Source organism: Hyperolius riggenbachi, chromosome 5, assembly GCF_040937935.1.
Source record: "Hyperolius riggenbachi isolate aHypRig1 chromosome 5, aHypRig1.pri, whole genome shotgun sequence".
NCBI classification, from domain to species: Eukaryota; Metazoa; Chordata; class Amphibia; order Anura; family Hyperoliidae; genus Hyperolius; species Hyperolius riggenbachi.
The window spans coordinates 14,759,828-15,037,304 of NC_090650.1; the positions used below are offsets into that span (position 1 = coordinate 14,759,828).

At 46.4% G+C, this 277,477-nt stretch overlaps 1 protein-coding gene across 1 annotated transcript; it reads right to left on the reverse strand.

Moving 5' to 3' along the window:
- Positions 1-12,798: 12,798 nt before the first annotated feature.
- CRPPA (CDP-L-ribitol pyrophosphorylase A) lies at positions 12,799-242,999 on the reverse strand. The gene is made up of 10 exons (XM_068235105.1): positions 242,851-242,999; positions 231,792-232,071; positions 200,639-200,788; positions 176,860-176,964; positions 171,912-171,957; positions 155,727-155,824; positions 136,964-137,056; positions 133,961-134,053; positions 109,118-109,243; positions 12,799-13,657 (listed from the first exon to the last, which is right to left on the reverse strand). Exons 1-10 carry the CDS (start codon positions 242,997-242,999, stop codon positions 13,547-13,549), a joined length of 1,251 nt encoding a protein of 416 aa, XP_068091206.1. The 3' UTR covers positions 12,799-13,546.
- Positions 243,000-277,477: the final 34,478 nt, after the last annotated feature.

Below are 277,477 nucleotides of genomic sequence, written 5' to 3' on the forward strand. Positions count from 1 at the left end.
GAGCTGGCTGGGCTTTCACATACTGAGGAATTACAAACAAGGGCAAAGCTGTTTGCAGGAAGAAAAGAGCAGCCTGAAACTTCAGTGCATGAGGGAAAGAAACACACAAATGATCTCTTGAGATTCAAAAGGAAGGGTGTTTACAGCCTGCTTGTGTATGAATGTATTTTCTATGTGTGGACATACTGTACATCAACCTACTTCCTGTCTTGGTGGCCATTTTGTTTGTTTACAAACAAACTTTTTAAAACTGTTTTTAACCACTTTTAATGCGGCAAGGAGTGGCGAAATTGTGACAGAGGGTAATAGATGTCCCCTAACGCACTGGTATGTTTACTTTTGAGCGATTTTAACAATACAGATTCTCTTTAAGTGGTTAAGAAAGCAAACTACACTAAATAATAATAAAAGATGCCAAGTAGAAGGGGGTGACTGTTTGGATATGCACCACTAGGTGGAGTTGTAGCTCTATCATTCCAAGTTGCAGCAGGCTTCAGGATTTAGCTCAGAGCAGTCATCTAATTACTGTCAAAGAATGCCAGGCACCCTTCCGGACTTTAAAGACCTATCATCATCTTCCAGGTTCCTGACACTTCTCAGCCGGATCCTAAATGAAGCCTCTTAAAAGAAAGTGAACAATCGTAGGAAGAGGACAGTCGGTGCCAAAAACGCTGCGAGGTAAAATAAAGTGAATATTAAACTTCCAATTAAAGAAGATCACTTTGATCCAGCGCAGCCCCGGTCTCCCAGCCCCCTCCGCATCCCTGCTCTATGTGCTGAAACATTCTCTGCACCATAATCACAAAGTCATGGCAGTCAGCAGCAGAGGAGGTCTGCACAACACATGGGCGTTGGGAGGTGAATCACAAAATGTGCTTTTCTTTTTTAAAAAGGCTTTTAAATAAATCATAATTTGAATAAGGAGGAACCCAGATGGGCCACCAACAAGAGGCCTGACCACACTCTCCGTGGTCTGTTTACAGAGGCATCAAGTGTGGATCTGGCCCGTTAGAACTCTTCATATGCCATACTCTCGCCAACGACTCTCTGTGTGTGAATTACATTTAGATCCAGTTCTCTTCAGTCTATTAAGTGTTCTGTGTATTAAAGAGGACCTGAACTCAGAACTTCCTCTCTGCTCTGAAAGATAGGGAACAGAATAATAAGGACACATTCTTGGTTATCCGAGATAGTCCTGTGAAGATGAGAATGCAGATGGACCCTCTAGACTAGAGCAAGGGTCCCCAAATGTTTTGGGCCAAGGGTCGGGTCAACATACTTTAGACTGCTGGGGGGCCGGAGTATACATAGAAGTCTTTGAGGGCCAGACAGTGATGCATACTAAGGTGACAACCTTCAGTCCAATTGGACAACAGTGTCACCTGATGTGGAATTTGATTGAAAACCAGCGAATTACTGCTTTCTGGCTTCATTCTATATGCGGACCAACAATATTTAAAAAGTTAGCTGACCGCATCTATAATACATTTTGGGTGTGGGGGGCCGGTAAAAAAGCCTCAGGGGGCCACATTCAGCCCACAGGCCTTAGTTTGAGGACCACTGCTCTAGAATGTAAAGACTACTCAAGACAAGATTTAAGAAAAATAAAAAATCTATGGCACTGTTTTTGATAGATCGTTGAGTATCTGTGCAGATAAATTTGCGTAGAGTTTGGTATGAAAAAAACTCTTGGTTCCGAATGTTAACTCCAGAGAGAAGAGTTGTTGAAAGTAAACAACAAAAGATACAACATTTTTCCCCAAGAGTGAAGCATGGTGACATGACTTTGATCATGATTGTAAACAAAGTATGAAATGGAAGCATAATTAAAACATCTCCTTCTAAAGAAGTTCAGGTCACCATCATGAAAAGGCAAAATAATGTAATTTTTTTTTTTTGGAAAGGGATATTGATGATGGACCTTCTTCACCATTTAGTACAATCATTGCCATATATTATGCTGCTCTAACTGCAACACAGAGGAAGGCAATCAAAACCAAAATATATGAAACCAAACAAAAAGGTCTCCTCTACCACCAAGACTTTCTTCTCCCACCAAGGATACGCTCTTCCACTCAAATTTCATGATGTCATTACTGCTATTCATAAAGCATCCTTCACATTGGTTGACCACCCACCCTGATCTCCAGATATGGCCCCCAGTAACCTCTACCTATTAACCAAATTGAAACAACGTCTACAGGGAGAGGTCTGAGGCTGAGTTGATCGTGACAGATGAGGTTGAGGCATGGCTAAGAGAGCAGTCAAATATTTTTCTGTAGAGATACTGAAGGCTTGGTACAGATAGGATGGATGCATAAGACTTTCAGGGGACTATGTAGACAAACTGTTCTAATCATGTAAGATTTTCAGGTCAGGATAAGAGCATGCTGAAGCCCTTACAAATACAAGAACCGTAGGAGCTGCATAGGGAGGATGCACCCTTAATGTGAATCGAGAACTGGGTGCAGAGGTGGGCATGACTTTGTTTTATTAACTGACATAGGTTGTTAATTGCACACGTTGGTAGATTAACTTCTCTATACACGTGTTTCAGATGTTTTTCTTCCATGCAATGCATAATGGATTTCAAAGCAGAAATTCTGCACAATTCCTGATGGAGGGCCGGTCAATCCTTGGCCTGCATGGTTTGTCTTCAGTGATGGTTTCTCCTCCTTTAAACGTCTTCCTCCACCTGTGTACATAGCGCCTGTCTTTGGCATCATCTCTGCAAACTTTCTGCAGTCTTCTGTGGATGCTGGACATCCGGTTAGCCTCCTTTGTCGAGAACTCAGTGATGGAATGTTTCTTCTTCTTGGAATCCTTTATTCACCTGGAACATCTGTATAGAGAAAGAGTTACTCTACCAACAAAAACCTCCTTACTCATCACTGTCTGAAACTCAGTAGCCAATTTCTCTCTTCCTGTGAAGCTACACTCGTGACTCAGCATATTGGGGGAGAAGGGGGGCTACCGAAAACTGAAGACATATTTTTTTTATCTATACTGGGAAGGGAGCTACCTAATACTGGTAACACACCTAGCTATGGGGGTAGGGAGTGCTACCTAATACTGGGGGCACATCTGGCTATCTGTACTGGACAGGTGGCCTACTTAATTCCAGGGCATATCTGGCTAACTGGGGAGGGGGGCTACCTTATACCGGCAGCATATCTGGATACCTATACTGGGGAAGGGGGGCTACCTTATACTGGGGGCACATCCGGCCATCTATACTGGGGGGGGGGGGAGATACTTACAACTGGGGGCACATCTGGCTATGTATACTGAGGAGGGGGTTATCTAATGCTGAGAGCATATCTGGCTGTCTATATTGGGGTGGGCACAATCCGGGGGGGGGGAGGGGTTGGTGGTTAGATGCACTTTGGAACCTCTGTGGTGTTGGAGAACCTTGCCCCAGCCCTGAATATCGGTAATTTTAGGTCTATTATGTAACCGAAGTCCGTGTGCTTTCTTACTCCCTACGCTAAAAAAGTGACTGCCAAACCACTGGAGCCACTTAAACCCCTTTACCACAAGGGTATCCAACTCCATGCACGCCCGCCATTATGTAGGCCGCTATACCCAGCATGCTACTATAGTATAGCCCAGCCGTGGTCACACTATGTCCCGTGTTCATCATCCGATGACCATGAAGCACCAAGATAGAGGGCCGGCTTCTGCTCCTCTCATCTCTCTCCCACCGTCCTTGATACAATGTGTGCAGAGCACGTACAAGAAAACCAACTCACCCTATCACACTCTCCAGTGCGATCCCCATGGTAACGGCGGCGTTATGTGACCTGCCGTCATTACCTAGCAGCGTGTCGCATGACGTCGTTGCCATGGAGGTCCCCGCTGGATTGTGTGATAGGGTGAGTTATACACAATCCTCTGCCATTCTTCCGCCTGAGGGCGGGCGGAAGGAGGAAGGGAGAGAGAGAGAGAGCGAGCTGCAGTAGCAGTGGGCCCCATTTGAACGAAATGCAGGCCGATCTTTACAAAGTATGCCCACCCTGGTATAGCCAAACTCCAGCGCCCAAATTGTACACGGTGTGCTGCTATTACCACAGTTAACATGGCGGTGTGTACGCGGCACCCAGACTACCAGCCGGATGGAGGCATCCAGAATTCCTGCTTCCCTCGCGTACATGTTCCCGCCGACACACGACAGCAGTTGTACAGGAACAGCCACATCAGGACTGCAGTCCTTCAGAAACAAAGTGTCAAAGTCCGCTGCTCAAATTAGAATTTTTGGAACGGGAAAATCATTATTTATTTGTCTTACGTGTTTAAACAGAACCTAAAGGCATTTCCAGCGCACACAAAACACGATCTTCAGAGGACTCAGAAGAGATCCCGCACTGGTGACGATCTGTGTTCTGTGTTTACGTGGGTTAAAAACGAATAATTATAGATGATTTATTTTAACACAGTTTAAGACATCTGCACATCTTTTATCCCAATAAAAATAGTTCTGCTCTGAAGTAATTTTGACATTCGTTCATCCAGTGTGGCTGATAGAAAAAGCATTAATATGGAAATGGAAGAGGCTAAAGAAAAATGGACAGAAGGAGGTGTTCATAAAATATTCCCATTATTAGTTAAATCTATTCTTTTTTCTTTCAAGTTTCAAAGTTATCAGCTGTGTGGGTTTTGAGTGTTGGCTGGTGAAAATTCAAAGACCATGCAATGCCAGGGCTCAGCGTGGGAGAAGTTTCTCAAGGTGGCATAGTGGATTGCACGCCTGTCTTGCAGTGCTAGGGTACCATTCTCAAAACTTGTCCAGGACACTGTCCGCATGGGGTTTGTATGTCCTGTATTTGTGTTGGTTTCCTCCCATGTCAGAAAAACAGGATGATAAGATAATTGTTTCCCTCCAAAATTAGTTTGTGAGCTCAGTGACATGACTATGTACTCTGTAATGAGCTGCATTAGATGTCAGTGCTATATAAATCTATATACAGTGGCTTGCAAAAGTATTCAGCCCCCTTGAAGTTTTCAACATTTTGTCATATTACTGCCACAATCATGAATCAATTTTATTGGAATTCCACATGAAAGACCAACACAAAGTGGTGTACATGTGAAAAGTGGAATGAAAATCATACATGATTCAAAACATTTTTTCCAAATCAATAACTGCAAAGTGGTGTGTGCATAATTAGTCAGCCCCCTTTGGTCTGAGTGCAGTCAGTTGCCTATAGACATTGCCTGATGAGTGCTAATGACTAAATAGAGTGCACCTGTGTGTAATCTAATGTCAGTACAAATACAGCTGCTCTGTGAGGGCCTCAGAGGTTGTCTAAGAGAATATTGGGAGCAACAACAGCATGAAGTCCAAAGAACACGCCAGACAGGTCAGGAATCAAGTTATTGAGAAATTTAAAGCAGGCTTAGGCTACAAAAAGATTTCCAAAGCCTTGAACATCCCACGGAGCACTGTTCAAGCGATCCTTCAGAAATGGAAGGAGTATGGCACAACTGTAAACCCACCAAGACAAGGCCGTCCACCTAAACTCACAGGCCGAACAAGGAGAGCGCTGATCAGAAATGCAGTCAAGAGGCCCATGGTGACTCTGGACGAGCTGCAGAGATCTACAGCTCAGGTGGGAGACTCTGTCCATAGGACATCTATTAGTCGTGCACTGCACAAAGTTGGCTCTTATGGAAGAGTGGCAAAAGAAAGCCATTGTTAACAGAAAAGCATAAGAACTTCAATTTGCAGTTTGCCACAAGCCATGTGGGGGACACAGCAACCATGTGGAAGAAGATGCTCTGGTCAGATGAGACCAAAATGGAACTTTTTAGCCAAAATGCAAAACGCTATGTGTGGCAGAAAACTAACACTGCCCATCACTCTGAACACACCATCCCCACTGTCAAATATGGTGGTGGCAGCATCATGCTCTGGGGGTGCTTCTCTTCAGCAGGGACAGGGAAGATGGTCAGAGTTGATGGGAAGATGGATGGAGCCAAATACAGGGCAATCTTGGAAGAAAACCTCTTGGAGTCTGCAAAAGACTTGAGACTGGGGCGGAGGTTCACCTTCCAGCAGGACAATGACACTAAACATAAAGCCAGGGCAACAATGGAATGGTTTAAAACAAAACATATCCATGTGTTAAAATGGCCCCGTCAAAGTTCAGATCTAAATCCAATCGAGAATCTGTGGCAAGATCTGAAAACTGCTGTTCACAAATGCTGTCCATCTAATCTGACTGAGCTGGAGCGGTTTTGCAAAGAATGGGCAAGGATTTCAGTCTCTAGATGTGCAAAGCTGGTAGAGACATACCCTAAAAGACTGGCAGCTGTAATTGCAGCAAAAGGTGGTTCTACAAAGTATTGACTCAGGGGGCTGAATAATTACGCACACCCCACTTTGCAGTTATTTATTTGTAAAAAAAATGTTTGGAATCATGTATGATTTTCGTTCCACTTCTCACGAGTACACCACTTTGTATTGATCTTTTACGTGGAATTCCAATAAAATTGATTAATGTTTGTGGCAGTAATGTGACAAAATGTGGAAACTTCAAGGGGGCCAAAAACTTTTGCAAGCCACTGTATATAAAATCGAGCGTGTGTGTGTGTCGCGATCACTCGAAAACACCTTGACCGATTTGAACGAAACTTGGTACACAGATCCCTTACTACCTGGGATGATATGTTCTGGGGGTCTCGTGGCCTCCCTGCACACGTGGGCGGAGCTACAAACAGCAAATCAGATTCCACCCATTCATGTCAATGGAAAAAATGTAAAAGGCTGCCATTCTCACAGTAATCAAGCCAGAGTCCCCACACTTGGCGCAGTTGGTCACTTGGTGACCGATGTTACGAATCCAGGAAAAGTGGGAGAAGCATAAAACAGCCAATCAAATTTCAGCCGTTCATTTTTAATGGGAAAATGTAAACTGCAGCCATTCTTACACTGTTAATCGCAGGGTTCTCAAACTTGGTACACTTGGTCACTGGGTGAATGAGATTAAGATTCAGGAAAGTGGGTGGAGCCTACAACAGCCAATCAAAATTCACCTATTGATTTTCAAGGGGAATATTTAAACTGCTGCTATTCTTACACTGTTAATGGCAGAGGCTTTAAACTTGCTACAGTCGGTCTTTGGGTGACTGGGGTCCAAATTCACTAGAGGGATGGGGCCACAAACAGTCAATCAGATTTCCTTGGTGGATAAACTGCTTCCATTCACACAATTTTGATGCTAGGAACCTGAAAGCTCACAAACTTGGTCATTGGGCGACTGTGTGTCAAGGTTACAAAAAGTGGGTGGAGCCAAAAGCACATTTCACTACCAAAATATAAACTGCAACCATTCTTACCCTGTTAATGGCAGGATTGTCAAACTTTGTACAGTTGATCACTGGGTGACTGGGATTAATAATAAGGAAAATGGGTGGAGCCTACAACAGCCAATCAAAATTCACCTGTTGATTTTCATGGGGAATATTTAAATTGCTGCCATTCTTACACTGTTAATAGCAGATGCCTCAAAGCTGGTACAGTTGGTCACTGGGTGACGGGTTCAAATTCAGAAAGGGGACGGAGCCACAAACAATCAGATTTGTTTAATTTCAAAGTGAATATACAAATGATTGATACGAAGGACCCCAAAGCTCATTAACTTGATAATTGAGTGACTGTATGTCAAGGATAGAAAAAGTGCGCAGCGCAAACAACACATTTTTTTTACATGGGAAAATAAAAACTGCAGCCATTCTTATGGCCCATACTCACGGGCAACTTTTTGGCATGTCGCTAGCACACGGGAGCGTGTGCGCGACATGCCGGCGACAGCTTGTCGCCAGGTCCCTCCGCATACACACGGCGGAGGGACCTGGCAAATGATACGGCGGAAGCTGTCGCTGTTGTCCCTCCCCCCCGCCGGAAGCGCCGTCTATTTGCAATTATGTTGCTGTCGCTAGTCCGCGTACTCACGCGGACTAGCGACAGTTGCGGCGGCGACTGTCGCCAGGCGATTGACCGCGCCAATCGTCTGGCGACATCAGGGACGGGCGACAGTTCGGGGTGCGCGCCCGTGCAACGCCGCATACTCATGGGCGACTTGTCGTCTCAACACGCGCGCGCCGCATGCTGCGGAGACAATTGTAGCCCATGAGAATGGGCCATAACACTGTTAATGGCAGGGTTCCCAAACTTGACACAGTGGGCCACTGGGTGACTGGGATTAATATTCAGAAATGTGGGTGGAGTCTACAGCAGCCAATCAAAATTCACCTATTGATTTTCAAGGTAAATATTTACATTGCTGCCATTCTTACACTGTTAATGGCAGATACCTCAAACCTGCTACAGTGGGTCATTAAGTGACTGGGGTTCAAATTCACTAAAGGGGTGGAACCACAAACAGCCAATCAGATTTCCTTGCTGGATAAACTGCTTCCATTCACACATTTTTGATGCCAGGGATCCGAAAGCTCACAAACTTGGCCATTGAGTGACTGTGTGTCAAGGTCGGGAAAAACTGGGTTGAGTCAAATACAAATTTCACTTTGCAGCCCTTCTTCACTGTTAATGGCAGGGTTCTCAAACTTTGCACAGTTTGTTACTGGGTGACTGGGATTAATATTCAGAAAAGTGGGTGGAGTTGAAAAAGCCAATCAAAATTCACCTGTTGATTTTCAAGGTGAAAATTTAAATTGCTGCCATTATTGCACTGTTAATGGCCTCAAACCTGCTACAGTTGGTCATTGGGGTTCAAATTCAGAAAAGAGGGTGGAGCCACAAACAGCCAATTAGTTGTGTTACATTTCACTGGGAAAAAACAAATTATTGAAGCTAAGAACCCCAAAGCTCAACTACTTGGTAATTGAGTTACTTTGTGTCCAGGTTACAAAAAGTGGGCGGAGCCAAAAAAATTCACTCGGAAAATATAAACTGCAGCCATTCTTAGACTATTAAGCGCAGCGGTCTCAAACTTTGCACAGTTGGTCACCGGGTGACAGAGTAATATTCAGGGAAGTGGGTGGAGCCTATAATAGCCAATCAAAATCCACCTTTTGATTTTCAAGTGTAATATTTAAATTGCTGCTATTTTTACACGGTTAATAGCAGCTGCCTCAAACCTGCTACAGTTGGTCATTGGGTGACCGGGATTAAAATGCTGGAGTGGGGAGGAGCCACAATCCGCCAATCTGATTCAATTTCTATGGGAATATACAAATTATTGATGCCAAAGACCCCAAAGCTCACAAACGTGGTCATTGAGTGTTTGTGAGTTAGGGTTAGAAAAAGTGGGTGGAGTCTAAACCAGCCAAATACATATCTGGGCAACGCCGGGTCATCAACTAGTACATAATAATAATATGGTAGGACATTAGACTATGACTATGGTAGGATTAGATTGTGAGCTCCTCTGAGGACAGCCAGTTACATGACTGTGTACTCTGTAAAGTGCTGCAGGAGATGTCAATGCTATATAAATACATAATAATAATAATATGGTAGGACATTAGACTATGACTATGGGAGGATTAGATTGTGAGCTCCTCTGAGGACAGTCAGTGACATGACTATGTACTCTGTAAAGTGCTGGAGAAGATGTCAGTGCTATATAAATACATAATAATAATATGGTAGGACATTAGACTATGACTATGGGAGGATTAGATTGTGAGCTCCTCTGAGGACAGCCAGTGACATGACTGTGTACTCTGTAAAGTGCTGCAGGAGATGTCAATGCTATATAAATACATAATAATAATAATATGGTAGGACATTAGACTATGACTATGATAGGGATTAGATGGCGAGCTCCTATGAGGACAACCAGTGACATGACTATGTAGTCTGTAAAGTGCTGCAGAAGATGTCAGTGCTATATACTGTAAATACATAGTGACACTTTTAGGAATGCATTTATCAGTAATAATACTATTACTAAGGTTAAGTATCATAAAGCATTTATTAACATCACAGCAGAAACAAAATGTAAAATATTGTATTGCAATGTACATCTCTTGTTAATACCAGCAAGCATCTGTTATTGGTGCATAAATGTTTAAAAACTATTTTCATGAAGGATCTCACGATTCAGAATTGTTACTTGATACAAACCACCAGAGATCTGGCACCAGTAATTATGTAGCAGCAGTTGAATTCACACTTCCTGCTGTTACACTGCAAAGCATGATGGGAGCTAAGTATCAGAAGGACAGTGGATGGTTCCTTATGAGCCAGAACTAAACAGTTCTGCTAAGAGATTAGTGTTACGACCAGGGCTGTGGAGTCGGAGTTGGAGTCGAGGAGTAGGAGCAATTTTGGGTACCCGGAGTTGGAATCAGTGATTTCTTAAACCGAGGAGTCGGAGTCGGCAGTAAGGAGTCGGATGATTTTTGTACAAAATCCACAGCCCTGGCAAGTATTAGACTAAGGAGTCTGAGTCAAGGAGTCGGAGCCATTTCGGGTGCCTGGAGTCGGAGTTGGAGGTTTCATAAACAGAGGAGTCGGAGTTGGAGTCGGAAGATGTATGTACCGACTCCACAGCCCTGGTTGCGACTGACAGCATGAAGCAGTCTGAAACCCCCCCTCCTTCCCAAACGGTAGCAGATGCAGCGGTTGCCTGTTAGCTGCACACACAGTCCCTCCTCCCAGCTGACATCATTTGACAGACATTTCTTGTGATTTGTGATTGTGTGAGCAGATCATTAATTGGCCAGTATAAGTATGAGGTTTCTACTTCTGAAATGTGTTGCTATAAATTAGAAGAAAATCTGTCATGGTACGAATGTTTTTCTTGCCTGGATTTATCAGAAAACTGAATACTAGGAACACAAATGTTATAAAAATACACTATTCTCTATATTTCAAATATAAAACCTTAATTTTAGCTGCTCCCTTCTCCTACTGGTTCAGGGAGGGGTCATGTGACATTATTTTAACATCTCCACAAAACTTCAAGGGGCGTGTCTAAAGGCAGGCTTAAAGTGGATCCGAGGTAAACTTTTACTTATTGCATAATTGTGTTCCTTTCCTATTGTTTATAGGGCAAGCCAATGTATCAAGCCAAATACTTTTTTGTTTTAATACTCTAATTCCATATAAACTAAATAAACCACGCCCACAGGTTTTCAGAGAGCCTTGGCAGTAGCAAGGGCTCATGGGAGCTCAGTCTGGGCAGGGGGAGGAGGAGGTGTTAATAGCCATTGATTTCAGAGGCAGAGGGGAGGAGGGGGATTAGGTTTTTTTCACAGTCTGAGTGCTGATGGTGCAGATAAGCCTGCTTCTGTGTAATGTTTACAAACAACATGGCTGCTGTCGTATCACAGAAAGAAATAATCATTTTCTATTAAATCAGTTTGCAGCTAGATTTGCTGTGTAAACTATCTAAACTTTAGATAAGATATATAGACAAGTTACTTGTTATAGTTCGTTTTTCATCTCGGATCCGCTTTAAAGAGTCCCTGTACTGACACATAGTAGAATGTAGTAAATTATTCAAAATACCCACTTTTATGGTAATTGTCCTGGTATCAACATCAGAAACACTTCCTATATCTATATATTGGTATGTTGCCCCACCCTCCCACGGAGACAAAAGGCTCATACACACATCAGACCATAGTCTTTGGAAAATGAAAGATCACAGACCAATTTTACCCCCTTCCACGTAGTGTGAGAGCCATACTCTACACAGTCTATTCTATGGAGCTGAACTCCCCATCAGACAGAAATCTTTGCAGGTTGCTGCACACAAAGATGCTGCAGACATTCAAAGGATCAGTATCTATGCAAAAGATCTGTTCCTGCAAAAGATCCGTCCCTGCAAAATGCATTCATAGTCTATGAGATCTGCAGATCATCATACACACCTTGTTTAACTGACATTCATCTGCAGATCAGATCCACCAGGATGGATTTTCAGATCTGCGGATGATTGCTTGATCTGCAGATGAATGTCAGTTAAATCATGTGTGTATGATGATCTGCAGATCTCATAGACTATCATTGCAATTTGCAGGAATGGATTTTTGGCAGGAACAGATCTTTTGCAGATACTGATCTTTCGTGTCTGTACAGCATCTGTGTGTGCAGCATCTTGCAAAGATTTTTTTCTGATGTGGAGTTCAGCTCCATAAAAAGACTGAAGGCCACACACCATACATTTTTTTAAATATCTGTTCAATTTAAGAATTGCAATAAATTTTTCTGACTGATTGTAACATTTCAAAAATATGACCAATGTACCACACACCTATGTTCAATTTTTCCCCAATTATGATAAAAATGATTGGAAACTCTGACAAAATTGCTAGAGTGGGTATATTAATACATTGACAATCCAACACACACCATACAATCTTTAGAAAGATTGAAGAAAAATATCTGGCATTCCGGATCGATTAAAATCGAAGAAAACGGGAAATCCGATTGGATTTTTCAGTCGAATGAAAAAAGAGCTTTCGATTATTTTGGGAGATCCGATCGTTTTATCGAATTGCCGTAAAATCTGATCATTTTATTGTATCGTTTGTGGCCACCGGCTCTCATACTACATGAAGGGTGGTAAGATTGGTCTGTGATCTTTCATTTTCCAAAGACTATAGTCTGATGTGTGTATGTAGCCTTTAGCCTAGGAAGATTATTAGGCAGAATTCTCCTCCAAGAGCATTCTGGGAGACCAGTCATTATTTGTACAGGTTTCGGAACACTGTAAACAAACATTCCACGGTGATGCACCTGCCAGCAGTAAAAATGTCGCCACCTGTGATAAATTTAAGAATGTAAACAAAGGCGAGAAAAAAGTTTACAATGGGCAAAAACACTGACTAAATAATTTATTTTGAATATTGTAAAAAATAAGACATATTATTCATTATGTGTTATATTCAGTCAAGTTCCTGTTTATAGGCAGTTATCCAGATACAGTAAACACAGCTAAAGCACTGGACTTCTGGCTTGGGTTGAAATTCTTAGACGTGCATTTTATCAGTGGATATACATAAGTCATTAAAGAGAACCAGAGATGAAGCACCCTCTTGTATTTTACCTTATAAATCAGTGGGAACATGACAGTAAACACCTAATCTGCTCTTTGTTTCATTGTTCTCTGTTTAATCTGACTGTTATCACCTCTGATAAGAATCCCCGACTGTGCATTCAGTCTAGCTTTGCTACGGAAAGATAATAGCTGAGTCTGTCTTCTCTGGTGTCTTTTCAAGCCCAAGCCTGCCCCCTTGTGGCTCTGCTATAATGACTCAGCTATAATTATTCCCTGCAAAGCCAGACTGAATGCTCAGTCCAGGATTCTTATCACAGCTGCTAACAGACACTTTTAGCAGTGAGGATGAAACAGAGAAACAGACAGCAGTGAGGGTGAAACAGACAGGTAAGTGTTTTCTCTAATGTTCCTACTGATATATAGGGTAAAATACACAAGGGTGCTTCGTCTTTGGTTCACTTTAAGGCCAGGTTCAAAATGGGGAACTAGATTGCCCTCCAAGAGATCCTACTGCCCACGCACATCCGCCCGCACAGACACACACTGAATTACAGTATATTTCCAGAAGGTTATTCCCCTGCGGTCAGTATCTGTCCGGTGAGGGCGGGGTTCCTGTCTTTGACCAGCGCTGCGATTATGTCGGAAGCCTGGCGCACGTTCTCTTGAAGCCGGATGTCGTCCTGCAAAAGATAAAAGAAAGAGCTATTGAACATGATGTACATCTTTCTCCATCAATGCACGTAATGCAAACAAAACCATAACTATTGTCCTGGGACAATTCTGATTTAGGCTATAAAGATGGCCATTAACGGTGCAATCTTAGTGAACAATCTAATTTTTTTTATTATTCACATCGAAAAAAAAGGATAATATTTCACGGATCCACAGAATCAAGGAATTCAAACGAAAGCAATATCCCCGGTATTTGCTTTGCCGATAGCGGAGACTTTGCTTTGCCGATAGCGGGTACTTTGCTTTGCCGATAGCGGGGACTTTTCTTTACCGGTAGCGGGGACTTTGCTTTGCCGATAGCGGGGACTTTGCTTTACCGATAGCGGGGACTTTGCTTTGCCGATAGCGGGTACTTTGCTTTGCCGATAGCGGGGACTTTTCTTTACCGATAGCGGGGACTTTGCTTTGCCGATAGCGGGGACTTTGCTTTACCGATAGCGGAGACTTTGCTTTGCCGATAGCGGGGACTTTGCTTTGCCGATAGCGGGGACTTTGCTTTGCCGATAGCGGGGAGTTTGGCTTACCGATAGCGGGGACTTTGGCTTACAGATAGCGGGGACTGTGCTTTACCGATAGCGGGGACTGTGCTTTACCGATAGCGGGGACTTTGCTTTACCGATAGCGGGGACTGTGCTTTACCGATAGCGGGGACTGTGCTTTACCGATAGCGGGGACTTTGCTTTGCCGATAGCGGGGACTTTGGCTTACCGATAGCGGGGACTTTGGCTTACAGATAGCGGGGACTGTGCTTTACCGATAGCGGGGACTGTGCTTTACCGATAGCGGGGACTTTGCTTTACCGATAGCGGGGACTTTGCTTTACAGATAGCGGGGACTGTGCTTTACCGATAGCGGGGACTGTGCTTTACCGATAGCGGGGACTTTGCTTTACCGATAGCGGGGACTTTGGCTTACAGATAGCGGGGACTGTGCTTTACCGATAGCTGGGACTGTGCTTTACCGATAGCGGGGACTGTGCTTTACCGATAGCGAGGACTTTGCTTTGCCGATAGCGGGGACTTTGGCTTACAGATAGCGGGGACTGTGCTTTACCGATAGCGGGGACTGTGCTTTACCGATAGCGGGGACTGTGCTTTACCGATAGCGAGGACTTTGCTTTACCGATAGCGGGGACTTTGCTTTACCGAGAGCGGGGACTTTGCTTTACCGAGAGCGGGGACTTTGCTTTACCGATAGCGGGGACTTTGCTTTACCGATAGCGGGGACTGTGCTTTACCGATAGCGGGGACTTTGCTTTACCGATAGCGGGGACTTTGCTTTACCGATAGCTGGGACTTTGCTTTACCGATAGCTGGGACTTTGCTTTGCCGATAGCGGGGACTTTGCTTTACCGATAGCGGGGACTTTCGCTTACCGATAGCGGGGACTTTGCTTTACTGATAGCGGGGACTTTGCTTTGCCGATAGCGGGGACTTTGCTTTACCGATAGCGGGGACTGTGCTTTACCGATAGCGGGGACTTTGCTTTGCCGATAGCGGGGACTTTGCTTTACCGATAGCGGGGACTTTGCTTTACCGATAGCGGGGACTTTGCTTTACCGATAGCGGAGACTTTGCTTTACCGATAGCGGGGACTTTGCTTTACCGATAGCGGGGACTTTGCTTTGCCGATAGCGGGGACTTTGCTTTGCCGATAGCGGGGACTTTGCTTTACCGATAGCGGGGACTTTGCTTTACCGATAGCGGGGACTTTGCTTTACCGATAGCGGGGACTTTGCTTTGCCGATAGCGGGGACTTTGCTTTACCGATAGCGGGGACTTTGCTTTACCGATAGCGGGGACTGTGCATTACCGATAGCGGGGACTTTGCTTTACCGATAGCGGGGACTTTGCTTTACCGATAGCGGGGACTTTGCTTTACCGATAGTGGGGACTTTGGCTTGCCGATAGCGGGGACTTTGCTTTACTGATAGCGGGGACTTTGCTTTACCGATAGCGGGGACTTTGCTTTACTGATAGCGGGGACTTTGCTTTACTGATAGCGGGGACTTTGCTTTACTGATAGCGGGGACTTTGCTTTACTGATAGCGGGGACTTTGGCTTACCGATAGCGGGGACTTTGGCTTACTGATAGCGGGGACTTTGGCTTACCGATAGTGGGGACTTTGCAATACCGATAGCGGGGACTTTGCAATACCGATAGCGGGGATATAGAGGCTGCCATATCGATTTCTTTTTAAACAATACCAGTTGCCTGGCTGTCCTGCTGATGCTCTGCCTCTAAAACCTTTAGCCATACACCTGGAACAAGCATGCAGATCATGTTTCTGGCAAATAGGTCCAGATTTTCCGCATGTTTGTTTCAGGTGTGTGATTCAGTCATGTGATCGCTCCCCCCTCCCCCTAATGCAAATGCAGCGGCAGAGTTTTGGTTTTTTTTTTTCATAGTTCTTCCGAGTCCCTGGCCACCCCCATCTGCGCTGCTGCGACCCGTCCCCAGCTCAGCAGCTGCTGCCTAATTGGTTGCTGCCAAGCTGGGGGCAGGCCGTGGCAATGAAGGTGGAGCTTTGGAAGACTTTGGAAACATGACCATGACAATGTTGCCGGGGGGTGGAGCATCACTTGTGAATTAATTACAGCCAATTAGGTAAGTAATTTACCCCCTCCCCAATCCTGTATCATTAAGAAAAGCATGACAGGCTCTGTCTTCTAGGTACTCTTTAATGATCATCTTGGATGTAAGTCTAATGAAACTACAGGATAGCCAAATACCGGGCTGCGTACAATTTGCATTACATTTGCATGCAAGTAAGAATTATCTGCTTCTTATTGACCATTTCTAATTACCTAGACTTATTGGAAAGATAAACCCCAGAATGACAGATTTAAAAAATTGCTATACGCCAATAACATCATCAGGTTCAGAGAGGGGCCTGTGTGACATCATCAAACCCTCCCCCTCTCCACAATCCTGAAAGGGGCGTGTCTGAGACCTGCCTTGAGGCGTGTAACACCCTCAGGAAAACAGCAGTCTGTGGCAATGGCACTACAATCCTCAAGTAGTGCAATATCACTGCAAATCTGAGGGTAAGATCACAAGTAATCATGAAAGATAAAAGAAGTTTATTTTGTTATTGGATGTTTTGGTATAAAGCGAATTACACATGCCAAATTTTGAATAACAGTCATTCATGATAATCGTGGACTAAAAACTTGCGTGACAAATCGGTTCCACGGATATCACTCCCCTCCCCTTCGGCGGTTCACCGAGTTGGATTACACTTGGCTAACCTGTCAAGCAGAGTGTCTGTTCAATGAATGTTTCTAAACAGTCACCTGAAAGAATCACAAATGACTGTTTTGGGTGATAGTATTCCAGCCAATGTGCAGAGGCGTAGATATGGGTGGGCAGAGGGGAACACACGCCCCCGGGTGCAGAGCTGTGAGGGCGCCCAGCACAGCCGCTGCACCCCCACACACGAGAGGCAGCTTGCGCGCTACCCAAAGTGCCCCATGCTTCTCTCCCTCTCTCTGCAGAGGAGTGCTGAAACATTACAGCAGCAGAAAAAGCGGGAAATCTGTTTATAGAAACAGGAGGAAGGGGGCACATTTAGTTATCTAAAAGGGGCACATCTGGCTATCTAAATAGGGAAGGGGGAATAGGGGCGCATCTGTCTATCTATGGGGAAAGGAGGCACATGTGGCTATCTAAACAGTAATTGTCCATCTGTCTCCACCCATGACCACGCCCACATTCTGATGCATGTCCACACCTATTTTGTCTAGGTGGGGGGTGCAAAAACTGTCTTTGTCCCTGGGCGAAGAAAACCATAGCAACGCCTTTGCCAATGTGCATAGCTTTAATCTCTCTCTAATGGAAACAGACTCACCGCTAGAAATGTACAAGGAGATGTCAAACAGGCCCTTTTACAGTAACTTTCCTGGTTTCAGCATTCAGAAACACTTCCCATATCTGTATATTGCTATGTAGCCCCACCCTCCCAGAGATACTTAGTCTAGGCTGTTTATTATATGGAATTCTCCCCCCTCCCCCGAGCATTCTGGGAAACCAGGTATATCTTGTACTGGCTTCGGAACTCTCGGTAAACATTCCACAGAGCTGCACCTGACAGGAGTAAAGAAGTCACTACCAGTGATAAATGTCAGAATGTAAATCAGGGGGAGGAAAGATTTTACAATGACCAAACACTGACTAAATCATCTGTAAATAAACATTGTAAAAAAACAAAAAACGTTATTTTCACTACAGTTCCTTTGAAATCCATGTTAAATTAAAAAAAAAACTATCCCTGAGCTGCAGATTTAACTATCCAGCAACCCCGAATTACGATATTTTTTTGTATTGTCTGAACTCAGAGCGACCGCGTAACCTTGTGTGATGATGTAACCGCCGACCCCGAGCGCTCCACCGGGGCCGGACCTTCCACAGAGGTGACCTGATTCTGGGGGCAATGTGAGCTGCTCGTAGCACAATATTATTCTGTCCTTGAAGTGATATCTGCCAGGGATAGGTCTGGCGGGCGCAGGAGACGGCTCTGGCTCCGCTCAGACACAGCAGGAAGTCCTTGACATCGCCCGGCTATTTTCAGCTACGCGATACACAAAGACGTGTTACGACGCAGCTCATCAATATTTGCAATGGTAATTAACACCGCAAGGACACAACCAAACTCTAAGACTCAAGTCAAATTCTTAAAGTACCCTAAGGGATGTTTTCCACCGAGAAACGCGATTGCGATGCGATTCTATTGCGTTTCTTGCATTTTCCACTGCAGCAATTATGCCGGGTGTACGCCGCAACTACAATCTGTTTGCATCCGCAATTTTTGTCGAGAGAAAAAACTGGGCGTGAAAATATTTTGAACTGCCAAAGCATGAAAACAATCGCATACCCAGTGGCACAATCACTATGCGATTTTCCTGAATTCCTATACTTTGCACAAAAAAATCCAGCAAACACGACTATTGCAATAGGGGAAAATCCCTCCTGATCCTGGGTCTCTAATACTTTTAGCCACACCCCCTGAACAAGCATGCAGATCAGGTGCTCTGACTGAAGTCAGACTGGATTAGCTGCATGCTTGTTTCAGGGTGTGATTCAGCCACTATTGCAGCCACAGAGATCAGCTGGATTGCCAGGCAACTGGTATTGTTTAACAGGAAACATCCATATCACTCTCAGTTAAGGTTCCCTTTAAAATGTACCTACTGTTTTGTGATCCGATCACAATCACTATCAGATTGCAAAATTCCCACAGTAGAAAATGGCCCTTAGAGTAAAGGATAACCCTTAGCTCTGGAACTGACCTTTTCAACACAAAAATATCATTCTGTAGCTCTGTTTGCCTGCAGCTGTGCACAGTGTCAGACTGGGAGGTGGAAAACCTGAGGAAATCCACCTGCTGGCCAAGCAGCAGTAACCCTGTGTTTTCACTCCCAATAGAAACCTGCAGCAAGTCTTCACTGTGAGCAGCAACACCTGATTACTGCTGCTTGGCCAGCAAGGGGATTTACTCAGGTCTCCCAGCTCCCGGTCCAACACTGTGTGCACCTCTCCGTACGGGCTAAAGGCATTCACCATTCGTACATCTAAGAAATTGAGCGCCGGGTGAAGTGGATAGCAGAATGTCTGCAAAACTGCCAAAATCCGACTAGCGCTTCACCAAACCTACTTCTTACACTAACTCTCCCTTTACCGACTCCTAACACTAACCGTGCCCCCTCCCTACTTCTAAAACTAACTGTCCACCCTAGCTTCTCCTAAAACAAACCGTCTTGTTACCTTACGCCCTTACCTTTCACACGGGCGCATTTTCATTGCGCTGCGTTATTCTATTTTACCGCAGGGTAATGCTAAAGCAATTACAATATGGGGCGTTTCAGATCAGCTGCGGTGCAAAGCACTGGAAGCATCCAATCTCATGCAATGGCAACAGCGCATTATCGGCAAACACCCGCAGTGACGCACGGCAACCGGAAGTCATGTAAGTCAACGGCGCCACAGATATTTTAAACTGTGAAATGGCCTCACTCTACCTCTTCCGGCCTACACATTACTCCCTACCGGCTAAAGCCCCAGTGCCAAAATTACACACTGGGTGCTGCTGTAGCCGCAATGAACGTTATCTGAAAGGGGCGTGCTCTGTCCGATTTGTGCATAATGCTCCCCCACAGCTGCAGGAGCCTCAGCCGGGAGAGTGGTTATGAATGTATCTGAACAGTATGTGCCCAGGACGCTTCTGACCATAGCTGATGTGCACAGCCGTTTCGGAAGCACAACTGAAGCGGGTGAGTAGAGAGGACATAGCATGGTTTCAGTCGGGGGTTTCAAAGGGGGGCATCACTCCCACACGGAGGGGAGGCCAGCGAGCATGAGGGGTCAAGGAGTTTATGGGGACACTGAAAGAGCCAAAGGTATGCTATCTCGTACATTTTTAAAGTTCAAGTACCCTTTAAGAGCATTGGAACTTTAATAGTTTCCTGTTTGCAGACTGAGGTCTTATATTTGCTCACCGCCCACTTCCTGTAAACTACAAGTACTGCCCCGTCATGTAGTCACAGTAACTGTAACGCTGGGATGCTGGGAAATGTAGACAGGCATCTGTTGTCCTTAATTGGGTGTCACTCGGCTGCTGTTTGGTGCCTTGTACACTAGAGAGCTTCCCAGGCCTTCCCCTGGATAGCCTTTGCCCAGAAGTGGCCCTGAGTACATAAATGTGTTTTGTCTCACTTGTCTGGCATTGCGTTTAATGTTACCCACTACCCTATCACCCCACTCAATGCCTAACCCTAACCCTTCCACCCATAGCCCATTCCCCCATAAGTGCCTAGAAAGAAGACGCCCTACTTTATGCCTAACTAACTACAACTGTAAGTTCCTAAGCTTAGCCCCTCCCACGACAACCTAACGCCTAACCTTACTAGCCCCTCCCTGGTAAGTGCCTAACACTAACCTAACATCCGGCTAGCTACAACCATTAAATACTATGTGGTAGCTGATTGGCTACTAGCCACATTGGGCGGCAAATAGACCACCTGGGGGCCCGATTACCAAAATTTAACACAGATCTCACCAAGATCTTGTCGCCATCATTTTTCAGCAGGTTTCCCACAAAGCGTATATCACCTGTAGACTGAAGTCTAAAGGCAACATTTACAGGCATTCAGTTACAAAACGTTTTATACAGGGGTGAAGCATGCAAAAGATTTTTTTTTTTGTATGGAAGTAGAGTAATCCTTTAAAGTGAATGGGAACTGCATTTAAAAAAATGAGACAGATACTTACCCAAGGAGAGGGAAGGCTCTGGGTCCTATAGAGTCTTCCGGCTCCTCTCCTGGTCCCCTCGTTCCAGTGCTGGCTAATTTAGTCAAATACTGCTTTACCCGGCCGAAGGAGGCTTCAGAAGTCTTCAGGGAGCCCGATTGCTCCTGAAGAAGGGCGGCCCTGTACTGCGTCTGCGCAAGCACGCTCTCTTGCACGCTCACGCCTGTGCAGTATGGAGCCGCACGTCTTCAGGAGGACACGGCTCCCGGAGACTTCCAAATACCCTTTCGGTGGGGGATTGAAATGGGGGGAGCCAGCACAAGATAGCGAGCACCGAGAGAGGAGACGGAAGGCTCTATACGACCCAGAGCCTTCCCTCTCCTTAGGTAAGTATTTGCTTCATTTTTTTTAAAATGCGGTTCCCATTCACTTTAAGATTGTATGAAAATAATTATTACAAAAAGCTGCAAACAAACCTTGCTAAAACACCAACGCTGCTATCCAGGATCCCAATCAAAATTTAAACATGCGTCCAAAGCACCATGTTACCGCCCATGTACACCAGCCCTCTGCCAATACTCTGGTCTACATTCGAAGGAATCCTCAGCGAAAGCCCGACATATGGTATAGAAGATCACAACCGAATGTTCACAGGGGAAGAAAAACAGAACATGGAAAAATATAGGATTATTTATAATCCATTCTTAAGCCCGGCATCCCATTGGCGGAGAAACATACAGCGGCTTTCTGCTAATAAGGTGCAAGCAGCACTCATGTAACTGCTCAAGCTGAACTCATAAATTTATAGAATTCAATTATGCACGCCTGTAAGAGCGGCTGCCAGAAGGGAGATTATAACCAGCTCCAGTCGATAGATTGCCCGCTGACTCACGCGTTTATACATACACACAGGACGGGGCGAGGAAACAGACTGCCATTGTGATTTTCACATTCAGCCGTCAATAATTATCCTGTCCTGCTCGACCACCCACAAACCGGCACGAGTGCGTCCTGCGCGGCCTTCTCATCGCGCCCGGGAGTATGGGGATTACGCCAGCTAACTTTTCACCAACGTAGAAGACCTTTTACTCAAATAAACTGACCTTGAAAGTGGGAGCGTGTCAAGCGTTTGGACTCCGAGTGAATCGATGCGAAGGTTTGCGTTACGACACACTAAATACACAGTGTCACAGTCTGAACCAATTACGCCAGGCAGACGAGGAGGTATTTTAATTGAGTTTGTTTTCTTTTTTTTTTCCCTTCCTGCAAACACTAGGATAATATTTGCAGGAATAACGGAATACACGGTTAAATTTTCCAAGATGTTTAGAAGACGGAGAAGGGACATAACCAGAAACATGAGCTAATGTCCAACAGCGCACGTCAAAACTACCTCTAAACAGAGGGCCTTATTCTGGCCAAAACAGTGCAGGGCTGGACCTTCTCAAAATAATGTGTGAGAGTGCTCTTCAACAGTGACCCATCATTGGTAGAAGGAGAATCTATTACAATACAATAACATTTCTATAGCGCTTTTCTCCCATAGGACTCAAAGCACTTAGGCTCTCTCAGATTCAGTAGTTGGTAGTAGGATGAAGTATTCACACAACCAAAGTTATATTTCTGCAAATGCCAAACTGAACAGGTGGGTTTTCAGTCTAGATTTAAACACCTCTAGAGATGGAGCTGTCCTGATCCGTTGAGGTGAGGAGTTCCAAAACGTAGGGGCAGCATGACAGAAGGCTCTGGGACCAATAGTTTCCAAGTGGACTCTGGGTAGGACTAGATTATTAGAACCTGTGGATCTGAGATTGCAGGGATTGCTATGCAGCTGTAACATTTCTTTCATGTATCCAGGGCCCAGATTATTTAGTGATTTAAATGTCAGTAGGCCGATCTTGAGAAGGGTTCATTCTATAGGTAGCCAGTGAAGGGAGTGCAGGACTGGCGTTATGTGGCAGTGACGGGGTTGGTTGGTTAGCAGTCTGGCAGCAGTATTCTGTATCAGCTGTAGGCGGTACAAGTTCTTTTTTGGAAGGCCAGTGTAGAGAGCATTACAGTAGTCCAGTCGGGATGTATTGACTGACATTTTTGAAAAATATTTTTTTTTTCCGTTAAATGAAGTATTTATAGTGACTTCCATGTGCAAACTGTCCTTGGGTTGTACACTGCAGAAAATGTCCTTCTCAGGTTGTGATTATTGCTCCAACTGTATAACAAAGGCAACCTAGAATTTTCCAAGAACTTGTCATCCATCAAAACAGTTCTTTTGTGTCCAGGCCATGGTATCTCCAAAGAAATAAGGAAAGTGGCTTCAGCTAGACACCATGAGGCCGGTTTCAGACTACAAATCGGCATTAGCGAAACACCGCATCGCACTGTCAAATACAGGCCTTCAGGGATCCCCGTTCCCTGTCTGGCCCCCGGCCAAGCAGGAAGTGACGCATTGCTTGCCATCACTTCCTGCTTCGTGTATGCGGAAGTGCCCATAAGAGTATTGTTAAAATACACTTCCATGCATGCGCATGCGTCCTCTTGTCAGTGATTTTTTACAAATTCATGTGTTGCCATAGACTAACATGACTTACGGGCCGATGCAGATCGCCGCAACGCGACTTAGACCTAATGCTGGGCATACACGGCCTCGATTATGCGCCGGATCGAGCCGCTGGCTCGATCCCGGCGCATCCCCGCTCGCGCCTCTATTGATCCTTGCTCGTCCCCACGGGCGCTCATCTTCCGCTCGATTCCCCGCTATTGTCCGCCCGCGGGGATCAAGCGGGGAATCTATTCGGCAGGTCATCGGACTTGTCGGATATTATCAATCGAGCCATCAGCAGCTCGATTGATAAGGAGAAAACGCCCAGCATAACGTCAGGGATGCAGCGAAAACATCACTTCCGTCACGTGGCAATGTCAAAGTATGAAAGTCTCCATAGACTCATTGCACAGCGGTGGGCTGCGGTAACAATATTGCACTGCACCAAATCTATGTGAAAGAGCCCTGAAGTGATCTCGGTAGAAGATGTTCCTAGGTCTTCATGTATCCAAAAAATAAATTAATGGGGCTTCAACTATACACCTTCATATGTTTTTGGTAAGACATGTTGTTGGTAGAAGCTACATAAATATGTCACCTAGATTTGGAAAAGTGTATGAGACGAGAGGAATATACTCACAAAGGTGGATTGCAGCAAGTGGGAAACCAACCACATGAATTAGATGGAGAAATATGGCCTGTCTCCACTCGAGAATTCCAGGTGTAGGTGGATGGAAAAATTTAATTGGTACCAAGAGTGGCAAGGCCACTACAGTCCAATAACCTTCCCCACCCCCACCAGAAGAGGGAGGTATTACTGACACAACAACAGTGAAGAGTGCAACTGGTTGTGCAGCTAAAAGCTTGGAGAGGCACTCCAAGTTTTTGGCTGCACAAGCAGTGGTACTTTACTTGGCCTGAGGAAGTGGGCTTGCACCCACAAAACGCGTTTCCTGTGCTAATCAAAATCAACTTCTATTTATTACACCAGTGTCATTCAAGAGGTAAGTCACCTCTACTCTTTTTCTATTTTATTTTGTTTTTAACTTAATTTTATCTCATTTTGGGCACCTCTTCACCCTTGTTATTGGTTACCTCAAAGGCAACCACTCATTTATATATTTAATTTTTACTGCATTTATGCAGGGTCGGCCTTAGGTTTCACTGCACCCTGAGTAAAACTGGATTTTGGTGCCCCCCCCCCCATCCTCTTTGCGCACGTACACACATACGCACGCACAAACAGGCCCATATATAGCACCAACAATTTGCATCGCTCGTTATAGCTGTGGTGCGTCCCTCCCCCAAAAATGCCCTCAGACTCAGTATAAGTAGGTAGGTAGCCAGGTATAGGTGCACTCAGTATAGGATCTCATGTGTAGGTGCCCTCAGTGTAGGTAGCCAACCATAGGTAGTATAGTTGCCACAGTAAAGGTAGCTAGTATAGTAGCCCTCAGTATAGGTAGTATAGTTGCCCCAGTGTAAGTAGCATAGTTGCCCCACATACAGGTAGCATAGTTGCCCCCAGTGTAGGTAGTATAGTTGCTCCATATAGGTAGCATTGCTGCCCCCAGTGTAGGTAGTATAGTTGCCCTCAGTGTAGTAGCATAGTTGCCCCCAGTGTAGGTAGCATGCCCCCACGTAGGTAGTATGCCCCCAGTGTAGTAGCATAGCTGCCCCCAGTGTAGTAGCATAGCTGCCCCCAGTGTAGTAGCATAGCTCCCAGTGTAGGTGGTATTCCCCCAATGTAGGTAGTATGCCCCCAGTGTAGGTAGTATGCCCGCAGTGTAGGTAGTATGCCCCCAATGTAGGTAGTATAGTGTAGGTAGTATGCTCCCAGTCAATCCCCCCCCCCCCTCTGCGGCAGCGGGCCAGGCAGAGACTGACTCGACTGACTCACCTGACTTCCACGCTCCAGCGCCGACGTCCCTCTTCTCTCCCCGCCTCCGCTCCATCTGTATTTAGAGCCGGGCTACAAGAAAATGGCCACCGATTGTCCGCATTTGTGGACATCGGCGACCATGTTCTAATTACAGACGGAGAGGACGCAGGGAGAGACAGCAGGGCGGCAAGGGGCGACATGGCGCATACGCCCTTCAGAGCTGGCGCCCTGAGCAACCGCTTAGGTTGCTCATAGCAAAGGCCGGCCCTGCATTTATGAATTGTAATAGACCTGCTTTACCCTACGATACATATCTGACAAGCACAGAAACAATGCATGAACTCCGCTAACATTATGTTTTTATTTTGTATGATCTGCACATTATATTGTCAAAGACTGTTTGCCCCTCAGTGTTCCTGTAATGCTATCGGTGTCCAGTTATGCAATTCAGTATATGAAGAACCTCTGTCAGCAAAATATCTATACAGCAATTGAATCTAGTTGTTGCATTGTCTATTAAAAAATTGTTTTTGCCTCTCAGCGATTCCCATTTTTGCCTGAAGAAGCAGGTTTAGCCTGTGAAACACATTGCAAGTGAAGTGCATCCCAAAACAGATGGGTCTCTTGTTGGGAGATAAAGTTGAGAACTCATCTCACGACCAAGGAAGATGGATCCCAGCAACGTCCCTTAACGAGGAATTCTATCTGATCCATCTCTCTGTGGACGGGTACAAGTGACGATCGCAGCACTTTGCTCGGAGTCGTAGATCCAATGCGCCGTGACGATTGTTACTGCCATGTGTCTCTAAACATCGTTGGCATAATTGTGCGCCTGTACCCACATCGCAAGAACATGGAAATGATTGCTCAACAAAATCGCTGGTTGTCGAAAAAAATTGCAAGGTGGGTGAGGACCTTAAGTCCACCATTACCTTCCTTCTTAAACTGCATTTAGTGTATTTTATTTGGCATCTCTGTTTTACCAATCGTTCTACATTCTCAACAAGCAGCCATTCACCAAAACCAACCTCAGCAAGACGTGTCTAGCCTTCCGCAACCTATGTAAACGAGAGGCCTGGGCACCATTTATACCTCATCCAGCTCTTTCCCAGACAGGTCAAGAGACTTCCTGTCCATGGATTATGTGTCCAGCTCCTTCCCAGACAGATCAAGAGACTTCCTGTACATGGACCATGTGTCCAGCTCCTCCCCAGACAGGTCAAGAGACTCCCTGTCCATGGACCATGTGTCCAGCTCCTTCCCAAACAGGTCAAGAGACTTCCTGTCTATGAACCACATGTCCAGCTCCTTCTCAGACAGGTCAGGAGACTTCCTGTTCATGGAACACGTATCCAGCTCCTTCCCAAACAGGTCAAGAGACTTCCTGTCCATGAACCACGTGTCCAGCTCCTTCCCAGAGAGGTCAAGAGACTTCCTGTCCATGGATCATGTGTCCAGCTCCTTCCCAAACAGGTCAAGAGACTTCCTGTCCATGAACCACGTGTCCAGCTCCTTCCCAGACAGGTCAAGAGACTTCCTGTTCATGGAACACGTATCCAGCTCCTTCCCAAACAGGTCAAGAGACTTCCTGTCCATGAACCACGTGTCCAGCTCCTGCCCAGACAGGTCAAGAGACTTCCTGTCCATGGACCATGTGTCCAGCTCTTCCCAAACAGGTCAAGAGACTTCCTGTCCATGAACCACGTGTCCAGCTCCTTCTCAGACAGGTCAGGAGACTTCCTGTTCATTGAACATGTATCCAGCTCCTTCACAAACAGGTCAAGAGACTTCCTGTCCATGGACCATGTATCCAGCTCCTTCCCAGACAGGCCAAGCGACTTCCTGTCCATAGACTATGTAAAGCAGAGAGAGCAGTAGAGATTTAGCGTGAGAACATCCCTTACCCGGCTCCGCTGTCAGATGGTGCAAATCACTCGCAGAAAACGTCTCTTACAGCATGTGTTCTGTGTTAACCCCTGACAATCTGGACCTGTTTAAATGCCGTGCGTGAATCAACTCTTTCTTTCTTAATCAGTTCTGTGTCAGTGGAAACATGTCAGGCATCTAAGCCTCTTCTGAAAGATAAAACAGTGTGAAAGGCGCCACATGGCAAATATCGCTTTTTTGTGTTAATTTCCAGAGTAATAGGACACATAAGCTGCCAAAGAGGACCAGTCATATGTAAGAGAGACTTAAAGGGAACCTGAAGTGAAAGGGATAGGAAGGCTGTCATATTGATTTCCTTTTAACAATACCAGTTACCTGGCTATCCCGCCGATCTATTTGGCTGCAGTAGTGTCTGAATCACACACTTGAAACAAGCATGGAGCCAATCTTGTCAGATTTTCATCAGAAACATCGGATCTGTATGCTTGTTCTGGGGCTATGGCTAAAAGTATTAGAGGCAGAGGATCAGCAGGACTGCCAGACAACTGGTGTTATTTAAAATGACATAAAAAGCCTCTTTTAGTCCCCTATACTTTCCTTGGGGTTTTGAGTCACCCCAAGCTGCTTGATTACTCTGTTGTTCTGGTCCAAGCCCCCATCCCATAGAGCCATATCCCTGCCATGCACTGATGAGGACTAATAGTCTGAAACAGGCTGTCTGCTTGTGGGGTTGATGTGGCTGTGTAAAATGTATAACTATAGGCTCGCTATACACCAGCAGTTCTGGATGCAAGCCTGGCCACAGGGGCATGAAGAGATAATTTGCATATTCAGTAACAGTGCATTGTGGGTAACCACAGATGTTCATTTAAAGCTGAATTATTGCAAGTTTCCTTCTGTTTTCTAGTAGGGGAGCTTTTCGGCCTCTTTTAGTCCCCTATACTTTCCTAGTGGTTCTGGGTCACCCCGAGCTGCTTGTGTACTCGGTTGCTCAAACAATGCAGATTGCTGAAATCTACTGGAAATCACCCTAATGTCGCCCCCTCCCCCCATGTGACGTGCCCCCCCTTCCCCCCCCCCCCCCACTGGGTAAGTGTGGAAGCAGCTCACCTATCCTATAGTGCAGTGTTCCTAAAACTAAGGCCCGTGGGCCGAATGCGGCCCCCCGGGGCTTTTTCACTGGCCCCCCAAACACAAAATGTGTAACTTCTAGATGTGGCCCACTGCACCTTTAAATATTGACGGCCCGCATATAGAATAGCAGTGCTGGCACCACCCATCCACATACTGTAGAAGCCAGCGAGAAGTAATTCGCTGGTTTCCAATCCAATTCTGCATCAGGTGACAGTGCTGTCCTACTGGACGGCAGGTTATCACCTGAGTATGCTTCACTGTCTGGAGCACAAAGAGGTTCTTCGAGCACCGCGTGACTGAATGGCTGCTGCTGGGAGTTCTCCTCCAGGCATGATTGGGGGAAACCATTACCTAGATTCAATGTAATATTTTTCACCATCATTTTATGTATACTCCGGCCCCCCAGCAGTCTGAAGTATGGTGACCCGGCTCTTGACCAAAAAAAAGTTTGAGGATCCCTGCTGTAGAGTCTTCTCTCCATTGCTGTGGGCTTCTGTACCCAGTGACCCAGTCTCAGGTATGTGATGTGAATACATAAGATGGGGTACAGGCCTCCCCGGCACTGGAGAGAAGACTCTACAGGAAGACCATGGCAGATACATGAGCTGCTTCCAAACTCACCACAAGGCTGGTTGCAGGCAGGTTACATGGGAGGGAGCCCAGCCAAGGGTCTGCCGATCAGATGCCGCTACCGCCGTGCACCCCACCTAGCCTGATCCATCATTTTGGGTGGCCATGTTGCGGCATTGATCTCTGCCAGATTCAGCCGGGAATCAATGCCACAAATTGATGTATGGGCATCTTAAAAAGTAGAGTGACCAGACGTCCCGGATTGCCCGGGACACGTCCCGGATTCGGGGTCCGCTGTCCCAGGCTTAATGAGGTCCCGGGAAACGTCCCGCTTTCAGCAGCGGGACGTCCCGGCCTCGGGACTCTGGCCACTCTCTCCTCAATGAACTGGCAGCGGCGTCTATAGACGCCGTGCCAGTTCATTGCCCGCAGCCCCGCTCCAGCCTCCTCTTCCGGTGTCTGTTTCCGACACCAGCAGGCGAGCAGGGCTACGGCAAGATGGCTGCCGGAGCCCTGTACTGGAGACCTATTTGTGTCACTAGTACAGGGCTTCGGGCGCCATCTTGCCGTAGCCCTGTCAGCGCGGGAGACCAGAGCAGGAGGAACAAGACGGTCCCGGGACGGAGCAGCGCGCCAGAGGCCGGACACTTCTGCCAGGTGAGTAAATACTTTCTTTTCCAGGTGAAATGTTTGCCCGCATTGTTTCTTTTCCAGGTGAAATGTTTGCCCGCATTGTTTCTTTTCCAGGTGAAATGTTTGCCCGCATTGTTTCTTTTCCAGGTGAAATGTTTGCCCGCATTGTTTCTTTTCCAGGTGAAATGTTTGCCCGCATTGTTTCTTTTCTGGTGAAATGTTTGCCCGCATTGTTTCTTTTCCAGGTGAAATGTTTGCCCGCATTGTTTCTTTTCCAGGTGAAATGTTTGCCCGCATTGTTTCTTTTCCAGGTGAAATGTTTGCCCGCATTGTTTCTTTTCCAGGTGAAATGTTTGCCCGCATGTTTCTTTTCCAGGTGAAATGTTTGCCCGCATTGTTTCTTTTCCAGGTGAAATGTTTGCCCGCATTGTTTCTTTTCCAGGTGAAATGTTTGCCCGCATTGTTTCTTTTCCAGGTGAAATGTTTGCCCGCATTGTTTCTTTTCCAGGTGAAATGTTTGCCCGCATTGTTTCTTTTCTGGTGAAATGTTTGCCCGCATTGTTTCTTTTCCAGGTGAAATGTTTGCCCGCATTGTTTCTTTTCCGGTGAAATGTTTGCCCGCATTGTTTCTTTTCTGGTGAAATGTTTGCCCGCATTGTTTCTTTTCTGGCGAAATGTTTGCCTGCAGTGCGTTTCTTTTCTGGCGAAATGTTTGCCCGCAGTGCGTTTCTTTTCTGGCGAAATGTTTGCCGCAGTGCGTTTCTTTTCTGGTGAAATGTTTGGCCGCAGTGCGTTTCTTTTCTGGTGAAATGTTTGCCCGCAGTGCGTTTCTTTTCTGGCGAAATGTTTGCCCGCATTGCGTTTCTTTTCTGGCGAAATGTTTGCCCGCAGTGCGTTTCTTTTCTGGCGAAATGTTTGCCCGCATTGCGTTTCTTTTCTGGTGAAATGTTTGGCCGCAGTGCGTTTCTTTTCTGGTGAAATGTTTGCCCGCAGTGCGTTTCTTTTCTGGTGAAATGTTTGGCCGCAGTGCGTTTCTTTTCTGGTGAAATGTTTGCCCGCAGTGCGTTTCTTTTCTGGTGAAATGTTTGCCCGCAGTGCGTTTATTTTGTACTGACATGTTTGCCCGCATTGCATTTATTTTATACTGACATGTTGCCTATTGCGTTTATTTTCTGGTGTCCGGGGTAACTGTTACTGCATTTATTATTTAATGGTCATAGATGGCTATGTTTGCTGCTTTGTGGTTACGGTATACTATTAGCATCACACAGTTTCTGCACACCCATGATACAAAGTCTCGTTTGTCCACATCATGGCGTAAACACTGCTTTCTTATGCCTCGCTGTTACATCATTACGTTAGCTCCGCCCATACAATGTCATGGCCACGCCCATTTTTTCGGCGCGGCGCGCTGCGCGCGCCGCAGCCCCCCTCCCCCAGTCTTCGCCGCTGCGTGCTCCTCACTCCTTCCCACTTTTCGCCGCGGCGCGCTGCGCGCGCCCCCCCCCACGTCCCAGGTTGGACCCACAAAAATATGGTCACTCTATAAAAAGGAATGTTAACCGAGGACTGAACTTCATTCCAATCAGTAGCTGAGTCCCCTTTCCCGTGAGAAATCTTTACCTTTTCTCTAAGGCCCGAGTCACATCTGCGTTTGGAGTCAAAAGGATCCGGTGATCGATCCGCTTCACCAGATCCGGATTGTCTCTGTCCGTAGCCCGGTTCGCATAGTGAAAACGGAGCTGATCAATAATTGATTGGATCCGTTTTCACTCAGCAATACATACCTAATTATCAGTAGCAGCCGGCGGTAGAGGCTTCCTCTTCTTTCGCTCTGACTACACAGCGTGTCATGTGACTAGTTATATGACGCGTCATGTAGTCACATGACGTGGAAGAAGACGGAAGCCTCTACCGCCGGCTGCTACGGAAAATTAGGTATGTATAAACCCTCCCTCGCCCACCCGCCCGGCTGCTGCACCCTCCCCTCACCCTCCCGCCACTCAGATTCGCGTCGGCCCATGCCCCCAGCCCCGTGGAACGGTCCGTCCGGTTCTTCACTAGTGTGAAGAAACATTCCGTTTCCCATCGCCCCAAAGCTGCTGCATTTTTTGTCCGGATCCGTTCCGCTGGGCAGAACGGTCCGGAAAATTAGGGCCTGCAGCAACTTTTAGATCCGGGGACCGGAACGTACGGAACATATCTGTACCAACGGACGCATGTGAATGGATCCATAGGTTAACATTGGATCCTTTCACATCTGTTCCGTTTGTACAGTATATATTCCGGTTACGTTCTGGAAATAAACACTAATGTGAACCAGACCTAATAGATCATCAGGGGTTCTGTGTGGCTGATATTGTGGTAAAACCCCTCCCACAGTGTGATGTCATGACCATGGTCCTGACAGTTTCCTGTCTGTGAACCTTGTTGCATTGTGGGAAATACCTGCTGTTTCCAGCTGCCAAGCCAGCAGCATCTCCCTGTGTATAGAACTCTCAGTAGCGAAAATTCTGTACAGATCACCTGGCAGAACTACAGAAGTCACCACCAGTGATACATTTCAGAATGTAAATCAGGGAGAGGAAAGATTTTACACTGGGCAAACACGGGCTAACTCGATAAATTAATATTATAAATTAATATAATAAACATTAAGCAATTTAATTGTTATTGTCATTTTCACTATAAGTTCTGACAGCTTTCAGTTCACAAAGAATCATTCACATTTTAACAGCTTTTTTCATGAGAATGGCTCTAAATTCAAACATTTCCATTACTTTCATATTCCTGACTGCTGTTCAATCACTTTGCAAAAAACTACTTTTGAGTTCAAAGCAACACTGATATGATCAAGAGGTAAAAAGAAGCATCTGTAATTTTAAAACATCTTCCTGTTCTTACAGGAAGAATACAGCTCACAGTGTGGCCAGGATAAAATCACAAACCCACTTATAAAATATAACTGTGATCATTATACCCTGTAAATATTCTCCTCTCCACCAGATCCTCTGATGCTGCTCCTCTCTGCCAATCCCTACTGACCTCTGCTGCCCGTCTCATCCACCTCTCCTCCTGCTCCTCTAATGCTGCTCCTTTCTGTCAAACTCTACTGAACTATGCTATCTATCTCATCCACCTCTCCTCCCGCTCCTCTGATGTAGCCCCTCTCTGCCAATCTCTACTGAACTCTGCTTCCAGCGTCATCCACTTTTCCTTCGGCTCCTCTGATGCTGCTCCTTTCTGCCAATCCCTACTGATCTCTGCTGCCTGCCTCATCCACCTCTCCTCCCGCTCCTCTAATGCAGACCCTCTCTGCCAATCTCTACTGAACTCTGCTTCCCGCGTCATCCACTTCTCCTTCCACTCCTCTGATGCTGCTCCTTTCTGTCAAACTCTACTGAACTATGCTATCTATCTCATCCACCTCTCCTCCGGCTCCTCTGATGTAGCCCCTCTCTGCCTATCCCTACTGACCTCTGCTGCCATTTCATTCACCTCTCCTCCCGCTCCTCTGATGCTGCCCCTCTCTGCCTATCCCTACTGACCTCTGCTGCCCATCTCATCCACCTCTCCTCCCACTCCTCTGATGCTGCCCCTCTCTGCCAATCCCTACTGACCTCTGCTGCCCATCTCATCCACCTCTCCTCCCACTCCTCTGATGCTGCCCCTCTCTGCCAATCCCTACTGACCTCTGCTGCCCATCTCATCCACCTTTCCTCCCACTCCTCTGATGCTGCTCCTCTCTGCCAATCCCTACTGACCTCTGCTGCCCGTCTCCTCCACCTCTCCTGCCACTCCTCTGATGCTGCCCCTCTCTGCCAATCCCTACTGACCTCTGCTGCCCGCCTCATCCACCTTTCCTCACGATCCTCTGATGCTGCCCCTCTCTGCCAATCCCCACTGAACTCTGTTGGCCATCTCATTTAAATCTCCTCCCGCTCTTCTGATGCTGCTCCTCTCTGCCAATCTCCACTGATCTCTGCTGGCCATCTCATCCACCTTTCCTCCCGATCCTCTGATGGTGCTCCTCTCTGCCAATCCCTACTGACCTCTGCTGCCCGCCTCATCCACCTCTCCTCCCGCTCCTCTGATGCAGCCCCTCTCTGCCAATCCCTACTGACCTCTGCTGGCCATCTCATCATCCTCTCCTCCCTCTCCTCTGATGCTGCCCTTCTCTGCCAATTCCTACTTACCTCTGCTGCCCATCTCATCCACCTCTCCTCCCTCTCCTCTGATGCTGCCCCACTCTGCCAATCCTTACTGACCTCTGCTGCCCGTCTCATCCACCTCTCCTCTGATGCTGCTCCTCTCTGCCAATCCCTACTGACCTCTGCTGCCTGCCTCATCCACCTCTCCTCCGCTCCTCTGATGCAGCCCCTCTCTGCCAATCCCTACTGACCACTGCTGCCCGCCTCCTCCACTTCTCCTCCCACTTCTCTGATGCAGCTACCTCTGCCACTCCCTACTGACCTCTGCTGCCTGCCTCATCCACCTCTCCTCCCGCTCCTCTGATGTTGCCCCTCTCTGCCAATCCCTACTGACCTCTGCTGCCCATCTCATCCACCTCTCCTCCCACTCCTCTGATGCCACTCCTCTCTGCCAATCCCTACTGACCTCTGCTGCCTGCCTCATCCACCTCTCCTCCCGCTCCTCTGATGCAGCCCCTCTCTGCCAATCTCTCCACTGGCTACTAATCACCCGGAGGACCCAGTTCAAACTCCTAACCCTATCATACAAAGCTCTCCACAAGTTGTCACCTTTGTACACTACCTCACAATCCTTATGTACCATACTCAGAATCTCTTCTATCTTCCATTTTTGCTGCCTCCTCTGGATGCACTAAAAATATTCCCATTTCAATAAAAACTAATCGCAATTATTTGCTTCTAACCTATTTAATTTTATCTAGATATGACCATTTTGTCATAATTGCAATCAAACTGATATTTAAATATGGTTCTGGATCTATAGAGTGTCTGGCTGTTACAGGCGGTGGGGAAGGGGGAGGGGGCGGTCTAAGGGGGATTTATAGAAGAACATATTTAAAATTTCCCATATCCTTTCCAACATTTTTCAAAGTGTAAATAAGAACCAGGTAGCTGTAAACGTTTTATCTCACCCAGGAGGAAACGGGATAGCGAGAACCAAACATGTTTCACATATATGCAAAGCAGCGACGTCGCTTTAATCTTTCAACAAGCGATCGGGTATCCAGCCCCCCTCCTCCTCCATTTTTATGCCCCTTTAAACGTTTGCAGTGAATCCCTCGAGTGACTCTGACACATGACATCTTTATGACGGTAATCTGCTGCAGGTTCGGCCCCGACACCCCTCATGTCACCCCCATGTGGAGACGATTTTCAGCTGACGTTTAACATCGTTTAACCTTCCATGTGATTGCTCTCCAAAAACTTCCCTCTGAACTTTAACACACCTTGAAGATCAAACACATGTCAAGCTCGGAACTTCCTGAAAAAGCCAAATTTATTCGGCAAACAAATGAATGAATAAAATGTATAAAAAAAAAGAAAAAAGTTTCTCAAGTTATGTTTAGAAAGACACTCTTACCAAATGTTATCATAACGTGATAAGAATGTACTTGGTATAGAAAAGACCATTATTCTCATTTGACTAGCATTGGATAGGAACATGCGAAAAACACTAGTTGAACGCCAGTCACAATGGTGCAAAGTCAAGCAGGTAGTTCCGACATACAGCGAATTATCCCCGACACAGAGTCGATGCCCCGACTGGAGCAAGGTGTATGATTTGGCTTCAGTATAAAGTCCAGTGCTGGCTACTGACATTGGTTATCAACTATAGTATAGCTAAACATTGGCATGATTCAAATCTTAATATTTTAGAATTTTTTTTTATATATTATTCAAACACTGTTGCTACAGAAGATGTCAGCACTAAACAAATACTTATTATTATTACTTCATCATTAACTGTATCTAATAATTACTGTAATTTTCTGACTATAAAATGCTACAAACTATAAGACGCACCTGGACAGAAACCAGGGGAAAAAAGAAGGATACTAATCCTGGGGCGTCTATAGTGCATGGGTGTCCTATGGACCTTCCCCCCAATTATTTTCCCCCTTTTGCCTTCCTTGTACCTCTTGTGTCCCTGTTTCCTCCTCTGTGTCGTCCTGTGTGCTCTGTCCTCCTGAGTCCTCTGTCGTCCTGTGCAAACCTTTGTCCTCCGTCCCCCTGTCCCCTCCGATGTCTGCTGTCTCCCTGTTCCCTATCCCCGTCCCCTCCGGTGTCCTCTGTCCCCATGTTGTCCTGTGTCTTCTGTCCTCCTGAGTCCTCTGTCCCCCTGTCCCCTCCGATGTCTGCTATCTCCCTGTTCTCCATCCCCCTGTCCCCTCCGGTGTCCTCTGTCGCCGTGTTGTCCTGTGTCTTCTGTCCTCCTGAGTCCTCTGTCCCCCTGTGCAAACCTTTGTCCTCCGTCCCCCTGTCCCCTCCGATTTCTGCTGTCTCCCTGTTCTCCATCCCTGTCCCCTCCGGTGTCCTCTGTCCCTGTGTCGTCCTGTGTGCTCTGCCCTCCTGTGTCCTCTGTCCCCCTGCGTAAACCTTTGTCCTCTGTCCCCCTGTCCCCTCCGATGTCTGCTATCTCCCTGTTCTCCATCCCTGTCCCCTCCGGTGTCCTCTGCCCCTGTGTCGTCCTGTGTGCTCTGTCTTCCTGAGTCCTTTGTCCCCCTGTGTAAACCTTTGTCCTCCATCCCCCTGTCCCCTCTGATGTCTGCTGTCTCCCTGTTCTCCATCCCTGTCCCCTCCAGCATCCTCTGTCCTAGTGTTGTCCTGTCTGCTCTGCCCTCCTGTGTCCTCTGTCCCCCTGTGTACACCTTTGTCCTCTGTTATCCGCCCCCTGTCCCCTCCTGTTTGCTGTCCCCATCCCCTCCGGTGTCCTTTGTCCCTTCTACATACAAACAGTGCATGTCTCTGATTACCAGGGAGCATTTGCACGGCTTCGGAAAGCATCTACCAATTAGGCAGGGGGTGCTGCTCAGGACCTGCCAACCACGGATGCCCACTGCTCCCTTTCCTGATTGGAGCCGATGGGCTCCAGGGCGGGACCACAGCTCCGTCTTTGGGGCCAATCACTGCACTCCCTGCTACTGCATACCTATGAAATTACGGCTTACCCTGCTTCTGCACAAGTCCCGGCTGTGTTAATTACTATTCCCCCTCCAGGTCCACGTGAATGGTGGAGAATTATGTAATTCGGCTGCCAGTTATTGCTAGCAGCCGAATTAGTGTCTAAAAATTAATTTGAGCTCCAAATTGCTCACTAAGCACCGCTATAGCCGTTATTCCTATTACAGCCTATGGTGGAGCTGACTGTGCCCAAATCTCCTGCGCTGTTTTAACTGCGGTAAGATGCATTATTCGTACTACATAACACAGTGACTTTTACCCCCCACTGTTGGCACTGTGTGTTTTGCCAAAGCGCTTGAAATCAGTGTTATGTGCTGTTGTGTCTCCCTACTCTATTGTAGTTCTCTCTAGTTTCTTCCACTGTATGAGAGATTTTTAGCTATGCCCGTGTTATCTCATGATGACGCACAAGTAAAGCCTTTCTTACTGACGGACGCTGACCTTAGTGTTCCCAGTATAATCTTCATGTGGACCACATCTGTCTGGGGGCGTGACTAGTGTGTGGCTGGTACTAAGAGGAACTCCAGTGAAAATAATGTAATAAAAAAGTGCTTCATTTTTACAATAATTATGTATAACTGATTTACTCAGTGTTTGCCCATCGTAAAATCTTTCCTCTCTCTGATTTACATTCTGACATTTAACACATGGTGACATTTTTACTGCTGGCAGGTGATGTAGCTGCTGCATGCTTTTTTTGGCAGTTGGAAGCAGCTATAAACAGCTATTTCCCACGATGCAATGAGGTTCACAGACAGGAAACTGCCAGGAGTACCACGGTCCTCAGAGTTTCTTGTGGGAGGAGTTTCACCACAATATCAGCCATACAGCACCCCCTGATGGTCTGTTTGTGAAAAGGAATAGATTTCTCATGTAAAAGGGAGTATCAGCTACGAATTGGGATAAAGTTCAATTCTTGGTCGGAGTTTCTCTTTAAGGGCTCTGCCTCTGACACAGGAGACCTGGGTTCAAACCTTGGCTCTTCCTGGTCAGTAAGCCAGTACCTATTCAGTAAGTAGACATTGGGCAAGACTCACTGAGCACGGCTATAGCCTTTATTCCTATTACAGCCTATGGTGGCGCCGGCTGCGCCCAAATCTCCTGTGCGGTTTTAACACTGCACTGCTACTGCCTGTAGAGCGCGCCCTAGTGGCTGCAGCTCTGGTGCTTTAAGTCCGCCAGGAGAAAAGCGCGATATAAATATTATTTGTCTTGTCTCTACATTCCTGTACCATTCACCAATGACATCAATCACAGGAAGTGAGAGGCTATCTCAATACCTGTAACCTAGACAGCCATAACAGCCTGCCAGTGTTTGCACCCACCACCACCACCACCAGCACCACTTTATCAAGAACAAAGAAGAAAACTTTTGGCCGGACTTGCGATTTAAGAGTAGACTATAGCCGGGGCCACCCGTGAGTCTTAAACAACCTGTTTCACAACTCCTACCGACGGGCCAAAGAAAACATACCCTTGGACGCAAAAACTTGTGGAAACAGCCAAGACTTCAATCTATTTGTTTTCTATCAATGCGAACGCAAATGTGAGTTAATTAATGACAGTCCCCTGTGGAAACCGGAGACTGGAGAAATGGCGCGGCAAAACTAAATGTATCCATTCTCCGTCCGCGCTGAAGATGGATTCCTTGCGGTCGAACATGCGAGCCGTACACATCATTACTAGCAATTATGTACAGTATTATTGGAAAGACTTCCTGTCCCTCAGAATTTCAGTTCCTCAGGTGGAAGTAATTATAATGAGAAGAAGAAGTGGGGGGGGGGGGGGGCAAGGACAAGACCACCAAAAATGTATTCCTCGCGACTGTACGGTCTGCAGCCGCTGCGTCAGTCAATTAGGCGGAATGTTACTGTAAGCAGAAAGGAATGGCTGTTTGTTGGGTTTATTTCATCGCGGTCCGTGCGTAAGGCGATCGGGCTCTATGTGTTTAAGTCAACACAACAAATTATTGCAGTCTGCCTGAGCGAACTAGATTAAAAGTGAAGCTTTTTAAAAAAATAATGTAAACATCATAATGGCGGCAGAATAAGCGTAATAAGCTGTGACGGATTATAGAGTTGTCAGCACCTTTTTTCCCCCCCTTTTTTTGTATTTTTAAAGGGACAGTGTATTTTAGCCAAGGAAATTGACCGCTTTCGTGGACAACTAAACTACATAAAATGGTCAGGAATTTTCCATTTTTGACCATATTCTTAGTTAAAATAAACTGATGAGTAAAGTTATATTTATCCTCCTACTCCTAAAAATGACTTCTTTAAGTATCACAGGGTGTTTTTTTTTATATTTAAAGGGAACCAGAGACAAAGCACCCTCATGTATTTTACCATATATATCAGTGGGAACACTTACCCTGCTTTCGGTTTCATTATTTACTGCTCAGCTTGCTTCTTATCAGCCCAGATAAAATCCCTGACTGAGCATTCAATCTGGCTTTGCTCAGGAATCATTATAGCTGAGTCTGTCTTCTCTGATGTCTTTTCAAGCCCAAGCCTGCCCCCTTGTGGCTCTGCTCAGGACTCAGAAGCGCACGGAAGGGGTTGTTCCGGGTGTACAGAACACCCCCCTGCACCAAGACCGGAAGTCTCCCTCTAAATCTGAGCAGCGGCAGCCACAGATGCACAGCTGCCGCCTGCTCATATCTGTGTGCGGCAAGAAGGACTCTGACTAGAGCGAGGGGCCCAGGGATGCGGGAGCCGGCTTTATTCCTCGCTCCCTCCCTCCCTCTGAATTCCCCTCACCTGCGGTGATTGTGTGCCCGGCTCCCCCATGAGTGTGTGCGCAGCGGAGCGGTAGGTCCTCTTACCGCAGATCAGGCGCACCGGCAACTAGTCTCTATGCTTCCTGTGACGTCATGGTAAACAGGAAGCAGGAGACTCCAGTTGCCGATGCGCCTGATCTGCGGTAAGAGGACCTACCGCTCCGCTGCGCACACACTCATGGGGGAGCCGGGCACACAATCACCGCAGGTGAGGGGAATTCAGAGGGAGGGAGGGAGCGAGGAATAAAGCCGGCTCCCGCATCCCTTATTGGCGCCGCCACAATTTTTTTCTCTCTTCTCTTCCCAGGGCAATCTTCTCCCCACACAGGGGCACCTTCCTCCACCTATCTAGTCTATACTGGGGGCATATACCTATCTAACCTATACTGGGGGGCATATACCTATCTAACCTATACTGGGGGGCATATACCTATCTAACCTATACTGGGGGGCATATACCTATCTAACCTATACTGGGGGGCATATACCTATCTAACCTATACTGGGGGGCATATACCTATCTAATCTATACTGGGGGGCATATATCTGTCTAATCTATACTGGGGGGCATATACCTGTCTTACCTATACTGGGGGGCATATACCTATCTAACCTATACTGGGGGGCATATACCTGTCTAACCTATACTGGGGGGCATATACCTATCTAACCTATACTGGGGGGCATATACCTATCTAACCTATACTGGGGGGCATATACCTATCTAATCTATACTGGGGGGCATATACCTATCTAATCTATACTGGGGGGCATTTACCTATCTAATCTATACTGGGGGGCATATATCTGTCTAATCTATACTGGGGGGCATATACCTGTCTTACCTATACTGGGGGGCATATACCTATCTAACCTATACTGGGGGGCATATACCTGTCTAACCTATACTGGGGGGCATATACCTATCTAACCTTTACTGGGGGGCATATACCTATCTAACCTATACTGGGGGCATATACCTATCTAACCTATACTGGGGGCATATACCTATCTAACCTATACTGGGGGGCATATACCTGTCTAACCTATACTGGGGGGCATATACCTATCTAACCTATACTGGGGGGCATATACCTGTCTTACCTATACTGGGGGGCATATACCTATCTAACCTATACTGGGGGGCATATACCTATCTAACCTATACTGGGGGCATATACCTATCTAACCTATACTGGGGGGCATATACCTGTCTAATCAATACTGGGGGGCATATACCTATCTAACCTATACTGGGGGGCATATACCTATCTAACCTATACTGGGGGGCATATACCTATCTAACCTATACTGGGGGGCATATACCTATCTAACCTATACTGGGGGGCATATACCTATCTAACCTATACTGGGGGGCATATACCTGTCTAATCTATACTGGGGGGCATATACCTATCTAACCTATACTGGGGGGCATATACCTATCTAACCTATACTGGGGGGCATATACCTATCTAACCTATACTGGGGGGCATATACCTATCTAACCTATACTGGGGGGCATATACCTATCTAACCTATACTGGGGGGCATATACCTATCTAACCTATACTGGGGGGCATATACCTATCTAACCTATACTGGGGGGCATATACCTATCTAACCTATACTGGGGGGCATATACCTATCTAACCTATACTGGGGGGCATATACCTATCTAACCTATACTGGGGGCAACTATATGGGCTACCTATACTGGGGGGGGGACCTATAGCTGGCTACCTATACTGCGGGCACCTATACCTGTCTAAACATTGGGGGCGCATTTTACGCCCTCACCCTGGGTGCAATTTAGCCTAGAAACTGCTAGTATTTGGCTCCACCCACACCATGTTTTGGCCACGCCCACACACCGCTTTCAGGAACCCCCCCCCTTGGAAATCCTGGATTTGCCCCTGGGACTCATTATAGCAGAGCCAGAAGGGGGCAGGCTTGGGCTTGAAAAGACATCAGAGAAGACAGACTCAGCTATAATGATTCCTGAGCAAAGCCAGACTGAATGCTCAGTCGGGGATTTTATCAGGGCTGATAACAGGCAGGCTGAGCAGTGAAGAATGAAACAGAAAGTAAGGTAGGTGTTCTCTCTAATGTTCCCACTGATATACATGGTATAATACATGAGGGTGCCTCGTCTCTGGTTCCCTTTAAACATTTAGTAGGTTGAGGGAATATTCACGGTGGGACGTTGCGGTTTAATGTGACGTTAAAGCCGCACCATGTCTGCATTTAGAGGTAACGCACTGTAAGCAGTGAGTTACCACAACGCAACAGTTTCAACGCGACTTTAACGTCGCACTGTGAATGGGCCATAGGATAATCATTGCAGTGAGCTAAGCTGCGTTATAAGACTTTATAACGCAGCTCCGCAACGTGGCACTGTGAATGCCACCTGAATGTTTTACTGTCTCTAATCAGTGGCAGCCTATTAAGTGTCCCAGAGTAAGAAAAAGGTCAATAGTTCATGTATTTTATCTCTCCCTGCCCTCAGAAGTTGTATTCTGCCAGGAAAACATTTATGGCTGTAATTTGCTTATCAGTGAGGTGTACTATATTCCTGACAAGCTACCAACAAGGCAGAAGCTGTCACTTGCATGCCTAGAAATTAACTCTTTCAGGCAGCAAAATAAAACAAGTATCACAGCCTGGTTATTAATAGGTTTTGTACTGTACATACACATGTTTATCTCATCATCATGACACACATCGCCTCAGGTACACTTTAAATAAAATACCTCCCCTCCTAAGGGGTACACATAGAAACAATGACTTGCCCTTCCCCTGTTACCCCCAGGAAGGAGGCGTGGCTACATGAGTTACCCTATGGGGCAGCTTGGCATTGGTAGTAGGGGAGGGTGGGATGCAGAATGCTGTTGGAGATCTACTTTCCATCGTTCATTAAGGGAGGGAGATGAAGGATAGGAGGATGGGGTAAACAACAGTGTGTTCTCTGGGGGGAGGGTGCTTACCCCAATACTGAGAGCCTAGTAGGTAAGCAGCACTGTCTGCTCTGCAGGGGGGGGGGTGCTTACCCCAATACTGAGAGCCTAGTAGGTAAGCAGCACTGTCTGCTCTGCGGGGGGGGGGGGGGGGTAAACAACAGTGTGTTCTCTGGGGGGAGGGTGCTTACCCCAATACTGAGAGCCTAGTAGGTAAGCAGCACTGTCTGCTCTGCGGGGGGTGTGGTTACACCTATACTGAGAGCCTAGTAGGTAAGCAGCACTGTCTGCTCTGCGGGGGGTGCTTACTCCAATACTGAGAGCCTAGTAGGTAAGCAGCACTGTCTGCTCTGCGGGGGCTGCTTACCCCAATACTGAGAGCCTAGTAGGTAAGCAGCACTGTCTGCTCTGCGGGGGGGGGGGGTGGTTACACCTATACTGAGAGCCTAGTAGGTAAGCAGCACTGTCTGCTCTGCGGGGGGGGGGGGGGGGAGGGTGCTTACCCCAATACTGAGAGCCTAGTAGGTAAGCAGCACTGTCTGCTCTGCGGGGGGTGCTTACTCCAATACTGAGAGCCTAGTAGGTAAGCAGCACTGTCTGCTCTGCGGGGGGGGGGGGTGCTTACCCCAATACTGAGAGCCTAGTAGGTAAGCAGCACTGTCTGCTCTGCGGGGGGGGGGGGGGGGGTAAACAACAGTGTGTTCTCTGGGGGGAGGGTGCTTACTCCAATACTGAGAGCCTAGTAGGTAAGCAGCACTGTCTGCTCTGCGGGGGGGGGGGTGCTTACCCCAATACTGAGAGCCTAGTAGGTAAGCAGCACTGTCTGCTCTGCGGGGGGGGGGGGGGGTGCTTACCCCAATACTGAGAGCCTAGTAGGTAAGCAGCACTGTCTGCTCTGCGGGGGGTGCTTACTCCAATACTGAGAGCCTAGTAGGTAAGCAGCACTGTCTGCTCTGCGGGGGTGTGCTTACCCAATACTGAGAGCCTAGTAGGTAAGCAGCACTGTCTGCTCTGCGGGGGGGGGGGGGGGGTAAACAACAGTGTGTTCTCTGGGGGGAGGGTGCTTACTCCAATACTGAGAGCCTAGTAGGTAAGCAGCACTGTCTGCTCTGCTCTGATTGTATTTGATCTCCTCTAACATAACTTAGTACCTTTGTTGGATAAATACGATAATTTCCAATCAATTCTTTCCAATGTTCTATATTGATTGAAATAAGGAATCATTCGTAAGAATCATACCATTAACAGGCAACTTAACCTGTTCAGGTTGTTGGAGTCTATCAAGACAGAAATAAGCCGCTCAGAGCTCGCGCGGGCATTCATGCACGCTCCTATTAGAAAGTGAAAGATTGCTTCTTTAGCAAATAGGCTATGGCTAAAAGTGTCAGAGGCAGAGGATCAGCAGGACTGCCAGGCAACTTGCATTCATTAAAGCGGACCTAAACTCAGAACTTCCTTTCTGCTCTAAAAGATAGGCAACAGCATAATAAACTGTAAAGTGGACCTGACCTCTTGCACAGGACAGAAGGAAAACATCCACTAGCCTGCGATTTGCTTTTGATCGCAAATCGCAAGGTACATTAAACTAATGGAAACTGCAGCAGCAATTTCCATTAGTGCGATCCGATTGCGATGCGATTTTGGTCAAAGCGCAATCGTCGTCCTGCCGCGTTTTGTGTGCGATTGAGCTGGACTATAATGAGTATAGTAGCTCAATCACAATCGCAATCGCATGGTGGAAATTGAAACGCGATTGCGATCGCAATTGCATTCCATAGTGGAAAAGAGAGAGTTTAACCTGTTTAATTCCCCCTCCTTTGTGTCTAATCACTAGTTGTAATTTAATCTCCCCTGTGGCACATGACTGCCATGGCAGATAAACTCATTTGTAAACACAGGATGTTAACAATATGTCTGCTTCCATGAAAGCAGGAAGTAGACACACTGCAGATGTATTGCAGGATTTGTATCAGCTGTACCAAAGAAATGTTTTTTGTTTAAAGGTTATTATGCTGTTGCGTATATTTTAGAGCTGAGAGGAAGTTCTAAGTTCAGGTCCGCTTTAAAGTAAAACATTTCTTTGTTGCAGGTGATTCACATCCTGTAATAAATATGCAGTATGTCTACTTCCTGCTTTCATGGAAGCAGACATAGGGTTACAATCCAGTGTTTACAAATTAGCTGTTCTGCAGCTGATACAGCTGAGAGATCAAATTACAGTTGCGATTAGTCACATATGAGGAAGCATTAGACAGGCTCTTCTGTCTAAATACATACAGGGTGCATTTATCTATGATTTCCTTCTGCCCTGTGCAAGAGTTCAGGTCCACTTTAAGGCTACTTACACACCAGGACGTTGCGTTAGAGGGGACGTTAACCACTTCACCACTGAGGGGTTTTACCCCCTGACCACCAGAGCAATTTTCACCTTTCAGCGCTCCTTCCACTCATTCGCCTATAACTTTATCATTACTTATCGCAATGAAATGAACTATATCTTGTTTTTTCCGCCACCAATTAGGCTTTCTTTAGGTGAGACATTATGCCAAGAATTATTTTATTCTAAATGTGTTTTAATGGGAAAATAGGAAAAATCTGGGAAAAAATTAATTATTTTTCAGTTTTCAGCCTTTATAGTTTTTAAATAATGCATGCTACTGTAATTAAAACCTATGAAATGTATTTGCCCTTTTGTCCCGGTTATAAAACCGTTTAAATTATGCCCCTATCACAATGTTTGGCCCTAATATTTTATTTGGAAATAAAGGTGCATTTTTTTTCAGATTTGCGTCTATCCCTAATTACAAGCCCATAGTTTATAAAGTAACAGTGTTGTACCCTCCTGACATAAATATTTAAAAAGTTCAGTCCCTAAGGTAACTATTTATGTATTTTTTTATTGTACATTTTTTAATTTTTTTTTAATTACAAAAAAAATAAATTGGGGAGTGTGGGAGGTAATGAGTTAATTTTTTCTGTAAAAGTAATTTATTTGTATAGAAAAAATGTTTAGGGTGTAGTTTTACTATTTGGCCACAAGATGGCCACAGTAACTTTTTTGTTTTAATGCGACCTCCAAGCGTCCTTCCGGAAGCTTGGAGGAAGTACTTGGAGGCTGGGTAAGATCACAATGATCGCGCTGCCCATCGGAGAGCAGCGGATCATTGCGGGGCTTAGATCAACGAACGGGAATGGATTTTCCCGTTCATTGATCTCTGGGCGAGCGGGCGGCGGCGTGTTTACTAGCGGTGGGCGGCGTGTTTACGAGCGGGAGCGCGGGCAGTGGCCGGAGCGCGGAAAGTACGGATTTCTCCGTCCCTGGGGGTTAAAGGATGGAAAAAGGGATGGAGAAATTCGTACGGGCGGGGAGGTAAAGTGGTTAAGGTCGCATAACGTGCCCCTAACGCAACGCATGGTGGTGCGAGAGAGGACGGTAGAGTGAGCCGCGTTAGGCGGCTCCCTCCGTATAAGGTCTACCAGAGGGGCGATGATTGGCCGGCGGGACCTCGTGATGCGGAGCGAGACACTCCGCATCACGTGGTCCCGCCGGCCAATCAGCGGTCGCCAGTGCAGTGAATATTAAGTAGCCATGTGCGCGGCTACTGTAGCAGCATCTCCCCGCCTCCTCTCACCCCCAACTGCGCATGTGCAAACAGTCTAACGCGGCTTGAGCCGCTCAGAATGCACAGTACGCTGCACTTTGCCCGCATGTGCAGCGTTACTGTGTAACACAACGTGGGCAGTGTGAACAGCCTCATTGACTTTGTAGTGCTGTGCGGTGGGCTGCGTTACAGGCTGCACTAACGAGGGCCTGTAACGTCCTGGTGTGAAACCAGCCTAATAGGAAATAAATATGGCAGCCTCCATATCCCTCTCACTTCAGTTGTGCTTTAAGAATTTGCTGTGAAACCTCAAAAATGTTGCTGAACCTTCTCACCCACAATCCTCAGTGACAGGAAGTAAAGGGTAATCCTGTTATCTGGGACATAGAGAGCAGCAAAAACTTGCGTCCAATTCTTCTGTATCATATTCAAAACTCTGCGCAAATCCAAATGACACAAACATGCGTCCGTCCCACAGCCTGCGGATCCCTGTGTGGAGTTTTGGGATACAGGAATAACGGGAAGAAGAGACATTGAGCAGAGACGCATTCCCAGCGCTGCTTCCAGTAAGTGGAAGTCTGGAAATGATTCCCAACAATCCGATTGCATCTGTTTCTTCAATAATCTGACTTTAGCCCAAACAGACTCTTTGAATCAATAGACAGCAGTACCACCTCTGAGCCGCGTCTCCCCAGCGGCTGAATCCCTCCGGCCCGCGCTTGTCGTCGGCCAAGAAAACATTCTGCACTGACGAATCAGGACGCAGCACTGCTATAAATCACTCCAGCAGCTCTCCTGACTGGCTGGGAAAGGGGACTCCTGAGCCAGATCTTAGCACACTTCTTGATACAGTAATGACCCGATGAAGCGGGTATAACCAGCGAAACGCATTGCCCTCAGTATCTTTATTAAGTCACTTTTAGTGCTACTTTGAGGTAAGCCTATTACAGTATTTCTTACCTTTTTATTGTTTTAATATTTCTATCATGTTAGGGGCACCTTCTCCCCCTCTGGTCCTTATCATTCGCTAAACTTTAAAATTCTCAGGTTTTTTTTTTTAGATTAAAGGAGGAAAGCAGAGAGCCTGGAAGAAACCCACGCAAGCACCGGAACAACAAATAGCTAGGCTTGAAAGAAGATCCTTGGATGAACGGGGTGCTACTGTCTAATGCAAAATATACAAGCGCGTAAGTTTGTGCCTGTTTAAACACACACACACACACACACACACACACACACACACACACACACCACTGTATACACACACTCTGTACACACACACATACACAGTACACACACTGCACACACACACACACACACACACTGTACACACACTGCACACACACAGGACACACACACAGGACACACACACACAGGACACACCATACACACACTGTACACACACACACTGCACACACACACACACACTGTACACTGTACACATACACACACTGTACACACACACACACACTGTACACATACACACACACTGCACACACACACACACACACACTGTACACATACACACACTGTACACACACACACACACATACACACACTGTACACACACACACACACTGTACACATACACACGCACTGCACACACACACACACACACACTGTACACATACACACACTGTACACACTGCACACACACTACACACACACACTGTACACACACTGCACACACACTGTACACACTGCACACACACATTGTACACACACACACACACACAAACACTGTACACATACACACACACACTGTACACATACACACACACTGTACACACACTGCACACACACACACACACACACACACTGTACTCTGTACACATACACACACTGTACACACACTGTACATTGTACACACTGCACACACACACACACACACTGTACACACACACACACTGTACACACACACACACACACACACACACTGTACACACACACACACACTGCACACACACACACTGCACACACACACACTGCACACTGTACACACTACACACACACACACACACAGAGTTGGGCATCGGGGGGATCATGTTGATTACAATTACAATCATGTTTACGCTATGTTATTTAAAGGATACCTAAAATGAGAGGTATATGGAGGCTGCCATTGCCATTTCCTTTTAAGCAATACCAGTTGCCTGGCAGCCCTGCTGGTCCTCTGCCTCTAATACTCTTAGCCATAGCCCCTGAACAAGCATGCAGCAGATCAGGTGTTTCTGATTGAAGTGTGATTGGATTTTCTGCATGCTTGTTTCAGGTGTGTGATTCAGACACTACTGCAGCCAAAGAGATCAGCAGGACTGCCAGGCAACTGGTATTGTTTAAAGGGAAATAAACATGGCAGCCTCCATAGCCCATCACTTCAGGTGTCCTTTGAAGTGGACCTGAACTGAGAACTTCCCCTCTGCTCTAAAAGATAAGCAACAGCATAATAACCTATAAAAAAGAAACATTTCTTTGTTATACCTGATACAAATCCTGCAACAAATCGTCAGTGTGTCTACTTCCTGCTTTCACGGAAGCAGACATAGGGTTAAAATCCTGTGTTTATAAAGTACCTGCTCTGCCAAGACAGTCAGCTGACACAGGTGAGAGATCAAATTACAGTTGTGATTACTCACAGATGAGGGGGAATTAGACAGGCTAAACTCTCCAAACACATAGAGGGTGCGTTTCTCTCTGTTTTCCTTCTGTCCTGTGCAAGAGCTCAGCTCCACTTTAAATTGGCGGCCATTTTTCGGACACCGCGTGCGTTCTTCCTTTATTTTCTATTGTGCTGCTGTGGAAAATCGCAAGTGAATGCACAGGGTGTACCAAAAATCCGTGTGTGAAAGTACGTGTGCAAATGCAAAGCACCACAGTGCGAACCTGGCCTTTGTGAGAAGCTTAAAGTGAATGGGAACCGCATTTTTAAAAAAATGAAGCAAATACTTACCTAAGGAGAGGGAAGGCTCTGGGTCATATAGAGCCTTCCGCCTCCTCTCTCGGTGCCCTCTATCCTGTACTGGCTCCCCCTCCCCCCCCCCCCCCCGTTTCAATCCCCCACCGAAAGGGTATTTGGAAGTCTTCGGGAGCCGTGTCCTCCTGAAGACGTGGGGCTCCATACTGCACAGGCGTGAGCGTACAAGAGAGCGTGCTTGCGCAGGTGCAGTACAGGGCCGCCCTTCTTCAGGAGCACTCGGGCTCCCTGAAGACTTCTGAAGCCTCCTACGGCCGGGTAAAGCAGTATTTGACTAATTTAGTCAAATACTGCTACCGGGCGAGCCAGCACTGGAACGAGGGGACCAGGAGAGGAGCCGGAAGGCTCTATAGGACCCAGAGCCTTCCCCCTCCTTGGGTAAGTATCTGTCTAATTTTTTTAAAATGAGATTAAAATGTAAAAGATTAAAATGACTCCTCCAAACAATTATATCTAAGGTGGCAATGAAATAGTGTCTTAAATGAACAAATAGAGTCATTAAAAAATGTGACTGATGGTTGGGTTAGAGTAATAACTTATTTTATTGCTTTCTGTCTACGTAGGCACCACTACAGGACAGCAGTATGATCACAATGGCTTCTTTACAATAAAATGCAGAAAACAGAAACTCTTGTGTAATAATAACAACAGGACCTCCTCTGCAGTCTGAGCACACAGTGGCTCATTGTCCCACCTGGCAGTGTGGGGATGGTTTTAGCACCTTGGCGCCCGCGGCGCTGAGCGAGCTTCCCTTGCGTCACCCTCAGAATAAAATACCACGCAGTGTCAGAGATCGCTGGCAGGCTCTCTGCACAGGGAGAAAAAGTTTAGGAATTTTTGAAGAATCTGTGGCTTGTGAGCCGTGCCAACTAAGGGCCCTTTTCCACTAAGAAACGCATCACAGTCCTATTTCCACTAACGCGATTTTGCCGAAATCCGATCTTGATCCGCCTGGTGTATGGCTGGATTGCGGTGTGTTTGTAATTTTCGACAGGAGGAAATACAAACTCGTTGGCAAAGGAGTCTGAATTGCTGAATCGCGGGGAAAATCGCATTTCATCGTGATTGCGAAATGCAGGCTAGCAACTGCAACTACACTAGAGGGAAAACAGCACTGCAATTTACATGATAACCGTGGTGCTGTTCTAGTCTGCAAAAAGCAAGCAAGCTAATTTTTTGGTTCAAATTGCAGTTAGTGTAAAATGGTGAACTTTTAATAAGAAACGCCTTTTTTCCCCCAAGTCAGCATAGATAGATAGATAGATAGATAGATAGATAGATAGATAGATAGATAGATAGATAGATAGATAGATAGATTTAAGCCAGGGGTCTCAAACTCAATTTACCTGGGGGGCCGCAGGAGGCAAAGTCAGGATGAGGCTGGGCCGCATAAGGAATTTCACAATCGCGGCGCATCGCCGCCTCTGCCCGCCCCTCTCACTCTTCCTTCACAGAGAGGGGCGGGCAGAGGCGGCGATCCGTGCGGCAATTGACGTCAGGAGGGGCAGAGCTGAGGCTGAAAGCTCTGCCCCTTCCAGGAAATGCCGGCGGATTGCCCCCCGGGCGATTTGGGGGCTCTGCAGCCCTCGTTTAGCGGCGGAAATGCGGCGTATTACTTGGGAGCACTGAAGCGAACTATAAGGAAGGTTTTGCCGGCGAGGGCCACAAAATATTGTATCGAGGGCCGCAAATGGCCCGCGGGCCGCGAGTTTGAGACCACCAGTTGCCTGGCAGCCCTGCTGATCCTCTGCCTCTAATACTATTAGCCATAGCCCCTGAACAAGCATGCAGCAGATCAGGTGTTTCAGACTTTAAAGTTAGATCTGACAGGACTAGCTGCATGCTTGTTTCTGGTGTTATTCAGATACTACTGCAGAGAAATAGACCAGCAGGGCTGCCAGGCAACTGGTATTGATTAAAAGGAAATAAATATGGCAGCTTCCGGATACCTCTCACTTTAGTTCCCTTTTAAGCAATGCCAGTTGCCTGGCAGCCCTGCTGATTCTCTTCCTTAGTCTAGTGACCGTTATTGAAAACATCTGCAACCACCAGCGGTTCTGAACTGCGTCTAGAAGCGATCTAGTGGACCATTGGCCCTACCAGCCTGGGGTCAGGCATACTGGATTAATTTATACTAGCCGACCCGCGTCGTAGCATACGCCGCATCTTCGATCTATCTAATAGAGTACGTGCCTCAACCTTGAAGCAAGAAGAATAAAGGTGGGTACACACATCAGATAAAAGTCTTTGGAAAATCAAAGATCACAGACCAATGTTACCCCCTTCCGTGTAGTATGAGAGCCACACCTACACAGTCTATTCTATTGAGCTGAACTCCCCATCAGACAGAAATCTTTGCAAGATGCTGCACACAGAGATGCAGTACACATGCAACAGATCAGTATCTGCAAAAGATCTGTTCCTGCAAAAGATCAGTACCTACAAAATACATTCATAGTCTATATCTGCAGATCTCATACACACCTTGTTTAACGGACTTCATCTGCAGATCAGATCCACCAGGATGGATCTTTGGATCTGCAGATGATTGTCTGATCTGCAGATGAATATCCGTCAAACAAGGTGTGCATTATGCTGGGCATACATGGTATGTTTTCTACCGTGTAATCGAGCCGCTGGCTCGATTCCCGCTCGTCCCCGCGGGCGCCCGGATCGATTCCCGCTCGTCCCCGCAAGCGCTTTCTTATTTTCCACTCGTTTCTTCAGCAGAATCGATCCGGCAGGGTATCGGACACGGCTCGATTACATGGTAGAAAACATACCGTGTATCAGTGGCGTAGCTAAGGAGCTGTGGGCCCCGATGCAAGTTTTACAATGGGGCCCCCCAAGCACTCTATACATAACAATTTATGCCCAGCATGAGATCTGCAGATATCATAGACTATAAATGCATTTTACAGGAACAGATCTTTTGCAGATACTGATCTGTTGCATGTGTACAGCATCTGTGTGTGCAGCATCTTGCAAAAAAATTTATCTGATGGGGAGTTCAGCTCAATAGAATAAACTGTGTAGGTATGGCTCTCATACTACATGGAAGGGGATAACATTGGTCTGTGATCTTTCATTTTCCAAAGACTTTTATCTGATGTGTGTACCCACCTTTAGGCTTTCCATTAGAAAATGTATGCGTGCTCAAACACAAAGTTTAACCCTAGCAAGTCTGGCTTTCCAAATCTGGCCTAATTGGCTATTCAGGAGGCAATGCTCATGCAAATATGCATTTGCTTTCGCATGCCAAACTATGCAGGGTCAAAAAACTAATACCACAAAGCGGTCCCTGTGCGGGAATTAGTTCATGCTACATTAGCACTATCCAGGAGTGCCACTGGGAGGCTTTCCAATACCCCCTTTTTATACAACCCGGGGGAACCACGGGGTCCCAGGCTCTCTCACTGCCTGACAACCACAGCGGCATCCCCCGGAGGGGGAGGCTAGGTGCCGCAGGCGCCCCCCCCCCCCCCCCCCCAAGCATGGCCAGTGCCGGGTAGAGCTGTCCGCACCCACCTCCCAATATTAAACACAGGCACTTACTTTAACATCCATTGTGTTCTGCTTCATGCGCACTAACTTGGGCCCCCCACATGAGAAAGGAGTGAAGCATGGGTCACCCCGAGCTTTAGAGCTCAGGGCTGGCTCACGTACAACACTCCAGGGGGGAGGGGGGGGGGACAGGCGCAGACAACTCACTGCAGGGCTCACACCACCGGAGCAAGCCATCCACCACACTTGGGGGGGGGGGTCGCCTGCGCCACCCGGCCTCCCCCTCCGGGGTGCTGCTGTGGTTCCCAGGCAGTGAGAGAGCCTGGGACCCTGCAGTCCCCCGGTTGTATAAAAAGGGGGCATTGGGAATCCTCCCCGTGGTGCTTCTGGATAGTGCTAATGTAGCATGTAGCAGTGTTGCTTGCGAATTTTCACCTAAGTCATTTTCGCATCGAAAATCCAGTTTTCGGCGAATTTTCACGCAAATCTTCAGAAATATTTGCGTTTTCGAAAATTCATTGTATGCAGATGCTTATGCCCTTATGCAGAAAAATGTCCACAATAATCCGCATGGAAATTCAGTCTATGCAGACGTTTATACGGAAAAATGTCCGCAATAATGCGCAAGAAACTTCTCTGAATGCAGACGCTAATGCCCTTATGCGGAAAATGTCCGCAATAATACGCAAGTAACGCGAAAATGACTGGCATTAGGCGAAAATTAACGCGAAAAAATTAGATGGAAAATTTGCCTGTCCAAACGAAATTAGGCGAAAATTCTGTAAAAATTTTCGCTCATCACTGGCATGCAGCAGGGCAACCGCTTTATTGGTTTTTTGACCCTGCATATAGTTTGGAATGCAAAAGCAAATTTGCGTGAGCATTGCCTCATGAATAGCCAATTAGGCCAGATTTGCAAAGCCAGACTTGCTAGGGTAGGCCTCTTTTCCACGGACAGTTGATAGGCAGTAAAATGCCTCTCAAACTCTTAAGGCTAGTACACACTAGCAATTTTGATTGACCAATGATTGCTCAATTTTACCACCTCCATGTAGTATGACCATTTACCTATATAATCTGCATAGAATTGAAAATCTGTTTGGCCCTCATACTACATGGAGGTGGTAAAATTGAGCAATCATTGGTCAATCAAAATTGCTAGTGTGTACTAGCCTTTACAACTGCTCACTACTGCCTGGTAACAGCTTGCTGCTGCCTGGTAACAGCTTGCTGCTGCCTGGTAACTGCTTACTGCTGCCTGGTAACTGCTTACTGCTGCCTGGTAACTGCTTACTGCTGCCTGGTAACTGCTTACTGCTGCCTGGTAACTGCTTACTGCTGCCTGGTAACTGCTTACTGCTGCCTGGTAACTGCTTACTGCTGCCTGGTAACTGCTTACTGCTGCCTGGTAACTGCTTACTGCTGCCTGGTAACTGCTTGCTGAGCACACAGCTCAACAGTCCGTGGAAAAGAGGCCTTAAACTTGGTGTTTGATCACGCATACATTTTCTCATGCAAAGTACTTCTTCTTCTTGCTCGAAGGTTGAGGCACTTACTCTATTATATATATAGATAAATATATTCTTTATTGGGACTATTTTGTATCGTATTTGACATAAATCACTCATTATTGATATTGAACTGAATATGACCCGGGTCACGTCCCTGCGTGGGATCGCTTATTAATCCTTTCTAAATCTCGTCCCGGTATATTTGGCCACATACGTGTGCAGGGGTGGATTGCGGAATGTAAAAAGTTCCTAGCACTTCCTAGAGTTATGAGCGTGTCAGAACAAGGATCAGATACTGGCGATCAAGAGCTTGAAGACACAATTCCCAGATAGGAGAAACTTTGGGGATTACTAGGACATAACTGTATTTCCCTGAGTGTAGGAGTGGAATGGGGGGGTCTGTATCTGGTAAGGGACTTACCCTGTTTGCCCAATTTCTTTTGTTTTTTTCTTCTCTGTTTTCCAAGTACTTTTATTAACATTAGTTCACAACATGCTTGTGTGATTTGCACTTAAAGGACAACTGTAGCAGGAGGGCTATGGAAGCTGCCATATTTATTTCCTTTTACCTCGAGGATCCTAGGGTACACCCCCTAGTGACCAGGCTATTTTTTACAATTCAGTGCTCTGCAGCTTTAAGACCTCGCTGCAGGGGCGTACAACCTAGAACACAAGTGATCCACCCCCTGTTCTGCCCACCAACAGAGCTTTCTGTTGGTGGGCTCTGATGCCTGCCGGCATGTTTTTTTTTTAATCTTCCCTTTTTTTAAAATTATTTTTATATCCCTCCCCCGCCAGGCAATCACAGCGATCGGCTGTCCCCAGTACAGCGCTGCCATAGATCACAGCGCTGTACAATGTAAATAGATGGCGGTCTCGCCGTCTAACAGTCTCCAGGCGGCGATCGCCACTGGGAGACTGATGGCGGGGCGGAGCTCTGTCATTCAAGTGGAGATGCGCGCGCAATCTCCTGCAAAACTCCGCCCCAGGACTTCACGCCAATTGACGTTGAGTGGCCGGCAAGCAGTTAAACAATACCAGATTCCTGGCAGCCCTGCTGATCTATTTGGCTGCAGTAGTGTCTGAATAACACCAGAAACAAGCATGCAGCTAATCTTGTCAGATCTGCCAATAATGTCAGAAACATTTGATCTGCTGCATGCTTGTTCAGGGGCTATGGCTGAAATTATTAGAGGCAGAGGATCAGCAGGACAGCCAGGCAACCGGTATTGCTTAAAGTGGATCCGAGATAAACTTTTACTCATTGCATAATTGTGTTCCTTTCATAGAGTTTATAGGGCATTCCTCAAGCCAAATACTTTTTTTGTTTTAATACTCTAATTCCCTATAAACTAAACAAGCCTCGCCCACAGCTTCTCCAGAGTTCCTTTGGCACTCTCAGCCTTAGTAGCAAGGGCTTATGGGAGCTCAGTCTGGGCAGGAGGAGGTGTTACTAGCCAGAGATTTCAGAGGCAGAGGGGAGGAGGAGAGGGGAGTGAAGTTTTCACAGGCTGAGGGATGGAGATGCAGATCAGCTTGCCTGTGACAATGTGACAAACAGAACATGGCTGCCCTCATTGTATCACAGGAAGAAATAATCATACAGAGCTGAAGCTGTTTGCAGCTAGATTTGCTAAGTAAACTATCTAAACTTTAGATAAGATATATAGACAAGTTACTTGTTATAGTTTGTTTTTCATCTCGGATCCGCTTTAAAATCAAATAAATATGGCAGTCTCCGTATCTCTTTCACTTCAGCTGTCCTTTCAAGAGAACTATACTGTACTTTCTTCACCCTGATTTACATTTTGAAATGTATAGCAGTTGGGGACATCTTTACTCCTGTCAGGTGCAGCTCTGCGGAGTGTTTGTTCCTGAGAGTTCTGAAACCAGTACAAATAATACCTGGTCTTTTGTCTTCCAGAGTGTACTGAGAAGAGAATTCCACATAGCTAAACAGCTTAGGCAAAACCCAACTGGGAAGGCGGGATTACATGCTAATATACATATTAATATACAGCAATATATAGCTGTATAGGAGGTGTTTCTGATGCTGAAACCAGGATAATTTATTGTACATAAAAGTCGATATCCTGAATAATGTGTTACATTCTACTATGAAAGTATGTCACACTACAGGGTCTCTTTAAGTTTGTTGGTGCCCCAAAGTGGAGACCCACTCCTGAGAAAACGGAGGATGCGGAGCAGAGTGGAGGGACCGGGCAAGAGAGCTCATCTTGGCTGGCAATTTATTACATTAGCCGATTAGCAGAGCTGTACAAACTTGTACTGCTGTCTGCATTTAAAGTAAATGTTTTTACACACAGGTAATGCTTTCAAATATTCTTGTATGTACCTAAGAAGAATAGTCGCTTCCATTTTAGTTTAGGGAATTTAAATCCCCCTTTAGGCTGGTTTCACACCAGGACGTTGCGTTTTAGGGGACGTTATGGTCGCATAACGTGCCCCTAACACAACGCCTGGTGCTCCCTGCCTTGGACGTCAGAGTGAGCCGCGTTGTGCAGCTCAATCTGGCGTCCGTGATGCCGTGATGCGCACTCTTGGACGCATGCGGCATCACGTGGTCCCGCCCGGCCAATCGCCGCACAGAGCGGTCGTTCCAAGAAGTAAACACTGCACGTCACTGAGTGCAGTGAATATTAATTAGCCATGTGCCTGGCCGCTCTCCGCTCCTCCCCAATGTTACTGAGCATGTGCAAGCAGTGTAACGCGGCTCAGCCGTGTGTAAAGTACTGCATGCAATACGTTGTCTGGTGGCGCAGCGTTACTATGTAACGCAACGTCCGCACTGTGAACAGCCCATTGATTTTTCATTGCTGTGCGGTGGGGTGCGTTACTGGCTGCTCTAACGTGCGCCTGTAACGTCCCACTGTGAAACCAGCCTTAAACTTAATTCGAAGGGCCCCACCAGTCCTCATACTGCCCATTAAATTCTATGGACCCAACCAGTCCTGACCCTGTCTGTTCAGTTCTAAGGACCCCATTAGTCCTGATCCTGCCCATTTAATTCTAAGGAACCCACCAGTCCTCATCCTGCCCGTTAAATTCTATGGACCCCACCAGTCCTGATCCTGTGTGTTCAATTCTAAGGACCCCACCAGCCCTGATCCTGCCCATTAAATTCTATGGACCCCACCAGTCCTGATCCTGTGTGTTCAATTCTAAGGACCCCACCAGCCCTGATCCTGCCCACTCAATTCTAAGGACCCAACCAGTCCTGATCCTGCCCATTAAATTCTATGGACTCCACCAGTCCTGATCCTGTGCTGTGTGTTCAATTCTAAGGACCCCACCAGCCCTGATCCTGCCCACTCAATTCTAAGGACCCAACCAGTCCTGATCCTGCCCATTAAATTCTATGGACCCCACCAGTCCTGATCCTGTGTGTTCAATTCTAAGGACCGAACCAGTCCTGATTCTGCCCACTCAATTCTAAGGACCCCACCAGTCCTGATCCTTCCCACTCAATTCTAAGGACCCCACCAGCCCTGATCTTGCCCATTAAATTCTAAGGTCACCACCAGTCCTGATCCTGCTCACTCAATTCTAAGGACCCCACTGACCAGATTCATTCTTACCCTTATATGCTGGTAGTTATATGAGCCCTACCCCTCCAGACTAATCATGCAGAAACCCCAAAACCTGAACTGCGTTCTGTTCACATCCCTCCTGCACCCATGGTGGCCCCACCAGATTTGCCCGCTGTTACGCTATCTCCAATGTGTATCCACTTGCTTAGCTAGAATTCATTACCTATATGGCATCCCCACCAGTGGCGTCTCTAGGGGGGTACAGTAGGGGCGGACCGCACCAGGTGTCTCCAGCAGAGGGGGTGATGCCAAGCTCCAGGGTAAGGGAGAGTGGAGTAGGTTATGTGACTATCGACCAGGCTAGTGCCTGATGTACTTCTCTAATGTAGTCCAGAGGGCCCCAGGGCCATGTGGTGATCACCTTAACATCCTCTTAGCAAAGGTGTCCCATCCAACCCCCCATCCCCCATAGCAAGTGCGTCCAGCATGATATGCCTCCCTCACCCCACAGCAAACATGGCCAGACCCTCTTCCCTCAGTGTGTGGCCAGCATTACAAGCATTAATCCCACCACCATAGCCAGTGTATTCTGTATAATCCCTTCCAACCACCAACCACAAGTGTATCTAGTGTGGTAGTGCGCCCTCACCACCCATAGCAAGCATGGCCACACACACGGGGGGGACACAGACACACAATATATATATATATATATATATATATATATATATATATATATATATATATATATATATATATATATATATATATTTATTATACACACACACACACATATGCAATGTACACACACATACCCATACACTGGTACACACACACACACACACACACACACACACAAACACCATACACATACACTGTACACATACACACACACACCATACACACACTGTACACATACACACACACACACATTGTAAACATACACACACACGCACACACGCACACACACACCATACACACACATATACACATATACTGTACACACACACACACTGTACACACACACCATACACACACACACCATACACATACTGTACACACACACCGTACACATACACACTGTACACACACACACACCACACATGCACACACACACACTGTACACATACACACACACACACACACACCATACACACACATATACACATATACTGTACACACACACACTGTACACACAGACCATACACACACACACACACACACACACCGTACACATACACACTGTACACACACTATACACACACTGTACACACACACACACACACACACACACACACACACACACACCACACATGCACACACACTATACACACACTGTACACACACACACACACACACACACACACACACACACACACTCAGCAATACAGCAAACTGTGGCCAGTATAACAATACCTAATTCCTCTATCCCCCTGTAGCAAATCAGTCCAGTGTAACCCCATCCCCCACAAATGACAGTAACAAGTAACGCTGCGGTTTTTTTTTTTTTTTAGTCTGGTGAGATTTGAGGTTTATGGGGTAAGAGAGAGATGACAGTTTCCGCACCGGATGACACCAACCCTGGTGACGCCTCTGATCCCTGCACACCGTGGCTGCCGTTACGGCACACTGGCAGTCATACGTGATTTTTCTTATGTTTTGGAACCGGCCATTGTCGGCAGTCAGAATGATATCACTCCATATTTACACTGCCGAGTCATTTCAAGTGTCAGAAGCCCCAGAAACGTAAAGACCAAACAAAGCCTGGGAACACTTAGCTGAAATTTGCCTTTTTACAAATGTCACTCCGGCGATGGAACGGATTCCGAATATCGCCCACAGCTGCCACCGCGGTACCACTCATCAACGGGGGCATACCCAGAAACCAAAGCCGTAAACATTGAGGAGCGGCGTGCAAGGTGGCCGCCGCGTCAGCCCATGTAAACGCCTGACAGATGGGTGGATGTCCGCCTTGCGTTCCGAAATGTTTATGTTGCAAAGATGACATGTGTTGCTGTTACGTTAATTTATATGCAGAAATGTGAAAAAACTCGGAAAGTGTAAAAAAAAAAAAAATAGAGACGACCGCAAAAGACATAAAAACGTCAGCGTTTCCTATAGGGTGGTGCTGCACTGAACAAAGAAAGACACGCAAAACATAGGATTATATATCACTAAAATGACCAAGATGGCTTTAATTCACTGTAACCCGCATGCGGTAAAGAAGAAAGACACTGATTTTACCGTAAATTTCGTGAAATGCCAACTCACTAAGGGGTTGATTCACTAAACAAAATAGTGCGAGTAACCTCCTGTAAAAAACGCTATTTTCACAGCGTGCGAGGAGTCACGTAGCATGCGTAATCACAGGATCGCACGCTATGCTGCGGGTAGTGCAGCATAGCGAATGCTATGCTATTAAATTACACCGGATCCCTGCAAATAACGAGCGTTCCACTCGTCTCACCCTGAGCCCCTTCGAGTCCAGTAACTTTAAAGGACGTGATCCCGGCAATTTGATTGGCCCAACAGGCTGCTTGTCACTTGAACTCATGTCCTCGAGAGTTTCCGAAAATTGTTGAATCCGTATTGCGCATGAGAAAGAGTTTGTTCTTGAGCGTGCACAGTACAGATCCGCTCATCTTTCGGAAGTATTCGGGGACATAGGTACTTTGGAAGGCAGCCTGAGAAGGACCAAAAAGGTATTTGACCAAGCTTGGTGAAGAACTTTCCCTGGGCCCGGCGGTGGAACTAGGAGATGTAGAAGACTGGAACGCTCTTATGGGGTCCAGAGCCTTCCCTCTCCAAAGGTGAGCTTCTAACTCCTTTTTTTTCAGCTTGTTTAGGTATTGATTTACAGTAGCAAGAAAAAAGTATGTAAACCCTTTAGAATTATCTGGATTTCTGCAAAAATTGGTCCAAGAGCACCTGGATGTTCCACAGCGGTACTGGCAAAATATTCAGTGGACAGATGAAACCATAGTTTATTTATTTATTGTATTTATAAAACGCCAACATATTACGCTGGACATTAGTTTAGGTTACAGACAATATTTATGGGTGGCATACAGCAATATGACAATACAGGAATACAAGAAAGACCAGATCATGCAGCACAGTATGAGTACAAGGTAATGCTTAGTCACTGGATGGAGCATGGAGATCACACAGCACAGTATGAGTACAAGGTAATGCTTAGTCACTGGATGGAAGCATGGAGATCACACAGCACAGTATGAGTACAAGGTAATGCTTAGTCACTGGATGGGAGCATGGAGATCACACAGCACAGTATGAGTACAAGGTAATGCTTAGTCACTGGATGGAGCATGGCGATCACGCAGCACAGTATGAGTACAAGGTAATGCTTAGTCAGTCACTGGATGGGAGCATGGAGTTAGGCAAGTTAGGTTCCCTCAAATGCATAGCATGGGTTCACAGTAATGGAGGTGCATGATCAGGTAGGACACAAAAGGAGGAGGACCCTGCCCAAAGGCTTACAATCTAAAGAGAGAGGTAGGGACATGAGAGGTAGGGGACCAGAGTTCAGCTGTAGGTTTAGAGCACTTGTGAGGGGTGGTAGGCCAGAGTGAAAAGGTGAGTTTTGAGGGCTTTCTTGAAGGTGTTGAAGGAGGGGGCTGCCCTAATGGGTGGAGGTAGGTAGTTCCGTAGTGTTGGAGCAGCTCTTGAGAAGTCCTGGAGGCGTGCATGGGACTGGGTGATGCGGGGGGGTGGTCAGGCGAAGTTCATTGGAGAAGCGTAGTGAGCAGTTAGGTGTGCATCTCTGAGTGAGATCGGAAATGTAGGTTGGACATGTTTTGTGGACAGATTTGTAAGTCAGACACAGTATCTTGAATCTGATTCTGGACTGGATAGGAAGCCAGTGGAGGGATTCAAGGAGGGGATCCGCCATGGTGGAGCAATGGGAGGAGTGGATAATTCTGGCTGCCGCATTCATGATGGATTGCAGCGGGGCAATAGGGAGATCAGACAGAAGTTGAGTTGTTTGAAAGAAACACACAACACTGCACTATGGCCTCAATTCACTAAGCTTTATGAAACGTTTGATAATTTACCTCATGGGTAAAATCTAATTTTGAATTCACTAAGGTGTTATAGATTTATTGAATGTTTTATCGATAAAACATTCAATAAATACACAACACCTTAGTGAATTCAAAATTAGATTTTACCTGTGAGGTAAATTATCAAACGTTCGATAAAGTGTTTGATAAAGCTTAGTAAAGTGAGGCCTATGTGTGGAGAAAAAGAGGCACAGCACACCAACATTAAAACCTCATCCCAACTGTGAAGTATGGTGGTGGGGGCATCATGGTTTGGGGCTGATTTGCTGCGTCAGGGCCTGGGCGGATCGCCATCATCGAAGGAAAAATGAATTCCAAAGTTTATCAAGACTGTGATTGTCTATTGTTGTGACTTAGATGAAGATCAGATCACATTTTATGACCAATTTGTGCAAAAATTGATAGAATCTAATTACAACAATAGACACCAGGGCTGGAGCCAATCTTGGGAAACCAATGTGACCTCCAGGAACAAAATTACAATCAGGCTGTTAACCACAGAACCAGATGCCCACAGCAAATCACTGGTCATTGGTTCCTACTCACACCACAGGCAGTGGAATGTACCGGATGGCTGAAATAACAAAAACACATGTTCCCGGCAACGTGGCATGATATCGTTTTATTAAAAAATTCTCATGCATACCAATTGCACCTACCGTTGAAAAAAGAAATTAGCCAAACAGAATTTCGTTGGAACTCCCGTCGTGGCCAGTGGCAAAAGATGACCCACAGTCGTACACTGACTCACTAGCTAAAGGCAGCCTGCGTCCCACCAATCAGACAGAGATCACCTGTCACTACTCATTTCGATGGCTGTCCCCTTCGACCATGGGTCGTCTCTTGCCGCTGGCCACGGTGGGAGTCCCGTCGATATCCTCTGGCTCGTGCTAACTCTAGTTTTCAATGATGGGCACAACTGGTATGTGTGTGAATTTTTGTAATAAAACTATATCACGCCATGTTGGCCCAAATGTGTTTTTTTTATTGATTTATTTACAAATCATATTTCTACTCCATTCCCCCTCTAATGAAACCTCCCGAAGCCCTCCTGTACAATTAAGCCAGAGGATAGTGTTACCAGGCAGGGGAAGGAGTCTGAAATGGCCCCGAGCTGTTTTTTAAGAAAGCCCTGGAAAGGCATTCCAGCGAGGAAGTAAGACAACGCAGGAATTTGTTGTGAATAGTGAAGTATTGAAAACATCCATTAGGACAGAGCTGGGAAGTTTCCCCCGAGGAAGCCTGTGTATACAGCCCCTGGATACGCTGACGATTTCTATCAATAAACACTCTGATTAATCCACATAGAGTGGGGCCAGCCCAGCATTCTCGTTCCATCCGCCGCAGATCCGGCAGCCCTGCATGAGAGCGCCGTGCCTTCGCCGCGCTCATTATACAAATGATATTAATTGCTCTAATGATTCATAGTCTGAGAACCCTGAATGATTGCTCTGTTTGGTTATACTTGCTCGATTCTGGCTTGTACAGATTATTTGCTGCAAGTCAGCTCTGTGATTATCCGGGTCCACCCAAAACCCCAATATACATCCGAGCACAGCTGGACCACCGCACGGGCGCAGAAGTTACTTTGTGCGCGGCGGAGCAGTTTAACCACTTACTGACAAGCTGACGCATTAAAACATCCTATTAGAGCCCGTTATGGCTCATACACACGGGTTACAACTGTCGCCGCAACCACGTGGCATGCGCGTGTTGCGGCGATAGGTCCCCCGTGTGTATAACACGCGCGCGCCACGAACAGTCGCTAGTCAGAGCTGTGGCCAATCGCCAGCAACAGCTGTCGCCGCAACTGTCACTAGTCCGCCACGCGAACTGCGCGTGTATGCGGACTAGCGACAGCAACCCATAAACCATGGACGGAGCTTCCGGCGGGGGGGAGGAACTTTATGCGACAGCTTCCGCCGCATCTCTGTCCCTCTGTGCGCCGTGTGTACGGCTGCTGCACAGAGGGACCTGGCGACGAGCTGTCACCGAACTGTCGCGCACACGTCCCCAGTGTGCTAGCGACAAGCTACAGTGGTACCCCGTGTGTACGCAGCATTAATGGCTCCAGGACATTTTAATGCATACCTCGATCCCGCCGCCGCTGTGCACGTCTCCCCCACCAATAGTTGCCTTAAAGAGAGTCTGAAGCGAGAATAGATCTCGCTTCAGACCTCATATATAGCAGGGGCACGTGTGCCCCTGCTAAAACGCCGCTATCCCGCGGCTTAACGGGGGTCCCTGTCCCCCCAAATCCCCTCCGTAATGCGGGGGAGTGTTTCCGCATTGGGGCAGGGCTAACCGCCGCAGCCCTGCCCCACGCGCGTCGGTCAGACGCGTATCTCCGCCTCTCCCCCGCCCCTCTCAGTCTTCCTTCACTGAGAGGGGCAGGGGAGAGGCGGCGATGCGCGTCTGATAGACGCGCTGGGAGGCAGGGCTGCAGCCGTTAGCCCTGCCTCCAGGAAGAGAAATTTAGCGACCAAGTCTGCGACCAACTTTTGCGGGGGGTGGGTTGGGGGTGAAGGGACCCCCGTTAAGCCGCGGGATAGCGGCATTTTAGCAGGGGCACACATGCCCCTGCTATATACGAGAGCTGAAGCGAGATTTAGTCTCGCTTCAGTGTCTCTTTAAGGACTTAGCTTTTATTTTATGAGGGTGTACTACTATTACTGTACTACATAGGGGCTTGTAATTCTGGATCGGACAAAAAAAAAAAAAAGACAGAAAAATTACACCTACTGTATATTTCCCAATAATATATTGTCGCCATACATTGTCATAGGGACATCATTTAAACGGTCTAATAATTGGGACAAATGGGCAAATACAATTTGTGGCATTAATCCGCAGGAGAATGTTTTATTTTAAAACTTTTTTTTTCCCCCCGTTAAAATGCATTTAGAATAAAAAAAATTCTTAGCAAAATGTACTACTCACAGAAAGCCTAATTGGGGGCAAAAAAAACAAGGTATAGATCATTTTTTTGCGATAAATAGTAATAAAGTTATTGGCGAATAAAAGGGCGGAGCACTGACAGGTGAAAATTGCTTTTGTCCGTTAGGGTAAAAACCGCTATGGGGGGAAGGGGTTAAAGTAAAACCTAAGGTAGATACCTCAGTAAAGAGAAGACTCTGGATCCGATCGTCCCCCCACCCACCATTGCTCGCTGGGATCCTCATTTACTTCATGGCCGTGCTCTTGCCCATGCACGACCGCATTGTGCAGGCCTGTGCAAATCAGGAAAAAGGCAACCACAAGCAGTCGTACTTGCACCTGCGCAGTGTGGCCACGACCGTACATGGAGCGCGGCTGTGCAAATATATTCAACAAGCTCTTGTCGAATATGTTCAAGACAAGACAGATAACATGTGCCACTAGGGGTCACTCTATAGGCAGTAGCAATGTTAAGGAGTTTTGCCCAATGTCTCCTTTCTGAATAGGTGCTGGCATTCTGAATAGGAAAAGCTGAGATTTGTACTCAGGTCGTCTATGTCAGAGGCAGAGTCCTTAACCATTACACTATCCAGCCACATAGGGTTCCAGCGCTGGATTGGTGGGGTGAGAAGCCTCTGGTCTATCTAGAGTATACGTGTAAAACTCCGGCCCGCTGGCCAAATCTGGCCCTCCAAGCTATTAAATTTGGCCCTCAAGTGGTTTCCCCACTTTGTATTATGTTTGGCCCACTCTAGACCACCAGGGAAGCTATATTGGAGGTAAAGCCTAAGATCACCAGGGAAGTCATATGGGGGAACACTAGAGAACTGTATAGGGGAGGGAGGACCACTAGACACCAGGGAACTGTATAGGGGAGGGACGACCACTAGACACCAGGGAACTGTATAGAGGTTGGAGAAGGTCCATTAGACACCTGGGAACTTTATAAGGGAGGGAGGTGGCCAGTAGACATTGAGGACGGCCTGCGACTAGGTCCCAATGTACAATTTCGGCCCACTTTGTATTTGAGTTCGACACCCCTGATCTAGAGGCTTACCTCTGCTGAGGTTCCAAAGACATAACAACAAACGTTGTTTAGGCGATACCTTTAACCCCCTGGCGGTATTATTCTTTCCAGATTTTAGGGTCCAAGAGCGGTGCAATTTTTTTAAACCCAAAAATCAGGAAAAAAAATCATACCAGAGAGAGATCTTACCTCCCTGGGCTCCAGCGCTGCAGTTCTCCCTCCGTCTTCCAGGTGGCGCTGTAACCCTGTAGTGAGATTGCCGGCTGTCGTCAGGACGACAGGCGGGGTTCTCACCAGGGGGATGCAGAGCTTCCGTAGACAGGAAGGAGAATGGCTGCCGGCAATCCCGGGGGAGGTTAGTTGAAACGCCTGCTGCGCACTATACTCTGCAGAGACCTTGCAGAGGCTACCACCAGTCAGGCACAAGGTTACCGCTCCTGAATCCTTTTTTCCACCCAGAGTCTGCCTCATGATAGCCGGCAAGGAGGTTAAGGACTAACTGTACAAGATTTCTTTGCAAGCTTTCAAAACTTAAAGTTTCTTCTTCAGGGATGTTTCAGAACTGGATTCAGGCATGTCAGATGGTTCTGATCCGGTTCTGTAACATGCCAGAAGAAGAAACAAAGTTTATAGCAGTGAGTGAAGTGTTTCTCAACATAACTATAGCCTGTAGCCCTTTATTAGCCGTTACAATGGCCAAGGACAGAATATCAACTGAAGTACACCTTGATGCAAACAAATTTATTACAAGTTTTCAGAGAGCCCTTGCTGCCTTTGAAAAACTATACTTGTTCAAGATGGTTTTTATAGGACTTATGATTTTATAAAAACTTTTTATAATGGATTACCTATGACAAGAACCCCCTGAGCCCGACTAAAGTACCCGCAGGGTTACGTGTACGATGTGTTGGGAACCTAGGAGGACAGAACTCCTACCTTGGCAGCAATAGAATACCACATATAAATTTCGGTCAAGACACAATCTACACCGATATTATCATGGGGCATTCTGGTTTCCTCCCACATACCAAAAACACGCTGGCTATTTAATTGGTTTCTCCAAAAACTGGCTTTAAAATATTAGAGGGACACTACAACATGACTATGGTAGGATTAGATGGTGAGCTCCTCTGAGGACAGTCAGTGACATGACTATGTACTCTGTAATGTGCTGCAGAAGATGTCAGTGCTATATAAATACATAATAATAATATGGTAGAACATTAGGCTATGAATATGGTGGGATTAGATTGTGAGCTCTTCTGAAGACAGTCACTGACATGACTATGTACTCTGTAATGTGCTGCAGAAGATGTCAGTGCTATATAAATACATAATAATATGGTAGGACATTAGACTATGACTATGGTAGGATTAGATTGTGAGCTCCTCTGAGGACAGTCACTGACATGACTATGTACTCTGTAATGTGCTGCAGAAGATGTCAGTGCTATATAAATACATAATAATAATATGGTAGGACATTAGGCTATGAATATGGTGGGATTAGATTGTGAGCTCCTCTGAGGACAGTCAGTGACATGACTATGTACTCTGTAAAGTGCTGCAGAAGATGTCAGTGCTATATAAATACATAATAATAATAATAATAATAATAATATTGTAGGACATTAGACTATGACTGTGGTAGGATTAGATTGTGAGCTCCTCTGAGGACAGTCTGTGACATGGCTATGTACTCTCTACAGTGCTGCAGAAGATGTCAGTGCTATATAAATACATAATAATAATAATATGGTAGGACATTAGACTAGGACTATGGTAGTGTCTGGATGGTGAGCTCCTCTGAGGACAGGAACTCCTGCAGAGAGCCTTGGAGCAGGTGACCGATGCTGGGACGTAGAGCAGAGCACTGGGAGGCAGCGAGGCATGGCGCCGCCGTGTCACATGATCCGCGCGAGGAAACACGACTAGCCTGGAATGTGACACTCTCCGGACAGCTTCTCCCCTGCGGGTGGAAATTAGGAAGCGGATCTTTCCGAGCTCTGTCCACTTCCCCTCCTCAGCCAGTCATTTATACTGCGCTCCATTCTCACCTTGACGTGCCTGGGGGGGAATCTCGCATTTCTCTTGTTTACCTGCCTTCTGCCAGCACCATTCTTTATCTGTCTGACCGCGCTCAGCGTTCCCAGAGCGAAAGCCGTCTCATTATCATGTGATTGATGATCGCGCAGAAATCTGTCCCTACAAAGTGCTCCGCATTGTCTGCCGATCGCCATCTCATTACCGCGTGAGTGATGGGCGGCCAGGTGGTAAACAAACATCTGCTGTGTAGGGGGCGGCTGCTGTCGCTCTCTGTTACTAGCAGATTGGAGATCACCGGCCAATAAAAGGGTACCCTGTAATCCCAGCGCCAACGGCGTTATAGGGGAAGTTCAATGAAAAGCAAATTATTCAAATTATTCAAATTGTAAGAATACTTAAATCAAGCCAATCAAACAAAATTCTTAAAGTGAAACCAAGGTCAAAAAAATAAACTGATAAGAAACAATTATATTTATCCTCCTACTCCTAAAAATGACTTTTTAAGTGTCCCAGGGTTTTCTTTGACATTTAAAGGGAACCTAAACTGAGAAGGATATGGATTTTTCCTTTTAAAATAATACCAGTTGCCTGACTCGCCTGCTGATCCTGTGTCTCTAATACTTTTAGCCACAGCCCCTGAACAAGCATGCAGATCAGGTGCTCTGACTGAAGTCAGACTGGATTTGTTGCATGCTTGTTTCAGGGTGTGATTCAGCCACTATTGCAGCCAAAGAGATCAGCAGGACTGCCAGGCAACTGGTATTGTTTAACAGGAAACATCCATATCCCTCTCAGTTAAGGTTCCCTTTAAAGAGACTCTGAAGCCTCCTAAAATGCCACTTTTTATTGAACATTTCTCTTCAGCAATATCAGAATAGCTAAAATGCTGCATCCCCTCGCGGCAGAACGAGGGTTTTATAACCCCCCAAATCCCTGGGGCAAAAAACAAGTAGCGCTTCCTTGTGGAGGCAGAGCTTAGCGCTGTAGCTCTGCCTCTACTCGTGTCAATCCCCACCTCTCCCCGCCCCTCTCAGTCTTCTTTCACTGAGAGGGGCGGGGAGAGGTGGCGATCAGCGGTGATTTATGCTAATGGAGGCAGAGCTATCGCGCTAAGCTCTGCCTCTCCGGGCAGCAAAATCCACGACTTTGAAAGTTGTGGATTTTTGCCCCAGTATTTGGGGGGTTTAAATACAGCGTTCTGCCGCGGGGATGCTGCGTTTTATCTTTTCTGATATTGCTGAAGATAAATCCTACCTAATAATAGGCAAATGTCCCTGCGTCTGTCCGTGTGTCAGTGCTTTTAGCACTGCGCATGTGCAGGGACAAGACGCAGAGACACTGCCGAGAGCCGGAGGAGGACGGGGCCAGAAGGGGCAGTCGTGTGTAAGGTGCGTACATACTGTTCCCTCAAACTTTACATGAGTAAAACAGAGATTGTGATATTTCCTGAAAATAAGGCATTCATTGGAGTCAGTTTTTCTGCATCCATTCTGCATCCAATCTGCGTGTAGTGGAAACCGTCCCTTAGCCTGATTTTTCAGGATGCTTCAAATATAAGCCCAACTTCAAAAATAAGCCCTAGTTACAGTTCATAAAAAGTCAATTGAGATAGTGTCCAAGCAGATATACTTGTAAAAAAGTAAAATCTATAGCAAAGGAGAAAGACCCTTCACCAAGGAAAGTAGACACACCCAAAAGAATTGCACTCTAAAGTCCCCAAAAGACCCCAAACAAGCAGGGTTTGCAAAAGCTAGGCACTCAGTAATTACTGTTCATGCAAAAATAAAACACCCAATGAAAAGCTCTACTGCAATTGTGAAGCAAAACTGAATACAGGTAGTCCCCGACTTACGAACGCCTGACTTACAGACAACCCGCCAAATGGCATGGATTCTGGGTTTCCATGGGAACAAGTCAAAAAATTTCTTTTTTCATTGGACTTGTAGTTTTTGAGAAAATCAATTTTAAAAAATTCAAAGAAAAAAATGGCTTTTAAACTTGTATAAGCAGGTGCAGGTGACAGAGGTGACACAGAGGGGGACACTGGAGGCACAGGGGGGCAAAGAGGAGGTACAGAGGGCAGAGGTGACACATAAGGGGACACAGAGGAGGTACAGGGGAGCACAGAGGAGGTACAGGGGGCAGAGGTGACACAGAGGGGGACACTGGAGGCACAGGGGGGCACAGAGGAGGTACAGGGGACAGAGGTGACACAGAGGGGGACACTGGAGGCACAGGGGGGCACAGAGGAGGTACAGGGGACAGAGGTGACACAGAGGGGGACACTGGAGGCACAGGGGGGCAAAGAGGAGGTACAGAGGGCAGAGGTGACACATAAGGGGACACAGAGGAGGTACAGGGGAGCACAGAGGAGGTACAGGGGGCAGAGGTGACACAGAGGGGGACACTGGAGGCACAGAGGAGGTACAGGGGACAGAGGTGACACAGAGGGGGACACTGGAGGCACAGGGGGGCACAAAGGAGGTACAGAGGGCAGAGGTGACACATAGGGGGACACAGAGGAGGTACAGGGGAGCACAGAGGAGGTACAGGGGACAGAGATGGCACAATGTTCCGACTTAAGAACAGATTCAGGTTAAGAACGAACCTACAGTACCTATCTCCTTCGTTAACCAGGGACTACCTGTATAAGACATTGGCTTCAATTCCTCAAGGGCTGTTCGATTCAGTATTTTGAACACAAAAAATAGAGATAACACTGCCCAAGGCAATTAGGGCTAATGCCATGGACCTGTAGGAAAACACAATGCAAGAAAAAGCGTCCATCTAGGCAATGAATAATATAAATCAAATCGCCAATACCATGATATGATGAAAAATTGGTGTTAAAGTTTATTAAGGACTTATCCCTTTAAAAGTTAAAATCTATTAAAACAACATAGCACACAGGCTGACAAGTAGTAACCACAAATGTGATGCTAATACAGGTTTACACTGTGAGTGTGGGTACAATACCATTACATATGTCGTATGTCTCATATAGTGCACCTTCCATGATTCTGCATCAATTCGCCACGCATATTAATGAAAAATAAATCTCACCCAGACCTGCAAGCTGGTGGTCTACTGTCCGTCTGTGCCCCTTGAAAACAGACGGGCACCTCTCCAGTCCCTACTGACTGCTGCCAGCCTCATTCACCTCTCCTCCAGCTCCTCTGATGCAGCCCCTCTCGGCCAATACCTACTGACCTCTGCTTCATGCCTCACCTCTCTTGTAATCCTGCCTCTCTCTACCAATCTCTACTAAACTCTGCTGCCCGCCTCATCCACCTCTCCTCCCGCTCCTCTGATGCTGCTTCTCTCTGCCAATACCTACTGACCTCTACTGCTGGCCTCATCCACCTCTCCTCCCGCTCCTCTGATGCGGCCCCTGTCTGCCAATCCCTACTGACCTCTACTGCTGGCCTCATCCACCTCTCCTCCCGCTCCTCTGATGCTGCTTCTCTCTGCCAATACCTACTGACCTCTACTGCTGGCCTCATCCACCTCTCCTCCCGCTCCTCTGATGCTGCTTCTCTCTGCCAATCCCTACTGACCTCTACTGCTGGCCTCATCCACCTCTCCGCCCACTTCTCTGATGCAGCCCCTCTCTGCCAATACCTACTGACCTCTACTGCTGGCCTCATCCACCTCTCCTCCCGCTCCTCTGATGCTGCCCTTCTCTGCCAATCCCTACTGACCTCTGCTGCCCATCTCATCCACCTCTCCTCCCGCTCCTCTGATGCTGCCCCTCTCTGCCAATCCCTACTGACCTCTGCTGCCTGTCTCGTCCACCTCTCCTCCCACTCCTCTGATGCTGCCCCTGTCTGCCAATCCCTACTGACCTCTACTGCTGGCCTCATCCACCTCCCCGCCAACTCCTCTGATGCAGCCCCTCTCTGCCAATCCCTACTGACCTCTACTGCTGGCCTCATCCACCTCTCCTCCTGCTCCTCTGATGCAGCCCCTGTCTGCCAATCCCTACTGACCTCTACTGCTGGCCTCATCCACCTCTCCTCCCGCTCCTCTGATGCGGCCCCTGTCTGCCAATCCCTACTGACCTCTACTGCTGGCCTCATCCACCTCCCCGCCCACTCCTCTGATGCAGCCCCTCTCTGCCAATCCCTACTGACCTCTACTGCTGGCCTCATCCACCTCTCCTCCTGCTCCTCTGATGCAGCCCCTGTCTGCCAATCCCTACTGACCTCTACTGCTGGCCTCATCCACCTCCCCGCCCACTCCTCTGATGCAGCCCCTCTCTGCCAATACCTACTGACCGCTGCTTCATGCCTCACCTCTCTTCTAATCCTGCCCCTGTCTGCCAATACCTACTGACCTCTACTGCTGGCCTCATCCACCTCTCCTCCCGCTCCTCTGATGCAGCTCCTCTCTGCTAATCCCTACTGACCTCTACTGCTGGCCTCATCCACCTCTCCTCCCGCTCCTCTGATGCGGCCCCTGTCTGCCAATACCTACTGACCTCTACTGCTGGCCTCATCCACCTCTCCCCCCGCTCCTCTGATGCAGCCCCTCTCTGCCAATCCCTAATGACCTCTTCTGCCTGCCTCATCCACCTCTCCTCCCGCTCCTCTGATGCAGCCCCTCTCTGCCAATCCCTAATGACCTCTGCTGCCTGCCTCATCCACCTCTTCTCCCGCTCCTCTGATGCAGCCCCTCTCTGCCAATCCCTAATGACCTCTGCTGCCTGCCTCATCCACCTCTCCTCCCGCTCCTCTGATGCGGCCCCTGTCTGCCAATCCCTACTGACCTCTACTGCTGGCCGCCTCATTCACCTCTCCTCCCGCTCCTCTGATGCGGCCCCTGTCTGCCAATACCTACTGACCGCTGCTTCATGCCTCACCTCTCTTCTAATCCTGCCCATCTGCCAATCCCTACTGACCTCTACTGCTGGCCTCATCCACCTCTCCTCCCGCTCCTCTGATGCAGCCCCTGTCTGCCAATCCCTACTGACCTCTACTGCTGGCCTCATCCACCTCTCCTCCCGCTCCTCTGATGCGGCCCCTGTCTGCCAATCCCTACTGACCTCTACTGCTGGCCTCATCCACCTCTCCTCCTGCTCCTCTGATCCCGCCCCTCTCTGCCAATCTCTTCTGAACTCTGCTGGTCATCTCATCTGCCTCTCTTTCCACTCCTCTGATGCTGCCTCTCTCTTCCAATCCCTACTGACCTCTGCTGCCCACCTCATCCACCTCACCTCTGATGCTGCCAACCTCTACTGACCTGTGCTGCCTGCCTTATCCACCTCTCTTCCTGCTCCTCTGATGTTGCTTCCTCTGTCAATCTCTACTGACCTCTGCTGCTCACCTCATCCACCTCTTCTTCTGCTGCTTTGATGCTGCCCTCTCTGCCAATCTCTACTGACCCGTGCTGCCTGCTTTATCCACCTCTCCTCCCTCTCCTCTGATGCTGCTTCCTCTGCCAATCTCTACTGATCTCTGCTTCCCACCTCATCCACCTCTCCTCCCGCTCCTCTGATGCTGCTTCCTCTGCCAATCTCTACTGATCTCTGCTTCCCACCTCATCCACCTCTCCTCCCGCTCCTCTGATGCTGTTTCCTCTGCCAATCTCTATTGACCTCTGCTATTCCTCTTATCCACCTCCTCTTTTCTAACATCATTATACAGAGCTCTACACAAGCCGTCCCTTTCATACATTTCTTTATTAACCTCCAGATATCATCCATCCCAGAACCTTCACTCCACCCTGACCCTCTTGTCATCCAGCCTGGTCACCTCCTCTCACACGCCCATCCAGGACTTCTCACTAGTGTCACCTCTCCTTTGGAACTCCCTCCAAAAGCCTGTCCGTCAAGCTCCAAGCCTGGAAATCTTCAAACGCACCTTCAAGACACACCTCTTAAGACAAGCTTATCATTTATTATAACTAGAATTTGAGGCTCAACACCTGCTCTCCCAGGATGCTTTGGGGCATAAGGCGGCATAACTAAATAGCCTAGGTACATCACTAGGAGGGCAGAGCTACATACACAATTTTACATTAAATAGTCCTACTTTCAGCATCACAAATACTTCCTATATCTATATATTGCTGTATATTAATACAGCAATATATAGATATAGGAAGTGTTTGTGATACTGAAACTAGGATAATTTAACATAAAATTGTGTATCCTGAATAATGCATAACATTCTACTATATACGTGAGCGTGATCTGCAACGGAGGGAACCCCCGGGACACCGGCTGGAAGCGGAGGTGCGACGAGAGACACATAGCCTTCCAGGGGCTGGAGGAAGCCCCTGTTCAGTAGATGTAATTTTCAGTAAAATGCCTTCTATATTATCGAGGTACACACCTTTAAATTTGATTGGCCAGTTTCACCACCTCCTTGTAGTAGGAGGGCCAAAAGATTTTGAATACTACCGGTATGAACAGATTGTGCTCTCTCATACCACATGGGGGTGGTAAAATTGGTCAGTCATTGGCCAATCAAAAATGAATGTGCGGGAGTCCGTACTAAAGTCTGGTACAGACTTTAGTATGGACTCCCGGCCAGGCACGTTAACAGTAAAGTGGCAGCAGCAAGTCCTGGAGCTTCAGCTAAAGCAGTGGACCTCAAACTAAGGCCCGCGGGTGGAATGCGGCCCGCCGAGGCATTTTCATTGGCCCTCCCCCAAAACACAAAATGTATAACTTATAGATGTGGCCCACTGCACCTTTAAATAACGGAGTCCTGCATATAGAATAGCAGTGCTGGCCCCACCCATCCACATACTGTAGAAGCCAGCGAGCAGTCATTTGCTGGCTTCCAATTTGGCATCAGGTGACACTGCTGTCCAACTGGAGGGCAGGTTGTCACCTGGGTATGCTTCCCTGTCTGGTGCACAAAGACGTTCCTCAGGCGCCGCATGACTGAATGGAGGCTGCTGGGAGTTCTCCTCCGGGCATGATTGGGGGGAATCAGTACCTAGATTCAATGTAATGTTTTTCAACATCATTTTATGTATGTTCCGGCCTTCGACCAAAACCGTTTGGAGACCCCTGAGCTAAAATTGCATCCAACTCTGCCACAGAGAGCTGCCGGACCAGGAAGGAATCTATACCTGCAGTGAGACTTTTATTGAGGCATTTTATTCATAAACACGCTGTACCTCCGTAATGCGAACCACACGACCATATGTTTGCTGACCCTTTTAAGGCAGAACATCCGTTATCGGTTTGTCAGAGGCACAGATATGAAGGGAGAGGAGAGGAAGGGTCAGGCCAGGTGAAAAATCGCCCGTCTCCGCAGGCCATACATCACAGTCAGGGTCGATTTCACAAATAGCGCCGCTGAAACGTGCGATCTGTCAAGGTTAAGCCCCGCCGTGTAATGATAAGCTTGCAGACACCGACTTCATTAGAGATGCAGGCGCCCTTGACCTCGATCTGCTTCAGCAATCGCTCTGTCCTTCCTGATGTACAGAAATCTGGTCTGCATTACAGAAGTCTTACCTCTGTTTCCAGTCATTCCCTCCTGTAGAGCTTCACTAAAATTATTTTTGGTCATCTGTGAAATTCCTGGTTGCTCTTCTCGTGCGGCGGGTTAGATCCGTGAATTTTGGTGCGATGGTAGAAAAGAAAATGGTGCATCTCGAAATCTAACTGAACCCAAGAATTAACCTGGTCTAACCAATCCCTAGTATTAACGTAAACTACTAGAACACTAAGGACTCGTTTCTACTCGTGCAAATCGCCTGCGATTCCCCACCAATGAATTCAAATGTGAAAACACAGCCTATTGAAATCCAGGGCTGTGGAGCTGGAAAGTCGGAATCAAAGCAATTTTGGGTACCTGGAGTAGGAGTTGGTGGTTTCAATATACTGGGGAGTCGGATGATTTTTGTACCAACTACACAGCCCTGGAAAGAATAAGACTAAGGAGTCAGAATCGAGGAGTCGGAGTAATTTTGGGTACCTGGAGTCGGAGGTTTCATAAATTGAGGAGTCAGAGTTGGATGATTTTTGTACCGACTCCACGGCACTGTTAACCCATTCTCGTTCCGTCGTTTTCACTTGAGAAATGTTCACCTCCCATTCATTAGCCTATAACTTTATCACTACTTATCACAATGCACTGATCTATATCTTGTTTTTTCCGCCACCAATTAGGCTTTCTTTGGGGGGTACATTTTGCTAAGAGCCACTTTACTGTAAATGCATTTTAACAGGAAGAATAAGAAAAAACGGAAAAAAATCATTATTTCTCAGTTTTCAGCCATTATAGTTTTAAAATAATACATGCCTCCATAATTAAAACTCACGTATTGTATTTGCCCATATGTCCCGGTTATTACACCGTTAAAATGATGTCCCTATCACAATGTATGGCAACAATATTTTATTTGGAAATAAAGGTGCATTTTTTCCGTTTTGCATCTATCACTATTTACAAGTTTAAAATAAAAAAAAAAAATATAGAAATATATCATCTTTACATTGATATTTAAAAAGTTTAGACCCTTAGGTAAATATTTACATTTTTTTTTTTTATTGTAATGGTTTTTTACATTAAACATTTTATTTGGGTAGTTTTGGGAGGGTGGGATGTAAAGTATAGGTTTATAATGTAAATGTGTGTTGATTTTTTTTTTTTTTTTACTTTTAGTTGTAGTTTTACTTTTTGGCCACAAGATAGCAGCCATGAGTTTGTTTACATGACGTCACTCTAAGCGTAACATGCGCTTAGAGCGACGCATGGGGGAGGTAACAGCCAGAAAAGGCGCAGCTTCCGAGAGAAGCTGTCGCTTTTTCAGCGGGGGAGAGGAATCAGTGATCGGGCACCATAGCCCAATTCACTGATTGCCTGGCTAACAAACCGCGGGCCGGGAGCGCGCGTGCACGCGCGCGATTGGCCGTGGGAGCGCGCGGGGGCGCGCATGGTTCCTGGACGTAGTTTCTACGTCTAGGAACCAAAATAGGTTAATCAAAAGGCAGCTTCCAAATTGTATAATGTATGATGGAATTCACGCTATAGGCCACAATGCTACACAGTGAAGATCCATCACGATCCACCTGCCCCATCTTAGCCTGAATAATAATTTTATACAATATTGTGGATGGATGGATGGACGGGTGGGTGGGTGGATGGTTGGGAGGTAGAGAGGGAGGGGAGGGATAGGTGGATCACCTATCCTGCCCTCCCCTACTGCTCCTCGGCTAGCCTACCCTATTCTATAACCAACCGTACCTATCTATCCAACCCTTTCCGACTCCATCATCAACCTTACCTATTCTATCCTCTCCTATTCTATCATCAGCCTTGCCTATCCGACCCTCCTCTACTCTGACACCAACCTCACCTATCCTCTCCTACTCCATCAACCTTATTTATCCTACCGTTCCCTACTCTACTGCTTCTCACCTATCCTACTCTCCCCTAGCTGATCCTCCCCTGCTCGATCACCAACCTCACCTATTCTATCATCCACCCTGCCTATCCTAACCTTCCCTGCTCTAACACCAACCTCACCTATCCTCTCCTACTCTATTATCAACATTATTTATCCTACCATTCGATACTCTACTGCTCCTCACCTATCCTACCCTTCCCTACTCTACTGCTCCTCACCTATCCTACCCTTCCTTACTCTACTGCTCCTCACCTATCCTACCCTTCCCTACTCTACTGCTCCTCACCTATCCTATCCTCCCTACTCTACTGCTCCTCACCTATCCTACCCTTCCCTACTCTACTGCTCCTCACCTATCCTACCCTTCCTTACTCTACTGCTCCTCACCTATCCTACCCTTCCTTACTCTACAGCTCCTCACCTATCCTACCCTTCCCTACTCTACTGCTCCTCACCTATCCTACCCTTCCCTACTCTACTGCTCCTCACCTATCCTACCCTTCCTTACTCTACTGCTCCTCACCTATCCTACCCTTCCCTACTCTACTGCTCCTCACCTATCCTACCCTTCCTTACTCTACTGCTCCTCACCCATCCTACCCTTCCCTACTATACTGCTCCTCACCTATCCTACCCCTCCCTACTATACTGCTCCTCACCTATCCTACCCTTCCCTACTCTACTGCTCCTCACCTATCCTACCCTTCCCTACTGCTCCTCACCTATCCTACCCTTCCCTACTCTACAGCTCCTCACCTATCCTACCCTTCTCTACTGCTCCTCACCTATCCTACCCTTCCCTACTCTACAGCTCCTCACCTATCCTACCCTTCCCTACTCTACAGCTCCTCACCTATCCTACCCTTCCCTACTCTACTGCTCCTCACCTATCCTACCCTTCCCTACTCTACTGCTCCTCACCTATCCTACCCTTCCCTACTCTACTGCTCCTCACCTATCCTACCCTTTCCTACTCTACTGCTCCTCACCTATCCTACCTTTCCCTACTATACAGCTCCTCACCTATCCTACCCTTCCCTACTCTACTGCTCCTCACCTATCCTACCCTTTCCTACTCTACTGCGCCTCACCTATCCTACCTTTCCCTACTCTACTGCTCCTCACCTATCCTACCCTTTCCTACTCTACTGCTCCTCACCTATCCTACCTTTCCCTACTATACAGCTCCTCACCTATCCTACCCTTCTCTACTGCTCGTCACCTATCCTACCCTTCCCTACTCTACAGCTCCTCACCTATCCTACCCTTCCCTACACTACTGCTCCTCACCTATCCTACCCTTCCCTACTCTACTGCTCCTCACCCATCCTACCCTTCCCTACTCTACTACTCCTCACCTATCCTACCCTTACCTACTCTACTGCTCCTCACCTATCCTACCCTTCCCTACTCTACTGCTCCTCACCTATCCTACCCTTCCCTACTATACTGCTCCTCACCTATCCTACCCCTCCCTACTCTACTGCTCCTCACCTATGCTACCCTTACCTACTCTACTGCTCCTCACCTATCCTACCTTTCCCTACTATACAGCTCCTCACCTATCCTACCCTTCTCTACTGCTCCTCACCTATCCTACCCTTCCCTACTCTACAGCTCCTCACCTATCCTACCCTTCCCTACTCTACAGCTCCTCACCTATCCTACCCTTCCCTACTCTACTGCTCCTCACCTATCCTACCCTTCCCTACTCTACTGCTCCTCACCTATCCTACCCTTACCTACTCTACTGCTCCTCACCTATCCTACCCTTACCTACTCTACTGCTCCTCACCTATCCTACCCTTACCTACTCTACTGCTCCTCACCTATCCTACCCTTCCCTACTATACTGCTCCTCACCTATCCTACCCCTCCCTACTCTACTGCTCCTCACCTATCCTACCCTTCCCTACTCTACTGCTCCTCACCTATCCTACCCTTCCCTACTCTACTGCTCCTCACCTATCCTACCCTTCCCTACTCTACTGCTCCTCACCTATCCTACCCTTCCCTACTCTACTGCTCCTCACCTATCCTACCCTTTCCTACTCTACTGCTCCTCACCTATCCTACCTTTCCCTACTATACAGCTCCTCACCTATCCTACCCTTCTCTACTGCTCCTCACCTATCCTACCCTTCCCTACTCTACAGCTCCTCACCTATCCTACCCTTACCTACTCTACTGCTCCTCACCTATCCTACCCTTCCCTACTCTACTGCTCCTCACCTATCCTACCCTTCCCTACTCTACTACTCCTCACCTATCCTACCCTTACCTACTCTACTGCTCCTCACCTATCCTACCCTTCCCTACTCTACTGCACACCTATCCTACCCTTTCCTACTCTACTGCTCCTCACCTACCCTACCTTTCCCTACTATACAGCTCCTCACCTATCCTACCCTTCCCTACTCTACTGCTCCTCACCTATCCTACCCTTTCCTACTCTACTGCGCCTCACCTATCCTACCTTTCCCTACTATACAGCTCCTCACCTATCCTACCTTTCCCTACTCTACTGCTCCTCACCTATCCTACCCTTCCTTACTCTACTGCTCCTCACCTATCCTACCTTTCCCTACTCTACTGCTCCTCACCTATCCTACCCTTCCCTACTCTACTGCTCCTCACCTATCCTACCTTTCCCTACTCTACAGCTCCTCACCTATCCTACCCTTCCCTACTCTACTGCTCCTCACCTATCCTACCCTTCCCTACTCTACTGCTCCTCACCTATCCTACCCTTCCCTACTCTACTGCTCCTCACCTATCCTACCCTTCCTTACTCTACTGCTCCTCACCTATCCTACCCTTCCCTACTCTACTGCTCCTCACCTATCCTACCCTTCCTTACTCTACTGCTCCTCACCTATCCTACCCTTCCCTACTCTACTGCTCTTCACCTATCCTACCCTTCCCTACTCTACTGCTCCTCACCTATCCTACCCTTCCCTACTCTACTGCTCCTCACCTATCCTACCCTTCCCTACTCTACTGCTCCTCACCTATCCTACCCTTCCCTACTCCACAGCTCCTCACCTATCCTACCCTTCTCTACTCTACTGCTCCTCACCTATCCTACCCTTCCCTACTCTACTGCTCCTCACCTATCCTACCCTTCCTTACTCTACTGCTCCTCACCTATGCTACCCTTCCTTACTCTACAGCTCCTCACCTATCCTACCCTTCCCTACTCTACTGCTCCTCACCTATCCTACCCTTCCCTACTCTACTGCTCCTCACCTATCCTACCCTTCCCTACTCTACTGCTCCTCACCTATCCTACCCTTCCCTACTCTACTGCTCCTCACCTATCCTACCCTTCCCTACTCTACTGCTCCTCACCTATCCTACCCTTCCCTACTCTACTGCTCCTCACCTATCCTACCCTTCCCTACTCTTCAGCTCCTCACCTATCCTACCCTTCTCTACTGCTCCTCACCTATCCTACCCTTCCTTACTCTACTGCTCCTCACCTATCCTACCCTTCCTTACTCTACTGCTCCTCACCTATCCTACCCTTCCCTACAGCTCCTCACCTATCCTACCCTTTCCTTACTCTACTGCTCCTCACCTATCCTACCCTCCCTACTCTACTGCTCCTCACCTATCCTACCCTTCCCTACTCTACTGCTCCTCACCTATCCTACCCTTCCCTACTCTTCTGCTCCTCACCTATCCTACCCTTCCCTACTCTACTGCTCCTCACCTATCCTACCCTTCCCTACTCTTCAGCTCCTCACCTATCCTACCCTTCTCTACTGCTCCTCACCTATCCTACCCTTCCTTACTCTACTGCTCCTCACCTATCCTACCCTTCCTTACTCTACTGCTCCTCACCTATCCTACCCTTCCCTACAGCTCCTCACCTATCCTACCCTTCCCTACTCTACTGCTCCTCACCTATCCTACCTTTCTCTACTCTACTGCTCCTCACCTATCCTACCCTTCCCTACTCTACTGCTCCTCACCTATCCTACCCTCCCTACTCTACTGCTCCTCACCTATCCTACCCTTCCCTACTCTACAGCTCCTCACCTATCCTACCCTTCCCTACTCTACTGCTCCTCACCTATCCTACCCTTCCCTACTCTACTGCTCCTCACCTATCCTACCCTTCCCTACTCCACTGCTCCTTACCTATCCTACCCTTCCCTACTCCACTGCTCCTCACCTATCCTACCCTTCCCTACTCTACAGCTCCTCACCTATCCTACCCTTCCCTACTCTACTGCTCCTCACCTATCCTACCTTTCCCTACTCTACTGCTCCTCACCTATCCTACCCTTCCCTACTGCTCACCTATCCTACCCTTCCCTACTCTACTGCTCCTCACGTATCCTACCCTTCCCTACTCTACTGCTCCTCACCTATCCTACCCTTTCCTACTCTACTGCTCCTCACCTATCCTACCCTTCCCTACTCTACTGCTCCTCACCTATCCTACCCTTCCCTACTCTACAGCTCCTCACCTATCCTACCCTTCCCTACTCTACTGCTCCTCACCTATCCTACCCTTCCCTACTCTACTCTACTGCTTCTCACCTATCCTACCCTTCCTTACTCTACTGCTCCTCACCTATCCTACCCTTCCTTACTCTACTGCTCCTCACCTATTCTACCCTTCCCTACTCTACAGCTCCTCACCTATCCTACCCTTCCCCACTCTACTGCTCCTCACCTATCCTACCCTTCCCTACTCTACTGCTCCTCACCTATCCTACCCTTCCCTACTCTACTGCTCCTCACCTATCCTACCCTTCCTTACTCTACTGCTCCTCACCTATCCTACCCTCCCTACTCTACTGCTCCTCACCTATCCTACCCTTCCCTACTCTACTGCTCCTCACCTATCCTACCCTTCCTTAATCTACTGCTCCTCACCTATCCTACCCTTCCCTACTCTACAGCTCCTCACCTATCCTACCCTTCCCTACTCTACTGCTCCTCACCTATCCTACTCTTCCCTACTCCACAGCTCCTCACCTATCCTACTCTCCAATACCCTACTGCTCCTTGCTTATCTGATCCTCCCCTGCTTGATCACCAACCTCACCTATTCTATCATCCACCCTGCCTATTCTACCCTTCCCTGCGCTAAAACCAATCTCACCTGTCTTACTCTTACTCTAACTCCATCCTCACCTATACAATCATCCCTTAATCTACTGCCAACCCTACCTATCCCACCCTCTCCTACTCTAAGGCTTCTTTCACACAGAAAGCTAAACTGCACTCTTGTGAGGCAGTTCACCCTGTCCTCTGCTGCCCACCCAATTTACTACAGCCGAATGGTAGTGTCTGTAAACTGGTAGAAAAACAACGCATTATGTCGCACCTAGGCGTGGCCACGCTCAGATGTTACTCAAAATGGTGGCTGCCTCTCCACTGCCGATACTGAGAGAGTTAGCAAGCAAGCACTTGGCCATTGCATTTAAATTTACAGCCTTCAGAGGCCTGCCACCAATATCACCTAACCTCCATCCAGATCCGGCTGGTCTCCCACGCGGTCGTACATTTCACCTACGCCGCACGTCATTTTAGCTGCGTGTTTTCTCCTGTTTCCAATACCTCAGCGCTGAAACCTGGAGAGGTTTACAAAATCCGCGGCTGCCCCTGGAAATCGGGGAGGCCTGACAATCACAGATTTGTTTCCTTTAGGTTTAGACGGCGTATTTCTTAAAACAATGTAAGTCATCCATTATAAGAGCAGCGTTCCGCCCTGCTCCCGCGCCGCGGCCTTTAAATCACTCAAACTGCCAGAGAAATGTTTACAGAAGTCGTAGATTAAAGTTGCATAAGTCGCATATACAATGGAAGGTAAAATGGAAAACTGGATGGAACAGTTACAGGAGAAAGCAAACACACAATTAGCCTGGCTTCATATTCCGAAGAGCTCGTCAAGGGGGCCTGTCTATACGGCGAGAGCGGCGCAGAGGGCTCCAGTGTTTATGTATGTATATCACGCCAAGCGTCCGCCTCTCCCGGAATGTGTGTGTGTGTATAGTGACGCTGACAGGTGACAATATACGGCGGTAAACTCTGCAGTATGGCCAGATGCATTAGAGCAATTCAGGCTTTATAAGCCTTTTATGCTGCTATATTATTATTATTATTACTATTATTGTGTTTACACTGGCTGAGCACTTTATTAATCTTTTCTAGACAGATGTTGTTTAAAGGGGAACTCTTGCACAGGACAGAAGGAAAACAAAGAAACTAGTGGACCGAAGCCTATTTAAAAATGGGCTCTCAGTCTGTCACACCGCCGTCACATCAGTGCGCATGCACCCTCCTGCCGCGCCAGCGTGCACCCGTCCGCCCCGGCGCACACGCCCGCCCGGCCCCCTGGCCCTATCCTCCCCCTGTCCCAACAACGACAGAAATCAACGACTCCGACTCCAACTCGACTCTGGGTGCCCAAAATAGCTCAGACTCCGACTCCTTGACTCCAACTCAACAGCCCTGTCAGGAATCTCCTCTGCCAGGGCTGAGCAGCTAATTTGTAAACACAGGATGTTAACCTTATGGGCTCGATTCACAAAGCGGTGCTAACCCAGTTAGAGACTTTAGGCGTGATAACCATTGCACCACGCTGGTGAAAAGCCAGTTTAGGCGTGATAAGTTTAGGCGTGATAAGTTTAGGCATTATAAGTTTAGGTGTGATAAGTTTAGGCATTATAAGTTTAGGCGTGATAAGTTTAGATCGCTTGCAAAGTCCCGCACGCAAAGCAGCGCCATTAAACTCTATGCAAAGTGCACCAGACTTTGCTAGCGCAAAACTTTTGATCAGCTGTGCACTGCGGTGCTAACCCAGTTGGCGCTTAAACTTATCACGCCTAAACTTATCATGCCTAAACTTATCATGCCTAAACTTATCACACCTAAACTTATCACGCCTAAACTTATCACGCCTAAACTGAGTTTAGGCGTGATAAAGGGCTTTTCATCAGCGTGCTAACTGTTAGCACCGCTTTGTGAATCAGGCCCTATGTCTGCTTCCATGAAAGCAGGAAGTAGACACATTGCAGACTTATTGCAGGATCTGTATCAGAAGTAACAAAGAAATGTTTTTCATTAAAGGTTATTATGCTGGTGCTTATCTCTTGCTCGTGGCCACTCTCTTTTCAGCAAACGAGCGTGGTCACACTGCAGGTGTGAAGTAAGAAACACAGGTTTTGCAGCGGCATGGCCGCTCCATGCTACTGCACAAGCACAAATCCACTGGCGCCTGCACTCACACAAGGAGGGGAGCGCAGCTGCAAAGAGGAAGATGGTCCCAGCCAGAAGAAGTATCTACTGAGGTTAAGTATCAGACCTTTTTGTTTACTTACATATTACAAATGTGCTGTAAAGCTACATCCTGTTTGCAGCCTACTCTCTCCTCCAGGACACAGATGCTACCTTCCTAATCATCCCTTCCTTCTGAGGAGTCATGCTGTCTGCTCTCCTCTCTACTAACTCCTCCCTCAACCCCTCCCTTCTGATGAATCATGCTGTGTGCTCTCCTCTCTAATAACTCCATCCTATCCCCTCCCTTCTGATGAGTCATGCTGTCTGCTATTCTCTCTGATAACTCCATCCTAACCCCTCCCTTCTGATGAGTCATGCTGTCTGCTCTCCTCTCTGAAAACTCCATCCTCACTCCTCCCTTCTGATGAATCATGCTGTCTGCTCTTCTCTCTGAGCATGGAGGGGTGACGAGGGAGTTAGCAGAGTGGAGAGCAGACAGCATGACTCATCAGTAGGGAGGGGTGAGGAGGAAGTTAGCAGATAGGAGAGCAGATAGTATGATTTATCAGAAGGGAGGGCGTGAGAAAGGGGATACCGGTGAGGAGAGCAGATAGCATGACTTATCAGTAGGGAGGGGTTGAGGAGGGAGTTATCAGAGAGGAGAGCAGACAGCATGACACATTACAGAGGAGGGAGTTAGCAGAGAGGCTGGGCAGAGTTCCAAATCCAGACATGCTATGGCTGAATTGCATCACCATTTCCTACCATGCTGGATTTGTAGGTGTAAAATGTTTACAAATTAAAGAACAGTATCAGTACTTTCAGCAAATGCTCTTCTTGCAGAATGTTATAATGGATTTATACACTTTGATCCATTACAGAGTCCCTTTAAATGCAATTATAAGTAACATGTGTGAACGACAGATTTCACACACAGACGGAGGAGGACGGTTACCCCTGGTCCCGGAATTTGGCCCTGCCTGGGGTTTCCTGGCCCTCGCTATCACTTCACGTTACTCCAGACAGAGCGGTCAACAAGACAAGGCAAACATTACATTTCCTTCCACCTCCCGCTGTTTGTCTAGCACATTTCTCAGATAGGACTCTGCTATGGCCAATGTCACCCCACAAACTCATCAAGTCCATGCGGAGGCCTTTGAGTGAGGAACACAGCAGTCATTTCTGGGGCTACCCTTTCCCCTGATTGCTTTATTTTTTTTTTTTTTTTTTACAATAAAACTTTATTGATCACACGTCAAAATACAAACCAGACAGGGATCATGATAGAGATATTCTACATACAGTGCATGAGAAAATTCTATAAGAACCATACAATCAGATGAAAGGGTCCTATAAAGGGACCCACAAGGGATCCATGAAGGTATGAGAAACTGAAGAGACATGGGAATCTCCAGTGGTTGACAAAATATATGTCCATCTACAGAACTGTTATGCCTACCTCCCAATTTTTTAAGATGAGAAAGCGGGACACTTAAGCCACGCCCCTGATCATACCCCCATGACACCCCTAGTCATGCATACCATAAAGATTTCATAAGAAAAATATGTTGTTTTAAAATTTAAACCACATTGGTCCTTCCTATCCTGGTTCATTTTCCTTCATAGTAACATTTTAAAATTGAAAGGATGGGAATAAAGTTTAGAGTAAAACACACACATTTTTAGTAGAGAAATATATATATTTACATAGAAAGAGGGACAAAGTCCTGAAAGAGGGACAAATGAGGAGGAACGAGGGACAGGGCTCCCAAAGAGGGACAGTTGGGAGGTATTTGTTACGGAGCATTAGCCACCAGTTATTATTTTTTATTTTTATTAAATGTATAAAGCGCCAACATATTACGCAGCGCTGAACAACACCAGTTGTTTAAATGTTTTTCTTTCATCGATTCCTTGGGAACAGTTTGGGGGCAGGATGCTGTACAGACACCGCAATAGCCTGCAGGCTAGTGATGTGTCTGCTACTACAGAGGGAGGCAGAGGAACAACGGGACGGAGAAGCTTCACTCGGGGTAAGTGGGAAGAATAACGCACTTGCGGCTCGCTAAAGATACAGCTGTTGTACAGGCACTAGATTCTAGAGAGCAGTGGGGTGGAGACATTAGGGGTGGAGACACAGGGGTTAGTGGATGTCCTGGCGGTGGGAGTGAGGGGCGGTGACCAAGCTAGAGGACAAGAGGGTCTCCTGTGAGGAGCGAAGCTTCCGGGTGGCATGGTATTTGAAGATTAACCTCCCGGGCGGTTTGATTATTTCCAGATTTAAGGATGTAAAAGTGGTGCAAATGTTTAACATGCTTAAAGACACTAAAATTGGTTTAAAAAAAATCACATCGCAGAGAGATCTGCGGCTGCCCAGCATTTACTCACCTCCCTGGGATCCAGCATTGCAATTCTCTCTCCGTCCTCCGGGTGGCACTGTAACCCTGTTGTCTAGTGAGATTGCTATCTGTCGTCATGATGACAGACGGCAATCTCACCAAGGGGATACAGAGCCTCCAAAGACAGGAAGTAGAGAGGCTGCAAGCATCTGGATCCCCAGGGAGGTGAGTTAAAACGGCCACTGCGCATAGCAGTCTACACTTGCCCTCCGATTGGCTACCCCAAGTCATGTTCAGGGTTACCGCTGGCTGTTTTTTCCACCCCGAGCCAGACTCAGGATAACCGCCAGGGAGGTTTATGAGGAAACATAAGGAGGTGACAACTTGTGTAGAGCTTTGTATGATTTCTGTGCTCAATTACCTTTTCATAACAAGGCTCATAATATTGATTTTGATCTTATATAAGCGGATTCCAGCACCTCTCGTAATTTCCAGTCCCTCAGCACAATCAGGGGGGCCCCTACAGGCATCTTTGGTTTTTCTAAGGCTCGGTAATCCGCAAGCAGCGAGTCGACAGTTGACAGGAAGTCCCCGAACAATCCCAGACACTGTACACAAATGCCTCCCCGCAGGAAGCCGCGTTTTATATAATAAACGTGCTGTATAAATAGAGATATGTACATTGCGTCGCCTGTTCCGGCCCTGCCAAAGAAACACACAATTTGCTGCTACATGTTTATGGAAATGAAATCTCTTGCCCTTGTGCGAACATTAAACAAAAGTCACAATTGGCACACAGATTAAAAGGGAGTATTTATCAAAAGTCAGAACAGCACAGGAGTCAGAGGAGGAGGTCAGCTGCAAATAAAAGGGGAAATCTTGTTTACTTTACAGCAGAGCCATTTTCCAGACATCCGTGAGGGTGAGACGTAGAGCAGAGCCTGTGATGTGATGCAGAGATCAGGGAAGTCTTCTACTCCAGGCCAAGATCCAAACTCCCAAACCTCAGAGGACAGGAGAACGTGGTGAGACGCAGAGCGCTGGTGGGTGGTGGTGGGGTTAAAGGATACCCGAAGTGACATGTGACATGATGAGATAGACATGTGTATGTACAGTGCCTAGCACACAAATCACTAGGCTGTGTTCCTTTTTTTCTTTCTCTGCCTGAAAGAGTTAAATATCAGGTATGTAAGTGGCTTTTGCAGGGATTGCAGAGTGCAGGGGGACCTTAGGGGGGGTTTGGGATAGCAACAGAGGCTGGGCTGTATAGGCAGATCCAGCCGCTGTATGCAGATAATATTCTTCAAACCCACCTCAGGTTCTCTTTAAGGCCTTGTTCACACCTAGAGCATTTTGTTTTTGTTTTTTTTAAGCGCCGGCGATGCTTTTAAAAAAAAAAAAAAGTGCTTATGCAATGATTCTCTATGAGAGTGTTCACATAGGAGTATCACATATTCCGATCCGCTCACCAAAGCGCTGGCTGTACCATTTTCGGGGTGATTTGCTTCAATGGAAGGTAGAGGGAAATCACAAAGTGCTTGAAAAACGCTTTGTATAGCGATTTCCCCAGCGCTTTCATGAATACATTGCATTTATTCATTTCTCGGCTCGACTGACGTCAGGAAGTGATAAAAAACTAATCGCTCTGCAAAAACGCGCAGATAAGCGCCGGGAGGTGCAAAAACAAAATATCGCGCACAAAATCGCAAAACGCTGGCGTCAGCCATTTATGATGTGAATAAGGCCTAAGCGCTGAACAGCTACAGTATGCAGTGTCGATTAGAGATGGTCAATAAGATAATTTAAAGTCAATCATTTTCAGCTTGGAACAGCCCAATCAGATGTTCTTCCTGACGATTTTGATTGGTCCGGTTTCAATCTGCATCATAAAATTTGCACTTAATTTGCATTCCAGCCTGAATTATCGTCATCATACTGACTTGCTCTAGTGCTGAAAGTAGGGCTGCCTCTCAGAGCCGATACACAGCCAAGGCGATCAGGAAGGGGCGTGGCTCCTGGACATCGGACTTCAAGGCTAGCTCTAAAGGTGCATACACACATCCAATGTTCATTGGCCAAAGATTGGCTGATTTTTTTACCACCTCCATGTAGTGAGGGTATTACCTGCACAATCTGCTCATAGTATTCACAATCTGGCGGCCCTCATACAGCATGGAGGTGGTAGAATTGAATGGGTGTACACAACTTAAAGGTTACCATACACCTGCTGATTTGCTACCGGACTGACCAATAAGGTGGCCACTAACGATACAATTTGCTGAACGATCGATTACGAACGATTCTTCGTATGAACGATCGTAAATGATCATTTGGGACCACTAATGGACAAAAATCTCCTTGATTGATAGGATCAACTGAAATTCTGATCAATTTCATTAATCTGATTGGATTGGCTAGGAGAATTGTATCCATTAGTGATCCCAAACGATCATTTCCAATCGTTCATACGAAGAATCATTCGTAATCAATCGTTCAGCAAATTGTATCATTAGTGGCTACCTTTATTAACCACTTAAGGACCGCAGTCTTTTCACCCTTAAGGACCAGAGCCTTTTTTCCATTCAGACCACTGCAGCTTAAATGGTTTATTGCTCAGTCATACAAGCTACCATCTAAATGAATTTTACCTCCTTTTCTTGTCACTAATACAGCTTTCTTTTGGTGCTATTTGATTGGTGCTGCGATTTTTACTTTTTATTCTATTCATCAAAAAAGACATGAATTTTGGCAAAAAAATGATTTTTTTAACTTTCTGTGCTGACATTTTTCAAATAAAGTAAAATTTCTGTATACATGCAGCGCGAAAAATGTGGACAAACATGTTTTTGATTAAAAAAAACCCATTCAGTGTATATTTATTGGTTTGGGTAAAAGTTATAGCGTTTACAAACTATGGTGCAAAAATTGAATTTTCCCATTTTGAAGCATCTCTCTCATTTCTGAGCACCTGTCAGGTTTCATGAGGTGCTAGAATTCCAGGATAGTATAAATACCCCCCAAATGACCCCATTTTGGAAAGAAGACACCCCAAAGTATTCACTAAGAGGCATGGTGAGTTCATAGAAGATTTTATCTTTTGTCACAAGTTAGCGGAAAATGACACTTTGTGACAAAAAAAATAAATAAAAAAAAGTTTCCATTTCTGCTATCTGGTGACAAAAAAAAATGAAATCTGCCACGGACTCACCATGCCCCTCTCTGAATACCTTGAAGTGTCTAGTTTCCAAAATGGGGTCATTTGTGGGGTGTGTTTATTGTCCTGGCATTTTGGGGGGTGCTAAATTGTAAGCACCCCTGTAAAGCCTAAAGGTGCTCATAGGACTTTGGGCCCCTTAGCGCACCTAGGCTGCAAAAGAAATGTCACACATGTGGTATCGCCTTACTCAGGAGAAATAGTATAATGTGTTTTGGGGTGTATTTTTACACATACCCATGATGGGTGGGAGAAATATCTCTGTAAATGAGATTTCTTTTGATTTTTTTACACACAATTGTCCATTTACAGAGATATTTCTCCCACCCAGCATGGGTATGTGTAAAAATACACCCCAAAACACATTATACTACTTCTCCTGAGTACGGCGATACCACATGTGTGACACTTTTTTGCACCCTAACTGCGCTAAGGGGCCCAAAGTCCTATGAGTACCTTTAGGATTTCACAGGTCATTTTGAGGCATTTATTTTCTAGACTACTCCTCACGGTTTAGGGCCCCTAAAATGCCAGGACAGTATAGGAACCCTACAAGTGACCCCATTTTAGAAAGAAGACACCCCAAGGTATTCCGTTAGTAGTATGGGGAGTTCATAGAAGATTTCATTTTTTTTTCACAAGTTAGCGGAAATTGATTTTTATTGTTTTTTTCACAAAGTGTCATTTTCCACTAACTTGTGACAAAAAATAAAATCTTCTATGAATTCCCCATACACCTAATTGAATACCTTGGGGTGTCTTTTTTCTAAAATGGGGTCACTTGTGGGGTTCCTATAATGCCCTGGCATTTTAGGGGCCCTAAACCGTGAGGAGTAGTCTAGAAACCAAATGCCTCAAAATGACCTGTGAAATTCTAAAGGTACTCATAGGACGTTGGGCCTCTTAGCGCACCTAGGTTGCAAAAAAGTGTCACACATGTGGTATCGCCGTACTCAGGAGAAGTAGTATAATGTGTTTTGGGGTGTATTTTTACACATACCCATGCTGGGTGGGAGAAATATCTCTGTAAATTAAAATGTTTTGATTTTTTTTACACACAATTGTCCCTTTACAGAGAGATTTCTCCCTCCCAGCATGGGTATGTGTAAAAATACACCCCAAAACACATTATACTACTTCTCCTGAGTACGGCGATATCACATGTGTGACACTTTTTTGCAGCCTAGGTGCGCTATGGGGCCCAACGTCCTATTCACAGGTAATTTTGAGGCATTTGGTTTCTAGACTACTCCTCACGGTTTAGGGCCCCTAAAATGCCAGGGCAGTATAGAAACCCCACAAGTGACCCCATTTTAGAAAGAAGACACCCCAAGGTATTCCGTTAGGTGTATGGTGAGTTCATAGAAGATTTTATTTTTTGTCACAAGTTAGTGGAAAATGACACTTTGTGAAAAAAAACAATACAAATCAATTTCCGCTAACTTTTGACAAAAAATAAAATCTTCTATGAACTCGTCATACACCTAACGGAATACCTTGGGGTGTCTTCTTTCTAAAATGGGATCACTTGTGGGGTTCCTATACTGCCCTGGCATTTTAGGGGCCCAAAACCACGAGGAGTAGTCTGGAAACCAAATGCCTCAAAATGACTGTTTAGGGGTATAAGCATCTGCAAATTTTGATGACAGGTGGTCTATGAGGGGCCGAATTTTGTGGAACCGGTCATAAGCAGGGTGGCTTCTTAGATGACAGGTTGTATTGGCACTAAAGTGCAGGAATGTTCTCAAATCATGACCTGGACATGGCAATTAAGTCGTACCAGCAGTGATCAGAAAAAAAATTTCTGTCACTGCGGTGGGGCGGGTGAGGGTTTGGCCGGGTGATCAGAAGCCCGCAGGGGGCATATTAGGGCCTGATCTGATGGGTAGCAGTGACAGGTGGTGACAGGGGGTGATGGGGTGGTTGATAGGTGATCAGTAGGTGATTACAGAGGAGAATATATGCAAGCAATGCACTGGCGAGTTGATCAGAGGGGGTCTGGGGGGCTAATTTAGGGTGTGGGCAGGTGATTGGGTGCCCGCAAGGGGCAGATTAGTGTCTGATCTGATGGGTAGCAGTGACAGGTGGTGACGGGGTGATTGATGGGTGATCAGTGGATGATTAGAGGGGAGAACAGATGTAAACAATGCACTTTCAGAGGTGATCTGAGGGTGGGTCTGCACGCAATCTGAGGGTGTGGGTGGGTGATCAGGTGCCCACAAAAGGCAGGTTAGGGTCTGATCTGATGGGTGGCAGTGACAGGTGGTGACAGGGGGTGATTGATGGGTGATTGACAGGTGGTCAGTGGGTGATTATAGGGAAGAATAGATGTATACAGTACACAGGGGGGAGGGTCTAGGGAGGATCTAAGGGTGTGGGGGGTGTGTGTTCAGGAGCCCCCAGGGGGCAGTTTAGGACCTAATCTAAAAAATAGCGTTGAGATAGTGACAGGGAGTGATTAATGGGTGATTAGGGGGGTGATTGGGTGCAAACAGGTGTCCCAGGGGTGGGCAGGGGGGGTCTGATGGGTGCAGTGGGCGATCAGGGGGCAGGATCAGTGTGCTTGGGTACTTACTAGGAGGGCTGCAACCTGCCCTGGTGGTCCCTCAATCACTGGGACCACCAGGGCAGGAGGCAGCCTGTATAATACGCTTTGTATACATTACAAAGCGTATTATCCGCTTTACATGCGGAAGATCGGGGGTTAACAACCCGCCGCCGCTGCTAATTGGCTGGCGGGTTGACGTCGCGGGTGGGCACATCCAGCATGCGATCCCCGGCCAGCTAGTCCGCAACGAGCCGCCGCCGATCGGCGTATTGCGCGGTCGTTGCGGGCTCCACTTTGCCGCCGCCCCTAGGTAGGGGCGGCCGGCAAGTGGTTAAAATCACAATCCAGTTATATATATATATATATATATATATATATATATATATAGAGACATATATATATATATATATATATATATATATAGATCTATATATATATAGATCTATATATATATATATATAGATCTATATATATATATATATAGATCTATATATATATAGATCTATATATATATATATATATATATATATATATATATATATATATATATATATATAGATCTATATATAGATCTATATATATATATATATATATATATATAGATCTATATATATATATATATATATATATATATATATAGATCTATATATATATATATAGATCTATATATATATATATATATATATATATATATATATATATATATATATATATATATATATATATATATATATATATATATATATATATATATATATATATATAGATCTATATATATAGATCTATATATATAGATCTATATATATATATATAGATCTATATATATATATATAGATCTATATATATATATAGATCTATATATATATATATAGATCTATATATAGGTGGTTGGGAGGGGATCAAGGGATACATGGGGGGGAGAGAGCTGGAAAAAAGTTTATTTTTACACTAAAATCGCACAGCCTGTCACGGCTGCAGGCTGTGCGTCTCTCCCTGTCACACAAGATCCACAGTGACAGGGAGAGGGAGGCGGAGAGGGAGGCGGAACGGCAACTATGTTGCCTTTCGGAGGGTGATCGCTGTGATTGGCTCACAGCGATCACACGGCAGGGAGCCAATCAGTGACGGCTCCTGCCGATACCCGGAAGCCTTAGCTGTCATAAGACAGCTAAGTGCAGCCGGTTCGGTGCGCGCGATCGCGGCGGGGAGCGGCGGCGCCGGTGATAGAGATCTACGCCTTGCCAGCCAGGAGCCCATCAAAACAGGGCGTAGATCTCTATCACTGCGGTCCGGAAATGGTTAATATTATGTATTTATATAGCACCGACATCATCCGCAGCACATTACAGAGTACATAGTCATGTCACTGACTGTCCTCAGAGGAGCTCACACTCTAATCCTACCCTAGTCATAGCCTAATGTCCTACCATATTATTATTATGTATTTATATAGCACTGACATCTCCTGCAGCACATTACAGAGTACATAGTCATGTCACTAACTGTCCTCAGAGGAGCTCACACTCTAATCCTACCATATTATTATTATGTATTTATATAGCACTGACATCTTCTGCAGCGTATTACAGAGTACATAGTCATGTAACTGACTGTCCTCAGAGGAGCTCACACTCTAATCCTACCATATTATTATTATGTATTTATATAGCACTGACATCTCCTGCAGCACATTACAGAGTACGTAGTCATGTCACTGACTGTCCTCAAAGGAGCTCACAATCTAATCCCTACCATAGTCCTATCCTATGTCTATGTATGCACCTTTAGATAGATCCCTGAATCTGATCAGAGAGGGGTTTACAATGGTCCCAGCACTACTGCCTCCACTTGCCGGGCTCCTCCTACCCCCCACCATGAAAGGGCTTACCTGTCACAAATCTCCACCTCCTCCGGTGTCTGGAGTCTTGTCACCTAAACCACGTGACACCAGAGCATGCACTGATGTCACTATAGGCACCGGTCTCATGCGGTACAGGAGCTTGCAGTGACAATTAACCAAATAGCAGCTCAAACAAAGCGCTTACTTTGAAAGCCGCTGGTACAGTGACGGCCTCCGTCGGCAAATCTCAATGGCTGCCTATTGCAGCCATGCAGAGCGGGCAGCAGGAAGTAGTTATACTTACCTGTTCCGGATGGTCTTTTCTCTTCCTCCACCCGTGGCTCTGAACATCCGACAGGTCTTCTGGGTCCCGAATCACATGATATGTCACGTGATCGGGATCCAGGAGACCGTGTCAGCGTTACACGCCACCTGGTGGTGAAAGAGGGTTGATGGAAGAGACTCCTTCCTCCACCACCGGGTGGCGATGTAACGTTGACATGGTCTCCTGGATCCTGATCACGTGATCAGAACCGAGAAGACATGCCAGGAATACGTCGCCGTCATGGTGGAGGAAGAAAAGGCCACTCCGGCCGTCCAGACCGGTGTATATGCCACCGCTGCAAGGCTGAAGAGGAAGGCACACTTCCCCAGCGGCAGAAAAAATTTGGTCCTGCAGCCAAATAAAGTTTAACTTTTTTGGGCAGGTAAAGGGTTACAAAAAAAAAAAAAGACACCGGACTTCAGAGGAGTTGAGGATTTACATTGCGTGAAAGGCGAGCCCTCCACACTCACCAACGCCATTACCGCCGCTCAACTGATCAAGGCATTGCGACGAAGATTTCCCAGCATGCCAGATCAAACCCTTCAACCGATGTTTGACGAGACAGGTCCACTTTAAAAAAGAAAAAAGTGATCCCTGCTGTTCTCCCAAAGCAATCATCTTAATTCGGAGCCTTTCACCTTCTGCTGCGTAAGAGCTAAATCTGACTTGAAATACAGTAAATGAAAGCTAAAAAGTGAATCGCAGCCAAAGAAAAATAAAACCCGCCTGACTCCTGCCAGGGCCACCCAGGGAGCGCCGAGCGATTGCATAAAACGGCTTCTATTTAAGTTGGTTTTATACATTGTAGCAACCTAAGCAGCTCACCTAGGAAGTCGATAATAACTTCATTCATTGCCCGTCCTGCGCTCAGACAACGGTAAGCTGGCGAGCGCAGGAATGCAAGAAAAGAAAATAATTACGGTAAACACTAATTAGAGGAATCACGGCGGTGAGAGTAAATATTACCAGCGGTGACTGCGTGCCAAGATCTGGGAACGCCGCGATCTCTGGGAGGTCTAAAGAGACTCGATTTCATCATCGCAAAGAGACGGAGGCGGCAGCCAAGTGAGAGCGCCACCCCACAGAGGAAGTGTACCTGGGGGACAGCGGCGGAAGAAACTACCCTAGGAATCGGAAGCGTACCAGGGACAGCGGAGGAGGACACTACCTGAGGAATCGGAGGAATACCAGGGACAGCGGCGGAAGAAACTACCCGAGGAATCGGAAGCGTACCTGGGACAGCGGCGGAAGAAACTACCCGAGGAATCGGAAGCGTACCAGGGACAGCGGAGGAGGACACTACCTGAGGAATCGGAAGTGTACCTGGGGGACAGCGGCGGAGGAAACTACCCGAGGAATCTGAAACGTACCTGGGGACAGCGGCAGAGGAAACCTCCAGAGGAATCTGAAGTGTACCTGGGGGACAGCGGCGGAGGAAACTACCCGAGGAATCGGAAGTGTACCTGGGGACAGCGGCAGAGGAAACCTCCAGAGGAATCTGAAACGTACCTGGGGACAGCGGTGGGGAAGAAATTACCCGAGGAATCGGAAGCGTACCAGGGAAAGCGGAGGAGTACACTACCTGAGTAATCGGAAATGTACCTGGGGGACAGTGGAGGAGGACACTACCTGAGGAATCGGAAAGTGTACCTGGGGGACAGCGGCGGAGGAAACTACCCGAGGAATCGGAAACGTATCTTGGGACAGCGGCGGAGGAAACTACCTGAGGAATCGGAAGTGTACCTGGGGGACAGCGGCAGAGGAAACCTCCTGAGGAATCGGAAGTGTACCTGGGGGACAGTGGCGGAGGAAACTACCTGAGGAATCGGAAGTGTACCTGGGGGACAGTGGCGGAGGAAACTACCTGAGGAATCGAAAGTGTACCTGGGGGACAGCGGTAGAGTAAACTTCCTGAGGAATCGGAAGTGTACCTGGGGGACAGCGGCGGAGGAAACTACCTGAGGAATCGGAAATGTACCTGGGTGACAGCGGCGGAGCAAACTACCTGAGGAATCAGAAGTGTACCTGGGGACAGCGGGGGAGGAAACTACCTGAGGACTCGAGACTGTACCTGGGGAACAGCAGCAGAGGAAACCTCCTAAGGAATCGGAAGTGTACCTGGGGGATAGCGGCGGAGGAAACTACCTGAGGAATCGGAAGCGTACCTGGGGGACATCGGGGGAGGAAACCTCTGGAACGCCAATCAAACCTGTTATGCCCACCTAAAGGACAAATTGTTATAGCAGAATGCAGTAAAGAGGCCCTGTAGTGACATATAGTAGAATGCAGTAAAGAGACCCTGTAGTGACATATAGCAGAATGCAGTAAAGAGGCCCTGTTGTGACATATAGCAGAATGCAGTAATGAGGCCCTGTAGTGACATATAGCAGAATGCAATAAAGAGGCCCTGTAGTGACATATAGCAGAATGCAGTAAAGAGGCCCTGTAGTGACATATAGCAGAATGCAGTAAAGAGGCCCTGTAGTGACATATAGTAGAATGCAGTAAAGAGGCCCTGTAGTGACATATAGCAGAATGCAGTAAAGAGGCCCTGTAGTGACATACAGCAGAATGCAGTAAAGAGGCCCTGTAGTGACATACAGCAGAATGCAGTAAAGAGGCCCTGTAGTGACAGGCTGCAGAATGCAGTAAAGAGGCCCTGTAGTGACAGGCTGCAGAAGTCTCCTCCGAGAGCATTCTGGGAGACCAGGTACATTTTGTACCGGCTTCACAACTCTCAGTAAACGAACATTCCGCAGAGCTGCACCTGACAGGACTAAAGATACTGTCACCACCTGTGATACATTTCTGAATGAACATCAAGTTCACTGAGGCGCCAGGTGCTATCTGGACATACTGCTGTTGTGTGCTCCTTCCTGTAATTGCCTGATGAAGCGGGTTTGACCTGCGAAACGCGTTGCAACCTTATTTGGAGTATACCAATAAATGTCCCTTTTGTGAATACACAGTTGTTGTGTCTGCTTGTGGGAGGTGAGTCCACCACTGCCTCCTAAGCAATAATTTTAAAACTTTTAAATATTGTTTTTATCCTTTTGGCGCCTCTGTTCTCTACCATAGTTATTCATTATGTTATTTCTACCATATTTATTTCCTTTTAAACAATACCAGTTGCCCGGCAGTCCTGCTGATCTCTGGCTGCAGTAGTGTCTGAATCACACACCTGATACATGCAGCCAATCCAGTCACAGTTCAGTCAGAGCACCTGATCTGCTGCATGCTTGTTCAGAGTCTATGGATAATAAGTATTAGAGTCAGAGGATCATTTGCATTGTTTAAAAGGAAGTAAGTATGGCAGTCTCCATATATATATATATATATATATATATATATATATATATATATATATATATATATATATAAAGTATCAGATAGCGTGACGCACAGGAGCTGTCGGAAGTCTGAGCGTCTCATGCATGGTCGGTGTCTGTCTGTCTCAGGACACAATGGTGGCTGCAGACTGCTGCAGGTGGAGGTTACCTCAGCCATAGAGACAGTACGGCAGCAGACGCAGTGTCTGCCATACACATAATGGAGGCCTCGGCCTTATCTGATGCCTGTCCGCATTCCCTTCCTCCGCTCAGCTCTCCACAGGAAGTGCTTTACAGAGAGACATGAGGGGACCCTCATACATCAAGGTGACGTCTCCTCAGCCGAAAGTGACAGCCGGGCCCTTGTCAGAGATCTCATCTCCGTAACAATCGCGGCCAGTGCGGAGAGATGGGAGACGCGCCGCCGGACTGTCACTGACAGAAAGGTGCGTCTCGAGTATTCCAAAGCACCATTCTAAAGCCGTAACCGACATGCCACTGAAAGAGCTCCAAGAGCTTCCAGAACAATCTCCTCAACTGCTTCCCTGCCCCCTGCATGAGATAAATAGTGTAGATAGGTAGCTAAGGAACGAGATGGGGAGTGTAGATTTTTTTTTCTTAAAGGATACCTGAAGGGAGAAGGATATGGAGGCTGCCATATTTATTTCCTTTTAAGCAATACCAGTTGCCCGGCTGTCCTGCTGATCCTCTGCTACTACCTTCAGCCATAGCCCCTGAACAAGCATGGAGCAGATCAGGTGTTTCTGACCTTATTGTCAGATCTGACAAGATTAGCTGCATGCTTGTTTCTGGTGTTATTCAGACACTACTGAAGCCAAATAGACAGGCAGGGCTGCCAGGGAAATGTTGTTAAAGGGCACTATGCTGAAAAATTGTAAAATTCAAAATATGTGCAAACAGACAAATAAGAAGTACGTTTTTTTTCCAGAGTAAAATGAGCCATAAATGACTTTTCTCCTATGTTGCTGTCACTTACAGTAGGTAGTAGAAATCTGACAGAAGTGACAGGGTTTGGACTAGTCCATCTCTTCATACGGGATTCTCAGCAGCCTTTATCTACATATATAAAATCGGATGTGTGTGTGTGTGTGTGTGTGTGTGTGTGTGTGCTTGTGTTGTGTGTGTGTGTGTGTGTGTGCTTGTGTTGTGTGTGTGTGTGTGTGTGTGTGTGCTTGTGTTGTGTGTGTGTGTGTGTGTGTGTGTGTGTGTGTGTGTGTGTGTGTGTGTGTGTGTGTGTGTATATGTGTGTGTGTGTGTATAGTGTGTGTGTGTGTGTGTGTGTGTGTGTACATACAGTGTGTGTGTGTGTGTGCTTGTGTTGTGTGTGTGTGTGTGTGTGTGTGTGTGTGTGTGTGTGTGTGTGTGTGTGTGTGTGTGTGTGTGTGTATATGTGTGTGTGTGTGTATAGTGTGTGTGTGTGTGTGTGTATGTGTGTGTGTGTGTGTGTGTGTGTGTGTGTGTATATGTGTGTGTGTGTGTATAGTGTGTGTGTGTGTGTGTGTGTGTGTGTGTGTGTGTGTGTGTGTGTGTGTGTGTGTGTGTGTGTGTGTGTGTGTGTGTGTGTGTGTGTGTGTGTGTGTGTGTGTGTGCCGCGATCACGCGAAAACGGCTTGACCGAATTGAACGAAACTTGGTATGCAGATACCTTACTACCTGGGATGATAGGTTCTGGGGGTCTCGCGGCCCCCCTGCACACGTGGGCGGAGCTACAAACAGCTAATCAGATTTCACCCATTCAAGTCAATGGAAAAAATGTAAAAGGCTGCCATTCTCACAGTAATCAAGCCAGAGTCCCCACACTTGGCACAGGTGGTCACTTGGTGACCGAGGTTACAAATCCAGGAAAAGTGGGCGGAGCATAAAACAGCCAATCAAATTTCAGCCGTTCATTTTAAATGGGAAAATGTAAACTGCAGCCATTCTTAGAATGTTAATCGCAGGGTTCTCAAACTTGCCACACTTGGTCACTGGGTGAATGCGATTGAGATTCAAGAAAATGGGTGGAGCCTACAACAGCCAATCAAAATTCACTTATTGATTTTCAAGGGGAATATTTAAACTGCTGCCATTCTTACACTTTTAATGGCAGAGGCTTCAAACTTGCTACAGTCGTCATTGGGTGACTGGGGTCCAAATTCACTAAAGGGGTGGGGCCACATACAGCCAATCAGACTTCCTTGGTGGATAAACTGCTTCCAATCACACATTTTTGATGCCAGGAACCTGAAAGCTCACAAATGTGGTCATTGAGTGACTGTGTGTCAAGGTCACAAAAAGTAGGCGGAGCCAAAAACAGCTTTTACTGGAAAAATATAAACTGCAGCCATTCTTACATCGTTAATGGCAGGGTTCTCAAACTTTGCACAGTTGGTCATTGGGTAACTGAGATTAAGATTTTGGAAGGTGGGTGGAGCCTACAACAGTCAATAAAAATTCACCTTTCAATTTTCAAAGGGAATGTTTAAGCTGCTACCATTCTCTTAGGGCCTGTACACACTGCTGCTCTTGCGCTGCGCTTTTCAAATCGCATTCGCTTTTTAATCGCAAGGTCTTTTGAAAAATAATGAAAATCGTGGAGACCTGTACACACTGGTGCGATGCGTTTTTCCTATTCTCATGAAGGCTTGCGATTAAAAGCGCAGCAGTGTGTACAGGCCCTTATACTGTTAAAGGCAGATGCATCAAACCTGGTACAGTCAGTCACTGGGTGACTAGGGCCCAAACTCAGAAAGGTGGCGGAGCCACAAACAGCCAATAAGATTAGTTTATTTTTCAATGGGAATATACAAAGTATTGATACCAAGGACCCCAAAGCTGATAAACTTGATAATTGAGTGACTGTATGTCAAGGTTAGAAAAAGTGGGCGGTGCCAACAACTAAATTTTTAACATGGCAGGGTTCCCAAACTTTACACAATTGGCCACTGGGAGACTGGGATGAATATTCAGAAATGTGGGTGGAGCCTAAAACAGCCAATCAAAATTTACCTATTGATTTTCAAGGGGACTATTCACATTGCTACCATTCTTACACTGTTGATGGCAGAGGCCTCAAACCTGATACAGTCAGTCATTGGGTGACTGGGGTCCAAATTCACTAAAGGGGTAGAGCCACAAACAGCCAATCAGATTTGTTAGATTGATTTCAGCCATTCTGTTATTGGCAGGGTTCTCAAACGTGACACAGTTGGCAACTGGGTGACGGGGACTAATATTCAGGAAAATGGGTGGAGCCTACAGCAGCCAATCAAAATTCACCTTTTGATTTTCAAGGGGAATATTGCAACTGCATCCATTCTTACACTGTTAATGGCAGAGGCCTCAAACCTGCTACAGTCGGTCGTTAAGTGTCTGGGGTTCAAATTCAGTAAAGGGGCGGCACCAAAAACTGCCAGATTTCTTTGCTGGATAAACTGCTTCCATTACCACAATTTTGATGCCAGGAACCCAAAAGCTCACAAACTTGGTCATTGTGTAGTGACTGTGTGTCCAGGTTACAAAAAGTGGGTGGAGTTAAGACAGATTTTTCTGGGAAATTGTAAACTGCAGCCCTTCTTCACTGTTAATGGCAGGGTTCTCAAACTTAGCATAGCTGCTTACTGGGTGACTGGGATTAATGTTCAGAAAAGTGGGTGGAACCTAAAAATGCCAATCAAAAATCACATGTCGCTTTTCAAGGAGAATATTACAATTGCTGCCATTTTTGCACTGTTAATGGCACAAGCCTCAGACCTGGTACAGTTGGTCATTGGGTCACTGGGGATCAAATTCAGAAAAGGGGACAGAGCCACAAACAGTGAATCAGATTTGTTCCATTTCATGGGAAAATACAAATTATTGATGCCAAGGACCCCAAAGCTCACAAACTTGGTCATGGAGTGACTGTGTGTCCAGGTTACAAAAAGTGGGCGGAGCCAAAACCAAATTTCACTGGGAAAGTGTAAACTGCAGCCCTTCTTACACTGTTTATGGCAGGGTTCCCAAACTTTGCCCAGATGGTCACTGAGTGACTGAGATTAATATTCAGGGAAGTGGGTGGAGCCTATAATAGCCAATCAAAATTCACCTGTTGATTTTCAAGTGGATAATTTCAATTGCTGCCATTTTTCCACGTTAATAGCAGATGCCTCAAACCTGCTACAGTTGGTCATTGGGTGACTGGGGTTCAAATGCTGGAGAGGGGGTGAAGCCACAAACAGCCAATCTGATTTGTTTAATTTCTATTGGAATATACAAATTATTGATGCCAAGGACCCCAAAGCTCACAAACTTGGTCATTGAGTGTTTGTCCGTTAGGGTTAGAAAGTGGGCGGAGCTAACACCAGCCAAATACATACACGGGCAATGCCGGGTCATCAATGGGTGGAGACAAATAGAAATTTCACTGGGAAAATGTAAACTGCAGCCATTCTTACACTGTTAATGGCAGGGTTTTTAAACTTTGCACAGTTGGTCACTGGGTGACTGGGATTAATATTCAGAAAAGTGGGTGGAGCCTACAAAAGTGTATCAAACTTCACCTATTGCTTTTCAATGGGAATATTTAATTGCTACCATTCTTGCACTGTTAATGGCACAAGCCTCAAACCTGGTACAGTTGGTTATTGGGTGACTGGGGTTCAAATACAGAAAAGGGGGTGGAGCCACACACAGCCAATCAGATTTGTTTCATTTCAATGCAAATTATTGATACCAAAGACTGCAAAGCTCACAAACTTGGTCAGTGAGTAATTGTGTGTTAGGGTTAGAAAAATTATGCAGAGTCAACACCAGCCAAATACATGCCCGGGCAACGCCGGGCAATCAGCTAGTTCTTTATAAAGATATTCCCTAAAAAGGATTTAAACAATGATGCTGGCCAGCTTCCCTGCTCGCTACACAGTTTTTTGGTAGTTGGACATAGCAACTGACATTCACTAAGTGCTTTTGAAAATAAATAAATTCCTGAGAATCCCCTATGAAGAGATGGACTAGTCCAAAACCTGTCACTTCTGTCAGATTTCTACTACCTACTGTAAGTGACAGCAACATAGGAGAAAAGGAATTCATGGCTCATTTTACTCTGGAAAAAAAAAACGTACTTCTTATTTGTACTGTATATGTTTACACATATTTTACATTTTACAATTTTTCGCCATAGTGCCCCTTTAAAAATAGAAAATAAGTATGACAGCCTCCTTATCTCTCTAACTTTAGTATGGCCTATTTACATTGCTCCTGAATCCAGACCAAATCTGCAGCATTTCACCGCATACAAGTATCTATCTTGTGACTTGCCGGCCATATCGCACTGCGGATCTACCCCCTGTGCCCTTAGAGCCCCACTTTGTGCTACCACTGTCTACCTCTGCCTCCACTGTGTCCCTCTGTGATATCTCTGTCTACCTCTGCCTCCACTATGTCCCGCTGTGCCATCTCTGTCTACCTCTGCCTCCTCTGTGTCCCTCTGTGCCATCTCTGTCTACCTCTGCCTCCACTATGTCCCGCTGTGCCATCTCTGTCTACCTCTGCCTCCTGGGTGTCCCTCTGTGCCATCTCTGTCTACCTCTGCCTCCACTATGTCCCGCTGTGCCATCTCTGTCTACCTGTGCCTCCTGTGTGTCCCTCTGTGCCATCTCTGTCTACCTCTGCCTCCACTATGTCCCGCTGTGCCATCTCTGTCTACCTCTGCCTCCACTGTGTCCCGCTGTGCCATCTCTGTCTACCTCTGCCTCCTGGGTGTCCCTCTGTGCCATCTCTGTCTACCTCTGCCTCCACTATGTCCCGCTGTGCCATCTCTGTCTACCTCTGCCTCCACTGTGTCCCGCTGTGCCATCTCTGTCTACCTCTGCCTCCACTGTGTCCCGCTGTGCCATCTCTGTCTACCTCTGCCTCGTGTGTGTCCCTTTGTGCCATCTCTGTCTACCTCTGCCTCCACTGTGTCCCTCTGTGCCATCTCTGTCTACCTCTGCCTCCACTGTGTCCCTCTTTGCCATCTCTGTCTACCTCTGCCTCCTGTGTGTCCCGCTGTGCCATCTCTGTCTACCTCTGCCTCCTCTGTGTCCCTCTGTGCCATCTCTGTCTACCTCTGCCTCCTGTGTGTCCCGCTGTGCCATCTCTGTCTACCTCTGCCTCCACTGTGTCCCTCTGTGCCATCTCTGTCTACCTCTGCCTCCACTGTGTCCCTCTGTGCCATCTCTGTCTACCTCTGCCTCCTGTGTGTCCCTCTGTGCCATCTCTGTCTACCTCTGCCTCCACTGTGTCCTTTTGTGCCATCTCTGTCTACCTCTGCCTCCTGTGTGTCCCGCTGTGCCATCTCTGTCTACCTCTGCCTCCACTGTGTCCCTCTGTGCCATCTCTGTCACCCTTCACGCCTCCTTCCTTCCCCTCTCCCCTTCTGTATTCCCCCATCCCTATTTATACTGCAGTGCAGAGCATGCGCAGCGGAAGCAGCAGCACTCCTGTCCCTGCTCACTGTAGTGCCGGCATCAACATGCAGGAGGAAATGTAGCAAACTAAAAACACACGGACAAAATTTGTGTGCGTTTTCTATTACTGCGGAATCACTCTCGCTGCACATTTAAGTCATAAGCATCCCATTTGACATGCGTTTGTTGTACGAATTTTCGAATCCTATTTTTCTGCAGAAAAAAACTGCCTACATGAATACACTTTTTACATTGCACACACAAATCGCATACCATGCAAGCAAAGGCGTAGCTAAGGGGGGGCAAGGGGGAACATCTGTCCCCGGGCGCAGCATCTGTGGGCACTGAATCGGACTGCACTGTCCCTCAATGCCTCCTGCTCCCTACAGCACTTTTGAAAGAATAAGGAAGGGGCAGATCTTCTCCCCTGCTCTATACTGCTCTCTGCCGACTCCCCATCTACTCCCCACCTCCCCCTCCAGCCCTCCTCTGCTCATCATCAATAAAGTACCTACTTTCAGTGCACTTATTCTTTTTTTGCCCAGGATCCAATGCTCCATATTTGTCATTTTGCCCCACTGGTTATTACTGAGTTAGTTCAGCCTCCACTTATAGCTAATAGTTTTGGCAATAAAATTAACCTACAAGTAACAGGCTACAAGTGTGCGACAGGAGTCCCCCATGCAGCGCAAATACTGCATTTGTCCCGGACGCTGAAAAATTTCGCTACGCCTCTGCAAGCAAATCATTGAAAATGTGAATGTTTGCATTTCAAATGTAAAAATGTACATGCCAAAGTGAAGTAAATTACATCAGATTTCATGTAAATTGATTTTGAAATGCATACAAATATGCATATGAAGTTAGAATGCAAAAATATGCATAAAAAAGGAGGGGGGAAAAAATCGGAATGTGAAAACTCCCAAAATGCAGAACATGGCCAAAATATAAAAGGGAAAAGTGATGAGGGCCCATTTTCACCCGTGCGATTCTCTGCCCTTCCCCCCCATGTGAATTCAGACAGAGATACGGAGCCTACTGAAGTAAAATCGCATGCGTGGAGAAAAATCGGCCGGCATGCTGCACTTTTTGCATCACGCATCCAAATCTCTATAGCTGTGCGTTATGATTTTTTTTATTGCAGCTAAAAACAATGGGAATTTGCATGTGATGTGCAAAGTTATGCTGCAAGTACGTTTTTTCATGCATGCGAAAACACAAAACCGGGAATTATAGCAGAAGCGTAATTTTCTATTGACTTTCGTTAGATGCGCATCAAATGCGTTTTCGCACATTTAGAAAACCGCATGTAAATTTTGATAATCCTGAATCCTGCCCTTGTCTATGCACTATGTACCTTTGGAACAGAAGCGGAGCCCCCCTTTAACCCTCCCCAAGCCGAGGTTTCAGCCCACAATTATGTATGATGTATCCATGGAACAGAAGCGGAACCCCCCTTTAATCCTGTCACCCCAGCGATGTGTCAGCGCACAATTATGTATGATGTACCATGGAATAGAAGCGGAGCCCCCCTTTATTCCCATCCCCCCAGCCGAGGTGTCGACGCATAATTATATATAATGTCAGGTAACGTCCTCAGTGACAGGTTTACATCTCCACACACCGGATGAGATGTTCCCAGCGGCGGATAACAAACAGCTTACAGACATAACAAAGCCCAGGATCAGCCGAGAGGAGCCTCCCGAGGATTTAAGGGTCATTAACAAACACTTAACACTTGCTTCACATAGGCTCCTCCCCACAGGGCATGCAGGTCCCGCCCACCACAACATGAGGGGGTCATATTCACCTGAGGCTCTGCCAGGCTGGAGACCACATCAGGGAGTCCTGCATGAAGCAATCGCTTCTCTGCTGCTAGGTGCAAAGAGTCTGCACCCGCTACCTGGGTCATATCAGCCCACAGTAAGGGTCATATCAGCCCGCAGTAAGGGTCATATCAGTCCGCAGTAAGGGTCATATCAGCCCGCAGTAAGGGTCATACCAGCCCACAGTAAGGGTCATACCAGCCCGCAGTAAGGGTCATATCAGCCCGCACTAAGGGTTATATCAGCCCACACTAAGGGTCATATCAGCCCGCACTAAGGGTCATATCAGCCCGCACTAAGGGTCATATCAGCCTGCAGTACGGGTCATATCAGCCTGCAGTACGGGTCATATCAGCCTGCAGTAAGCACTGGTGAAAGGCAGTGAATGCGCAGTTGTGGGATTCCATTCGCACATACAACACCCACAAAAAAAAGGCTTATTTAACGGAACCCGAGGCAAAACACACATGAAGGCGGACATTGATTTCCCTTAGAACAATACAGATTGCATGGCTGTCCTGCTGATCCTCTGCCTCTAAGGGCTGGTCCACACGGACGTCTGCCCGGCTTTCTGTGGCGTCACGTTTGGTGGCGTGGTGGCGGCGACGCGTTCGGGCTTTCAGCAGCCTTCATGTAGCTTTCGGATGCGGTCGGTGTTTTTCTTCCCCTAGGGCAGGGGTCTCAAACTCAATTTACCTGGGGGGCCGCAGGAGGCAAAGTCAGGATGAGGCTGGGCCACATAAGGAATTTCACAATCGCGGCGCATCGCCGCCTCTGCCCGCCCCTCTCACCCTTCCTTCACAGAGAGGGGTGGGGAGAGGCGGCGATTGACGTCATGAGGGGCAGAGCTGAAGCTGAAAGCTCTGCCCCTTCCAGGAAATGCCGGCGGATTGCCCCCCGGGCAATTTGGGGGCTCTGCAGCCCTCATTTAGCGGCGGGGATGTGGCGGATTACTTGGGAGCACTGAAGCGAACTATAAGGAAGCTTTTTCCGGCGAGGGCCACAAAACATTGTATCGAGGGCCGCAAATGGCCCGCGGGCCACGAGTTTGAGACCCCTGCCCTAGGGGAACATTACCCGTGGCGGTTAACTGCCCCAGTACCCTACATGTAGCGTCCAGGGTCGCCTTGAACGCCGGGGAAAATCGGGACCCGAACGCCGCGTTCACGTAAACGCCGGTAAAAGCCCGGTACAAACGCTCCCATTCACTTGAATGGGAGCGTTTAACACCAAGTCCTGAACGCTGCCAGTAAACGCTCCGCAGACGCCCGTCTGAACCAGCCCTAATACTTTCAGCCACAGCCCGTCAACAAGCATGCAGATCAGGTGCTCCGACTGAAGTGTGACAAGATTAGCTGCATGCTTGTTTCAGGTGTGTAATTCAGACACTACTGATGCCAGAATGATCAGCAGGGCTGCCAGGCAACTGGTATTGTTTAAAAGGAAAATAAAAATGGCAGCCTCCTTATAATTCTCACCCCCTCACTGGATTCCTGTGTAAAAAGCGGTTCAGTTAATTTTCATGAAATCTTTCCCTGCAACTTACCGTTATGTATCAAGCAAGAGTCTAGTACACGTTGTGAGTATAATAAAAGTTTCAAACCCACCTAAAAAAAAATATATATATATATTTTTGGGAAAAAAACGCATATAAAAATGCATGGAAAACGTATTCCCATTGACTTTCACTATGTGCGTTTTTGATGTGTCTGTGAATATTATACAACAAAAACTGCGTATTAAAAAACGCAGATTTGAAAATGCATATGCGTTTTTTATCTGCATTTTTCCTGCGGACCACAGACTTCCATTAGCAGCAAAAATGCAGCGTTTTCCACAACGCTAGCGTTTCTGGTATGTGTGCACCCGGCCTTAGGACTGCTGGATGAACCTGACTCGTCCGTACCGTTTTCAGCTATTTTTCCCGGGATGAATCGGGCTCATCCATACTGCCTGGGAGGTGTGGTGACATATAGTAGAACGGAAGAAGCAAGGTAAGTAAAGCCTACTTTTTTGGTCCAATTCAGATGTGCTTTAACAGCAGCATGAACACAGACACCAAGCATTGCTGTACCTGTACACTGCCGGTCTGGCAGTGGTAACATGCATCCGTTCCTCAGACTCTTAGGTCTGGGATCTGCTAACTGCACATCAGGTCTAGTCTATACTCTCTACAGGGGCTTCTCAATACCTTTTCTGTTATCTGCACATCAGGTCTAGTCTATACACTCTACAGAGGTTTCAGTATACCCCTTCTGTTATCTGCATATCAGGTCTAGTCTATACGCTGTACAGAGGTTTTAGTATACCCCTTCTGTTATCTGCATATCAGGTCTAGTCTATATGCTGTACAGAGGTTTCAGAATACATTTTCTGTGATCTGCACATCAGGTCTAGTCTATACTCTCCACAGAGGTTTCAGAACACCTTTTCTGTTATCTGCACATCAGGTCTAGTCAATGCTCTGTACAAAGGTTTCAGAACACCTTTTCTGTTATCTGCACATCAGGTCTAGTCGATGCTCTGTACAGATGTTTCAGAATACCTTTTCTGTTATCTGCACATCTGATGTAGTCTATACTCTCTACAGAGGTTTCAGAATATGTTTTCTGTTATCTGCACATCAGGTCTAGTCTATACGCTGTACAGAGCTTTCAGTATACCCTTTCTGTTATCTGCACATCTGGTCTAGTCTATGCTCTGTACAGAGGTTTCAGAATACATGTTCTGTGAGCTGCACATCAGGTCTAGTCTATACTCTCCACAGAGGTTTCAGAATACCTTTTCTGGTATCTGCACATCAGGTCTAGTCTACACTCTCTACAGAGGTTTCAGAACACCTTTTCTTACTCATATAATGTATAGCTGTCATTGTGGAGTCCCCGGTGGATGTATAGCTGCCATTGCACATACCTGGGTGAAGGGTATGAGTAGACCATACAGCAATATGTCTGACTTCTGTGCTTCCCTTGCCAGATGCCGAATCCCGGACAGCCTCTGAGAGTCACCCAGACTCCTCTCGGTGACATCTAGGTGGACCTAAGACAAAAAAAAAGTAAAACAAGTAATATTAGTAGACATTAAATACTACAACAAAAAACTGTGTGCTTAAAATGTCTGAAAGCAGGGCCCAAATATGTTGAACTATGGGTCAACATATCTTAAAGTGGACCTGAACTCTTGCACAGGACAGAAGGAAAACACAGAGAAATGCACCCTGTGTGTATTTAGAGAGTTTAGCCCGTCTAATTCCCCCTCATCTGTGACTAATCACTAGTGTAATTTGATCTTTCAGCTGTGTCAGCTCAGGAATCTTCTCTGCCATGGCAGAGCAGCTAATTTGTAAACACAGGAAGTTAACCCTATGCCTGCTTCCATGAAAGCAGGAAGTAGACACTGAAGATTTATTGCAGGAATTGTAACATCTGTAACAAATAAATGTTTTTCTACATTTAAAGGACACCTGAAGTGAGAAGTATATGGAGGCTGCCATATTTATTTCCATTTAAAACATACCAGTTGCCTGGCAGCCCTGCCGATCATGCTGACATTGGTAGTGTCTGAATCACACACCTGAGACAAGCATGCGACTAATATAATTTTTCCGAAACATCTGATCTGCAAGCTTGTTCAGGGGCTATGGCTAAACGTATTAGAGGCAGAGGATATGCAGGGCTGCCAGGCAACTGGTACTCAATGCCAAGCCGCTGCAGCTAAAGCTAACAAAATTTTGGGATGCATTAAAGAGAATCTGTATTGTTAAAATCGCACAAAAGTAAACATACCAGTGTGTTAGGGGACATCTCCTATTACCCTCTGTCACAATTTCGCCGCTCCTCGCCGCATTAAAAGTGGTTAAAAACAGTTTTAAAAAGTTTGTTTATAAACAAACAAAATGGCCACCAAAACAGGAAGTAGATTGATGTACAGTATGTCCACACATAGAAAATACATTCATACACAAGCAGGCTGTATACACCCTTCCTTTTGAATCTCAAGAGATCATTTGTGTTTCTTTCTCTCTGCAGCTATCTTCCACTGAAGTGTCAGGCTGTTTCTTCCTGCAGAGTGCAGACAGCTCTGCCTGTATGTAATTCCTCAGTATGTGAAAGCCCAGCCAGCTCAGAGGAGGATTTCCAGCTTGTAAAAGATAAGAGAGAAGAGAGAAGGTGCCCTAATCTAAATAATACACAGGCAGTGTACAGAGAGGGGCCTGGAGGAGGGAGATGCATCACAGAACCACAACACTGAAGAACTTGGCAGCCTTCCAGACACAGGCTGACAAGTCTGACAAGAGAGAGATAAGTTGATTTATTACAGAGACGGTGATAGTAGAACGTGCTGCAGTAAGCCAGAACACATTAGAATAGCTTTTGGAACTTGTAGGATGATAAAAAACAGGATGCAATTTTTGTTACGGAGTCTCTTTAAAAGGGAAATAAAAACTCGAGATGCTAGCATAATATTGCCCCGTTTAACTCTCTAGTAAGGCCACATCTGGAATATGGAATTCAGTTCTGGGCACCACATTGCAGGAAAGATATTGCAGTTTTAGAGCAGGTGCAGAGACGAGCAACAAAATTGATACGTGGGATAAGAAAGGTTAGATAAACTGGGTTTATTTAGTCTAGAGAAAAGACGCCTTAGAGGGGATCTAATGAACATGTATAAATACATCAGAGGGCAATATAAGGGCAATATAATATAAACAATGATGTTGATCTAGGGATTTTATCTGATTGCCATCTGGAGTCGGGAAGGAATTTTTCCCTTTTGGGGCTAATTGGACCATGTCTTGTAAGGGTTTTTTCGCCTTCCTCTGGATCAACAGGGATATGTGAGGGAGCAGGCTGGTGCTGTATTTGTTCTCTGGTTGAACTCGATGGACGTATGTCTTTTTTCAACCCAAATAACTATGTATTTATGGTATTATTTAAAAATACATAAATATGGCAGCCTCCACGGGTTTACTCTAAGTTTGAATAATTTAACTGATCATATCAAAAAGCAGGAAAATCTAACGTTTTGATTGTATCATATGTGGCCACCTTAAGAGACACCACAACGGACATGTCTGATTTCCATTTGGTGTCCAAAAGTCGTACAGCATAGAACTAATTGGTTCCCCCAAAACGGCCTTAAACTACAATAGGGACATAAAACAATGAATGACTATGGTAGGATTAGATTGTGAGCTCCTCTGAGAACAGTCAGTGACATGACTATGTACTCTGTAAAGTGCTGCAGAAGATGTCAGTGCTATATAAATACAGAATAATAATATGATAGGACATTAGACTATGACTATGGTAGGATTAGATTGTGAGCTCCTCTGAGAACAGTTAGTGACATGACTATGTACTCTGTAATGTGCTGCAGAAGATGTCACTGCTATATAAATACATAATAATAATATGGTAGGACATTAGACTATGACTATGGTAGGATTAGAGTGTGAGCTTCTCTGAGGACAGTCAGTGACATGACTATGTACTCTGTAATGTGCTGCAGAAGATGTCAGTGCTATATAAATACATAATAATAATATGGTAGGACATTAGACTATGACTATGGCAAGGTTAGATTGTGAGCTCCTCTGAGGACATTCAGTGACATGACTATGTACTCTGTAATGTGCTGCAGAAGATGTCAGTGCTATATAAGTATCTCAGTAAAATCAGAGTTACACCTTAAGAGTAACAACAAGCTAACTGTTTAAACAAAAGGCTCTGGCTGGAGATGAGCTGTACCTGAGGAAGATAGTGATTAGTGACTTCATAGCCTGGAGACAGGCGCAGAGCTGGGCAGGCCAGAGCGGTTGTGTCAGTTGCACGGGGTTTGCAGTTACAAATAAGTGATTTATGAGGGCTTGTGGGATTTGGAGACAAGCACTTGGGATCGGCGTTCCTGGTGAAACAGATCCTGTGTGTCGCGGTGACGGTGTGACCAGGCATCAGGTCTGCACTTGCAGGTGTAATGTATTTCAACCCGCAGGACTGCTATTAAATTTCACACACTGCTAAATGACATCCCTTCACACTGACTGCCGGGCTGACAAAAGCCGATTCTTATTCTACGCTCTCCAGATAACCCCACTCACACTGGAGGTAATCAGCCCCTGAAACGCAGCCAAGCTGTCGCGAGCGTACAAAGGCTTATCCTCCGCCCCCCCCCCCCCCCCCTTGAAGTTACACTGAAGCGAGAAAAAAAAACCCTTATGATATAATGAATTGTACTGTATGTACAGTATGGATAATTGATAGAACATTAGTAGAAAAGAAAAGGGTCTCATTTTTTATTTTCAGTTATATAGCTTTTCTTTATAGCATTGCATCATATTTGCTATTTACAAACCCCACTGTATTTTAAACTATGAAACAGAGCGGAGCTAATGACCCTTTCAACGTCCCTGCAGTAAAAATCTTATCTGAAGCGGCCTGTCACTGTTTCTTAGCGAACGAAGCACTCAGACCTCCCATTAGGAGTACAAACTCTCAAACGATTGACCGTATGATGGATCAGATTGGGTATCGGTATTGGTGCTGATCGATGATGAACGATCTTTCTATCCATTGATCTGTTAATCTGAATTTCATAACAATTCTTTTACTTTGATCTGATTGCTTATCATTTCCCCTAATTGTTAATGGGACAAAATGATTGTTTCCGATTGATGGCAATGATCGGACGGTTTATCGCTTTGGAAATTGGATTGTTAATGAGCACCTTTATGGTGGGTTTTGGCTACACAATTCAGGTTTATGCTGCGCACTAAAAAAAGTTAGCCTTTGATTTCGAAATATCTCAAAAAAATTAAAGTGAGCTCTGTAAAGGTGGCCACACACCATACAATTTTTTAAATATCTGTTCAATTTAAGAAGTACAATCAATTTTTCTGACTGACTGTAACATTTCAAAAATATGACCAATGTACCACACACACGTATGTTCAATTTTTCCCAATTATGATAAAAATGATTGGAAACTCTGAGAAAATTGCTAGGGTGTGTATATTAATACATTGACCATCCAACACACACCATACAATCTTTAGTAGAAATTGAAGATAAATATCTGGCATTCCGGATCGAATTAAATTGAAAAAAAACGGGAAATAGGATTTTTCAGTTGAATGAAAAAAACCTTTCGATTATTTCGAGAGATACGATTGTTTTTATCGAATTGCCGTAAAATCGGATCATTTTATTGTATCGTGTATGGCCACCTTTAGTTTTAATGTTTCTGAGATATGGTTGGGGAGATCGGCTTGTTTTTGTTACAGAGAAGACGTGCAGTAACTGCACTTGGTAATGGAATGCATGAAGGATAAACTTGTAATAGTTATGGAGATAATGGATTGCCAAGTTATCATGGTCACATAACAGAACGTCTTGAAGCACATTTAGATGGCTATGGCCAGGGGCGGGTGCTCCATGACGCCTAGTGAGGCAGCTTCCTCAGGCAGCATGGGCCCTGGAGCGGCATATCGCCTCTCCCCCCCCCACTTCCCCGCGACCGCCGCTCCCCTCACCATCATTATAGACTGCAGAGAGGGAGGGAGGGGGAAGTAACTGGGGTAACTATACTACCTATACTGGGGCAACTATACTACTTATACTGGGGTAACTATACTACCTATACTGGAGCAACTATAATATACTGGGGTAACTATACTACCTATACTGGGGCAACTATACTACCTATACTGGGGCAACTATACTACCTATATTAGGGCAGCTATACTGGGGTAACTATACCAGCTATACTGGGGCAACTATACTCCCTATACTGGGGCAACTATACTACCTATACTTGGGCAACTATACTACCTATACTGGGGCAGCTATACTACCTATACTGGGGCAACTATACTCCTTATACTGGGGCAACTATACTACCTATACTGGGGCAACTATACTACCTATACTGGGTCAACTATGCTACCTATACTGGGGCAACTATACTACCTATACTGGGGCAACTATACTACCTATATTAGGGCAGCTATACTGGGGTAACTATACCAGCTATACTGGGGCAACTATACTACCTATACTGCGGCAACTATACTGGGGCAACTATACTACTTATAGTGGGGCAACTATACTACCTACACTAGGGCAACTATACTACCTATACTGGGGCAACTATACTACCTATAGTGGGGCAACTATACTACTTATAGTGGGGCAACTATACTACCTATAGTGGGGCAACTATACTACCTATACTACTACCTATACTGGTGCAACTATACTACCTATAGTGGGGGCTACTATGCTACCTATACTGAGGAAACTATACTACCTATACTGAGGCAACTATACTAGCTACCTATACTGATTGACAACTATACTAGCTACATATACTGGAGCACTTATACCTGGCTTCCTACCTAACTATACTGAGGGTAAACATTTCTGGGCGCCGTTTGATCATTGACTATGGCTACACCCGGGACAATTACTGGTGGGGGGGGGGGGGAGGTTGGGCAACTATGGCAGGGAGGCAGTGGAAAACTGAAAAGACAAAACATGACCAAAGTGCCCATATTAGCCGAGTGTAAAACCACACACTCTATGGGGACAGACATACATGGTCTTAAGATTGATCTTTAAAAAAATAAGACATCCCTAGGTGCTTCCAGTATATGCAGCCCTTGACTTCTCCAACTTGCTGCTTCTCTCCACCCTTTCTGGCCCCACTATTCCCAAATTTTATTAGTATTTCACTTTTTTTTTCTTGTAGTACTTTTATTATGGTGAATTCACGTTCCATCTTAGACCTTCAGAAATGTATTTTACGAGTCCCTGTTTGGTATGGAAACTTTTCCAAACAGATTTTTTTTAAGAGAAGTCTTTTCACATTGACTCATCCCGTATTTTCGGTTTGTTTCCTCGCACTCCAGAAGTCCTGTTTGCATACTTCTTAAATTCCTTCATTGTTTTAACACCAGTAATTGATTGTTAGAACATATTAGAAATATTTGTGAAACCTCAGCTATGGCTGTCATTAGTCTCAGAACAATAGGGCCTCCTGTGGTTCTTCAGCTAAGATGCTTCCCACAGTTGTCTCTATCTCAGGTCTCTCGGGAGGCTCTGCTTCTTCTCTGGTTCTCTTCATCCATCTCTCTCCACTTTTGAAGGTTCTCTTCCACATTTGGTTCCGATGAAGAGGTCTGGATTGAAACCATTTCTATTTCTGTTTCTGGAAAGAGCTACTGTTGTCCTTGGTTGCCACCAATAAAATACATGCATTTCTCTTTATTCCTTCTTCTAGAGAGCAACCTATATCAAGGTTAATGTCTCAAAACAAAAGTTCCTGCAGATCTCTAAACTTCTTTCTCAAGATGGACGATACATTTCTGTTTAGTAGTCTTGTCCAATTACTGAACTGCTCCTCTGAATGGAGATAGAACCTGCTTGGGCTAGTCTAGACTCTGTCATGATGGCCATACATGACCACCTGCTGATCTCAGATGAGCATTGCTGGCAAGGGTCTTCTTTGATAGCAATAACAAGGTCTTCCAACCCAGAATCGGGGGAATTGAATTAAGCCCATGGTTAACTAGATTACCTAATCTTTAGAGTCAGGATGCTGCTCATTTTATTCGGGGTCCCTCCCATTCCCCATGCTAAGTCCTCTTCTCTCGCCAGCCTCCCTAAATTTCTCAACGATGGAGAGTGATTCTGAACTGTGCATGCGTGAGCGTCGAAATGCACAAGTGGTGTGAAAAGCACGTGGAGTTTAGAACTCGTGCATGTGCAGTTCTGATTCACTCGTCACCAGAGGAATATAGTCAAATACTTTGAGACCAAGGGCTGGGGAACGGGAGGGATCCAAGCACAAAGAGCAGCATCAGGAGTCCATGGAGGAGGTAGTGGGGGTTGTACATAAAGGCTTTGAAGGGTAGAATGTGGCAGCAGTAAACACAAGGAGATGTGGACGATTTTTGAGGAGTTAAAGATTTGATCATTAGTATGGAGGACAAGTATCAAGTATCTTTTATCACTTCTCACTCTCGAGTCATGACTATCAAAACAGAAGAGGCAACATCTTTTTTTTTTCCTAACAAAGGCTTGTCTTGCTTGATCTTTGCTTTCTCCTCAAAGTGGAAATTTTGGGGTTTATTTGATTTTTGTGTCCGTGAAGGGCTGGTCACAAGATTACATCCAATGTCACTTATTGCCCGAGCATGTTTCGCAACCATTTACTCGCTTCCTCCATGGCCGGTAAAGATCAATTCGTGAATCCCTCCACTGGCTTCCTATCCAGTCCAGAATCAGATTCAAGATACTGTGTCTGACCTACAAATCTGTCCACAAAACCTGTCCAACCTACATTTCTGATCTTACTCAGAGGTACATACCTAGCCGCTCACTCCGCTCCTCCAATGAACTTTGCCTGACCGCCCCCCGCATCACCCAGTCCCATGCACGCCTCCAGGACTTCTCAAGAGCTGCTCCAACACTATGGAACTCCCTACCTCCACCCATTAGGGCTGTCCCCTCCTTCAACATCTTCAAGAAAGCTCTCAAAACTCACCTTTTCACTCTGGCCTACCACCCCTCACAAGTGCTCTAAACCCACAGCTGAACTCTGGTCCCCTACCTTTCGTGTCTCTACCTCTCCCTCTAGATTGCAGGGCCGTTTCTTGCCCCGTTCAGCCGGTTCTGCTGAACGGGGCGCCGATGAGTGACAGATTGGGGGGCGCCAGGCCGTCCCTGTGGCCGCCGCCACTGCTCCCCCTCCCTCCCTCCTGGCGCCTCACTCAGACCTCGATCAGGCGGCGACCAATCGTGCGGGCGCTAGGACCCAGCGCCCGCACTATGCGGAAGTGACATCACTTCCGCATATAGAGCGGTTGCGTCCGGCGCCCGCCGGTACTGGTCGGGTCGCCGCTGATCCTGAGGTCTGCAAGGTAAGGGGGGAGCGGGAGCGGCGGCTGGGGGCTCCCTGTCACTTACTGCTCAAACGGGCTCCCTGTCACTCACCTCCTAAAGGTACTCCCTGTCACTCACTTCCTAAAGGGGCTCCCTGTCACTCACTTCCTAAAGGTACTCCCTGTCACTCACTTCCTAAAGGTACTCCCTGTCACTCACTTCCTAAAGGGGCTCCCTGTCACTCACTTCCTAAAGGGGCTCCCTGTCACTCACTTCCTAAAGGTACTCCCTGTCACTCACTTCCTAAAGGGGCTCCCTGTCACTCACTTCCTAAAGGGGCTCCCTGTCACTCACTTCCTAAAGGTACTCCCTGTCACTCACTTCCTAAAGGGGCTCCCTGTCACTCACTTCCTAAAGGTACTCCCTGTCACTCACTTCCTAAAGGGGCTCCCTGTCACTCACTTCCTAAAGGGGCTCCCTGTCACTCACTTCCTAAAGGTACTCCCTGTCACTCACTTCCTAAAGGGGCTCCCTGTCACTCACTTCCTAAAGGGGCTCCCTGTCACTCACTCACTTCCTAAAGGGGCTCCCTGTCACTCACTCACTTCCTAAAGGGGCTCCCTGTCACTCACTCACTTCCTAAAGGGGCTCCCTGTCACTCACTCACTTCCTAAAGGGGCTCCCTGTCACTCACTCACTTCCTAAAGGGGCTCCCTGTCACTCACTCACTTCCTAAAGGGGCTCCCTGTCACTCACTCACTTCCTAAAGGGGCTCCCTGTCACTCACTCACTTCCTAAAGGGGCTCCCTGTCACTCACTTCCTAAAGGGGCTCCCTGTCACTCACTGCCTAAAGGGGCTCCCTGTCACTCACTGCCTAAAGGGGCTCCCTGTCACTCACTGCCTAAAGGGGCTCCCTGTCACTCACTGCCTAAAGGGGCTCCCTGTCACTCACTGCCTAAAGGGGCTCCCTGTCACTCACTGCCTAAAGGGGCTCCCTGTCACTCACTGCCTAAAGGGGCTCCCTGTCACTCACTGCCTAAAGGGGCTCCCTGTCACTCACTGCCTAAAGGGGCTCCCTGTCACTCACTGCCTAAAGGGGCTCCCTGTCACTCACTGCCTAAAGGGGCTCCCTGTCACTCACTGCCTAAAGGGGCTCCCTGTCACTCACTGCCTAATGGGGGTCCAGGCTGGCTACATGTACTGGGGAAACTGGCTGTTTGTCATTATGTGCATTTACTGGTGAAAAGCTGTCTCTTATTATGTGCATTTACTGGTGAAAAGCAGTCTCTTATTATGTGCATTTACTGGTAAAAAGCAGTCTCTTATTATGTGCATTTACTGGTGAAAAGCTGTCTCTTATGTGCATTTACTGGTGAAAAGCGGTCTCTTATGTGCATTTACTGGTGAAAAGCGGTCTCTTATGTGCATTTACTGGTGAAAAGCGGTCTCTTATTATGTGCATTTACTGGTGAAACGCTGTCTCTTATGTGCATTTAGTGGGGAAATTTTGTCAGTAAAAATAATCTTTTGTCAGTAAATTTTTAGGTATTTGTCAGTAAAAAATAACGTGAAAGGTTGGCAACACTGGCAGGCTGCGCGGCGCAACGGGAAAGATACAGGCAGCCCACCTCACGCTTGGGCTTGGCGAGGAGCCGACGACAGCGAGCGAGAGTACGGTGGCCGCAGGCAGCCATAAATACGCAGTGTGTGACTGCGTCGCACTCGCAGAGCCTCTCAACCTGAGTCAGTCCAGAGACTAGCAGACTGCCAGGCAGTCAAAGCCAGCCAGGAGCAAGCCCATGGAAGAGGGGTAGGAATGGGGTACCACATGCATGCGTAAAGAGGTGGAAGGTGTGGGTGTGATTAGGCAGGACATGGGTGTGGTTATGTGGTTGGGCGCGGTTAATTTAACCACTCCCATAGGCGCCAGAGAAAATCTTGCTGCCAGGTGCCAGGCACCCCAGGCTCACCCCTGTGTGCAGCAGCAGTGTGCGGCGGAGCCCAGCCCCAGAAGGTGGAGTCTTTTTGGCCAGTTGGACTCGGGCTCCTCGCTGCCACTGCTGCTAGTGGGTGCCTTGGCCCTTGCTGCCGCTGCCTGCTAGCACCTCCATGGTCCCCTGCCCGGACCCCCACCGTTCCTGGCCCGGCGCCTTCTTCCAGTTCCACCTGCCATGAGATGGACCTCATGGTAAGTAGGCAGTAAGGCAGGCAGTCTATGTACAGCACTGCCTCTCTCTTTCTGATGTGGCTGCTGGGGGAGGGGGGCGCTCTTTTTGCCCTGGGCTGGTGGTCAGAACCCACCATGGTGATGGTCTAACAGTGTGACTCCCTGGCTGGGGGTAGGGGGGCACTCTTTTTGCCCTGGGCTGGTGGTCAGAGTCTGACCACCAACCAGCCCAGGGCAAAAAGAGTACCCCCCTTCCCCAGCCAGGGAGTCACAGTCAGACCATGGTGGGCTCTGACCACCAGCCCAGGGCAAAAAGAGCACCCCCCCTACCACCCACAGCCAGGGAGTCAAAGTCAGACCATGGTGGTCTGACGGTCAAACCACCATGGTCTGACTGTGACTCCCTGGCTAGGGGGGGAGAGGGTCACACTTTTTTTCCCTGGACAGGTGGTCAGACCACCATACTGTGACTCCCTGGCTAGGGGGCGGAGGGGGTCACTCTTTTTTTCCCTGGGCAGGTGGTCAGACGCAGAGTAAAAAAATTAAAAATAAAATAAAAATGGTGAGTTGGTTTCAAGAAGCCTTTTGACATGATTTCACTTAGCAGCTTTGATTGGGGGGGGGCAATTTTTTGACTCTCGAACTGGGTGAAATTTAGCCTAGAAACTGCCCTGCTAGATTGTAAGCCTTTGGGCATTGTCCTCCTCCTTTTGTGCCCTACCTGATCATGCACCTCCATTACTGTGAACCCATGCTATGCATTTGAGTGAACCTAACTTGCCTAATCTCCATTGTAGAAGGAGAACAGAGGCGCCAACAGGATAAAATAAGCTAAAAACATTAAAATTCTCAAGGGAGGAAGTGGTGGACTTAACTCCACGAAGTAGACATGAAACTGTCGAATACAAAGCAACATCTTTCGCAGGTACATTCCTGGTTCCTCAGGCAATAACAGGCAGGAGTATAGAACAGTGCAGTCTCTAGATAACGCGTAGCGCCTAATCTCCATTCTTCCCTCCAGTGACTAAGCATTACCTTGTACTCATACTGTGCTGTGTGATCTGGTCTTTCTTGTATTCCTGTATTGTCATATTGCTGTATGTCACCCCTAAATATTGTCTCTAACCTAAACTAATGTACAACGCTGCGTAATATGTTCATGTAGTGAAGGTGAGATCCGCACTATGACGGTTGAATAATGACTTTATTGAATTAGAAACATCTCAATCCAGGACACCACATGCTGACATGTTTCGGACGTGACACCGTCCTTAATCGTAGCATAGGTACAAAGTAGCGGGAGGGCCCCTTTATAGAGAAAGAGACACACCCGGTAAGTGCTCAAAAAACCCACCCAACAGAGGGGAGTGTACATAAAACCGAGGGAACACCCTCACATAGCAAAATATAAAATCAATATGTAAAAAACCAAAATTGATTTAAATGCATACAATATTGGATGGTATAATATACAGCAGCAACCACTACGCCACCGTGCTGGCAAGATTATTATGATGATCGGGGGCGCTAGAGGCAAGTTCAAGTAATGCTTTTTCACTAAGTTCTTGGAAAGTATCCACAGGAGGACTACGGGCAGAGGTGGGGTAAAATGCTGGATTGCGGACAGGGATAGGCCTGACATCATCCTCTGAAACTAAAGGCACCGTCTCCGTGAGCAATTGCTCTAATGACAAAAGAGACTTGGTGTCCTGAAAGTTTCCTATGTCAGGTAAGGCCACACCTTTTTTCGCCGCAATATCACTACCTCCAAAATCTTGTGCCTGGGAGTCCATGAAATGTTTTTTCAGAAGAATGGACCTAACAAATTTATTTATATCCAAAAGGGTGGCAAATACATCAAAATGAAAAGTGGGAGCAAATGAAAGACCTTGTGAGAGTAAAGAAACTTTGGAAGGGCTTAAAACAGTAGCAGAGAGATTAATGACAGTATGACTGTTTGATGTATTATTTGAGGTTTTGGTTCTCCTATGTTTTATACCACCTCTCCGCGTGTGTTTCGACCTTTTTTCTTTTTGTACCTGTTGTTCTTCTTGTGATAAGAGGTGAGAAGAGAGGAAGGTAGCTGGTTTTTTGACTTTGGGTCATTAGAGGAAACCGGACCAGTGGGGGCCCCAGGGCCTCCAGTAGCTCCTTGTGAGGAGACTACGGAGCCATCCGACAAATCCGACTGTGAGTCGGAGGTTTCAGGTGAGCTAAAGGTCACTTTTTTAGTTGACTTGGATTTCGGTCGTCGAACAGCAGATCTCGGCGACCGGAACATTGTCTCCCACCGTCCCCACTCATACACAACATTCTTATTATAATCGTTAACATCTCTAAGGTACTTGACACGTTTGGTGTCGGTGATCAAGGACTCCAACTTTGAGACGTTGTCCATTAATTTCTTATTAAGATCTTCATATTGTTGCAACGTCTTGAATTTGGAAAGAGTCTGCTTGACCTCCGAAAACCTGCAATTTCAGGTCTACAAGTCGTTGTTCCTCATAGATTATAATCAGGGTGGGTTTTTTGAGCACTTACCGGGTGTGTCTCTTTCTCTATAAAGGGGCCCACCCGCTACTTTGTACCTATGCTACGATTAAGGACGGTGTAGCCAAACATTTTAGATCGGTCCACTCTGGGGACATGTCCTCTTTTTCATTCCAAGGTATAGAACGCATAATGAGGCCCCCTAGAGGCGGTGATGTTTACAAGCGCCTTCTCACTCGAGAAGCCTTTTGGATTTTTCAATTGGGGACACGTGTCCCCAAGGGTCTCAATGCAAGATGGGATTTGAATCATGTCACCTAGGCTTTATAACTTATGGTCTAGGTTGTACTGTCCTTGTCTAGGTCTGCTCTATTACATATACATATATATATATATATATATATATATATATATATATATATATATATATATATATATATATATATATATATTTGTTTTTTCATTTTTCATTTATCTATCTGATATTGTGCATTGCTGCTGTATATTATACCATCCAATATTGTATGCATTTAAATCAATTTAGTTTTTTTACATATTGATTTTATATTTTGCTATGTGAGGGTGTTCCCTCGGTTTTATGTACACTCCTCTCTGTTGGGTGGGTTTTTTGAGCACTTACCGGGTGTGTCTCTTTCTCTATAAAGGGGCCCTCCCGCTACTTTGTACCTATGCTACGATTAAGGACGGTGTCACGTCCGAAACATGTCAGCATGTGGTGTCCTGGATTGAGAGGTTTCTAATTCAATAAAGTCATTATTCAACAGACATAGTGCGGATCTCACCTTCACTACATGGACTCCTGGGTGTGAGCTACCCGTTTTCCTGCACTGTCGGCTGATAGAGGTCTAGAGCGGAGTTTCACCTTCACTTCGCTGCGTAATATGTTGGCGCTTTATAAATATAATAAATAAATAAATATGTTTCCTTGTTACGGACATGAGATGCAGTATTTGTAAAGCTTACATTTCTTTCCTTATTTATCTACTGCCTCTATGTTGTCTATTGACAATACAATCTTTTTTCAGTTCAGGGCTGTTTCTGGGCCTAGGTCATACAGGCAATGACCAGGGGTGCTCTCTAATGTACATGGAACAATACTACAGCCTCTGCATTAAAATACTACTATTTCCGGTAGCCGGTAGTGTCCAGTAATGCTACGTACATTTTGTAAGATTGATGGGTCGAAAAGATAATTTCCAACATATCTGATCTGCTAATACTCAAGGACAGGATCGATTTTGTGCAGTAGTGATCTGAAAATGTATCCCGTTATTGATCAGGAGGCAGATCGGACTTGTCGGAAATTATCATTTGGACCCGTCGATCTGACAAAAAGTTGCATTGTGTGTACATATGTACACAGTGGATAGAGCGCTCCTCCCTAGGGCAAACCTGCCCCAAATACAACACACTAGTCAAAAAAGGCTCTGGATCGCTTCAGATATGGGGGGTATGAACACCCTAAATGATTGTAAAAAGCAAAGTTCTGAAAGCGCTCTTTATCAGAGTCTGTGTAGTCCAAACGTTACAAAAATAGTCCTTATCTTCCCTTCATAACATATAATCCTCTCACCAGATGTTGTTGCTGATTGTATTATAGATCAGCAATGACAGCATTGGTTGATAGCATTGGTTGATATCTCAATCTTCACCAGGCTTCGAATTCACCAAAACATGGATTACCTCAAAGAGATGTATAGAACAACACATAGCGTAATACTGTCACATATATTGTGATTATCACCGTGCACCAACACCCTGTGTGTGCTTCCACCTCTCGTTTATGAGCAACTTATACGCTCACCAGATATTATGCTGACCACGTGGACCAGCCAGTGCGCTTATGATCGGTTAGTCCCTCCTATGGATATATCCGCATTGACCTCACTCCTCTGCGAAGTACCCAGGTTGCTGTGAATGTGAGAACAGCTGGGGCAGGAGGCTAGCTTCTGCTGCTGAACCTGGTGGAGGAGGCAAAGGATGGCAGGCAGAATGGAGGGAGGGAGGGAGGTAGGCTGTGAGTGCTCCACACCAGACTAGATCAGCTGATACCCATGCACAGTATGTGCATGGGTATCAGCTGATCTAGTCTGGTGTGGAGCACTCACAGCCTACCTCCCTCCCTCCCTCCATTCTGCCTGCCATCCTTTGCCTCCTCCACCAGGTTCAGCAGCAGAAGCTAGCCTCCTGCCCCAGCTGTTCTCACATTCACAGCAACCTGGGTACTTCGCAGAGGAGTGAGGTCAATGCGGATATATCCATAGGAGGGACTAACCGATCATAAGCGCACTGGCTGGTCCACGTGGTCAGCATAATATCTGGTGAGCGTATAAGTTGCTCATAAACGAGAGGTGGAAGCACACACAGGGTGTTGGTGCACGGTGATAATCACAATATATGTGACAGTATTACGCTATGTGTTGTTCTATACATCTCTTTGAGGTAATCCATGTTTTGGTGAATTCGAAGCCTGGTGAAGATTGAGATATCAACCAATGCTATCAACCAATGCTGTCATTGCTGATCTATAATACAATCAGCAACAACATCTGGTGAGAGGATTATATGTTATGAAGGGAAGATAAGGACTATTTTTGTAATTGTGTGTACATAGCAGTAGTGTATTCCAACTTTCCATTGTCCATGTGATGTATTCCAACATTCCAGTATAGTCCTTGCCTGATTTTATAGTAAGTCCCATAATGGAGGCATCTCACTCATCCTCCCCATAGATTGTGTACACTGGGGGAGGGTGACAAAAACTGTGTTGACTGAGGCACCAACAGATCATAAATGGCCCTGATTCAATAGGTAATTCTTGAATTACAACTCAACATGTTTATTACTAAGCCAAATGAAATGCCTGCACCAGCTGATCCCCAGAACACCAGCCTAACGATAACCACATTCCTCCATGTGCCATCCAGTCTACTTCCTGCACGTGTGGTGTGTGTCCATCACCACCTTAAGGCTTTGCTATGAGGCCCTACCCTCCGTAGTTCCATCTCTGGCCCCAAGTCAGAAAACTGAAGTCCTCTGCTGCATGTTTTGCGTCAGAGATTGTATGGCAACCTGAGCCACGTCAGTTTCCCAGCACTAGCTGACCTCCAGAAACCACGACTATATACCTCCATGTGCCATGTAGTCTACTTCCTGCACGTGCAGTATGTGTTCATGGGCACCTTAAGGCTTTGCTATGAGGCCCTACCCTCCATAATTCCACCTCTGGCCCCAAGTCAGAAAACTGAAGTCCTCTGCTACATGTTTTGCGTCAGAGATTGTATGGCTACCGGAGCCACATCAGTTTCCCAGCACCAGTTGACCTCCAGAAACCTCATGACTACATTCCTCCATGTGCCATACAGTCTACTTCCTGCACGTGCAGTATGTGTCCGTGGGCACCTTAAGGCTTTGCTATGAGACCCTACCCTCCACAGTTCCACCTCTGGCCCAAAGTCAGAAATGAAGTCTTCTGCTCAATGTTTTGCACCAGAGATTGTATGGATACCTGAGCCACATCAGTTTCCCAGCACTAGCTGACCTCCAGAAACTACATGACTATATTCCTCCATGTGCCATACAGTCTACTTCCTGCACGTGCAGTATGTGTCCATGGGGACCTTAAGGCTTTGCTATGAGGCCCTACTCCCCCCGTAGCTCTACTTCTGGCCCCAAGTAAAAAACCTGAAGTCCTCTGCTCTGTGATTTGCATCAGAGATTGTAGGGCTACCTGAGCAATATCAGTTTCCCAGCACCAGCTGACCTCCAGAAACCACGGCTACATTCCTCCATGTGCCATCCAGTCTACTTCCTGCAAGTGCAGTATGTGTCCATGGGACCCACAGGCTTTGCTATGAAGCCCTACCCTCCATAGTTCCACCTCTGGCCCCAAGTCAGAAAACTGAAGCTTTTTGCACCAGAGATTGTACCTGAGCCACGTCAGTTTCCCAGCACCAGCTGACCTCCAGAAACCACATGACTATATTCCGCTTTGTGCCATCTAGTCTACTTCCTGCACGTGTAGTATGTGTCCATGGTGACCTTAAGGCTTTACTATAAGGCCCTTCCCTTCATAGTTCCACCACTGGCCCCAAGTCTTCTGCTCAATGTTTTGCACCAGAGATTGTACGGCTACCTGAGCCACGTCAGTTTCCCAGCACCAGCTGACCTCCAGAAACCACATGACTACATTCCTCCATGTGCCATGTAGTCTACTTCCTGCACGTGCAGTATGTGTCCATGGTGACCTTAAGGCCCTACTCTTCATAGTTCCACCACTGGCCCCAAGTCATCTGCTCAATGTTTTGCACCAGAGATTGTTCGGCCACGTCAGTTATCCAGCTGTCCAGGTTCACAATGAGGACTTCTCTGGTGCTCCAGGAACAATGAATGATCGCATCTGGGAGCAGGCAGCCTCCACATCTTTCCCCCGTGAGGGAGAAATCACAGGTCACCTCACCGCCCCATAACTAAACTCCTCAGAGCCAAATCACTTCATTCGAATTCTTCAAAGACTTAGCAGATGTCAATCAGGGAAACTCCCAAATTCATAGGCATAAAACCATCCCTGAGGGGTTCCAATTAAAAGGAACGCCCCAGACATATGTCGAATTAATATCTCTGTCTAGAACGGCGTATGGAGACAAGCTGCCACAGGCGAGGCGACGTAGATACAAGTGCGAGACGAGCCGTGATCGACAGGTGCCCACCCCTCCTCCGCACATGCTTTCCTTAACAATGGCAGCACTCTGCGTGACTTCACCACTTTCCAGGATACAGGGCGTGAGTTCTAACCACACTATCTGAGCAAATGAAAAGGAAAGCAATGTATGCAGGAAATAATAATCACTCCCAACTGTGCCAATGTCACAGGGACTGTACTGTAGGTTGGGAGGCATGGTCCCATGTCCCACGGTAGCCCGCTGTGTCCTGGGGTTCCGCCTCATTCTCCTGGGCCAGCTGATTAGTGTTGGGAGGGGGGTCTGGTTTCATTTCTCCCTCCCTCTCCATGGGCCACCCCTCCTGTGTCGCACTATTGCATCGTAGAGCACAGTGGGGAGGCTTAAAGAGAACCCGAGGTGTGTTTAAAGAATGTTATCTGCATACAGAGGCTGGATCTGCCTACACAGCCCAGCCTCTGTTGCTATCCCAAACCCCACTAAGGTCCCCCTGCACTCTGCAATCCCTCCTAAATCACAGCCTTGCTGTGAGGCTGTGTTTACATCTGTAGTGTCAGTCTCAGCTGCTCCCCCGCCTCCTGCATAGCTCTGGTCCCTGCCCCCGTCCCTTCCCTCCAATCAGCAGGGAGGGAAGGGATGCAGGCGGGGACTGGAGTTCTGCAGGAGGCGGGGAGAGCAGCAGACTGACACTATAGAGATAAACACAGCCAGCTCTGACAAGCTGTTTGTCAGCAGCGTGGCTGTGATTTATGAGGGATTGCAGAGTGCAGGGGGATCTTAGGGGGGTTTGGGATAGCAACAGAGGCTGGGCTGTATAGGCAGATCCAGCCTCTGTATGCAGATAATAGTCTTCAAACCCACCTCGGGTTCTCTTTAAAGAGGAACTCCAGTGAAAATAACATAATGGAAAAAAAGTGCTTAATTTTTACAATATTTATTTATAGATTATTTAGTCAGTGTTTGCCCGTTGTAATATCTTTCCTCTCCCTGATTTACATTCTGTCATTTATCACATGGCGACATTTTTACTGCTGGCAGGTGATGTCAGTGGAAAGAGATAATGCATTTTTTGGCAGTTGGAAAAAGCTGTTATTTCCCACAATGCAACAAGGCTCCCACGGTGTGATGTCAGTTCCTTTAAAAGGCGTTTTATTGATAATGCTGGGAATACACCATGAGATTTTTGGGCAGATAGATGGTTCGATAGATAATTTCTGACATGTGCAATCTGGTTTTCAATCGTTTTTCTAAACGATTTCTCATAGAAGAGAATAGAAATCGATTAAAAAAAAAATGATCGGACAGTAAATCTGCTGAAAAATCTCATTGTGTATTCCCAGCATAAGGAGAAAAGGAGAATTTAACCACTTGAGGACTGCAGTGTTAAACCCCCCTAAAGACCAGGCTCATTATTGTTAAATTGGCCACTGCAGCTTTAAGGCCAAGCTGCAGGGCCGCACAACACAGCACAGTGATTCCCCCCACCAACAGAGCTCTCTGTTGGTGGGGTCTGATCGCTCCACAGTTTTTGTTTTTTTTACAAATATTTATTTTATTTTTAATAAATTTTGCAATTTTTTATTTACCCTCCCCTGCTCCCCCTCCCCCCCCCCCCCCCCCCCTGCCAGCCAATCAGTGTGATCAGCTATCATAAGCTTCAGCCTATGACAGCCGATCACTCCCCAGCCTCAGGAGGGGACAGCTGTGTCACACGGCTGTCCCCAGTACAGCGCTGCTGCCGATCGCAGCGCTGTACATAAAAATAGATGGCGATCACGCCGTCTAACAGTCTCCCGAGCGGCGATTGCTGCTCGGAGACTGAAGAGGGGGAAGAGCTCCGCCCCCCCGAGCAGGAGATGCAGCATTTTTGTACTGTGTATACCTTCCTGAGGAGGAATGGCTGAGGGTGAGCAGTGCGTCTGTCACAGACTCACAGCTAGCCAGCGTGTTATTGTGCTGAGCTGCAGCATGTCATGTGAGAACATTAAATGAAGCAGAGTAAATTGTAGGGTGCTGTGTGATCATTCCAAATCAGGGGATGGTGGATGCATCCTCACAAGTGTAAAAAAGTCTAGAACCGCCCTGATAATAAGGCCTCTGAACATCTCTGTGGACGTGCAGGACTGTAGAGACCTGCTTACGATTGGCTGGCTGAGGTCACATGTCATTATCTCAGATCACGGGGACTGAGGGTGCTTATTTGGCAGAATTGTTGATCTCGGGTGCTGAGAAGCCTCCAGGAGTTGAGCCCAGCAGTGGAACGTTAGATGATATCAGCAGGGAGATAGGCCATATATCATGTGGATCCTGTCACTGCTGTGCGGCCTCCTGTAACCATTCCCAGTAGCCACAGCTATCCCTGGAGGCCGGAGGACACCCCAAGTACCGTGACTGTAAGAGGATACCCCCCTGGTATGACAACCTCTCAGTGTATCCTGTTACCCTCCAGCAGCAGTGGGAGACAGACGGCCTGACAGCTCATTCATAACACACGCCTTTTTCTTGCCTTTGCCCAAATTCACTGCTAAATTCACTCAACCATTTTTCAAGGTTCATAACACAAAACTGCAATTATAAAAGCGTAAACAAGGAGGGGAGGGGTGGTATATTCTTGCCCAAGGTGTCCTTAACCACTTCAGCCTACAGGATGCATCCGAGCGACTTTCACCTCCCATTCATTCGCCAATAACTTTATCACTACTTATCACAATTAATTGATCTATATTTTGTTTTTTCCACCACCAATTAGGCCTTCTTTGGGTGGTACATTTTGCTAAGAATTCTTTTTTCTCAATCCATTTTAACAGGAAGATTAAGAAAGAAATGGAAAAAATTAATTATTTCTCAGATTTTGGCCATTATAGTTTGAAATTAATATACGCTACCGTAATTAAAACTCATGTATTTTATTTGCCCATTTGTCCGGCTTATTACACCATTTAAATTATGTCCCTATCACAATGTATGGCGCCGATATTTTATTTGGAAATAAAGGTGCATTTTTTCAATTTGCGTCCATCACTATTTACAAGCCCATCATTGAAAAAATTATATTAATATACTCCTTTGACATGCATTATTAAAAAGTTCAGACCGTTAGGTAACTATTTGTTTTTAATTGTAATTCTTTTAATTTTTTTTATTAAAATGTATTATTTGGGTAATTTTTGGCGTGGGAGGTAAACAGCTAATTTTAAATGTAATATAATGTAATTATTTAATAAAAAATGTATGTGGGTGTAGTTTACTATTTTTTTCAGTCAAAAAAGTCCTGGAAGCGAACAATCTCGCTTCCAGGAACTAGAAAGAGGACGGGAAACTTTTTTTTTTGCAGAAGGATCGCAACCTCTGATAAGAGACCGTCGGTTTTTCTGTGGGGGACTTAGATCGATGAATGGGAAGTATATTCCCATTCATTGATCAGGGGGGCAAACGGAGGGCGGTGGGAGCGCGCGCCTCAGGCAGCAGGAGCAGCACAGTCTATCTGGACGGATAAATCGGTGCACAAAACCTGCCCTACCTACATCTCGGAGCTTGTTCACAGGTATACACCAGGTTGCCCACTCCGATCCTCCACCGACCTTCGCCTCACCACCCCGCGCATTTCACACTCCCATGCCCGCCTGCAGGATTTCTCAAGAGCCGCCCCCACCCATCAGACTTGTTCCCTCTTTCAACACATTCAAGCAAGCCCTCAAAACCCACCTCTTTATGATGGCCTACCCACCTCCTACCACACAGTAACTATCTACTGAATATTTAACAGCCCCACCTAGTGTTTCCACCCCACCCTTTAGATTGTAAACCTCTGGCAGGGTCCTCCACTCCCTAGTGTAATCTACAGGATCATGTGCTCCTTTCCTATGACAGCCTGTACTTGTATTACTGGGCCTACCTAACCAGCCCATATCACACGATCATGCATTTTGTACAATTTGCATGTATAACTTTGTTCTATGTTGTATAACCTTGTTATGTCTGTCATCATTGTATCATTGTATATATTTATTGTCCAGCGCTGCGTAATATGTTGGCGCTTTATAAATACAATAAATAATAATAATAATAATATATCCTTCCAGATAGACTTAAGTGGTTAAAGAGGAACTGTCGCAAAAATCTTAAAATTTAAAACGCATACAAGTAAGAAGTACATTTCTTCCTGAGTAAAATGAGCCAAAAATTACTTTTCTCCTATGTTGCTGTCACTTACAGTAGGTAGTAGAAATCTGACATTACCGATAGGTTTTGGACTACTCCATCATTCCCTGAAAGCAAGAAGTTTTAAATCAGGATGATACCATTTATTGGCTAACTACAAATGAATAAGAATAAACAAGCTTTCGGCATTCCCTGAAAAAGATTTATACAAAGATGCTCACCAGCCTCCCTGCTCACCGTACACTTTTTTTGGCAGTTGGGCGTAGGAACTGCCATTCATTAAGTGCATTTTAAAAGTAAAGAAATCCATGTGAACCCCCCATGAGGAGATGGGCTAGTCCAAAACCTGTCGTTAATGTCAGATTTCTACTACCTACTGTAAGTGACAGCAACATAGAAGAAAAGTAATTTATGGCTCATTTTACTCTGGAAGAAACATACTTCTTAATTGTATGTTTACATATATTTAACATTTTAAGACTTTGGTGACAGAGATCCTTTAATAAAGTGTATCCAAGGCGATATGTGACATGATGAGATAAGAAGGTGTACCGTATGTACGGTACAAAACATGAATAACCAGGCTGTTTTACTTGTTTTATCTTGCTGCTTGAAAGAGTTAATAAATCTCTTGTCAGGAATACAGTTAACCTCACTGATAAGCAAATCATATGTAACACATATCACTATGTAACTATGTAAGTTGTCATGGCAGAATACAACTTCTGAGGGCAGGGGGGAGATAGAAAAAGGTCAAAAGTTCAATGGGACACTAAAAGTGAACCATAGACGAAGCACCCTCATGTATTTTACCATGTTCAGTGGGAACATTAGAGAAAACACCTACCCTGCTCTGTTTTATCCTTAACTGCTCAGCCTGCTTGTTATCAGCCTGATAAAATCCCAGACTGAGCAATCAGTCTGGCTTTGCTCAGGAATCATTATAGCTGAGTCTGTCTTCTCTGATTCTCTTTTCAAGCCCAAGCCTGCCCCCTTCTGGCTCTGCTATAACGACTCAGCTATAATGATTCCTGAGCAAAGCCAGACTGAATGCTCAGTTGGGGTATTTATCAGGGCTGGTAACAAGCAGGGTGAGCAGTGCAGAATGAAACAGAGAGCAGGGTAGGTGTTTTCTCTAATGTTCCCACTGATATATATGGTAAAATACATGAGGGTGCTTCATCTCTGGTTCCCTTTAATAGGCTGCCACTGATTAGAGACAATAAAACATTCAATCTACTTTGTAAATGTTTAAATATAAAATAAACCCATTGGATATTTTAAAAAGTCATTTTTAGGAATAGGAGGATAAATACAATCATTTACTTCACCAGTTTTTTTTCAAGTTTTCAGTAAAAAGACAATTGAAGTGAACGAGATATGGAGGCTACCTGTAACGATCGGTGTAACACAGAGAGGATCTGATTATTGGTGATCTGCAGTATCACCAAAAATACAGATATATACCTGATTATTGATGATCTGCAGTATCACCGATAATCAGATATATTACTAACCTCTGGACACCTGAGGGATATGAGTGTTTGGTGCAACAGTAATACTTTGAGAACAATACCAGGAGGACAGGTACAAGGCAGTAAGGAATACTGCTGGAGTAAGTACCTTTCAGCAGCCTGAGAATCTCCCGTGGGGAGGAGTCAGACTGGGAGAGGGAAGGACCAGAGCGAGAGTGACACCAATAGAAGGATGTCACTGACTGATCTGTGACCTATCTCTTAACTGAGGAGATAGTTCTCAAGGTTGGGCAAGCCAGGTCGGCAACACACGGACATACAAAGTACAAAGACAGGAGGCTGATTTGGTAATCCTAAGGCACGCAGGGTTTGGCAACAGAGTATCAGATATAGCGAAGTACCAAATCAGTGAACAGAAGAGTGGTCATGAAAACAGTAAGTCATAACAGATAATAAACAATGCCTAGTCTTTGGGTGTGAGCTCCGTGATCATCAACACCCTGGAACTAGTCTGACATATAACAGAATGATAATACAAGTCCCTAGTCTTTGGGTGTGAGCTCCGTGATCATCAACACCCTGGAACTAGTCTGACATATAACAGAATGATAATACAAGTCCCTAGTCTTGGGTGTGAGGTCCGTGATCATCAACACCCTGGAACTAGTCTGAAGTATAACAGAATGGTAACACAAATCCCTAATCTTGGGTGTGAGGTCCTTGATCATCAACACCCTGGAACTAGTCTGAAGTATAACTGAATGGTAACACAAGTCCCTAATCTTGGGTGTGAGGTCCTTGATCATCAACACCCTGGAACTAGTCTGAAGTATAACTGAATGGTAACACAAGTCCCTAATCTTGGGTGTGAGGTCCTTGATCATCAACACCCTGGAACTAGTCTGAAGTATAACTGAATGGTAACACAAGTCCCTAATCTTGGGCGTGAGATCCTTGATCATCAACACCCTGGAACTAGTCTGAAGTATAACAGAATGATAACACAGATTCTGACAATAAGGTCTGAGTGCTACCACGTAGTGATCGCAACGGCAGACAACCAGCGAATGACCAGCACCCAGTATATATAGCCCAGCGCTCTCCAGCGCCTCCCCTAGGTGCTGGACCAATGGGAACTGGTTGAATCGTCAGCTGACCGGCTTGGTCAGCTGACTCCCTTCTGACTGTCATAAAAGTTCTGCCTCTCAGCGCGCGCGCGCGTCCTTCTGAACCTGTGTAGACTATCAGTCCCAGCCACACCAGACATGTCTTGCGTACCACCCGCCACGCTGGACGCGGAACCAGCCGCACCGCTATCAGGGCATGCGGCGGTTTCTCCGCGTTCAGCCATACTGGCAGATGTAGGCCTACGCGTGCAAACCGCCGTGTTGGATGCGGAATCAGCCGCCTTGTTCTGAGCACACGCGGCGGCTTTTCCGCATTTTCTCACACTACCATCTTTATTTCCCTTCAAAGGATGCACGTAGCCTGGCAGTCCTGCTGATCCTTACCTCTAAAGCCGGCCATACACATATCAATTTTCAACTGCAGATTTCATAACTATGATTATACGGTTACAGTTATCTGTAACGCAACAAGCTGCATCAAAAATTTGATCGATTCCCGGCAAAACTCAATCAAAGCTGCAATCGGACGGACTCGCATAGCATGGTTGAGTGCATTTCTGTGCGTTCACAGTGTGATTTCATGCATTATAAATGCGGTGCAGCGCAGGTGGCCATACAGATCGAGGGCCCCCTGCAAAGCAAGCAGCACAACTAGAAAGCAAGGCATTACCGTGTTCAAGAGTGTAATGGATGCAGAGCTCCGCCTCCCTGCCGTACAGTGACGCATCACATATTGAGGCTGGAGTACTCACCGACACGATGACAGATGGGTAGGCGGGGCAAACACTGCAGTTCTGGAGGACTTCAGTCAGCTTACACGTTTCCTCAAAATCCGATTCTTTAACCTTGAAGAAAAAGTCAACTAATTTGACAAAAAAAAAAAAGGTTGTTTCTTGGATTTTAAAAGGAACTTGAGGTGTGAGATATATGGAAACTGACATATTTACTTCCTTTTAAACAATACCAGTTGCGTGGCAGTCCTGCTGATCTTTCTGGTCAGTAGGGTCTAAATCACACACCGGAAACAAGCATGCGGCTAAACTTGTCAGATTTGTCATAGAAATCTAATCTGCATGCTTGTTCAGGGTCTATGGCTTAAAGTATTAGAGGCAGCGGATTAGCAGGACAGCCAGGCAATGTGCATTATTTAAAAGGAAAAAAATATGGCAGCCTCCATATCCCTCTCACCTCGGCTTCCCTTTAAGGCACGATCTACGCATACATAAATAGGTTCAAAAATGTTTACAATAAATACATGTTTAGTAAACAGTGCATTTAAAGGAAGAGTTCACGGAGTTATAAAAATACTAATCCACTTACCTGGGGATTCCTCCAGCCTGTGGCAGGCAGGACGTGCTCTCGACGCTGCTCCGGAGGCTCCCAGTTTTCTCCGGTGGCTCACCCGACCTTGCCAGACCGGCTTTCTGGTCGGGCTTCTCCCTGCGCTCCAACGTGCGTCTCACGCGGTCGCGCTGACGTCATCGGACGTCCTCTAGGCTGTACTGCGCAGGCGCAGTAGTTCAGCGTCTGCGCAGTACAGTCCGTAGGATGTCCGATCACGTCAGCGCGACCGCGTGAGACGCACGTTGGAGCGCAAGGAGAAGCCCGACCAGGAAGCCGGTCTGGCAAGGTCGGGTGAGCCACCGGAGAAGACGGGGAGCCTGCGGAGCAGCGTCGAGAGCACGTCCTGCCTGCCACAGGCTGGAGGAAGCCCCAGGTAAGTGGATTAGTATTTTTATTTTTTTTAAACAACTCCGTGGATCTTCCCTTTAAGTCACTTTAAAGGGAACCTTAACTGAACGGGGGGTAAAGAGTTTTACTTACCTGGGGCTATTACCAGCCCCCTGCAGCAGTCCTGTGCCCTCGGAGCCGCTCTGGAATCCTCCGGTCCCCCGCTGTCACTTAGTTTCGTTTTTGACAACTCACCAGTCGGCTGGCCGCCATGCGTTCAGTTAAGGTTCCCTTTAAGCCAAAATATCTTTTTTTTTAATTTTTTTATTTTACCACTAAAAGACTTGATTGTGTGATTTTTCTAAACCAGCGCATAGAGCTGCTATAAGCAGATTCGCTACACTGACAGGGCATTTTCTGTCACTGACGGTTACACTTGTAGGGGTCAATCGCATTTATAAGAACTGGCATGCGTCTTGCAGAACTACGATTTTGCATTCGTTGCACATCTAATGTACTTCAATGGCATTGCCTTTGACCTGTGTTTTTCTTATCTTTTGTGTGTTTTGTAATTTTGGTGCATTTTTAAATCACACTGCACTGCTGCGATGCACATTCTGCAAATAATGTAAGTCAACAGTAGTGGGAAGGTTTTTTTTTCTTTTAGCTTAAGTGACAAGCTCATCTCAGCATGCATACAACAAAAAGCTTCCTATTTCAGATAAGATAAGGACACTATGGGCTTGATTCACAAAAGAGTGCTGATAGCACGGCCGTTTTCGCGCGAATTTTCGCATTGCGCGCGATCGCGAATTTTCACGCAAAACGATAACGTTTTCGCGCACAAATGCCAATTTTACTGCGAAATCGATATCGTTTTCGCGCAAAAATTTGCATTTGTGCGCGAAAAACGTTATCGTTTCACGCGAAAATTCGTGATCGCGCGCAATGCGAAAATTCACGCGAAAACGGCCGTGCTAACAGTTAGCACTCTTTTGTGAATCAAGCCCTATGACCAGAAGGTAACCGAATCCTGTCCTCACTTTTAAGAGTATGATGTCAGCCTGTTGTCTAGGTGATGTTTGCTGTGGCAGTAGGGAGGGACAGTAAGCTGTGGGAGTAGGGAGGGAACATAATATTGATCTGGGTTGGAATAAAAAATAAATAAATAAAAAAAAGGGCAGAAGTGATGTCTCTATTGGCATCACAGAGAAACAGTAAAGATGGAAATCAGCAGAAATATCATTTTCGTTTTTTTCATATCACATTTCCCCTAAATCTGACAGAGAACACTAAACACACCAGGACAGGTAAGCTAAATAAGTCATTTCTTGAATGATTTCCATTTCTTTTATACTTTCAGCTAAAGAGAAATCGTGACCAAGAATTGAACTTCATCCCAATCAGTAGCTGATACCCCCTTTCCAATGAGAAATCTATTCCTTTTCACAAACGGATCATCAGGGGGCTCTGTATGGCTGATATTGTGGTGAAACTCCTCCCACAGGGTGATGTCAGGACCATGGTCCTGGCAGTTTCCTGTCTGTGAACCTCGTTGCATTGTGGGAAATAGCTGTTTCCAGCTGTTTCCAACTGCAAAAAAAGCAAGCAGCATCTCCTTTCACTGACATCACCTGCCAGCAATAAAAATGTTACCATGTGATAAATGTCAGAATGTAAATCAGGGAGAGGAAAGATTTTACAACGGGCAAACACTGACTAAATCATTTATACATAATTATTGTAAAAATGAAGCTCTTTTTTACTACATTATTTTCACTGGAGTTCCTCTTTAATATTGAGTTTCATCTCACTTTAAACAAAATGGCTGGATTTAAACAATAAAAAAAAATTAGCGCATCTAGCCTACATTTCGCCAAGCAGTGCTTTTTTTTTTTTTTTTTTTTACTAAATATTTGAACTATTGCCACACGCTTGTAATACTTACTTCTGAGTAAGTTCAACACTGGCTGCGTGACAAAAATAATAACATTAATTACGGCATTGATTACACTAATAACACAAAGTGTCAGAATGATGTACATATCGCTAGAAGGATGAAAGCAGACATCTCTCCCACTTACATTGATGCAGATGAAATTATAGCACTCGCTCTGCAGCACGCTGTACAGCTCGTGAGAAGTTCTGCACATCGATGAGGAAATTGCTTTCACATGCTGAAGAGGAAAAAGAAAAACAAGAAAGTTTATTCCAAAATCGCAAAACGACATCGCAAATGGGGACGAGGGGAGAATTCAACTCTCTGTCTGCCTGGAAAGCTGAAGCTGCGCTAGCAAACTAAAGTCACTAAAGATGCCCATACATCAGGCCATGTATGGGCAGATAGACCAAGAGACAGTTGGATTGACTTATGCTGAGTCTCATCAGTGGTTGGTCGCCTCTTTTCAGTGATAACGCCTTGTTTTTTGCACTTTTACTTGACAAAAGTTGTCCAACTTCTTCAAGTTGTTTGATAATCGTGCAGTTAAAGAGACACTGAAGCGTCCAAAAAAAAACCGTTTTTACTTTACGGTCCTCTTTAGAAGTAATGCCATACCTGAAACGCCACATCCCCACAGCTGAACGCTCAATTAAAACCCCCGAAATCCCCGGGAAAAAAATCAACGACTTTCCAAGTAGTGGATTTTGCTGCCCGGGGGAGGCAGAGCTTTGAGCAGTAGCTCTGCCTCCAGTCCAATCAATCTGCGCTGATCGCCGCCTCTCCCCGCCCCTCTCAGTGAAAGAACACTGAGAGGAGCGGGGAAGGTGGAGATCTGCGCAGATTGACGCGAGTAGAGGCAGAGCTACTGCGCTAAGCTCTGCCTCTACCCGGAAGGAGACCCAAATCTTCCCCCCGGGGATTTCGAGGGTATTAATGGAGAGTTCAGCCACGGGGATGCGGCGTTTCAGGTATGGCATTAATGGTAAAGAAGACTGTGAAGTAAAAACTGTTTTTTTTATTTGACGCTTCAGACTCTCTAAAAGGGCCCATTCACACTTAAAAGCGCTAAACTTGCGGGAGTGATTTTACCACGATGTAACACGGTAAAAATCACTGGACACTGCAGCGATTTTTCTGCGATCGCATTTAGCGCTTCTATAGCACTGAAACGTGATCGCCGGCGATCAACGCAAATCACCCAAGTGAGAACGGGCCAATAGGGTTTTATTGCGGCCGGCAAAACACTCTAGTGTGAATGGGCCCTAAAAGACTTTTGTTGAGCGTGTGTATGCGCCATACAACCATCGATTTTGATCACCCAAATGGACCCCCCCAAGGATACCATCGTGCCCCCTTTTTGCCCCCCAAAAATGTGAAGCTGAAGCCGTCACTGGTTTAAACTACATCACATCACACTTAGGCAGCCACAAGTGCGGCGTAGTTTTAACTACACAGTAAAGATGTCTGCAGTATTTTTAAAGGTTAAGGAGCTTCTAAAGTGGAATGAAGACCCCGTTGACACCAATCAGGTCACTGATCACTTGCTGCATCCTCGGCTTACATCTGCTGGCGATACGGGATATGATATACACTCACCTAAAGGATTATTAGGAACACCTGTTCAAATTCTCATTAATGCAATTATCTACTCAACCAATCACATGGCCATTGCTTTAATGCATTTAGGGCCTGTTCAGACTATGCGCGTTCCTAGCCGTTTTCAGGGAACGCGTACGGGTACCAAAAACGCATAGAAACGGCTCCTAATGCTTTTGAATGGGCTAGTTCACATGTATGCGTATCAGACGCATACGTTTCTTATCAGCATTGCTGTCACGCATAGAAACGGACGCAATGAAAGTCTATGGACGCGTATCAAAAACGCGTACTATTGCGTTTTTAGCGTACGTTTCCCTCTGCGGTTCCCATAATTCTTTTTTTCCCCCTGGGTCACGTGTGTGTGCAAAACGCAATAGAAAACGCATTAGAACGCAAGAATAACGCATGCGTTTTTCAACTTGCGTTTCTTTTATTTTATACGCGTTCTTCATACGCTGACAGTCTGAACAGGCCCTTAGGGTGTGGTCCTGGTCAAGACAATCTTCTGAACTCCAAACTGAATGTCAGAATGAGAAAGAAAGGTGATTTAAAGAGACTCCGTAACAAAAATTTCATTCGGTTTTCTTCCATCCTACAAGTTCCAAAATCTATTCGAATGTCCTCTGGCTTACTGCAGCGCGTTCTACTATCACCATCTCTGTAATAAATCAACTTATCTTTCTCTTGTCAGACTTGTCGGCCTGTGTCTGGAAGGCTGCCAAGTTCTTCAGTGTTGTGGTTCTGTGATGCATCTCCCCCCTCCAGGCCCCTCTCTGCACACTGCCTGTGTGTTATTTAGATTAGTGCAGCTTCTCTCTGCTCTATTATCTTTTACAAGCTGGATAAATCCTCCTCTGAGCTGGCTGGGCTTTCACATACTGAGGAATTACATACAGGCAGTGCTGTCTGCACTCTGCAGGAAGAAACAGCCTGACACTTCAGTGGAAGATAGCTGCAGGGGGAAAGAAACACACAAATGATCTCTTGAGATTAAAAAGGAATGCTGTATACAGCCTGCTTATGTATGGATGTATTTTCTATGTGTGGACATACTGTACATCAACCTACTTCCTGTTTTGGTGACCATTTTGTTTGTTTATAAACAAACTTTTTAAAACTGTTTTTAACCACTTTTAATGCGGCGGGGAGCAGCAAAATTGTGACAGAGGGTAATAGGAGATGTCCCCTAACGCACTGGTATGTTTACTTTTGTGCGATTTTAACAATACAGATTATCTTTAAGCAATTTTGAGCGTGGCATGGTTGTTGGTGCCAGATGGGCCGGTCTGAGTATTTCACAATCTGCTCAGTTACTGGGATTTTCACACACAACCATTTCTAGGGTTTACAAAGAATGGTGTGAAAAGGGAAAAATATCCAGTATGCGGCAGTCCTGTGGGCAAAAATGCCTTGTTGATGCTAGAGGTCAGAGGAGAATGCATAGGCAAACGCAGGGGGGGATTACAGCTGCCCAGAACCCCCCCCCCCCCCTCAGATCGGGGCCGGTGTAGGGTCTGGGAACAGGCACAAGTTGAGACACCAATATCTGCAGGTATCCTGCAGCTCACAGCACTGCTCCCTTTGTTTCCCTGCTACAGTTTACTTTGGATGTAGCAGCAGTGTGTGTACAGAGCATGGAGCAGCAGCGTGTGTGCAGAGCATGGAGCAGCAGCGTGTGTACAGAGCATGGAGCAGCAGCGTGTGTACAGAGCATGGAGCAGCAGCCTGTGTGCAGAGCATGGAGCAGCAGTGTATGTACAGAGCATGGAGCAGCAGTGTATGTACAGAGCATGGAGCAGCAGCCTGTGTGCAGAGCATGGAGCAGCAGCGTGTGTACAGAGCATGGAGCAGCAGCGTGTGTACAGAGCATGGAGCAGCAGCGTGTGTACAGAGCATGGAGCAGCAGCGTGTGTACAGAGCATAGAGCAGCAGCGTGTGTATAGAGCATGGAGCAGCAGCATGTGTACAGAGCATGGAGCAGCAGCATGTGTACAGAGCATGGAGCAGCAGTGTGTGTACAGAGCATAGAGCAGCAGTGTGTGTACAGAGCATAGAGCAGCAGCGTATGTGCAGAGCATGGAGCAGCAGCGTGTGTGCAGAGCATAGAGCAGCAGCGTGTGTATAGAGCATGGAGCAGCAGCGTGTGTACAGAGCATGGAGCAGCAGCGTGTGTGCAGAGCATGGAGCAGCAGCGTGTGTGCAGAGCATGGAGCAGCAGTGTGTGTACAGAGCATGGAGCAGCAGCGTGTGTACAGAGCATGGAGCAGCAGCGTGTGTGCAGAGCATGGAGCAGCAGCGTGTGTACAGAGCATGGAGCAGCAGCGTGTGTGCAGAGCATGGAGCAGCAGCGTGTGTACAGAGCATGGAGCAGCAGCGTGTGCAGAGCATGGAGCAACAGCGTGTGTGCAGAGCATGGAGCAGCAGCGTGTGTACAGAGCATGGAGCAGCAGCATGTGTGCAGAGCATGGAGCAGCAGCGTGTGTGCAGAGCATGGAGCAGCAGCGTGTGTGCAGAGCATGGAGCAGCAGCGTGTGTACAGAGCATGGAGCAGCAGTGTGTGTATTGAGCATGGAGGAGCAGCGTGTGTGCAGAGCATGGAGCAGCAGCGTGTGTGCAGAGCATGGAGCAGCAGCGTGTGTGCAGAGCATGGAGCAGCAGCGTGTGTGCAGAGCATGGAGCAGCAGCGTGTGTGCAGAGCATGGAGCAGCAGCGTGTGTGCAGAGCATGGAGCAGCAGCGTGTGTACAGAGCAAGGAGCAGCAGCGTGTGTGCAGAGCATGGAGCAGCAGCGTGTGTACAGAGCATGGAGCAGTAGCGTGTGTAGAGAGCATGGAGCAGCAGCGTGTGTACAGAGCATGGAGCAGTAGCGTGTGTATAGTGCATGGAGCAGCTCTGGGGAACTTAGAGTCAGGTATGACCACAGCCCTGTGCCCTGCTGTGTGAATGCGTCACTTTCCCCTTCTCCCGTTATCAATTGGGAGCATATCGGACATTTCGGAAATAATTGTCAAATCCTGTCAGTTGGACATGAAATTGCATTATGTGTACCCAGCATGATGCCCTATCATATTATACTGTATTGTGTGCAGCTGAGGGAGACCTTTCAGGAATCCCTCCTTTGAAAATCCTAGGTTTGGAATGGGCCAACTGATTCAAGCTGATAGAAGAGCAAAGATGACTGAAATAACCATTTGATACAACCGAGGTATGCAGCAAAGCATTTGTGAAGCCACAACACGCACAACCATGAGGCGGATGGGCTACAATAGCAGAAGACCCCACTGGGCACCACTCATCTCCACTACAAATAGGAAAAAGAGGCTACAATTTGCACGAGCTCACCAAAATTGGACAGTTGAAGACTGGAAAAATGTTGCCTGGTCTGATGAGTCTCGGTAGTCAAAATTTGGCGTAAACAGAATGAGAACATGGATCCATCATGTTACCACTGTGCAGACTGGGTGTGGTGGTGTAATGGTGTGGGGGATGTTTTCTTGGCACACTTTAGGCCCCTTAGTGCCAATTGGGCATCGTTGAAATGCCACGGGCTACCTGAGCTTTGTTTCTGACCATGTCCATTCCTTCATGCCCACGAGTACATATTAACTCAGCGCCGCTCAGTTCGGCGTGGGGAGAATTGAATGACGGCTCTCACCGCTGCACCTAAACTCCGAGGCGGCGTTAAATACTATTCCCCCTCCGAGTTGTCGCAACTCGGCGGGAGATGTAACTCGGGGTCTGCCAGCCGCCAAAGCCCAGAATTACTACTACTCGCCTCGCATAGCATAGCATTGCTGCTATGGGGCGCCCAGCTTCGGCGCTCGGCTCTCAGAGCCACGCGCCAAAATGAACTGATCCGCATGACCACCATGTACCCATCCTCTGATGATTCTTTCAGCAGGATAATGCACCCTGTCACAAAGCTCGAATCATTTCAAATTGGTTTCTTGAACATGACAATGAGTCCACTGTACTAAAATGGCCCCCACAGTCACCAGATCTCAAGCCAATAGAGCATCGTTGGGATGTGATGGAACGGGAGCTTCGTGCCCTGGATGTGCATCCCACAAATCTCCACCAACTGCAAGATGCTATCCTATCAATATGGGCCAACATTTCTAAAGAATGCTTTCAGCACATTGTTGAAACAATGGCACGTAGAATTAACCTCCCTGGCGTTCTGGACGAGCTAGGCTCGTCCAGAGACGCCGGAGAGCACTGCTCAGGCCCCGCTGGGCCGATTTGAATAGTTTTTTTTTTTAAAACACGCAGTAAGCACTTTGCTTGCTGCGTGTTGTGTCTGATCGCCGCCGCCCACCGCCGATCCGCCGCTACATGCCGCGATACAGGGCCCCCCCAGGCGAGACCCCGTGCGCTGCCTGGCCAATAAGTGCGAGGCAGCGCTGAGGGGTGGATCGGGTCTCCCGGTGACGTCACGACGTGCGTCGTCATGGCGACGGGGGAAGCCCTCCTGGAAATCCCGTTCAGAATGGGATTTCCGGACGGGTGATTGCGCCGGCGGGGATCGGAGGGGTGGGAGGGACGCCGCAGGGAGGGGGGAATCATGTAGCTAGCGTTAGGCTAGCTACATGATAAATTTTTTTTAAAAATGTGCAAAAAACTGCCGCGGGAATCAGAACGCCAGGGAGGTTAAGGCAGTTCTGAAGGCGAAAGGGGGTGAAACACCGTATTAGTATGGTGTTCCTAATAACCCTTTAGGTGAGTGTAAAGAGGCAGGCGGGGAGTCCGGCGGTGAGATTTACTGCTCAACTGGGGTCATCACTCCTCTACGTCCACTAAGGATTCCCATCACCAGACCTCTAACCGAAATCATATGTAAGGAGACAACCAAACTTCAAAACTCATCCGCCCTCCAAGCGATGCTTAACCTAGGCTGTTTAGCTGTGCGGAATGTTCTGCACTGGCATTGGAACACTCAATAACCAAAAACTCCGCAGATCTGCAGCACCTGACAGGACTAAAGATGTCACCACCTGTGATAAAATTAAAATAGGGCACCAAAACATTACAAAACTATACAAGGGATGTTTAGAAAAGCTCATTGTAAACTGTGGCTGCCATTGTTTGCCCTCTATTGTTTCTGGTTATTTACCGTCGCATCGTTTCAGCGCCAATGATGCATGACCCCCATTCACAGAGCTAATCTCCCGGCCGCGCACGGAAAGGGCTGCTGGGTGTTCAGCGCATATTTACAGATCATATTTAGCCAGAGTTTGAGGAACAATTAGTGCTGATTGCTTTATTGTATTAGGTGGGATAGCGGCCCCCTCCCGGGACCCCAAGACAAAGGAGCAGCTGTTATGCTTATCCACAATAATACCGCAGCTTACAAACGTTACAAAAAGACAACAATCAAAACTACCGTGATTACCTTCATTCAACACACGACCTGAATCACAAATGTCTTGTGGTCTTAAAAAAATCATCTTTCCATTTCCATGTACAGCAGCCCCTCCCATGCCATGTGCAGCCCCCTCTTCCATGTGTATCATCCATGTACAGCAGCCCCTCCCATTCCATGTGCAGCCCCCTCTTCCATGTGTATCATCCATGTACAGCAGCCCCTCCCATGCCATGTGCAGCCCCCTCTTCCATGTGTATCATCCATGTACAGCAGCCCCTCCCATTCCATGTGTAACACCCATGTACAGCAGCTCCCTCCCATTCTATGTGCAGTCTTCTCTTCCATGTGTAACATCCATGTACAGCAGCCCCTCCCATGCCATGTGCCACCCCTCTTCCATCTGTATCATCCATGTACAGCAGCCCCCTCCCATTGTACGTAAAACCCCCTCTTCCACATGCAGCAACCTTCTCTTTGATGTCCAGCCACCCTCTTGGACAGCAGCTGCTCTATGCCCAGACCTGTGTGGTCTGTCCAGAAATCCACTCCTGCCATAGCGGTGGTCATTGCATATCCCTTATGCGGATAACATACACAGGAATGTGCAATGCAGCACACAGTGACGCAACACACATGCATGGAACGCCCCCTACAGGGTCATCACTGTGCAGCCCAAACTTTAAAGAGACTCTGCAACATCAAAAACATCCCCTGGGGGGTACTCACCTCGGGTGGGGGAAGCCTCCGGATCCTAATGAGGCTTCCCACGCCGTCCTCTGTCCCACGGGGGTCTCGCTGCAGCCCTCCGAACAGCCGGCGACAGACCCGACTGTCAATTCAATATTTACCTTTGCTGGCTCCAGCGGGGGCGCTGTGGCTGCTTTCGGCTCCGAAGTAGACGGAAATACCCGATCTCAGTCGGGTCCGCTCTACTGCGCAGGCGCCGGAAACTTGCGCCTGCGCAGTACAGCAGACCCGACGGCGATCGGGTATTTCCGCCTACTTCGGAGCCGACAGCCGTCAGAGCGCCTGCGCAGGAGACGGGAAGGTAAATATTGACGTCACCGCTGTACGGAGGGCTGCAGCGAGACCCCTGAGGGACGGAGGACGGCGTGGGAAGCCTCATTAGGATCCTAAGGCTTCCCCCACCCGAGGCGAGTACCCCCCAGGGGATGTTTTGACGTTACAGATTCTCTTTAAAGAAGGCACCAAAACAATTCTTCATGAAAATAAAATCTTTATTTGCTCTCACAACCCTTTTACACCATTACACCTGTTATCAAACTGGAATGCAAAGATCACTTTCAGGGCCCGTTTCCACTTGTGCCGTATGCGTCTGCCAGACACGCGGCGGCACTTCCGGGTCTGTGGGTAAGCAGACGATTCCCATCAGCCGGGGGCGCTATTACTTCCTATGGCAGAGTTTCCCCGTTCGATTTGCAAAACTATTTGTTCAGCACTGATATACGTCACAAACATTTTTTCCCTAACGAACACTAAATATCATTACGTTATTTAAAAGTTCTGTCGGACAGCAGGGTGTGCTATAAAAAGCAAAATCCATTACTTTATTCAAAAAATAAAAGCGTGCCTTCTTAAAACAGAAGGTAGGCCTAGTGCACACCAATAACCGCTAGCAGATCCGCAAAATGCTAGCAGATTTTGAAACTCTTTTTCTTCTTTTTCTGCAGCGTTTCACCTAGCATTTTGCGGTTTTGTGAAGCGTTTTTGGTGTAGTAGATTTCATATATTGTTACAGTAAAGCTGTTACTGAACAGCTACTGTAACAAAAAACGCCTGGCAAACCGCTCTGAAGTGCCGTTTTTCAGAGCGGTTTGCGTTTTTCCTATACTTAACATTGAGGCAGAAACGCATCCGCAATCCAAAATCTGCAGCAGCCCGGGAGTATGCGTTTCTGCAAAACACCTCCCGCTCTGGTGTGCACCAGCCCATTGAAATACATAACACTAGCGGATCCGCACCCGCAAGCGGATCGCAAACCGCAGCAGAACCGCTCTGGTGTGCACTAGGCCGTATTGGCGATTATTCAGGTTGGAGTGAGCATAGGATGTCCACAATGCTTCACTGCTGAATATGCAAATTATCTTTGCTGTTCCTGAAAGCTAGCCACACCTCCAGATCCGCTGGAATGCAATGATGTTTCAGCTTGTTAATTGTACAGAGCCACAATAATCCAACATGCATTGCATACAGACTGTTTGGGATTAGTTGATCCTCATCAGTGCACGGCATGAATTAATGTCACTCTATGGGGTAGGACTTGAAACACCCAGAGTTACAGAGTACCCAGCAAGCTCATGGTGAACCAAAACTATTATTAGGAGTGTGTAAGGGGGCTACAAAGGACCAAAAAGCCCTCTTACTAAAACACAATGCAAAACAAAAGCGACAAAAAACGTATGATAAAATGAATTGCATGTGTAGTACAGATAATTAGTAGAACATTAGTAGCCAAGAAAGTCTCATTTTTATTTTCAGCTATATAGCTTATTTTTTTTCATCATTCTGTCATATTTGCAATTATAAACAACACTCTATATTTAAAACTATGAAACAGAGCAGAGCTAATGACTCTCAACTCCCCGCAGTAAAACCTTATCTGAAGCGGTTTTCACTGTTCTCACTGTTTCTTTGATGTATAAGTGTTTCAGAAAATAGCACTGTCTCTGACCCAAGTTGGGTGGAAGAGCTCAGAGAAGCTTTCTTGCATAGATGACAACTGAAATTTCTTAAAGAGAACCTGAGGTGGGTTTCTGACATGAATATTAGGACGAACAGGCACATTCTGCATACAATGCCCAGCCTGTGTGTCCTTACAGTGCGCCCCCAATCCCCCCCCCACACCCCCCCCCCCCCCCCCACCCCTGTGCTCTGCACTACCCCAATATAACCGCCAGGCTAGTGACACACAGCTTGTCGCTAGTCGGCTGTTTGCATTCAGGCTGCCACTCACCGCCAGCTCCCCCGCCTCCTCTATAGCGCGGCTCTCTGCCTGCGTCCCTTCCCGCCCCGCCTCTGTAATCTGCCTCCAATCAGCTTACGGAGGTGGGGAGGGAAGGGACACAGGTGGGGAGCCGCTCTATAGAGGAGGCGGGGGAGCCGGAGGTGAGTGGCAGCCTGAATGTAAACAGCCAGCTAGCGACAAGCTGCATGTCGCTAGCCTAACTGTTTTTATATTGGGGGACAGCAGAGCGCAGGGGGGAGCCTGGGGGCGCACTGTAAGGACACAGAGGCTGGGCATTGTATGCAGAATGTGCCTCTGTGTCCTGATATACATGTCAGAAACCCACCTTGGGTTCTCTTTAACTCTTCTTGCACTGGAAAAAATATGAGACTCTCTCCTTTTCTACTAATGTTCTATGTCTTAGCTGAACTACACATACAATTCATTATCTCATTGGTTTATGTTCACTTCTGATTCCCTTTAAAACAGAAGATACTGTATTTGTGATTATTTAGATTGGAGTGAGCATATAATGTCCCCCATGATGCATCACTGCTGAATACGCAAATCATGCATTTTGGATTAATGTGTCTGTGGACAATTAACAAGCTGACACATCATTGCATTTCAGCAGTTCTGGAGGTGTGGTTAGCTTACTGGGACAACAAAGGATGATTTGAATCTTCAGCAGAGGTGCATTGTGGGAGACATCATATGCTCACTCCAACCTGAATAATCACAAATACCTTCTGTTTTCAGAAGGCAAACTTGTTTTGCATAGCATTTTAGTAAGAGGGCTTTTTGGTCCTTTGTAATCCCTTACACACTCCTAGGAGATCTGGTTCACCATGGACTTGCTGGGTACTGTACCTATTAAAAACAAAAGTCTTTATTCAGTAAATTCAGGTAAAATGATCCCACCTCACTCTGCATGTTTTCCGCTCTAACTTGGCGCCATACGAACGCTGAGCGCTAATTTATTAAATCCCCAGGAAGACACGTCAGTGAGCTCAGGAACAATCGCTGAGCGCGGCCGAGATCCCCTCCGGAATGCAGGAAATACGGAAATACAAATTATCGTGTCACCTCAGAAGTGAAGCCTTAATTCTGTCACTCCAAGCCTTGTCTGGAGATAATTGCCGCCATTGTTCTCTTTGTTGGAACAAATGGCGGCGGACGTGAGCGGAGGGAAGCAGGAAGCGGCAGGAGAAGATGACGGAATCGGCATTTTGTGTCTCTCGAGCTGTCAGTCTCGTCCCTGGCCAGAGGCATCATGGGTGGTGGCGGTGGTATGAAAGATGCAACTCCGGGAGGCGCTCGTCAAATATAATGGGCAAAATGCTGATTATACACGGCGTTCCAAATTATTATGCAAATTGCATTAAAGAGACTCTGAAAAGAGTCTAAATTTTCTTTAACTTGTATTCATTTTAATCACCCTAAGCCCTGCTAAACTGCCGCTATCCCGCGGCGAAACGAGGGGATTATACCCCCAAATCCCCTCTCCTGTGTCCGGGAAGCACTTCCTCATAGAGGCATAGCTTATGGCTTTAGTTCTGCCTCTTCGTGCGTCAATCTGCCAGCGGATCTCCGCCTCTACCCGCCCCTCTCGGTCTTCCTTCACAGAGAGGGGCGGGGAGAGGCGGAGATACGCTGGCAGATTGACGCACATGGAGGCAGAGCTGCAGCTGAAAGCTCTGCCTCTCAGGGTAGCAAAACCTTGACCAAGAAAGTCGTGGATTTTGCAGGGGGAATTTGAGGGGTATAAACCCCTCGTTTTGCCGCGGGATAGCGGCGGTTTAGCAGGGCTTAGGGTGATTAAAATGAATACAAGTTAAAAAAGAGAATTTAGACTCGCTTCAGACTCTCTTTAAAGCGCCATAAAACTTAAATATTTTGTTTTTCAATTAAATTCATGGATTATATTGCGTCTCAGGGCTCTTTTGATCGCTGAAATCAATCTAAAAAAAAAATTAACCCTTTGCACACTCGCATGCAAATGTTCGAACAAATGCATTCACAGATTCACTCATCCAGGCACAACTGTTATCCCTACAGCTAAATTAAAAGCCAGGGTTTTAGTTCACAGAAGAATGCATTCTTATGCTTAATCACCTATACTGCGCAGAAGTACCCAGGTAAACATAGGTGTCCTAACTCTGGCCCTGTAACATGCATAGTGCAGACATGCAAACACATTCATTGCATCAAACCTATCAATGGATTAGGAGCACACATCCTAACTTCCTCTCCTGGGACAGATAGCGCATCTTACCAATCGCACAAGGGAGCTAATGTTATGTGTCCATGTGCACCATGCGCATACACCAGCATAAGCTGTCTGCATGCTGACAAGAAACACATACAGGGGAAGGAGGGAGTGCACTGGATTAAAACCCTAGCCCCAGGGGTCAGTAACAAGATAGCTTTGAGGCAATGAATGTTTGCATGTCTGCACTATGCATGTTACAGGGCCAGAGTTAGGGCGACAGTTCCTTTGTGAACTAAGACACCAGTTTTTAACAGTTGTGCCTGGATGAGTGAATCTGTGAATGCATGTGTTTGAACATTTGCATGAGAGTGTGCAAAGGGTTAATTTTTTTAGTTGTTTTTTTTGCTATTTTTCTGGCCACACCCTCTTTAGCACCTCCCTTTCCTTAATATCATATTTAAATGTCCTAACTAGAGGCCATGTGCCTGGATTTATGTGCTTTTTTCTTGAAATCAATCTCAGACACCGCTGATAACTAGTTTGCCAGGTAAGCCAGATTAAAAGAAAAGCTACTAAAAAAAGGGTGTTCCACATTATTAAGCAGACCACCATTTTCAAGCAATATGAGAAATAAAAACAATTTCTCTGCTGCTGAAAAGTGTGAAATTGTTTAATGCCTAGGACAAGGTATGAAAATATTTGTATTGCACGAAAAGCACGATCATTGTACAGTTAAAAGATTAGAGACTTACTCAGAGCACACACGGGGTTTGTGCAGATAAAAGCAAAATGAGGAGGGGTTCTGCCAAACAAATACATCAGATTAAGAGAGCAGCAGCTAAAATGCCATTACAAAGCAGCAAACCGGTATTTGAAACTGTTGGTGGCTCTAGAGTCCCAAGTGTATCGGTGCAGGATCCGCCAGTGGATTGCAGTTATGCATAAACCTTCTATTCAGCCACTCCTAACCAATGCTCATAAGCATAAACGGCTGCAGTGGGCAAAGAACTACATTCACTAAACAGTTTAGACTAGTCTACTAATGGTTTTAGTCTACTGATGGTTTGGTGTAAATCAGTTACATCGAAAGGGAATTCAGTAATAATTACAGAATGTTTTAGACCAGTTTTTAAACCTGGTCTAAAACATTCAGTACAATTCACAAAGGCAAACAAGGAGTAACCACGCCCACTTTTTCTGACAGTGATTAGAGCAGCTGATTTCTGTCGGTAAAGTAATTCTGGGAGGTATTTTAGACGTGAGGATGGAGCTTTTTGAATTAATTATGCAGGAGTTTAATTGAATCCAGAGGAGAGCTCATCAGAGGAGAAGGATGTCAGTCATAGCTACTCGTATCTTTAGACCTCGTACAGTAATTAGACCTAATTACCAAATGTTTTAGACCGGGTCTAAAAACAGGTCTAAAACATTCGGTAATTATTATTGAAATCCCTCTTGATGCAACTCATTTACACCAAACCGTCAGTAGACTAAAACCGTCAGTAGACTAAAACCGTCAGTAGACTAAAACAGTCAGTAGACTAAAACAGTCAGTAGACTAAAACAGTCAGTAGACTAAAACAGTCAGTAGACTAAAACAGTCAGTAGACTAAAACAGTCAGTAGACTAAAACCGTCAGTAGACTAAAACCGTCAGTAGACTAAAACCGTCAGTAGACTAAAACCGTCAGTAGACTAGTGTAAACTGCTTAGTGAATTGAGGCCATAAAGACTAATGTTCAGTCTTGTTTACTGGTGAGTGCCATGCAACCCTGGATGGTCCAGGTGGATGGAGTGGTGGACAATTGGTGGATGGCCACGCCTCAATTCACTAAGCAGTTTAGACTAGTCTACTGATGGTTTTTATTCTACTGATGGTTTGGTCAGTTGCATCAAAGGGGGATTCACTATTACCAAATGTTTTAGACTTGGTCTGAACCATTTGGTAATTAAAGCGAACCAGAGACGAAGCACCCTCATGTATTTTACCTTATAAATCAGTGGGAACATGACAGTAAACACCTAATCTGCTCTTTGTTTCATTCTTCTCTGTTTAATCTGACTGTTATCACCTCTGATAAGAATCCCCGACTGAGTACTCAGTCTAGCTTTGCTACGGAAAGATTATAGCTGAGTCTGTCTTCTCTGGTGTCTCTTCAAGCCCAAGCCTGCCCCCTTGTGGCTCTGCTATAATGACTCAGCTATAATTATTCCCTGCAAAGTCAGACTGAATGCTCAGTCCGGGATTCTGATCACAGCTGATAACAGACACGTTTAGCAGTGAAGGATGAAGCAGAGAGCAAGGTAAGTGTTTTCTCTAATGTTCTTACTGATATATATGGTAAAATACACAAGGGTGCTTCGGCTCTGGTTCCCTTTAAGTGGGTAAAGCTGGGAAATTATCAAACGATGCAATTCACAAACGAGTAGCTACGACATCCCTCTCCTCTGTTGAGCTCTCCTCTGCATACAATTAAACTCCTGCATGATTAATTCAAAAGGTTCCATCCTCACATCTAAAATACCTTACCGACAGAAATCAGCTGGTCTAATCTCTGTCAGAAAAAGTGGCCGTGGTTACTCCCTGTTTGCCTTTGTGAACTGTGTAATTACTGACTGTTAGACCAGGTCTAAAAACAGGTCTAAAACATTACACCAAACCATCAGTAGACTAAAAACCAGCTGTAGACTAGTCTAAACTGCTTAGTGAATTGAGGCCATGTCACAGGAAGGCTGGGACATTCAGAAAGAAGGTGGCAGAGCCATGATTTGTAGCTATACCCCTGAGGACGTTTCCACACAAAGGGCCTGGTGCAGTAAACTCTAGTAAAGCTGCCTTACGCAGGGTGCGCATCACAAATTTACTGTTACTAGTCCGGGGAAGCACTGGCCATTAGCTCTTAGCACCACGTGTGTTACCGTGGTAACGGGTGTTATGCCGCAGTGTACTGCATCAGGCCCATAGACACGCCCTCTCGTCTATGTATTCCTGCAGCGTTATTCACACTGATCCCGCGCTCCCCTCTCAGCTCGACAGATTTCATGCAGACTGTAATAAATAAAGCAGCGACCGTGTTAATAATCCGCTCACATGCTCAGGGCGACGGCGTTTGTGTTTATGAGCGCAGGCTAAAAATAATTAAAATGAAAGGGAATTAAGTCTGTCTGCGTCTGGAGAATGCAGAGAATTTCCTGGTGTGCTATAATAAGTTAATAGAGCCACATAACGTGGCGGGATTCTGAACGAGGAACTAAAGGCCGCCGAATAGGAGAAGTCGGGCAATGCTGATTACCAGCGAGACCCGAAGGGCGATTCTGCTGCTGTGTGCGGAGACATAGCGTATATTCTCGGGTGGCGAGTAAGCTGCCAGGAGTATATAACACACATTATTTATATATACAGGGGAGGAAATAATTATTTGACCCCTCACTGATTTTGTAAGTTTGTCCAATGACAAAGAAATGAAAAGTCTCAGAACAGTATCATTTCAATGGTAGGTTTATTTTAACAGTGGCAGATAGCACATCAAAAGGAAAATCGAAAAAATAACCTTAAATAAAAGATAGCAACTGATTTGCATTTCATTGAGTAAAATAAGTTTTTGAACCCTCTAACAATAAAAGACTTAATACTTAGTGGAAAAACCCTTGTTTGCAAGCACAGAGGTCAAACGTTTCTTGTAATTGATGACCAAGTTTGCACACATTTTAGGAGGAATGTTGGTCCACTCCTCTTTGCTAGTGTTGGGCGAACACCTGGATGTTCGGGTTCGGGAACGTTCGCCGAACATGGCCGCGATGTTCGGTATATTCGGGCCGAACCCCGAACTCCCCGAACATCCCGCTTTTGGGGGCCCTATGGGGTTGCAGGCATAAGGGGGGAGCATGCCCCGATCGCGGGGGGGGGGCGGAAATTCCCCCCACCCCCTCCGCTAGCGCTCCCCCCTCTGCCTGCTTCCCCATACAAAAGTTTAAGGAAAGTAAAATAGTACCGGTGGTAGTGGCTGGCAGTGGCACTGTGAAGTGAGTGAGGAGGAGGAGTCCGGAGAGTGACGCGTTGAGGGAGGCCGGGCAGCGGGCGGTTCAGCGGTAGTACCCTTGTGGTACTTCCGCCCTTTCTCTGACCTCACGTCCTCTGCATACGAGGGTACGCGTCGCGCGTACCCTCGTATGCGTCATCACGCAGAGGACGTGAGGTCAGATGAGTTAATGCCAAAAAACTCTATTTTGGTCTCATCAGACCACAGCACCTTCTCCCAGTCACTCACAGAATCATTCAGGTGTTCATTGGCAAACTTCAGACGGGCCTGCACATGTGCCTTCTTGAGCAGGGGGACCTTGCGAGCCCTGCAGGATTGTAATCCATTGCGGTGTAATGTGTTTCCAATACTTTTCTTGGTGACTGTGGTCCCTGCTAATTGGAGGTCATTCACTAACTCCTCCCGTGTAGTTCTAGGATGCTTTTTCACCTTTCTCAGAACCATTGACACCCCACGAGGTGAGATCTTGCGTGGAGCCCCAGAGCGAGGTCGATTGATGGTCATTTTGTGCTCCTTCCATTTTCGAACAATCGCACCAACAGTTGTCACCTTCTCTCCCAGCTTCTTGCTAATGGTTTTGTAGCCCATTCCAGCCTTGTGCAGGTCTACAATTTTGTCTCTGACATCCTTGGACAGCTCTTTGGTCTTTCCCATGTTGGCGAGTTTGGAGTCTGCTTGATTGATTGATTCTGTGGACAGGTGTCTTTTATACAGGTGACTAGTTAAGACAGGTGTCCTTAATGAGGGTGACTAATTGAGTAGAAGTGTCTAACCACTCTGTGGGAGCCAGAACTCTTAATGGTTGGTAGGGGTTCAAAAACTTATTTCACTCAATGAAATGCAAATCAGTTGCTATCTTTTATTTAAGGTTATTTTTTCGATTTTCCTTTTGATGTGCTATCTGCCACTGTTAAAATAAACCTACCATTGAAATGATACTGTTCTGAGACTTTTCATTTCTTTGTCATTGGACAAACTTACAAAATCAGTGAGGGGTCAAATAATTATTTCCTCCACTGTATGTATGTATGTAAATATATATATATATATATATACATATATATATATACACATACATATATATACATACATACATATACATACATACATATATACATATATATATATATACATATATATATATATATATATATATATATATATATATATATATATATATATATATATATATATATATATATATATATATATATATATATATATATATACATATACATATATATATATACATATATATATACATATATATATATATATATATATATATACATATACATATATATGCATATACATACATTCATACACATATACATACATACACACACACTAGCTGATTGCCCGACGTTGCCCGGGTATGTGTTTGGCTTGTGTTGGCTCTGCCCACTTTTTCTAACCCTAACACACAATTACTCAATGACCAAGTATGTGAGCTTTGCGGTCTTTGGTATCAATAATTTCTATTGAAATGAAACAAATACGATTGGCTGTTTATGGCTCCACTCCCTTTTCTGAATTTGAACCCCAGACACTTAACGACCGACTGTAGCAGGTTTGAGGTCTCTGCCATTAAAAGTGTAAGAATGGCTGTAGTTTCAATATTCCCCTTGAAAATCAATAGGTTCATTTTGATTGGCTTTTATAGACTCCACCCACTTTTCTGAATATTAATCCCAGTCACCCAACGACCAACTGTGCAAAGTTTGAGAGCCCTACCATTAACAGTGTAAGAATGGCTGCAGTTTACATTTTCCCAGTGACATTTGTATTTGTCTCCGCCCACTATTTGGTTATGGGGATCAAAAGTATCCTTTATGTTATTCTCAGGTAATGTACTATGTGTGTGCCAAATTTCATTCAAATCCGTTCAGCCATTTTTGCGTGATCGAGTAACAAACATCCAAACATCCGAACTTTCACATTTATAAGTAAGATATAGCTATCTATCTCTATCTCTATATCTATCTATCTATCTATCTATCTATCTATCTATCTATCTATCTATCTATCTATCTATATCTATCTATATATATATATCATTATTATATTCCGTGGTGCAGAAAATATACAATATATATCTGTACAGAGTTTGTATGGCCTCCCCATGTCTGCATGGGTTTCCTCCGGGCATTCAGGTGTCCTCCCACAACCCAATGACATACAGATAAGTGAATTGGCTTCCCCCTAAATTGGCCCTAGACAGTGATACATGCATTACACGATACATACGTAGACATAGGACTGTGGTAGGGTTAGATTGTGAGCCCCTCTGAGGGACAGTTAGTGACAAGACATTATATTCTGTACAGCACTGCAGAAGATGTCAGCGCTATATTAATACTAAATAATAATAGTTACCTAGATCAGGGCCTAGCCACATTTAAGTTGGATATAATAACATTAAATTCTACATGGCAACAGCAGCAATGCAGGATGTGTCACAAGAGAAGTGACTAGCAGTGCATCTACCACCTCTCGACTGTTCTCATAGTGATTGTTTCAGGTGAGCGTCTAGGAATGATCACTGCACAGATACGCTGCTGTGCTGCCCGCCATGCAGTCTGTTTAGCTCTATGGAAGAGGGGGAAATGGGAAGGTGAGACTTTCACCTGACGAGACCGTGAGCAGTGATGGGAATCTGGCGCCTGTCTGTAGCTTTAGCCATCACACGGTATATGTAGATCTAGGACTGAAGACGGTGTGTTTACCTTTATCTGGGGTTTCAGGGTTTCGTGGAGCAGGAATCCAATCTGTACGGCCTCTTCTGTCATATTAGTTATAATGCAGAGCTGCTGTCCCAGCCGGTCTGAAGAAACAAGACAAGAGCACAACACAGGTCACTGAGAGGAACAGGGTGGGCAGAAAGTCAACCAAAACTACTGGAAACTGCATACAGATCAGTGGGATCGATTTTCTGATGAAACAGATGTTGGAAGGGAAATTGAATCGTGTGTACTTAAAGCGGTATAAAACCCTGACATAATATTCAATAAAAACAGGTTTTCCTACTTTTTATATGCCATACGGTTATCATATTTGCATTTGTGCATAAGTATTATTATTCATTTAGAAATTACAAGTTCCCAAAAGTACAGTATTTTGCTTTGAGTGCCGACTTTGCATTTTATTCATAACTGTTTTTATTCATTAATTATTGAAGGCAAAAATGCTTTGCGTGTCTGTCTGTGTCCAGGAGCTTCTGCACAGTCAGATAATGTGTCACATTCCTCACTTGATACAATTAAGTAAACACAAGATAACATTATCTCCTCTTTAGGGTGGTGCAGATTTCTCTGCACTGAACTTTTAAATCCTGTGTGTAACCCTTTCAATGCTGTTGTATATAATATGCTGTAAATAATTTTGTAAAGTAAAGAAGAGATGCTGGCTTTCATTCCGCTTGAAGCCCCATTCACACGCTCAACAGCGGTCTTTTATGCTGCACAATTGTCAAGTAACTTTTGTTGTGAAACAAGTTGAAACAACTAAAAAAAGTATTTTGCTATTGTTCAGACATTGTAATAAGTCCAACAGTTGGATTGACTTCTTATCAGTCTTATCAGCTGTTTGAACAATAGCAAAATACTTTTTTTAGTTGTTTCAGCTTGTTTCACAACAAAAGTTGCTTGCCAATTGTGCAGCATAAAAGACCGCTGTTGAGCGAGTGAATGGGGCTTTAGCATAAATGTGCATCAGAGTTTTTTGCTCTGAGAGCAGGTTACACCACCCTGCAGAGTGACTCACGCAGGAGGAGTGCAGGCTGTCCCCTCTCTGCCATCTAATAAACGGACTGAGACTGATGTGTAGTCCACAATTTGTGGTGTATTATTTACAGTATTAACCTCCTTAGCGGTAACCCCGATTCAGGCTCGGGCCAGAAATCCACAACTCAGAGCGGTAAACCCGAGCTGGATCCGTGGGAGGTAAGTAATGTGCAGGGCTGCCCCAGATCTATGTAGCGGTATGATTTTTAGGGTCAAAACAAGCATGGGCAAACTTGGCCCTCCAGCTGTTGAGGAACTACAAGTCCCACAATGCATTGCTGGAGTCTGACAGCCACAGTAATGACTCATAAAGGCAAATGCATTGTGGGATTTGTAGTTCCTTAACAGCTGGAGGGCCAAGTTTGCCCATGCCTGGAGCTTGTGGGAAAATTGCACCGCTTTCAGAACCTGAAATCTGGAAATAATTATACCGCTAAGGGGGTGTTAAAGGGCACCTGAAGTGAGAGGGATATGGAGGCTGCCAAATTTCCTTTTAAACAATACCAGTTACCTGGCATATTGCTGATCTCTGGCTGCAGTAGTCTCTGAATCACACAAAACAAGCATGCAGCTAATTCAGTCACACCTCAGTCAGAGCACCTGATATGCTGCATGCTTGTTTCAGGGTCTATGACTAAAAGTATTAGAAGCAGAAGATGAGCAGGATAGCCAGGCAACTGAAATGTGGAATTTGCCAACCCTCTCCCCCTCCCCCAAGCATTCTGGTAGAGCAGGTATATTTTGACCTGGCTTTAGAACTCTCAGTAAACAATTATTCGTCAGTGATGCACCTGACAGGGCTAAAGATGTCACCATTGGTGATAAATGTCAGAATGTAAATCAGGGAGAGGAGAGATTTTACAATGGGCAAACACTGACTAAATAGTTTATAAATGAATAATGTAAAAAAAAATAAGCAATTTTATTCATGACATTATTTTCACGACAGTTCCTCTTTAAGACATTCTAAGCACTCATAAGTATAATCGTGGCTTATTCAGCGTGGCTGAGCAGAGGGGTCAGTGACACCTAGAAGCGTTGGCATTAGCTCGTCTTCGATATGGCCGCCCGGCGTTCGCACACTTCAAGTGGGAGACGAGTGAAGCTGTCAGAGAAAGTCTTACGGAACTGAAGTTGTTAATTACTTAAAGCCGTCCGCAATAAAAAAAAAATGATAATAAAATTGAGTTTTCCGAGCTGTGACTCCAACTGACCGACCTGCAAATACGAATAATAGGGAGAAAAGATAAAAACGTAGGTCTTGTTTGAATATGAATTTGTGCGCACAGACAGCCTCGCTGACTTTACCCCCGAAGAATGAGAGACTCATCGCTGAAACTTGTTGCCTGTCTTACATGTCCGGGCACACGAGAAATGCTGGCGTCCCAACACTGAACCCGAGGTGAAAATAAACCAAAGAGATTAACAATTGTATTTATCCTCCTACTCCTAAAGATGACTTATTTAGACAACCCATTGTTTTATTTTAGGTTTAAAGGGATACTGTAGGGGGGTCGGGGGGAAATGAGTTGAACTTACCCGGGGCTTCTAATGGTCCCCCGCAGACATCCTGCGCCCGCGCAGCCACTCACTGATGCTCCGGCCCCGCCTCCGGTTCACTTCTGGAATTTCTGACTTTAAAGTCAGAAAACCACTGCGCCTGCATTGTCGTGTCCTCGATCCCGCTGATGTCACCAGGAGCGTACTGCGCAGGCACAGACCATACTGGGCTTCTGCTATACACTCCTGGTGACATCAGCGGGATAGAGGACAAGGCAACGAAGGCGCAGTGGTTTTCTGACTTTAAAGTCAGAAATTCCAGAAGTGAACTGGAGGCGGAGCCAGAGCATCGGTGAGTGGCTGCGCCAACACAGGATGTCTGCGGGGAACCATTAGAAGCCCCGGGTAAGTTCAGCTCATTTTCCCCCGACCCCCTACAGTATCCCTTTAAGCATTTACAAAGCAGATTGAAAGTTTTATTGTCTCTGCTCAGTGGCAGTCTAATAAAGGGCCCTAAACAGAAGAAAAAAATACCTGGAGTTTCCTCCAGCCCTTCGTACTCCGTGAGGTCCTTTACCGTCCTCTCGGCTCCCTACATTCTAATGCTGGCGGATCTGTTAGCACGCAACTTGGCCAGGAGTCGTGCGCAACTGCGCATGCGTGGCCCGTCCGCCTTGCTTTTGTGCTGGTCGCCGTGAGTGTTCTGCACATGCACAGTTCTTGGAAGAAAGAATCGCGCATGCGCAGGATGCTTAAAGCGACGGGCGCATGAACAGGCAACGCACGCACAGTTGTGCATGACTCCCGGCCAGGTAACGCGCTAACGTAGCCGCCAGCGGCAGAATGGAGGGAACCCAGAGGACATCGGGGGACCTCACGGACTACGGGGGGGGGGGGGGGGGGGGCTGACTGGAGGAAGCCCCGGGTAAGTTCAGTATGGCATTCTTTTCTTCTATTCAGGGTCCCTTTAAGAACGGTCCTAGAGTTAAAAAATACATGAACTATTGACCTTTTTCTATCTCTCCCCTTGCCCTCACAAGTTGTATTCTGCCAGGAAAACTTTTATGGCTGTAATTTGCTTATCAGTGATGTTTACTATATTCCCGATAAGCTACAGATGAGACAGAAGCTGCCACTTCCATGCCTAGAAATTAACTCTTTCAGGCAGCAAAGTAAAAAAAAAATCATAACAGCCAGGTTAGGTTATTAACCACTTAACGACCGCTTAACACCGATAGGCGGCGGCTGGTCGTTAGTGGTTTTACATGGAAACGGCCACTCGTTCCATGTCAGTTCACGGAGGGTGTCTCCATGAACAGCCTGCGAGCCTCCGATCGCGGCCCGCAGGCTAAATGTAAACACGCGGGGAAGAAATTCCCTGTGTTTACATCATACGGCGCTGCTGTGCAGCAGCGCCGTAAAGGAGATCGGCGATCCCCGGCCTCTGATTGGCTGAAGCCTGTCAGAGGCGGCGCAGGACGGATCTCCGTCTTGTGCCGCCCACAGCGAGAGGGAGGGTTGGAGAGGGAGGGAGGAAATGGCTGCGGAGGGGGGCTTTGAGGAGCCCCCGCTTGTCACACATAACCGGCGGCGATCAGACCCCCCCCAGCAGGACATCCCCCTTGTGGGGAAAAAAGGGGGAGGGGGAAGTCTGATCGCCCTGGCTGCCACACGATCTGTGCTGCGGGCTGGAGAGCCCGCGCAGCACAGATCTAAGAAAACAAGCCCGGTCCTTAAGTGGTTAATATGTTTTGCACTGTACATACATGTTTATCTCATGTCACGTGTCGCCTCAGGTACAGTTTGAAAGAAAAGAAAAGTTTTCTGTAAAAAAAATAAAATAAAACCGCTAGGTGCATTCTGCACGACTTACTGAGAGAGTCTTATGGGGTCAGGACTGCTTATCATCCGTGCAAAATAAAAATATTAAAGTGGACCTGAACTCAGAACTCCTCTCTACTCTAAAAGATACACAACAGCATAATAATATTTAAATAAAAAATAATTTTTTTTGTTACAGCTGGTACAAATCTTGCAATATATCTGCACTGTTTCTACTTCCTGATTCATGGAAGCAGACATATTGTTTACATCCTGTGATTTCAAATGGGCTTATCTGCCATCGCAGTCATGTGACACAGAGAAGGGATCAAATTACAACTAGTGATTAGTCACAGATGAGGGGGAATTAGACAGGCTAAACTCTCTAAATATATACAGGGTGCATTTCTGTTATGTTTTACTAGTGTCCCATGCAAAAGTTCAGGTCCACTTTAAAATGACACAGAATAAAGCATCCCCTCTCCTTGTCTCTCCGCAGGCGGGATGTGAGGATTGTCACGCTCCCCGAACATTAAACATCTCACATCAGGTCTGCCTTCATCCAGAGCCGAAATGACACAAATGTCAATATGTGATGTCATTGCCTCGCAAGTCAGGCCCTGGGAACGGGAAAAGCTCATTCTACGCCTCGAAGTAAGAATGCGAAAATCACTCACCTGCGATCTCCACGGTTCACTTCTGTCCGCAAAGCAATTCCAAGACTTTATTCAACATCAGTTTTAATTGTTAAAGTGACACTCTACCAAAAAACGTTATTTTAGTCTTAAAGTGACACTGAAGTGAAAAAAAAGGTATGATATAATTAGTTGGTTGTGTAGTACGGATAATTACCGTAATAGGACATTAGTAGCAGAGAAAAGTCTCATTTTTATTTTTAATTACATAGCTATTTTATAACATTGCATCATTCTGTCATATTTGCAATTACAAACCACACACTGTATTTTAAACTATGAAATAGAGCTAATGACCCTTTCAACTTCCCGGCAGTAAAACCTTATCTGAAGCTGTGTCTTGTTGTTTCTTTGATGTATAAGTGCTTCAGAAAACAGCACTGCCTCTGACAAAGTTAGTCAGAGAGCTCAGCGAAGCGCTTTTGCATAGAGTTCCTTAAAGGGAACCTAAACTGAGAGGGATATGGATGCTTCCTGTTAAACAATACCAGTTGCCTAGCAGTCCTGCTGATCTCTTTGGCTGCAGTAGTGGCTGAATCACACACCTGAAACAAGCATGCAGCTAATCCAGTCTGACTTCAGTCAGAGCACCTGATCTGCATGCTTGTTCAGGGGCTGTGGCTAAAAGTATTAGAGTTGCAGGATCCACAGGAGAGTCAGGCAACTGGTATTATTCTAAAAGGAAAAATCCATATCCTTCTCCGTTTAGGTTCCCTTTAACTCCTCCTGTACTGGGAAAGAATATGAGACTCTATCTTTGCTACTAATGTTCTCTTTCTTAGCTGTACTATACAGTACATACCATGCATTATGTCATAAGCTTATGTTCACTTCAGATTCCCTTTTAAAGGACACATGAAGGGAGAGGCTTTTTGTGCGTTTTGTAGAACTAATCTTGAATCAGACTTTCTTGGAGTCCCACTTTCTTATTTTGCTTAAAAGGCTGAAGAATTGAAGTTTGAGCCAGATTTAGCATCAAACTGAATGATATGGCTGCTCCCACACAGATAAATGATGACCTGTGGAGCTCTGTATCACCATCCTGTTATCACATGTGTTTGTACAGCCACTCAGAGGTTTCATGGTCTCTAATTAGTTTTCAGAACTCAGGAGAGCCACAGCTGAAGGACAACTACTTCAACGGCACAGGCAATGCGCTGGTTAATTAGAGTGGACCTGAACTCTTGCACAGAGCAGAATGAAAACATAAGAGAAATGCACTCTGTATGCATTTAGATAGTTTAGCCTTATGGGCTTATTCTCCCTCATCTGTGACTAATCACAAGTTGCAATTTGATCTCTCAGCTGTGTCAGCTGGCTGCCTAGGCAGAGCAGCTAATTTGTAAACACGATGTTAACACTATGTTTGCTTCCATGAAAGCAGGAAGTAGACACACTTCAGATTTGTTGCAGGATTTGTATCAGCTGTAACGAAGAAATCTTTTTTCTTAAAATGTTATTATGCTGTTGCTTATCTTTTAGAGCAGAGAGGAAGTTCTGAGTTCAGGTCCCCTTGAAGCGAGAGGAATATGGAGGCTTCCATTAGACTGCAGGGCTCTCTCACCCTTTTGTGTCTTGGAATAATCCCCAGCAATTTGTGGACTACACATCACTCTCAGTCCCTGTATATTAGATGGCAGAAAAGGGACAGCCTGCACTCCTCCTGCGTGAGTCACTCTGCAGGGTGGTGTCACCAGATCACAGAGCAAAAAAGCTGATGCACGGTTCAATTTCCGATCGGTTTCATCCGAAAATGAATCCCGTTATCAGGAGCAGTTTGGACATGTACACACGATACATATTCCCATCAGATTACCTGTCGATCAGAAAATTGCGTATATCGTGTTTATAATATGGAATTGTATTTTTTGTTTCTTCGTTTCTTCTGCCCCCGTAAGCGGAGCCACACTTTAATGTATGTAACGGCTTGTACAGTACCCAGCAGATCTCCTATCCTATCTCTGGAAGCGGAGTCACACTTTATGTGCGTAATGGCTTGTACAGCACCCAGCAGATCTCCTATCCTATTTCTGGAAGCGGAGTCTCTCTTTAGCTTCCTGGCGATCTGGCTCTCCCTGTATTGTTAGCCAGTGAATCAGGTGCTCTGCTGAATAGATAGTGAGATTTCCTGCTGGGATTACCTGTACGTTCGCGGCGGCGTGCTGCACTGAAAAGACTTTTGGACAAAACACAATTATACAGTCGCTATTAATGATAAAACAGGAAGACTATGGAAGATAAACAAAGCAGGGGGGGATATATCTGGCAGCGAGGAGGAATGCCCCCCCCCCCCTTCCCTTCCCTGCAGTGGCACATTCCTGAAGAGTCTGCTCATAGATGACTTATTTTGTCTTTTGTTTGGTATTTGTCTTTATTGGAAGGATTCTGAATCGCTTCCGTCACGGGTTATGCTCAGAGCGCCCGGCTTAGCGGTGGAAAATATAATTGCCCTTAAAGGACAGGTTTGGCGGATTCCCTCTTCAGGCGGACTGCGCGCTTTCATTGTCACAAAGCGCAATTCCGCCGCCACAAACAAACTGCTATGAGCCTTTGTCAATGCTGGACGAATTTATCAATCGGTTCTCGTTATCACATTTCCACCTCAATTTACAGTCAGATGCTATTTGAAGATCTGACGGTAAGTAAAAACGGCATTACTTTTCTAGGCTGGAATCTGTACTCTGAAGTATGTACTGCCCCGATATTTTCCTCTTCCTGCATTAGTACTTACCTGCACAAAGCAGTGACCATTTTTTATTTTGAACACCTGTGCTGTACAGATGGATATTAGGGATGGATGCATCTTCACTGTAGTGAAAAGAACGGAATGACTAAAATGGCTTCATTTTTCTTTTTACAATATTCATTTATAAATGATTTAGTCAGCGTTTGTATATTTTCTGGCCCTGAATCACATTCTAAAATTCATCACATGTGGCGACATTTTCATCGCTGGCAGGTGATCTCTGTGGAATGTTTCTTTACAGCTTTTCCACATTTGTGGTTTTTAAATATGTCGCAGACAAACGCTGTAGATATCACAGGAAGAAATGCATGCGTTTATACGTGCTTTTGTATGGGTTTTGCAACACATCCATCCATATTATTATGTGCGTTGGGACTAAAAATGCATCCTTTAATGCGTTATTTAAAAGGACCACTATAGGAAAAATCGTAAACTTTATAATACATGTAAACACATTCAAATAAGAAGTACATTTCTTCCAAGATAAAATGAGCCATAAATTAAATTTTCTCCTGTGTTGCAGTCAATTATAGAAGGTAGTAGAAATCTGACAGAGCGAAGGGTTTTGGAGTAGCCCATCTCCTCATGGGGGATTCTCAGGGCTTTGTTTAGTTTCAAAAGCACTTAGTGAATGGCAGCTGCTCCATCCAACTGCCAAAAAAGTATACGGTGAGCAGGGAGGCTGGGCGGCCTCATTGTATAAATCCTTTTCAGGGAGAGTCTTTCTAAAGAATAAAGGTCTTGTTGAGAACCCCCCATGAGGAGATGGACTAGCCAAAAACCTGTCAGTTCTGTCAGATTTCTACTACTTACTGTAAGTGACAGCGACATAGGAGAAAAGTAATTTATGGCTCATTTTACTTGAACGTGTATGTGTTTACATTTTTTTTACATTTTTTCGCGATAGTGGTCTTTTAAAGTGAACCAGAGACAAAGCACCCTCATGTATTTGACCATATATATCTGTGTGAACATTAGAGAAAACACCTACCGTGCTCTCTGTTTCATTCTTCACTGCTCAGCCTGCTTGTTATTATCAGCCCTGATAAAATCCCCGACTGAGCATTCAGCCTGGCTTTGCTCAGGAATAATGATTCTGCTGAGTCTGTCTTCTCTGATGTCTTTTCAAGCCCAAGCCTGCCCCCTTCTGGCTCTGCTATAATGACTCAGCTATAATGATTCCTGAGCAAAGCCAGACTGAATGCTCAGTCTTGGATTTTATCCGGGCTAATAACAAGCAGGCTGAGCAGTGAAGGATGAAACAGAGAGCAAGGTGTTTTCTCTAATGTTCCCACTGATATATATGGTAAAATACATGAGGGTGCTTCGTCTCTGGTTCACTTTAAATGTACCACAATACAGCTCTTGAATAGAGACATGTGAAAGCGCTTTCTCTGTACTTCCTGATGTCTCTGCAGAGCACCTTGAAGAAACCCATGCCAACACAGGAGGACATACAAACTCCATGCAGATATTGTCCTTATTCAAGTGTGAATTGGGGGTCTATCGCTGAAACGCTTTCCGCCAGTCCTCCATGCTGTCCACAAGTGACTTTACAGTATCCACCTCAACACTCTCCCAATTCTGATTCTCACAATATTTGGTCAGCAAAACAGCCGAACATCGACTGCAGGAAGGGAGGAGGGGTGGGGTGTTTTCATTTTAATAAATCCAATTGTTTTTTATGAATCAAAAATATAATATAGTAGAAATCCCAGCTAGTAAAGTTCCATAACTTCTGGACTGTAATCTTGTGCATGCGCAGTATTGATCCTCGGGGACATGAGGACTTCTGAAGACTGAAGACGTATTCGACTTTGCTGTTCGCAGACCATTGCGGGAGACGGTGCAGGGAGAACAGGCCGGGAAAGGCTCTCTGGCAGGGGTCAGAAAGCTTTTTGGCTGAGTGAGCCATAAACGCCACATATTTTAAAATGCAATTCTGTGAGAGCCATACAATAGGTTTCAAACTGGCACAGTGCGCATTGCGCAACAGTGGGCTCACGTCCCTATTGCCATGGTGATGTGTATACAGTTGATCTGCCGGGCAGCGGAAGTGTCAGACACATCTTCAGCTTCTCTTGGGTTTCAGCAACATCAGCAATTTCCCCGAGAGCCAGACAGGAGAAATACAGACTAACAGCTTGTACAATTAGATAGCTGACTTGGGGGTTGATTCTCTTTGTAGGCCGAATAGGCTGCTCACTTTGGCCCAATAGGCTGCCTGTTAAGTGACAGGCAACCTATTGGGCCAAACAAAGTGCGGGGATCTCATCCTACAAAGTCACTGGACCTGACAGGGTCCAGGGAGGGACAGCCATTTGTTTTGGGGTAGCGCGAGTAAGTTAATAGTGCGTGCTACAGCATGCTATATAAGTAGAATAAGTATGTAGTCATATGTAAGGTTTTTTTCCCGGGATAGTATGGCTGTCCCTTTGGCTTTAAGAATGGCAGTCCTACATTTCCATTTCTGCCGGTAGCGAAGTTCTAACCGCCCGCCCACGAGACGAGAGTACATGTAATCTGCCGACCAAACAAGACTATGATAACTGCAGCGGCCGCACCAGATCTTTGCTGTAGGTAAGAAAGAATTATGTCGATCTTTCAGCTCATAGCGAGTCAAGTAAGCATGAGAAGCAGCTGACAAGCCGATGACAAATTAACTGTCACTCGCCTCGACACATTTCTACGCCCCCTCCCCCATCGCGACTTTTGTCTCTCGTTCACCTTATTCCGCTGTGTGCGAACAGAGGTCACCGGCAGCTTACACAAACTTCCGCAACACTTAGCATTCCCCCCCCCCCCCCCCCGGCGCGGGAGCGTGTAGAGACCTGCGCCGCCCGCGATAACGCCATTCCCATCGCCTTCCATTATCAGCAAACATTTACAGTCAAATACAACAGCAGATTAAAGCTTCCTCCTTCGGTTCGCTGGAGTGAAAATAGTGACCTATTTTAATCTCAGAGGGAGAATTTATATATATAAAATTATAGGCTGCTTTCACACTACGTCCATTGTGTTGCAGAATAATTCTGCTTGTCAACTCACCACCCGTACAATTCGGGGCGATGCTGGTAAAAAGGGCGGTAGAGGCGTCCTGTAAAAAACGAAATAGTGTCAAGGTATATATGGTAATTTGTGCGCCCGGGGGCGTCTGAGGTTATAACCGCTATTTACCGTTTATAGACACTTATAGCAGCTATTTAGCGGTTTATAGCCGCTATTTACCATCTATTATTATTATTTAATATTTATATAGCGCTGGCATTTTCCACAGTGCTGTACAGAGTGTGTAGTCTTGTCACTTAAAGGAATACTGTAGGGTGGTTGGGGGAAAATGAGTTGAACTTACACGGGACTTCTAACGGTCCCCCGCAGACATCCTGTGCCCGCGCAGCCGCTCACCGATGCTCCAGCCCCGCCTCCGTTTCACTTCTGGAATTTCAGACTTTAAAGTCTAAAAACCACTGCGCCTGCGTTGCTATGTCCTCAATCCCGCTGATGTCACCAGGAGTGTACTGCGCAGACACAGACCATACTAGGCCTGCGCAGTACGCTCCTGGTGACATCAGCTGCAGTGAGGACACGGCAACGCAGGCGCAGTGGTTTTTAGACTTTAAAGTCTGAAATTCCAGAAGTGAACCGGAGGCGGGGCCGGAGCATCGGAGAGTGGCTGCGCAGCCACAGGATGTCTGCGGGGGACCATTAGAAGCCCCGGGTAAGTTCAACTCATTTTCCCCCGACCCCCCTACAGTATCCCTTTAACTGTCCCTCAGAGAAGCTCACAATCTAGTCCCTACCATAGTCTTATGTCTATGCATGTATCATGTAGTGTATGTAGTAGTCTAAGGACAAATAAGGGGGAGGCCAAATGACTTATTTGATTTTTTATTTTTTTGAAAAAATAATAAGGATGGTTTTACACATGGTGCTTTGCAATTGTCAGTATGTGGGGATCTTTTAATTTAATTTAATTGTCTGTTCGTGATATTAATTGTATGTTCGTGATTGCGATTATTTATAAATGTTTTGATTCTCATAGAAGGTGCTTTTTCTTAGTAATAGTATGTTTAAAATAAGAATTTTGTTTGGAATTTTCCACTGCTGCATTCCGATTAAAATTTTTTTTTAAAAAACCGCAAACGCATGTCTGTGCAATTATGATGCGTTTTGAGTTTCAATGTAACGTATGGGAATGAGAAATGCATAGAAATGCGTTTTGTTTCGATTTAATCACTAGTATCGATTTTCAAAAATCAAGACAACACTAGTCAATCAGAAAAACGGAAACGCAAACTCATAAAAAAAACTCACAAAAAAACGCACATCAAAATTGCAGTGGCACGCTGCAGCAGAATGCGCCGACAGGGTGATTTAAGTAGCTTCGCCCCCGTTCAGTGACATGCTCCCTGCTGGACAGGAAGTATAGTCACTGCGACAAGCTGCGATGTGGGAGCGGCGGGGGAGAGTACTGCGGCGCACTAAAACGCTGTAAGTGTGAAAGGGGTCTTAGTGTTTGGTATATTGGTTTGATTTTACTGACACGTCGTAGAGTTGCCCCATTGTGCCGTCTGACGATCCAGGCTTCCATCCGATAGACTCTCTCTGTATGCCTCTATCTACACCAGGGGTGTCAAACTCAAATACAAAGTGGGCCAGCACCGAACACTGGGACCTAGCCGCGGGCCAACCTCAATGTCTACTGGCCACCTTATAAAGTTCCCTGGTGTCCAATTACTCCCCTCCAACTCATGTACAGTTCCCTGGTGTCTAGTGGTCCTCCTCCCTCCCCTATACAGTTATCTGGTGTCTAGTGGTTCTCCCTCCCATACACAGATCCCTGGTGTCTAGTGGTCCTCCTCCCTCCCCTATACATTTCCCTGGTGTCTAGCTGCCCCTGCCCTACACAGTTCCCTGGTGTTTAGTGCTTTCCCCCTACCTCCCCCATATGGCTTCCCTGGTACTCTAGGGCTTCGCCTCCAGTATAATTTCCCTGGTGGTCTAGAGTGGGCCAAACATAATGCAAAGTGAGGAAACCACTTGAGGGACAAATTTAATGGCTCTGAGGGCCAGATTTGGCCCCCGGGCCGGAGTTTGACATGTATGGTCTACACTGAGGACTTGTATTCACCATTGCCAGGTTGGAGAGGCAAGTGTGGCGGATACAAGCGTATAATATACTCCACAGCGGAGAGAGAAGCACTGGTGAGGATGCAAATCAGAGGAGCTCTAATGTGAATGGTGTTCTCAATTCTCTAACACAACTTAACACCTCCCATCCCATCGCTCATCAGCACCACTGCGCGGAAGAGACCGGGGGAGCCAATAAAAGCAGAGCGTGAAAAGCAGCTCGCAAAGCCGGAGACATGAAAGCCAAAAACACCAGGAGAAGAGCCGACCGGCGCAGCAGAGCTGATTAAAAATGAAATAAAAGCAGAAATGATTCAGCCAAGCTCCCTTGTGATGTCCACACCGGCGAGGAGATATCAAAGAGCGCTAATCGCCTCCTTGGGGTAGAGAAGCCAGCTATGCGTGAAGCAAAAAATATCCTGGAGAAAGTTATAAGACAGGGGAAAAAAAAGGAAGGTCACATGGCAGGACAGGGCCGGATGCCATCGCTCTGCCGTCCGGGGGAACAACTGACACGAGGAATCATCTGAAACTGCCGATGAACAGGCCAGAGTAACACAAGAGCGTGCCAAAGTTTACAGCACAACAAAACAGCCCCAGGAGCTGACACTTCGGGTCAGGGATTAGCCTAGCGCAGCACGGGTCAGAGATGAAACGGAAAATGCAAAAAATAAGGATAAAAGAGGAGACTTTGTTTGCCACTAGTGGCCTCAGACAGGCTATAGAGGCCTCTAAAGGGTCATTTCAACCAAAACTTACCGGGAACCTGAAGTGAGAGAGGTATATGGAGGCTGCCATATTTATTTCCTTTAAAGCAATACCAGTTGCCTGGCGGCCCTGCTGATCTTCTGCCTCTAATACTATTAGCCATAGCCCCTGAACAAGCATGCTGCAGATCAGGTGTACCTGACATTAATGTCAGATCTGACAAGATTAGCTGCATGCTTGTTTCTGGTGTGATTCAGACACTACTGCAGCCAAAAAGATCAGCAGGCCTCCCTGGCAACTGGTATTGTTTAACAATAAATAAATATGTCTGCTTCAATATACTTCTCGCTTCAGGTTCCATTTAAACAATACCAGTTGCCTGGCTGTCCTGCTGATCTCATTGGTTTCAGTAGTGTCTGAATCACACACCTAAATAAGCATGTGTTTAATGCAATCAGACTTCAGTCAGAAACATCTGATCTGTATGCTTGTTCAGGGGTTATGGATAAAAGTATTAGAAAGTACCCATGAACGGTCAAATTAGTTTAAAAAAAGAAATAAAAAACCTCACCACATCATTACTTACCTATTCTGCAATTCCCTCGCTGTATTAAACCATCCTGACATCTCTGCCGTAAACCTCGTGTTTTTCACAACAGACCGGAGCTGATTCGGGAGTACTTACGGGATCAGCACCATTCTGAGCAGGGATTACAGGGGGTACTTCAAGCCTGGTACACACATCAAATTTTGACCGTCTAATTTATCTACCCGTCCCTCCCTCCCACAGCCAGCCAATCACTGTGATCGGCTGTCATAGGCTTCAGCCTATGACAGCAGATCACCGCCGAGACTCAGGAGGGGACAGCCGTGTCAAACGGCTGTACCCAGTATAGCGCTGCTGTAGATCACAGCGCTGTACATGGTAATTAGATGACGGTTTCGCCGTCTAACAGTCTCCCAGCGGCGATCGCCTCTGGCAGACTGACGGCGAAGCTCTGTCTGCCTATCAAGCAGGAGATGCATGTGCAGCCTGCGTGCGATCTCCTGCAAGCTGAAGCCCCAGGACTTTACGCTGATCAGCGTTACGCGGTACTGGGGCTGCCGCCGCGGCCACGCCCGTTGGTGTGACGCGGTCGACAAGCAGTTAAAATCACTGCCAAAATCACCAGAAAACGCTCAAGAAATCATTTGCAAAACACTAATTAACAATTGCGCTAGCGCCTCAATAGTATTCAAAATCTGTTGACCCTCAAACGTGGCGGTGGTAAAATTGGCCAATCAAAAATTGGATTTGGGTACCAGGCTTTAGATAGAGGCAGAGGAACAGTAGGAGTGACAGGCAATCGGAATTAAATAAATATACCAACTTACGTATTCCTCTTGCTTCAGGTTCCCTTTTAGTTCTGTGAAGTGGGCGGAGATAAGCGATGTAGAGGCTCCTCCTTCCGCAGCTTTTAGCCAAGATATTATTTTCCTCAGGCTCAAACTTTACGATCCCTAAACACACACTTAGCATTTCTGCACTGGGTCTGTATACCTACTAGACATGGGCCGCCACCGCCCCCCCCCCCCCCCCCCCCCCATGCTCTACTAGGAGGGGGCGTGGTGTGTGCACCTTCCAGCCACACCCTTCACTTTATTTAACCCATTAGCAGCCAATTATTTAGAAGCTTGCAAGTTCTCCAGTCCAATTTATTTTAGTACTTTTTTTTTTATTTCTTCTTACATTTCTCCACTTCTAATTAGTACTGCTGTAATGTGTATTTATGGCTTCTTGTCACTAGGGGGTAGTATAAGGCAATAACAGAAGACTTCTGATTTTAGTTCTTATATTTTCTGCTAGTAGAGAGAGATCATAGCATTCCAAGAATTTACAGCACATCAAGTTCTGAAGACTGAAGGCAAAAGCTGTGCACTTATTTCAAAAAAGATAACACTACTGAAGTTGCTAATAGGCTAAGGGCTGTGGCTGGGGTAGTCTCCAACCTCCACCTCCCATTCATTTCTATGGAGGGAGTTGTTGAACATCTGTACTAGGCAACATGGTGGTGAAGCGGTCAGCACTGGGGCCTTCAATTGCTTATCTCCAGACTTTATTTTCAGCAAGGATAGTATCTATATTTCTCTCAGGTTAGTCTGGGTTTCCCCTGGTTGTTGCAGTTTCCTCCAAAAACAAAACAACCCAAATAGAGTAGGCAAAATGGCTTCCACTCAAACTGGTCTTTGTAGGGACATCACATTGTAATTCTCAAATCAATGGTGGATTTCTGCCTAGGACAGCAAATGATAAACACTCAACTGCTAGAAGGAGATTCAATGTATTAATATGAAACAAAACCCATAAAACACACAGCGCAGCAACACAAGAGATTGCAGAAAGTTGCATAAGAAGTTACAGATCATCATCATCACAGGAAGTGACCTCACCGCTCCGGGGGTTACATCAGACCTTCGCCAATAAACAGTCAACCAAAACTCACCTCCCCATTAGCAGAATAGAAGAATGTCGTAAATAGACACGCTTACCTTTAATAATGGCCTCGGCGGCGTACAAATCTCGCTTGTAGGTCACCTAAAGCAGAAATGCGTGGCGTTAATTACAGCGCACAGGAAGGGATTACGTGCCAGTAAAACGATTGCCCGGAGCAGCGCCTGCCATTGGCAGCTCTATAAACTAATAATTCATTCAATCTGCCATTGAAGCCGGCGCCAGCTCGCGGGATCTGGCCAGAGGGCTGTGTGAGGTATCTAAAGAAAAGCTCCGCTGTGTGATACCTGCAACCCCCTCTGACAAAGGAAAGGTCTGGCCAGAGAGCTGTGTGAGGTATCTAAAGGAGGGCTCTGCTGTGTGATACCTGTAACCCCTTCTGACAAAGGGAAAGCCTGGCCAGAGAGCCATGTGAGGTATCTAAAGGAGGGCTCCGCTGTGTGATACCTGTAACCCCTTCTGACAAAGGAAAGGTCGGGCCAGAGAGCTGTGTGAGGTATCTAAAGGAGGGCTCCGCTGTGTGATACCTGTAACCCCTTCTGACAAAGGGAAGGCCTGGCCAGAGAGCCATGTGAGGTATCTAAAGGAGGGCTCCGCTGTGTGATACCTGTAACCCCCTCTGACAAAGGGAAAGCCTGGCCAGAGAGCCATGTGAGGAAGCTAAAGGAGGGCTCCGCTGTGTGATACCTGCATCCCCCTCTGACAAAGGGAAAGCCTGGCCAGAGCTGTGTGAGGAAGCTAAAGGAGGGCTCCGCTGTGTGATACCTGCATCCCCCTCTGACAAAGGGAAAGCCTGGCCAGAGAGCCATGTGAGGTATCTAAAGGAGAGCTCCACTGTGTGATACCTGCAACCCCCTCTGACAAAGGGAAAGCCTGGCCAGAAAGCCATGTGAGGTATCTAAAGGAGGGCTCCGCTGTGTGATACCTGCAACCCTTTCTAACAAAGGGAAAGCCTGGCCAGAGAGCCATGTGAGGAAGCTAAAGGAGGGCTCCGCTGTGTGATACCTGTAACCCCTTCTGACAAAGGGAAAGCCTGGCCAGAGAGCCATGTGAGGTATCTAAAGGAGGGCTCCGCTGTGTGATACCTTCAACCCCTTCTGACAAAGGGAAAGCCTGGCCAGAGAGCCATGTGAGGAAGCTAAAGGAGGGCTCCGCTGTGTGATACCTTCAACCCCTTCTGGAAAAGGGACAGCCTGGCCAGAGAGCTGTGTGAGGAAGCTAAAGGAGGGCTCCGCTGTGTGATACCTGCAACCCCTTCTGGAAAAGGAAAGACCATTCTCTCCTCTGAAACGGTATTCTAAGAATTTTTTTGTATTATTTTTTAGTTTATCATACTGTGTGGAGAAGGAGATGAGGGAGTCTGTTGCCCCATTTTTCCCTCTTCCATCCATCCTGGGACTTCTATTCAGCTTTGTGGCTTTAAAGCGAACCTGAACTCAGAACTTCCTCTCTGCTCTAAAAGATAAGTAACAGCATAATAACCTTTACAGAAAAACATTTCTTTGTTACATCTGATACAAACCCTGCAATACATATTCAGTGTGTCTACTTCCTGCTTTCATGGAAGCAAACATACTGTTAGCATCCTGTGTTTACAAATTAGCTGAGGCCGCGGTTGCGAGACCCCGAATGACATCTCCCTCCGAGTTGCGAGAACTCAGAGGAGGGGGAATAGTATTGAACGCCGCCTCGGAGTTTAGCGGCAGAGGGGAGAGCCGTCATAATATGTACCCCAATTTAAAGGATATGAATAAGGTTTAGAGTCAAACACATTTTGTAATAGAGAAATACAGTGGGTTGCAAAAGTATTCGGCCCCCTTGAAGTTTTCCACATTTTGTCATATTACTGCCACAAACATGAATCAATTTTATTGGAATTCCACATGAAAGACCAATACAAAGTGGTGTACATGTGAGAAGTGGAACGAAAATCATACATGATTCCAAACATTTTTTACAAATAAATAACTGCAAAGTGGTGTGTGCGTAATTATTCAGCCCCCTTTGATCTGAGTGCAGTCAGTTGCCTATAGACATTGCCTGATGAGTGCTAATGACTAAATAGAGTGCACCTGTGTGTAATCTAATGTCAGTACAAATACAGCTGCTCTGTGACGGCCTCAGAGGTTGTCTAAGAGAATATTGGGAGTAACAACACCATCAAGTCCAAAGAACACACAAGACAGGTCAGGGATCAAGTTATTGAGAAATTTAAAGCAGGCTTAGGCTACAAAAAGATTTCCAAAGCCTTGAACATCCCACGGAGCACTGTTCAAGCGATCATTCAGAAATGGAAGGAGTATGGCACAACTGTACACCTACCAAGACAAGGCCTTCCACCTAAACTCACAGGCCGAACAAGGAGAGCGCTGATCAGAACTGCAGTCAAGAGGCCCATGGTGACTCTGGACGAGCTGCAGAGATCTACAGCTCAGGTGGGGGAATCTGTCCATAGGACAACTATTAGTCATGCACTGTACACAGTTGGCCTTTATGGAAGAGTGGCAAGAAGAAAGGTATTGTTAACAGAAAGCATAAGAAGTCCCGTTCGCAGTTTGCCACAAGCCATGTGGGGGACACAGCAACCATGTGGAAGAAGGTGCTCTGGTCAGATGAGACCAAAATGGAACTTTTTGTCGAAAATGCAAAACGCTATGTGTGGCGGAAAACTAACACTGCACATCACTCTGAACACACCATCTCCACTGTCAAATATGGTGGTGGCAGCATCATGCTTGGGGGGTACATCTCTTCATCTCAGAGTTGATGGGAAGATAGATGGAGCCAAATACAGGGCAAACTTGGAAGAAAACCTCTTGGAGACTGCAAAAGACTTGAGACTGGGGCGGAGGTTCACCTTCCAGCAGGACAATGACCCTAAACATAAAGCCAGGGCAACAATGGAACGGTTTAAAACAAAGCATATCTATGTGTTAGAATGGCCCAGTCAAAGTCCAGATCTAAATCCAATCGAGAATCTGTGGCAAGATCTGAAAACTGCTGTTCACAAACGCTGTCCACCTAATCTGACTGAGCTGGAGCTGTTTTGCACAGAAGACTGGGCAAGGATTTCAGTCTCTAGATGTGCAAAGCTGGTAGAGACATACCCTAAAAGACTGGCAGCTGTAATTGCAGCAAAAGGTGGTTCTACAAAGTATTGACTCGGGGCCGAATAATTACGCACACCCCACTTTGCAGTTATTTATTTGTAAAAAATTTTGGAATGATGTATGATTTTCGATCCACTTCTCACATGTACACCACTTTGTATTGGTCTTTCACGTGGAATTCCAATAAAATTGATGCATGTTTGTGGCAGTAATGTGACAAAATGTGGAAAACTTCAAGGGGGCCAAATACTTTTGCAACCCACTGTATATATATTAACATAGAAAGAGGGACAAAGTCTGAAAGAGGGACAAATGAGGAGGAAAGAGGGACAGTTGGGAGCTATGGCAGCGCCCCAGTCAGGAGAGGCGAGTTGCTATCAGGGCTGTGGAGCCGGTACAACAATCATCCAACTCCTCAGTTTAAGAAACCACCAACTCCCAAACTCCGACTCCAGGTACCCAAAATTGCTCTGACTTCTTGACTCCTCAGTTTAATACTTACCAGGGCTGTGAAGTTGGCGCAAAAATCATCTGACTTCTCAGTTTATGAAACCTGCGACTACAGGTACCCAAAAATTGCTCCGACTCCTCGACTCAGACTCCACAGCCCTGGTTGCTACGCTGCCGTAAACATTGCAAGGGCTGCTGGGAACACAGTAAAGTTAGGCGGATGGGACCTGGGAGTTGGTGGAGGAATTTGGTAGCAACAAAGTGGCTATTAATGCCGCTCTAGTGGGGGTCCAGTCTGTCGGGGGGAAGGGGTCTGTCAGGGGGCCTCTCAGGTTAATTTTGTTTAGGGACCCCATTGTAACTAGAAACAGCCCTGTTGGCTACACTTGTGTAGTTTATAAGAAGTGAGACTAATGAAAAATGAGAAAACAGTTTAGAAGAAAAAACAGCAATGCACCTCCCCTCTCCATTTAATTTACCGTAAAGGTTGGGTGGTTAGGAAGGAGGAGCTAGTGAGCATGAGGATCCACCCCACGGCCAATAAGTCACTTAAAGGGGAACTGAAGTAAGAGGTATACGGAGGCTGCCATATTTATTTCCTTTTAATCAATACCAGTTGCCTGGCAGCCCTGCTGGTCTATTTCTCTGCAGTAGTATCTGATTAAAACCAGAAACAAGCATGCAGCTAGTCTTGTCAGATCAGACTTATAAGTCTGAACCACTGAAACACCTGATCTGCTGCATGCTTGTTCAGGGGCTATGGCTAATAGTATTAGAGGCAGAGGATCAGCAGAGCTGCCAGGCAACTGGTATTGTCTAAAAGGAAATAAACATGACAGCCTCCATATACCTCTCTCTTCAGTTTCCCTTTAAGGACAGTTGGTGAAAACACTAATAGAAGTGAAAACCTGTCAGGGGGGTATTTAGGTCCTTTTTTTTGGCTACAAAATTAAATCTTGGTGGTTCCAGGACTCCAACTCCCCATCGGTACCCTCACAGCCTGTGAAGCTTCTGCAGAAATCCTAATACAGCTGAGAAGGACCAGAGGTACTGCCTCTGCCTGTGAAGCATGAGGTCATGAGTTTGACTCCCAGGTCGGGGGGAAAAAAAACACCTTATACTTATTTGACCTACAAGAGTGGAGAGTAAGGAATTACAAATCTCTGCCCAAAAGAGAGGCATTAGGAAATCTCGCATTTTGAACATGTGCGGTAAGTGATATTATCTCATTTCTGTTTTATGGCTTATACCCTAAACTATGAAACTAATAAAACTGATCAAGGTACAGCGACGCACCAAGGGGGAAGGGGAGGATAGGGTGAAAGTGGGCGGGATTAGACGGAGAGGTGTTTGTCCCAGCTAAAATGAAATGCAAATATTTAAAGTGAAACATGCTGTAGACATGGGACATCCATGTGCTATTCACCTTCCACAGATCGGGGGGACCCTCGACCAGCTTCACCTTGGCTTTTCCGTATTCCTGAGCCAAATGCAGACACTCCGTGCCAAAATCCAGGTCGTGGTCGGTACACTGAAAGCACAAAAGAAAGACGCTAGCAGAAAGCCCCAAAACATAGTAAGGTATTCAATATATTGAAAAATACCAAGACAATGAAAGTAGATCCCTGTACACACCCTTGAACAGTTAGGCATCTGTAAGGCACCCAAAACCGTTGACGCCCAACCCGCGAGCAATCCGCCAGACAGATCTACCCAACTTCAGCGACGCCAATCCCTCTGCCGATTCCATTTTTCGTGCCACTCCCCAGGCCGCCACCTGACCTCACTCATGCGCCGCTCGTCATCCCTTACACACCCCCCCCCCCGCGTAGCAACACAGCGCATCATCAACTACACAGGTGACACGCGTGTGCAGGCTAGCCCAGTGATATTGCCCTAATGCTGGGCATACACGGGTCCCGCCGCATCCTCGCTCGTCCGCCCGGATCTATTCCCTCTCGTCCCCAACGCCGATTCTCATCTTACGCTCGATTCGCCGCTATTGTCCACCCGCGGATATCGAGCGCGGAATCTATCTTTCTGCACGCAGGGGAACCCAACAGCAAAGAAAGCCTACGGAGCCTAGCACACTTACCCCGTCGCGATGCGCCAGAAGCTCCCGACCTGCCGCAAAGTCACCAGCACGCTACCCTGCAACTTACATGGCTCGACGCAGGCTTATCAATCGAGCCGCTGATGGCGGCGTGTCCTATCACCGCGGGGATCGATTCCGCGCTCAATACCCGCGGCCGGACAATAGCAGCGAATCGAGCGGAAGATAGGAAGCGCCGGCAGGGACGAGCGGGAATCGATCCGGGCGCACGTGCGGACGCAGCAGGAGTCATCTGGCGGCTAATCGGCCGCCAGATCGACTCCCGCCACGTTCCCGCTCGTCCGCGCGTGCGTTTAGTTCTATGAAAATCGAACATAAAAAGATTGGGAAAAAAATGATTAAAAAAAAAAAAGATTGGAAGATCGAAAAATTTATCAAAATTCAAATCGGGCATGTTGGAAATAATCGATCTGGCAGGTCAATCTGCCAGAAAATTGTATGGTGTGTACCTAGTATTACAAACAATCAAATGTAACCCTTTATTAGTTTACAGTGGCAAGCAAGTACTGATTGGCGGCCTTACGACCCTGCAAATCACATTGTTATTAGATAGAATAATCCTGAAAGGAGTGAGGTCGGCGTCTGGCAGGATGTGGGCGGGGTCAGCGCAGACTCCCTCCCTCCCTCCAGGCTATGGAGCTGCAAATTTAACCAAGCGTTTACTTTTTTACGAGCAAGAAAATTGCAGCAATTTCTGCAGATTGGACCGTGCGTAGCTGCGTGTTTACAGGAGGAGCTATAAAATACAGCCAGCGGTGACAACGTAAAATCAATCAGATATTGCCATTATTGTTACTATTATTGATCTACAAATACATCAATCTATATTTAATAAACATATAGCACACCCGAGACATAAGAGTAAACACAGTCAGCTGTCAGCAGCTCGTTTTGCCATAGCTTAAAGCTTTTATTATTATTTAGGATTTTTATCAGGGCTGTGGAGTCGGTACAAAATTCGTCCAACTCCAACTCCTCAGTTTACGAAACTGCCGACTCCGACTCCAGATACCCAAAATGCCTCCGACTCCTTGTCTCCTTAGTTTAATACTTACCAGGGCTGTGAATTTTGTCCAAAAATCATCCGACTCCAAACTCCAACTCCTTAGTTTATGAAATCACGACTCCGACTACAACTCCGACTCTAGGTACCCAAAATTGCTCCGACTCCACAGCCCTGATGTTTATAGTGCTGACATCTTCCACAACACTGTGCAGAGTATATTGTCTTGTCACTTATCTGTCCCTCAGAGGGGCTCACAATCTAATCCCTTTACCATAGTTATATGTCTATGTTTGTATCATGTAGTGTTTGTATCATAGTCTAAGGCCAATTTAGGGAGAGCCAATTCACTTATCAGTGTGTTTTTGGGATGTGGGAGGAAACCAGGGTGTCCAGAGGAAACCCACAGGCCGAACATACAAACTCCATACAGATAGTGTAAACACATAGAAATATGAAGTGCGTTTCTTCCAGAGTAAAATGAGCCATAAATTACTTTTCTCCTATGTTGCTGTCACTTACAGTAGTTAGTACATATCTGATGGAACTGACAGGTTTTTGACTAGTCCATCTCTTCATGGGGGATTCTCAGTATTTAATTTATTCTTTACAAAAGCAATCCCTGGAAAAAGATCTATACAAAGATGCAGGCTGTTCCACCCCCACCTGTTTGCACACTATTCTGGCAGTTGGACTGAGAATCTGCCGTTCACTAAGTGCTTTTGAAAATAAAGAAAACCCTGACAATCCCTCGTGTGGATATGGGCTAGTCCAAAACCTGTCAGATTTCTACTAGCTACTGTAAGTGACAGCAGCACAGGAGAATAGTAATTTATGGCTCATTTTACTCTGGGAGAAATGTATTTTTTATTTATGTATTTTTCCTGCATTTTAAATGTTACAATTTTTTTTGCAATAGTGGTCCTTTAACCACTTGCCGACCGCACGCTTATACCGTGCGTCGGCAAAGTGGCAGCTGCAGGACCAGCGACGCAGTACTGCGTCGCCAGCTGCAGGCTGATTAATCAGGAAGCAGCTGCTCGCGCGAGCGGCTGCTTCCTGTCAATTCACGGCGGGGGGCTCCGTGAATAGTCTGCGGGCCGCCGATGGCGGCTCGCAGGCTAAATGTAAACACAAGCGGAAATAATCCGCTTTGTTTACATTGCAGCGCCGTAAGGCAGATCGGCGATCCCCGGCCAATCAGCGGCCGGGGATCGCCGCCATGTGACAGGGGACGTCCTGTCACTGGCTGCACAGGACGGATAGCATCCTGTGCAGCCCGGATCACCGGGGGGGGGAAAGGTAGGAGAGGGAGGGGGAGAATGTCGCCACGGAGGGGGGCTTTGAGGTGCCCCCCCCCCCCCCCCGCAACATGCCTGCACGCAGGAGCGATCAGACCCCCCCTGCACATCATCCCCATAGGGGGGAAAAAAGGGGGGCGATCTGATCGCTCTGCGTGCACCCTGATCTGTGCTGGGGGCTGCACAGCCCACCCAGCACAGATCAGCTATAACAGCGCTGGTCCTTAAGGGGGGGTAAAGGATGGGTCCTCAAGTGGTTAAGTTTGACTGCATTTGCACATGCTTGTTTCAGGTGTGTGATTCAGACACTACCGATACAAGAAAAACCAGCAGGGCAGCCAGGTAACTGGTATTGTTTAAGATGAAATAAATAAGGCATCCTCCATATCGCCCTCATTTCAGGTGTCCTTTAACCTGTACGTTTGTGCTTTCAGTGTGTTGTCCTGTATGATTTCTTTTTTCCTTGCGCAAGGTGTTCTGTAGCGCAAGGTGTTCGGTAAACTTTCAGAAACTTTCCCTGTTCAGTTTTCCCCAGTTTCGCCTGTAGGAAGCCGTATCGGATGTGACACTCAGAGAAAGCGTCTTCAGCAGCGGCGGTGGTCTCATCTCCCTCATTGTGTGCCGGAGTGAACAGCACCGCCTGTCCTACAATAATTCCCCCAGCATAATGGGAGACACGAGCTGTGACAGCGCCGCTCCCAGATATGTGACGGATGTTATCTCTCCAATCCCACAGGAAACATCGCCGGAGACTCTATACAACAAATCAGGCTTCCGCTTTACAGACAATCTCCTCGCCGGAGCCTCTTCCTCCGCTGGATCAAAGGCTGATCTCGAGGAGAGACGAGATCCGGCTTTATCCAGGGAAAGTTCCGGCTAGACGCATATGCCATATTACTGGAGGCTACATCTGATGCAATTTGTAGCAAGCAACCTTTTTTTTTTTTATAAGAACAATCAGATTTGTATTTAATTGATCCACAGCATTAAAGGCACCTGAGAACCTCATTTTGAAAATATATCAAACTAAACTCTCCTTAAAGGAAATCTAAAGTCTAATTTGAAAAAAAACAGTTTAACTTACCTGTGGCTTCTTCCAGCCACCTGGAGTCATCCTGTGCCCACAACGTTCGTCCTAGTCCCTGCGGTCGGCAGCAGCGACCCTGCAAAGATGGCCGGCCACACACCTCCTCATCATCGCTCTCCCGCGGCCAGTATTCTGCGCAGTAAGCATACTCGGGAAGGCACAGTAAGGCCATGCTCATACCCGAAGAGGATCCTGGCCCCAATGTGAATACAAACCCTTGTCGGTGGCCTGGGAGGCCTCTATAGGATCCAGAGACTTCCCTCTGGTCAGGTAAGTATTTACTTTAACTTTGTTATGCCTCCGGTATACAGATATGCGCTAGCGCAACTCAGCTGCGTACTAGCACCCTCACACTTCCATGGCCTGGAGCCTTCTGTGCAATTGGGGGGGGGGGAACGCACGCGGCAAGGCTTTCGGGCAGCATTGCAGGTAACAGGAGCCACCCGGGAGACGGGGAGGGATGAGAGTGGCCTCAATTATGGAACCTGAGAAGCTTTTTGTCTCAGGTACACTTTTAAGTATACTAGAGGCGTCAAAAAGTTCAAAAAGTAAATACTTACCTGACAAGAGGGAAGGCTCTGGATCCAATAGAGGCTTCCCAGGCCACCCCCTCCCCCCGCCTCATTGCCGACCCCCAAAAGATTACCGACAAGGGTTTGTATTCACATTGGGGACAGGATCCTCTTCAGGCATGAGCATGGCCTTACTGTGCTTGCCCAAGTATGCTTACTGCGCAGAATACTCCTAGCCGCGGGAGCGCGATCACGAGCAAAGCAGCCACGCACTCGCAAAGGCACAAAAGATGCTGACCGGGAGAGGTCGGCATCTGCATCGGAGGACATATCGGATGCCAGGAGCTGGAGGAAGCCCCAGGTAAGTAGATCTTTTATTTTTTTTTTAAATACCTTGGATATCTCCTTTAAAGTGAATCCGAGATAAAAAAAACGAACTATAACAAGTAACTTGTCTATATATCTTATCTAAAGTTTAGATAGTTTACACAGCAAATCTAGCTGCAAACAGCTTCAACAGTTTACAATTATTTATTCCTGTGATACGAGAGCAGCCATGTTCTGTTTGTCACATTACACACACAGGCAAGCTGATAGCATCTCCAGACTTCAGCCTGTGACAAATTCACTCCCTCTCTCCTCCTCCCTCCTCCCCTCTGCCTCTGAAATCTCTGGCTAGTAATACCTCCTCCTCCTGCCCAGTTTGAGCTCCCATAAGCCCTTGCTACAGTGCCAAGGCACAAAAAGAGCTGTAGGCGTGGCTTGTTTAGTTTATAGGGAATTAGGGTATTAAAACAAAAAAAAGTATTTGGCTTGAGGAATGCCCTATAAACTATAGGAAAGGAACACAATTATGCAATGAGTAAAAGTTTATTTCGGATCCACTTTTATAAGGTGGAAACTATTACATTATTATCACTTATGTATATTTATGCTTCAACACACCACAGAAACCAAGATAAAAGCTCAAAAAAACTGAGGCAACAAACTTTGTGAAAACCATTGTGCCATTCTCAAAAATTTTGGGCGCGACTGTCCATATTTGCACAATGGTGTGGAGCCATCCTTTCCATAGGTTGTCGTCAGATGCTGCTATATATTGGAAAATGAAAAGTCAACGCAAAGGCGTCTAACTCAGTTTGTCATCCTAGACTCTAGGACCTAGAGTATGCTTAAACACTGTTTCGAGTGGCTGCGGTTCGGACAGTACCAGCCAGAAAAAGCGCCAATGGGACATAAACTGTTGCGGAGACCTCGAAAGTGTTTGAAATGCGGATCCCGCTCTGCGTTTCTTTTGCAGAGACGTATTTGGGATATACAAACTTTCTTCCTCCCGCTTCCAGATTAAAGAGAGAAAACATTGGCCGGGCTGACAGACGCGCCACCACGGTAGTGACTGTTTATGTTGTAATAGGAAGGAAATCTCCATCAGATAGCCGCGGCGGAGAAGGGGGAGGGGGGGGACAATCAGCGCCGTAGGAGAGAAAAAGAACATGTAAAAATCACTCATTTATCACATTCCACATCTCAATCCTTCCTGATACAAGCAGAGAAGAGTTCTCTCATCTTCTTGAAGATCTGAAAACAACCTCCGACTGTTTACCCTTCCAACAAGTCGAGCGTACATTAAATCTACACTATATTTGGCTCAGTCTGCGGAGCTCTCGCTCCTGAGGCTGCTGACCCCATGGCAATTTAAAGTCCCTGTGACAGCATAGTTTTTTTTTTATTAAATATACACCTATTGATAACAAAATCAATTCTGCAAAAAAAGTTTTAAAAATGGGTTTGCGCCAAATGAAATAAAGCAAAATATCTGCTCACTAACCAATAGATCTTAATTTCCTCCTCAGCACATTCCAGACGCCTACACATCTCACATTGGTTCTTTCTTTTCTGTAAAGTAATCAGTTGATTTGATTCTTGATTTGATTTGGGACAAACAGTAGGATTGCTCCCAGTAGAGAGGTTTCTCCCATTTAAGTATGTAGCCCATTTAGTACCAATTGTTTTACCTATTATCATTGTTATATATATATATATATAGGGAGAGAGAGAGAGAGAGAGAGAGAGAGAGAGAGAGAGAGAGAGAGAGAGAGAGAGAGAGAGAGAGAGAGTTAAAGAGGCCTGGCCTGTAGTGACATACAGTAGAATGCAGTACAGTGTTCTCCCCAGAAATCTTTTCCACCTGGGTGGGGCAAGATGAGAGAATGCAGGGCCGGTGCTTCTGTGTGCAACTCTGCTTACAGCATAGGAGTAGGTCAGCCGATGACAGCCGGGTGCTCACCAAAAGTAGCCGGGTGCAGCACCCGGCTAAAACAGTCTGGGGAAAACACTGCAGTATATTATTTAGGATACCCACTTTTACAGTGATTATCCTGGGTATCAGCATCAGAAACACTTCCTGTATCTGTATATCGGTATGTAGCCCCACCCTGCCAGCGATCTTTAGCCTAGGCTGTTTAGCTACGCAATATTCTCCTCCCAAAGCATTGGGGGAGGCCAGGTATATTTTGTACTGGCATTGGAACACATAGTACACAAACATTCCACAGAGATCACCTGACAGGACTGTCATCACCTGTGCTAAATTTCAGAATGTAAATCAGGGTGAGGAATGATTTTACAATGGGCAAACACTGACTAAATAATTTATAAATTAATATTGTAAAAGAAAAAAAAGTGATTTTATTAATTACATTCTTTTCTCTGCAGTTCCTCTTTAAAGTGAACCAGAGACGAAGCACCCTCATGTATTTCACCATGTGTAAAGAGAAAACACCTACCCTGCTCTCTGTTTCATCCTTCACTGCTCAGCCTGCTTGTTATCAGCCCTGATAAAATCCCCAACTGAACATTCAGTCTGGCTTTGCTCAGGAATCATTATAGCTGAGTCTGTCTTCTTTGATGTCTTTTCAAGCCTGCCCCTTTCTGGCTCTGCTATAATGACTCAGCTATAATGATTCCTGAGCAGAGCCACAAGGGGGCAGGCTTGGGCTTGAAAAGACATCAGAGAAGGCAGACTCTGTTATAATGATTCCTGAGCAAAGCCAGACTGAATGCTCAGTCGGGGATTTTATCAGGGCTGCTAACAAGCAAGCAGTGCAGTGCAGAATGAAACAGAGAGCATGGTAGATGTTTTCTCTAATGTTCCCACTGATATACATGGTAAAATACATAAGGGTGCTTCCTCTCTGGTTCACTTTAAATGTTTTGATGCTGCTGCGTATCTTTTAGAGCAGAGAGGAAGTTCTGAGTTCAGGTCCGCTTCCAGTCACTCTTTCTATACATATAATAATGGGAATTGGTGAAAACTGGTCGACCTTTAGCCTCCCTCATTCACATTTGGTGTCAGTACTGCTGAGTGATGTCATGGAATCCCATAATGCACCAGGAATGTGAAGGATCTGCAGATCCAGCTTTATCCCACCAGCAGCGACTGTAGCGAGCAGCGCTGTGTTGCTGTACGTCGGCTTCCTACAGATCCCTGATGACGAGTGACACGGAGAGAGCAAACATTCCCCAGGCCCCCCACAGACCCCAGTGACAGGGCCTCTTCGCTCTCCTGGATAGAGCCCAGAGAGCCAGCGGCGTAATCAAACACAGAGGTATTTAGCCAGGCAAGTTTATGCAGCAGACCACCGGTCTAGCTGGAAAGTTGGGATACATTATAACAACATCACAAGGCTTTAGCAGTGTTGGCAGGCAGCTCGCTGGCAGCATGTGGCGGCCCAACTAAGTTGTTTTTAGATTTAGCCCTCCATTATCAAATTTCCAGGTTCACATCCTGCAGAGCGGAGGAGACCGAGCTAGAAAAGGAGCTGATGGGAGCGCAGGTACAACGAGACCGGTGGGGAGAAAGATTGATGAGAGAGAGAGAGGGAGGAGAGGGGAAGGGGGGGATTGATGGAGAGAGAGTGGAGAGAGAGAAAAAGGAGGGGGGGGGGGGGGGAGATTGATGGAGAGAGAGTGGAGGGGAGAGAGAAAGGGGAGGCAAGGGAGGGCGAGGGAGGGAGGAGATTCATGGAGAGAGAAATGGGAGGGAGAGATAGGTGGAGAAAAAAATTGATGGAGAGAGAGTGGACTGTATTGCCACATGGACTGTATTCCCCCCCCAATACCCCCCTATGGACTGTATATCCCAGTCCCCCATGCTGTCCCTTACATCCTCCACACACCTATGGACTATATACCCCAACCCCCTTTATCCTTCCCTTATTCCCACAATTCCCCCCCCCCCCCCCCCCCCCCCCCCACCATGTTAATGTTTTGTTTTGTTTTGCTTTGGCAATGCTAAATGTATTTGGTCCTGCCAATAAAGCTTTTTTGGATTTGGATTTGGATTTGGAGTGGAGGGGGAGAGAGAGTGGAGGGGGGGGAGAGAGAGAGAGAGAGAGAGAGAGAGAGAGAGAGAGAGAGAGAGAGAGAGAGAGAGAGAGAGAGAGAGAGAGAGAGAAAGGGGGGGAGATGAAAGATTGATGGAGAAAGAGTGGAGGGGAGAGAAGGAGGGTGGGAGGGAGGGAGGTTGAGGAGAAAGAAAGAGAGTGGGTGGGAAAAAGTGGAAGAGAAGAAATGGTGGGTGGGGGAGGGAGTTAGGGGGAGGGGAATCGGTGTGCCATTATAATGGAATCTCTCAACTCTGGAGTAGGGATGGTCAATGAGAAGGAAAATAAATTGAGTTGAAGAAGTATTATGCAAATTTTTTTAATGTCAAAAGTATGCAGCTTGAAAATGGACCAATCAAATTTTACCTCAGCAGGATTTGATTGGTTAATTTTCAAGCTGCTCACATTTGCATACAAAATGTACATTATGCTGCACCAACTCAAAGTTATTTGCATCTCACTGACCATCCCTACTCTGGAGCTTAGTCACATGGTCTCAGGGATGGCTCTCCTCCTGCACATTAGTCACATGACCCCAGGCACTGCTCTCCTCCTGCACATTAGTCACATGACCCCAGGCACTGCTCTCCTCCTGCACATTAGTCACATGACCCCAGGCACTGCTCTCCTCCTGCACATTAGTCACATGACCCCAGGCACTGCTTTCCTCCTGCACATTAGTCACATGACCCCAGGCACTGCTCTCCTCCTGCACATTAGTCACATGACCCCAGGCACTGCTCTCCTCCTGCACATTAGTCACATGACCCCAGGCACTGCTCTCCTCCTGCACATTAGTCACATGACCCCAGGCACTGCTCTCCTCCTGCACATTAGTCACATGACCCCAGGCACTGCTCTCCTCCTGCACATTAGTCACATGACCCCAGGCACTGCTCTCCTCCTGCACATTAGTCACATGACCCCAGGCACTGCTCTCCTCCTGCACATTAGTCACATGACCCCAGGCACTCCTCTCCTCCTGCACATTAGTCACATGACCCCAGGCACTGCTCTCCTCCTGCACATTAGTCACATGACCCCAGGCACTGCTCTCCTCCTGCACATTAGTCACATGACCCCAGGCACTGCTCTCCTCCTGCACATTAGTCACATGACCCCAGGCACTGCTCTCCTCCTGCACATTAGTCACATGACCCCAGGCACTGCTCTCCTCCTGCACATTAGTCACATGACCCCAGGCACTGCTCTCCTCATGCACATTGGTCACATGACCCCAGGCACTGCTCTCCTCATGCACATTAGTCACATGACCCCAGGCACTGCTCTCCTCCTGCACATTGGTCACATGACCCCAGGTACTGCTCTCCTCCTGCACATTGGTCACATGACCCCAGGCACTGCTCTCCTCCTGCACATTAGTCACATGACCCCAGGCACTGCTCTCCTGCACATTAGTCACATGACCCCGGGCACTGCTCTCCTCCTGCACATTGGTCACATGACCCCAGGCACTGCTCTCCTCCTGCACATTAGTCACATGACCCCAGGCACTGCTTTCCTCCTGCACATTAGTCACATGACCCCGGGCACTGCTCTCCTCCTGCACATTGGTCACATGACCCCAGACACTGCTCTCCTCCTGCACATTAGTCACATGACCCCAGGCACTGCTCTCCTGCACATTAGTCACATGACCCCGGGCACTGCTCTCCTCCTGCACATTGGTCACATGACCCCAGGCACTGCTCTCCTCCTGCACATTAGTCACATGACCCCAGGCACTGCTCTCCTCCAGCACATTAGTCACATGACCCCAGGCACTGCTCTCCTCCTGCACATTAGTCATATGACCCCAGGCACTGCTCTCCTGCATACTTTGACAGGACCTCTCCCTTACTTTCTGGGCTCGGGCAGAATAGGAGGCAGCGGGTGGAGGGCAGGCAGCTAGAGGTTCCTGAGTAAGATTTTTAACAAAGCTTTTTTTAAACCCCAATTAAAAATGAAATAATGTTCTATAACATGCATATCTGAAGGAAAACCGAGCATGAACTTTACATTCAGTCAATCAGCACTGCCATTTTTTTTCTAACCGCTGTTAAGTCAACTTAAGTGCAGCGCTATTGACTCTGCGGCGTAGCAAGCCTGCCCTTGTCAGACACTCTGCAAGAATAACTCATTACAAAAAGCAACATGCACGCCGCATTATCCAGGATTCCGGTTTGTGAACGCCGCACAATGGGGGACGGAAATATGCGATCCGCAGAAACACGAGGCGATGACTGACGGGACAATGACTCAACCTCGCCATTCTTATACAATAAATCCGATCTCATGCAGAATGTCTGCAATCACCTCCACAAACACGAGGCCTGCGGGCCGGACGGGGAACCTCGCAAAATAAACTTTATCAACAGACGTTAAAACAGAACTACGTAAAGCCAAAAAGTAAAGTACGATCCTTAAAGTGGGATGAAACTCCAGACATAATAAAAATGTGTTTTCCTACTTGTTATCACCCCTACAGTTATATTTGCTTTTGTACACAAGTAATATTGTCTGTCTACAAATTACAAATTCTCAAAGTACAGTTTATCTGCTCTGAAAGCTGCCATTGCATTTTATTGCATAGCTGCTGTATTAACCCCCCTGTCGGTCTATTAACCAGCTGAGCGGTCTGGACGAGCTCAGCTCGTCCAGTACCGCCGGAAGCCTGCCGCTCAGGCCCTGCTGGGCCGATTTGGCTCAAATAAAAAGCAGCACACGCAGCCGGCACTTTGCCAGCCGCGTGTGCTGCCTGATCGCCGCTGCAGTGCGGCGATCCGTCGCATGCAGCGGCGAAAGAGGGTCCCCCCAGCCGCCTGAGCCCAGCGTAGCCGGAACAAAAAGTTCCGGCCAGCGCTAAGGGCTGGATCGGAGGCGGCTGACGTCAGGACGTCGGCTGACGTCCATGACGTCACTCCGCTCGTCGCCATGGCGACGAGGTAAGCAAAACAAGGAAGGCTGCTCATTGCGGCCTTCCTTGTTTATTCTGGGCGCCGGAGGCGATCAGAAGAACGCATCCGGAGCGCCCTCTAGTGGGCTTTCATGCAGCCAACTTTCAGTTGGCTGCATGAAATAGTTTTTTTTTTTATTAAAAAAAAACCCTCCCGCAGCCTCCCTGGCGATCTTAATAGAACGCCAGGGTGGTTAAAAACCGCCAGGGGGCAGCGCGGCTGTTTTTTCGTGATTTTTTTTTTTTTTAAATCAGCGTCATCCCCCCAGCCCCTCCGATCGTCTCCGGCGATAGGCGATCAGGAAATCCCGTTCAAAGAACGGGATTTCCTGGAGGGCTATGAGGTCACCGACGTCATGACGTCATTAGGAGTCCCGATCCACCCCTCAGCGCTGCCTGGCACTGATTGGCCAGGCAGCGCACGGGGTCTGGGGGGGGGAGACGGCGCAGCGGATAGCGGCGAATCGGCGGCGATCGTTATGCACACGCAGCTAGTAAAGTGCTAGCTGCGTGCAGCAAAAAAAAATTTTTATGTAAATCGGCCTAGCAGGGCCTGAGCGGCACCCTCCGGCGGCTTACCCCGTGTCACACACGGGGTTACCGCCAAGGAGGTTAAAATACAAAAATGTTTCTAGTGATCACTACTCAGTTGCACACATACTAGAAGCAGAGAGACCTCAGTTCCTGCAGTTTGCTAATGTTTACTAAATGCACCTGACAAAGGAATGTAAACAAAAGATAATGTTATCACCTCTTCAGATAAGGCCAGAAGCTGCCCACTGAAGCAAGGAACTTCCCACTGAAGAACAAAGTGCTGTGCTTAAAGGGGAACTGAAGAGAGGGGTATATGGAGGCTGCCATGTTTATTTCCTTTTAAGCAATACCAGTTTCCTGGCAGCCATGCTGATCCTCTGCCTCTAATACTATTAGCCATAGCCCCTGAACAAGCATGCAGCAGATCAGGTATTTCAGACTTTAAAGTCAGATCTGACAAGACTAGCTGCATGCTTGTTTCTGGTGTTATTCAGATACTACTGCAGAGAAATAGACCAGCAGGGCTGCCAGGCAACTGGTATTGATGAAAAGGAAATAAATATGGCAGCCTCCGTATACCTCTTACTTCAGTTCCCCTTTAACTGTTTGCATGCTGTTCTGCTACATTTTTATATAGTAGATTTGAAGCTGTAATATTTTAGAACAATGAGGAAATGCTTAGTTTCATACCACTTTAAATTCTATTGCCATCACAGATTATTGCAACAATACAATTTCTGTAGCGCTTTTCTCCCATTGAACTCAAAGCGCTTAGGCTCCTCAAATTTAGTAATTGGTAGTAGGATCAAGAGGATAACATTTTATTTCCATAATTGCTAAACTGAAGAGGTGGGTTTTCAGTTTGGATTTAAACACATCCAGAGATGGAGCTGTGCTGATCTGCTGAGGTAAGGTGTTCCATAATGTAGGAGCAGCATGACAGAAGGCTGTGTGACTAAAAGTTTTCAGGTGGAAAAGGATGACCCCCAATTTTGTTAGAAATGTCGCCAGACGGACACATTCGGACTGTACGTACGTACACAATTTTGCCACTTCACACTAGTACGAGAGTTTACCTACACAATGTACAGTATTAAAAGTATTTAAAATCTGTTGACTCTAATACTACATGGAGGTGGTAAGATTGGCTTGAAGTGGTGCAATACAAAGAATATGGCACCACAGCATAGCTTGCACGATGGCCTCTGAACAAAGCACGGGATGTCTGGGACAAGGGTAAAAAGGACAGACAAGACCAAAGCTGTGAAGTTTGGACACAATGCACAGCGCCACGTTGAAAACCAAAGGCTATCGGCACAAATGCCTGACAACAACTGTAAAACTTGGCGGCGGAGGGGTGGTGGTTTTAGTTTGTTTTGCAGCCACCGGACTTGCACACTTTGCAGTCACTGAATCGACCAAGAACTCCTCTGAACTGTATACCAAAGTATACAGTCAAATGTGAGGACATCTGAGGGACTGCTAAAAGCTTGGCCAAAACTAGGACATCTATCCCGAGCATATCAGCAAATTCACGGAGTAGTAAGAACCGGCTGCAGCAGAAAAATAGAAATAAAACTAATTTCTGGCCATTAGCATGCGTTAGCCCCCCTTGTGTTACCACTGCAGTTTCCAACAAAAATATGCCTCTCTTCCGGGATATATGCGCTAGTCGCCCGGTAACACACTGCACCGCGATCACTGTGATGGCCTCACAGGGCGATCACTTCTCTTGCGAAGGGATGCGTTTCTGTGTGACGCAAGGTGCGGTGATGCAACGATTGTAAACGTGGCCTTAGCTGTAGTTCGGTGTCAGACATCGTGCCACGGGAGACGTCTGCAGCCACTTTTCAGACAACAATGGCAGGTTATTTCTAAAACAATTACTTGCAAAAAATAAAAGGGGGCGGGAGGGATTGGGGGGGGGGGGGGGGAGACTTTTGGATGTCGTCCTGGAAATACTGGAAGCTGAGCAGTCTCATTTCTGTGACTTCTAGATACATCTCAGCCGTGGCAAACAGGCCCCGCTCGCCTTCTGCGGAGGATGGAAACAGATGTGCAAACAATTTTTGGAAACTAACACATCTGCAGCCAAAACTGTTGTTTTATTTTTGGAAGGCGTGAAGGAAAACTATAACATGTGTCTTAGATTCTTCGCTGCCTGCATTCCCCTCTGAGATTATTACCCCCAACCAGTGGTGCAGCAATAAGGGAATTGCAGAGGTGACGACCGCACCAGGGCCCTGGACCAGAAGAGTGGACTAGGGGGCCCTCCAACTACCGTATCTGCTCTTCATTAGTAACCAGCACAGGTAATGATGATCACCGTCATCTGTTTTGAATAGTGGTGATCGTTAGTAGAACTGTGGTGAAAACAACGTAACGAATACATTTTTTACGATACAGACGCGCTCCCAGGGCCGGCCCGCCCATGAGGCGGGGTGAGGCGGGTTCCTCAGGCGGCAGGAAGTGGAGGGGCGGCACCAGACATAAAGAGGAAGTGTGACTGCGGAGAGGAGAGAGAGTGCAGGCTGCAGTGCAGACTCTGCAGTGAAGTCCGGCTGCTCCTGTGGTGCCCGACCCCGCCTCCGACCCCGTGCCTGCACTGCACACACGGTGAGTGACCCTCCGCTGAGAACTAGTCCGCCCGGACTGTGTTCTGGCTGGGACCCGCCCGCCAGTTCTGCTGCCACGTGCCACCTATGATGCCGCTGGGCCCAGCCTCCGAGTCCGACGACTCCGAGCTCTGTGGCCTCTCCTGTCTCCTCCAAGGCTGTGATGCAGCACTGCCTAAGCCTGCTGATGGCGGCAGCTGCCGCCCGCTCTGCTGCCCTGCCTGATTGTCACGGACACGGTCAGTCACTGAGCGCCGCCGTCGTGACCGCCTTCACGATCTTTGCCTCGGGCAGCGGAAAGTCCAGGACCGGCCCTGCGCGCTCCTACTTACCAGTTCCGCTCCAGGAGATTGTTTGTAAGTTGAATTTGTTTATATTTGTAATTGAGTGAAACGTGGATAAGTGATTTACTTTCGGACAACTCCGGATTTGGACATATAGGGGTTGATTCACTAAACGTTGCTAATGCATTGCATAACGTGATAGCGCTAAATGCATTAAAACTTTACGCGCACTAAAAAGTAACGCGAGAAAAACACACATCACGCAGTATAACTCCATAGCACGCTGTACAAATGTACAGTGCGCGCAGCAAATATCCTTCCTAAGTTTAGCGCGCATAGACTATTACGCGCATAAAATCCAATGATGCAAGTATTTTGATTAGTTGGGCTTCCTTAACATTTGTCAGTTGTAGTGGCCTATAAATGCTTTCCTCATCTGCACCAGCTTCATACTAGTCTGCGACTGGGCAAGTAAGTGTTATTTGTTTGTATGGGTCCCTTCATTTTGTTTTTTTAATTTAGTTATTAACTACGTAACGACCGCCCCACGCCAATGGGCGTGGTCGCTGCGGCAGCCCCAGGACCGCCTAACGCCAATTGGCGTCAAGTCCTGGGGCTGGGATGTGCAGGAGATCGCGCGCAGATCTCCTGCTTGAGAGGCTCTGCCCCAAATAGGCTATTGCCACTCGGGAGATTGTTAGACGGCGAAATCGCCGTCTTTACACAGTGTACAGCGCTACGATCAGCAGCAGCGCTGTACTGGGGACAGCCCTGTGACACAGCTGTCCCCCTGGGGGACTCAGAAGCGATCCGCTGTGATAGGCAGACATGGGGAGGGAGGGTAATATGCATATGAAAAAAAAATGTATAAAAAAATTACACAGAAAATGTTTGTTTATAAACAAACAAACAAACCTGGGGGTGATCAGACCCCACCAACAGAGACCTCTGTTGGTGGGGGAAAGGGGGGGGGGGAAATCACTTGTGTGCTGTGTTGTGCAGCCCTGCAGCTTGGCCTTAAAGCTGCAGTGGCCATTTTCATAATAAAAGGCCTGGTCTTTAGGGGGGTTAATCACTGTGGTCCTCAAGTGGTTACATTGTGTTGTTCATGTGTACAATGTCATGTTTTGTTTTGTTTTTTTGTCTCTGTTTAAATTCACTGTGGGCAATGTAACCCAGGCACGTGCACAGGGGGGTGCTCTGGGTGCCCAGGCACCCCCCTTTCTAAAATCTTCAAAAAAGGCCCCACTCGCGATGCAAAATAAGCTCCGCCTCCGACCGTGATAAGCCCCGCCCACCCGCGGGAATCTCCGCCCCCGCCTGGGGCACTTTCAAGTGAAGAGGCCCAGACAGGAATCCTAGTGTGGCATACTGACCTCCCCCTCCACCTAGGACCCATACTGACCTCTACCTCCCCCAGCACCCATAGTGACCTCTCCCTCCACCTAGTACCCAGTGACCACTCCCTCCCATAGCACTCACAGTGACCTCTCCCTCCACCTAGGACCCATACTGACCTCTCCCTACCCAGTACCCACAGTGACATCTCCCTTCACCTAGCACCCACAGTGACCTCTTCCTCCTCCTAGCACCCACAGTGACCTCTCTCTTACCCAGCACCCACAGTGACCTCTCCCTCCACCTAGCACCCACAGTGACCTCTCCCTTCCCCTGGGACCCATAGTGACCTCTCCCTTCCCAGCACCCACAGTGACCTCTCCTTCCCCTTGCACCCACAGTGACCTCTCCCTCCACCTAGCACCCACAGTGACCTCTCCCTCCACCTAGGACCCGTAGTGACCTCTCCCTCCCCCAGCACCCACAGCAGGGGCGTAGCATTAGGGGTTGCAGAGGTAGCGACTGCATCGGGGCCCTTGGGCCAGAGGGGCCCCGAAGGGCCCTCCCTCAACTGCAGTATGAGCTCTCTATTGGTCCTCTGCTCATAATGACTACTTCTATAGATACTTCTATAGATACTGAATAGTGGTAATCATTAACACACTGCTCCCCATCCCCTTCTTGTACCTCTGACACTGTAGTTGCCATTGGCAGGTTTTGGTGCGCTGTATCAATTGTTATGTATAGAGTGCTTGGTGGGCCCCATTGTAAAACTTGCATCAGGGCCCACAGCTTCTTACCTACGCCACTGACCCACAGTGACCTCTCCCTCCAACTATGCCATTCATAGCCGCACCCATAGTAACCTCCAACCCCCTGCACCCACAATGACCTCTACCTCCCGAGACCCACAGTGATCTCCCCCAAAGGACCCACAGTGACCTCCCTTTCCTCCAGCACCTATACTGACCTCTACTTTCCACAGCACCCACAGTTACTTCTCCCCAAGCACCCACAGTGACCTACCCTTCCCCCATCAACCACCCTGACCTCGACCTCCCCTAGCAGCAATTATGCCATTCATAGCTGTACCCACAGTGATCTCCCACCCCCTGCACCCACAGCAATCCCACCAATATTCAGCACCTACATCACACTCAACCAGTAACCTCCACTATAGAAAACACCCAGTACTTGCACCAAGCACCCTGCACCCAATACTCACAGCTGGCCTCAATATGGCACTTAGTACTTGCATCAGTCACATGACACCCACTACCTGCACCTCTTCACCCTATAGCTGGCACCCAGTACTCACACGTACATGGCACAGTACTTGCACCCAGCTCTGTCATGTCACTCACTACTCACACCTGCACACAGCCTCCACATGGCACCCACTCACATAACCAGTACTAGCACCCGAAGTACCTGCACTCAGAACCCACATGACACACAATGCTCACCCATAGCTAGCACCCAGTGCAGGCATGGCACCAAGTATTTTCACCTATGTGATACCCAGTACCTGCACCCAACACCCACATGTTTCATCTGCAGTAGTTCCAGTTGCACTAAGCCTCCACTTGGTGCCCAGCACCCACACCAAGCACTCACATATGACATCCAGTACTTGCACCCAGAACTCAAAAGGGACTGAGTACCAGCAATCAACACCTACATGATGGTTGATACACACCCATACAACCAGAATCCACATGACACCCTGTGCCAGCACCCAGAACCCACATGGCACCCATCATCTGCATTCAGCAGCATGACAATCAATACCCCCCTAGCCAGAAACAAGGAAGGGGGGGGGGGGGCATGCGGGGGAAGGCATTGCCAGGGCCCTTTTTTAAATTTCAGCACCCCCCACTTAAGGACCCTCTGCACGGCCCTGATGTAACCTATGCTGTGTGTAATGTTTATGTTATGAATGTATACTTTGATGTAATCACCGTTGACGTGCGCTTGCGTTAGGCATTACGCCGTTCATGCGAAAAGAAAAAACAGGCGAGATAAAACATAACACGCACATAAAAAAATAACACGCGCGTTATGAAATAGCACTGTTTAGTGAATCCACCTCCCAGTACAATAAACTATGTTTGTTATGTTTGTATGGAGCAGAGTGTTCTGTGCACGCAGATAGGCAACAAGTTAGAACTCTTTACTGAAGAAAAGCATGCAGACATATATCATACACCACCATCAGCTGACATAGGACAGAGAGGAGCACAGAGTGAATACAGGAAATCACAATACCATAGAGATCATCATCACATTTTGCACACAGAGACATTTTGTGGATGTTTTACTGAAGTTTAAGGTAATGATGTTGTTAAATCTCTATGGGCCCTTTTACACTGGTAGCGGTGCGGATGCACTGCTACCGAAGCCCTATGGGAAAGGTCCTACTTCCCACACTGCGGTACGCTGCATGCGCGGACGGGTATCTTTACAATACCCTTCCCTGCAATTCCACTTACCCCGAAACAGGAAGGGACCGCAAGTACACATCACCTCCTGCTTGGCTGGTGGCCAGACAGGGAACACCGCCTACTAACGCCTGTTTCTGGCGGTGCGACGGGTGTGGAGCACCGCATCGCTGCCGCCAGTTTGCAGTGTGAAACCGGCCTAACGGTTTTTCGGTTGTTTGCAACATGCTTTTGATTAGTTTCAGGCTGGTTTCAACCTTGTGTGGTGCGCTTCTCCCGCGACGTGAGAGGTCGCCGCAGGGGAATGGCTCCACATCGCGTTTCGTCGATCAGATCATCAGGGGATCAAACGGGAAAATCGATAAGTGTATCGGCACCACAAATCTCCCTACTGTCCACCCTTAAAGCGGACCGGAACTCAGAACGTGCTCACTAAAAAGATCTAGAAAGCTCTAAAAGATGCACAACAGCATAATAATCTTTAAACAAAAAAAACATGTATTTGTTACAGCTGATACAAATCCTAAAGTAAATCTGCACCATTTCTACTTCCTGATTCATGGAAGCAGACATATGGTTTACATCCTGTGCTTTCAAATGAGCGTATGTGCCATCTCTGCCATGGTAGTCATGTGCCACAGGGGAGAGATCAAATTACAACTTGTGATTAAACACAAATGAGAGAGAGTTAAACAAGCTAAACTCTCTAAATACATACAGGGTGCAATCCTCTCTGTTTTCTGTGCTGTGCAAGAGTTAAGGTCTTTTAAGTTACAGGAAGTTTTTCAGAAGTATATAAGTTGAGGTTTTCCTGAGGGAAATTGCTTTTCAGCTCTCGGCTGCGACTTTTGAAACTCTGACCCGAGCTACCCGGAAAGCGGAGGGTTAAATGTCCCGAGCTGAAGGTCAATTGGCCGCAAGAGACAAATAAGGACTGAGGAAGCCACCAATTAGCATATCTGAAATGAAATCAGCTTGTGGACACTGGTTCCTTTCCGGACCTGTAACCTATGGAATGTCGGCTGCATCCTCCCAGACAAAAGCAAAGCTGTCTCCTGGCTTCATTAGCGGGAACGCTGCATGGGGCTTAGGGCTGGTTCAGACGGACGTTTGGAGGCGTTGCGTTTGCTGGCGTCGCGTTCAGCAGCGTTCGTGTGCGTTTGGATGCGGTCGCGTTTTTTCTTCCCCTAGGGGGACATTAGCCGTCGCGGTTAACCTCCCCTGGAAGCTACATGTAGCTTCCAGGGGCTCCTTGAACGCCAGAGAAAATCGGGACCCAAACGCCGCGTTTGTGTAAACGCGTTTGAAAGCTTGGTACAAACGCTCCCATTCACTTGAATGGGAGCGTTTAACACCAAGCCCTGAACGCTGGCTGTAAACGCTCTGCAAACGTCCGTCTGAACCAGCCCTTATTGTGACGCAGTGGGCGGAGCCACGAGTTCCTCCCAGAAAATACAATCGTCCATTCATGGGCGACACAGAGCCAGCCTAGCCTGACAGTCATCAGATCCGCAATATGGGCTTCAAAGGGCAGAGATCTGACACACGAGAGGTAAAGGGGGACCCCGCCTAACGCGTTCCCCCAATAATATATATTGTCCAAATACTCCAGAATTATATTTATTATTATTTATTCCAATAGCACTTGTGCCTTTACAACAACGCTTTGCAGAGTACACCGAACGATTTACGTCGCTAAACCAATGTGTGCTCGTGTAGGGCGTCTTTACCCAGAATACCTGTGACCATTTCAGGTGATAGTCTACCCTCTGTACAGGTGATCTCAACATCATGACTGTGATCATTTCAGGTGATAGTCTACCATCTGCACACATGTTGCCAATATGAGCGGTTTTGGAATCCTGTTGATAAGTTTCCTGTTATTTACGTTGTCTGCTCTTCTCTACATCAGGGTGACGAGAAGTGCGTCTGTACCTTATTCATGTGTATGTCAGCTGTCACGATCATGAAATACATACGGGGAGGGGAAAGTATAGGTATAGGTATGTATAGGAAGCTTCACATTCCTTTGGTGCAGCTCCTAACTTAGGGCCTGATTCACAAAGCTTTTCTGTTAAATTATCTCACCTTATTTATTAACTCACACTTTATCTCTCATTAAATGACTTAACTCATGATTTACCTCTCCTTATCTAACTTAACTCAAGAGAACCCGAGGTGGGTTCTAAGAATGAAATTAGCACACAGAGGCTGGGTCTGCATATAATACCCAGCCACTGTTGCTATACTGCTCCCCACCAGGCCCCCCCCCCTGCGCTCTGCTTGCCCCCCATAAATCAAATGCCGTGCTAGCGACACGCAGCGTGTCGATAGCCGGCTGTTTACCTTTGGCAATGTCAGTCTTGCAGCTCCCCCGCCTCCTCCATGGCGCCGCTCCCCACCTGCGTCCCTTCCCTCCAATCAGCAGGGAGGGAAGGGACAAAGGCGGGGAGCGGCGCTATGGAGGAGGCGGAGGAGCGGCGAGACAGACAAGTACAGATGTAAACAGCCGGCTATTGACACACTGCGTGTCGCTAGCACGGCGTATGATTTATGGGGGGCAAGCAGAGCGTGGGGGGCGCTGGGGGGGAGCAGTATAGCAACAAAGGCTGGGCATTATATGCAGACCCAGCCTCTGTGTGCTAAAAGCATTCTTAGAACCCACCTCGGGTTCTCTTTAGCTCATGATTTATCTCTCCTTATTTGACATAACTCATGGTTTAGCTCTCCTTATTTGACATAACTCACGGTTTAGCTCTCCTTATTTGACATACCGGTAACTCACGGTTTAGCTCTCCTTATTTGACATAACTCACGGTTTATCTCTCCTTATTTGACATAACTCACGGTTTAGCACTCCTTATTTGACATAACTTATGGTTTATCTCTCCTTATTTGACATAACTCACGGTTTAGCTCTCCTTATTTGACATACCGGTAACTCACGGTTTAGCTCTCCTTATTTGACATAACTCACGGTTTAGCACTCCTTATTTGACATAACTTATGGTTTATCTCTCCTTATTTGACATAACTCACGGTTTAGCACTCCTTATTTGACATAACTCATGGTTTATCTCTCCTTATTTGACATAACTCACGGTTTAGCTCTCCTTATCTATTTATCTCATGAATTATCTCATGCATCAGCACTCCTTACAGTTATGGTGAAAAATAAGTAGCCTTTGTGAATCAACCCCAAAATGTCTCAATAGCCCAAGGCCTATGTTTGGAGAAGCCAATTAACTGATCAGGGATTTACAGTACAATTCATGCAAAAAAAATCGAATAGAGGAACAGAAGGGATCGGACAAACCTTGGTTGGCTTTTTGAATACTGTGTATTAGGAGGCAAATTTTTGCCACCTAATAGTGAGTCATAAATGACATTAAAAGGAACGCAAGAGACATATGGAGGCTGCCATATTTCTTTGCAATACCAGCTGCCTGGCTGTCCTGCTGATCTTTCTGCTCAGTAGTGTCTGACTCTCACACCTGAAACAAGCATGCAGCTAATCTTGACAGATTTTCATCAGAAACATCAGATCTGCATGCTTGTTCAGGGTCTATCGGTGGACATACATCTCTCAACTTGGCGGCCGATATCCAATTCGATAATTATTATTGAATCAGATGAAAATCAGTTCCGACAAGAGAACTTTCCCAAACTCCCTGCATTACAGCATGAGGAGGCGGGACCTATAGATCACGGGAAGTGGGCGCTGGACGTGTGCAGACAATCACAGGAAGTGGGCGCTGAGCGTGTGCGGACAATCACAGGAAGTGGGTGCTGAGCGTGTGCGGACAATCACAGGAAGTGGGCGCTGAGCGTGTGGACAGTGACATGAAGTGGGCACCGAGCGTTTGCGAACAATCACATGAAGTGGGTGCTGAGCGTTTGCGAACAATCACATGAAGTGGGTGCTGAGCGTGTGCGGACAATCACAGGAAGTGAATAATTCGGAAGGTCCGCACACTCAAATGAACCAATCTCCTGGTTTATTTAAACAACGTGACAACAGTCCACTCCATCAACCGACGATTCGTTTCGGGGCCCCGTGGGGTCCCCTTTGTCAAGGTAACACAATACAGAATGGGTGCTGAGCGTGTGCGGACAATCACAGAAGGTGGGCGCTGAGCGTGTGCGGACAATCACAGGAAGTGGGCGCTGAGCGTGTTCGGACAATCACAGGAAGTGGGAGCTGAATGTGTGCGGACAATCACAGGAAGTGGGCGCTGAGCGTGTGTGGACAGTGACAGGAAGTGGGCACTGAGCGTGTGCGGACAGCGAAAGGAAGTGGGCGCTGAGCCTGTGCAGACAACCACAGGAAGTGAGCGCTGAGAGCATGGGCGGACAGGTGCACTGCTGCAGCATGCAGAGCTACACGTAGGATTTTTCAACTTTAAAATGTTGAAGTTGATATAAAGTTTTTGACAAACGAACCGGCATGATTGCTTTCAGGTTTTGCATCCAAGTTTGGGTTTACTTGCGAATGATAAAACAACATTTCCGCTCTCACACGCAGGTTTACATTCCTTCTACAGCATTTCCTGTGTCTCTGGGGACGTCTGCATTCCGTGGCACCGCAGTCACCAGAAACGCAGGTCGGGGGCTGGGGACAGAAGCGCGATCTCACCTGCTGGTAGGCTGTATAAATCACATCGAACAGGAAAGCTTGCGGCATCTCGCTGGCTCGGTGCTTGGCCCGCTCCAAGGAATGGTCCAAACACCCATCAGAGGAGGAAGCGACGATCGTGGACACCAATGGGCGAATCGCGCCGGCCGCCTGCGGGGGAGGGAAACAGAAATGTCAGACTTTGTGTGCTTCACGTTTCTCATGTAAGACATCGTTTGGGAACATTCATTCTCTTAAAGCAAAAATAAACTTGTGGGATAATGAATTGCATGTGTTGTACAGCTAAGAAACAGTAGCATAAAAAAGTCTCATATTGTTTTCCAGTACACGAAGGGTTAAAAAACTTCAGTTATCTATGCAAAAGATCCTCTGAGCTATTCCACCCACTGAGTCAAATACAGTCCTGTTTTCTGAAGCATTTAAACAGCCAAGAAACAGTGAGAGACAGCTTGAGATAAGGTTTTACTGCAGGAAAGTTCAAAGGGCCATTATTTTTGCTTTGTTTTACAGCTTAAGGGCTCGTTTCCAAATAGCGCGTATGGAAACGCGATTGCACGGACAGCACTGTCTGCCGTTTCCATTAATTCGCTGCGCATAGTTTGCTGCATTTCTGGGCGCTTCAGCCCATCCGAATCAGTATAACGAATAGGATCGCAAGCCCCGCCCCCGCTGGGAGTGTTGCGCAGCGCAGTGCCACGGGGCTCTGCATTGCATGGAAACAAGCTCTAAAAGACAGAGTGTGGTTTCTAAACTGCAACTGACAATATGATGCAATGTTATAAAAAAAAAAAAAAAAAAACTATATAACTGAAAATAAAACTATGAGAGTCATATCTTTGCTGCTAATGTTCATTATCTGTACTACACATACAATTCATTGCATAGAAGTGCATCTTTTACTTTCGAAAGATGTTACAGCTTTGTCGCACAAAACGATCGTTCAGGATTGTTTAAACTGCACGTGGACCATTTTACAGGTAGGTTTTATTTTTGGGGTAAAACAATATTAAAGAGAAACCATAACAGAGAATTGAACTTCATCCCAATCAGTAGCGGATACCCCCTTTTACATGAGAAATCTATTCCTTTTCTCAAATAGATCATCAGGGGGCGCTGTATGGCTGATATTGTGGTGAAACCCCTCCCACAGTGTGATGTCAGGACCATGGTCATTACAGTTTCCTGTCTATGAACCTCATGGCATTGTGAGAAATAACAGCTGTTTTACTGTTTACAGCTGTTTCCAACTGCCAAAAAAGCAAGCAGCATCTCCTTTCAGTGACATCGCCTTCCAGCAGTAAAAATGTCACCATATAATAAATGTCAAAATGTAAATCAGGGAGAGGAAAGATTTTACAATGGGAAAATACTGACTAAATCATTTATACGTAATTATTGTAAAAACGAATCGCTTTATTTATAAGATTATTTTCACTGGAGTTCCTCTTTAAAGATGGTCTACTACTCAGGCAACCCCTTCTAACATCTCTGATCTCATCCAGAGACACTCCTCAACATGATCTCTCCGGTCCACCAACACTCTACGGATGTCCACTTGCGCACTCACTCACGAGGTTCCAGGACTTCTCCAGAGCTGACCCTACTCTATGGAACTCCCTCCCCCATCAGGCTCACCTTCAACTCATTCAAGGAGATCTTAAAGACCCATCTGTTCATCATAGCTTAGGCCGCTGCCCCTCAATCTTGTTCTTCGCTACCATTTTGGCACAGATAAACAGCACTGTCTGATGTTCCCATCCATACTTTGCGATTTACTTGCGGAATTACAGCATAAGGCTGCAGATAAAAATACGCAAACATACTGCATTTTCCAGTAATTGTAATGAGTGGAATCGCACTGCCGAAAAGTCAACCCCGGAAGCGCCGGAAGTGTGTTGCGTCAGCGCTTCCATTTGTCAACTCGTCCAAGTGGAGGAGGGGCCTTACTAACCATCTTCACAGCTATATCCCCCCTCCCCCCTGCACCCCACATCCCCTCCTGTGTCCATTTCCCCCACCCCTTAGATTGTATTTGACAGGGCCCTCCTCCCCATGTGCTCTTCCCCACCACCATATGGACCCAGTGACCTGTCTGCTATATTTATCGCTACATTAGTATTTTGTGTACCATTGTTGAACACTATAATGTCCCTGTGTAACTTTGTTTTTGATGCTGTAATGTCTCCCCTATCTATTGTGCAGCGCAGTAATACTACGCATGCAGAAGTAATCTCCGAGGGCATCTTGTCGCCAAATAGTAAAATTACATCTAGAAATAAAAATGTCCAGATAATTATATTTTTTTACTGTTAAAATCAGTCCCTTGCCTCCCACACTCACCAATAGCTACAACAAAATTTGTTTTGTAAAAAAAAAATAAAAAAAAAATAAATACATACATAGTTACCTTGGGGACTGAATTTTTTAAATATGTATGTAATAGTAAGGTATATTACTGGTATTTTTAAAATTATGGGCTTGTACTAAATGATCTGCACCATACATTGTGATAGGGACATCATTTAAACGGTGTAATAACCGGGACAAATGGGCAAATACAATACATGGGTTTTAATTATGGTAGCATGTATTAATCTAAAACTGTAATGTCCGAAAACTGAGAAATATTTTTTTTTCCATTTTTTTCTTAATCTTCCTGTTCAAATGGATTTAGAATAAATTAATTCTTAGCAAAATGTACCACCCAAAGAAAGCCTAAATGGTGGCGGGAAAAAACAAGTAATAGATCATTTCAGTGTGATAAGTACTGTATATTCTGGCGTATAAGACTACTTTTTAACCCTTGAAAATCTTCTGAAGAGTCAGGGGTGGTCTTATACGCCGGGTGTCATTGATGCCGGGTGATACGCCCTATCCTGTTACCGCCTCTCAGATCTCGCTGCTGAGAACTGTAGTGAAGCGGCGCAGGCGCACATGTGCGAGATCTGAGAGGCAGAGAAGGAGGTAAATAAGCTACAAGGGTGGACCAGACAGGTGAAAGAGGCGTGTTTTATGGGCACAACGCAATCTATTCTTCCATGCCTCGCTAATAAACAGGTAGACAAGGAAAGCTGACCAATCCATTTAGGGACAGGGAGAGCTGACCAATCCAACCAGTCAATCACCTGTATATACTGGGTACCACATACAATACAGCACCAGTATCTGTTCATACATAGCACCAGTATATGATTTTTTTAAACTTTTATTTGGTGTGCGCTGGAAGAGGGGTAGACTTATATGGTGAGTATATCCTAAACTCCATATTTTAACTGGAAAAGTTGGGGGGTCGTCTTATACGCAGGAATATACGGTAGTGATAAAGTTTTGGGCGAATAAATGGGAGGTGAAAGTTGCTCGGATGCATAAGCATTGAAGGCGGAAGTGGTTACAAAAAAAAATAATAAATAATAGTGTGAGGCCAGAGAGTTACTAATAGTCCTTAGGGGGCTTTCTGTTACCAGTAAAGTTACTGTATGCAAGCTGCAGGCAATGGGGGCAAGTAAAATTAGCGTACAATGCGGCATTTCGTCGCACAAATGTGAAAACTGAGCCAAAAAGGACTTCCAGGCAAATTTTACCATTATTAAAAATTACACCTTAATAGGCCCTCATTGAAAACCCATTAGGGCATCCTCGCGGGGGAAATGACCGACCCGACCGCTGTTCATTTTACGCTTTATCCTAAATAACAGAGAGAGGTTGAAGTTACAGCTTCCCAACCAAAATAAGACTAATTGCGCTTTATGGGCCATGGAGGGATCGGTAATGAGATTTTCCGCTGACCGCGTCCTTTTACCCGACGCGGCATGTTTGTGTGGAGACGCTCGCGCTGCGTTCAATCATCAAGGACATTAACATGCGTTTGTTTTCTTTCATGTAATTAAGAACTAATAATATGGGGGGGAACTAATGGGCGAATTCCCCTCGCATTCCGCGCTGGATGTCATGGTAACCGCGCACTGCTTCAATATACTGTGCCTTGTTCCAATTATTCCTCCTCATCTCTGTTTATCGTCAGAAAGAACGCTCACTGCGTTTCTCTAATAGCCAGTTACTTAGACATGTATGAGATCCAGTCAGGAACAGACTTGTGCAATAACTGAAATATTTTTTTCAGAATCAGAAACTTTATTTCGCCAAGCACTACTGGGTCGTGCTCGGAATCGGGCTTGGCACGTACAGGGTACTGATACACGATATACAGTAGTTACAGATACAGGACAGGACATGCAGTAGGAACAGAACATTATACAGAACATTATATAACCTTTATGCAGAGGGAGACAATGTGGCATAAGTTACAATACAAAAACAACCGAAAGGTACGCTTGAGCTGGAGCACCATCTGTGTGCAGAGTGCTTCAGTGCGTCATGGTATTGTGGGGTGGGGATGGGCATTTCCATGGAGAGAGTTCAGGAGGTTGACAGCCGAGGGAAAGAAACTGTTCTTATGTCTTGAGGTCCTGGTGTAGATGGATCGGAACCGGAGCTTCCGGCTCGAGGGGAGCTGATTAAAGAAGCAGTAGCCTGGGTGTGAGGGGTCGTTTGCGATCTTTAATGCTCTGGTGTTCAGCCTGGAGTGGTAGAGGAGGTCCAGCGTGGGAAGGGATCTCCCGATGATCCTCTCCGCAGATCTGATGACCCTCTGCAGTGTGAGCCTGTCGCTGGCGGAGGAGCTGGCGTACCAGACCAGGATGGACGAGCATAGGACGGATTAGATTATGGCTGAATAGAAATTTGTCAGAGGTTTTTGGACCACACCAAACTTTTTCAGTTGGCGGAGAAAGAAGAGTCTCTGTTGGGCTTTCCTCTGTGTTGAGGCAGTGTTGGTGTTCCACCTCAGGTCATTGGAGATAGTTGTGCCCAGTAGGCGGACACTGGGGACTCTTTCCACTTCCATGCCATCCATGTGGATTGGAGGCGGGGTAGAGGCGCGCCTCCTGAAATATTTATACTCTAATTGTTAACATTACTTTCCATTTATATCATAGTCTAATGTACCACCATATTATTATTATTATTATTATTATTATTATGTATTTATATAGCACTGACATCTTCTGCAGCACATTACAGAGTGCATAGTCATGTCACTGACTGTCCTCAGAGGAGCTCACAATCTAATCCTACCATAGTCATAGTCTAATGTCCTACCATATTATTATTATGTATTTATATAGCACTGACATCTCCTGCAGCACATTACAGAGTACATAGTCATGTCACTGACTGTCCTCAGAGGAGCTCACAATCTAATCCTACCATAGTCATAGTCTAATGTCCTACCATATTATTATTATGTATTTATATAGCACTGACATCTTCTGCAGCACATTACAGAGTACATAGTCATGTCACTGACTGTCCTCAGAGGAGCTCACAATCTAATCCTACCATAGTCATAGTCTAATGTCCTACCATATTATTATTATGTATTTATATAGCACTGACATCTTCTGCAGCACATTACAGAGTACATAGTCATATCACTGACTGTCCTCAGAGGAGCTCACACTCTAATCCTACCATAGTCATAGTCTAATGTCCTACCATATTATTATTATGTATTTATATAGCACTGACATCTTCTGCAGCACATTACAGAGTACAGTCATGTCACTGACTGTCCTCAGAGGAGCTCACAATCTAATCCTACCATAGTCATAGCCTAATGTCCTACCATATTATTATTATGTATTTATATAGCACTGACATCTCCTGCAGCACATTACAGAGTACATAGTCATGTCACTGACTGTCCTCAGAGGAGCTCACACTCTAATCCTACCATAGTCATAGTGTAATGTCCTACCATATTATTATTATGTATTTATATAGCACTGACATCTTCTGCAGCACTGTACAGAGTACATAGTCATGTCACTGACTGTCCTCAGAGGAGCTCACAATCTAATCCTACCATAGTCATAGTCTAATGTCCTACCATATTATTATTATGTATTTATATAGCACTGACATCTTCTGCAGCACTTTACAGAGTACATAGTCATGTCACTGACTGTCCTCAGAGGAGCTCACAGTCTAATCATCCCATAGTCATAGTCTAATGTCCTACCATATTATTATTATGTATTTATACAGCACTGACATCTCCTGCAGCACATTACAGAGTACATAGTCATGTCACTGACTGTCCTCAGAGGAGCTCACAATCTAATCCTACCATAGTCATAGTCTAATGTCCTACCATATTATTATTATGTATTTATATAGCACTGACATCTCCTGCAGCACATTACAGAGTACATAGTCATGTCACTGACTGTCCTCAGAGGAGCTCACAATCTAATCCTACCATAGTCATAGTCTAATGTCCTACCATATTATTATTATTTATATAGCACTGACATCTCCTGCAGCACATTACAGAGTACATAGTCATGTCACTAACTGTCCTCAGAGGAGCTCACACTCTAATCCTACCATAGTCATAGTCTAATGTCCTACCATATTATTATTATGTATTTATACAGCACTGACATCTCCTGCAGCACTTTACAGAGTACATAGTCATGTCACTGACTGTCGTCTGTTTGTTAATGAGGGTGGTCTAGCAGCGTAGGAGTGGCCAAACTTTTTGACTCGTGGGCCACAATGGGTTCTCAAAGGACAACTGAAGTGACAGGTATATGGAAACTGCAGAATTTATTCCTTTGTAAAGAATACCAATTGCCAGGCAGCATTGCTGATCTATTTGGCTGCAGTAGTGTCTGAATAACACCAAAAACAAGCATGCAGCTAATTCTGTCTAAGCCAAGAATGCTTGTTCAGTGGTCTATGGCTAATAGTATTAGAGGCAGAGGATCAGCAGGGATTGCCAGGCAACTGGTACTGCTTAAAAGGAAATAAACATGGCAGCCTCCATATACCACTCATATCATTTGTACTATAGAATTGACAGAGGACCAAGAGCAGGTGGATGTATTAGTTTAAAGCAAACCTAAGGCCACCCCGAACAAGCGCTGTTAAAACGGCTCAGCTAACGCCACCATAGGCCATAATAGGAATTCCGGCTACAAAAGGCACTCAGTGAGAAATTTGGGCACCGTCAAAAGACTGAGCTCAAATTACTTTTAAAACACTGTTGTTCAGCCACCAGCAATAGCTGGAAGCTGAATTACATCATTCCACCCCATCCACATGGACCTGGAGGGGGAATAGTAATTAACGCCGCCAGGACTTGTGCAGCAGCAGGATAAGCCATATACCGGCTGTATCCTGCGCCCAAGTCTTCCGGCGGTGATTTCATAGGGATGCACCCCAAAGACTCAACTTTATTAAAACTCCTGTACTCCAATCTAGGCGTCTTCCTATTGTAGCGAAGGGTGCGTACACATCCAATTGCAGTATGAGGGCCTACAGATATTGAATACTATGAACAGATTGTGTAGGTAAACCCTCCTACGTCATGGAGGTGGTAAAATTGGCCAATCTAAATTGGATGTGTGTACCCACCCTACCATAGGCGTATCTGCACGTGATATATTCAGTTCAGTTCGAATTTTGCATCCTGACATATGTTAGGATTATTTATTCCCTCATGATTTCAAGGATGCAAAATTTCGAACTGAAAGGGTTAAGAATAAAACCTCGCCACTTCCTTAATTCCGCAGCCGCAAATTATCCGCTTACAGCGAATTATCTGTTATTTTAGCGCGCTGGAATGTTATAAAAAGTGAAATATCATAATCTCATAATTGCTGGAAACGTTTAAAGGTCTGACACAGACTAAAACGATAAACTTTGGGTAAGCGGCGGAGGGGGAAGCAGAGAGCTTAGCAGGCTGAGTAGGCAGGCATTGTCATCGGCAAGGGGACAGATGTGCGCGCGGGGACGTGTTGGGGCCTGTCGGGAGAGCCTCCTGCGAGGATGAGCAGCGAATGGATCGCAGAATGACGGTTAATGATGCGCAGCCTAGAGAATGAGCACAGCGAACGCGTCAGTGTATCAATCATGTGACCCGTGCAGGTGCTAATCCACCACGACAATGGCGCGGCGAGGCGTCTGTCATCAGCGACGCAGAGGTCGGGGGAAAAGCAACCGGCGCTCCCAGGATTCCTGCAAACCGTGTGACAAATGGCGAGCCAGTCAGCACAACTCGTACGGTGACTAGACTTAATCGCCGCTGTGCTTGGCGATCGGCAGAGTTTACTTAGCTGCAGGTCGCGCTGGAGAGGAAATGACTTCCCTCGGGCTGGCTTATGGCGGTGATAATATTTACACAGAAGACACCGATGGAGGAATCCAATGGAAGTGAATGAGCGTCTTTTGTCTTGCGCAGGCGATGGGAAGTCGGGTTTAGGTGGGATTAGGTGCAGATGTAGCTGCACACCTGGAACGCACAACCATGAGGGGCGGAAACACTAGTAAAACGGACAGACTACGCTTTGTAAAAAAATAAATAAAAACATACATATGGGGCTTTGATACACCAAAATCCGGTAAAATCGACGCACTGAAATTTTGCTTGTACTTACGGCAGTGGATGAGTGTGCGCTCTGCAATTAGGATAACCCATGGTACCTTACTGCGGCGAACTGCGCAGGCGCAGGCGCAGTTCGCCGCGGGCCACGTGGCCATGACTGACAGCGGTGCTTCGCACAGCCGCAGTAATGCCGACCCAGTGGTCAGCCTGAATACCGAGTGGCGAGAGCGGGACAGCGGCGGGGAGCAGAGGTGACAGCATGGGACAGTCAGCTGCAAGGGGCTGGAGAAAGACCCAGGTGAGTAAATGGCCTCAATTCACTAAGATCATGCTGGAGATAAGGCAAGAGAAAAAAAACTTACCACCACACAGTGAGAGAGTTATCTTATCTCTTCATTCCTTATGTTACCTCCTCTGTAGTTAATGTACCTCCTCTGTAGTTAATGTACTTCCTCTGTAGTTATTAGCCTGTCTTTAACTTTAGAGTTCTGGAGTTATTTTAAGGATTGAATAGTTAACTTAAAGACAGAAGAGTTAACTTTAGGTTTGCCTGAGGTAAAATGTTTCCTGAATACTACATGCCTCATCACCATGGTAACAACTCTAGAAACGTTATTAAAGACAGGAGATAAGCTTAGTGAATTGAGGCCTATGTCATTTGAAGTCATTTTCCTGAAAACTCCTTTAAGGACCTATTTCCACTATCTGCGCCGCACCACCGGTAGTAGAAACAGGCCCTTTGCTAGCTAGTGTGAGGGGGGTTTAGGTAGGTAGTGTGTGGCGGGGAGGGGGGCATTAGGTGTCAGGGAAGAGGGAGGGTTCTGTGTGAGAGTAAGGTTATGGTTTGGCCATAGTAAAATATCTAGATACTGATATTTTACTAAATCGGGATTACTGGCCACTTATACTTCCAGGCACCTTTATTGGACCTGTCTTACCCCCGACACTGGGGCAAAAAGGTGATCTTTTCCCATCCACTTCCTCGTTGCTCTTATTCCCAATGTATGAGTTCTTGGTGATATGGTTTGCGTTTCCTCCTATTCTGCACTCCCTCTCTGAGTATTCCAGCTACACCGCCTCTGATCCTGAACGCCCTTATTCATGACAGGGACATTATTCAGGGTGCCGCTCTTAGGGTTGCCAGGTCGGCTGATGGAGAAAACCGGACAGGGGGTGGAGTTAGGGGCGGAGTCAGAAGCGCACTTTTATGTAGAGTGGGGCTAAGCAATGGGCTTTTTAAAAAAATTTTTTACAGTATTTATATCGCACTGACATCTTCTGCAGCACATTACAGAGTACATAGCCATGTCACTAACTGTCCTCACCAGTACATGCACATAAGAGACCACTTTTCACCAGTAAATGCACATAATAAGAGACCGCTTTTCACCAGTAAATGCACATAATAAGAGACAGAGCAGAAAACTATTACAAAACTGGAAAACTATGCAAATAATGCAATGCATTTATGGCGTTTTTGCACAGTGAAGTGGTCGATTTCTTGCGGGAAGTTTTAAAAAAAAAAAGAACAATAAAGTGGACATACATAGGCATAAAGTTAAAATATAAATCTGCGCATACATGTATGTACACATTTTGAGCAAATATAACAAATATAACAGTATAACAGTATAAATTGCGTTGTACAATAGTATGAATTCAAGTGTAAAGTATAGTAAGCAGCGGGCTCAGGCGAGATTGAATGAGATTGAAAGTCACGCCTGGACTATACGGAGGGGAGATAGAGCGGAGCCAATGCACACAAAGAGCGGAAATACAACCAGAGAATTATGGGTCACTCACTCACCATATCTCCAGACTCCTGACCTTACCTTGCTTCCTTCGCAGATGCAGAATCGCATTGCAAATGACGTAAGTGACGCACGTCATGCGTGCGTTGGCAACGCAGCGTTGGCGTTGCCGTAGCAACGTCGGGAAGCGCGGGCTCGGGGGCGGTACTTAAGCTGGCGTAACTTACGCCGCGTAAGCTGGCTGGCTGTGCCTTTGACTGACAGCCAGGCAGCGAATCAGCGGTCGCCCAGCGCTGGCGGACGGGTGGCGGCAAGTGGCAAAAGGCATAAAACCGGACATCTTAATTGTCCGGTTTAACATGCATTTTTGGACAGGACACAGCGGCCAAAAACCGGACTGTCCGGTCTAAAACCGGACACCTGGCAACCCTAGACGCTCTGCGCCCGTTGCTGGGGTGTCTATCCCGTCTTGTTGCCACAACCGTCCCTGGCAGCGATCACACTTGGCTGTTCCTCCTCGCACTTCTTGGGAAATTACAAAGTATAAAAATAGACCTCTCTGGCAGGGAAGCGATGCCCAATCACTCCTGGCTGGCTGTGCAGAGGGCGGGCCGCGTTGTGCAAGCTCCAGCAGTGGTGGGCAGTGATTACTGGCATCCGCACCTCTGCAGTGCCCGCTCACTGTGTTCCCATGCCAGCTCTGAGGCACAGGGGGGATGTGTTCAGCATATTCAATCTCTTTGATCAGATTGGTTATTGATCTTTTCATGCTGTTTACTTTGAAGCAGCTGAATTTTTTTCAATGCGCTGCACTAAAACCACTGCAGTTGCAAAAGGCAGACAACATTTTTAAAGAGGCCCTGTAGTGACATATAGCAGAATGCAATAAAGAGGCCCTGTAGTGACATATAGCAGAATGCAGTAAAGAGGCCCTGTAGTGACATATAGCAGAATGCAGTAAAGAGGCCCTGTAGTGACATATAGCAGAATGCAGTAAAGAGGCCCTGTAGTGACATATAGCAGAATGCAGTAAAGAGGCCCTGTAGTGACATATAGCAGAATGCAGTAAAGAGGTCCTGTGGTGACATATAACAGAATGCAGTAAAGAGGCCCTGTAGTGACATATAGTAGAAAGCAGTAAAGAGGCCCTGTAGTGACATATAGCAGAATGCAGTAAAGAGGCCCTGTAGTGACATATAGCAGAATGCAGTAAAGAGGCCCTGTAGTGACATATAGTAGAATGCAGTAAAGAGGCCCTGTAGTGACATATAGTAGAATGCAGTAAAGAGGCCCTGTAGTGACATATAGCAGAATGCAGTAAAGAGGCCCTGTAGTGACATATAGCAGAATGCAGTAAAGAGGCCCTGTAGTGACATATAGCAGAATGCAGTAAAGAGGCCCTGTAGTGACATATAGCAGAATGCAATAAAGAGGCCCTGTAGTGACATATAGCAGAATGCAGAAAAGAGACCCTGTAGTGACATATAGCAGAATGCAGTAAAGAGGCCCTGTAGTGACATATAGCAGAATGCAGTAAAGAGGCCCTGTAGTGACATATAGCAGAATGCAGTAAAGAGGCCCTGTAGTGACATATAGCAGAATGCAGTAAAGAGGCCCTGTAGTGACATATAGCAGAATGCAGTAAAGAGGCCCTGTAGTGACATATAGCAGAATGCAGTAAAGAGGTCCTGTGGTGACATATAGCAGAATGCAGTAAAGAGGCCCTGTAGTGACATATAGTAGAAAGCAGTAAAGAGGCCCTGTAGTGACATATAGCAGAATGCAGTAAAGAGGCCCTGTAGTGACATATAGCAGAATGCAGTAAAGAGGCCCTGTAGTGACATATAGTAGAATGCAGTAAAGAGGCCCTGTAGTGACATATAGTAGAATGCAGTAAAGAGGCCCTGTAGTGACATATAGCAGAATGCAGTAAAGAGGCCCTGTAGTGACATATAGCAGAATGCAGTAAAGAGGCCCTGTAGTGACATATAGCAGAATGCAGTAAAGAGGCCCTGTAGTGACATATAGCAGAATGCAATAAAGAGGCCCTGTAGTGACATATAGCAGAATGCAGAAAAGAGACCCTGTAGTGACATATAGCAGAATGCAGTAAAGAGACCCTGTAGTGACATATAGCAGAATGCAGTAAAGAGGCCCTGTAGTGACATATAGCAGAATGCAGTAAAGAGGTCCTGTAGTGACATATAGCAGAATGCAGTAAAGAGGCCCTGTAGTGACATATAGCAGAATGCAGTAAAGAGGCCCTGTAGTGACATATAGCAGAATGCAGTAAAGAGGCCCTGTAGTGACATATAGCAGAATGCAGTAAAGAGGCCCTGTAGTGACATATAGCAGAATGCAGTAAAGAGGCCCTGTAGTGACATATAGCAGAATGCAGTAAAGAGGCCCTGTAGTGACATATAGCAGAATGCAGTAAAGAGGTCATGTAGTGACATATAGCACAATGCAATAAAGAGGCCCTGTAGTGACATATAGCACAATGCAGTAAAGAGGCCCTGTAGTGACATATAGCAGAATGCAGAAAAAAATGCCCTGTAGTGACATATAGCAGAATGCAGTAAAGAGGACCTGCTGTGACATATAGCAGAATGCAGTAAAGAGGCCCCATAGTGACATATAGCAGAATGCAGTAAAGAGGCCCTGTAATTACCGTACATATAGTAGAATGCAGTAAAGGGGCCCTGTAGTGACATATAGTAGAATGCAGTAAAGAGGCCCTGTAGTGACATAGCAGCATGCAGTAAAGAGGCCCTCTAGTGACATATAGCAGAATGCAGTAAAGAGGCCCTGTAGTGACATATAGCAAAATGCAGTAAAGAGACCCTGTAGTGACATAGCAGAATGCAGTAAAGAGGCCCTGTAGTGACATATAGCAGAATGCAGTAAAGAGGCCCTGTAGTGACATTTATCAGAATGCAGTAAAGAGGCCCTGTAGTGACATATAGCAGAATGCAGTAGAGGCCCTGTAGTGACATATAGCAGAATGCAGTAAAGAGGCCCTGTAGTGACATATAGTAGAAAGCAGTAAAGAGGCCCTGTAGTGACATATAGCAGAATGCAGTAAAGAGGCCCTGTAGTGACATATAGCAGAATGCAGTAAAGAGGCCCTGTAGTGACATATAGCAGAATGCAGTAAAGAGGCCCTGTAGTGACATATAGCAGAATGCAGTAAAGAGGCCCTGTAGTGACATATAGCAGAATGCAGTAAAGAGGCCCTGTAGTGACATATAGCAGAATGCAGTAAAGAGGCCCTGTAGTGACATATAGCAGAATGCAGTAAAGAGGTCATGTAGTGACATATAGCACAATGCAATAAAGAGGCCCTGTAGTGACATATAGCACAATGCAGTAAAGAGGCCCTGTAGTGACATATAGCAGAATGCAGAAAAAAATGCCCTGTAGTGACATATAGCAGAATGCAGTAAAGAGGACCTGCTGTGACATATAGCAGAATGCAGTAAAGAGGCCCCATAGTGACATATAGCAGAATGCAGTAAAGAGGCCCTGTAATTACCGTACATATAGTAGAATGCAGTAAAGGGGCCCTGTAGTGACATATAGTAGAATGCAGTAAAGAGGCCCTGTAGTGACATAGCAGCATGCAGTAAAGAGGCCCTCTAGTGACATATAGCAGAATGCAGTAAAGAGGCCCTGTAGTGACATATAGCAAAATGCAGTAAAGAGACCCTGTAGTGACATAGCAGAATGCAGTAAAGAGGCCCTGTAGTGACATATAGCAGAATGCAGTAAAGAGGCCCTGTAGTGACATATATCAGAATGCAGTAAAGAGGCCCTGTAGTGACATATAGCAGAATGCAGTAGAGGCCCTGTAGTGACATATAGCAGAATGCAGTAAAGAGGCCCTGTAGTGACATATAGTAGAAAGCAGTAAAGAGGCCCTGTAGTGACATATAGCAGAATGCAGTAAAGAGGCCCTGTAGTGACATATAGCAGAATGCAGTAAAGAGGCCCTGTAGTGACATATAGTAGAATGCAGTAAAGAGGCCCTGTAGTGACATATAGCAGAATGCAGAAAAGAGACCCTGTAGTGACATATAGCAGAATGCAGTAAAGAGGCCCTGTAGTGACATATAGCAGAATGCAGTAAAGAGGCCCTGTAGTGACATATAGCAGAATGCAGTAAAGAGGCCCTGTAGTGACATATAGCAGAATGCAGTAAAGAGGTCCTGTGGTGACATATAGCAGAATGCAGTAAAGAGGCCCTGTAGTGACATATAGTAGAAAGCAGTAAAGAGGCCCTGTAGTGACATATAGCAGAATGCAGTAAAGAGGCCCTGTAGTGACATATAGCAGAATGCAGTAAAGAGGCCCTGTAGTGACATATAGTAGAATGCAGTAAAGAGGCCCTGTAGTGACATATAGTAGAATGCAGTAAAGAGGCCCTGTAGTGACATATAGCAGAATGCAGTAAAGAGGCCCTGTAGTGACATATAGCAGAATGCAGTAAAGAGGCCCTGTAGTGACATATAGCAGAATGCAGTAAAGAGGCCCTGTAGTGACATATAGCAGAATGCAGTAAAGAGGCCCTGTAGTGACATATAGCAGAATGCAGTAAAGAGGCCCTGTAGTGACATATAGCAGAATGCAGTAAAGAGGCCCTGTAGTGACATATAGCAGAATGCAGTAAAGAGGCCCTGTAGTGACATATAGCAGAATGCAGTAAAGAGGCCCTGTAGTGACATATAGCAGAATGCAGAAAAGAGACCCTGTAGTGACATATAGCAGAATGCAGTAAAGAGGCCCTGTAGTGACATATAGCAGAATGCAGTAAAGAGGCCCTGTAGTGACATATAGCAGAATGCAGTAAAGAGGCCCTGTAGTGACATATAGCAGAATGCAGTAAAGAGGCCCTGTAGTGACATATAGCAGAATGCAGTAAAGAGGCCCTGTGGTGACATATAGCAGAATGCAGTAAAGAGGTCCTGTGGTGACATATAGCAGAATGCAGTAAAGAGGCCCTGTAGTGACATATAGTAGAAAGCAGTAAAGAGGCCCTGTAGTGACATATAGCAGAATGCAGTAAAGAGGCCCTGTAGTGACATATAGCAGAATGCAGTAAAGAGGCCCTGTAGTGACATATAGTAGAATGCAGTAAAGAGGCCCTGTAGTGACATATAGTAGAATGCAGTAAAGAGGTCCTGTAGTGACATATAGCAGAATGCAGTAAAGAGGCCCTGTAGTGACATATAGCAGAATGCAGTAAAGAGGCCCTGTAGTGACATATAGCAGAATGCAATAAAGAGGCCCTGTAGTGACATATAGCAGAATGCAGAAAAGAGACCCTGTAGTGACATATAGCAGAATGCAGTAAAGAGACCCTGTAGTGACATATAGCAGAATGCAGTAAAGAGGCCCTGTAGTGACATATAGCAGAATGCAGTAAAGAGGCCCTGTAGTGACATATAGCAGAATGCAGTAAAGAGGCCCTGTAGTGACATATAGCAGAATGCAGTAAAGAGGCCCTGTAGTGACATATAGCAGAATGCAGTAAAGAGGCCCTGTAGTGACATATAGCAGAATGCAGTAAAGAGGCCCTGTAGTGACATATAGCAGAATGCAGTAAAGAGGCCCTGTAGTGACATATAGCAGAATGCAGTAAAGAGGCCCTGTAGTGACATATAGCAGAATGCAGTAAAGAGGTCATGTAGTGACATATAGCACAATGCAATAAAGAGGCCCTGTAGTGACATATAGCACAATGCAGTAAAGAGGCCCTGTAGTGACATATAGCAGAATGCAGAAAAAGATGCCCTGTAGTGACATATAGCAGAATGCAGTAAAGAGGACCTGCTGTGACATATAGCAGAATGCAGTAAAGAGGCCCCATAGTGACATATAGCAGAATGCAGTAAAGAGGCCCTGTAATTACCGTACATATAGTAGAATACAGTAAAGGGGCCCTGTAGTGACATATAGTAGACTGCAGTAAAGAGGCCCTGTAGTGACATAGCAGCATGCAGTAAAGAGGCCCTCTAGTGACATATAGCAGAATGCAGTAAAGAGGCCCTGTAGTGACATATAGCAAAATGCAGTAAAGAGACCCTGTAGTGACATAGCAGAATGCAGTAAAGAGGCCCTGTAGTGACATATAGCAGAATGCAGTAAAGAGGCCCTGTAGTGACATATATCAGAATGCAGTAAAGAGGCCCTGTAGTGACATATAGCAGAATGCAGTAGAGGCCCTGTAGTGACATAGCAGAATGCAGTAAAGAGGCCCTGTAGTACTAGTGACATATAGAAGAATGCAGTAAAGAGGCCCTGTACTGGCATATAGCAGAATGCAGTAAAGAGGCCCTGTAGTAACATATAGTAGAATGCAGTAAAGAGGCCCTGTAGTGACACATAGCAGAATGCAGTAAAGAGGCCCTGTAGTGACTTATAGCAGAATGCAGTAAAGAGGCCCTGTAGTGACTTATAGCAGAATGCAGTAAAGAGGCCCTGTAGTGACATATAGCAGAATGCAGTAATGAGGTCCTGTGGTGACATATAGCAGAATGCAGTAAAGAGGCCCTGTTGTGACATATAGCAGAATGCAGTAAAGAGGCCCTGTAGTGACATATAGCAGAATGCAGTAAAGAGGCCCTGTAGTGACATATAGCAGAATGCAGTAGAGAGGCCCTGTAGTGACATATAGCAGAATGCAGTAAAGAGGCCCTGTAGTGACATATAGCAGAATGCAGTAAAGAGGCCCTGTAGTGAGACATATAGCAGAATGCAGTAAAGAGGCCCTGTAGTGACATATAGTAGAATGCAGTAAGTTATACAGGGTACACTTTTACATTAATTTTCCTGGGTTCAGCATCAGAAACACTTCCTATATAATACAATACAATACAATAACATTTCTATAGCGCTTTTCTCCCATAGAACTCAAAGTAGGACTTATATCTATATATTGCTGTCCAGTATATCAGCATGTAATCACTCTCTTCCAGTGAAGTTTAGCCTAGGCCATTTAGACACGGTATAAAAGAATTCTACACCACCCCCCGGCCAGAGCAATCTGGCAGACCAGGCCATACTTTCACTAACTTCAGCATTCTCAGAAACAAACATTCCGCACAGCTGCACCGGATAGCAGTAAAGATGTTGGCACCTGTGATAAATTTGACAAAATGTAAATCAGGGAGAGAAAAGATTTTAAAATGGGCAAACAAATGAATCTCACTAATATTATAAATGAGAAAGTTTGGATGTTTGGATGTTTGGATGTTTGTTACTCGATCACACAACAATGGCTGAACGGATTTGAATGAAATTTGGCACACACATAGTACATTACCTGGAATAACATATAGGATACTTTTTATACCCATAATTGCAGCAATTCTTACACTGTTAGCAGCGTTGCCAACTCATCCCTTTAATTACTGACACATGAATTATACATGTTTTGTGGCTAGGTAGATGCAGTTAAGGCACTGATGTGTAAGTAGCCCCAGAACCTGTATAACTTAGATGTGTCAGTAACTAAAAGGGATAAGTTGGCAACACTGGTTAATGGCAGGGTTCTCGAACTTTGCACAGCTGGTTACTGGGTGACTGAGATTAATTCACCTATTGCTTTCCAAGGGAAATATTTACATTGTTGCCATTCTTGCACTGTTATTGGCACAAGCCTCAAACCTGGTACAGTTGGTAATTGGGTGACTGGGGTTCAAATTCAGAAAAGGGGGTGGAGCCACAGCCAATCAGATTTATTTAAGTTCAATGCAAATTATTGAAGTCAAAGACTGTAAAGCTTACGAACTTGGTCACTGAGTAATTAAGTGTTCATGTGTTAGGCCCAGTTCACATCTAAAATAGCAAAACGCTAGCGTTTAACGCGGAAAAATCACTGGACACTAACGTTTTGGGAGCGATCGCGATTAGCGGTTCTTTACATGCTAATCGTGATCGCTCAGGAATCACCGGCAAAACATAGCATGTAACGCATTTGTGGTTAACAAGAAGCGCAAAACACTGCCATAGGATTAAATGGCTAGCGGGTTTTTTAAAAAATGCTAGCGGTTTGCGGTGAGCGGTAATCGCGCGATTCCTGCTCAAGAGTGAAGAAGCCCTTAAGGGTTAGAAAAAAAAAAAATAGTGGGCGGAGCCGACACCAGCCACATACATACCCGGGCAACGCTGGGTCATCAGTGGGCGGAGCCGACACCAGCCACATACATACCCGGGCAACGCCGGGCCATCAGTGGGCGGAGCCGACACCAGCCACATACATACCCGGGGTAATGCTGGGCCATAAGTGGGCGGAGCCGACACCAGCCACATACATACCTGAGCATCACTGGCCTATCAGCTAGTACTGCACTGTAAAAAAAAAAAAAAAAAAAACTATTCATTACATTGTTTTCACTACAGTTAATATTCAGTGGATTATATCCTAATCCAGATTTCAATCTTCTGATATTTGGATGGATCACAAAAAATGTAATGAGATGAACTGATTAAAGCAGGGACTTAACCAGAGGGAAGGAGTCCCTGAGATCGCAGGGGGGCCCAAAGCTGCGGGGCCCCCAACTACTAACCTTCCCTTCCTCCCATACAGGGGCCCATCCTTCACATCAGGTGGTTTTGTGGCTACACTTGTTATGGGTGTGAAGATCATGATGGAAACACTTGTTGTATGACCCTTGTGAGATGGGCCCCCAGGCCGGGGCGGGTACCAAGGGGAGGCAAGGGAAGGGGTGTGAATAGAGATGGATTAAAATGTAATGGCGCCCCCTTATGGTCTTTTTGGTAAACTGAAGTGGAGAGAGGTCAGAGAAGGAAGCTGGAGGGCCCCTTGATACCCATTAGGCCCCAGGCACCTGCCTAGTTTGCCTAGTGGATGATCCTGCTCTGGTGTGAACATTTAGAGGGCCTGCTGAATTGTAGTTATGCCACCAGATTAAAAGATAATAGATTTATTTTTAAAGACCATAGAATATCTGGGCTCTGGCTGGGAGAAACTGCTTAAAGTGGATCCGAGATAAACTTTTACTCATTGCATAATTGTGTTCCTTTCATATAGTTTATAGGGCATTTCTCAAGCCAAATACTTTTTTGTTTTGTTTTAATACTCTAATTCCCTATAAACTAAACACAGCCTCGTCCACAGCTCCTTTTGTGCCTTGGCACTGTAGCAAGGGCTTATGGGAGCTCAGTCTGGGCAGGATGAGGAGGAGGTTACTAGCCATTGATTTCAGAGGCAGAGGGGAGGTGGGGAGGGGACTGAATTTACAAACAGGCAAGCTGATAGCATCTCCAGCCCTCAGCTTGTGTGCAATGTGACAAACAGAACATGGCTGCCCTCGTATCACAGGAAGAAATGATTATAAACAGTTGAAGCTGTTTGCAGCTAGATTTGCTGTGTAAACTATCTAAACTTTAGATAAGCTATATAGACAAGTTACTTGTTATAGTTAGTTTTTCATCTCGGATCCGCTTTAACTTGAAGATTACTGTATTATCAGTCTCTAGTTCTGTTTCTGAATGATTCGGCCAGTATGAGGACAGCAGGAGGGAGATAGAGGCAAAATGTCTGCAGCTGATTAACTCCAGGAAGTGTTCTGTAAAAACATTATTCTAGTTATATCAGCTGCAGCAATCAATCTGTTAATAATAATAATAATAATAATAATAATGTTTTCCTTTGCATATAATCTGACTTGGAAGCTTCCCCACGGTCATGTGACTGCCAAGGCTTGCCTAACGTCATATAAAGTGCCTCACATTGCCCATAGTAGCGCCAACATGTTCCGCAGCGCTGTATGGAGTATATTGTCTTGTCACTGACTATCCCTCAGAGGGGCTCATAATCTAATCCCTGCCATAGTCTTATGTCTATGTATGTATCGTGTTGCGTATGTATCATAGTCTTGGGCCAATTTAGGGGAAAGCCAATTAACTTATCTGTATGTTTCTGGGATGTGGGAGGAAACTAGAGTGCCCAGAGGAAACCCACGCAGGCAGGGGGAGAGCATACAAACTCCATGCAGATAGTGCCCTGGCTGCAAGAGTGCTAAACCCTCAAGGCACGGTGCTGCCCATGGTAATATCACTGCCTAAGTTTGTCCAAGGTCACATGGACAATTTTGAAGGAGCATAGATTTGCGTAAAAGTAGCATAACATTTGCTTAGAATTTTCATCTTATAATTTTTTGTATCTTTTTAGTGCTAGGATCACCATAGTCAAAGGAAACAAAACAGTCCTGTGAAAGGCCATGGCGAAGGGGCGGGATGACATCACCGACGTCGTGACGTCATTTGGAGTCCCGATCCACCCCTCGGCGCTGCCTGGCACTGATTGGCCAGGCAGCGCACGGGGTCGGGGGGGGGGGGGGGGGGGCGCGCCGCAACGGATAGCGGCGATCGGGAGCGGGGCGGCAGCGATCGGTGTGCTGGCGCAGCTAGCAAAGTGCTAGCTGCGTCCAGCAAAAAAAAAATATGTAAATCGGCCCAGCAGGGCCTGAGCGGCACCCTCCGGCGGCTTACCCCATGTCACACACTGAGGAGGTTAAAACAGACGACTTCCGACAAAGAAGTGCTATGACCCCTCTGGGGGAGCCTCTTGCAATGGCCATGCGTGTCACTTCCTCTTCCGGCTTCATTCAGGGATGCACTTCTTTAACAGAGAAGACAGGGGTGACCCGGCCGTTGTAACATAGCCAAGATGGCAGCCGCGATTTTTAAATTGAAATTGAACGAAAACTATTTGTCGATGTGTAGAACGGCGATTCAGGCATCAAATGAAAGAGGAGCTACAGAAGGTATGCATCGTTAAGTACTTTGCAGTACTGGTTGGAGTCTTAAAGGCATGCCTATGAGAGGTGCCCGGAGTCCCTTTAAAAGCCACCAGTCTGGTGGTATGGGAATAATTTAGCTTTTTGCATCACAAATGTTATGCTTTTTACCCGGCACTTTCTGGTTACGCTCCTTGCAACCTATTCCTGCGCTGTTTGTAAATAGAATATCCCTACTTTCCCCATGCGCACCCGCTCGGCATTCCACCTTATCCACCGCCGAGGTAAGAAGTCCCCCCTCGTACGCACCCGCTCAGCATTCCACATTATCACCCACCGCGGCAGGAAGTTTGTACACAATGATGTTTGTTTAAATTGCGCTTGCTGGAGAAACAGCCGGCGGGGCAGAACGCGCTGTATTGACACTGGCTCCACGCTCCGCGCCCGTCCCAATAATGAACGTCTGTCGCTCAATTAGATTTGTGAATAAAAAGGGAAAACGTAAATAAATGCCTCTATTTGAGTGGAAAATCCATCCTGTTTGTCTCCGCAGAGCGTGACACTGCGGGGCCGCGGCGGTAACATGGGGGCGGAGGAAGCCGTACGCAGCCTGGAGGAGTCTAAGGTACAGGCAGGAAGAGATATCTGTGCCCCCAATGTACATATCGCAAGGCAAGACTTCTCCAGTGCTCCACTCTCTGGCATTCTCCCGTTCCTCTAAATAAGTGAATTTGAGGGCCGACGACGCTATGTTAATATGGGGGCTGCATGTACCGAAATGTTAATTGCAGCTATTGCAGTGCAAAGAGGGTAATTTGGGTAATGATAAATATCAAGATAAAGGTGGCCACACACAATACAATTATCAGATTTTAAAACAATTCAATAAAAAAATATCCTTTTGACAGAAAAATCATTTTTTTTCTTATTTGAGTGAAAATTCCGATCGGATTTACCATTTTTTTTCCCCTCAATAAGGAGTGATGGAAATTTCTGTTCTTTTTTTGCAAGGTGGCATAGTGTGTGGTTGATTGCAATTTTGTATTGTAGAGACAGAAGGAATTCTTTCAGAGTTTTCAATCATTTTTTTTTTCACTTGGGGAAACATTAAACACACATGTAGGGTACATTGGACATTGGGAGTTGTAGGAGAGTGCCAATCATCTGAATCGTTGGATATTGATGCAAGGGGTTCAGTTGGGGTTAGGCATCAGCATGATGGGGGAGGGGTTGTTAAAGAGGAACTCTAGTGAAAATAATAATGTAATACAAAAATTGCTTCAGTTTTACAGTAATTATGTATAAATGATTTAGCCAGTGTTTGCCCATTGTAAAATCTTTCCTCTCCCTGATTTACATTCTGACATTTATCACATGGTGACATTTTTACTGCTGGCAGGTGATGTCAGTGGAAGTAGCTGCTGCTTGCTTTTTTGTAAACAGCTATTTCCCACAATGCAACGAGATTCACAGACAGGAAACTGCTATGGTCCTCACAGTCTCCTGTGGGAGGGGTTTCACCACAAAATCAGCCATACAGCACCCCCTGATGGTCTGTTTGTGAAAAGGAATAGATTTCTCATGTAAAAGGGGGTATCAGCTACTGATTGGGATGAAGTTCAATTCTTGGTCACGGTATCTCTTCATGCACCGGCAGAGGGGTGGTTTGTTAGAGTTAGACATCAGCGGAGAGGGGGCAGTTGGGGTTAGGCACCAGCAGGGGCATTGGTTAGGCAGCCAGAGGGAGGCCTTGTGTTAGAGTAAGGTTATTTTAGACCGCAGAAAAATTATCGGTAAAGATTATGGATATTCTACTATCAGAATTATGCAGCGATTCATAGTAGAATATTGGAAATTTACTGATATTCTACCTGAGGTCTATCTCCGGCACCCAAATTCCTGCAGCGCCCTTCTCCCACTTAAAGGGTCCAGTTCAAACTCCTAACACTATGGGGTTGATTCACTATAGCAAATAGCAAGTGTTACCCTCATGTAACGCTCGCTATCTCCTTTTGTTCCCCTTACAGCACGCTTAGCATGCCTTATCAGAGTTAGCATGCCTTATCAGAGTAGTGTAGCAAGTGCTACAAACTTATGCCTGCTAATTGGCAATGACGAGAGCTCCACTCGTCCTGCCCTGAGCCCCTGCGGGTCCAATCACTTTAAAGGACATTATCCCCGTTATTGATTGGCCCAATAGGGTGCCTGTCAAGTTTCCTGTCAAGTGACAGGAAGCCTATTGGGCCAAAGTGTGAGGATAATGTCCTTTAAAGCGGAATGAAACCCAGCATTTCTTCTTTGCTCTAAAAAAATATTTACAGCATATTATATACAAGCAGCATTTGTTTTTACTAGAACGGCATTCAAAGGGTTACACACAGGCCTTGAAAGTTCACTGCAGAGAAATCTAGACGCATCTGAAGTGGAGATAATGTTATCTTGCGTTTACTTAATTGTATCAAGTAATGAATGTGACACATTCTGTAACTGTGCAGAAGCTGCTGGACATAGAGACAGTCAGAAAGCATTTCTGCCATCAATACATAATGAATAAAACCAGTTATGAATAAAATGCAAAGTCAGCTCTCAAAGAGGAAAAAAAAAAAAAACTGTACTTTTGGGAACTAAATGAATACTAATACTTATGCACAAATGCAAATATGATAACCGTATGGCATATAAAAGTAGGAAAACTTGTTTTTTATTGAATATTTTGTCAGGGTTTTAAACTGCTTTAAAGTGATTGGACCCGCAGGGGCTCAGGGCAGGACAAGTGGAGCTCTCATGATTGCCAATTAGCAGGCATAATTTTGTAGCGCTCGCTGTGCTACTCTGATAAGGCACGGTAACTCTGATAAGGCACACTAAGCGTGCTGTAAGGGGAGCAAAAGGAGAGTGTTACAGGAGCTAACGCTTGCTATTTGTTATAGTGAATCAACCCCTATCACTCAAATGTCTACATAGTCAATCCCCTCAATGCATTTCCTCATTAAATCTCCAGATATCATCCATCCCCAAACCTCTGCATCTCCCAGAAGACCTTCTTGTTGTCCAGCCTGCTCACCTCTTCCCCCTTCTGCATCCAGGACTTCTCATGAGCGTCACCCCGTCTTGGGAACTCTCTCTCTCCACAGCTGGATTGCATTCACCCAAAAATAAATACTGTATGATTAAAGGGTATCCCTATTCACATGATACTGACTATTTCCAAACTGCAAAAAATTCTGCACAGAATTACCAGTGGTGCTCAGCGGCTTCTAGAAACCCCTCCTGCAAAGTCACCCAGTTGCTATTGGGAAGAAGAAAAAACACCCTTCTAACATAACCCTAAGTGAACATAATCCCCGTAAAGTAAAACAAACAAGTAATAAAAAGCTGTTCCTTGCTCTTATCCTAGCATTAGCTCCACAATCGCCCTAACCTGAACCTCAGCAAACCCCTATAGAGACCCAACACAGTAACCTACCTAAGTCCGGGTCAGGGATCAATTTAAAGGACTGAAGAGAGTTATATGGAGGCTGCCATGTTTATTTCCTTTAAAGCGTTACCAGTTGCCTGGCAGCCCTGCTGATCCTCCGCCTCTAATACTATTAGCCATAGCCCCTGAACAAGCATGCAGCAGATCAGGTGTTTCTGACATTATTGTCAGATCTGACAGGATTAGCTGCATGCTTGTTTCTGGTGTGATTCAGACAACACTGCAGCCAAATAGACCAGCAGGGCTGCCAGGCAACTGATATTGTTTAAAAGGAAATAAACATGGCTTACGCCACGGTGTGCCCCAGGATGTGACCCCTGTATCCTGGGCACCATATAATATTCTACAAGTATTATTATTATTATTTACTATTTATAAAGCACAGACATCCTCAGAGGAGCTCACAATCTAGTCCCTACCATAGTCATATGCCTATGTGCGTATCGTGTAGATCAGAGGTGCCCACACTTTTTCGGCTTGTGAGCTACTTTAAAAAATTAGCAAGTGAAAATGATCCACCTATGTGCAATTTTAGGAGCCCCCTTGTATATACAGAATAGAAAATGTAGTGGGGATCGGGATGTACCATGAAGCCCTTCGCGATCTACCTAATAGGCACACCTGGTGTAGTGTATGTATCATAGTCTAGGGCTAATTTAGAGGGAAGCCAATTAACTTATCTGTAGGTTTTTGGGATGGGGGAGGAAACCGGAGTGCCTGGAGGAAACCCACACAGACACGGGGAGAGCATACAAACTCCATGCAGATGATGCCCTGGCTGGGATTCAAACCGGGGAACCCAGCGCTGCAAGGCGAAAGCACTAACCACTACGCCACCGTGCTGCCCGTGTATTACAGTATGTTTCAGATATCTTGGCCCTCCAGTCCCCGGAGCAGAGACAGAGGCTATACCTGAAGCAGCAGCATTGGAGGAGGACCTGGCAGCCTGGGAGATGTTGTTCCGTCACACACAGAGGACACGATTTATACAAGGCTAATTGGAAAAGGAAACTGAGAAAGAATAGAGACAGCAGCCAGGCCCTCACTCTCCTGAGTAAATATACAGAAGTGTCTGAATACCATTGTCCCCCCTCCCCGCCAGGAATCCCAGCGTCTTCCCCCCACGGTTATGTCTGGAAGGGAATGCTGCGGCCATAGCTGACTGACAGAGGACAATGGCCGCCCCCATCCTGCCCAGTGCCCCTGAAAATCCTCCTAATCCCAGCAACAATACAGTCTGCCACCTAGACAGAGGCATTGTCTGCTCTCCCGGCGGGGTAACACCCGCACCGCCTGCCAGGGGGAGAGCTGGCATTCCACCGTCTGCACATTCCTCGCCAACAGATGCGGGAGACGATGACATCTGCCGGTCCACGTGACAACCGGCCAGCGCCAGTTACTGCTGCAACTGTCACATCCGCATCCCGGGATAGAGAGAGAGTTCTGCCTCTTCCGATGGAGAAGAAACAACAAAAAACTCAACAGATCGAAAGATCTCATACAAGCAATGCGTAAACGTGTCTTCCCAGTTACACCAATTACCGCAAGGAATCCTTCACTACAATATTTACTTTCTTTATAATATGCTTTGAAATATTGTTGAAAACAGTATCTTTGCTGTCTTGACGGGAATGTCAGAGTAAATAAAAAAAAAAAACACAACACTACTCACCCGGGGCTTCCTCCAGCCCTTTGCAGCCGACATGTCCCAAGCTGCAGCTCCAATCTCAGCCCCCGGCCAAGGGGTCCCCGCCGGTGCAGAGGACAGCCTTACGAGGTCATCCTCTACTGCGCCTGCACAAGCGCCGCTGTCAATCAAGTCCACGTCGTCCGGAGTGTACTGAGCGGACGCAGCAGTTCTGTGCCTGCGCAGTATACTTCGGACAACGTGAACTTGATTGACAGCAGCGCTCGTGCAGGCGCAGTAGAAGACGACCTCACAAGGTTAGCCTCTGCAGAGGAGGGGACCGGGAGCCAGCGGCTGAGAGCGGAGATGCAGCGAGGGGCAAAGGGCTGGATGAAGATCCAGGTAAGTAGATTATTTTTTTTTTTTTTTTTAATTTACTCAGACATTCTCTTTAAAGTGAACCAGAGACGAAGCACCCTCATGTATTTTACCATATATATCAGTGGGAACATTAGGGAAAACACTTACCATGCTCTCTGTTTCATCCTTCACTGCTCAGCCTGCTTGTTATCAGCCCTGATAAAATCCACCACTGAGCATTCAGTCTGGCTTTGCTCAGGAATCATTATAGCCGAGTTATTATAGCAGAGCCAGAAGGGGGCAGGCCTGGGCTTGAAAAGACATCAGAGAAGACAGACTCCGCTATATGATTCCTGAGCAAAGCCAGACTGAATGCTGAGTCGGGGATTTTATCCGGGCTGATAACAAGCAGGCTGAGCAGTGAAGGATGAAACAGAGAGCAGGGTAGGTGTTTTCTCTAATGTTCCCACTGATATATATAGTAAATACATGAGGGTGCTTCATCTCTGGTTCCCTTTAAGGGCACCTAAAGTGAGAGGGATATGAAGGGTGCCATATTTACTGACTTTTGAACAATACCAGTTGCCTGGCTGCCCTGCTAATAACCTGCTTATAAAGGTGGACATACATCTAGTGATTTTGCGGCCGATCGACCATCTGAGTCAATAATTATCGAATCTGATGAAAATTGGAGCTGCTGAAAGCATGCCCGATCGACAATTCGACCATGCTGGTAAATCTCGGGCTGACGAGGTTGATCGGGTGCGAGGCAGTAACGGCGAATGATCAATTCTGATCAGAGAGAGATCTGTTGTCGGGAATTGGCACATTCGCCAACCCCATTGACGCCACATTCGCCAACCCCAGCGCTGTCCCACCCCCCCCACCCCTCCCCCCGTGCCTGAATACTTTACCTGTCAGTGTCCGCAGCTGGCTCCGTGCAATAACTGCGCCCCACGTAGCTGTCGGCGTATACGTGGGTGGGTGTGTCACGACAATGGCGTAGGGCGCTGGTATGCGGATTGCGGACAAAGACCTTTACATTAGGGGGGACAGTGCCAGGGGGATCCGTTGTGTTCGTCGCAATATAGCACGAACACAATCGCAATAGCAAGATGTAGGGCTGCCATGCTTGATCAGGTGCGCGGTGATGGCGGCCATCACCGCGCACCTGATCAAGCATGGCAGCCCTACATCTTGCAGCACGTCCAACGTGTTGTTGGACGTGCTGCAAGATGTAATTTCGATGATTGGGCATGCTCTTGGCGGCACCAGTTTTCATCCGATTATAATAATCGAATCGGATGGTCGATCGGCCGCCAAGTCACCTGATGCCACCTAAAGAGAGAGGGGGAGATTCTTATTATCTTCTTAAACTAACTTGTCAGCATTTGTCAAGGAACTTTCGGGGGAGCCAGCACTGGATTCCTGCTATCTTCAGAGGATGGGGAAGCCTCATTGGGACTCTGAGGCATCCCCCTCCCAAGGTAAGTATTCCCCAAGAGGGTTTTTTTTTTTCAGTACAGAGTCTCGTTAAAAAAAGCAGGGCTGTGGAGTCAGTACAAAAATCTTCTGACTCCAACTTCGACTCCTCAGTTTCTGAAACCACGACTCCGACTCCAACTCCGGGTGCCCAAAATTGCCCCGACTCCGACTCCAAAGCCCTGAAAAAAAGTCAATAAAATAATAAAATGCAGTGTTCTCCCCGGGCTCCTTTAGCTGGGTGCTCCACCCGGCTAGTTTTGGTGAGCACCCTGCTGTCATCAGCTCACCTCCTCCTATGCTGTAAGCAGAGATCCGCACGGAAGCACCGGCCCTGCATTCTCCTCTCGCCCCACCCGGCTACTTTTTCATGCCACCCGGCTGGAAAAAAATGTCTGGAGAGAACACTGTAATGTAAAAGTTTTTCAGTTCTGATGCCAGTTCTGTAAGTTACTGGGTGTGAGGATAATGGGAATGTGACAATACAGAGTGTCTGAGATCACTGTGTCACTCTACCATTACTGAATCTCTGCTCTGTTTCTCGGTCTGCTGATCTCTAATGACTGCACTGTTTGTACAGCTTGAACTGTAGATGGGGGGGGGGGGGTATACTGCATTACTGATCAGGAGGCATTTTAACAACAGCCTAAAAGCATAAGTGCACTAACACCTTCACACTGTCATTAAACGCTAATATCTTCCCCGTTTTTCCCGTCCCAAGGAAAACAATGGGATCACGCTAGCAGAAATCAAGACTGATGTTCTGATTCAATTCACTTTTTTTCATCTTCTGTTTAAAATACATTTTTAGCATTCTGCAACTGCAAAAGTACCAAAACATGGGTTAAAAAGTCAAAATTACTCTATTTTGCTTAGCTTGCTGGTGCACTCTGGCTCCCAAAGATCGCCGAAGTGCCGAGTGGAGGGAGATTTAAACGAGGGAGCCTGCCGTTGAACAGGAAGGCTCTATAGGACCAGGGCCTTCCCTCCCCTTAGGTCAGTGATCTGCAAACTTGGCCAGCTGTTAAGGAACTACAAGTCCCACAATGCATTGTGGGAGTCTGACAGCCACAGTTATGATTCATAAAGGCAAATGCATTGTGGGACTTGTAGTTCCTTAACAGCTGGAGAGCCGAGTTTGCAAATCACTGCCTAAAGGTGCGTACACACATGCGACTATAGTCGTTTGAAACGATCGTTCCCCGATCGTTTCAAACAACGATCGTTTAAAAAAAAGCTGTCAACGATCATTAAAGAGACACTGAAGCGAAAAAAAATGATGAGATTATGATTTGTATGTGTAGTACAGCTAAGAAATAAAACATTAAGATCAGAGACATCAGTCTAATTGTTTCCAGTACAGGAAGAGTTGAGAAACTCCAGTTGTTATCTCTATGCAAACAAGCCATTAAGCTCTCCGACTAAGTTAGTCTTGGAGAGGGCTGTTATCTGACTTTTATTATCTCAACTGTTCCTGGACTGTTTACTTTTTCTCTGCTAGAGGAGAGGTCATTACTTCACAGACTGCTCTGAAAAAACACTATATACCTGAAAATAAAAGTATGAGAATATTTTCTTTGCTGCTAATCTTCTAGAAATTATTCATAGTACACAACCAATTCACTATATCATATTTTTTTTTTCGCTTCAGTGTCTCTTTCAGTCTAACGACGGACAAGCTAGATCGTTAAACACGAACGATCTAGCTTGGCGGATTTTTTCCAACGACGATCGTTTGCAAAAGTAGTACATCGTTGGAAACGATCATTCGTACTAGGCTTGACATGCGCATTTCGCCATTTCTCCATGAAACTTCTCATTTTTATGCGCAAGCGCAATAGTTGCTTTACGTAATGTAACGTTCGTTAACAAACGATCAGATCGTTACACACATTTAAAAACTAACTTTACTTAGGTCGTTCTTTCGTCAATTAAAAGTTCGTTCGTCGTTCTCAACGAACGATCATTGTCGCATGTGTGTATGTAGCATTAGGTGAGTCTTTGTTTTTTTGTTTGTGTTTTTTTAGGTTTGCCTCAGACTCACTTGAAGAAGGTAAATTTCTGCTTTACTGGGGTAGAGTTACTGACAAATATGATCAAAGTCTGCAACCCTCAGGGCCCTTTTCCACCAGCGCGTTTGCGCTGGCCGAATCGTAAAGTCGCAAACCGCTAGCGATTTTACAATCGCTACGGTTTGCTTCTTAACATAGGAATCGCGGTAGGTCATTTCCACTACCGCGATTCGTTTTTGACGGGAACGCGAACGCGCGGCGGAGCGATATTTGACGCGATTTTGCTATGCAGTGCATAGCATAGCAAAATCGCGGCCGCAAATGTCGGGAAATCGGCGGAATTGCGATTCAGCAATCGCTAGCGTTCAGCGTGAACGCTAGCGACTGCTAGTGGAAAAGGGCCCTTAGGCTCGGTTTACATTAGGTTTTGCCAACGGAACTAGCCGTACGGTTCCATGGTCCGTTCTGCTAAATGGACAAAAAAAAATAAAAATTCAGCAGGACCCGATTTTACGGCCCATTTTGCTCAGCGTAACGGAAACAGAAGGTTTTGCAGCACAATAGGAACCTAGGAAAACAGACATTTTACAGCACGCTGGCTGTAGAAACAGACCGTTTTCCAGGATCCGTACGGCCGGCTTCGCAAAAACCGCAGATGTGAACCGGGCCTTCCATATTATGCAATTTGTCTTCAATGTCACATACAGATAATTTAGATCATACATGCAAAACTCCAGTCCGTGGACCAAATCTGGCCCTCAGAGCCACTAAATTTGGCCCTCAAGGGGTTTTCCCACTTTGCATTATATCTGTCCCACGCTAGACCACCAGGGAAGCTATATTGGAGATGAAGCCCTAGATCACCAGGAAAGCCACATGGGGGAGTTAGGGGAAAAGCACTAAACACCTGGGAATTGTATGGGAGAGGGAGGACCACTAGACACTAGGGAACTGTATATGAGTTGGAGGGGGGGGGGGGCAATTAGACACCGGGGAAGTGGGAACTTTATAAGGTAGCTACTAGACATTGAGGTTGGCCTGCGGTTAGGTCCCAAAGTTCAATTTTGACCCACTTTGTATTTGAGTGTCACACCCCTGCTTTAGATGAATTAGATCCAGGATTTGAGCAAAGTGACAAAAATATAGAAACTTTGGAAAAGCTGAAACAACCTAGCGGCCTGTGCAAGTGTGATGCCTACAAATTTATTTTACAGCAGGGCAGACTTACCCCGTGTTCTTTGGCGGATCTGGCCACTTCCAGCAGAACGTCTTGCTCCACGAAAGGGCGCACGGCGTCATGGATAATCACCACCTCCGGTCTCTGGAGCGCGGGGCCCAGCGAATGATCTTCCACAAAAACCCTCAGGCCGCTAAAGATGGACCGATGCCGCGACGCCCCTCCTTCCACCAGCGTTACCCGCTTGTGGCCGTATCTGTGAACGATGGATTTCATCAGATCAACGCTCTCGGCGGCGACAACCACCACAATGTCCGATATCCAACCGACTCTGCAGAGGAAGAAAAGGTATTTATTGACCAACAGAAAAAGAGTCATCTTTTCAGTCAAGAATTTAAAGAGGCCCTGTAGTGACATATAGCAGAATGCAGTAAAGAGGCCCTGTAGTGACATATAGTAGAATGTAGTAAAGAGACCCTGTAGTGACATATAGCAGAATGCAGTAAAGAGACCATGTAGTGACATATAGCAGGATGCAGTAAAGAGGCCCTGTAGTTACATATAGCAGAATGCAGTAAAGAGGCCCTGTAGTGACATATAGCAGAATGCAGTAAAGAGGCCCTGTAGTGACATATAGCAGAATGCAGTAAAGAGGCCTTGTAGTGACATATAGCAGAATGCAGTAAAGAGGCTATGTAGTGACATATAGCAGAATGCAGTAAAGAGGCCCTGTAGTGACATATAGCAGAATGCAGTAAAGAGGCCCTGTAGTGACATATAACAGAATGCAGTAAAGAGGCCTTGTAGTGACATATAGCAGAATGCAGTAAAGAGGCCCTGTAGTGACATATAGCAGAATGCAGTAAAGAGGCCCTGTAGTGACATATAACAGAATGCAGTAAAGAGGCTATGTAGTGACATATAGTAGAATGCAGTAAAGAGAGCCTGTAGTGATATATAGCAGAATGCAGTAAAGAGGCCCTGTGGTGACATACAGTAGAATGCAGTAAAGAGGCCCTGTAGTGACATATAGCAGAATGCAGTAAAGAGGCCCTGTAGTGACATATAGCAGAATGCAGTAAAGAGGCCCTGTAGTGACATATAGCAGAATGCAGTAAAGAGGCCCTGTAGTGACATATAGCAGAATGCAGTAAAGAGGCCCTGTAGTGACATATAGCAGAATGCAGTAAAGAGGCCCTGTAGTGGCATATAGTAGAATGCAGCAAAGAGGCCCTGTAGTGACATATAACAGAATGCAGTAAAGAGGCCCTGTAGTGACATATAACAGAATGCAGTAAAGAGGCCCTGTAGTGACATATAGCAGAATGCAGTAAAGAGGCCCTGTAGTGACATATAGCAGAATGCAGTAAAGAGGCCCTGTAGTGACATATAGCAGAATGCAGTAAAGAGGCTCTGTAGTGACATATAGCAGAATGCAGTAAAGAGGCCCTGTAGTGACATATAACAGAATGCAGTAAAGAGGCCTTGTAGTGACATATAGTAGAATGCAGTAAAGAGGCCCTGTAGTGACATATAGTAGAATGCAGTAAAGAGGTCCTGTAGTGGCATACAGTAGAATGCAGTAAAGAGGCCCTGTAGTGATATATAGCAGAATGCAGTAAAGAGGCCCTGTAGTGACATATAGCAGAATGCAGTAAAGATGCCCTGTAGTGACATATAGCAGAATGCAGTAAAGAGGCCCTGTAGTGACATATAGCAGAATGCAGTAATGAGGCCCTGTAGTGACATATAGCAGAATGCAGTAAAGAGGCCCTGTAGTGACATATAGTAGGATGTAATAAAGAGGCCCTGTAGTGACATATAGTAGAAAGCAGTAAAGAGGCCCTGTAGTGACATATAGCAGAATGCAGTAAAGAGGCCCTGTAGTGACATATAGCAGAATGCAGTAAAGAGGCCCTGTAGTGACACATAGTAGAATGCAGTAAAGAGGCCCTGTAGTGACATATAGCAGAATGCAGTAAAGAGGCCCTGTAGTGACATATAGCAGAATGCAGTAAAGAGGCCCTGTAGTGACATATAGCAGAATGCAGTAAAGAGGCCCTGTAGTGACATATAGCAGAATGCAGTAAAGAGGCCCTGTAGTGACATATAGCAGAATGCAGTAAATGATTTAGTATACCCACTTTTACTGTTATCCTGGTTTCAGCATCAGAAACACTTCCTATATCTATATATTGCTGTACAGTATATTGGTATGTAGCCTCGCCCTTCCAGTGATACTAATGCTTCATACACACTTGCGATAACTATCGTTTGCAAAGAACGATAGTTACCAGACGAACGATATTGGAAAGATTGGTATGCAACGATGGGATGCAGCGATCATCATACACATTTTAACGATAGTTCTCGCAGAAAACAACGATCAGAGGGAAATGTTGCGTACATATTTATATAAAATAAAAAAAAAACTACTAACATGGAGTTACAATAGATACAAATATATGATACTATACTTGCAAACAAAGTTTATTTGAAATTTGTAATGTAACAATCTTTACGGGTCACACTACACAGGAAGTACTGAAGCTGGGCAGAATTCCACGCAGGTGCATTGGCCCTTGTAACGATCGTTCTCGGCCGATGTCTGTACACACTATAGTTTTGTAACGATTGTCGGCAGATACGATCCGTCAGGTTGAATATTTCCATCTTCCCGATGTCGTTCGTGTTAATGATCGTTGGGTAACGTTCTTTCCCCGATTGTCGGCGGAACGATCGTTAATTTGCTGTTTCAAACGACCATAGTCGCCAGTGTGTATGCAGCATTAGCCTAGGCTGTTTAGTTATGCGTAATTCTCCTCCTAAAGCATACTCATGTCAAACTCTGGCCCGTGGGCCGATTCTGGCACTCATATCCATTAAATTTGGCCCCCAAGTGGTTTCCCCACTTTGCATTATGTTTGGCCAACTTTAGACCACCAGGGAAGCTATATTGGAGGTGAAGCCCTAGAGCACCAGAGAAGCTATATGGGGAGGTAGGGTGAAAGCACTAAACCAGGGGACTGTATAGGGGAAGGAGGAGTACCAATAGACACCAGGGAACTGTATAGGGGAGGGAGGAGGAACACGAACACACCAGGGAACTATATAAGGGAGGGAGGAAGACCACTGGACAATGGGGAAACTGTATAGGGGTTGGAGGGGAGCCATTAGACACCAGGGAACTTCATAAGGGAGGAAGGCGGCCAGTAGACATTACGGTTGGCAAGCGACTAGGTCCCCGTGTTCAATTTCAGCCCACTTTGTATTTGAGTTTTAAATCCCTGTCCTAAAGCATTCTGAGAGACCAGGTATTATTTTCACTGGCTTCGGAATTCTCAGAAACAAACATTCCTCAGAGATGCACCTATATAAAAACTATACTGTACATATGTTATTATTTACGTTATTCTCACTACAGTTCCACTTAGTGCAAATCAAGAGAAAACAAATGTAAATATGTCTATGGGACGGACCCAATCCACTTTTTCCCCTAAGTTTTCTCCTAGGAGATACCAATCATTTTCTTCTTCTGTTTAAAATAACTTTTCGGCACTTTGCAAATGAAAAACCACCCAAAAAGTACTGACAAAATTATTCTGAATATTTTCTTGCTTAGTTGGGGCTTAAAGAGACACTGAAGCGGAAAAAAAAAAAACCCCACACACGTTATAATGAATTGTATGCGTAGTGCAGATAATGAATAGAACATTAGTAGCAAAAAAAAAAAGGTCATATTTTTATTTTCAGTTATATAGGTTTTTATTTTTGTTTTTTATAACATTGCATCATACTGTCACATTTGCAGTTTACAAACCACACACCGTATTTTATACTATGAAACCAAGCAGAGCTAATGGCCCTTTGAACTTCCCTGCAGTAAAACCTTATCTCAAGCTGTCTTTCACTGTTTATTTGTTGTACAAGTTATGCTTCAAGAAAACAGGGCTGTATCTGACCCGAGTTGGGTGGAAGAGCTCAGAGAAGCTGTCTGAACTCTTCCTGTACTGAAAAACAATATTAGACTCTTTTCTTTGCCAATAATGTTCTAATTTTTTTTAGCTGTACCACACATACAATTCATTATCTGCTCTGCCTGCTCAGTAAGCCAGCACCTATTCAGTAGGAGACCTTGGGCAAGTCTTCCTAACGCTGCTACTACCTATAGAGCGCGCCCTAGTGGCTGCAGCTCTGGCGCTTTCAGTCCGCCAGGAGAAAAGCGCGATAAAAGTGTTCTGTGTTTGATTATCTCATAAGTTTATTTTCACTTGATTCCCTTTACAACAAATGTTATTTATAATGTGGAAGACGATGTACGGGCAGATCGACCAAGAGACCAATCTCTCTCTGATCGAATCTGACCAGAGAGAGAACTGTTGGCTGCCCATATACAACAGGACGATTCCCGGTCAACTTCAGCATGAAATATCTCAGGGATTGGCCTTGTTGTGACGCCACCCCCAGCACTGTCCCCCAGTGTAACATGTGCCCCCCAGTGCCCCTTGCAGTACACTTTACCTGTCGGGGTCCCATTGGCTCCGTGGTCTGTCCACATACACGCACCACACATGGTTGCCGACATAAACTTGGGCGCATGGGACAGTGATCACGTGAGGTGCGTATACGTGAAAGGCACACGCCGCAATCGGCGGACACGGACAGGTATTCTCGCACAGGGCACATTTTACACTAAGGGGGACAGCGCCAGGGGTTTCGTCGCTCATCCCGATATCAGACGCTGTTACTGCCAAGCACGCAACTGAGCATGTCAAACATACATCTTGCAGCATGTCTGATCGATACATGTGGCCAATCTCAGACCAATTTTGGTTGCTCTGTAGATTGGGCTTGTCCTCGGCGGCACAGATTTTCATCTGATCTGAAAATACAAAATCCAATCGGATGGTTGATTGGCCGCCAAGTTGCCTGATGTATGGCCACATTTAGGATAAAAAGTGATTGGATCAGGCTCTGTAGATCCAATCTTAAATCAGATATTCCTGTCACATTTCAAGTAAAGCAGTAAGGCCCCGTTCACACTGCACGCGTTTCCAGCCGCGTTTTGGAAACGCGTGCAGGTGGCCGACACGCACGACATCAGACATTGCATAGAGTGCACTGTCTGATGTTCACACTGCATGCGTTCCGGACGTGTGCGGTCCGGGAACGCATGCTGCACGCATTTTTTGTAAAAACGCGTGGCTGTCCCATTCACTTTTCAGTGATGGGATCAGCCACGCAACGCACACAAACGCGGATGGAGTGCGTTCGCATGCGTTGCGTTCCGCATGCGTGGCCATCCGCGTTTGTGATGTGAACGGGGCCTTATAGTATGAAGTCATTTGTGGACTATTGGACGGGTCTTCCATTGAGCAGCTTTTCCCAGAATACTTAGTTATAGCTGATTAAAGTGGACCCAAAATTAAAAATACAAGATTTCAGAAATAAAATCTATTTTCTAAATTATAATAATAAATAGCAGGCTTTTTTCAGCTGCATGATGACAAATATAAAATATTTTACATTTATTGGAGGAACCCCTCCCTTCCTTTCATATTGCCGGGACAGAATCTGGCAGACTGGTGGAGGAGATGGTGTCCAGCAAAGGAGGAATTGCTAATGGCTGCCACCTGTATAACCCTAGTTCCAAAAGAGAAGGGTGAAAAGCATGCACTGAAATGCTCATAGGCTCGGAGTGTTTATTTATATTTGTATGTGTCAGAGTGGTGCAACTAAATATTTTGAATTAAAAAAAAAGTGTTTGGTTTGGGTCCGTTTTAACTTTGTATTCAGTAATAGTCTTGACACTGCTGGGCTGACCTGCCGACCACACACAACTGAATGCAACCTTTCCTGTCCATGCTCCTCCCACTATGGATAGCAAGAGGAGCCTTGAGGAAGAGGAACTCCTAAGGTGGGTAAGGTTTGCACTGGCCACGAAAATCTAAGACTCCGCCCTCTGCAGCCATAAGGAACAAGTCATCCAACAAAGGAATGCTGGAGATCGTCAACTTTACCAGCAAGAAAGTTAATCTGGGCACTGGTTTTGGCTTCTACATAGCCAAAGAGCTGGCTGACAAGACTGGTGATGGACCCAAAGTTACCCAAGTTTGGTGCCCGTCACACAAGTTTGGTATGCTTGAGACATGGATATTTAGCACTCAAAGATTCTTTCACATTGGTGCTCTTTCTTGACCTGCTGTCCAAATGCTGACAATGCAGATATAAGTGCCCCCCCCCCCCCCCTCCTCCAATCTTTGGAGAGCTGTCACAACTTGCCACCAAACTCTGCCAGCACTGAATGGGGGTCCTCAGTCCCTAAAAGGAGTCGCAAACAGTTTCTGCCTCTGAAAAGGTATGAGTGGCCCCAACTCTTTGCTGGAAACCACACAGGTGATCCTAAATTTCTGACAGAAGTCACGGGTGGCCCCGAACCTCTGACAGAAACCAGGGGTGGCCTCAAATCTCTGACAGAAGTCACAGGTGGCCCCAAATCTCTGTCAAACCATGGGCGGCCCCAAATCTATGCCAAAAGTCAAGGGTGGCCCAAGCTTTTTCCCAGCAGTCACAGGTGGCCTTCAGTGTATGACAGCAGTGACGGATGGTGGCCAATCTCTGCCAACAGTCCCAGGAGATAGGACGTTCCTGCCAGCAGTCACAAGCGGCCTCAATTAATTGTATAATCTCATATTCATAAATCACCCTTGTATTCATCAGCCTTCAACGATAAATAGAACCTGTATACATGACAAGTATAAATTATGGCTAGAAGGAGAAGAAGAGGTCCTTGCCCAATATCCAGATCACAATTTGGGAGGTGGAGGAGTAAGGTGTACACTAGGTAGAGGAAGCGGGACTGAGGCTCGTTAGGGATGGTTACGTAAGAGAGGATAATGCAGGATTCAAAAAGCGGAGTTTTAAGGACTTATTAAGGGAAGAAGTAAGTCCTCGTCTCTCAGCAGCCACAGGTGCCCCCCCCAATCAGCCATAGGTGCTACCCCTCCCTTCCCAGTCTCTGTAGTCATACGTGGCCCCAATCTCTACCAGCAGCCACAGGTGTCTCCCAATCTCTACCAGCAGCCACAGGTGTCTCCCAATCTCTACCAGCAGCCACAGGTGTCTCCCAATCTCTACCAGCAGCCACAGGTGTCTCCCAATCTCTACCAGCAGCCACAGGTGTCCCCCAATCTCTACCAGCAGCCACAGGTGTCCCCCAATCTCTACCAGCAGCCACAGGTGTCTCCCAATCTCTACCAACAGCCACAGGTGTCCCCCAATCTCTACCAGCAAACAACAGGTTCCCCCCAATCTCTGCAAGTAGTTATAGTGGCCCCAATCTCTACCAGCAGCCGCAGTCAACACTCTCTGTCAGCAGCAGTTCTTGGTGTATGATTTCCTAATAGCAAATATTAATATTTGGGGCATCTTTCAGGAATGATGCATTGATAACCGGGTTTCCGGGTCTAAGTTACTGAGGTGGTATGGAGTGCTGAAGATGTCACTTTAACGTCCACTCATGAAAATGAGATGATAAGGAGGGACCCTTCTGACACCTACCACTTGAGATGTGATTTCATATTCCCTGGTATTTTTGTTAGAGAGTTTATGTCCCCTTTATTTACTGGAACTCTGTACTCATAGCCTGAAACATTCCAGTCTTATGGAATATTGCAATAATTAAGCATCTCATTCCCTCAGGAGGAGCTTCCAGCCCTAGTTCACACCTTCATCACATCACAGCTGGACTACTGCCACGCCCTCTATGCTGGCCTTCCACATAAGGACCTACACCACCTGCAACTAGTACAAAATGCTGCCGCAAGAATTTTTACAAAGCCAACCCCGCCACTGTCACATAACACCAATCCTTTGCTCAATACACTGGCTACCCATAAAGAGGAGAATGCTTTTCAAAATTGGCATGCTAACATTCAAATCTCTACACGACCTCAGGCTCAGATACCTGAAGGATTTGTTGTAAAAGCGTCACACCTCCCATAACCTCAGATCAACAGGGTCTGAAAAACCTTTGGAGCCAGAGCCTTGTCATGCTGCCACTACCCTTTGGAACACCTTGTCTCACCAAATCTAGACAGCTCCAACCCTGATGGTGTATCAAAGCTGAAAATCCACTGATCACATAACTTTTACCCCTGTAACACATCACAAACCACAACTATATACTGATCATCTAACACAAGTGAATGTGCTCTGGATCCTACAGAGAAAAAAAAAACGCTTTACAATTTTTATTTTTTGTTATTGTTTTTGATTTATAATTATTTGCCTGCCAAGTACTCCGTACAATCCAGTTCAGCCCTCTCCAATCCAGTATAATGCTGGGAATACATGATGCGTTTTTGCGGTCGATTTGTCGTTCGATCGTGTTTCGATTCGTTTTTCCGTTCTATTCTCTTTTATTATCAATTTCCATTCGCTTCTATCAGAAAATCGAGCGGTAAAACGATGGAAAGTGAAATCGGACATGTCGGAAATGATCGAGCCATCTATCTGCCGCAAAAACACAAGAGTGTATTCCCAGCATCAGGATTGTTGTAGAGGAAGGTGACGCGGCCTCATAAGTATGGGGAACAATACAGTATTATTTATTAGTAGTATTGATTTATATAACGCCAACATACTCCGTGGCGCTGTACAAAGTAAGATTTATCTAGTCATTTATTAAAGGAAACCTGAGTCGTAAGCATTTACACTTACCTGGGGCTTCCTCCAGTCCCCTGTATGCCACGGGCTCCCTCGCCGTCCTCCTGGGCCACAAATAGTAGGCCATGCGTATCCTTGGTTGCCCTCTCCTAGTTAAAGAGGAACTCCAGTGAACATTTTAGTGTTGGCAGGTGATGTAGCTGCTGCATGGTTTTTGGGAGTTGGAAACAGCTGTAACAGCTATTTCCCACAATGCAGCAAGGTTCACAGACAGGAAACTGCCAAAAAAAAGTTCAAACTTTTCTTGTGGGAGAGGTTTCTTGTGGGAGGGGTTTCTTGTGGGAGGGGTTTCACCCCAATATCAGTCATACAGCACCCCCTGATGGTCTGTTTGTGAAAAGGAATAGATTTCTCATGTAAAAAGGGGGTATCAGCTACCGATTGGGATAAAGTTCAATTTTTGGTTGGAGTTTCTCTTTAAAGCCAATGGGTACCGCTGTAAAAATAAAAAAGTCAGATACTCACCTAAGGAGAGGGAAGGCTCGGTCCTAATGAGCCTTCCCTCTCCTCTCCCGGTGCCCTCTGTGCTGCGCTGGCTCCCCCGTTCGCGTCCGCCGCCGTTGGGACTTCGGAGGTCTTCGGGAGCACTCGGGCTTCCGAAGACGGGCCGCTCCATACTACGCACGCGCGATTGCATCATAGAGGGCGCTAGCGCATGCGTAGTATGGAGCAGCCCGTCTTCGGGAGCCGGAGTGCTCCCGAAGGCATCCAAAACCTCCCTTCAGCGGGGGAAGTGGCAGTATTTGACCGAACTGGTCAAATACTGCTATGGGGGAGCCAGCGCGGGACCGGGCCCCGGGAGAGGAGAGGGAAGGCTCATTAGGACCGAGCCTTCCCTCTCCTTAGGTGAGTATCTGACTTTTTTATTTTTAAAGCGGTACACATTCACTTTAAGGCTTGTAACTCGCGGGAGTGTGACCAAGATATGCACGGTCAGAGCTGCACATGTGCAGTGTGGTGTCACTGGCCAAGTCGGGGACTTTCCCGGATCGGACAGCGGAGGAATGGATCAGCCCAGGAGGATGGTGAAGGGGTCCACGGCCAGAAGTGGGATGGAGGAAGCCCCAGGTAGGTAAACATGCTTATGTTTATCACATCTCAGGGGCACTATAATGATAATGCACAAAGCCCTGTACCCAGCATGGTGTTATTGTGCAGTTATAGATCATACCTCCCAACTTTTTGAGATGAGAAAGAGGGACACTAAAGCCATGCCCCCGTCACACCCCTAGCCACACATACCATAAAGATGTCATAAGAAAAATATTTTTTTTTATCATTCAAACCACACTGGTCCTTTCTATCCTGGTTCATTTTCCTTCATAGTAACATTTTAAAATTAGTAATATATCAATTTAGTACGAAGTTTTCTTGTACTGCGCCTGCGCATTAAGCTCCCGATGACGCACGCATGGCCACGGCTGTGCAGCCACAGTGTAATCACTTGTGTTATTACATCGGGACCAGCGGCGGGGAACGAGTGATCGGAGTAGGACGGCGCAGGACATGACAGCTGCAGGGAGCCGATCGAAGCCCCAGGTAAGTGTCAGCTTGTTTAATTGTTAGGATACCACAGAACCCCTTTAAGGGCCCGTTCACACTTGCAATCGCAGAACGCCGGCGATTACCGATTAGCAGGCAGCGCACAGTGTCCCCCCCAGCAGGCAGTGCACAGTGTCCCCCCAGCAGGCATTGCACAGTGTCTCCCCCTCCCCAGCAGGCAGTGCACAGTGTCCCCCCAGCAGGCAGTGCACAGTGTCCCCCCAGCAGGCAGTGCAGTGTCCCCCCAGTACAGGCAGTGCACAGTGTCCCCCCTCCCCAGCAGGCAGTGCACAGTGCCCACCCTCCCCAGCAGGCAGTGCACAGTGTCTCCCCAGCAGGCAGTGAACAGTGTATCCCCCTCCCCAGCAGGCAGTGAACAGTGTATCCCCCTCCCCAGCAGGCAGTGCACAGTGTCCCCCCTCCCCCAGCAGGCAGTGCACAGTGTCTCCCCCTCCCCAGCAGGCAGTGCACAGTGTCTCCCCCTCCCCAGCAGGCAGTGCACAGTGTCCCCCCAGCAGGCAGTGTGCAGTGTCCCCCCAGCAGGCAGTGTGCAGTGTCCCCTCCCCAGCAGGCAGTGCAGTGTCCCCCCAGCAGGCAAGGCAGTGTCCCCCCAGCAGGCAAGGCAGTGTCCCCCCAGCAGACAAGGCAGTGTACAGTGTCCCCTCCCCCCAGCAGGCAGTGCGCAGTGTCCCCCCAGCAGGCAGTGCACAGTGTCCCCCCTCCCCCAGCAGGCAGTGCACAGTGTCTCCCCCTCCCCAGCAGGCAGTGCACAGTGTCTCCCCCTCCCCAGCAGGCAGTGCACAGTGTCCCCCCCGGCAGGCAGTGACGATCATCATCTCACCTCTCGAAGGCCTCCAGGGTGCGGCTGATCAGGGGTCTCCCCAGCAGCGGGCAGTACTGTTTCGGGGTGTCTCCCCCCAGCCGCTCCCCGCACCCCCCGGCCGGCAGCACCGCGGCCACCCGCTGCAGCTCCGCCGCTCTCCCCTCCATGCTGGCCCGCACACGTGTCCCGCCCGCTGCCTCCCTCTCCCCCCTCCCCCGACCCGCAGCACCAGCACGGCAGCTCCGCCGCAGCCTCCCGCCCAGGCCACACAACGCACAGCGCCCTCCTGTGTGCGGCTCCGGCCCGGGGGCTCAGGCTGGGGGACCGCTCATCACATGTAACCAGGAGGAGATCTATTCATGTTTGTTATTGAGCGCTGCACAGTTATAACCATCACTCTGACGTCATATCAGAATAGTGACGCTGACGCGTGACGTCATATCTCAGCATAGTGACACTGACACGTGACGTCATATCTCAGCATAGTGACACTGAAGCGTGACGTCATATCTCAGGATAGTGACACTGACACGTGACGTCATATCAGAATAGTGACGCTGAAGCGTGGCGTCATATCTCAGCATAGTGACACTGAAGCGTGACGTCATATCTCAGGATAGTGACACTGACACGTGACGTCATATCAGAATAGTGACGCTGAAGCGTGGCGTCATATCTCAGCATAGTGACACTGACACGTGACGTCATATCTCAGAATAGTGACACTGATACTTGGGGGTCACAGAAGGGGGGTGGCCAGTGGCCACACTTGTGTTTGTGTAAAACGCCTGAGGTTTTACGCAGACGACGTTTCGTATGTCTTGCGTGTGTCCGCCACCGTATTCTCCAGGCACTTGCTAGCAGGCTATGGGAATCGTATGTGCGTTGCCATTTTATGTGCCGTGAAATCAGCTTTTTAAAAACCTGTTCGTATTGCGGCTGAAAAACTGCAGACTTGCGAACGCACGTGTAAGCACTGTGAGAAATCGCACACGCTTTTAACTGTTTGATGCTAGCCCAAGAGACATCTGTCCGCATAGTGCAGGGGCACTATGGCAAAAAAAATTAAAAATTTAAAATATGTGCAAACATACAAATAAGAAGTACATTTTTTCTAGAGTAAAATTAGCCATAAATTACTTTTCTCCTATGTTGCTGTCACTTACAGTAAGTAGTAGAATTCTGACAGAAGTGACAGGTTTTAGACTAGTCCATCTCTTCATAGGGGATTCTCAGGGATTTATTTAATTTTCAAAAGCACTTAGTGAATGGCAGTTGCTCTGTCCAACTGCTCAAAAACTGTGTAGCAAGCAGGGAAGCTGGCCAGCATCATCGTTTAAATATTTTTTAGGGAATATCTTTATAAAGAATAAAGGCCTTGCTGAGTATCCCCTGTGAAGAGATGGACTAGTCCAAAACCTGTCGCTTCTGTCAGATTTCTACTACCTACTGTAAGTGACAGCAACATAGGAGAAAAGTAATGTATGGCTAATTTTACTCTGGAAAAAACTTACTTATTTGTCTATGTTTGCACATATTTTAAAATTTTTCGCCATAGTGCTCCTTTAAGCACCGGGATCCGCCCACCTGCATAAATGGGAGTGTTCCGCGGTCATATGGCAATTCCGCTTGCTCGTGCGATATTCAGATAACACTGTCATTTGGAATATCGGTGAGCTTGGACAAAGTCATTTAAAACTACTTGTTACTTTTTGCTGGTTGATGTCTTTTATGGGACATCGCCCATTTGCAGTGGCATAGCTAAGGAGCTGTGGGCCCCGATGCAAGTTTTACAATGAGGCCCCCCAAGCACTCTATACATAACTATTGATATGGTGCACCAAAACCTGCCAATGGCAACTACAGTGTCAGAGGTGCAAGAAGGGGATGGGGAACAGCTTGTTATATTCAAAGTAAAGTATCTCTAAAAATGATTATTATAAGCACAGGACCAATAGAGAGCTAATACTGAAGTTCAGGGAGGGCCATACGAGACCCCTCTGGCCCAAGGGCCCCAATGTGGTCGCAACCTCTGCATCCCCTATTGCTACACCCCTGCCCATTTGTGTGTGTTGACTTTCATCCAGCGTGTGTAAGGACCAGTGGCATAACTAAGGAGCTATGGGCCCCAGTGCAAGTTTTTTTTTTTTGGGGGGGTGATGCTGGTTGTCTTCCTTGGAGGTAGGTATAGCCGACACCCTCCACCCAATTTTTTTTGTTTAGTTACAACGGGCACCTCCGGATTACCCTATATACCTCTGTGAGTCCATTCACCGAGATTGTGTGATAGTCTACCTTTAGCTGTACTGCAGCTAACGGGATTGGATGGACGGCACCAGGGCAATTTCTTGGCTAAATTGCTCCCAGGGCGAGGGTGCAAAATGTTATTAGCCCCCCCAGCATAAGTAGCCAGATGTCCCCTTAGTATAAGCCAGGTATAGGTGCCCCGAGTATAGGTAGCCAGGTATAGGTGCCCCGAGTATAGGTAGCCAGGTATAGGTGCCCTGAGTATAGGTAGCCAGGTATAGGTGCCCCAAGTATAGGTAGCCAGGTATAGGTGCCCCAAGTATAGATAGCCAGGCATATAGGTGCTCCCAGTATAGGTAGCCAGGTATAGGTGCCCCAAGTATAGGTAGCCAGGTATAGGTGCCCCGAGTATAGGTAGCCAGGTATAGGTAGCCAGGCATATAGGTGCTCCCAGTATAGGTAGCCAGGTATAGGTGCCCCAAGTATAGGTAGCCAGGTATAGGTGCCCCGAGTATAGGTAGCCATGTATAGGTGCCCCGAGTATAGGTAGCCAGGTATAGGTAGCCAGGTATAGGTGCCCCGAGTATAGGTAGCCAGGTATAGGTGCCCCGAGTATAGGTAGCCAGGTATAGGTGCCCCGAGTATAGGTAGCCAGGTATAGGTAGCCAGGTATAGGTGCCCCGAGTATAGGTAGCCAGGTATAGGTGCCCCGAGTATAGGTAGCCAGGTATAGGTGCCCCGAGTATAGGTAGCCAGGTATAGGTGCCCCGAGTATAGGTAGCCAGGTATAGGTGCCCCGAGTATAGGTAGCCAGGTATAGGTGCCCCGAGTATAGGTAGCCAGGTATAGGTGCCCCGAGTATAGGTAGCCAGGTATAGGTGCCCCGAGTATAGGTAGCCAGGTATAGGTGCCCCGAGTATAGGTAGCCAGGTATAGGTCATCATTTCCAACCCCCGATCTCCAAGAGCTTTGTCAGGCTGGGGAATTACAGTGAAGTAGAAGGGGAGAAGCCGGCACACCCTCTGACAAAGCTGCGGGGAGGGGGGCCGACTCCTTCCTTCCTCTCCTCAGGCCTTCTCCCTGCGGCTGTGTGCCAGTGTGCCCGATGCTCCTCCCTCCTACACTGCGCCCCCCTCTCTCACTGCTCCCCTGGTGGACAACTGGCCGCCCACACTTAGAAACAGGGCTGGGCGGCACCCTCTGGAACTGCCAGGTTTCTAATAGGTTGTAGTGAACTATGCCCACGCTATATGGCCAAATCCCAGAGGGTGCAGTGATTGGAGAACTGTTCCCTATGAAGTTTCCTGCTGGGTCTCCAAAAGTAGACTAGGGCCAGCTGTGAGGTTTTAAATCATTTACTTACCTCAGTAGTGGGGAGTGCAGTGGTCTCTCCACCTGGCTAATTTAGGCTGATTTCAGCACCTGGCTGTCACCTTGCACCCCTATACCTCCCTGTGTCATATAGAGACGTCAGTAGGAACAAGAAGAGAGGGGATCAGCGCACAGCGACTGCACAGTGAGTACGCTTCAAATGTGGAAGTGACATCATTTCTCTCTTCCAGTGTTTGAAGTGTTACTGTACGCTGGTCTCTTTTCTTTGGATTGGCAGTGGTCTGCAGATCTGTCGGTGCCGGGATTGGAGAAGCAGCCCTATACAGGGGGTCACCTTTTTCTATCTATGCTGAGGACTACCTATACTGTGGGGACACCTCTGGCTACCTGTACTGGGGGGCTACCTATGCTATGTGGCCTATGGGAGTGGCATGGGACGCGAGTAGAGCAAATCAGCTGTAGGCGGTAAGTTATCCCCCCTCTTCCGCGGTCAGTAAGTGCTACTCATAATTTCTATCACAAGCAACCCTACTGGGAAGGCACATGAGTCTACCTACTTGGGGGGATGGGCATATTTATACTGGGGGGATACTTTTACCTACCTATACTGGGAGGAAAGATTTGGCTATTTGCACTGGAGGCTACCTATACTGGGGGGCTACCTCTGGTGACCCATACTGAGGGAATACTTCTGATTGCCTGTACTGGGGGACACTTCTAGCTACCTTTGCTGTATGCTACCTATACTGGGGGTATACCTCTGGCTACACATACTGGAGGGCTACATCTGGTGACCCATACTGAGGGAATACTTCTGATTGCCTATACCGGGGGTGGGGGAGACATCAGGCTAGCTGCTAGCATTGGCCTCTCTGCCTAATACTTTTCTGGTTACACCTAGTTACCTAACACCCTAATTATTATTTTTTTTCGGAAGGGGGGAGGTACATGATGGAAATTATGCCTGATGATGGGGATTGGGGTGAAATTATTCTGCCTGCCTAAATATGTTGGGTTGGGATAGGTGGGGGGTGGGGTGGGGGTCTGTGAGGAACTCTGCCTAATTGTATTTGGGGAGGAATTTGTAATCCAGTAAAAATAGTGACCCTCTAATTTTTCCTACCACCAAATGTCCATCTTTTGCCCCATTCAGCTTCTTTTTAATGTCATCCTGCTGGAAAAAAAATTATGAGGGAACACTGGATCCTCCTCCAGCCCCCCCTTCCGCATACAGGAGGCCACTATACGTATAAATCAGCATGAGCTGAATAAGCTTCTTCTGGCCAGAGCGGCCCTGGTAGAGTGCATCTGAGTACATGGAAGGCCCGCCCATTCCCGGTAACATGAAGCATTTGTGAATGGAGAACCTAAGCTGTGCATGAGTGGCTTTGTTCTACTGGGCATGCCCGAGCCTTCCTCGCACATGCCCAGTCTGGATGCGCTCTTCCATGGCAGGGTGTGCGGTCAGAATATGAAGAGAGACCCTGTGCTGGAATGGTGGACTCTGCGAGGATTCGAGAAGCCTCTACATGATTCCCAGGCTTCCAACTACTGGGCCAAGTACCTAAGGGTGCTCATACATCAGTTGCAGCCCAATCATCCTTCCGATTCGGCCATTTTATTGAACCAAAAGAGAACCAGTGGCCATCCGATTGCTCTTTCCCAATTGCTCTTGATTTCTGTCCCAAAACAAATGGATTGGTTAGGAATGGTGGAAAAAAATTCTCCATCGCAAGGGCTCTATCGGGTGGGCGGCGTTTGATATTGTGAGGACCGACAGACCCCCGACCAAAGTCCCCCCAAATGTAGAGTCTGTCCACCAATCCCAATGCTCTGTGTTTTTAAGTCTCACCTCTCCACGACTTCTGATCTCCTCCATGGTTTGCTGTCACCACGAGCACCTGTACCACGTGACACTGGCACGTGTGACGTCACAACATGCTGAGTGACGTGGTAGAGGCGCTCTTGCTGACGCCAAACATCGGAAGAGACCAGAAGTCACACCTCAGGAGAAGTGCCCCTGGGGGTACTTACCTCGGGAAGGGGGAAGGACGAGGGAAGCCTCATTAGGATCCAGAGGCCTTCCCCTCCTGAGGTAAGTACCTCTGCAGGGCACTTTTTTCTTACAGGATTCCTTTAAGCATGGGGGGCGGGCCACTTTACAGCTAAGGATGGTGGCACAGCAGGCAGTGGCAATCGGTACCATTTCTAATACATTTGATGCTGAAATATATTGGAAATCGCTGTGCAGCCAGGCTAGAGATCCCTCTCTGATTGATTCAGTCAGGGAGGGAGATCTCTAATGGTCGACCTGGCCATATAATGAGCGAGGTAATGGCCACTCTAAGTGAAAAACAAAAACCTAAGGAGAGGGAAGGCTTTGGGTCCTATATAGCCTTCATATTTCTCTCATGGTCCCCTCTTTCCAGCTCTAGATCCCTCATTCAAATCTCCCTCCCCGGGAGACTACGGGAGTCTTTGGGAGCCTGAGTGCTCCTGAAGAAGGAAGACTCCATGCTGTGCGAGAGAGCGTTTGCGCAGGGGCATAACTAGACATCACTGGGCCCCCCTGCGAAACTTTGGATGGGGCCCCTTCCACTTTCAATAGGGACTGTCTACAAATCTTTGCCTACAAAACTGTAACGATCGGTGTAACACAGAGAGGATCTGATTACCGGTGATCTGCAGTATCACCGAGAATACAGAATATACCTGATTATTGATGATCTGCAGTATCACCGATAATCAGATATATCTCTAACCGCGTAGAGGGTGCTAGGCAGTACTAGATACTGCTTAGAGAACAGGTTCCTTCCACTGGTCTGATGCTCCCCAAGGGGCGGAGCCAGGCTGAGAGTGGGAAGGATCACAGAGTGAGTGACACCAAAGGTGAAGTGTCACTGACAGGACTGGGAACTATCTCCCAACAGGGAAGATAGTTCTCGAGGTCGGACAGGCCAGGTTGTTAAGCACACAGACAGATAAAGTACAGAGACAGGAGACAGATGCGGAATCCTAAGACTAGCAGAGTTTGGCAACAGAGTATCAGATATAGCGAAGTACCTAATCAGAGATCAGAAGAGTGGTCAGGAAAGTAGAAGGTCAAAACAAATAATCAACAATGCCTAGACTAAGGTGTGAGCTCCTTGGTCATCAACACCTTGGAAACTGGTCTAGATAATAACACAGAAAATAACACAGATAATAACAGGATTCCTAGACTAAGGTGTGAGCTCCTTGGTCATCAACACCTTGGAAACTGATCTAGATAATAACACAGATACTGACAGAAGGTCTGAGTGCTACCACGTAGTGATCGCAACGCCAGACACCAGAGAAATGACCAGCACCCAGTATATATACCCTAGCGCTCTCCAGCGCCACCCCTAAGTGCTGGACCAATGAAAACTGCTGGAATAGTCAGCTGACCGGCTTGGTCAGCTGACGCCCTTCTGACTGTCATAAAGGCTCTGCCTCTCCGCGCGCGCGTCCTCCTGAACCTGTGTGGACTATCAGTCCCAGCCACACCAGACATGTGTTGTAATGTTTCTGCTGTGTTGGATGCGGAACCAGCCGCACCGCTGTCCAAGCATGCGGCGGTTCCTCCGCGTTCAGCAGTACTGTCAGAATTATGCCTATGCGTGCCAACATCCGCGTCTGACGCGGAATCCGCCGCCTTGTTCATAAGGCATGCGGTGGTTTCATCACGCTCCGTCATGCCAGTGGATGCAGACCCACGCGCGCAACCTGCCACGTTGGACGCGGAATCAGCCATCTTGCTCTGAGTGCTCGCGGCGGCTTTTCCGCGTTTTCTCACAAAAACTTTGTATGATTCGTTATCAGTGGCTAAGCAGATGCAGTCATTAGAACAACTGTGCAGAGAACAGAAAGCTTTTTTCTCTTCTCTTATGGGCAGCACGGTGGCGTAGTGGTTAGCGCTCTCGCATTGCATCGCTGGGTTCACAGTTCGAATCCCAGCTAGGTCAACATCTGCAAGGAGTTTGTATGTTCTCCCTGTGTCTGTGTGGGTTTCCTCCGGGCACTCCGGTTTCCTCCCACATCCCAAAAACATACAGATAAGTTATTTGGCTTCCCCCTAAATTGGCCCTAGACTACAATACATACATATAGACATATGACTATGGTAGGAACTAGATTGTGAGCTCATCTGAGGGACAGTTAATGACAAGACTATATATATACTCTACTCTGTACAGCGCTGCGGAAGATGTCAGCGCTATATAAATACTAAACAATAATAATAATTTCTCTCTGAGCACAGACTCCTTAAGCATCGCTACAGTACACAGCACCTGGGGAGGGGTAGAAGGGCTGGGGGTAGAACATAAGACCCTGCTGAACACTGATTAAGGACCGTACAAATCTTTGTCTGCAAAATGTATGATTCCTTATCAGTGGCTGAGCAGATGCAGTCATTATTACGGTTGTGTAGAGAGCAGAACGATTTTTTTCTCTGTGCCCTTGGTTTTCAGTCTCTCCCCACAGGGCCCCCTGCAGCTTCTGGGACCCCCTGCACCTGTATCCCTTTCAGGGTCTATTGTTACGCCCCTGTGTTTGCGCACGTGCACTGCGCAGCTGCCTATCTTCGGGAGCACTCAGGCTCCCAAAGACTTCCGAAGTCTCCCACGATGGAAGAGAGCAGTCTCCGACCCATCGGTCGGAGGCTGCTAACAGGGGACGTGCTGGAATGATGGGACGAGGGGAGGAACGGAAAGGCTCTTTAAGACCCAGAGCCCTCCTTAGGTAAGTATCTAGGATTTTTTTTTTCTTTTTTTAATGAAGCTTCAGACTTTTCACTTTTTAATTGCTTCATGTGCACTTCAAAGCCTTCTCCTGCCTCCCCAAAGCAAACTTTCCTCCACCCTCTTCCCCAGACAAGGATCTCGCTACGGTTGGCAAGTCCCTGTGGGCATAACTCTAACTGGCACTTGAAAACCCACACAAATGTCACACTGACACTTGGCATGGAGCAGTAATGTCACACTGACACTCGGACACAGCTGACTTCCTTTAAGTAAAGTTATTGTGAAGCAATCTCCTGTTCCTGGCACAGCTACTGCTGCACAACACGGCTAAGAATAACAACTGCCTGCACTTAAAAGTTAATAACTAATATAAAAACAATGCTAAAGTCCATCAAGTTCTGGGCATTTTTGGGGTGGATGTCTGGAAAGATACATTCAATGTGTTTTAAAGGTAAATTCTACTTCTGCAGAGTAAAAATCAGTTCAGTTTGGCTCTATATAGTGGCAAGGGTTAACGTCAAAACATTTCTGCTTGCTTACATTGTTTTATGTACATATAAAGCACGATCAGTCCACAATGTTTCTAAACAGAAACTCACTAGGTGAGAGTGTCAATTATCCACCAGTCCATGGATTACTGCAGTTGTTGAAAATGAGTTGCAAAGGCTCCTGCTCTGTGCAGATTATGACTTCTGTAGGAGAATGGGAGTTTCTGTACGGTCCCATGGCAACAGTACTGCTAATTGAGTGCTGCTGCCATGGCTGCACAACAGAGGTATTTAAGCTTGCTATGAGATACCGAAATTCTAAGCAGATCTTGTCTGTTTTTGGCAATTTCGCAAAGAAATCGGAATGCCTGTGAGTCTTTTATTCTGTTACGATTAGTCTGTTAGGAGGTGGGGGTTTTTTTTACCGGCTTTAGAACACTCAGCAAACAAACGGTCCACAGTGATGCACCTGACAGAACTAAAAATGTCACAACCTGTGATAGGTTTCATAAAGTGAACCAGGAAGAGGAAAGATTTTACAATAGGCAAACACAGACTAAATCATTTATAAATGAATATTGTAAAAAATAATTTAAAAATAAATTTTATTAATGATGTTATTATGACTACAGGTCCTCTTGAACTGAATCTCAGCATTAATGTACAGCAGGACGTGCGTCTCCGCGCATTATGATGACAGGGGGGGGGGGGGCAGTGATGTAGCGCAGACAGGCGTTCTGATTGTTTTCCCAGGTTCGGAGATCGTTACCATAAACCGCAATGCTTTACAGACATTAATATGTCTCCATTACCAGCTCTGCGCGGTCCTTTATGAGTACCTGATCCCCGGTCCACTTCCTGCGGCGTCTCCCCAGAGTATCCCGGCCGTTATATTGCTGTACATTGCCTCACTTTATTCTGCAGATTTCAGCTGAAAGTCTGTGGAGGAAAAAGCCATCAGTTTAGTTCTGTGTTCTGTCACTTCAGGGGTGTAAGTACAGGTCATGGGGACCCCCACAAAATCCTCAGGGGCCACTGCTGTCTATGTTCTCCCCACTCCATAATGGCCCCTGTGGCTGGGTATCCCACCACCCATGGATCATAGAACAACCACCATAAATCCCTGTTCATGCCCAAAACAGGTGTAGTTGCTTTGATACCACCCCCCAGTAGTAATGGCCATGTACCCCCAGTATAGCCATATCTCACCCCCCCAGTATAGCCATATCCCTCCCATCCAGTAGTGCCATGTACCCCCAGTATAGCCATATCCCCCCCATCCAGTAGGGCCATGTACCGCCAGTATAGCCATATGCCCCAGTATAACAATGCCCCCTGATCCAGTAGGGCCATGTACCCCCAGTATAGCCATATGCCCCAGTATAACAATGCCCCCTGATCCAGTAGTGCCATGTACCCCCAGTATAGCCATGCCCCCTCATCCAGTAGGGCCATGTACCCCCAGTATAGCTATAGGCCCCAGTATAACAATTCCCCCTGATCCAGTAGTGCCATGTACCCCCAGTATAGCCATGCCCCCTCATCCAGTAGTGCCATGTACCCCCAGTATAACAATGCCCCCTGATCCAGTAGGGCCATGTACCCCCAGTATAGCCATATCCCCCAGTATAACCATGCCCCCTCATCCAGTAGGGCCATGTACCCCCAGTATAGCCATATACCCCAGTATAACAATGCCCCCTCATCCAGTAGGGCAATGTACCCCCAGTATAGCCATATCCCCCAGTATAACAATGCCCCCTCATCCAGTAGTGCCATGTACCCCCAGTATAGCCATATCCCCCCCATCCTGTAGTGCCATGTGCCCCCAGTATAGTCTGGGTGATACTGGAAGACATGACACTATTAGAGGGGGCTTGGCACCTGGAAGGCATGGCACTACTTGGGCGTAGAGATGTCCCAAACGGTTCGCCCGCAAACTTATTTGCGCAAACTTCGGTGGTTCGCGTTCGCGGTAAACCGCAAACTATATGCGAGTTCGACCCCCCCTATGCTAGCAGCGGCCGCTCTACTAATTTTTCTGATGCGTGTACATGCCTGCCTAATTTTTCTGGCTGCACTGCGGGCAGCTGCAACAACAAAAGAAAAGGCATGTACATGCGCCCATCCCCCTTCGTGATCATTACCTTGCCGCGGTGAAGGGGCTTGCATATCACAATGAAGCAATGACTGCCGGCTATATGAGTGTCTCGGGTGGGGGTGGCACACTCAAGATAATAAGGTCGTTGCTTCATTGGGGTCAGACCAAATTTGATCAGCTGGACAGTCACTGTTCTGTCATTCAGCTACATCAGCCGGGCGACCATATGGGCTGGAAAGCCGCCATCACCTGCACTCTCGTCATGGTGCGCACCAGTCCAGCACGGCCGTCACTACACAAACGGCTGTTTGCAGTCGCTGCATACCTTTCACTGCATCTGTGACTGCACATTGTATTATACCTGGCAGTCAGTGCATACTTTTCACTTGAATGGATGGCAGACTTGCCCTCCATAACAGATTCTCGTTAAAGGATTTAAAGTTGATTTGTCTCATATACAGCAGGGCCTCGAAAGTCCTCCTGTATTGTTATTTTTCGTCAATATCTCACTGAGTCAGGACTTGTGTGCCGTGCCTGCTGCCTTCCTTGGATGTGTGGTAGCCGTTCCTGTTCCTTTGCCCACAGTGTGCCTGCTGCCTTCCTTGGATGTGTGGAGGTAGCCATTCCTGCTCCTTTGCCCACAGTGTGCCTGCTGCCTTTCTTGGATGTGTGTGTTAGCCGTTCCTGCTCCTTTGCCCACAGCGTGCCTGCTGCCTTCCTTGGATGTGTGGTGGTAGCCGTTCCTGCTCCTTTGCCCACAGTGTGCGTGCTGCCTTCCTTGGATGTGTGGTGGTAGCCGTTCCTGCTCCTTTGCCCACAGCGTGCCTGCTGCCTTCCTTGGATGTGTGGTGGTAGCCGTTCCTGCTCCTTTGCCCACAGCGTGCGTGCTGCCTTCCTTGGATGTGTGGTGGTAGCCGTTCCTGCTCCTTTGCCCACAGCGTGCCTGCTGCCTTCCTTGGATGTGTGGTGGTAGCCGTTCCTGCTCCTTTGCCCACAGCATGCCTGCTGCCTTCCTTGGATGTGTGGTGGTAGCCGTTCCTGCTCCTTTGCCCACAGCGTGCCTGCTGCCTTCCTAGGATGTGTGTGGTAGCCGTTCCTGCTCCTTTGCCCACAGCGTGCGTGCTGCCTTCCTTGGATGTGTGGTGGTAGCCGTTCCTGCTCCTTTGCCCACAGCGTGCGTGCTGCCTTCCTTGGATGTGTGGTGGTAGCCGTTCCTGCTCCTTTGCCCACAGCGTGCGTGCTGCCTTCCTTGGATGTGTGGTGGTAGCCGTTCCTGCTCCTTTGCCCACAGCGTGCGTGCTGCCTTCCTTGGATGTGTGGTGGTAGCCATTCCTGCTCCTTTGCCCACAGCGTGCCAGCTGCCTTCCTTGGATGTGTGGTGGTAGCCGTTCCTGCTCCTTTGCCCACAGCGTGCGTGCTGCCTTCCTTGGATGTGTGGTGGTAGCCGTTTCTGCTCCTTTGCCCACAGCATGCCTGCTGCCTTCCTTGGATGTGTGGTGGTAGCCGTTCCTGCTCCTTTGCCCACAGTGTGCCTGCTGTCTTCCTTGGATGTGTGTTGGTAGCCGTTTCTCAGGCTCCCACTCCGGACCGGAATCAAACCAGGATTCCCCCGGCCATCACCCGTGGTCACCATGGTACTGAGAAAGTAATATGGAAACGTTTATCAGTCACACAGTTGAATGAATGGCAGACTTGCCTCCATAACAGATTCTCGTACTGGTACTGAACAGCAAGCAGAACAAGTATTTAAAAAAATAGATGTAAGCTTTAACAATGGTAGAGAAAGAACCATGGAAAGTTGATAAGGCAGTCAGACATTACCTGACATCACTGAGGAAGAGCAATCTCGCCATGTTGCGCACCAGTCCAGCACGGCCGTCACTACACAAACAGCTGTTTGCGGTGCGTTACACGGTGAGTTTGGTGTGTCAGTGTGAAGCAGTACTCTCATTACACTCCCTGATTGATGTATACACATGCAAGATGTTTTAAAGCACGTTAGGCCTGCAATTTAGCATTCAATGTGATTTCTTCCCTTAAAGGGATAATGTAGGGGGGTCGGGGGAAAATGAGTTGAACTTACTCGGGGCTTCTAACGGTCCCCCGCAGACATGCTGTGCCCACACAGCCACTCACCGATGCTCCGGCCCCGCCTCCTGTTCACTTCTAGAATTTCAGACTTTAAAGTCTGAAAACCACTGTGCCTGCATTGCTGTGTCCTTGTTCCCGCTGATGTCACCAGGAGCATACTGCGCAGGCCCAGACCATACTAGGCCTGCGTAGTACGCTCCTGGTGACATCAGCGGGATCGAGGACACGGCAACGCAGGCGCAGTGGGTTTCAGACTTTAAAGTCTGAAATTCCAGAAGTGAACGGGAGGCGGGGCCGGAGCATTGGGGAGTGGCTGCGCGGGCACAGGATGTCTGCGGGGGACCATTAGAAGCCCCGGGTAAGTTCAACTCATTTTCCCCCGACCCCCTACAGTATCCCTTTAAAATGCTGCTGTGCGTTAAATCCAGATTTTTCCTGGGGACTTTTGGCGTCTATCCCACTCCGCCATGCCCCCCTCCAGGTGTTAGACCCCTTAAAACATCTTTTCCATCACTTTTCTGGCCAGCATAAATGTTTCTAATTTTCGAAGTTTGCCTCCCGATTGAAGTCTATTGCGGTTCGCGGAAGTTCGCACGAACCAAACTTTTTGCGGGGGTTCGCGTTCGAGGTTCGCGTTCGAGGTTCGAGCCATCTCTACTTGGGCGTGGAAAGGGGGGAGTTACATGACAATACTGGAGGCTAGGACACCACTGGGAAGACAGGGCTATATTGGGGGGACATGGCACCATGGTGGGGACGTCCATGGCGAGGGACATAGGGGGGCCCAAGCACAGTTTTGCAAGAGTTGTGGGCCCTGGAAAATAAAATAACAGAATATGCTAAACTCTGAAGCATCCGATGTGCCTCCTTTCTCTATAGAAGCCCTTTTGGCTGTGTGATGAAGCAGTCATTAGCCTTGGCTTGTAGGCAATCCACTGAGCTGCGATTTCCCATCTCCCCTCATATAACATGTCTTTAGAGCAGGAGCAGTGAGTGGCGCAGCCTCAGCACCGTCAGGGTGAAGCTCTGCTCGGTATCTGAGCCCTGCACTGTGTTAGCCACACCTCTGGCTGGAATTATTAATGTCATATTCAGATATCTGAGTATCACTGCTGCACGTCTGCAGGAAATCTGCCTCGCCTCCGAGCTGTCACCTCCTTCCATATTCCTGAGAGCTCAGCCTTCCAGCTATCCTTTCTGCAGCCTCCTTCCATATTCCATGTGCCTTCCAGCTGACCCTCTGCAACCTCCTTCCATATTACTGAGAGCTCAGCCTTCCAGCTATCCCCTCCACTGCCTCCATCCATATTCCCGGGGGCTCAGCCATGCCCTCCACAACCTTCTTCCATAGCCCCGGGAGCTCAGCCTTCCAGCCATCCCCTCTGCATCCGCCTTCCATATTCTGGGAGCTCAGCCTTCCAGCCATCCCCTCCGCAGCCTCCTTCCTTATTCCGGGAGCTCAGCCTTCCAGCCACCCCTCTGCAGCCTCCTTCCATATTCCTGAGAGCTCAGCCTTCCAGCTATCCCCTCCGCTGCCTCCATCCATATTCCCGGGGGCTCAGCCTTCCAGCTATGCCCTCCACAACCTTCTTCCATAGCCCCGGGAGCTCAGCCTTCCAGCCATCCCCTCCGCATCCGCCTTCCATATTCCGGGAGCTCAGCCTTCCAGCCATCCCCTCCGCAGCCTCCTTCCAAATTCCGGGAGCTCAGCCTTCCAGCCACCCCTCTGCAGCCTCCTTCCATATTCCCAGGGGCTCAGCCTTCCAGCCATCCGCTCTGCAGCCTCTTTCCATATTCCCCGAGAGCTCAGCCTTCCAGCTATCCCCTCCGCAGCCTCCTTCCATAGCCCCGGAAGCTCAGCCTTCCAGTTATCCCCTCTGCATCCTCCTTTCATAGCCCTGGGAGCTCAGCCTTCCAGCCACCCCTCTGCAGCCTCCTTCCATATTCCCCGGGAGCTCAGCCTTCCAGCTATCCCCTCCGCAGCCTCCTTCCATAGCCCCGGAAGCTCAGCCTTCCAGTTATCCCCTCTGCATCCTCCTTTCATAGCCCTGGGAGCTCAGCCTTCCAGCCACCCCTCTGCAGCCTCCTTCCATATTCCCGGGGCTCATCCTTCCAGCCATCCCCTCCTCAACCTCCTTCCGTATTCCTGGGAACTCAGCCGTACAGCCCCGCCTCCCGCAGCCTCCTTCCATATTCCCGGGGGCGCAGCCTGTGCCTTCCATCCTTTCAGCCTTCCCCTCCGCAACCATCTTCCATATAACTCAAGTGTGATCACACCCATAGCATTACATTAGCAAGAGCTTTTCACATCACAAAGTGCTCAGAAAAGTGGCTTCCAGGCCTAGTGGTGTGACCATACAAGGTATAATCTCAGAAGGTGCCCAAAAGGTACATAATCTAGAGAGGTCAGTGAACCCCTTATCTCACAAAGTCAGACCCAGGGCTAGAGTTTATTCATTAGCATACAATGCATTTCACAGGTCTGGTCCACTTCTTCAGGTATTGTAGCTATCTTGGTTGGTCCTCACTAGTGTATGTGTGCCTCATAACCTACCAGACTAGTAACCAGCCAAAATAAGCACAATACATGAAAAAGTGAGCCAGGCCAACGAAACGTGTTGTGTGTGTTAAGAAAAACCCTTAGATCTCTACCCCTAATTCTAACTTTTTGACATAAGGGTTTCACTTCTCTCTCTACATTTGCATACATTTAAAAGATATGGAACATTTCCAGTTTTATCTGATAAAAATTGTAATAAAAACAAAGTTTAAAAAAAAAAAGTAAATCCGCTTTCAAAAGCAATTGAAAATGAAGACATTTATAATAGGTGTTGGCGTCAGTGGATGTTCAAAGCGGAGTCCTGCCACAAGATGGCAAATAAAAGCATCTGTTGCCCAGGGAAGAGAGACAAGTCTCTCAAGGGAAAGCAAAAACTGTAGGAGGCGCCCAAAAGTATTCTAATCTAGTATAGGAGTACATTGGTCTTACCTCCATAAAAGATAAACCACATGGTTAGATATAGGTTTTAATGATGCACAATAAGACAACGCGTTTCATGGGGACTGGCCTGCTTCCTCAGGTCAATAACAAGTGCCTAAGTCTGCAGCAGTCACAGGTGTGGGTGACTCTTTTACCAGGTAAAAGAGGCACCCATTACTCTATCTTCTATATACACTATATACTAGCATATACTCTATATACTCTATCCTCTATACACTCTAATGATACTGCACCATGGAGCTCCTAGTCTCTCTCTAATTTCAGAATCTTGGCGGTTGGAAGCTCAACAACCAGGAGTCATACCAAATCTTCTGTCAAGGGAAAGGCCAGCGGTCACATGACCATTTCAGCGTTATGCGGAGGTGTGAGGGCGCGGCGCGGAAGAAATGGGGTGTAGCATTTAGAATCAATTGGTCACAGACAACTCTATAACTCTTACCTTATGTTATCAGAACACGCGTTGTATTATTCCTCCGAGGCCGCTGACTGATGGGGGCCGCACATGGGATAACGCGTGCGATTACGCCGATAGATATACAGTTAAACACGATCAAGCAACACTGACATAATTACTGGACAGGAATGCTTTATAAAAACACGATTTCATCCCTAATGCTAAAGAGTTTTTAACGACTTTTAATGACAAACAGGCATATAAATGTTCCCTTACTGGGAATCTGAGAAATTCATTAATGAATCAGTCAATTAATGTTCATTTATACAGCGCAAGCAAATTGCGCAGCGCTTCACGGAGTATGCAGATTGTTCGCATCACTTCCTGCCCCGCGGGAGATTACACTATAATGGCCTCAACGCCTGCAGGCTCACGCTAATACAAAAACATAAACACGTCCAACTGAAAATCGCCACAACCAAGAAATAAGTGTAATGAATCGCAAATGAGGATAATAATAATAATCCGAACACTTGTATAGCGCTTTTCTCCTGTCGGACTCAAAGCGCTTAAAGGACAACTGATGTGACATGATGAGATAGACATGTGTATGTACAGTGCCTAGCACACTAATAACTAGGCTGTGTTCCTTTTTTTCTTTCTCTGCCTGAAAGCGTTAAACATCAGGTATGCAAGTGACAGTTTCTGTCCGGGTCGGGACCGGGTCGGACTGGGTCAGACTATAGCATAACCCTCACTGATAAGTAATTACCGCCATAAAACACTTTCCTGTCAGTAAATGGCTTCTGAGAGCAGGAAAGAGATAAAAAGGGTCAATAGTTCATAGATTTGAGCTCTGGCATATTTCAATGTCATTGAGCAGAGACAAGGAAACAGTAAAAACTTAAAAACTAGATTTAATATAAAATAAAACTGTGAGATATCTAAAACGAACATTTTTAGGAGACTGAGGATAGATACAATTGTTTCTTATCAGTTTATTTTCACCTTGGAGGTCTTTTAAGAGCTGCAGCCACTGGGAGGTGCTCAAGAGGCAGTGTTAGGGAGTCTTGCCTAAGGACTCCTTACTGAATAGGTACTGACCCTAGCCAGGATTCTTACCCTGGATTCCCATGTCAAAGGCAGAGCCCTTAACCAGCACACTATCCAGCCACTGCTAAGGGAGCTAACTCATAGCTCCCAACTGTCCCTCTGTTGGAGGGACAGTCCCTCTTTGGGAGCCCTGTCCCTTTGTCCCTCTTTCCTCCTTATTTGTCCCTCTTTCAGGACTTTCTGTGAAAATATAAATATTTTTCTACTGAAAAATGTGGTTGATTGACTCTAAATTGTATCCCCATCCTTTACATTGATATATTACTAATTTTAAATTGTTAATATGAAGGAAAATGAACCAGGATAGAAAGGACCAGTGTGGTTTGAATTATAAAACAACATATTTTTATTGTGAAATCTTTATGGTATGCGTGACTAGGGGTGTGGTGGGGGCGTGATCAGGGATGCGGCAGGGGTGTGGCTTAAGTGTCCCTCTTTTTCATCTCAAAACCTTGAATGCCCATAAGAAAAGGTTTGCATTAATTTAATTCCCTACTATGTGTAAACATTAATATACAGTACAGTATATGTGCAAAATTGTGTGCAAATGACCTCATTCTGCACTACTGAAGAACTCATGACAGCTTTTCAGTTGTCTCGCATGGCTCACTAAAAGCTGAATTATCGCAAATACATTCTGTTCTAAGACAAACCTGAAGTGGCCACAAACAAAATAACTTAGATACTTGCCGGATAAGAGGGAAGGCTCTGATGCCATAGAGCCTTTCCGTTCCTCTGTCACCCTGTTCCGTTCTGCTGTCCCCATTTTAAGCCCTCGGGACTTCTCAGAAGATTTCAGAAGCACTCTCGTCCCCAAATGCTTCCAAAGTACTGCGAAGGATTGAGCCTGGACAATTGCACAATTATATTATTATTATTGATTTATAAAGCGCCAACATACTGTATTCAATGGTGCTGTACAAAGTAGGAAAACAAACAAGAGGTACATAATGTTACAGACAATGATATACAGATGGATCTTTCAACGAGACAACGACCCTAAACACTGCTCAAAATCCACTAAGGCATTCATGCAGAGGAACAAGTACAATGTTCTGGAATGGCCACCTCACTCCCCAGACCTGAATATAATTGAAAATCTGTGGTGTGAGTTAAAGAGAGCTGTCCATGCTCAGAAGCCATCAAACCTGAATGAACTAGAGATGTTTTGTAAAGAGGAATGGTCCAAAATACCTTCAACCAGAATCCAGACTCTCATTGGAACCTACAGGAAGCATTTAGAGGCCGTAATTTCTGCAAAAGGAAGATCTACTAAATATTGATTTCATTTCCATTTTTGTTGTGCTCAAATTTATGCACCTGCCTAATTTTATTTTACAATTATTGGGCATTTTCTGTAAGTGCAATAAACGTCATTTAACTTCTCAAATATCACTGTGTGTGTCTCCTATATGATATATCTAACTGACATTTTTTATCGTAACAACCAACGATTTATACAGGAAAATCATGACGATTAACGAGGTTGCCCAAACTTTCTCATCCCACTGCGCATCAAATATGGTCACTGGTACAAAATACAGAACTGGTGATTACAGCAACAGATGTAACATGAGTAAAATGTACAGTATAACAGAGTGCAAGCTATGAAATGAATAACAAAACCAAGACACAAAAGGGTGAGAGAGCCCTGCCCTTGTGAGCTTACAATCTAAAGGAATAGTGGGGGAAACAAGAGGTGGGGAGTATGCAGTATACTGTATATACAGGCAGTGTGTGTAGGTTATCTAGTAAGGAGTAAAACTTGACAAGAGGTTGAAGGGGAAATGGTCTATGTTGGAACGTATGCTTGTCGCAAACAGTGAGTTTTGACGGAGCCTTTAAAGAGAACCCGAGGTGTGTTTAAAGAATGTTATCTGCATACAGAGGCTGGATCTGCCTATACAGCCCAGCCTCTGTTGCTATCCCAAACCCCACTAAGGTCCCCCTGCACTCTGCAATCTCTCAAATCACAGCCACGATGTGAGGCTGTGTTTACATCTGTAGTGTCAGTCTCAGCTGCTCCCCCGCCTCCTGCAGAGCTCCGGTCCCTGCCCCTGTCCCTTCCCTCCAATCAGCAGGGAGGGAAGGGATGCAGGCGGGGACCGGAGTTCTGCAGGAGGTGGGGAGAGCAACAGACTGACACTCTAGAGATAAACACAGCCAGCTCTGACAAGCTGTTTGTCAGCAGCGTGGCTGTGATTTATGAGGGATTGCAGAGTGCAGGGGGACCTTAGGGGGGTTTGGGATAGCAACAGAGGCTGGGCTGTATAGGCAGATCCAGCCTCTGTATGCAGATAATATTCTTCAAACCCACCTCGGGTTCTCTTTAAAGATTTCAAAGCTTGATGGATGTGCCGTGGAAGGGCGTTCCAGAGGAGGGGTGAAGCACGTGAGAAGTCTTGTATATGTGAGTGAGAAAAGGAGGTAATTCTAGAGGAGGATAATAGAAGGTCATGTGCAGATCTGAGATCAGGGGCGTAGCAATAGGGGGTGCAGCGGTAGCGACCGCATCGGGGCCCCGAAGGGCCCACCCTCAACTACAGTATTAGCTCTCTATTGGTCCTGTGATCATAATAATCACTTCTATAGATACTTTGAATAGTGGTAATCATTAATAAACTAATCCCCATCCTCTTCTTGCACCTCTGAAACTGTGGTTGCCATTGGCAGGTTTTGGTGTGCCGTATCAATTGTTATGTATAGAGTGCTTGGGGGGGCCCCATTGTAAAACTTGCATCGGGGCCCACAGCTCCTTAGCTACGCCACTGTCTGAGATTGTGGTTGGGTTGGTATCTGGAAACTAGTGAGGAGATGTACAGGGGAGAGAGATTGTGGAGAGCTTTGTAGATTACAACTGGATCCTCTGGTTAACAGGCAGCCAGTGAAGAGCTTGACAGAGAGGAGCAGCAGAGGAAGAGCGAGATGAGAGATGAATGAGATGAGCAGCCGAGTTCAGTACTGACTGGAGCAGGGTCAGTCTGTTAGAAGGTAGTCCACAAAGTAGTCCAGACGAGATATTATAAGAGCAAGTATAAACATTTTAGTTGTGACCTTAACAGGGCCGGATTTACCATAAGGCACTGTAGGCAAGTGCCTACAGGCGCCTGATGATGGAAAGGCGGCTCACGCCCATCCCAGAGCACCTCCCTCCTTCCCTATGCAGAGTCCTGATGAGAATGTAAATGAGAGCTTACTCACCCTGCTCTCGGCATTCCACTGATGAGATCTTCCTTCAGTCATGGGCACCTCTAGCTACGTAATACTGAGGGTACTTCTGGCTACCTAATACTTGGGGCACCTGTAGCTATGACATGCAAGGGAAGTAAGGGAGACGTGACAGCTGGGACAGCCAGCACACTTGTGGTGCAGTTTGGCAGGGGTTGAAGGTTCATGGAGGGCGGAGTCTATGGGGCCAGGAAATCTGTGCCTATAGGCTCCTGTGATGTAAATCCAGGCCTGGTCCTGAGTGAGAAAAGGTCGGATGCGAGGCACGTTTTTGACACAATACGGATGCGGTCATCTTCAGAAGTATTCGTGGATGCTGACTGATGGACGCCGCACGTGCGATTGCTCGGGTAAATATACAGTTAAAGTCGATCAAGCAACGCTAAAATAATTACTGGACAGGAAAGACTAAAAAAAACACGATTTCATCCCTAATGCTAAAGAGTTTTTAACGACTTTTAATGACAAACAGGCATATAAATGTTCCCTTACTGGGAATCTGAGAAATTCATTAATGAATCAGTCAATTAATGTTCATTTATACAGCGCAAGCAAATTGCACAGCGCTTCACGGAGTATGCAGATCGTTCGCATCACTTCCTGCCCTGCGGGAGATTACACTACAATGGCACAATAATACACAAACACATCCAAGCGAAAATCGCCACAACCCAGAAATAAGTGTAATGAAACGCAAACGAGGGGCTAATTCACTACATTTTACTTGTTTCGTTATTCACTATCGCTAGTGTGGAACGCCCATGAGAAAAGGTTTGCATCAATGTAATGCCAGATCCTGTGCATAAATTAATAAATATGTGCAAGATTGTGCGCAAATGACCTCATTCTGCACTACTGAATGACTCATGACAGCTTTTCAGCTGTGTCACATGGCTCACTTGAAGGGCCCATTCACACTAGAGCGTTTTGCCGCAATTTCGGCAAAAACCTCAAACGCTGGCGTTTTTGAAAGCGCTAGTGTAATAAAACCCTATGGGCCCGTTCTTATTTGGGCGATTTGCGCTAATCGCTGCAATTCGCCCAAAATCACGAAACGCACACGCTTCGCCTGCACCATGTTCAGGCGATTTCCTGGCGATCGCGTTTCAGTGCTATAAAAGCGCTAAACCAATCGCGGGGAAAACGCCGCAGTGTCCAGTGATCTTTCCGCGTGAAATCGCGGGAAAATCACTCCTGCAAAACGCCGGCAAAAATCGCTGACGTTTTGCGCTTCTAAGTGTGAATGGGCCCGAAGAGGGACTCCCAGCCACAAAATCTAATTCCATTTACCCACTGCTCTGTGTTCATTATGCAGCCTGGAACCTCACCCTGCATTGCAAGCATTCCATTCTATTCAGAAATGTTTCTGCTGTAATAAATCTTATCTCAGTCAGCCTGGCTCTATTTTTGCCATCGCCGATGAGAGGGAAGCTTGTCATCATCACCCCTCCCACATTCCATTTTCCTCACTGACTGGCTGAGGGCAGTTCAGTGTGAAGCTGCTGAAATCTGATCTTGCTGTGCTCACATGTTTACAAAGCAAGCTAGCTGTGACAGTACAGATTTTAGGAGTAAAAAAAATGTAAGGGAGGAAATGACATCAGGATTGGCTTCAGTCAGAAAAAAATCAAGATGGCAAATGCCAGGAATAGAATTCTGTTTATTTACTCTATAAAATTCACTGAAACCAAAATGTGGACAGTACAATACCTGTGTTATGTAAGTAGAACAATTAGTTATCTACTTATATACCGGTATATGTGTTTTTTTCCTGGGATAGTACGGCTGTTCATGCTGCTTTAAAGGGAATCAGAAAAGAAAAGAGAAAAATACAATTAAATATTTATACAAATCTATGTAGAGGAAAGGCGCTGGATGCCATAGAGCCTTCCTGGTCTTCTCCCCACCCTGCCTTTGAAACTACTTGCATCCCTAAGTACTGACAAAGAAGTGCCCATCCATACCACACAGGTGCAAACCCAAGCTTGCGCATCCGCAGCAGCGCAGAGGCGCTTGTCTTCAATAGCAGGTTCTTGTGGGAGACAATTAAAAAGGCACAACGATCTGGTGTGTTATCAAAGGGACACCAGAAGATGTGTGTCAAGAATGGAAATATACTCACAAAAATGGGTTGTTGTACAAGCAATCACTCACCTGGCACGTAAGGAAATGCCGTCCTCACTCGGCCTTGCTTCAGGTAGTATGGTAGTATGGATAGCACTCCTGGAAGGCTTCCGGGCATGCATTCCCCTGTATAGGGGTGGAGATCAGAGCTTTTCAGCCTTTTCACTAATTCAACCACTTTTATCACCTGAGAAATTTCAAGTACCACCAGTGTGCCTGCGCAGTAGAGTGGACCCGGTCAGGCTCAGCTTTTTCTGCCGGAGCCCGAGCGGAGAGCCGATACTGCGCATGCACCAAAGTCAAGGAGACCTTCGGCGGGTCACAGCGCACTTTTTACAGGTACACTTTTAGAAATGGGGGCATATGAGAGGGGAAAAGCAGGAGGCATTGGTGGGGAAAAGGATTACATTTAGATTGCTAGCCTACAGATTGCCATTATTGGCAACCAGTAGGTAGATTGCCATTGCCAACATAGGTAGCCTTTCCAGTTCCTCCCTCCCACATATAGGTCGCCTCCTATATGTGGGAGGGAGCCAAACTTTGAGGTGAGTCACTGCCCAGCTCTCTGATGGTGGGGCATCAGAGAGCTGGGCAGTGACTCACCTTAAAGTTTGGCTCCCCCTCACTCTCTCCTTACTCGCTGTGCTGCCCTGCAGAATAGTTCAGACCTCAGATCGGGTAACCCGGCCGCAGTGAAGAGACAGCCAGATGAACGTTGCAGTGATGGCGCGTGTACTTGAAACAGAGGAAATGAGCAGTGATGCCACTTCCTGTATACCCGCCGTCACTGTGCACTGTTCGTCTGGCTGTCTCTTCGTTGCTGATCTGAGGTCTGAAGTATGCCGACAATGCATTTTACGGTTAGAACCGCTTCCTCTGGTCTATAGGTGTGCCCTGAGGGGTATAGTCTGTGATCCTGAGCGCCATTAATTGGTGTGTGGAGTGGCGCTGGATTAAATAAATGTATTCCCTGCGCGGAGAATACATTTATTTAATCCGCAGCGGGCGCACTGACGTCATCCCGCCCAGGCTCCCAGCACGGGGAATACATTTATTTAATCCAGCACCGCTCCACACACCAATTAATGGCGCACAGGATCACAGACTATACATCTCAGGGCACACCTATAGACCTGAGGAAGCGGTTGTAACCATGAAACGCGTTGTCGATTGTGAAAATAAATAATATATTAATTTATTAATATATAATTTGATAAATAAAATAATAAAATTTGAGAAGCTTTTACGCTACCTTACGTGTGAGTTTGACTCCTTTAAGGAAGGAGCACTTATATCATACTCTACTGTATAGCTTTATCCTATACCACAAGAAGCACAGGTATATGTCTACAGGCACTTCCTACCCCCTTCTCACTTGTTTTCGATAGTACTTGGGAATGCGAGTTCTTCCAAAAGCTGCACAAGCAGTGCCGAAGGCCTACAAGAACAAGTACGTCCTCCTAGAGGCGCCACTACGGGTGGTGTCACCCGGTGCGGAAACTTATGGTGTCACCCCTCTCTTACCCCATGAACCTCCAACCTCACCAGGCTACACAAAACCAATAATGCTTTTTTGTTGTATCATTACTTGGGAAGGGGTTATACTGGACCCATTTGCTATAGGGGGAGAGGGGAGTTGGACATTAGCCTGGTTTATATTTACATAGCCCTACTACACCAGTGCCACCACTCTCCCTTACCCTGGAGCTTGGTATCACCCCCTCTGCTGATGACACCTGGTGCGGTCCGCATCTACCCCACCCCCTAGTGACGCCTCCAGTGACGGTGCAAGAATGACGGAACAAAGCAAGGACCAGGAAGGCTCTATGGCACCCAGAGCCTTTTCTCTGCATAGCTATGTAAAAAAACTTAATTTTATTTTTCAGTGGTAAGTAACTTGTACTTTATTCCCAGACAAGGGTAAGTATTATCTTTTTAGTTTATGTAAAAATTATCCTATAGCCTAAAATTCACTTCGGGGTACTCAGACTACGACTCCGCATTAAAAAATAAACGCACAGGAGGAAAACATGTTGGTTCTGGAGATCACATGGAGGAAGTCTCTGTTTATTCGACAGATCAGCTCACAATGTTATCTGGGTGAGCGATATGAGGACGGACTTTTGTGGATGAAATGAACCCAACATCATCATTCTGAGCCCTCACCAGGGAGTCACATACCGACGCCGAGATAAAGCCGGCAGCCACACTTCATCAGTATGTACGATAACGGCTTCGCACGACACTCACACATGTGCGGAGGGTCATGTGACTGGCGCGGATAAAAACCTTTCCTCCCAGGGGGCTGTGTGTGTGTGGATCTGGAGAATATTGGCCACAACCAGGAGGGTTTGCAGATAAAACTTAAAAGCTTGTTCTCCTATAGACTGAGTTTGCACCAACATATTTTGTGGTTCTGTACAGAATAAGAAACAAACACAAGGTATGTAATAATAAAGACAATGGTGTACACCAATTATAGACACTGGTACATATTAATACAGATTGGTAGACATAGTGATTGCAGTGCCAAGTCTAACATTATGAACAAAATGTACAAAAAATTCCAAGACACAAAAGGGTGAGGGAGCCAGGGCCGGATTTAGGGCAAGGCCATGGCCTAGGGCACCACAGGAGCAATGGCATCAAAGCAGCAGGCTAAACTGGTGCAGCATTTGCAAACTGCAATGCAGGGAGATCAGGCGAGCACCTGACCGTGGTACTCTGCTGCTAGCCACCTGTGCAGCAGCCAGCTTGCTCTCTCTGCACGTTTGCATTGTGGCCGGTGGCTATGGACTTGGGCAGCATTGGAGACGGAAAGGAAGAGGAAGCTTCTGCACTGGAGAGGAGCGGAGAAATGAGTGACACTGATGGCTGCTGCGGTGTGAAGGCGAGCTGGCCACCTATACTGAAAGGGGGGTCGGAAAAGGAGGGATTAAGGGAGTCATCTGGCTACCTATACTGGAGGGAAGGGGGAGGGGTCATCGCGATGGTGGGTGGGGGCAACTGGTGACAGTGGCCTAGGGTGGTAAAGAGTACAAATCCGGCCCTGAAGGGAGCCCTGCCCTTGTGAGCTTACAATCTAAAGGAATAAGGAGGAAACAAGAGGTTGTGGTAATATACAATATGTATACCTAGACATAGTGTGTTTTAGGATATCTAGTAGGACAGCTTGGCCAGAGGTTATTGGGGGAATGGCCTAAGTTAGAGCATATGCTTGTCTGAAAAATTGAGAAGGAGGTTGGAGAGTGATGGATGTGTGGCAGAAGGGGATTCCAGAGGAGGGGAGGAAGCACGTGAGAAATCTTGTATATGTGAATGTGAGGAGGTGATTCTAGGGAGGATAACAGAAGTTCATGTGCAGATCTGAGATTGCGGTTGGGTTGGTATCTGGAAACTAGTGAGGAGATGTACAGGGGAGAGAGATTGTGGAGAGCTTTGTAGGTTAGGGTTAGGAAGAGATTAAACTGGATCCTCTGTGTAATTGGCAGCCAATGAAGAGCTTGGCAGAGAGGAGCAGCAGAGGAAGAGCGAGAAGAGACCTGAATGAGACGAGCAGCAGAGTTCAGTACAGACTGTAGAGGGGCCAGTCGGTTAGTTGGTAGTCCACATAACAGTATGCTACAATAGTCCTGACAAGCTAGTATTAGAGCATGTACAGCAAAGTCCATGTTATCCAGGCAACTGGAAGTCTCAACTAACCGGCATGCTGGAGGGGTTAACAAGGGCTATTTTTTTTAGGGGGGGGGGGGGGGGGGGGGTGTTTGCCGGCCTTAAAATACTCACCACTCTTCCAGCGATGTCCTGTAGCTCCTAGTGGCTTCCCGGCGTCCCTGCACGGCTCCCGGCATGGCAAGTGACACGCTGAGCATGCTGGAAAGCCACCATAAGTCCGGGAGCTACAGGACTGTGGTAGTGAGCTCCTCTGAGGACAGTCAGTGACATTACTATGTACTCTGTAATGTGCTGCAGGAGATGTCAGGGCTATATAAATACATAATAATAATATGGTAGGACATTAGACTATGACTATGGTAGGATTAGATTGTGATCTCCTCTGAGGACAGTCAGTGACATGACTATGTGCTCTGTAATGTGCTGCAGGAGATGTCAGTGCTATATAAATACATAATAATAATATGGTAGGACATTAGACTATGACTATGGTAGGGATTAGATTGTGAGCTCCTCTGAGGACCGTCAGTGACATGACTATGTACTCTAATGTGCTGCAGGAGATGTCAGGGCTATATAAATACATAATAATAATATGGGAGGACATTAGACTATGGTTATGGTAGGATTAGATTGTGAGCTCCTCTGAGGACAGTCAGTGACATGACTATGTACTCTGTAATGTGCTGCAGGAGATGTCAGGGCTATATAAATACATAATAATAATATGGTAGGACATTAGACTATGACTATGGCAGGATTAGAGTGTGAGCTCCTCTGAGGACAGTCAGTGACATGACTATGTACTCTGTACAGTGCTGCAGAAGGTGTCAGTGCTATATAAATACATAATAATAATATGGTAGGACATTAGACTATGACTATGGTAGGGATTAGATTGTGAGCTCCTCTGAGGACCGTCAGTGACATGACTATGTACTCTAATGTGCTGCAGGAGATGTCAGGGCTATATAAATACATAATAATAATATGGTAGGACATTAGACTATGACTATGGCAGGATTAGAGTGTGAGCTCCTCTGAGGACAGTCAGTGACATTACTATGTACCCTGTAAAGTGCTGCAGAAGATGTCAGTGCTATATAAATACATAATAATAATATGGTAGGACATTAGACTATGGTTATGGTAGGATTAGATTGTGAGCTCCTCTGAGGACAGTCAGTGACATGACTATGTACTCTGTAATGTGCTGCAGGAGATGTCAGGGCTATATAAATACATAATAATAATATGGTAGGACATTAGACTATGACTATGGCAGGATTAGAGTGTGAGCTCCTCTGAGGACAGTCAGTGACATGACTATGTACTCTGTACAGTGCTGCAGAAGGTGTCAGTGCTATATAAATACATAATAATAATATGGTAGGACATTAGACTATGACTATGGTAGGGATTAGATTGTGAGCTCCTCTGAGGACAGTCAGTGACAGGACTATGTACTCTGTAATGTGCTGCAGGAGATGTCAGTGCTATATAAATACATAATATTAATATGGTAGGACATTAGACTATGACTATGGTAGGATTAGAGTGTGAGCTCCCGTGAGGACAGTCAGTGACATGACTATGTACTCTGTAATGTGCTGCAGGAGATGTCAGTGCTATATAAATACATAATAATAATATGGTAGGACATTAGGCTATGACTATGGTAGGATTAGAGTGTGAGCTCCTCTGAGGACAGTCAGTGACATGACTATGTACTCTGTAATGTGCTGCAGAAGATGTCAGTGCTATATAAATACATAATAATAATATGGTAGGACATTAGACTATGACTATGGTAGGGATTAGATAGTGAGCTCCTGTGAGGACAGTCAGTGACATGACTGTACTCTGTAATGTGCTGCAGGAGATGTCAGAGCTATATAAATACATAATAATAATAATATGCTAGGACATAAGACTATGACTATGGTAGGATTAGATTGTGAGCTCCTCTGAGGACAGTCAGTGACATGACTGTACTCTGTAATGTGCTGCAGGAGATGTCAGTGCTATGTAAATACATAATAATAATATGGTAGGACATTAGACTATGACTATGGTAGGATTAGATTGTGAGCTCCTCTGGGGACAGTTAGTGACATGACTATGTACTCTGTAATGTGCTGCAGGAGATGTCAGTGCTATATAAATACATAATAATAATATGGTAGGACATTAGACTATGACTATGGTAGGATTAGATTGTGAGCTCCTCTGAGGACAGTCAGTGACATGACTATGTACTCTGTAATGTGCTGCAGAAGGTGTCAGTGCTATATAAATACATAATAATATGGTAGGACATTAGACTATGACTATGGTAGGATTAGAGTGTGAGCTCCTCTGAGGACAGACAGTGACATGACTATGTACTCTGTAATGTGCTGCAGAAGATGTCAGTGCTATATAAATACATAATAATAATATGGTAGGACATTAGACTATGACTATGGTAGGATTAGATTGTGAGCTCCTGTGAGGACAGTCAGTGACATGACTATGTACTCTGTAATGTGCTGCAGAAGGTGTCAGTGCTATATAAATACATAATAATAATATGGTAGAACATTAGACTATGACTATGGTAGGATTAGATTGTGAGCTCCTCTGGGGACAGTCAGTGACATGACTATGTACTCTGTAATGTGCTGCAGAAGATGTCAGTGCTATATAAATACATAATAATAATATGGTAGGACATTACACTATGAATATGGTAGGATTAGATTGTGAGCTCCTCTGAGGACAGTCAGTGACATGACTATGTACTCTGTAATGTGCTGCAGAAGGTGTCAGTGCTATATAAATACATAATAATAATATGGTAGGACATTACACTATGACTATGGTAGGATTAGATTGTGAGCTCCTCTGAGGACAGTCAGTGACATGACTATGTACTCTGTAATGTGCTGCAGAAGGTGTCAGTGCTATATAAATACATAATAATAATATGGTAGGACATTAGACTATGACTATGGTAGGATTAGATTGTGAGCTCCTCTGAGGACAGTCAGTGACATGACTATGTAATCTGTAATGTGCTACAGAAGATGTTACTGCTATATAAATACATAATAATAATATGGTAGGACATTAGACTATGACTATGGTAGGATTAGATTGTGAGCTCCTCTGAGGACAGTCAGTGACATGACTATGTAATCTGTAATGTGCTGCAGAAGATGTTACTGCTATATAAATACATAATAATAATATGGTAGGACATTAGACTATGACTATGGTAGGATTAGATTGTGAGCTCCTCTGGGGACAGTCAGTGACATGACTATGTACTCTGTAATGTGCTGCAGAAGATGTCAGTGCCGTATAAATACATAATAATAATATGGTAGGACATTAGACTATGACTATGGTAGGATTAGATTGTGAGCTCCTCTGGGGACAGTCAGTGACATGACTATGTACTCTGTAATGTGCTGCAGAAGATGTCAGTGCTATATAAATACATAATAATATGGTAGGACATTAGACTATGACTATGGTGGCATTAGAGTGTGAGCTCCTCTGAGGACAGTCAGTGACATTACTATGTACTCTGCAATGTGCTGCAGGAGATGTCAGTGCTATATAAATACATAATAATAATATGGTAGGACATTAGACTATGACTATGGTAGGATTAGATTGTGAGCTCCTCTGAGGACAGTCAGTGACATGACTATGTACTCTGTAATGTGCTGCAGGAGATGTCAGTGCTATATAAATACATAATAATAATATGGTAGGACATTAGACTATGACTATGGTAGGATTAGAGTGTGAGCTCCTGTGAGGACAGTCAGTGACATGACTATGTACTCTGTAATGTGCTGCAGGAGATGTCAGTGCTATATAAATACATAATAATAATATGGTAGGACATTAGACTATGACTATGGTAGGATTAGATTGTGAGCTCCTCTGGGGACAGTCAGTGACATGACTATGTACTCTGTAATGTGCTGCAGAAGATGTCAGTGCTATATAAATACATAATAATAATATGGTAGGACATTACACTATGACTATGGTAGGATTAGATTGTGAGCTCCTCTGAGGACAGTCAGTGACAGGACTATGTACTCTGTAATGTGCTGCAGAAGATGTCAGTGCTATATAAATACATAATAATAATATGGTAGGACATTAGGCTATGACTATGGTAGGGATTAGATAGTGAGCTCCTGTGAGGACAGTCAGTGACATGACTATGTACTCTGTAATGTGCTGCAGAAGATGTCAGTGCTATATAAATACATAATAATAATATGGTAGGACATTATACTGTGACTATGGTAGGATTAGATTGTGAGCTCCTCTGAGGACAGTCAGTGACATGACTATGTACTCTGTAATGTGCTGCAGAAGATGTCAGTGCTATATAAATACATAATAATAATATAGTAGGACATTAGACTATGACTATGGTAGGATTAGATTGTGAGCTCCTCTGTGGACAGGCAGTGACATGATTATGTACTCTGTACAGTGCAGCAGGAGATGTCAGTGCTATATAAATACATAATAATAATATGGTAGGACATTAGGCTATGACTATGGTAGGGATTAGATAGTGAGCTCCTGTGAGGACAGTCAGTGACATGACTATGTACTCTGTAATGTGCTGCAGAATATGTCAGTGCTATATAAATACATAATAATAATATGGTAGGACATTATACTGTGACTATGGTAGGATTAGATTGTGAGCTCCTCTGAGGACAGTCAGTGACAGGACTATGTACTCTGTAATGTGCTGCAGAAGATGTCAGTGCTATATAAATACATAATAATAATATAGTAGGACATTAGACTATGACTATGGTAGGATTAGATTGTGAGCTCCTCTGTGGACAGGCAGTGACATGACTATGTACTCTGTACAGTGCAGCAGGAGATGTCAGTGTTATATAAATACATAATAATAATATGGTAGGACATTAGGCTATGGCTATAGTAGGGATTAGATAGTGAGCTCCTCTGAGGACAGTCAGTGACATGATTATGTAATCTATAAAGTGTAGAAGATGTAAGTGATGTATAAACACATAATAATAATGTGAAAATGATTGTTGTTTCTTCTGAATTGTTGTCCAGCATCCAGTTGTCATTTCTCCAATCCTTTTCTGAAAATGAGGAAATATGACTTGTGGCATTGGCCAACAACAACAAACTCCTTTCCCACATGAGGCCCTCAGAGGAAAGGGCAGTTTAACTTCTCTTTTATCTCAAGAGAATCTCTCACTTGAAGAGCAATTGTAATCTGTTTTTAAATACTCCTTATAGTGCATTTAATCCTTTAGGCTGTGGAATGTGTAACCCGTTCTTTGCATCTACTGTGCTGTTTTCTGGATTTATACAGTAAATCCTTTCAGACTATGCTAAATAAGAGTCCCACACACAGAAAATGGTGAATTACGAACAGAATAAAACTTAAAAGGAACAAACAGTCGCTCTCGTGTACACTGAGGATCCTATATGAAGAGACACACTTCCTCTTTACCACATACACATGTTGGAGATTTCAAACACATTTAGGGTCCCCAAGGCAAAACAAAAATAGACAGTGGGCAAGTTCCTGATATTACTCGGGACGTCTGTATAGACAAGGATCTGTGAAGTCCAAATTATGGCTGTGCACAAGGACACAATTATACAGTTTTCCACACTCCAAGTGGTATACGTCGCTTCTCCTTCACAGGGCAGGCCAATACTCAGCTTCAGTGAGATACCACCACCACACCCCAAGCAGTGGCCACTCACCATTACAGTAGACCCTCTATTAGATGGGCCCTCAGCGCTTGCGGGGTTATTAGGCCACCCCCTGCCGTGTCGAGCGTTTCCGTCCTCACCACTGACTGCTACTGTTGCTGGTTCCTTTCACCTCAAAAAGACATATACCAGAGCTCCCATAGCGTAAAACCATACGTAAAATGTATTATTAAAAAGAGTTTGCACTTACAAACATTTCCGGGGTCATATCGCATAGAGTTTTTATGGGCTCCACCCCAAACGTTGGCCGCCGGGTTGGCTATGGAGAGCTGTTCCTTCACCTCCCACTCGGCGTCCACGTCTGTCCCCATTATTTCTCAGTTTTCTGCCATTTTAGCTTTAAAATAACACATGCTACCATAATTAAAACCCACGTATTTAATTGGGTTAATTGGGTAAAGACCATTGTGTCTGCTATAATCCTGTGATTATGGGAAATGTTATCTGGGGTCCATTATTGTTTTTCCTACACTGTGTGTCACATGGTCACTCCTCAATGACCCCCCCCCCCCCCCCAACAGTTATTCCCAACAGGTATTCAGTCCAGCACTTTGGCCTTTATTCAATTCACTTTTTCTTGTAAGTTTCACAATAAAATGACTTTTAAGCTATCGGCAAGCAACAAAATACTCAGAATAATTATGCCAATACATTTTCATCTACACTTCAACTGTAAGGCGCTGATAAGTTATTTTAAACAGAAAATGAAACATTATCTCCAAGGAAAAAACATAGGAGAAAAAGTGAATTGAGTTTTCTCTTAAAGAGAATCTGTATTGTTAAAATCGCACAAAAGTAAACATACCAGTGCGTTAGGGGACATCTCCTATTACCCTCTGTCACAATTTCACCGCTCCTCGCCGCATTAAAAGTAGTCAAAAACAGTTTTAAAAAGTTTGTTTATAAACAAACAAAATGGCCACCAAAACAGGAAGTAGGTTGATGTACAGTATGTCCACACATAGAAAATACATCCATACACAAGCAGGCTGTATACAGCCTTACTTCTGAATCTCAAGAGATCACTTGTGTGTGTTTACCTTCTGTCCCCAGCTTCTCTCATGCACTGAACATTACAGGCTTCCTGCAGACAGCTCTGCCTGTGCCTGTGTTTGTAATTCCTCAGTATGTGACAGACCAGCTCCTTTCACAGCCTCCAGAGGAGGATTTTTATCCAGCTCTCTTCTATCACTGATAAGATAGCAGAGAAGCTGCTGGCTTATGTAAATAAAACACACACTGGAGTGTGCATAGAGGAACAGTTCAACACTGAAGAACTTGGCAGCCTTCCAGACACAGGCCGACAAGTCTGACAGGGGAAAGATACATTGATTTATTACAGAGATGGTTATAGTAGAAAGAGCTGCAGTAAGCCAGAACACATTAGAATAGGTTTAGGAACTTGTAGGATGGTAGAAAAAACGTTGTAATTTTTGTTACAGAGTCGCTTTAAGAGATAATTATAATTATAGTTATCTCTTAAGAGATAATTATAGTTATAATAGTTATAATAGTTATAATTATAATTATAATTATAGTTATCTCTTAAGAGATAATTATCTCTTAAGAGATAATTATCTCTTAAGAGATAATTTCTCATCTTCTACTCCGCCTGCGTTGCCGTGTCCTCGATCCCGCTGATGTCACCAGGAGTGTATAGCAGAAGCCCAGTATGGTCTGTGTCTGCGCAGTATGCTCCTGGTGCCATCAGCGGGATCGAGGACACGGCAACGCAGGCGGAGTAGTTTTCTGACTTTAAAGTCAGAAATTCCAGAAGTGAATCTGGCGGGGCCAGAGCATCGGGGAGTGGCTGCGCCAACACAGGATGTCTGCGGGGGACCATTAGAAGCCCCGGGTAAGTTCAGCTCATTTTCCCCCGACCACCCTACAGTATCCCTTTAAACTTTTAAAAACACTCAACTGAAAAATAAATACCAAAGAGTAGGTGAAAAAGTACTGTCAAAATTATTTTCTTTTCCTAGTGGTTTAAAAGGCGATTTATTGATTAGGTCTAAAAATTTCACTTTGGAGAAAACTCAGGGGAAAAGTTTATTGAATGAAGCCGTTATCTCTATTGGCTGTTTATATTCCCTTATTGCGTGATCTTACAGTTTCCTTTGTTCAATTTTGGGTTTACAGGTAGTCCTTGACTTTCGAACAACTTGCTGATATAAACGGCCTGAACATGTAGAATCCAATTCTGTGGTAACAAGTAAAAAAAAATCAAAAAGACCTTGAAGTTTTTGAGAAAATCTATTTTAAAAAATTCTAAATAAAAATGTTTTAAACTGGTAA

Excerpts from the sequence above, each read along its gene's own strand:
- CRPPA (XM_068235105.1), bottom strand. The coding sequence starts at position 242,999 with ATGGAGGGGAGAGCGGCGGAGCTGCAGCGGGTGGCCGCGGTGCTGCCG. Across the intron at positions 171,958-176,859 it reads GTCCCCCCGATCTGTGGAAG|GTGACCTACAAGCGAGATTT; the intron begins GTGAATAGCACA and ends TTTCTGCTTTAG. Across the intron at positions 155,825-171,911 it reads CGCCGAGGCCATTATTAAAG|ACCGGCTGGGACAGCAGCTC; the intron begins GTAAGCGTGTCT and ends TTGTTTCTTCAG.